General features: G+C 45.8%; 6 protein-coding genes and 7 long non-coding RNA genes across 121 annotated transcripts in view; 11 read left to right on the forward strand and 2 right to left on the reverse strand.

Annotated features, from left to right (window-relative positions):
- Positions 1-33,265, forward strand: part of LOC118376690 (YTH domain-containing protein 1-like) — a 40,394-nt gene extending 7,129 nt beyond the window's left edge. For 2 of the 4 annotated variants that reach the window (XM_052458704.1, XM_052458703.1), the window contains exons 4-15: positions 1-109; positions 2,916-3,055; positions 4,129-4,237; positions 4,698-4,815; positions 5,745-5,829; positions 12,130-12,298; positions 18,283-18,381; positions 27,100-27,136; positions 27,483-27,525; positions 27,891-27,956; positions 31,474-31,752; positions 32,266-33,265. The exon at positions 1-109 is cut by the window's left edge. In XM_052458704.1, coding sequence (XP_052314664.1) covers positions 1-109; positions 2,916-3,055; positions 4,129-4,237; positions 4,698-4,815; positions 5,745-5,829; positions 12,130-12,298; positions 18,283-18,381; positions 27,100-27,136; positions 27,483-27,525; positions 27,891-27,956; positions 31,474-31,752; positions 32,266-32,469 — 1,458 coding nt within the window. In that variant the 3' untranslated portion in view covers positions 32,470-33,265. Of the gene's footprint in view, positions 110-2,915; positions 3,056-4,128; positions 4,238-4,697; positions 4,816-5,744; positions 5,830-12,129; positions 12,300-18,282; positions 18,382-27,099; positions 27,137-27,482; positions 27,526-27,890; positions 27,957-31,473; positions 31,753-32,265 lie in introns of all 4 variants that reach the window. The other 2 variants (XM_052458706.1, XM_052458705.1) reach the window with 1 other exon arrangement.
- On the forward strand, positions 12,306-18,274 carry LOC127906489 (uncharacterized). Of its 2 annotated transcripts, none has more exons than XR_008061608.1 (3): positions 12,306-14,321; positions 14,358-15,513; positions 15,617-18,274. It is a non-coding gene; the product is annotated as an uncharacterized LOC127906489 (long non-coding RNA). The 2 variants fall into 2 exon arrangements; XR_008061607.1 differs by having other exon boundaries at positions 15,629-18,274.
- LOC127906486 (uncharacterized) lies at positions 18,422-22,429 on the reverse strand. Of its 4 annotated transcripts, XR_008061602.1 has the most exons (6): positions 21,114-22,429; positions 21,008-21,081; positions 20,522-20,976; positions 20,217-20,278; positions 19,984-20,047; positions 18,422-19,952 (listed from the first exon to the last, which is right to left on the reverse strand). It is a non-coding gene; the product is annotated as an uncharacterized LOC127906486 (long non-coding RNA). The 4 variants fall into 4 exon arrangements; XR_008061603.1 differs by lacking the exons at positions 19,984-20,047; positions 20,217-20,278 and adding an exon at positions 20,147-20,197 and having other exon boundaries at positions 18,422-19,867; positions 21,008-22,429; XR_008061601.1 differs by lacking the exons at positions 19,984-20,047; positions 20,217-20,278 and having other exon boundaries at positions 20,554-20,976; positions 21,008-22,429.
- Positions 33,266-41,424: 8,159 nt separating the features above from the next.
- Positions 41,425-47,860, forward strand: LOC118376688 (dnaJ homolog subfamily C member 25). Its single transcript, XM_035763431.2, has 4 exons — positions 41,425-41,787; positions 45,511-45,663; positions 45,865-46,335; positions 47,635-47,860. Exons 1-4 carry the CDS (start codon positions 41,491-41,493, stop codon positions 47,755-47,757), a joined length of 1,044 nt encoding a protein of 347 aa, XP_035619324.2. The 5' UTR covers positions 41,425-41,490; the 3' UTR covers positions 47,758-47,860.
- Positions 47,861-51,498: 3,638 nt separating this feature from the next.
- On the forward strand, positions 51,499-62,997 carry gng10 (guanine nucleotide binding protein (G protein), gamma 10). Of its 2 annotated transcripts, none has more exons than XM_035763433.2 (3): positions 51,499-51,727; positions 52,320-52,446; positions 61,730-62,997. In XM_035763433.2, the coding sequence occupies exons 1-2, from the start codon at positions 51,647-51,649 to the stop codon at positions 52,443-52,445; spliced, it is 207 nt and encodes a 68-aa protein (XP_035619326.1). In that variant the 5' UTR covers positions 51,499-51,646; the 3' UTR covers position 52,446; positions 61,730-62,997. The 2 variants fall into 2 exon arrangements, with proteins under 2 accessions (XP_035619326.1, XP_035619325.1); XM_035763432.2 differs by lacking the exon at positions 61,730-62,997 and adding an exon at positions 52,955-55,739 and having other exon boundaries at positions 51,509-51,727.
- An 8,195-nt stretch (positions 62,998-71,192) lies between these two features.
- ugcg (UDP-glucose ceramide glucosyltransferase) lies at positions 71,193-115,160 on the forward strand. Of its 2 annotated transcripts, none has more exons than XM_052458713.1 (9): positions 71,193-71,369; positions 82,425-82,566; positions 94,609-94,711; positions 101,001-101,102; positions 101,605-101,717; positions 108,585-108,763; positions 112,056-112,142; positions 114,139-114,385; positions 114,576-115,160. In XM_052458713.1, exons 1-9 carry the CDS (start codon positions 71,269-71,271, stop codon positions 114,744-114,746), a joined length of 1,245 nt encoding a protein of 414 aa, XP_052314673.1. In that variant the 5' UTR covers positions 71,193-71,268; the 3' UTR covers positions 114,747-115,160. The 2 variants fall into 2 exon arrangements, with proteins under 2 accessions (XP_052314673.1, XP_052314674.1); XM_052458714.1 differs by having other exon boundaries at positions 71,195-71,369; positions 114,139-114,325.
- Positions 115,161-115,432: 272 nt separating this feature from the next.
- LOC127906494 (formin-2-like) lies at positions 115,433-119,260 on the forward strand. Of its 2 annotated transcripts, none has more exons than XM_052458715.1 (2): positions 115,433-118,419; positions 118,518-119,260. In XM_052458715.1, exon 1 carries the CDS (start codon positions 115,510-115,512, stop codon positions 116,866-116,868), a length of 1,359 nt encoding a protein of 452 aa, XP_052314675.1. In that variant the 5' UTR covers positions 115,433-115,509; the 3' UTR covers positions 116,869-118,419; positions 118,518-119,260. The 2 variants fall into 2 exon arrangements, with proteins under 2 accessions (XP_052314675.1, XP_052314676.1); XM_052458716.1 differs by having other exon boundaries at positions 115,433-118,370.
- An 18,244-nt stretch (positions 119,261-137,504) lies between these two features.
- LOC118376345 (polypyrimidine tract-binding protein 3-like) lies at positions 137,505-243,230 on the reverse strand. 50 transcript variants are annotated; one of them, XR_008061639.1, is made up of 15 exons: positions 243,163-243,230; positions 215,834-216,003; positions 210,708-210,854; positions 207,218-207,370; positions 205,697-205,807; positions 185,743-185,917; positions 173,316-173,390; positions 169,288-169,463; positions 167,355-167,388; positions 166,088-166,180; positions 161,051-161,267; positions 149,417-149,494; positions 143,510-146,530; positions 143,174-143,257; positions 137,505-143,088 (listed from the first exon to the last, which is right to left on the reverse strand). XR_008061639.1 is itself a non-coding variant. In XM_052458719.1 (13 exons), exons 1-13 carry the CDS (start codon positions 243,185-243,187, stop codon positions 146,398-146,400), a joined length of 1,548 nt encoding a protein of 515 aa, XP_052314679.1. In that variant the 5' UTR covers positions 243,188-243,230; the 3' UTR covers positions 137,505-146,397. The 50 variants fall into 50 exon arrangements, 2 of the variants coding, with proteins under 2 accessions (XP_052314679.1, XP_052314677.1); XR_008061660.1 differs by lacking the exon at positions 143,174-143,257 and having other exon boundaries at positions 137,505-142,605; positions 143,068-143,088; positions 143,426-146,530; XR_008061649.1 differs by lacking the exon at positions 143,174-143,257 and having other exon boundaries at positions 137,505-142,920; positions 143,068-143,088; positions 143,426-146,530.
- On the forward strand, positions 154,502-160,829 carry LOC127906495 (uncharacterized). Of its 47 annotated transcripts, none has more exons than XR_008061672.1 (10): positions 154,508-154,635; positions 154,878-154,927; positions 155,286-155,435; positions 155,495-155,544; positions 156,701-156,900; positions 157,897-157,946; positions 158,147-158,246; positions 159,250-159,349; positions 160,437-160,522; positions 160,572-160,829. It is a non-coding gene; the product is annotated as an uncharacterized LOC127906495 (long non-coding RNA). The 47 variants fall into 47 exon arrangements; XR_008061675.1 differs by having other exon boundaries at positions 155,286-155,385; XR_008061670.1 differs by lacking the exon at positions 154,878-154,927 and having other exon boundaries at positions 154,502-154,635.
- On the forward strand, positions 163,482-165,977 carry LOC127906497 (uncharacterized). The gene is made up of 3 exons (XR_008061711.1): positions 163,482-163,633; positions 163,721-164,124; positions 165,791-165,977. It is a non-coding gene; the product is annotated as an uncharacterized LOC127906497 (long non-coding RNA).
- Positions 170,380-171,178, forward strand: LOC127906498 (uncharacterized). 2 transcript variants are annotated; one of them, XR_008061712.1, is made up of 3 exons: positions 170,380-170,645; positions 170,685-170,806; positions 170,926-171,178. It is a non-coding gene; the product is annotated as an uncharacterized LOC127906498 (long non-coding RNA). The 2 variants fall into 2 exon arrangements; XR_008061713.1 differs by having other exon boundaries at positions 170,380-170,605.
- On the forward strand, positions 193,220-195,926 carry LOC127906496 (uncharacterized). Of its 3 annotated transcripts, XR_008061710.1 has the most exons (5): positions 193,220-194,418; positions 194,551-194,682; positions 194,782-195,012; positions 195,481-195,546; positions 195,679-195,926. It is a non-coding gene; the product is annotated as an uncharacterized LOC127906496 (long non-coding RNA). The 3 variants fall into 3 exon arrangements; XR_008061709.1 differs by lacking the exon at positions 195,481-195,546; XR_008061708.1 differs by lacking the exon at positions 195,679-195,926 and having other exon boundaries at positions 195,481-195,672.
- LOC127906499 (uncharacterized) lies at positions 199,662-201,077 on the forward strand. Its single transcript, XR_008061714.1, has 3 exons — positions 199,662-200,412; positions 200,778-200,901; positions 201,026-201,077. It is a non-coding gene; the product is annotated as an uncharacterized LOC127906499 (long non-coding RNA).
- Positions 243,231-271,891: the final 28,661 nt, after the last annotated feature.

Consider the following 271,891-nt stretch of genomic DNA (forward strand, 5'->3'; position numbering starts at 1 on the left):
AAGAATGCTCCAAATGATTACGACATTCGCAGTGAAGTCAGCGACTCCCAGTCTGTGTCCTTCTCTGAGGGGGAGTCTGTTCTCTCCGGCTCTGCCTCGGAGGCTTCAGGTAAAACACACCTGCTCAACATTCACGTGGGCTATGTTCCAATTTATCTGTCCCTCTTCCCAAGTGTGCACTTGTTCACTTCCCTTCATGGATTAAGAAGGAAATGACTGGAATAAGAAAGTGGTGGGAACTCCCCTCTAGTCTATTTGCTTACACCAATTCAATGGTTGATACATTTTGTATGAAGTCGTGAACAAGTGTACATTTCAGGAAGAAGAGATTATTGGGACACTCTTAGGCTTTATGAAAATTCTGAAATAACACCTTTTACACTTCTGATGTAAAAATGACTCAATGCCCTGACTTTTTTTAAACCAGAACTACCAAAACCATATTTAGTATGGTGAACCTGTTAATGGAAAAGCCCCAGTCAGCAGTTAGATGTGAGTTGTCCACTCCGGTAACCTACACCGCTCTGCCTGTTAAAGAAAACTCTCTTACATTTCCAGCAAATGATACTGGTTGTCCCTCAATGAATAACGCCTATCATTTCCCATGCAGATGTAGCCTACCGATATTAGAATAGGGAATAGGGTAGGTCTACCTCTCGGTCTACCTCTCGTTGGCCTCGGCAGCTCCGTCTCCCGCACTGGTAGGACAGTTATATGACTTATAGGTCCGTGTCAGACTCAGTTACATGCAGACAAGTTTGATAAGGCTGAGGGAGACTCAGTTACATGCAGACAAGTTTGATAAGGCTGAGGGAGACTCAGTTACATGCAGACAAGTTTGATAAGGCTGAGGGAGACTCAGTTACATGCAGACAAGTTTGATAAGGCTGAGGGAGACTCAGTTACATGCAGACAAGTTTGATAAGGCTGAGGGAGACTCAGTTACATGCAGACAAGTTTGATAAGGCTGAGGGAGACTCAGTTACATGCAGACAAGTTTGATAAGGCTGAGGGAGACTCAGTTACATGCAGACAAGTTTGATAAGGCTGAGGGAGACTCAGTTACATGCAGACAAGTTTGATAAGGCTGAGGGAGACTCTGTTACATGCAGACAAGTTTGATAAGGCTGAGGGAGACTCTGTTACATGCAGACAAGTTTGATAAGGCTGAGGGAGACTCAGTTACATGCAGACAAGTTTGATAAGGCTGAGGGAGACTCAGTTACATGCAGACAAGTTTGATAAGGCTGAGGGAGACTCTGTTACATGCAGACAAGTTTGATAAGGATGAAGGAGACTCAGTTACATGCAGACAAGTTTGATAAGGCTGAGGGAGACTCTGTTACATGCAGACAAGTTTGATAAGGCTGAGGGAGACTCGGTTACATGCAGACAAGTTTGATAAGGCTGAGGGAGACTCAGTTACATGCAGACAAGTTTGATAAGGATGAAGGAGACTCAGTTACATGCAGACAAGTTTGATAAGGCTGAGGGAGACTCAGTTACATGCAGACAAGTTTGATAAGGCTGAGGGAGACTCTGTTACATGCAGACAAGTTTGATAAGGCTGAGGGAGACTCTGTTACATGCAGACAAGTTTGATAAGGCTGAGGGAGACTCTGTTACATGCAGACAAGTTTGATAAGGCTGAGGGAGACTCAGTTACATGCAGACAAGTTTGATAAGGATGAAGGAGACTCAGTTACATGCAGACAAGTTTGATAAGGCTGAGGGAGACTCAGTTACATGCAGACAAGTTTGATAAGGCTGAGGAGACTCAGTTACATGCAGACAAGTTTGATAAGGCTGAGGGAGACTCTGTTACATGCAGACAAGTTTGATAAGGCTGAGGAGACTCTGTTACATGCAGACAAGTTTGATAAGGCTGAGGGAGACTCAGTTACATGCAGACAAGTTTGATAAGGCTGAGGGAGACTCGGTTACATGCAGACAAGTTTGATAAGGCTGAGGGAGACTCAGTTACATGCAGACAAGTTTGATAAGGCTGAGGGAGACTCAGTTACATGCAGACAAGTTTGATAAGGCTGAGGGAGACTCAGTTACATGCAGACAAGTTTGATAAGGCTGAGGGAGACTCAGTTACATGCAGACAAGTTTGATAAGGCTGAGGGAGACTCAGTTACATGCAGACAAGTTTGATAAGGCTGAGGGAGACTCAGTTACATGCAGACAAGTTTGATAAGGCTGAGGGAGACTCTGTTACATGCAGACAAGTTTGATAAGGATGAAGGAGACTCAGTTACATGCAGACAAGTTTGATAAGGCTGAGGGAGACTCTGTTACATGCAGACAAGTTTGATAAGGATGAAGGAGACTCAGTTACATGCAGACAAGTTTGATAAGGCTGAAGGAGACTCATGAATTCAGTCACAACAGATGAGAGGAATAAGGCTGAAGGAGACTCATGAATTCAGTCACAACAGATGAGAGGAATAAGGCTGAAGGGAGACTCATGAATTCAGTCACAACAGATGAGAGGAATAAGGCTGAAGGAGACTCATGAATTCAGTCACAACAGATGAGAGGAATAAGGCTGAAGGAGACTCATGAATTCAGTCACAACAGATGAGAGGAATAAGGCTGAAGGAGACTCATGAATTCAGTCACAACAGATGAGAGGAATAAGGCTGAAAACCATTAGTCAACTGTCGATTCATAACACTGGAATCGGTTTTATTAGCGATGCAACCTTTTGGATCGGTCTGGGCCCCCGCGGACTGATGCACTAGCGCCTCAAACGATGCTTATCTGTGTGTTGTTATATCCTTAAAGCACACTGGCCATTTTGTCTTTCATTGCTGAAGAATCAATGTATCGATCTTTCTCTTGTTCTGAGTGTTTTTGTTGCAGCTGTGCCATGTGCCAGGAGTAAGTTATACTGTGTTGTTCTCCAGGTTCTGAGAAAACGCATGAGAAACTGTCGTCGTCTGTCCGCAAGAACCAGAACAGCAAGCTGAAGTACGTCATACGAGACGCCCGCTTCTTCATGATCAAGAGCAACAACCACGAGAACGTGTCCCTGGCCAAGGCCAAGGTATCTTATAGGGATGCTGGGAAATTCTGGCCACATATATACCAGTGTTCTACTTCCCCGGAGTCAGATGAACTTGTGGATACCATTTCCATGTCTCTGTGTGCAGTATAAAAGAAGTTAGCGACGTTACCGTATCTATAGACTTTCAGTCGATGCGCTAGCGCTAGTTAGCATTGGCTCGTGAAACGACTACGGCCTTTGTATGTCTCTGTGTGCAGTATAAAAGAAGTTAGCGACGTTACCGTATCTATAGACTTCCAGTCGTTGCGCTAGCACTAGTTAGCATTGGCTCGTGAAACGACTACGGCCTTTGTATGTCTGTGTGCACTATAGAATGCTATAAGTAGAACAGGGGCCTTGGTTGGTTTTCACAGTATCCCTTTAACTCAGAAGCTACGTACCACATGGCACCGTACTCCCTACGTAGTGCGCTGCTTGTGACCGAAGGTATTGCCGTGGTTAAAAGTAGTGCATCCATATAGTGAATACGGTGGTGTCGGGGGAGGTCGGGTGGTGTCATGGGGAGGTCGGGTGGTGTCATGGGGAGGTCGGGTGGTGTCATGGGGAGGTCGGGTGGTGTCATGGGGAGGTCGGGTGGTGTCATGGGGAGGTCGGGTGGTGTCATGGGGAGGTCGGGTGGTGTCATGGGGAGGTCGGGTGGCGTCTGGGGGAGGTCGGGTGGCGTCTGGGGGAGGTCGGGTGGTGTCATGGGGAGGTCGGGTGGTGTCATGGGGAGGTCGGCTGGTGTCATGGGGAGGTCGGGTGGTGTCATGGGGAGGTCGGGTGGTGTCATGGGGAGGTCGGGCGGCGTCTGGGGGGAGGTCGGGCGGCGTCTGGGGGGAGGTCGGGCGGCGTCTGGGGGAGGTCGGGCGGCGTCTGGGGGAGGTCGGGCGGCGTCTGGGGGGAGGTCGGGGGGCGTCGCGGACGTAACCATAGTCTCTTAGGAAGACTGTACAAAACACTGTCAAATCCCTTTTCAACTGCAGAAAATGTACCGAGTAAAAGTTGGCATGAAAATGTTTGACCATGTTGAATACAAGCAAACAGTTGGATGTTGACTTTGTTATTTCCAGGGTGTGTGGTCCACTTTGCCTGTTAATGAGAAGAAGCTGAACGCCGCCTTCCGTTCCGATCGCAGTGTCATCCTGGTCTTCTCCGTCAAGGAGAGTGGCAAGTTCCAAGGTGAAGTTCATATGGTTAATATGTATGTATGTGTTTCATTCATCCAGCTCCAGCAGAAGTGTCGAGGCTCCCCCAGGACTGGAGTTTTCCCCATGTATGTGTTTCATTCATCCAGCTCCAGCAGAAGTGTCGAGGCTCCCCCAGGACTGGAGTTTTCCCCATGTATGTGTTTCATTCATCCAGCTCCAGCAGAAGTGTCGAGGCTCCCCCAGGACTGGAGTTTTCCCCATGTATGTGTTTCATTCATCCAGCTCCAGCAGAAGTGTCGAGGCTCCCCCAGGACTGGAGTTTTCCCCATGTATGTGTTTCATTCTTCCAGCTCCAGCAGAAGTGTCGAGGCTCCCCCAGGACTGGAGTTTTCCCCATGTTGTGTAAATGTTGATGGCCTTTTTGTCTCCAGAAAGCGGCAAGATGGCGAGACAAAGTCTCGTGAACTGAATGTGTCCTCCTGTGTGTGCAGGTTTTGCCAGGCTGTCCTCTGAGTCTCATCATGGAGGGTCTCCCATCCACTGGGTCTTGCCTGCTGGGATGAACGCCAAGATGCTGGGTGGAGTGTTCAAGATCGACTGGATCTGCAGGTCAGGCCTAAACCATGCCCTTTTATAGTGTGGTAGCTAGAATTCAAATTTAACTTCAGACAAATGAATTACAGGACGATTTCCTAGACTGAAAGAACTCTGGATAATCTCCATATAATTTAACCTTTTATTTAACTAGGCAAGTCCGTTAAGAACAAATTCTTATTTGCAATGACGGCCTAGTGGGTTAACTGGTCTAGGAACAGTGGGTTAACTGCCTGTTCAGGGGCAGAACGACAGATTTGTACCTTGTCAGCTCGGGGATTTGAACTTGCAACCTTTCTGTTACTAGTCCAATGCTCTAACCACTAGGCTACCTGCCACCTCTACAATCTAACCACTAGGCTACCCTGCCACCTCTACGCTCTAACCACTAGGCTACCCTGCCACCTCTACGCTCTAATCACTAGGCTACCTGCCGCCTCTACGCTCTAACCACTAGGCTACCCTGTCACCTCTACACTCTAACCACTAGGCTACCTGCCACCTCTACACTCTAACCACTAGGCTACCTGCCGCCTCTACACTCTAACCACTAGGCTACCTGCCACCTCTACACTCTAACCACTAGGCTACCTGCCACCTCTACACTCTAACCACTAGGCTACCTGCCACCTCTACACTCTAACCACTAGGCTACCTGCCACCTCTACACTCTAACCACTAGGCCACCTGCCTCCTCTACACTCTAACCACTAGGCTACCTGCCACCTCTACACTCTAACCACTAGGCTACCTGCCTCCTCTACACTCTAACCACTAGGCTACCTGCCGCCTCCACGCTCTAACCACTAGGCTACCCTGCCTCCTCTACACTCTAACCACTAGGCTACCCTGCCGCCTCTAAAGAGCTTTTAACCGCCCCTTGGTGTTTTGTCATCCCAGACCTGTTTTTAAGACTTCTGCTCTAAACCATTTTTTGTTTTCAGACGGGAGTTGCCGTTCACTAAAACGGCTCACCTCTCAAACTCGTGGAACGAACACAAGCCTGTAAAGATCGGCCGAGACGGACAGGTAAACATTATTGATGAATAATTTATATCAGAGTCGGGGCCCAGTCGCAGTGCTGTGTGCTCCGGACTGCGCATTGGACCCCTGGGCATGGCTTCAAAGCCTCTAATTCACCTCCTATATACACTACATGACCAATAGTATGTGGACACCTGCTCTGTCGAACATCTCATTCCATAATCATGGGCATTAATATGGAGTTGGTCCCCCATTTACTGATATAACAGCCTCCATTTTTCTGGGAAGGCTTTCCACTAGATGTTGGAACATTGCTGATATAACAGCCTCCACTCTTCTGGGAAGGCTTTCCACTAGATGTTGGAACATTGCTGCTATAACAGCCTCCACTCTTCTGGGAAGGCTTTCCACTAGATGTTGGAACATTGCTGATATAACAGCCTCCACTCTTCTGGGAAGTCTTTCCACTAGATGTTGGAACGTTGCTGCTATAACAGCCTCCACTCTTCTGGGAAGGCTTTCCACTAGATGTTGGGACATTGCTGATATAACAGCCTCCACTCTTCTGGGAAGGTTTCCACTAGATGTTGGGACATTGCTGCTATAACAGCCTCCAACTCTTCTGGGAAGGCTTTCCACTAGATGTTGGTACATTGCTGCTATAACAGCCTCCACTCTTCTGGGAAGGCTTTCCACTAGATGTTGGTACATTGCTGATATAACAGCCTCCACTCTTCTGGGAAGGCTTTCCACTAGATGTTGGAACATTGCTGATATAACAGCCTCCAACTCTTCTGGGAAGTTTTTCCACTAGATGTTGGAACATTGCTGCTATAACAGCCTCCACTCTTCTGGGAAGGCTTTCCACTAGATGTTGGAACGTTGCTCCCGAGTGGCTCAGCGGTCTATGGCACCGCATCTCAGTGCAAGAGGCGTCAATACAGTCCCTGGTTCGAATCCAGGCTGTATCACATCCAACCGTGGTTGGGAGTCCCATAGGGCGGCGCACAATTAGCCCATCCGGGTTTGCCGTTATGGTGAATAAGAGTTTGTTCTTAACTAGTTAAATAAAGTTTAAATAAATGTTAAATGAAAACAATTCTGTGGGGTCTCCATTCAGCCACTAGTGAGGTCTGAGACTAGGCCTGGCTCGCAGTCAGTTCAAATTTATCCAAAGGTGTTCGATGGGGTTGAGTTCAGGGCTCTGTGTTAGCCAGTCAAGTCCTTCCACACCGATCTTGACAAACCATTTCTGTATGGATCCCTCTTTGTGCAATGGGGCATTGTCACACTGAAACAGGAAAGGGCCTTCCTCAAACTGTTGCCACAAAGTTGGAAATACAGAATGTCATTGTATGCTGTAGCGTTAAGCTTTCCCTCCACTGGGGCCTAGGCCAAACCACAGCCTCAGACCACTATTCCCCCTCCACCAAACTTTACAGTTGGCATTCGGGCAGTTAGTGTTCTCCTGGCATCCGCCAAACCCAGATTCGTCCATCGGACTGCCAGATGGTGAAGCGTGATTCATCACTCCAGAGAACTCGTTTCCACTGCTCCAGAGTCCAATGGCCGCGATCTTTACACCACTACGGCCAACGCTTGGCATTGCGCATGGTGATCTTAGGCTTGTGTGCGGAAACTCATTTCATGAAGCTCTCGACAAACGGTTCTTGTGCAAAAGTTACTTCCAGAGGCAGTTTGGAACTCAGTGGTGAGTGTTGCAACCGAGGACAGACAATGTTTACGCTCTTCAGCACTCTGCGGTCCCATTCTGTGAGCTTGTGTGGCCTACCACTTCGCCGCTGAGCCGTTGTTGCTCCTAGACGTTTCCACTTGCATTTGAACGGAGCAGTTCTAGCAGGGCCAAAATTTGCCGAACTAACTTGTTGGAAAGATGGCATCCTATGACTGTGCCACGTTAAGTCACTGAGCTCTTCAGTAAGGTCACTGTTTGTCTATGGAGATTGCATGGCAGTGTGCTCGATTTTATACACCTGTCGGCAACGGTTGTGGCTGAAATGGCCGAATCCATTAATTTGAAGTTTAAATATCTGTATCTATCGGTCTCGTCTACTTCACCTCTTTAGACAGTGCCTTTAAAAATGTATTCACAGCCCTTGACTTTTTCCACTTTTTAATGTGTTAAAGCCTGAATTTTTATAAAAGATTAAATTGATATTTTGGGTAACTGACCTACACACAATACCCCATAATGTCTAATTGTTATTTAGAAAATGTATTAAAAATGCAAAGTTGAATAAGTATTCAACCCCTTTTATGATGACGAGCCTAAATAAGTTCAGGAGTAAACATGGACATAATAAGTTGCATGGACTCACTCTGTGTGCCATAATAGTGTTTTAATATGAGTTTTGAATGACTACCCCATCTCTGTACCTCACACACACAATTAGTCTGTAAGGTCCCTTAGTCAAGCAGTGCATTTCAAACGGATTCAACCACAAAGACCAGGTAGATTTTGCAATGCCTTGCAAAGAAGGGCACCTATTGGTAGATTTCTTTTTTTTAAATAATACAAAAAAAGCAGATATTGAATATCCCTTTGTGAATTACACTTTGGATGGTGTATCAATCCACCCAGTCACTGCAAAGATACAGGTGTCCTTCCTAACTCAGTTGCTGGAGAGGAAGGAAATCTCTCAGGGTTTTCGCCATGAGGCCAATGGTGACTTTAAAACAGTTACAGAGTTTTATGGCTGTGATAAGAGACAAAACTGATGCTGTATCAACAACGTTGTAGTTACGCACAATACTAACCTAAATTACAGAGTGAAATTAACCTGTACAGATTAGAAAATATTCCGAAACATGCATCCTGTTTAAGGCACTTAACATCGGATTCTTGCCCGACTCTTTTAATTCTGAGGCTCCGTATCAGTGAGTTCTGTTTCTCGCAGGAATTTGGGACTTCGCTCATTTTCTCATGCCGAAACCAGATTAGATGCAAAACTATTAAAAGACCTTAAAATACAAAAATATAATATTCGCTATGTCACTAAGCAAAAGACAAGCAACTACAATGTCAAAACATTATTTTTTTTGTCATGTTCAGTACCATTTTGCTTGATTTTAAAGACCCGTGACTATGGTGTATTGTCATTAGCTAGCTAACTAACGTTGGCATGCTAGCAATGCAAGTGTTGGCTTGCAATGCTCTAATATAGTCCAATGGAAACCGATGCAACCCTGCTGGCTACGTGGCTAGCTTGATGACCAGTGGTGACCGGGAGGTCCATTTGAGATTTAAGGGATTTAATTTGTGCGATTGTGCAGAAAATACTGTTTGATGGGCTAGCTAGTTGCTAATTATGTTTTATTTTGATCCAAATTATATGGAACCCGACTTAAACAAATGAAAGTTACTTTTTAAATAGGCAAGTCAGTTAATTAAGAACAAATTCTTATTTTCAATGACGGCCTAGGAACAGTGGGTTAACTGCCTGTTCAGGGGCAGAACGACAGATTTGTACCTTGTCAGCTCGGGGGTTTGAACTTGCAACCTTCCAGTTACTAGTCCAACGCTCTAACGACTAGGCTACCCTGCCGCCCCTCTTTCATAGATTTGTTTTTATCCATAAAATGAAGTGGGCAGAGAACAAACTCATTTTCAATTAGATTTTAAATATTATTTTGAAATTATCAGTGAATGTGAAAACGACAAAAGCAATAGGCACCATAAAAGTATTTAAGAAATTTGAAAATGAATCTCGATATGTTACGTACCCTGTCTGTTAGGTGTTATAAACTCTTGTTTGCATGGCAGGACCAGTCAAAGATGGTCGACCGACTCTGGTGTTGTGTCAACATTAAAACGAGGATGGACTGTCCCATGGGACGCAACAACACTGGCACATACACAGATGCAGTTCTCATGCAATTGTCTGTAGTTACTAACAGTCGGTTCACATAGCTATGAGCTAGCATGTTGTAAACTGTAGAGTAGTTAGTTACTGCCCTGACGTCATCTCCATTTATCTTTGAGTTTAAAAAAAAGAAAGCATATGACAGAATAGCTGTCAATACACTGCATATTAGTCCACAATTTCTCTGACATTTGGCTCGTAGTTCTTGCACAATAAATAAATGGAGACAGTGTTCACGGATCTAAAAAAAACAGGCCAAACTCACTTAAGTAAAATGGTAGAAATAGGCCTGTTTTTTTTTGTTGTTGTTGTTGTGTGTGTTATAAAAACTTTGTGGCTGTGGTAACTAGTGATGACTTAGACTTGTCTTGACCCGAGTTACTGCCGTGATGACACACTGCCGTGATGACACACTGCCGTGATGACACACTGCCGTGATGACACACTGCCCTGATGACACACAGCTTCATCAACATCGGTAATGTGTGTTATGTTAATTACCCGACCAAGCAGATACAAGTAGTAGTCATTTTGGATGTAAAGTGCGTTTTCAAAGAGCTTTGTTCTCTCTTTAGAACAAAATGCAATTGACCACTTGGCTGTCTATTGTATCGCCCTGTCACAGGCCCTCCCAGTCAACACCACCTCATAAGACCGCGGTTCCCAAAGTAGGGGTCGCCAAGTGGGGGTCGCCTGTGTCCTTGTGAGACACAGAGTAGGTGAACAGATGATCTCTGCATGTGTGGTTCCCACCGTGAAGCATGGAGGAGGAGGTGTGATGGTGTGGGGGTGCTTTACTGGTGACACTGTCTGTGATTTATTTATAATTCAAGGTACACTTAACCAGCATGGCCACCACAGCATTCTGCAGAGATACACCTTCCCATCTGGTTGTGTGGTTTGCAAAATTAAGCAAATGGGATTGAACTCATGACAAAGTCATGTTTTGACATTGTAGTGGCTGTTGATGTTTTTGGTTTGTTTTTTAGTGAAATTGCAAATATTTATTTTTGTCATTTTAACTCTGATTTAACTACCGGTATGTATCTATTCTAATCTGGTTTCGGCATGAGAAAATTCATCAAGTCCCAAATTCCCACAAGATACTGCAAGATTTTACTCACTCATGGATACAGAGCCTCGGAAATAAAAGGTCTGTTCACAGATTAGGAGCCACTCCCTAAAAAGAAACAGACACTGGGGAGACAAATTCACCTTTCAGCAGGACAATAACCTTAAACACAAGGTCAAATATACACTGGAGTTGGTTACCAAGGCGACATTAAATGTTCCTTGAATGGCCTCGTTAACTGTTTTTGATTTAACTTGATTTTTTTTGGCCTTGAAAATCTATGGCAAGACTTGAAAAATGTGTGTCAAGCACTGATCAGCACTTGGAAGAATTTAAAAAGGATATGCAAATATTGACCAATCCAGGAGTGCAACTCTCTAAGAGATTTACCCAGAAAGACTCACTGCTTATATCACTGCATTTGAACCATTGAACCTAACCATTGAAAGGTAGATTGAAAATGTATTGACTCAGTGGTGTGATACTTTGTATTTAATTTCTAAAAACTTGTTTTCACTTTGTGTGTTTTGTTTATGTGATGTTTTTATTATTTAAACCATTTTGAATTCTGTCTATAACACGACAAAAAGTGGAGTAAGTCAAGGGGTATGAATACTTTCTGAAAGCACCATCTGGCCAATATAGAGAACATCTCCATCCTCCTGAAGTGCTGACCTGTTGTACCCTAGACAACCACTTATTATTATTATTGGACCCTGCTGGTCATTTTATGCACATTTGAACATCTTGGCCATGTTCTGTTATAATCTCCACCCGGCACAGCCAGAAGAGGACTGGCCACCCCACATAGCCTGGTTCCTCTCTAGGTTTCTTCCTAGGTTTTGGCCTTTTTCTAGGGAGTTTTTCCTAGCCACCGTGCTTCTACACCTGCATTGCTTTCTGTTTGGGGTTTTAGGCTGGGTTTCTGTACAGCACTTTGATATCAGCTGATGTACGAAGGGCTTTATAAATTAATTCATTTGATCCCTTGTCTCGCTAACTATTCACTGTCATGCAAATTACCCTAAAGATTTTTTTTTTTTAATTTTACCTTTATTTAACTAGGCAAGATCAGTTAAGAACAAATTCTTATTTTCAATGACGGCCTAGGAACAGTGGGTTAACTGCCTGTTCAGGGGCAGAACGACAGATTTGTACCTTGTCAGCTCGGGATTTGAACTTGCAACCTTCCGGTTACTAGTCCAACGCTCTAACCACTAGGCTACCCTGCCGCCCCATTAATTGGTTAGACTGGCGGCTAACCAATTAACGGTTAACTATTAATCGTTTGGAGTGAATAGTTAAGACTAACTAATTTGAACTTAGATTCACAGAGATTCTATGGGTTGATCTACTAATCTGTCGTCGTCCCCCCTTCCGGCCCTGCAGGAAATGGAGCCAGGGTGTGGGATGCAGCTGTGCGTGACGTTCCCCCAGGACGAGAGCATTAACTTGTTTCAAGTTATTCATAAGATGCGACACAAGAGGAGGATGCCTTCGGAGCCGCGCTCTCGAGGACGCCCGCCGCACAGAGAGCCCACCCGAGGCGACCTGGGAAGGTTAGACATTGTTATTTAGACTGCTAGTGAGCTCTTGGGATGACGGAGCGGTTCTCATGTGATCATCTAACAGTCTTTCCCAGAGTTCTCTGCTCTCATCACATCCCCACGAAGAGGGGTACCTGAAATTCTCTGGGCTACTGCCTAGGACTGTTTACAGCAGCTCTGAGGAGGATAGATCTATCTGTGGCCCAGCGCTAACCACTGTCTCTGTGGCCCAGCGCTAACCACTGTCTCTGTGGCCCAGCGCTAACCACTGTCTCTGTGGCCCAGCGCTAACCACTGTCTCTGCGGCCCAGCGCTAACCACTGTCTCTGCGGCCCAGCGCTAACCACTGTCTCTGTGGCCCAGCGCTAACCACTGTCTCTGTGGCCCAGCGCTAACCACTGTCTCTGTGGCCCAGCGCTAACCACTGTCTCTGTGGCCCAGCGCTAACCACTGTCTCTGCGGCCCAGCGCTAACCACTGTCTCTGCGGCCCAGCGCTAACCACTGTCTCTGCGGCCCAGCGCTAACCACTGTCTCTGCGGCCCAGCGCTAACCACTGTCTCTGCGGCCCAGCGCTAACCACTGTCTCTGCGGCCCAGCGCTAACCACTGTCTCTGCGGCCCAGCGCTAACCACGGTGTCTCTGCGGCCCAGCGCTAACCACGGTGTCTCTGCGGCCCAGCGCTAACCACGGTGTCTCTGCGGCCCAGCGCTAACCACGGTGTCTCTGCGGCCCAGCGCTAACCACGGTGTCTCTGCGGCCCAGCGCTAACCACGGTGTCTCTGCGGCCCAGCGCTAACCACGGTGTCTCTGCGGCCCAGCGCTAACCACGGTGTCTCTGCGGCCCCGCGCTAACCACGGTGTCTCTGCGGCCCCGCGCTAACCACGGTGTCTCTGCGGCCCCGCGCTAACCACGGTGTCTCTGCGGCCCCGCGCTAACCACGGTGTCTCTGCGGCCCCGCGCTAACCACGGTGTCTCTGCGGCCCCGCGCTAACCACAACTATCTGGTTGATTTTTAATTGAACATGGAATATAATAATAATATAATATATGCCATTTAGCTGACGCTTTTATCCAAAGCGACTTACAGTCATGTGTGCATACATTCTACGTATGGGTGGTCCCGGGAATCGAACCCACTACCCTGGCGTTACAAGCGCCATGCTCTACCAACTGAGCCACAGAAGGACCACTGGAAGGTGTGGCGTTTCAGTGCGTACGTTTTTTTTTTTTTATGTTGATGGCTAGTCAGAAGCAGTGACTGTACGGGATAATCAACTCAGGGCTTTATGGACTTACATTATTTTCCAGAGAACGTATAGAGCCCCGAGTCGATTATCCCTTCTATACCATGGCTATATAGAAATGTCTTCCAACATCCACTGAAGTAGCTAGCAAGTTTACTAGATAGTTACAGTAGTTGCCGTGGTAACCAAACACTCGCTAGTTTAGCTAACCAAACCATCAGTACAAGCTTGCTATTACGAAAATCGAATTCAACAATAACAATACTGTTTTCAATTAAACTTTTACTTACAAAAGCTATATATATATATTATTAATTATATTTTATATATAAAAGCTGCTCAAACAAAATATGTAAAAGTGAACTATAGCCATTGAATTCCACCATGCAAATATACTGTGCGTTATAGGGAAATAATGCACACTCTAGAATGCCCTGCAAGCCAATCAGAAAGGAGTATTCAACAATGCCATGATATAAATTGGTTTAATTGTTATATTGATTGCTAGTCAGAAGCAATAACTATACTGGTTTAATGCAGAGAATACAGTTTCTAGCTCGTTATTGGATAACATAGAAATGGACTTTAAAACTGTCACGAGAATTCTCATAATAATCAGGTAGACTCGGCTTATGCAAAAGATTAGTACAGTTTATTCAGAGAACGTTCTAAAGTCCATTATACAAAGACATCCATTTTATAGCTGCCCACAAACAGTAGGTATCCTACACACATACTCCCACACAAACAGTAGGTATCCTACACACATACTTCCACACAAACAGTAGGTATCCTACGCGCACATACTTCCACACAAACAGTAGGTATCCTACGCGCACATACTTCCACACAAACAGTAGGTATCCTACGCGCACATACTTCCACACAAACAGTAGGTATCCTACACGCACATACTTCCACACAAACAGTAGGTGAGTTTTATCCTTCTCCGTAGTTCTCACCACTGTGTATCACTACCCAGCCGACAGTTCCATTCCCCCGAGATTAGGGAAACCTTGAGCAGTACTCCCTGTGCTCTCATAGGTTCCTCAGAGGCCTAGCCAGGTCGGTCCCAACACAGTTTAATTGTTCTCGTTTTTTTTTTCTTCGGCACACACATACAAGTTCAAATCCTAAACTACGCCTTGCTCAGTCTGTTTTTCCACTAATACAGATACATTGTTTAACCTAATTCTGACTAAAACTACACACATCATCAAATTATAATTTCATGATTCTAATCAATTTCATACAATTATAAGGTTTCAGAGTGGAATTATTTAATCATTATCTTTCAACATTTAAATTATTTTATCAAAAACATGGGCCAACTCCCAAAGAGGTAAATAACAGATGCCCCAAACATCTTTTTATTTTTTTATCTCACAAGGATGTACCTTTTTATAAGTTAAGCTACTGTAAACATCATGCTTACGATGCATGGAGCTAACTGGGGAATTAACTGCATGGAACTAACTGGGGAATTAACTGCATGGAACTAACTGGGGAATTAACTGCATGGAACTAACTGGGGAATTAACTGCATGGAACTAACTGGGGAATTGACTGCATGGAACTAACTGGGGAATTGACTGCATGGAACTAACTGGGGAATTGACTGCATGGAACTAACTGGGGAATTGACTGCATGGAACTAACTGGGGAATTGACTGCATGGAACTAACTGGGGAATTGACTGCATGGAACTAACTGGGGAATTGACTGCATGGAACTAACTGGGGAATTAACTGTCTACAAGCAGTAAAATGTCATTGAGAATATAATGGGGGATAGTCTGCTCAGTATAACTGTCTGTACGTGTTTAGTGTTTTTAAACTACGACTATCAAAACATTCAATGAAATCCTCAGTTTTGGACGTGAAAAAAGTTTCCACCCTTTTCTGGAGGTGGATACGACAGGCGATACGACAGGCGATACGACAGGCGATACGACAGGCGATACGACAGGCGATACGTCAGGTGATCGATCAGGCGTCAGGCGATCACGTCAGGCGATCGTCAGGCGATACGACAGGCGATACGACAGGCGATACGACAGGCGATACGACAGGCGATACGACAGGCGATACGACAGGCGACACGACAGGCGACACGACAGGCGATACGACAGGCGATACGACAGGCGATACGACAGGCGATACGACAGGCGATACGACAGGCGATACGACAGGCGACACAGCCTAAATCACCTTATTTCTCAATCTGTTAATTGTGTTATGGAATAATCTGTTCAGATTGCTTCAAATGTTTGTATTAGGATATTAAAGGGCTGTGCTCTCTTATAGGGCTATGAGGATGTTGTGCTCTATCTGTTATAGGGCTACTGGGATGTTGTGCTCTATCTGTTATAGGGCTACTGGGATGTTGTGCTCTATCTGTTATAGGGCTACTGGGATGTTGTGCTGTATCTGTTATAGGGCTACTAGGATGTTGTGCTGTATCTATGATGTTATAGGGCTACTAGGATGTTGTGCTGTATATATGATGTTATAGGGCTACTGGGATGTTGTGCTGTATCTATGATGTTATAGGGCTACTAGGATGTTGTGCTGTATATATGATGTTATAGGGCTACTGGGATGTTGTACTGTATCTATGATGTTATAGGGCTACTGGGATGTTGTACTGTATCTATGATGTTATAGGGCTACTGGGATGTTGTACTGTATCTGATGTTATAGGGCTACTGGGATGTTGTGCTGTATCTATGATGTTATAGGGCTACTGGGATGTTGTGATGTATCTATGATGTTATAGGGCTACTGGGATGTTGTGCTGTATCTATGATGTTATAGGGCTATGAGGATGTTGTGCTGTATCTGTTATAGGGCTACTGGGATGTTGTGCTGTATCTATGATGTTATAGGGCTATGAGGATGTTGTGCTGTATCTGTTATAGGGCTACTGGGATGTTGTGCTGTATCTATGATGTTATAGGGCTACTGGGATGTTGTGCTGTATCTGTTATAGGGCTACTGGGATGTTGTGCTGTATCTGTTATAGGGCTACTGGGATGTTGTGCTGTATCTATGATGTTATAGGGCTACTGGGATGTTGTGCTGTATCTGTTATAGGGCTACTGGGATGTTGTGCTGTATCTATGATGTTATAGGGCTACTGGGATGTTGTGCTCTATCTGTTATAGGGCTACTGGGATGTTGTGCTCTATCTGTTATAGGGCTACTGGGATGTTGTGCTGTATCTATGATGTTATAGGGCTACTAGGATGTTGTGCTGTATCTATGATGTTATAGGGCTACTGGGATGTTGTGCTGTATCTATGATGTTATAGGGCTACTGGGATGTTGTGCTGTATCTGTTATAGGGCTACTGGGATGTTGTGCTCTATCTGTTATAGGGCTACTGGGATGTTGTGCTGTATCTATGATGTTATAGGGCTACTGGGATGTTGTGCTGTATCTATGATGTTATAGGGCTACTAGGATGTTGTATCTATGATGTTATAGGGCTACTAGGATGTTGTGCTGTATCTATGATGTTATAGGGCTACTGGGATGTTGTGCTGTATCTGTTATAGGGCTACTGGGATGTTGTGCTGTATCTATGATGTTATAGGGCTACTAGGATGTTGTGCTGTATCTATGATGTTATAGGGCTACTGGGATGTTGTACTGTATCTATGATGTTATAGGGCTACTGGGATGTTGTGCTGTATCTATGATGTTATAGGGCTACTGGGATGTTGTACTGTATCTATGATGTTATAGGGCTACTGGGATGTTGTACTGTATCTATGATGTTATAGGGCTACTGGGATGTTGTGCTGTATCTATGATGTTATAGGGCTACTGGGATGTTGTACTGTATCTATGATGTTATAGGGCTACTGGGATGTTGTACTGTATCTATGATGTTATAGGGCTACTGGGATGTTGTGCTCTATCTGATGTTATAGGGCTACTGGGATGTTGTGCTCTATCTATGATGTTATAGGGCTACTGGGATGTTGTGCTGTATCTATGATGTTATAGGGCTACTAGGATGTTGTGCTGTATCTATGATGTTATAGGGCTACTGGGATGTTGTGCTGTATCTATGATGTTATAGGGCTACTAGGGTGTTGTGCTGTATCTATGATGTTATAGGGCTACTGGGATGTTGTGCTTTATCTGTGATGTTATAGGGCTACTGGGATGTTGTGCTGTATCTGTTATAGGGCTACTGGGATGTTGTGCTCTCTGTTATAGGGCTACTGGGATGTTGTGCTGTATCTATGATGTTATAGGGCTACTAGGATGTTGTGCTGTATCTATGATGTTATAGGACTACTGGGATGTTGTGCTTTATCTGTGATGTTATAGGGCTACTGGGATGTTGTGCTGTATCTATGATGTTATAGGGCTACTAGGATGTTGTGCTGTATCTATGATGTTATAGGGCTACTGGGATGTTGTGCTGTATCTATGATGTTATAGGGCTACTGGGATGTTGTGCTGTATCTATGATGTTATAGGGCTACTGGGATGTTGTGCTGTATCTGTTATAGGGCTACTGGGATGTTGTGCTGTATCTGTTATAGGGCTACTGGGATGTTGTGCTGTATCTATGATGTTATAGGGCTACTGGGATGTTGTGCTGTATCTGTTATAGGGCTACTGGGATGTTGTGCTGTATCTATGATGTTATAGGGCTACTGGGATGTTGTGCTGTATCTGTTATAGGGCTACTGGGATGTTGTGCTGTATCTTGTGTTTCCTTGTCTCAATTGTTTGCCTAATTCATGTAGGGGTCGGCCAGAGGAAAATGCCATTCACAACAGGAAACGGCCGAGGATTGATTATCCAGCAGAGTTCCCACAGAGACCAGGTTACTATTACTACCATATGAATTGGTACAGTATGAAAATGATCTATGTCCCTAATGTCACCCTATTCCCTATATAGTGCACTACTTTAGACCAGAGCCCTATGGAACCCTATTCCCTATATAGTGCACTACTTTAGACCAGAGCCCTATGGAACCCTATTCCCTATATAGTGCACTACTTTAGACCAGAGCCCTATTCCCTATATAGTGCACTACTTTAGACCAGAGCCCTATGGAACCCTATTCCCTATATAGTGCACTACTTTAGACCAGAGCCCTATGGAACCCTATTCCCTATATAGTGCACTACTTTAGACCAGAGCCCTATTCCCTATATAGTGCACTACTTTAGACCAGAGCCCTATGGAACCCTATTCCCTATATAGTGCACTACTTTAGACCAGAGCCCTATGGAACCCTATTCCCTATATAGTGCACTACTTTAGACCAGAGCCCTATTCCCTATATAGTGCACTACTTTAGACCAGAGCCCTATGGAACCCTATTCCCTATATAGTGCACTACTTTAGACCAGAGCCCTATGGAACCCTATTCCCTATATAGTGCACTATTTTAGACCAGAACCCTATTCCCTATATATATAGTGCACTATTTTAGACCAGAACCCTATTCCCTATATATATAGTGCACTATTTTAGACCAGAACCCTATTCCCTATATATAGTGCACTATTTTAGACCAGAACCCTATTCCCTATATATAGTGCACTACTTTAGACCAGAACCCTATTCCCTATATATAGTGCACTACTTTAGACCAGAGCCCTATGGAACCCTATTCCCTATATAGTGCACTACTTTAGACCAGAGCCCTATGGTACCCTACTCCCCTATATAGTGCACTATTTTAGACCAGAACCCTATTCCCTATATATAGTGCACTACTTTAGACCAGAACCCTATTCCCTATATAGTGCACTACTTTAGACCAGGGCCCTATGGAACCCTATTCCCTATATAGTGCACTATATTTGACCTGCGCCCGCCCACCACTTGGGCACATAACTACTTATTGTATTGGGTACAGTATGTTGTTTATTATAAGGACAGGAAATGCCAACCCGATGGCCAGTCATGAGCAGTAGATCTGTTAGGAACAAACCATGGTGCTGAAAAGTGGAGTCGTCATTTATCAAACATTCCTACATTCATTACTAAATTATGCCGTATGTAAATTATTGGGATTTATTTAACTGTCGTTATATATAAATAAATAAATAAAATCATGTTTTCATTGATAATTCAGAGCCATATTATATCTGTACGGGTGTGAACGAGCACCACAACCCCTGCCTGAAACTCTCCACATACTGTGGTAACAAAAAAAAAACTCTGTTTACCCTCTGTGGTAACAAAAACACCCTCCGTTCACCTTCTGTGGTAACACAAACACCCTCCGTTCACCCTCTGTGGTAACAAACACCCTCCGTTCACCCTCTGTGGTAACACAAACACCCTCCGTTCACCTTCTGTGGTAACACAAACACCCTCTGTGGTAACACAAACACCCTCCGTTCACCCTCTGTGGTAACACAAACACCCTCTGTTCACCTTCTGTGGTAACACAAACACCCCCGTTCACCTTCTGTGGTAACACAAACACCCTCCGTTCACCTTCTGTGGTAACACAAACACCCTCCGTTCACCTTCTGTGGTAACAAAAACAGTATCACCAGTTCACCTTCTGTGGTAACAAAAACACCCCCCGTTCACCTTCTGTGGTAACAAAAACACCCCCCGTTCACCTTCTGTGGTAACACAAACACCCTCTGTGGTAACAAACACCCTCTGTTCACCTTCTGTGGTAACAAACACCCTCTGTGGTAACAAACACCCTCCGTTCACCCTCTGTGGTAACACAAACACCCTCTGTTCACCTTCTGTGGTAACACAAACACCCTCCGTTCACCCTCTGTGGTAACACAAACACCCTCCGTTCACCCTCTGTGGTAACACAAACACCCTCCGTTCACCCTCTGTGGTAGCACAAACACCCTCCGTTCACCCTCTGTGGTAACAAACACCCTCCGTTCACCCTCTGTGGTAACACAAACACCCTCTGTTCACCTTCTGTGGTAACACAAACACCCTCTGTGGTAACACAAACACCCTCCGTTCACCTTCTGTGGTAACACAAACACCCTCCGTTCACCTTCTGTGGTAACACAAACACCCTCCGTTCACCTTCTGTGGTAACACAAACACCCTCCGTTCACCTTCTGTGGTAACACAAACACCCTCCGTTCACCTTCTGTGGTAACAAACACCCTCTGTGGTAACAAACACCCTCCGTTCACCTTCTGTGGTAACACAAACACCCTCTGTTCACCTTCTGTGGTAACACAAACACCCTCCGTTCACCTTCTGTGGTAACACAAACACCCTCCGTTCACCTTCTGTGGTAACACAAACACCCTCCGTTCACCCTCTGTGGTAACACAAACACCCTCCGTTCACCCTCTGTGGTAGCACAAACACCCTCCGTTCACCCTCTGTGGTAACAAAAACACCCTCCGTTCACCCTCTGTGGTAACAAAAACACCCTCCGTTCACCTTCTGTGGTAACAAAAACACCCTCCGTTCACCTTCTGTGGTAACAAAAACACCCCCGTTCACCTTCTGTGGTAGCACAAACACCCTCTGTTCACCTTCTGTGGTAACAAAAACACCCTCCGTTCACCTTCTGTGGTAACACAAACACCCTCCGTTCACCTTCTGTGGTAACACAAACACCCTCCCTCCGTTCACCCTCTGTGGTAGCACAAACACCCTCCCTCCGTTCACCCTCTGTGGTAACACAAACACCCTCCGTTCACCTTCTGTGGTAACAAAAACACCCTCCGTTCCCCTTCTGTTGTAACAAAAACACCCTCTGTGGTAACAAACACGGCCTCATTTCCTGTATGGTTTGTAGATGTTGGAAGGGGGCCATGATCGTTCAGATAAAGTGCAATGGCAAATTTTGATGACATTTCTGTAGAGCTGTGGGCAAAATGGTGTATTTTTCAATGATTCTGTTCAAACCATTAGATTGATGTTTCTATGGCCTACCTTTGTTTAGGCTCTGAGATCAATAGATTGGTGTTTATATGGGATCATTAGATTGGTGTTTCTATGGCCTGCCTTGGTTTAGGCTCTGAGATCAATAGATTGATGTTTTTATGGCCTGCCTTGGTTTAGGCTCAGATCAATAGATTGGTGTTTTTATGGCCTGCCTTGGTTTAGGCTCAGATCAATAGATTGGTGTTTCTATGGCCTACCTTGGTTTAGGCTCTGAGATCAATAGATTGATGTTTCTATGGCCTGCCTTGGTTTAGGCTCTGAGATCAATAGATTGGTGTTTCTATGGCCTGCCTTGGTTTAGGCTCTGAGATCAATAGATTGGTGTTTCTATGGCCTGCCTTGGTTTAGGCTCAGATCAATAGATTGGTGTTTCTATGGCCTGCCTTGGTTTAGGCTCTGAGATCAATAGATTGGTGTTTCTATGGCCTGCCTTGGTTTAGGCTCTGAGATCAATAGATTGGTGTTTCTATGGCCTGCCTTGGTTTAGGCTCAGATCAATAGATTGGTGTTTTTATGGCCTGCCTTGGTTTAGGCTCAGATCAATAGATTGGTGTTTCTATGGCCTGCCTTGGTTTAGGCTCAGATCAATAGATTGGTGTTTTTATGGCCTGCCTTGGTTTAGGCTCAGATCAATAGATTGGTGTTTCTATGGCCTGCCTTGGTTTAGGCTCTGAGATCAATAGATTGGTGTTTCTATGGCCTGCCTTGGTTTAGGCTCAGATCAATAGATTGATGTTTCTATGGCCTGCCTTGGTTTAGGCTCAGATCAATAGATTGATGTTTCTATGGCCTGCCTTGGTTTAGGCTCAGATCAATAGATTGATGTTTTTATGGCCTGCCTTGGTTTAGGCTCTGAGATCAATATATTGATGTTTCTATGGCCTACCTTTGTTTAGGCTCTGAGATCAATAGATTGGTGTTTCTATGGCCTGCCTTGGTTTAGGCTCAGATCAATAGATTGTGTTTCTATGGCCTGCCTTGGTTTAGGCTCAGATCAATAGATTGGTGTTTCTATGGCCTGCCTTGGTTTAGGCTCTGAGATCAATAGATTGGTGTTTCTATGGCCTGCCTTGGTTTAGGCTCAGATCAATAGATTGATGTTTCTATGGCCTGCCTTGGTTTAGGCTCAGATCAATAGATTGATGTTTCTATGGCCTGCCTTGGTTTAGGCTCAGATCAATAGATTGATGTTTTTATGGCCTGCCTTGGTTTAGGCTCTGAGATCAATAGATTGATGTTTCTATGGCCTACCTTTGTTTAGGCTCTGAGATCAATAGATTGGTGTTTCTATGGCCTGCCTTGGTTTAGGCTCAGATCAATAGATTGTGTTTCTATGGCCTGCCTTGGTTTAGGCTCAGATCAATAGATTGTGTTTCTATGGCCTACCTTGGTTTAGGTTCTGAGATCAATAGATTGGTGTTTCTATGGCCTGCCTTGGTTTAGGCTCTGAGATCAATAGATTGGTGTTTCTATGGCCTGCCTTGGTTTAGGCTCTGAGATCAATAGATTGGTGTTTCTATGGCCTACCTTTGTTTAGGCTCAGATCAATAGATTGTGTTTCTATGGCCTGCCTTGGTTTAGGCTCTGAGATCAATAGATTGATGTTTCTATGGCCTACCTTGGTTTAGGCTCAGATCAATAGATTGTGTTTCTATGGCCTGCCTTGGTTTAGGCTCAGATCAATAGATTGTGTTTCTATGGCCTGCCTTTGTTTAGGCTCTGAGATCAATAGATTGGTGTTTCTATGGCCTACCTTGGTTTAGGCTCTGAGATCAATAGATTGGTGTTTCTATGGCCTACCTTGGTTTAGGCTCAGATCAATAGATTGATGTTTCTATGGCCTGCCTTGGTTTAGGCTCAGATCAATAGATTGATGTTTCTATGGCCTGCCTTGGTTTAGGCTCTGAGATCAATAGATTGGTGTTTTTATGGCCTGCCTTGGTTTAGGCTCAGATCAATAGATTGGTGTTTCTATGGCCTGCCTTGGTTTAGGCTCAGATCAATAGATTGATGTTTCTATGGCCTGCCTTGGTTTAGGCTCTAAGATCAATAGATTGGTGTTTCTATGGCCTGCCTTGGTTTAGGCTCAGATCAATAGATTGGTGTTTCTATGGCCTGCCTTGGTTTAGGCTCTGAGATCAATAGATTGGTGTTTCTATGGCCTGCCTTGGTTTAGGCTCTGAGATCAATAGATTGGTGTTTTTATGGCCTGCCTTGGTTTAGGCTCAGATCAATAGATTGGTGTTTCTATGGCCTGCCTTGGTTTAGGCTCAGATCAATAGATTGATGTTTCTATGGCCTGCCTTGGTTTAGGCTCTAAGATCAATAGATTGGTGTTTCTATGGCCTGCCTTGGTTTAGGCTCAGATCAATAGATTGGTGTTTCTATGGCCTGCCTTGGTTTAGGCTCAGATCAATAGATTGGTGTTTCTATGGCCTGCCTTGGTTTAGGCTCAGATCAATAGATTGGTGTTTCTATGGCCTGCCTTGGTTTAGGCTCAGATCAATAGATTGGTGTTTTTATGGCCTGCCTTGGTTTAGGCTCAGATCAATAGATTGGTGTTTTTATGGCCTGCCTTGGTTTAGGCTCTGAGATCAATAGATTGATGTTTTTATGGCCTCTGCCATTATTATAATCCCGGGTGCGGCGAACACCTGTTTTGTGATTTGCCGTCAACTTCTCAATGTATAAATACCGACCTTTGGACAACTGGCACAAGGTTTGGAGTATCTGTGTGTGCACACGCACCTTGATAAATGTGGCCACGGGAAATAAACAGTAAATGATGGCCGACGTGCTGCGGTCAGAGGTGATTGGACGGCCACCTGCTGCGCATGGCCAACGTTGGTGTTGGTCTGTCTTGTCCTTTTATTGGTAACAGGATCTGAACGATAGAATGTGGTCTTGAAAACTACTTGGAGTTTCAAATGAAAGCTCAGTGGATCCATTCATGCAAACATATGGACAAAAGGTTGAATCCAGATGAACGATTGTCTACTGTTACAACTATGGGTTACTATGGGTACATGTGACTGACTGTTGTCTGAATGTCTACTGTTACAACTATGGGTTACTATGGGTACATGTGACTGACTGCTGTCTGAATGTCTACTGTTACAACTATGGGTTACTATGGGTACATGTGACTGACTGCTGTCTGAATGTCTACTGTTACAACTATGGGTTACTATGGGTACATGTGACTGACTGCTGTCTGAATGTCTACTGTTACAACTATGGGTTACTATGGGTACAAGTGACTGCTGTCTGTCTACTGTTACAACTATGGGTTACTATGGGCACATGTGACTGACTGCTGTCTGAATGTCTACTGTTGAATGTCTACTGTTACTACTATGGGTTACTATGGGTACATGTGACTGCTGTCTGAATGTCTACTGTTACAACTATGGGTTACTATGGGTACATGTGACTGACTGCTGTCTGAATGTCTACTGTTACAACTATGGGTTACTATGGGTACAAGTGACTGCTGTCTGAATGTCTACTGTTACAACTATGGGTTACTATGGGTACAAGTGACTGCTGTCTGAATGTCTACTGTTACAACTATGGGTTACTATGGGTACATGTGACTGACTGTTGTCTGAATGTCTACTGTTACAACTATGGGTTACTATGGGTACATGTGACTGACTGCTGTCTGAATGTCTACTGTTACAACTATGGGTTACTATGGGTACATGTGACTGACTGCTGTCTGAATGTCTACTGTTACAACTATGGGTTACTATGGGTACATGTGACTGACTGCTGTCTGAATGTCTACTGTTACAACTATGGGTTACTATGGGTACAAGTGACTGTCTACTGTTACTACTATGGGTTACTATGGGTACAAGTGACTGACTGCTGTCTGAATGTCTACTGTTACAACTATGGGTTACTATGGGTACAAGTGACTGTCTACTGTTACTACTATGGGTTACTATGGGTACAAGTGACTGCTGTCTGAATGTCTACTGTTACTACTATGGGTTACTATGGGTACATGTGACTGCTGTCTGAATGTCTACTGTTACAACTATGGGTTACTATGGGTACAAGTGACTGACTGCTGTCTGAATGTCTACTGTTACAACTATGGGTTACTATGGGTACAAGTGACTGACTGCTGTCTGAATGTCTACTGTTACTACTATGGGTTACTATGGGTCCATGTGACTGCTGTCTGAATGTCTACTGTTACAACTATGGGTTACTATGGGTACAAGTGACTGCTGTCTGTCTACTGTTACTACTATGGGTTACTATGGGTACATGTGACTGACTGCTGTCTGAATGTCTACTGTTACTACTATGGGTTACTATGGGTACAAGTGACTGCTGTCTGTCTACTGTTACAACTATGGGTTACTATGGGCACATGTGACTGACTGCTGTCTGAATGTCTACTGTTACTACTATGGGTTACTATGGGTACATGTGACTGCTGTCTGAATGTCTACTGTTACAACTATGGGTTACTATGGGTACATGTGACTGACTGCTGTCTGAATGTCTACTGTTACAACTATGGGTTACTATGGGTACAAGTGACTGCTGTCTGAATGTCTACTGTTACAACTATGGGTTACTATGGGTACAAGTGACTGCTGTCTGAATGTCTACTGTTACAACTATGGGTTACTATGGGTACATGTGACTGACTGCTGTCTGAATGTCTACTGTTACAACTATGGGTTACTATGGGTACAAGTGACTGACTGCTGTCTGAATGTCTACTGTTACAACTATGGGTTACTATGGGTACAAGTGACTGCTGTCTGAATGTCTACTGTTACAACTATGGGTTACTATGGGTACATGTGACTGACTGCTGTCTGAATGTCTACTGTTACAACTATGGGTTACTATGGGTACAAGTGACTGACTGCTGTCTGAATGTCTACTGTTACAACTATGGGTTACTATGGGTACAAGTGACTGACTGCTGTCTGAATGTCTACTGTTACAACTATGGGTTACTATGGGTACAAGTGACTGACTGCTGTCTGAATGTCTACTGTTACAACTATGGGTTACTATGGGTACATGTGACTGACTGCTGTCTGAATGTATACTGTTACAACTATGGGTTACTATGGGTACAAGTGACTGACTGCTGTCTGAATGTCTACTGTTACAACTATGGGTTACTATGGGTACAAGTGACTGCTGTCTGAATGTCTACTGTTACAACTATGGGTTACTATGGGTACATGTGACTGACTGCTGTCTGAATGTCTACTGTTACAACTATGGGTTACTATGGGTACAAGTGACTGACTGCTGTCTGAATGTCTACTGTTACAACTATGGGTTACTATGGGTACAAGTGACTGACTGCTGTCTGAATGTCTACTGTTACAACTATGGGTTACTATGGGTACAAGTGACTGACTGCTGTCTGAATGTCTACTGTTACAACTATGGGTTACTATGGGTACAAGTGACTGACTGCTGTCTGAATGTCTACTGTTACAACTATGGGTTACTATGGGTACATGGTAACTAGTAACTATATCAGGACCAAACGTAGAGAAACCAGAGCCAGTGTATCTTTGTAGACAGAGAGGTGTTACATCGGGACATTGTCGCCAGTCAGTGAATCATCTTCTCTCTCTTCGTACAGGCTTTACACTGGACCCTCGCAACCCGCCAGTTGACCGGTAAGTAGCTCACAACAGACTCACCTTTGACCCCAAATCTAAACCCTAGCCCATAGGCACTTGTGTAGCTTGGAGAGGATTGGGTAGGGTATAAGCAATACAGTAAATCTTTCGCCTGGCCTATCAGGGCAAGACAAAGCTGGTACCATATTGCTTCCATCAACCCAGTCCTCTTAGTGCTCCACAAGTGACAGGTGTTCGATTTTAGGGCGTGGTGGTTCCTCTCCACCAATCATTCCCAAGTCTTCTTCTTTCCACCAATCATTTCCTTGCCCTTCCTCTCTCCACCAATCATTCCCAGCCCCTTGCCCTCCCCCAACCAATAATCAGTCCATTTTTCCCCAAGGCGGTTCCCCACTGGAGTGAGGAGAGATGTTTTTCTCAATGGGGTGAGTTCAGGGGCACCCTGCTATTGATTTCAGTTATATATTAAACTGTCATTGATATTAACATGTGGTTCATTTGATCCCCAGTCCTATTGATAGTAACATGTGGTTCATTTGATCCCCAGTCCTATTGATAGTAACATGATGTGGTTCATTTGATCCCCAGTCCTATTGATAGTAACATGATGTGGTTCATTTGATCCCCAGTCCTATTGATAGTAACATGATGTGGTTAATTTGATCCCCAGTCCTATTGATAGTAACATGATGTGGTTCATTTGATCCCCAGTCCTATTGATAGTAACATGTGGTTCATTTGATCCCCAGTCCTATTGATAGTAACATGATGTGGTTCATTTGATCCACAGTCCTACAATGATTACATGAGAGAGTTCCACCACACCGTTGGGCAGCCTACTCCTTGGCAAGGAATGGTATGTTAAAAATTATTTAGAATGTACATGTTACATGTTCTAGAATCTACAGTAGATGCTCAATGTTCTAGAATCTACAGTAGATGCTCAATGTTCTAGAATCGGTCATTGGGCCTGAATCGGCCCTTTGTCCCTAAGCAATTTGTATGTCTAGTCCTAAATGTGGGACTTGGTAAAAATGTCCATGTGACGCTAGTGGGAATTTATCATACCATCCTGGTCAGCAGCATACCACCCTGCATCCCACTGCAGGCTTACTTCTGAAGCTAAGTGGGGTTGGTCCTGGTCGGTCCCTGAATGGGAGACCAGATGCTGCTGGAAGTGGTGTTGGAGGGACAGTAGGAGGCACCCTTTCCTCTGGTCTAAAAAAAATATCCCAATGGCCCAGGGCAGTGATTTGGGACATTGCCCTAAGTAGGGTGCTGTCTTTCAGATGGAACGTTAAACGGGGGTCATGACTCTGTGGTCCCTAAATATCCCATGGCACTTAGCGTAAGAGTAGGGGTGTCAACCCTGGGGTCCTGGCTAAATTCCCAATATGGCCCTCATATCATCACGGTCACCTAATTATCCCGTTTACAATTGGCTTATTCATCCCCCTCTCCCGTGTTGCTATAAATGAGAATGTGTTCTCAGTCAACTTAAAAAAAATAAGGGTCAAATAAAATAGCAATCTCCCTCTTGCCTTCATTATGTGCTTTCAGTAAATTGACCTGATGTCTAACTATGCTCAATCTGAATGACTGATAGCGGGTGATCTTCATCTAGATTGGTTGATGCCAGTATCTGATGGTATGAAAGATATTTGTACTGTGCTGAGAATGAAAGCAACTCGCTGGCTTTTCACCCTGAAAAATCTACTATTTACATATTATTCTAACAAATGCCCCTCGTAAGTTTATAGCCAATGGGGTATATGCCAACGAGTTCAGTAACCATTGTCCCGTTTCCTGTATACATTTTTTAAACTTCCTAAATCGCGCGTTATTACTAAGAGACATTGTAGGAATTTTATCCTCTCTGGATATGTAGGACGGTAGCGTCCCACTTGGCCAAAAGCCAGTGAAAATGCAGAGCGCCAGATTCCAATAAATTACTATAAAAATCTAACTTTCATGAAATCACACATGTAAGATAGCAAATTAAAGCTGCACCTGTTGTGAATCCAGCCAACATGTCAGTTTTCAAAAAGGCTTTTCGGCGAAAGCAAACGATGCTATTATCTGAGGATAGCACCTCCGTAAACAAAGAGAGAAAAGCATATTTCAACCCTGCAGGCGCAACACAAAATGCAGAAATAAAAAATATAATTCATGCCTTACCTTTGATGAGCTTCTTTTGTTGGCACTCCAATATGTCCCATAAACATCACAAATGGTCTTTTTGTTTGATTAATCCGGTCCATATATATCCAAAATGTCCATTTATTTAGCGCGTTTGATCCAGAAAAACACAGATTCCAACTTGTGCAACTTGACTACAAAATGTCTCAAAAGTTACCTGTAAATTATGCCAAAACATTTCAAACTACTTTTGTAATACAACTTTAGGTATTTTTAAAGTAAATAATCAATAAAATTGAAGACGGGATGATCTGTGTTCAATACAGGAGGAAAACAAACTGTAGCTTTCTGGTCTCGCGCCTCTATCTAACAGTACACTACAAGTGACCCTCGTTCAAGATGGCCGTACTTCTTCATTACACAAAGGAATAACCTCAACCAATTTCTAAAGACTGTTGACATCCAGTGGAAGCGGTGGGAACTGCAAGCAAGTCCCTTCGAAATCTGGATTCCCAATGAAAACCATTGAAAAGAGTGACCTAAAAAAAACAAAATCTGGATGGTTTGTCCTCGGGGTTTCGCCTGTCAAATAAGTTATGCTATACTCACAGACATGATTCAAACAGTTTTAGAAACGTCAAGTGTTTTCTATCCAAATCTACTAATAATATGCATATTTTATCTCCTGGGGATGAGGAGCAAGCAGTTGAATTTGGGCATGCATTTCATCCGGACGTGAAAATACTACCCCCTGTCACCAAGAAGTTAATGAGCCACGTTTTTTTGTCTGAGCTGGGCTGGATGTGTCGACTCACTCGGATCAGGCCCTTAATTGTTTTATTTCCCCGTCTAACTATGTTGCAGATAAACATGCACCGTACAAAAAGCTAAGGGTAAAAGACTGATTTAATCCTCGGATTACGCATGATTTACCTGAGAAATTACAGGAACGAAATATATCTTGGGTTAAGACTAGACGGACTGATTCTACATCTGATTGGCAGCCTTTCGGACATTTGAGAAATAGATGTTCATCCCTGATTTAAAAACAATATCAACATATTCCTTGAATTGTATATCAGAGAGTGGGGGTAATCCAGCGAACTTCTGGAAAGTGGTCAAATATTTCACTGCCTCTGGTCCCATACCAGACAAATTGACATTTTGTGGTGCTTTTAATAACTATTTTTGCTTCAGCAGGCCACCTGTTTGAAATGATAGTCTCTGAAAATTCATCTCATTCCACTAGAGGGAGACCTTTAGTCACCTCAGAACAGATTGTACAGAATGATGCACTAACAGACTCACATTTTATTTTCACTTCAACCACTTGATGTCTAAGTGCTTTGGTACAGATTGATGTTAATTAAATCCATAGGAGTTGATTCACTTGATTCCTTCTAAATGCAGTATAAAACCATAGGAGCTGATTCAATTGATTCCTTCTAAATGCAGTATAAAACCATAGGAGCTGATTCACTTTCTGCTCCAGTTACTGGAGAACCACTGAGCTATATATATTTTTTTTTACTTGACGATAGTTTCTGGTGATATTCCTAAGATCTGTCTTTCCCCTACATAAAGGAGGAGATCCTTCTGACTTCGTTTATTTGGAATTTGGACGGTAGTTATCTTGCCTTTTCCAAAGTTTTAGAATCTCTGGCCAACTGATACCTAAGAACTTTTTTCTTTTTTTTTCACTTCCTCTATTCAACAATCCGGTTTTAGACTTGGACATAGCAGTGTTTCAGCTGCTTGTTTCAGATCAGTGTCTGTACTGTATAAAACCTGTCAGCAATGGGCGTGGCTGAAGTAGTCCAATCCACTCATTTTTGAAGGGGTGTCCACATACTGCTGTGTATGTATGTAATGTATGTATGTGAAACTAGATAGAGATGTATCAACACTATATATATATATATTCACCCCCAAATATATATATATATTAGTGTTGATACATCTCTATCTAGTTTCATATATCTACATCTCTATGGTTTGATTGATCAAAAGAGGAAAATGCAGCTAAACGAAAGACCTGATTGGTCGAAACAGCTTGCCGTATGCGACCTCCTGTCATATAATAGGCCGATCTGCTCCTACACTTTTTTTAAATATGTTTTTTTATCTGCATCACACTGACCACTTTATCAACCTGCCATTGAGGACTTTTTCTCCACTGACCTGTTCATCCATTAATTGTATAAATCTAATAAGATGCTCCTTTTCATCTGTAGGCACAGTACCCTGGGATGGAGCAGCAACCTCACCACCCGTTCTACCAACACCATCCTCCTCCTCCCCAGTCACACCCACCCTATGCTGGGCAACACCCTGTACCACACGACGCCCGCTTCAGAGAACCTGTACCACACGACGCCCGCTTCAGAGAACCTGTACCTCACGACGCCCGCTTCAGAGAACCTGTACCACACGAAGCCCGCTTCAGAGAACCTGTACCACACGACGCCCGCTTCAGAGAGAAGAGACTTGTCCGCTCCTATAGCTCCAGCGTGGTAAACGCTTGTTTCTGTCTGCTCTGATGTGATTACTTGTTTTAAAAGAGGACATGGAGGGCAGTGGAAGTTGATTTTAAAAACGCAACAGAAAATTACAAATGACAAACTTAAGGGCTGAATGAATTACTTTAATTTTTTTAAAAATCAATATAAAGAAGAGCTTTTATCAACTTCCACTGAGTGGCTGGATATCCTCGTCACTTCAGTTTACTCCTCACGCACCTTGTTTGGAGCGAGATGGTGTCCGTGTTCCCTTGTCTTACGTAGTGACCACTTGTTTTGTCATACGACGAAACAGGAAATGTTTCATTTAGTTACAATACAGCTGTTTATGAGTAGTTTGCTCCACTGAGCTCGTACTTGATAGATGTCCAGTGCCCGGCCTACCCCAAACAGAAGGACTGTGCATTACCCATTCACATATCAAATGTTCACTTCGATTGTGTTCATGTCCAGAGGGGGGAGTTTAAACTAGTGAAACGCCACATCTCTCTCTCTCTCCCTCTGCAGCATGACTATGATATGCGCGTGGATGACTTCCTGAGACGGACCCAGGCCGTGGTGACCAGTCGCCGCAGCCGTCCACGGGAACGAGACAGGCAAAGGGAGCGAGAACGGCCCAGAGATGCCCGCCGGGACCGAGATCGTGGACGCGACCGGGAGAGAGACAGGATCAGGGAGAAGGAGAAGGAGAGGGGGCACCACAGGAGATAATTTGGGACTAAAATCAAACAGCAAGTCCTCTGCAGTAGTTTATTTTACCGCGTTTCCTTTTTATAAAATAATCTGTGTCTTTTTTTAAGTGATTTATTGTCCTCTTGTTTTTTTTTTTTAAACGTTATGTTGTCAAGTCATCCGCTCATGTGTATCATAAATGCAGTGTAACTGAACAAAGGCAATACCAGGAGAAAGTGGTTTGGACCGTCAAACTATTGCAGATGTTTATGTTAGTTTGTTTTTGTTTCTTCCTGAGACCCAGACAGACAGTAATGACTTTTTTAAAATGTTTTTCATGCCACATTTGTCTTTTACGTTGTTCATAATTGTACCTGGTTCACATTAAGATGTAAGACTTAAAGGGGTATAATTGAGTTGTACTGAATCTGTTGTAGTAAGTCCCTTTTTTGTTTCCTGGTCTTTTTAGTTTCAAGCAGTTGCATTTTTTTTTCTTGTGTTTTTAACCGGTCCAGAAGCAAAAAGCAATATTGTCTGTCTAGATCTTGATTTTCTGAAGTTTTAAATCCAGACTCTAATCAGTGCTGTAAGGCGATGAGAGAATGTTTGCTTGGGGGGTGGGGTGGGGTATGTTTTGAAGGTCTGTTTTGTACAACAAAAATACTGTGTATTTTACTACTGTCGTCAGTTGATAAGTAAAAGACTGGTCTGGATTGATTCACTTTATAGAAACTGTTTTTACTCAGAACTGAGTATATTTTTAAGGCTTTCAAACCTTTATGAAACCAGTCATAACACCTTTGCGTGTTGAAGTATAATAAAAAGCTTTACATCACGTTGAACATCGTAATCAATGAATCGTATATATACTGATAAGGGGGCGCTGTGTCGTTCTTATATATACTGATAGGGGGCGTTGTGTCGTTCGTGTATATATACTGATAGGGGGCGTTGTGTCGTTCGTATATATATATATATATATATACTGATAGGGGGCGTTGTGTCGTTCGTATATATACTGATAGGGGCGCTGTGTCGTTCATATATATATATATACTGAGGGGGCGTTGTGTCGTTCGTATATATACTGATAGGGGGCGTTGTGTCGTTCGTATATATACTGATAGGGGGCGCTGTGTCGTTCGTATATATACTGATAGGGGGCGCTGTGTCGTTCGTATATATACTGATAGGGGGCGTTGTGTCGTTCGTATATATACTGATAGGGGGCGCTGTGTCGTTCGTATATATACTGATAGGGGGCGCTGTGTCGTTCGTATATATACTGATAGGGGCGCTGTGTTGTTCGTATATATACTGATAGGGGGCGCTGTGTCGTTCGTATGTATACTGATAGGGGCGCTGTGTCGTTCGTATATATACTGATAGGGGGCGCTGTGTCGTTCGTATATATACTGATAGGGGGCGCTGTGTCGTTCGTATATATACTGATAGGGGGCGCTGTGTCGTTCGTATATATACTGATAGGGGCGTTGTGGTGTTCGTATATATACTGATAGGGGGCGCTGTGTCGTTCGTATATATACTGATAGGGGGCGCTGTGTCGTTCGTATATATACTGATAGGGGGCGCTGTGTCGTTCGTATGTATACTGATAGGGGCGCTGTGTCGTTCGTATATATACTGATAGGGGCGCTGTGTCGTTCGTATATATACTGATAGGGGCGCTGTGTCGTTCGTATATATACTGATAGGGGGCGCTGTGTCGTTCGTATATATACTGATAGGGGGCGTTGTGTCGTTCGTATATATACTGATAGGGGGCGCTGTGTCGTTCGTATATATACTGATAGGGGGCGCTGTGTCGTTCGTATGTATACTGATAGGGGGCGCTGTGTCGTTCGTATATATACTGATAGGGGGCGCTGTGTTGTTCGTATGTATACTGATAGGGGCGCTGTGTCGTTCGTATGTATACTGATAGGGGGTGTTGTGTTGTTCGTATATATACTGATAGGGGGCGCTGTGTCGTTCGTATATATACTGATAGGGGGCGCTGTGTCGTTCGTATGTATACTGATAGGGGCGCTGTGTCGTTCGTATATATACTGATAGGGGGCGCTGTGTCGTTCGTATATATACTGATGGGGGCGCTGTGTCGTTTGTATCTATACTGATAGGGGGCGTTGTGTCGTTCGTATATATACTGATAGGGGGCGCTGTGTCGTTCGTATATATACTGATAGGGGGCGCTGTGTCGTTCGTATATATACTGATAGGGGGTGCTGTGTCGTTCGTATATATACTTATAGGGGCGCTGTGTCGTTCGTATATATACTGATAGGGGGCGCTGTGTCGTTCGTATATATACTGATAGGGGGCGCTGTGTCGTTCGTATATATACTGATAGGGGGCGCTGTGTCGTTCGTATATATACTGATAGGGGCGCTGTGTCGTTCGTATGTATACTGATAGGGGGCGCTGTGTCGTTCGTATATATACTGATAGGGGGTGCTGTGTCGTTCGTATATATACTGATAGGGGGTGCTGTGTCGTTCGTATATATACTGATAGGAGGGCGCTGTGTCGTTCGTATATATACTGATAGGGGGGTGCTGTGTCGTTCATATATATACTTATAGGGGGCGCTGTGTCATTCGTATATATACTGATAGGGGTGCGCTGTGTCGTTCATATATATACTGATAGGAGGGCGCTGTCTCGAAGCCACCGTACCTCCATCTTGGCACTCCCCTCACCATTGTAAAACATCTATTTTAATTTATTACAGACACCCCCCCCCACACACCTCCCTGATTCAGAGGGGTTGGGTTAAATGCTGAAGACATTTCAATTCAACGCATTGTTGTGGAACTGACTAGCTATCCCCAACTGACTAGCTATCCCCAACTGACGAGCTATCCCCAACTGACGAGCTATCCCCAACTGACGAGCTATCCCCAACTGACTAGCTATCCCCAACTGACTAGCTATCCCCAACTGACTATCTATCCCCAACTGACTATCCCCAACTGAGCTATCCCCAACTGACGAGCTATCCCCAACTGACGAGCTATCCCCAACTGACGAGCTATCCCCAACTGACGAGCTATCCCCAACTGACTAGCTATCCCCAACTGACGAGCTATCCCCAACTGACGAGCTATCCCCAACTGACGAGCTATCCCCAACTGACTAGCTATCCCCAACTGACGAGCTATCCCCAACTGACTAGGTATCCCCAACTGACGAGCTATCCCCAACTGACTAGGTATCCCCAACTGACGAGCTATCCCCAACTGACTAGGTATCCCCAACTGACTAGGTATCCCCAACTGACGAGCTATCCCCAACTGACGAGCTATCCCCAACTGACGAGCTATCCCCAACTGACGAGCTATCCCCAACTGACGAGCTATCCCCAACTGACTAGGTATCCCCAACTGACGAGCTATCCCCAACTGACTAGGTATCCCCAACTGACGAGCTATCCCCAACTGACGAGCTATCCCCAACTGACTAGGTATCCCCAACTGACGAGCTATCCCCAACTGACTAGGTATCCCCAACTGACTAGGTATCCCCAACTGACTAGGTATCCCCAACTGACTAGGTATCCCCAACTGACTAGGTATCCCCAACTGACGAGCTATCCCCAACTGACGAGCTATCCCCAACTGACGAGCTATCCCCAACTGACGAGCTATCCCCAACTGACGAGCTATCCCCAACTGACGAGCTATCCCCAACTGACGAGGTTTCCCCAACTGACGAGGTTTCCCCAACTGACGAGCTATCCCCAACTGACGAGCTATCCCCAACTGACGAGCTATCCCCAACTGACGAGGTTTCCCCAACTGACGAGGTTTCCCCAACTGACGAGGTTTCCCCAACTGACGAGGTTTCCCCAACTGACGAGCTATCCCCAACTGACGAGCTATCCCCAACTGACGGGGTTTCCCCAACTGACGAGGTATCCCCAACGTCTCTGTGTGACTGTGAGACAGAAGTGTTTGTGGTGCTGCTGGTGGAAACGTCATTTCGCCTAGTCATCCTTTTTAAAGCAGCCTTCAGGTACGGGTGTTAATGGTGGGTCGCGACGTGTGATGAGTAAATGTATAGCGACGTGTCAGAGTAAATGTATAGCGACGTGTCAGAGTAAATGTATAGCAACGTGTCAGAGTAAATGTATAATTTCATTAATTACTGGAACTGATTTGGCCAAGTGCATCTGCGGTCTCTGCGCTTAGCAGCGGTCTAGCGGTCTCTGCGCTTAGCAGCGGTCTAGCGGTCTCTCTGCGCTTAGCAGCGGTCTAGCGGTCTCTGCGCTTAGCAGCGGTCTAGCGGTCTCTGCGCTTAGCAGCGGTCTAGCGGTCTCTGCGCTTAGCAGCGGTCTAGCGGTCTCTCTGCGCTTAGCAGCGGTCTAGCGGTCTCTCTGCGCTTAGCAGCGGTCTAGCGGTCTCTGCGCTTAGCAGCGGTCTAGCGGTCTCTCTGCGCTTAGCAGCGGTCTAGCGGTCTCTCTGCGCTTAGCAGCGGTCTCTCTGCGCTTAGCAGCGGTCTCTCTGCGCTTAGCAGCGTTGTCTCTGCGCTTAGCAGCGGTCTAGCGGTCTCTCTGCGCTTAGCAGCGGTCTCTCTGCGCTTAGCAGCGGTCTAGCGGTCTCTCTGCGCTTAGCAGCGGTCTAGCGGTCTCTCTGCGCTTAGCAGCGGTCTCTCTGCGCTTAGCAGCGGTCTCTCTGCGCTTAGCAGCGGTCTCTCTGCGCTTAGCAGCGTGGTCTCTGCTGTGTGAGAGGGAAATGCCCATGTGGTTCACTGGATCTTTTCTCTGCAGTTGTGTTGATCACTCTGCGACACAGGACGCAGTGCTGTGGTTCAGCAGCACATGATGCCCTGTCAGCCCCTGACTTGTCATTCCCACTCGCCATCACTCACCGCTGTCATCAAATGGACTCATTTCTGACTCAGCTCAATTGATAATGAAACGCAAATACAGGGATGAGTTTCTCTCTTTCATACACACTTTGAGAAATAACGAGGAGCGCCCACAATGTGTTTTGTGCCGGGAAGTGCTTAACCTTTAGTGACGAGTCTCTTAAAATGAACAAATGAATAAAACGCCACGTCCTGACCAAACAGCCACAGCATGATGGTAAACCCAGGGAGCAATGTCAGAACAGGGCAGCATGATGGTAAACCCAGGGAGCAATGTCAGAACAGGGCAACATGATGGTAAACCCAGGGAGCTATATCAGAACAGGGCAGCATGATGGTAAACCCAGGGAGCTATATCAGAACAGGGCAGCATGATGGTAAACCCAGGGAGCTATATCAGAACAGGGCAGCATGATGGTAAACCCAGGGAGCTATGTCAGAACAGGGCAGCATGATGGTAAACCCAGGGAGCTATGTCAGAACAGGGCAGCATGATGGTAAACCCAGGGAGCTATATCAGAACAGGGCAGCATGATGGTAAACCCAGGGAGCTATATCAGAACAGGGCAGCATGATGGTAAACCCAGGGAGCTATGTCAGAACAGGGCAGCATGATGGTAAACCCAGGGAGCTATATCAGAACAGGGCAGCATGATGGTAAACCCAGGGAGCTATGTCAGAACAGGGCAGCATGATGGTAAACCCAGGGAGCTATGTCAGAACAGGGCAGCATGATGGTAAACCCAGGGAGCTATATCAGAACAGGGCAGCATGATGGTAAACCCAGGGAGCTATGTCAGAACAGGGCAGCATGATGGTAAACCCAGGGAGCTATGTCAGAACAGGGCAGCATGATGGTAAACCCAGGGAGCTATGTCAGAACAGGGCAGCATGATGGTAAACCCAGGGAGCAATGTCAGAACAGGGCAGCATGATGGTAAACCCAGGGAGCTATATCAGAACAGGGCAGCATGATGGTAAACCCAGGGAGCAATGTCAGAACAGGGCAGCATGATGGTAAACCCAGGGAGCTATATCAGAACAGGGCAGCATGATGGTAAACCCAGGGAGCTATATCAGAACAGGGCAGCATGATGGTAAACCCAGGGAGCTATGTCAGAACAGGGCAGCATGATGGTAAACCCAGGGAGCTATGTCAGAACAGGGCAACAGCCAGAAGAGGTCTGGCCACCCCACATATGCTCTCTCTAATTCTCTTTCTCTCTCTCGGAGGACCTGAGCCCTTGGACCATGCCCCAGGACTACCTGATATGATGACTCCTTGCTGTCCCCAGTCCACCTGGCCATGCTGCTGCTCCAGTTTCAACTGTTCTGCCTCATTATTATACAACCATGCTGGTCATTTATGAACATTTGAACATCTTGGCCATGTTCTGTTATAATCTCCACCCGGCACAGCCAGAAGAGGACTGGCCACCCCACATAGCCTGGTTCCTCTCTAGGTTTATTCCTAGGTTTTGGTCTTTCTAGGGAGTTTTTCCTAGCCACTGTGCTTCTACACCTGCATTGCTTGCTGTTTGGGGTTTTAGGCTGGGTTTCTGTACAGCACTTTGAGATATCAGCTGATGTACGAAGGGCTATATCTCAAAGTGCTGTACAGAAACCCAGCCTAAAACCCCCAACAGCATGCAATGCAGGTGTAGAATGATCATGTAATAACAATGGCCTGGGGATGTGTCCAGAGGATGGTGGTCACTAGAACAGCCTGGGGAAGACCCTAATCTATGATGCAGAAACATGTTGTAAGTTTGTGTGTGTAAACATGTGTGACCTGACCAAAGCTAAAGATGTGTTCCCCTTGAAGTCTTATAGGAATATGTGCTGTCCAGTTGGAATCAGCTCAGGTACACTTTACAGGGCATTCAGAAAGTATTCAGACCCCTTCACTTTTTCCACATATTGTTACGTTCGTTACAGCCTTATTCTAAAATGGCTTAAATTATATTTTTTTCCCTCATCGATCTACACAAAATACGCCATAATGACATCACAATACGCCATAATGACATCACAATACGCCATAATGACATCACAATACCCCATAACGACAAAGTAAAAACAGTTAAAAAAAAAAAACATTTAGCAAATGTAAAAATAAAAAACAAATACCTTTTTACAAATTAAAAACAAAAAATACCTTATTTACATAAGTATTCAGACCCTTTGCTATGAGACTCAAAATTTAGCTCAGGTGCATCCTGTTTCCATTGATCATCCTTGAGATGTTTCTACAACTTTATTGGAGTTCACCTGTGGTAAATTCAATTGATTGGACATGATTTGGAAAAGCACACACCGGTCTATATAAGGTCCCACAGTTGACAGTGCCTGTCAGAGAACAAAACAACAAGTCATGAGGTCGAAGGAATTGGCCATAGGGCTCCAAGGCAGCATTGTGTCGAGGCTCAGATCTGGGGTAGGGTACCTAAAAATGTCTGCATTATTAAAGATCCTCAAGAGCACAGTGGCCTCCATCATTCTGCATTGTAAAAAGTTAGGAACCACCAAGACTCTTCCTAGAGCTGGCCTCCTGGCCAAACTGAGCAATCAGGGGAGAAGGGCCTTGGTCGGGGAGGTGACCAAGAACATGATGGTCACTCTGACAGAATTCCAGAGTTCTTCTAGGGAGATGGGAGAACCTTCCAGAAGGACAACCATCTCTGCAGTACTCCACCAATCAGGTCTTTATGGTATAGCGGCCAGACAGAAGCCACTCCTCAGTAAAAGGCACATGACAGCCCGCTTGGAGTTGGCCAAAAGGCACCTAAAGACTCTTAGATCATGAGAAACAAGATTCTCTGGTCTGATGAAACCAAGATTGAACTCTTTTTTTTCCTGAATGCCAAGTGTCACGTCTGGAGGAAACCTGGCACCATCCATATGGTGAAGCATGGTGGTGGCAGCATCATGCTGTGGGGATGTTTTTCAGTTTCAGGTACTGGGAGACTAGTCAGGATCGAGGGAAAGATGAATGGACCAAAGTACAGAGAGATCCTTGATGAAAACTTGCTCCAGAGCGCTCAGAACCTCAGACTGGGGCGAAGGTTCACCTTCCAACAGGGCAACGACCCAAAGTACACAGCCAAGACAATGTAGGAGTTGCTTCGGGACAATTCTCTGAAAGTCTTTGAGTGGCCCAGCCAGAGCACGAACTTGAACCCGATCAAACATCTCTGGAGAGATCTGGAAAAAAAAACTGCAGCGACGCTCCCCATCCAACCTGAAAGCTTGCGAGGATCTACAGAGAATAAACTCTCCAAATACATTTGTGCCAAGCTTGTAGCGTCATACCCAAGAACAGTCGGACTGTAATCACTGCCAAAGGTGCTTCAACAAAGTACTGAGGAAAGGGTCTGAATACTTATGTAAATGTGATATCATTTATATATATATATTTGCACACCGAAAAAACTGTTTTTGCTTTGTCATTATGGGGTATTGTGATGTCATTATGGGGTATTGTGATGTCATTATGGGGTATTGTGTGTAGATTTATGAGGGGGAAAAACAATTTAATCCATTTTAGAATAAGGCTGTAACTTAACTGTGGTCTGAATACATTCCAAATGCACTGTATATGCAAACGTATGTAGATACCCCTTCAAATGAGTGGATTTGGCTTTTTATGACCACATCTGTTGCTGACAGGTGTATAAAATTGAGCATACAGCCATGCAATCTCCATAGACAAACATTGGCAGTAGAATGGCCTTTACTGAAGACCTCAGTGACTTTCAACGTGGTACCGTCATAGGATGCCACCTTTCCAACAAGTCAGTTGGTGAAATTTCTGCCACATCTTTATGATATATAATGTTCATAAACGCAACGTGACTGCAAGACACGGGTCGGAATGTCTGACTGAAATACGAGAGAAATCGACTTATCTTTTGCGGTGTTTTTGAATTTGTTTATAATATGCGGGGACATTATTGTTTGGTTGCGGGACAATGGGGCCAAAGTGTGGGACTGTCCCGCACAATCCGGGAAATGTGGTCACCCTAGGTTAGATGGCGGTGCCATTACTCCCCCCCATTTTTTGTGAATAAATGTGCAATATACTTTCCAAACTGTGAAAGGCGGTAATACGCAACAAAGCGTCGAGTCTACCGGAAAGCAACACGAAGAAGAACTTGTGACGGTAGTGAAATGGCTGCGCCCATGAAGAATGGGCGACACTTTGGTCAATGGATAGGCATTTTGTTATTTTGGGGGGGTCTCATACCCTCTGCCACGGCGCTTATCGAGGGACTTTATTGTGGCACGGAGATTTGTTACGATGTACTCGGAGTACCGAGAGATGCGGTTAAATCCGACATAGGTCGTGCTTACAGACAGTTAGCCAGAAAGTATCACCCCGATAGATTCTCAAGTCTCACAGGCGAGACACGTGAAAGTGCTCATCGACATTTTTTGCTCATTGCAACTGCATATGAAACTCTGAAGGTAAGTGTAGAAACCCCACAGATGATTCGTACCATAGACCTCATAATTCTCCAGCTCTCTGGCCAAACTGGGGTTGCCGTCGGTTCTCGCTGACGTCAACTTATGTTGCATATGCCAATGTGGCACTTTTCTCTAACCTCTGAATCAAAGGCCCGCAGTCAATTAGATCCTTTTGGTTTCTAGTGTACCAATACTGTCAATTACTATTTACTCAAAAGACGTGAAGAGACTCAACAGTGAAGTGATCAGGATAGTCCCTTTTCACGGAGCTACCGTAGTAGTATCCTGAGAAAGGTAGAGCAGGTATTTATTAATGTTCTATTTCACCTTTATTTAACCAGGGAGGCTAGTTGAGAACACCTTTATTTAACCAGGTAGGCTAGTTGAGAACACCTTTATTTAACCAGGTAGGCTAGTTGAGAACACCTTTATTTAACCAGGTAGGCTAGTTGAGAACACCTTTATTTAACCAGGTAGGCTAGTTGAGAACACCTTTATTTAACCAGGTAGGCCAGTTGAGAACACCTTTATTTAACCAGGTAGGCAAGTTGAGAACACCTTTATTTAACCAGGTAGGCTAGTTGAGAACACCTTTATTTAACCAGGTAGGCTAGTTGAGAACACCTTTATTTAACCAGGTAGGCTAGTTGAGAACACCTTTATTTAACCAGGTAGGCTAGTTGAGAACACCTTTATTTAACCAGGTAGGCTAGTTGAGAACACCTTTATTTAACCAGGTAGGCTAGTTGAGAACACCTTTATTTAACCAGGTAGGCTAGTTGAGAACAAGTTCTCATTTACAATTGCGACCTGGCCAAGATAAAGCAAAGCAGTTCGACAGATACAACGACACAGAGTTACACATGGAGTAAAACAAACATACAGTCAATAATACAGTATAAACAAGTCTATATACGATGTGAGCAAATGAGCTGAGATAAGGGAGGTAAAGGCAAAAAATGGCCATGGTGGCAAAGTAAATACAATATAGCAAGTAAAACACTGGAATGGTTGATTTGCAGTGGAAGAATGTGCAAAGTAGAAATAAAAATAATGGGGTGCAAAGGAGCTAAATAAATAAATAAATAAAATACAGTTGGGAAAGAGGTAGTTGTTTGGGCTAAATTATAGGTGGGCTATGTACAGGTGCAGTAATCTGTGAGCTGCTCTGAGAGCTGGTGCTTAAAGCTAGTGAGGGAGATAAGTGTTTACAGTTTCAGAGATTTTTGTAGTTCGTTCCAGTCATTGGCAGCAGAGAACTGGAAGGAGAGGCAGCCAAAGAAATAATTGGTTTTGGGGGTGACTAGAGAGATATACCTGCTGGAGCGTGTGCTACAGATGGGAGATGCTATGGTGACCAGCGAGCTGAGATAAGGGGGGACTTTACCTAGCAGGGTCTTGTAGATGACATGGAGCCAGTGGGTTTGGCGACGAGTATGAAGTGAGGCCAGCCAACGAGAGCGTACAGGTCGCAATGGTGGGTAGTATATGGGGCTTTGGTGACGAAACGGATTGCACTGTGATAGACTGCATCCAATTTGTTGAGTAGGGTATTGGAGGCTATTTTGTAAATGACATCGCCAAAGTCGAGGATTGGTAGGATGGTCAGTTTTACAAGGGTATGTTTGGCAGCATGAGTGAAGGATGCTTTGTTGCGAAATAGGAAGCCAATTCTAGATTTAACTTTGGATTGGAGATGTTTGATATGGGTCTGGAAGGAGAGTTTACAGTCTAACCAGACACCTAAGTATTTGTAGTTGTCCACGTATTCTAAGTCGGAGCCGTCCAGAGTAGTGATGTTGGACAGGCGGGTGGGTGCAGGTAGCGATCGGTTGAAGAGCATGCATTTAGTTTTAGGAGGTTAGTTAACCCAGTGTCCAAAGAAGGGCCAGAAGTATACAGAATGGTGTCGTCTGCGTAGAGGTGGATCAGAGACTCACCAGCAGCAAGAGCGACCTCATTGATGTATACAGAGAAGAGTCGGTCCAAGAATTGAACCCTGTGGCACCCCCATAGAGACTGCCAGAGGCCCGGACAACCGGTCCTCTGATTTGACAAACTGAACTCTATCAGAGAAGTAGTTGGTGAACCAGGCAGGGCAATCATTTGAGAAACCAAGGCTGTCGAGTCTGCCGATGAGGATGTGGTGATTGACAGAGTCGAAAGCCTTGGCCAGATCAATTAATACGGCTGCACAGTAATGTTTCTTATCGATGGCGGTTAAGATATCGTTTAGGACTTTGAGCGTGGCTGAGGTGCACCCATGACCAGCTCTGAAACCAGATTGCATAACAGAGAAGGTATGGTGAGATTCAAAATGGTCGGTAATCTGTTTGTTGACTTGGCTTTCAAAGACCTTAGAAAGGCAGGATAGTATAGATATGGGTCTGTAGCAGTTTGGGTCTAGAGTGTCACCCCCTTTGAAGAGGGGGATGACCGCGGCAGCTTTCCAATCTTTGGGAATCTCAGACGATACGAAAGAGAGGTTGAACAGGCTAGTAATAGGGGTGGCAACAATTTCGGCAGATCATTTTTAGAAAGAAAGGGTCCAGATTGTCTAGCCCGGCTGATTTGTAGGGGTCCAGATTTTGCAGCTCTTTCAGAACATCAGCTGAATGGATTTGGGAGAAGGAGAAATGGGGAAGGCTTGGGCGAGTTGATATGGGGGGTGCAGTGCTGTTGACCGGGGTAGGAGTAGCCAGGTGGAAAGCATGGCCAGCCGTAGAAAAATGCTTATTGAAATTCTCAATTATGGTGGATTTATCAGTGGTGACAGTGGGAGGAGGTGTTCTTATTCTCCATGGACTTTACAGTGTCCCAGAACTTTGAGTTAGTGTTGCAGGAAGAACATTTCTGCTTGAAAAAGCTAGCCTTAGCTTTTCTAACTGCCTGTGTATAATGGTTTCTAGCTTCCCTGAACAGCTGCATATCACGGGGGCTGTTCGATGCTAATGCAGAAGGCCATAGGATGTTTTTGTGTTGGTTAAGGGCAGTCAGGTCTGGGGAGAACCAAGGGCTATATCTGTTCCTGGTTCTAAATGTTTTGAATGGGGCATGTTTATTTAAGATGGTTCGGAAAGCATTTAAAAAAAATATCCAGGCATCCTCTACTGACGGGATGAGATCAATATCCTTCCAGGATACTCCGGCCAGGTCGATTTAGAAAGGCCTGCTCGCTGAAGTGTTTCAGGGAGTGTTTGACAGTGATGAGTGGAGGTCGTTTGACCGCTGACCCATTACGGATGCAGGCAATGAGGCAGTATGTCCTTCCTGCTTCTTTAAGTCGGGGTGCTGATCTAGGATCAGGGCCCCCATGCCTATATTCTCTTGTTTGTTGTAATCTAAAAGGCAAAAACTGATCCTTAGCAAGCACTCCTACTCATAGATGCTTCATATATACATAAAGCTGTAAATCATTCTGATAAGGGGCAGGTAGCCTAGTGGTTAGCGCGTTGGGCCAGTAACAGAAAGGTTGCTGGATCAAATCCCCGAACTGACAAGGTAAAAAAATCTGTCATTCTGAACAAGGCAGTTAACCCACTGTTCCTAGGCTGTCATTAAAAATAAGAATTTGTTCTTAACTTACTTGCCTAGTTAAATAAAGTTAATATATTTTTCTTTAAATAATCTTCTTGTATTCTTGTTACTAGGCCTATTACCTAGTGGTCGTAATAGTTTGTTAAAGGAAGGTGAAAATAAGAGCCATTTCCTCCTGTGTCTCAGGATGAGGACTCCCGTAGAGACTACGACTACATGCTGGACCACCCTGAAGAGTACTACAGCCACTACTACACCTACTACAGGAGACGACTGGCGCCTAAAGTGGACGTACGGATTGTCATTCTGGTCACCGTGGTTGCTATATCCATCTTTCAGGTACAGTCGTATCGTCGCATACTCTCAAAAGTCTTTTTTTGCTTAAATGCAATTATATATTTCAATGGAAATTGTTTCCACACTAAAAACCAAATAGTCCCCACGTGGCAACCTATTTCATGTCCATAGGACTCTGGTCAAAAAGAAGTGCACTGAATAGGTTGCCATTTGGGAAACATTGTAACACTTTTCTTCCTTCAGTACTACAGTTGGTGGGCCAGCTACACTGAAGCCATCAACTACCTGTCAACAGTCCCCAAGTACCGTATCCAGGCGACGGAGATAGCCAAGCAGCTGGGTCTCCTGAACAAGACAAAAGAGAAGGGCAAGAACCGACGGTCCAAAGAGGAGATCCGGGAACAGGAAGAAGAGGTCATCCGTGACATCATCAAGAACAAGATCGACATCAAGGGAGGCTACCAGAAGCCTGAAATCTTGGACATCCTGCTCTGTCAGATTGTCCTGTTCCCTTACTGCCTGTGTGCCTATGTGGTCTGGTACTGTAAGTGGATCTACAGGTTCACCATCTGCAGAGAGGAGTACGGAGACGAGGAGAAGCTCTACATCATCAGGAGGAACATGAAGATGTCTCAGTCTCAGTTCGACAGTCTGGAGGCGGAGCAGAGAGACACCTTACTGGAGAGGCAGCTCTGGATCAAAGACAACTATGAGGTCTGTAGTAATGTTGCTGTAGTAGTGGGGGGGGTGGCAGAAGTTGATGTAGTATTATAGTAGTATTAGTGGGGGGGGCAGAAGTTGATGTAGTATTATAGTAGTATTAGTAGTAGTAGTAGTAGTATCACTGGTATAGTAGTATAGAGCTAGTAGTAACGCTGTAGCAGTATTAGTAGCAGTAAAATTATGTAGTAGTTGTATAGTTATAGTTGTAGTAGCTAGTAACAGTATTAGTATAGTTGTATTAGGATATTTGTAGTAGTATAGTTGTAGTAGCAGTACTGTAGTAGTATAGTTGTAGTAGTTGTAGCAGTATATTTGTAGTAGCAGTAGTGTAGTAGTATGATATGTGTAGTAGTATAGTTGTAGCTGTATAGTTGTAGTAGTATGATATTTGTAGGAGTATAGTTGTTGTAGCAGTGTAGTTGCAGTAGTAGTATGATATTTGTGGTCCTTCTGTGGCTCAGTTGGTAGAGCATGGCGCTTGTAACGCCAGGGTAGTGGGTTCGATTCCGGGACCACCCATACGTAGAATGTATGCACACATGACTGTAAGTCGCTTTGGATAAAAGCGTCAGCTAAATGGCATATATTTTTTTATATATATTTTTTTATATTTGTAGGAGTATAGTTGTTGTAGTTGCAGTATTGTAGTAGTAGCAGTGTAGTTGTAGCAGTTGTAGCAGTATAGTTGTAGTAGCAGTAGTGTAGTTGTAGTAGTATAGTTGTAGTTGTAGCAGTATAGTTGTAGTAGCAGTATAGTTGTAGTAGCAGTAGTGTAGTTGTAGCATTTGTAGCCGTGTAGTAGCAGTAGTAGTAGTGTAGTAGTAGTAGTAGTAGTAGTAGTAGTAGTAGTAGTGGTAGTAGTAGTGGCAGTAGTAGCAGTAATAGTAGTAGTAGTAGTAGTAGCAGCAGTAGTAGTAGTAGTAACAGTAGTAGCAGTAGTAGTAGTAGTAACAGTAGCAGCAGTAGTAGTAGTAGTAGTAGTAGCAGCAGCAGTAGTAGCAGTAGTAGCAGTAGTAGTAGCAGTAGCAGTAGTGGTAGTGGTAGTGGTAGTAGTGGTAGTGGTGGTGGTGGTAGTAGTAGTAGTAGTAGTAGTAGTAGTAGTAGTAACAGTGTGAAGCTTTGCACCATGTATTACGATGTGATCACAACATATAGGTGTTTTGCCAACTCCATGTTTGGCAAAGTGGGGCAGAAACAGACTGACACTAATGGGAAATGGTTACAGATTTCAAACCCCAAATGATTTCTGAATGTGTTTCTACAGTTCTATTGTTTTCTGTTGTTGTACAGGTGTACAAGGAAGAACAGGAGGAAGAGATGAAGATGAAGATGGCCCTGGACCCCAGGTGGAAGAGGTACCGACGGTGGATGAAGAATGAAGGACCTGGACGACTCACTTTTATTGACGATTGACAACATGCCTATCAATAATCACACCTGACTTGTGCCTGTTATACAGTCACACTGTGTTTGTATACCTGTGTATTTGTGAATAAATCTACTGATGATGTTTATACAGACGATTAACAATAATTCCTGTTTGTACGGAATGGTAACATTATTTTCAAGAGATATTCTATCGGGTCAGAGATCTTTTATATAATGATGAGATGCTCATGTCTCCGCCCTAACGACAGGAGTCGTTGTCCCGACAGGCAATAATCTTTGGTCTGCTTAAGCCCATAGAAATGCATTGGGCTTATTTTGGACAGAGTTTGGCGAGGGATAACCCTCCTCTTTGATAGAAGACACAAGTGGAGTCTATAATCATAGGTTCTCGTCTTCAAACCGCTGCTTGAAGTGTTGCCCCATCAGATTTCCTCACACTGTTGCTCTCTGTTATTGTGCATGAGCATTTAGTTGGATAGAGGAGGGCACACTTAACAAAGGTAAAAGATGAGCTCTAGTGTATCTCTATGTTCATATATCTTCTATACTCATTAAGATGTCGTAGTACTTCAAATTATCTTTTTTTTTTTTTCATGGATTGGGGACATTTTAAGGTGAATGGTATTTTTATAGCTTTTAAAGTATATGGAATATTTTTTAGTAGTGTACTCACTGCTGGTGCAGCCTTTCATAAAATGGTCTTTCAGCATTCTGCCTGTATCAGAAACCTGCCTGAAGGAGCTGCTCTTATTACGAAGCCTACTGTATTTGGAACACAACCCAAGGTTTACAGTCCGTTGTAGCTGCTCGTCTGTCTCTGGTCTGTCATCCCATCAGATCCAAATTAGCTCTACTTCTGGTCTCCGTTGGTCCGTGAACCATTGGGGGCGCCTGAGTGGCGCAGCGGTCTAAGGCATCGCAGTGCTAGAGGGCATCACTACAGACCCTGGTTCAATTCTGGGCTGTATCACAACCGGCGGTGATCGGAAGTCCCATAGGGCGGCACACTATTGACCCAGTGTCGTCCTGGTTAGGGTTTGGCCGGTGTAAGCCTTCATTGTAAATAAGAATTTGTTCTTGACTGACTTGCCTAGTTAAATAAAGGAACAGTCTTCATCTGGGTCAGGCAAACCTCCCCATAATCTGAACGACATTGTTTTACCTGGGAAGACTGTTTTGAATCAGAGTTGAAAGTACCGGTACACACAATTATACAAAGTATTCATAACCCCTCCTAAAATATAAAAAATTATATATTTTAACTGTGGATGTCTTTTTGATACACAGTTGAAGTCCGAAGTTTACATACACTTTAGCCTTCTGTCCTTCTGTAGCTCAGTTGGTAGAGCATGGCGCTTGTAACGCCAGGGTAGTGGGTTCGATTCCCGGGACCACCCATACGTAGAATGTATGCACACATGACTGTAAGTCGCTTTGGATAAAAGCGTCTGCTAAATGGCATTTATTATTATTATTATTTAGCCAAATACATTTAAACTCAGTTTTATTTTTTTTACAATTCCTGACTTTTAATCCTAGTAAACATTCCCTGTTTTAGGTCAGTTAGGATCACCACTTTATTTTAAGAATGTGAAATGTCAGAGTAATAGTAGAGAGAATGATATATTTCAGCTTTAATTTCTTTCATCACATTCCCAGTGGGTCAGAAGTTTACATACACTCAATTAGTATTTGGTAGCATTGCCTTTAAATTGTTTAACTTGGGTCAAATGTTTTGGGTGGCCTTCCACAAGCTTCCCACAATAAATTGGGTGAATTTTGGTCCATTCCTCCTGACAGAGCTGGTGTAACTGAGTCAGGTTGGTAGGCCTCCTTGCTCGCACATGCTTTTTCAGTTCTGCCCACACATTTTCTACACATTTTATATAGAATTGAGGTCAGGGCTTTGTGATGGCCACTCCAATACCTTGACTTGGTTGTCCTTAAGCCATTTTGCCACAACTTTGGAAGTATGCTTGGGGTCATTGTTCATTTGGAAGACCCATTTGCGACCAAGCTTTAACTTCCTGACTGATGTCTTGAGATGTTGCTTCAATAAATCCACATAATTTTCCTTTCTCATGAAGCCATCTATTTTGTGAAGTGCATCAGTACCTCTTGCAGCAAAGCACCTCCACAACATGATGCTGCCACCCCCGTGCTTCACGGTTGGGATGGTGTTCTTCGGCTTGTAAGCCTCCCCCTTTTTCCTCCAAACATAACGATGGTCATTATGACCAAACAGTTATATTTTGTTTCATCAGACCAGAGGACATTTCTCCAAAAAAGTACGATCTTTGTCCCCATGTGCAGTTGCAAACTGTAGTCTGGCTTTTTTATGGCAGTTTTGGAGCATTGGCTTCTTCTTTGCTGAACGACCTTTCAGGTTATGTCGATATAGGACTAGTTTTACTGTGGCTATAGATACTTTTGTACCTGTTTCCTCCAGCATCTTCACAAGGTCCTTTGCTGTTGTTCTGGGATTCACTTGTACTTTTCACAACAAAGTACGTTCATCTCTAGGAGACAATATGTGTCTCCTTCCTGAGCAGTATGACGGCTGCGTGGTCCCATGGAGTTTATACTTGCGTACTATTGTTTGTACAGATGAACGTTGTACCTTCAGGAGTTTGGAAATGGCTCCCAAGGATGAACCAGACTTGTGGAGGTCCACAATTTTTTTTCTGAGGTCTTGGCTGATGTCTTTTGATTTTCCCATGATGTCAAGCAAAGAGGCACTGAGTTTGAAGGTAGGCCTTGAAATACATCCACAGGCATAGTTTGTTAACAAGACATTTGTGAAGTGGATGAAAAACTAGTTTTAAGTACTCCAACCTAAGTGTATGTAAACTTCCGACTTCAACTGTACCTGTCAGATGCAAAACATACAGATGCCAATGCAAATGTAGTGCCAACACTGCAGCTGCGGGCCTCTGAGAGCCTGGTTTTATTTTTGGGTCTGGAGATCCAATAGCCATAGGGAGCATGGGCGCAAGGGCAAATGCCCCCTCAGAATTTAGCCGTTGAAAGTTCGAATTTGGGCACACAAAAAAAAAACTGTCCAACTCCACCCTTTTCTCAATTTTCTAACAAAAAAACGGGGTGTGCCTTTGGGGGTTCGTTGACGTCTCATTCTGGTCATGCACATCGCAACCGACCTAGCTAGTTTGTTAGCTAAGCTAGCTAGTAACTCCTCCTGTATTTGTTGACGTCATTTTACAGGATTTGTTTTGAACGGAGGCTTGTAGAGATCAGTAAGAAAGGGCACTTCTTTGGCCAAATAAATATCTTATTCATACAATTTTGTTTTGTTTTTAAGCATTTAAATGACCTGGTATGATGGTGCTTTGATCAGCTATACAGTTTAAAGACGTTTTTTGTTCAGGTTTTTTCAGGGTAAAATAAAATGTAATGGAATGTGTGTCTTGTTCAGTTCATTTAGTTATTGCATGCTTTTCTAAAGTGTACCAAACTTGCCAGCAGACATGCCAGCTAAGATAGTTAGACAAACTAGCTATTCTAAATAGATTTATAGCCTGAAATGGCTTTTTGGAAGCTAGTTATGAGGATGGGAGATTGGGAACCTATCTGGGCTTGCTAGCTAACGTCATACAATTGCTAGGTGTCTAGTAATAAATAAATTATGTTGTATTTTTAAAGGAAAACGAGCACCATGCCTCTTTCTGCATCCTCCTACTTTGTGCCCCCTCAGATTTGTGAGTTGCATGACGCCCCTGGTCCTCCCCATCTGAGGATGTGGCTTCCTGCTTCAAAAGTTTGGGAAGTTAATTTTTTCTTCTTCCTTTTTTTTTTACCAGTCCAGAAAGCGCCGTTTCCCGTCCATATCTCTAATAGTCCTCAAACTATTTGACCAAAAAAAAAACAAGAAAGAAAGAAAGAAAATCAACAAAACATGACGTCTAATTCCAACGTGTCCAACATGCGTCGACTTGTTGAACAACTGAAACTCGAAGCCAGTTTGGAACGGATTAAGGTAAACGAAAAGAACATCTTAAAGAAAGACAGGCAGAAGCTTTTGCATAGGATAGATTTTGGGGTGTATTTTTTTGCAATGTCATTTGAAACGATAATTGTAAACGTGTGGGTGATGATGGCATTTAATTTCGTCGACAGTATCCGTTTCAGACAGCTTTTATGTGGTCCGACTGTGACGGGACTGATGCTGTGAAAAGATTCGTTAATTCCGTATATAAATTGAGTCGACCAAAATTGGCCTTGATACTTCCTAAATAAAAATTGATTCGCCATGGTATTATATAATTCATTCATTCATTGTCTGCCGTCTCATTAACTATATGGAATTATTGCTTGATGATATTAAACGGGCCACTGCAGGTTAAAAAAAATGCCAATAGAGTTATGATTCGGTGTCCTATTGATCTTAAACCAGAAACTATCAGGAAATAAACACTGATCGTATTCCCTCCCCCTACACACACACACACACTTTAACAGTGTTAGTTTCATCAGCTGCTGTACAGATATGATAGAAAACATGATGGGAACATCGTTTTTGGACTTCACAGACCCCTCTTTAAGCATTTAAACACTAATTGTACCCCCAGGTGTCTCAGGCAGCGGCAGAGCTCCAGCAGTACTGCCATCAGAATGCGGCTAAAGATGCTCTGCTGGTCGGGGTTCCGGCAGGCTCCAACCCCTTCAGAGAACCACGATCCTGTAACCTGTTCTAAGGTACTAAACTCTTGTCTATGTTGTATCTCGTTATGGCTCCCTATTCCCTATGTAGTGCACTACTTTAGACCAGAGCCCTATGGAACCCTATACCCTATATATAGTGCACTACTTTAGGCCAGAGCCCTATGGAACCCTATACCCTATATATAGTGCACTACTTTAGACCAGAGCCCTATGGCACCCTATTCCCTATATAGTGCACTACTTTAGACCAGAACCCTATGGTACCCTATTCCCTATATAGTGCACTACTTCAGACCAGGGTCTAGGCTGGGGGACCTATGCAAGGGGCCTGCGGGTTCCTCGGAGAGGGGAAATACAACTAAATATGATGAAGTGCCTTCTGCCTTGTTTTTGATGACCAATGAACCCTTTAACCCAAGAGCAACTTCCATCTACAAAGGGCTACAGCGCTTTCTATCCTCCTTTTAAATAGATATATATGTGTGTGTATATATATATATATATATATATATATATGTATGTTATGTGGGTTTTTTTGCAGGACAGGACATAAAAAAGGCGGAGTCATACAGAGGAAAACTTACGTTGGAATCGAGACAACAATGAAGAAGTGATCAGGCTGCATTCATTGAGAGATACATGTTTTCTCTTGTGCCACATGGCTTTGTTATGTTTTTAAAAAAAATAATATATATCATATGAAGTAATAATAGGTTTGTATATTGGAGCTCATTGTTTATATTTGTTTCTTGGATGTTAGTATTTTTAGTCCCAAAGTTCTTTTTTTTTTTTTTTTTTTTTACAAGTTTGGTAACATTTAATATAAATTTTATCTGATACAGGAGGGGTAAAATAAGTCTAATGCTGTAATTACAACATTGTTCTTTAGCTTTGTTTTGCATTGCATCATCTTAAACTGCCTCGGTGTTTTAAGTCGGGGGGGGGTTCGAAACCGTTAAACTCCTTCCTTTCCTGTTGTTGAGACGTCGATGTTTAATGGAAACCGCTTATAGTCAGTGACAGGAAGCTCGGGCTTCCTGTTTAAACCCACCAAAGATACGTAATAATTCACATGGACTTCCAGTTACTTCACAACATACAAGATGTTGTGCTGAGACGGGGGGGGGGGGGCAGCCACGGACCGAACTCGATCGGTCTCTTTTAGCGTCGTGGAAAAGCTGTGACTGATACCAAAGGAAAGCACTTTCCACCCATAGACGTATGCTTCCACCACCGCCCAGTGTCAGTAGAGCCCCTGACCACAGGATGTTGCTGTGACTTCCCTTTCCCTTTAGCTTAGATTGTGTCCCAAATGGCACCTTATTGCCCATAGGACTCTGGTCTAAAGTAGTGCACTATATAGGGAATAGGGTTCTGTAGGACTCTGGTCTAAAGTAGTGCACTATATAGGGAATAGGGTTCCATGGGGCTCTGGTCTATAGTAGTGCACTATATAGGGAATAGGGTTCCATAGGGTTCTGGTCTAAAGTAGTGCACTATATAGGGAATAGGGTTCTGTAGGACTCTGGTCTAAAGTAGTGCACTATATAGGGAATAGGGTTCCATGGGGCTCTGGTCTATAGTAGTGCACTATATAGGGAATAGGGTTCCATAGGACTCTGGTCTAAAGTAGTGCACTATATAGGGAATAGGGTTCTGTAGGACTCTGGTCTAAAGTAGTGCACTATATAGGGAATAGGGTTCCATGGGGCTCTGGTCTATAGTAGTGCACTATATAGGGAATAGGGTTCCATAGGGCTCTGGTCTAAAGTAGTGCACTATATAGGGAATAGGGTTCTGTAGGACTCTGGTCTAAAGTAGTGCACTATATAGGGAATAGGGTTCCATGGGGCTCTGGTCTAAAGTAGTGCACTATATAGGGAATAGGGTTCCATGGGGCTCTGGTCTATAGTAATGCACTATATAGGGAATAGGGTTCCATAGGACTCTGGTCTAAAGTAGTGCACTATATAGGGAATAGGGTTCCATAGGACTCTGGTCTAAAGTAGTGCACTATATAGGGAATAGGGTTCCATGGGGCTCTGGTCTATAGTAGTGCACTATATAGGGAATAGGGTTCCATAGGGCTCTGGTCTAAAGTAGTGCACTATATAGGGAATAGGGTTCCATAGGGCTCTGGTCTAAAGTAGTGCACTATATAGGGAATAGGGTGCCATAGGGCTCTGGTCTAAAGTAGTAAACTATATAGGGAATAGGGTTCTATAGGGCTCTGGTCTAAAGTAGTAAACTATATAGGGAATTGGGTTCCATAGGGCTCTGGTCTAAAGTAGTAAACTATATAGGGAATAGGGTGCCATAGGGCTCTGGTCTAAAGTAGTGCACTATATAGGGAATAGGGTGCCATAGGACTCTGGTCTAAAGTAGTGCACTATATAGGGAATACGGTGCCATAGGGCTCTGGTCTAAAGTAGTGGACTATATAATAGGGAATAGGGTGCCATAGGGCTCTGGTCTAAAGTAGTGCACTATATAATAGGGAATAGGGTGCCATAGGGCTCTGGTCTAAAGTAGTGCACTATATAATATAGGGAATAGGGTGCCATAGGGCTCTGGTCTAAAGTAGTAAACTATATAGGGAATAGGGTTCCATATGGCTCTGGTCTAAAGTAGTGCACTATATAATAGGGAATAGGGTGCCATAGGGCTCTGGTCTAAAGTAGTGCACTATATAGGGAATAGGGTTCCATAGGGCTCTGGTCTAAAGTAGTAAACTATATAGGGAATAGGGTTCCATAGGACTCTGGTCTAAAGTAGTGCACTATATAATAGGGAATAGGGTGCCATAGGGCTCTGGTCTAAAGTAGTGCACTATATAGGGAATAGGGTTCCATAGGGCTCTGATCTAAAGTAGTAAACTATATAGGGAATAGGGTTCCATAGGACTCTGGTCTAAAGTAGTGCACTATATAATAGGGAATAGGGTGCCATAGGGCTCTGGTCTAAAGTAGTGCACTATATAGGGAATAGGGTTCCATAGGACTCTGGTCTAAAGTAGTAAACTATATAGGGAATAGGGAGCCATAGGACTCTGGTCTAAAGTAGTAAACTATATAGGGAATAGGGTGCCATAGGACTCTGGTCTAAAGTACTGCACTATATAGGGAATAGGGAGCCATTTGAGACATAGTGTTATTTTGCCATATCCTGTTTGACACAGTCGTGGGTCCAGGGACCAAGGTCTCTTTCGCAAGGAAACCTAACATGCACACAAACATTAAAAACATTATTACCGTTATTATTGCCTCTTCTGTTCTCTGAGTGGAAAAACTTCATCAGGCTTCTAAAAAATAAAAGGGGCAATCTGGGATTGTTGCATTTTCATTATTTAAATTGTTTTTATTGGCATATAGCCATTGTCGTGTGAATCCCAGATTCCCTCATTAATGATTGTTATTAGTGGTTTCCCAGTTGTTTGTCATCGTCAGATGAAGAGAGGGTAATATCCTTTCAACGTGTCTGCTGATACATGTAGGGTAACTTAACGTTTTTCTGGTTAACAGCCTGGTTAACAGCCTGGTTAAAAGCCTGGTTAAAAGCCTGGTTAAAAGCCTGGTTAACAGCCTGGTTAAAAGCCTGGTTAACAGCCTGGTTAAAAGCCTGGTTAAAAGCCTGGTTAACAGCCTGGTTAAAAGCCTGGTTAAAAGCCTGGTTAAAAGCCTGGTTAACAGCCTGGTTAACAGCCTGGTTAACAGCCTGGTTAAAAGCCTGGTTAAAAGCCTGGTTAACAGCCTGGTTAACAGCCTGGTTAAAAGCCTGGTTAAAAGCCTGGTTAACAGCCTGGTTAACAGCCTGGTTAAAAGCCTGGTTAAAAGCCTGGTTAACAGCCTGGTTAAAAGCCTGGTTAACAGCCTGGTTAACAGCCTGGTTAAAAGCCTGGTTAACAGCCTGGTTAACAGCCTGGTTAACAGCCTGGTTAAAAGCCTGGTTAACAGCCTGGTTAACAGCCTGGTTAACAGCCTGGTTAACAGCCTGGTTAACAGCCTGGTTAAAAGCCTGGTTAACAGCCTGGTTAACAGCCTGGTTAACAGCCTGGTTAAAAGCCTGGTTAACAGCCTGGTTAACAGCCTGGTTAACAGCCTGGCTAACAGCCTGGCTAACAGCCTGGTTAACAGCCTGGTTAACAGCCTGGTTAACAGCCTGGTTACACCTCAACTGACTTACTTCTGCTTTTTTGGGAGCAACTGAAACTTTATTTGTCACGCGCGCCGAATACAACAAGTGTCGATCTTACCGTGAAATACTTACTTACAAGCCCTTTAACCAACGGTGCAGTTCAAGAAATAGAGTTAAGAAAATATTTACCAAGTAGGCTAAAATAAAAAAAGTAACACAATAAGAATAACAATGTGGAGGCTATATACAGGGTATTACGGTACAGAGTCAATGTGGAGGCTATATACAGGGTATTACGGTACAGAGTCAATGTGGAGGCTATATACAGGGTATTACGGTACAGAGTCAATGTGGAGGCTATATACAGGGTATTACGGTACAGAGTCAATGTGGAGGCTATATACAGGGTATTACGGTACAGAGTCAATGTGGAGGCTATATACAGGGTATTACGGTACAGAGTCAATGTGGAGGCTATATACAGGGTGTTACGGTACAGAGTCAATGTGGAGGCTATATACAGGGGGTACCGGTACAGAGTCAATGTGGAGGCTATATACAGGGGGTACCGGTACAGAGTCAATGTGGAGGCTATATACAGGGGTACCGTACAGAGTCAATGTGGAGGCTATATACAGGGGGTACCGGTACAGAGTCAATGTGGAGGCTATATACAGGGGGTACCGGTACAGAGTCAGTGTGGAGGCTATATACAGGGGGTACCGGTACAGAGTCAATGTGGAGGCTATATACAGGGGGTACCGGTACAGAGTCAATGTGGAGGCTATATACAGGGGTTACCGGTACAGAGTCAATGTGGAGGCTATATACAGGGGGTACTGGTACAGAGTCAATGTGGAGGCTATATACAGGGGTACCGGTACAGAGTCAATGTGGGGGCTATATACAGGGGTACCGGTACAGAGTCAATGTGGAGACTATATACAGGGAGTACCGGTACAGAGTCAATGTGGAGGCTATATACAGAGTATTACGGTACAGAGTCAATGTGGAGGCTATATACAGGGTATTACGGTACAGAGTCAATGTGGAGGCTATATACAGAGTATTACGGTACAGAGTCAATGTGGAGGCTATATACAGGGTATTACGGTACAGAGTCAATGTGGAGGCTATATACAGGGTGTTACGGTACAGAGTCAATGTGGAGGCTATATACAGGGTGTTACGGTACAGAGTCAATGTGGAGGCTGTATACAGGGGGTACCGCCAGAGTCAATGTGGAGGCTATATACAGGGGGTACCGGTACATTTACATTTACATTTAAGTCATTTAGCAGACGCTCTTATCCAGAGCGACCAGTACAAATTGGTGCAAACACCTATGACAACCAGTGGAACAGCCACTTGCATCTAAATCTTGTTGGGGGGGGGTGAGAAGGATTACTTACCCTTACTTACCCTATCCTAGGTATTCCTTGAAGAGGTGGGGTTTCAGGTGTCTCCGGAAGGTGGTGATTGACTCCGCTGTCCTGGCGTCGTGAGGGAGTTTGTCCACCATGGGGGGCCAGAGCAGCGAACAGTTTTGACTGGGCTGAGCGGGAACTGTACTTCCTCAGTGGTAGGGAGGCGAGCAGGCCAGAGGTGGATGAACGCAGTGCCCTTGTTTGGGTGTAGGGCCTGATCAGAGCCTGGAGGTACTGAGGTGCCGTTCCCTCACAGCTCCATAGGCGAGCACCATGGTCTTGTAGCGGATGCAGAGCTTCAACTGGAAGCCAGTGGAGAGAGCGGAGGAGCGGGGTGACGTGAGAGAACTTGGGAAGGTTGAACACCAGACGGGCTGCGGAGTCTGGATGAGTTGTAGGGGTTTAATGGCACAGGCAGGGAGCCCAGCCAACAGCGAGTTGCAGTAATCAAGACGGGAGATGACAAGTGCCTGGAGGCTATGTGTGAGGCAGGGTCGTACTCTGCGGATGTTGTAGAGCATGAACCTACAGGAACGGGACACCGCCTTGATGTTAGTTGAGAACGCAGGGTGTTGTCCAGGATCACGCCAAGGTTCTTAGCGCTCTGGGAGGAGGACACAATGGAGTTGTCAACCGTGATGGCGAGATCATGGAACGGGCAGTCCTTCCCCGGGAGGAAGAGGAGCTCCGTCTTGCTGAGGTTCAGCTTGAGGTGGTGATCCGTCATCCACACTGATATGTCTGGAGACATGCAGAGATGCGATTACAGCCACCTGGTCATCAGAAGGGGGAAAGGAGAAGATTAATTGTGTGTCGTCTGCATAGCAATGATAGGAGAGACCATGTGAGGTTATGACAGAGCCAAGTGACTTGGTGTATAGCGAGAATAAGAGGGGCCTAGAACAGAGCCCTGGGGGACACCAGTGGTGAGAGCGCGTGGTGAGGAGACAGATTCTCGCCACGCCACCTGGTAGAGCGACCTGTCAGGTAGGACGCAATCAAGCGTGGGCCGCGCCGGAGATGCCCAACTCGGAGAGGGTGGAGAGGAGGATCTGGTGGTTCACAGTATCGAAGGCAGCCGGGGTCTAGAAGGATGAGAGCAGAGGAGAGAGAGTTAGCTTTAGCAGTGCGGAGCGCCTCCGTGATACAGAGAAGAGCAGTCTCAGTTGAATGACTAGTCTTGAAACCTGACTGATTTGGATCAAGAAGGTCATTCTGAGAGAGATAGCGGTAGAGCTGGCCAAGGACGGCACGCTCAAGAGTTTTGGAGAGAAAAGAGAGAAGGGATACTGGTCTGAGTTGTGACATCGGAGGGATCAGGGTAGGTTTTTTTCAGAAGGGGTGCAACTCTCGCTCTCTAAGACGGGAGGGACGTAGCCAGCGGTCAGGGATGAGTTGATGAGCGAGGTGAGGTAAGGGAGAAGGTCTCCCGGTAAATGGTCTGGAGAAGAGAGGAGGGGATAGGGTCAAGCGGGCAGGTTGTTGGGCGGGAGGCTATATCACAAGGCGAGATTTCATCTGGAGAGAGTCAGAAAGAGGTCAGAGCATAGGGTAGGGCAGTGTGAGCAGAACCAGCGGTGTCGTTTGACTTAGCAAACGAGGATCGGATGTCATCGACCTTCTTTCAAAATGGTTGAGGTCATCTGCAGAGAGGGAGGAGGGGGGATTCAGGAGGGAGGAGAAGGTGGCAAAGAGCTTCCTAGGGTTAGAGGCAGATGCTTGGAATTTAGAATGGTAGAAAGTGGCTTTAGCAGCAGAGACAGAGGAGGAAAATGTAGAGGGAGGGAGTGAAAGGATGCCAGGTCCGCAGGGAGGCGAGTTTTCCTCCATTTCCGCTCGGCCCGTTGCCTTGTTCTGTGAGCTCGCAATGAGTCGTCGAGCCACGGAGCGGGAGGGGAGGACCGAGCCGGCCTGGAGGATAGGGGACATAGAGAGTCAAAGGATGCAGTAAGGGAGGAGAGGAGGGTTGAGGAGGCAGAATCAGGAGATAGGTTGGAGAAAGTTTGAGCAGAGGGAAGAGATGATAGGATGGAAGAGGAGAGAGTAGCGGGGGAGAGAGCGAAGGTTGGGACGGCGCGATACCATCCGAGTAGGGGCAGTGTGGGAAGTGGTACAGAGTCAATGTGGAGGTTATATACAGGGGGTACCGGTACAGAGTCAATGTGGAGGCTATATACAGGGGTACCGGTACAGAGTCAATGTGGAGGCTATATACAGGGGGTACCGGTACAGAGTCAATGTGGAGGCTATATACAGGGGGTACCGGTACAGAGTCAATGTGGAGGCTATATACAGGGGGTACCGGTACAGAGTCAATGTGGAGGCTATATACAGGGGTACCGGTACAGAGTCAATGTGGAGGCTATATACAGGGGTACTGGTACAGAGTCAATGTGGAGGCTATATACAGGGGGTACCGGTACAGAGTCAATGTGGGGCTATATACAGGGGGTACCGGTACAGAGTCAATGTGGAGACTATATACAGGGGGTACCGGTACAGAGTCAATGTGGAGACTATATACAGGGAGTACCGGTACAGAGTCAATGTGGAGGCTATATACAGGGGGTACCGGTACAGAGTCAATGTGGAGGCTATATACAGGGGGTACCGGTACAGAGTCAATTTGGAGGCTATATACAGTGAGTACCGGTACAGAGTCAGTGTGGAGGCTACATACAGGGGGTACCTGTACAGAGTCAATGTGGAGGCTATATACAGGGGGTACCGGTACAGAGTCAATGTGGAGGCTATATACAGGGGGTACCGGTACAGAGTCAATGTGGAGGCTACATACAGGGGGTACCGGTACAGAGTCAATGTGGAGGCTATATACAGGGGGTACCGGTACAGAGTCAGTGTGCAGGGGTACAGGCTAGTTGAGGTCATTTGTACATGTTGTTTGGGGGTGAAGTGACTATGCATAGGTAACAAACAAACAGTGAGTAGCAGCAGTGTACGGGGGGGGGGGTCAATGTAAACTGTCCGGTGGAAATTCTATTCATTGTTCAGCAGTCTAATGACATGGGGGTAGAAGCTGATGAGGAGCCTTTTGGTCCTAGACTTGGCTCTCCGGTACCGCTAGCCGTGCTGTAGCAGAGAAAAGTCTATAACTTGAGTGACTGGAGTCCCTGATCATTTTACGGGCTTTCCTCTGACACCACCTATTATACAGGTCCTGGATGGCAGGAAGCTTGTACTGGGCCGTTCGCACTACCCTCTGTAGCGCCTTATGGTCAGATGCCGAGCGGTTGCCATACCAGGCGGTGATGCAACCGATCAGGATGCTGGTCAGGATGCTCTCGATGGTGCAGCTGTAGAACCTTTTGAGGATCTGGGGACCCATGCCAAATCTTTTTAGTCTCCTGAAGGGGAAAAGGTTTTGTCGTGCCTCTTCTTGACTGTCTTGGTGTGTTTGGACCATGTTAGTTTGTTGGTGATGTGGACACCAAGGAACTTGAAGCTCTCGACCCGCTCCACTACAGCCCCGTTGATGTTAATTGGGGGCTAGTTTGAACCTCCTTTTCCTGTAGTCCACGATCAGCTCCTTTTGTCTAGCTCACATTGGGGGAGAGGTTGCTGTCCTGGCACCACACTGCCAGTTCTCTGACCTCCCCATAGGCCAAGGTCATTCATACACTTCCTCCACCGAGTTCGGTTTTAAGTGGTTTTCTCCATGTATTTAAAGGATGTTCTTTGTTTCATATGCAGAGGCCCCTCCTTCAAAACAATATACCTTTTTTTCTTCTTACCAGGCTAGTTACCAGATCAATGGAAAATTCTGCAACCCTTTCAATTCGCCACAAGATGGACACCTTTAGTATCATAAAACACTTGCTACCCCTTTAAGGCGCTAGGTTACTACTGTATGTATGTAGCTGTTCCGTCATATAGTTGTATATTAATATGTCCATCCTGGTGAAGAACAGACATTACTGTAAAACTGTAAAAACAGACATTACTGTAAAACTGTAAAAACAGACATTACTGTAAAACTGTAAAAACAGACATTACTGTAAAACTGTAAAAACAGACATTACTGTAAAACTGTAAAAACAGACATTACTGTAAAACTGTAAAAACAGACATTACTGTAAAACTGTAAAAACAGACATTACTGTAAAACTGTAAAAACAGACATTACTGTAAAACTGTAAAAACAGACATTACTGTAAAACTGTAAAAACAGACATTACTGTAAAACTGTAAAACAGACATTACTGTAAAACTGTAAAACAGACATTACTGTAAAACTGTAAAACAGATATTACTGTAAAACAGACATTACTGTAAAACTGTAAAACAGACATTACTGAAACTGTAAAAACAGACATTACTGTAAAACTGTAAAACAGACATTACTGTAAAACTGTAAAAACAGACATTACTGTAAAACTGTAAAACAGACATTACTGTAAAACAGACATTACTGTAAAACTGTAAAACAGACAACTGTAAAACTGTAAAACAGACATTACTGTAAAACTGTAAAACAGACATTACTGTAAAACTGTAAAACAGACATTACTGTAAAACTGTAAAACAGATATTACTGTAAAACAGACATTACTGTAAAACTGTAAAACAGACATTACTGTAAAACTGTAAAACAGACATTACTGTAAAACTGTAAAACAGATATTACTGTAAAACAGACATTACTGTAAAACTGTAAAACAGACATTACTGTAAAACTGTAAAACAGACATTACTGGATGAGATTAAACCAGGTGAAGACGGGACATTATTTTACAGGAGGACAACGTCTTGAGTGTTGCTAGATGTACAACAGTCAGCGATTTCTAGAGGTTGTTTTAAGTGCGACAGAAAGCCAAACGTTTAGTAAACAGTCCAACGCGGCTGCACAGATTCATTTTGGTTGATTGTTACCTGTCTGTCTGGTATCTTTCAAATATTGTGCTCTGTTGAATTTTAAAATATGTCTAAAACTCAATAATAACATGCTTTTGTTTCACATGTGGCCTGTCTGTGTGTAAATTAATAAAATAATGTTTAACCAAAATGTCTTTGATTTGCTACTTATGTGAAATGACCTGAAATTATTTCTATTGATGGTATACAGACCTATTGTGGTAACGTTGATAAAGTGTACTGAGTGGGCGAACTCCCCCAAACACACCCACATCATAGTCTATATGACTAATGTGAAGTCCCCTGTCACTGCCAATAGATATGTGACCTCATGGCATCATGTGACCTGCATAAGTGTCCTCGTGATGTCATGTGACCTGGATAAGTGACCTCATGGCATCATGTGACCTGGATAAGTGATGTCACGTGACACTGAGCTCCTTCTCTGGCAGTTTCCACCGATACTTATTATGGCAACATCTATGACACGCTGAGTATTGCCTCACTCTCTCTCACGGACAATCTCTCTGAAGTCATACAACACACACGAGGAAGTCATCGTGTGTGTGTGTGTGTGTGTGTATATATATATGTGTGTGTGTATATATATGTGTGTGTGTGTATATATGTGTGTGTGTGTGTGTGTGTGTGTGTGTGTGTGTGTGTGTATATATGAGGTGGCAGGGTAGCCTAGTGGTTAGAGCGTTGGACTAGTAACCGGAAGAATGCAAGTTAAAACTCTGAGCTGACAAGGTACAAATCTGTCGTTCTGCCCCTGAACAGACAGTTAACCCACTGTTCCTAGACCAGTTAACCCACTGTTCCTAGACCAGTTAACCCACTGTTCCTAGACCAGTTAACCCACTGTTCCTAGACCAGTTAACCCACTGTTCCTAGACCAGTTAACCCACTGTTCCTAGGCTGTCATTGAAAATAAGAATTTGTTCTTTAACTGACTTGCCTAGGTAAATATGTGTGTGTATATATGTGTGTGTGTGTGTGTGTGTGTGTGTGTGTGTGTGTGTGTGTGTGTGTGTGTGAGGGGGAGTGTTTGGAAACTCCCAACGGATACAAGAATTGCTAAAGTACATTCCTAATTACAGTCGTACGAAACAGTTTGGGCAGCCCCTGACAATTTCCATGATTTACATTTATAAATAATTGGGTGTTTGGATCAGCAATTTCATTTTGATCTATCGTATAACCGATGGACACAGTAATATTTCAGTAGTGAAATGAGGTTTATTGGATTAACAGAAAATGTGCAATATGCATCATAAACAAAATTAGACAGGAGCATAAATTTGGGCAAAAAAATCACATCAATATTTAGTAGAGCCTCCTTTTGCTAAAATAACAGCCTCTAGACGCTTCCCATAGCCTCTAATGAGTGTCTGGATTCTGGATGAAGGTATTTTGGACCATTCCTCCTTACAAAACATCTCCAGTTCAGTTAGGTTTGATGGTTGCCGAGCATGGACAGCCCACTTCATATCATCCCTCAGATTCTGAATGATATTCAGGTCTGGGGACTGGGATGGCCATTCCAGAACATTGTACTTGTTACTCTGCATAAATGCCCGGGTAGATTTTGAGGAGGGTTTTTGGGTTGTTGTCTTGTTGAAATATCCAGCCCCGGCGTAACTTCAACTTTGTGACTGATTCTTCAACATTATTCCCAAGAATCTGCTGATATTGAGTGGAATCCATGCGACCCTCAACTTGAACAAGATTCCCTGTACCGACACTGACCACACAGCCCCACAGCGTGATGGAAACCAAACTGTACTGTGGGTAGCAAGTGTTTTTCTTGGAACGCTGTGTTCTTTTACCGCCATACATAACTTCCCTTAATATGACCAAATAACTCGCTCTTTCTTTCATCAGTCCACAGCACCTTATTTCAAAATGAAGCTGGCTTGTCTAAATGTGCGTTTGTATACCTCAAGCGACTCTGTTTGTGGCGTGTGTGCAGAAAAGGCTTCTTCCGCATCCCTCTCCCATACAGCTTCTCCTTGTGCAAAGTGCGCTGAATTGTTGAATGATGCACAGTGACACCATCTGCAGCAGGATGATGTTGTAGGTCTTTGGAGGTGGTCTGTGGGCTGTTTCTGATCGTTCTCACCATCCTTTGCCTCTCTGATATTTTACTTGGCCTGCCACTTCTGGCCTTAACAAGAACTGTGCCTGTGGTCTTCCATGAATGTAAACTTCTGACCCACTGGAATTGTGATACAGTGAATAATAATTGAAATAATCTGTCTGTAAACAATTGTTGGAAAAATGACTTGTGTCATGCACAAAGTAGATGTCCTAACCGACTTGCCAAAACTATAGTTTGTTAACAAGAAAATTCGTTTTAATGACCCCAACCTAAGTGACTTCAACTGTATATCTGAATGTAGGCATACATTTAAGATACACAATATACCCACACCCAATGCTCAACTTCCTGTCCCGATACTCAACTTCCTGTCCTGATACTCAACTTCCTGTCCCGATACTCAACTTCCTGTCCTGATACTCAACTTCCTGTCCCGATACTCAACTTCCTGTCCTGATACTCAACTTCCTGTCCCGATACTCAACTTCCTGTCCTGATACTCAACTTCCTGTCCCGATACTCAACTTCCTGTCCTGATACTCAACTTCCTGTCCCGATACTCAACTTCCTGTCCCGATACTCAACTTCCTGTCACGATACACAACTTCCTGTCCCAATGCTCAACTTCCTGTCCCTATACTCAACCAACCATGTCCCTATACTCAACTTCATGTCCCTATACTCAACTTCCTGTCCCTATACTCAACCAACCCTGTCCCTATACCCAAAATCCTGTCCCAATGCTCAACTATCCCGTCCCTATACTCAACATCCTGTCCTGCTCAACTATCCTGTCCCAATGCTCAACTATCCTGTCCCAATGCTCAACTATCCTGTCCCGATACTCAACTATCCTGTCCCAATGCTCAACTCACTGTCCTTATACTCAACTTCCTGTCCCTATACTCAACATCCTGTCCCTATACTCAACTTCCTGTCCCTATACTCAACTATCGCTGTTCTTATACTCTATTTCCTGTCCCTATACTCAACGCCCCCTGTCCCTATACTCAACTTCCTGTCCCTATACTCAACTCCCTGTCCCGATACTCAACTCCCTGTCCCTATACTCAACGCCCCCTGTCCCTATACTCAACTTCCTGTCCCTATACTCAACGCCCCCTGTCCCTATACTCAACTTCCTGTCCCTATACTCAAAATCCCTGTCCCTATACTCAACTCCCTGTCCCTATACTCAACCAACCCTGTCCCTATACTCAACATCCTGTCCCGATACTCAACTATCCTGTCCCAATGCGCAACTATCCTGTCCCAATGCTCAACTATCCTGTCCCAATGCTCAACTATCCTGTCCCTATACTCAACTTCCTGTCCCTATACTCAACATCCTGTCCCTATACTCAACTTCCTGTCCCTATACTCTATATCCTGTCCCTATACTCTATATCCTGTCCCTATACTCAACTATCCCTGTCCCTATACTCAACTCCCTGACCCAATGTAATACCCGGGTAATTTGTGACAGGAAACCAGTTGTTAGGACAACCTATGTTATTAAAACATTCCCGGGATACACAACATCCTGACACATATGTAGATACAGTATTTATGTCGATTTATTTTGTTAGACAGAATACTATTTCCTTTTCTTTGACCGAGTGATACTGAATGTAAAAAGTGGCTCAACTTACCCCACTCTCCCCTATTATGACGGTGGATACTGCTCGCCCGACCTGCTGTTAACCAGTAGCAGGCTTGTAACTAAGCGCACATGTCACACATGGCTAGTCGAACCACTGAACTCTTCATTGAGACAATGCTGAAACATCAATCTATGGGTGAGTCAGAACTCTTCATTGAGATAATGCTGAAACATCAACCCATGGGCATGGGTGAGTCAGAACTCTTCATTGAGACATTGCTGAAACATCATTCTATGGGTGAGTCAGAACTCTTCATTGAGACATTGCTGAAACATCAATCTATGGGTGAGTCAGAACTCTTCATTGAGACATTGCTGAAACATCAATCTATGGGTGAGTCAGAACTCTTCATTGAGATAATGCTGAAACATCAACCCATGGGCATGGGTGAGTCAGAACTCTTCATTGAGACATTGCTGAAACATCAATCTATGGGTGAGTAGAACTCTTCATTGAGATAATGCTGAAACATCAACAGAACTCTTCATTGAGACATTGCTGCATGGGTGAGTCAGAACTCTTCATTGAGATAATGCTGAAACATCATTCTATGGGTGAGTCAGAACTCTTCATTGAGATAATGCTGAAACATCATTCTATGGGTGAGTCAGAACTCTTCATTGAGATAATGCTGAAACATCATTCTATGGGTGAGTCAGAACTCTTCATTGAGATATTGCTGAAACATCAATCTATGGGTGAACTCTTCATTGAGATAATGCTGAAACATCAATCTATGGGTGAGTCAGAACTCTTCATTGAGATATTGCTGAAACATCAACCCATGGGCATGGGTGAGTCAGAACTCTTCATTGAGATAATGCTGAAACATCATTCTATGGGTGAGTCAGAACTCTTCATTGAGACACTGCTGAAACATCAATCCATGGGTGAGTAGAACCCTTCGTTGAGACACTGCTGAAACATCAATCCATGGGTGAGTAGAACCCTTCGTTGAGACACTGCTGAAACATCAATCCATGGGTGAGTAGAACCCTTCGTTGAGACACTGCTGAAACATCAATCCATGGGTGAGTAGAACCCTTCGTTGAGACACTGCTGAAACATCAATCCATGGGTGAGTAGAACCCTTCGTTGAGACACTGCTGAAACATCAACCTCAGCCACCTGAGTCAGAACTCTTCATTGAGATAATGCTGAAACATCAACCTATGGGTGAGTCAGAACTCTTCATTGAGATAATGCTGAAACATCATTCTATGGGTGAGTCAGAACTCTTCATTGAGATAATGCTGAAACATCAACCCATGGGTGAGTCAGAACTCTTCATTGATATAATGCTGAAACATCATTCTATGGGTGAGTCAGAACTCTTCATTGAGATAATGCTGAAACATCATTCTATGGGTGAGTCAGAACTCTTCATTGAGATAATGCTGAAACATCAACCCATGGGCATGGGTGAGTCAGAACTCTTCATTGAGATAATGCTGAAACATCATTCTATGGGTGAGTCAGAACTCTTCATTGAGATAATGCTGAAACATCAACCCATGGGCATGGGTGAGTCAGAACTCTTCATTGAGATAATGCTGAAACATCATTCTATGGGTGAGTCAGAACTCTTCATTGAGATAATGCTGAAACATCATTCTATGGGTGAGTCAGAACTCTTCATTGAGATAATGCTGAAACATCAATCTATGGGTGAGTCAGAACTCTTCATTGAGATAATGCTGAAACATCAACCCATGGGTGAGTCATTGCTGAAACGTCTGTCGGACTGCATCACCGCCTGGCACGGAAACTGTTCCGTCCTCAACCGAATGGCTCTCCTGAGCACGGGGGGCACACTGCCTGCCCTCCAGGACATTTAAAAAACGTGTGTCAAAGGAAAGCTTTGAAGATCATTAAGGACCTCAGCCACCTGAGTCATTGAGTCATGGTCTGTTCACCCTGCTAGCATCTAGCAGACAGGTGTATCAAAGCTGGGGACCAAGAGACTGAGAAACAGCTTCTCCAAGCCATCAGACTACTTAACAGCCAGCTCTTGTAGTAGGAAACAAAAAAACACACACACACACACACACACACACACACACACACACACACACACACACACAATGCTGATTGATGTACCATGTATAACTTATAGAAACGTTTAATACTGGGCTGTTTATTTTATACTGTTTTTCACACTATTTATTTACAAGGCCTTTTGAAAGTATTCAGATCCATTGACTTTTTCCATGTGTTTATTTACGTCACAGCCTTGTTCTAAAATGGATTAAATTGTTTTGTTTCCCCCTCATCAATCTACACACAATACCCCACAATGACATCACAATACCCCACAATGACATCACAATACCCCACAATGACATCACAATACCCCACAATGACATCACAATACCCCACAATGACATCACAATACCCCACAATGACAAAGCAAAAACAGGTTTTTATAAATGTTTCTCCCATTCTTCATTGGTTTCATCAGACCAGAGAATCTTGTTTTTCATGGTCTGAGAGTCTTTAGGTGCCTTTTGACAAACCCCAAGCGGGCTGTGATGGCACACCTGTATTTGGGAAGTTTCTCCCATTCTTCTCTGTAGATCCTCTCAAGATCTGTCTGGTTGGATATGGGAAGTGTTGTTGCACAGCTATTTTGAGGTCTCTCCAGAGATGTTCGATCAGGTTCAAGTCTGGGCTCTGGCTGGGCCACTTCAGCACATTCAGAGAGTTGTGACGTGAAGCTTGGCATTCAAGCCAAAGAGTTCAATCTTGGTTTCATCTGACCAGAGAATCTTGTTTCTCATGGTCTCAGACTCCAAGGGGGCTGTCATGTGCCTTTTACTTTCGCCTGGCCACTCTACCATGAAGGTCTGATTAGTGGAGTGCTGCTGTTAGGAGATAGTAAGATAAGCATTTTACTGCCCTGTTAGGAGATAGTAAGATAAGCATTATACTGCCCTGTTAGGAGATAGTAAGATAAGCATTTTACTGCCCTGTTAGGAGATAGTAAGATAAGCATTATACTGCCCTGTTAGGAGATAAGCATTATACTGCCCTGTTAGGAGATAGTAAGATAAGCATTATACTGCCCTGTTAGGAGATAGTAAGATAAGCATTATACTGCCCTGTTAGGAGATAGTAAGATAAGCATTATACTGCCCTGTTAGGAGATAGTAAGATAAGCATTATACTGCCCTGTTAGGAGATAGTAAGATAAGCATTATACTGCCCTGTTAGGAGATAGTAAGATAAGCATTATACTGCCCTGTTAGGAGATAGTAACATAAGCATTATACTGCCCTGTTAGGAGATAGTAACATAAGCATTATACTGCCCTGTTAGGAGATAGTAACATAAGCATTATACTGCCCTGTTAGGAGATAGTAACACAAGCATTATACTGCCCTGTTAGGAGATAGTAACACAAGCATTATACTGCCCTGTTAGGAGATAGTAACATAAGCATTATACTGCCCTGTTAGGAGATAGTAACATAAGCATTATACTGCCCTGTTAGGAGATAGTAACATAAGCATTATACTGCCCTGTTAGGAGATAGTAACATAAGCATTATACTGCCCTGTTAGGAGATAGTAACATAAGCATTGTACTGCCCTGTTAGGAGATAGTAACACAAGCATTATACTGCCCTGTTAGGAGATAGTAACACAAGCATTATACTGCCCTGTTAGGAGATAGTAACATAAGCATTGTACTGCCCTGTTAGGAGATAGTAACACAAGCATTGTACTGCCCTGTTAGGAGATAGTAAGATAAGCATTATACTGCCCTGTTAGGAGATAGTAAGATAAGCATTATACTGCCCTGTTAGGAGATAGTAAGATAAGCATTATACTGCCCTGTTAGGAGATAGTAAGATAAGCATTTTACTGCCCTGTTAGGAGATAGTAAGATAAGCATTTTACTGCCCTGTTAGGAGATAGTATGATAAGCATTATACTGCCCTGTTAGGAGATAGTAAGATAAGCATTATACAGCCCTGTTAGGAGATAGAAACAAACATTTTCGCTGCATCCACTATAACATCTGCTAAACTGTATACGCATCCAATAAACTTTGATTAAAGCCGATTCATGGTCAATCTCAAATTTTCCCTGTACCCATCATGAGGTTGTTACAACCTAGCCTATGAATGGAAGTTTACAACGTAGGTTCACAGGTCGCGATAATTCTTTGTAATAAAGGTGACAGACAGTGACACATTCAATACCACCTTGAACACTCTTGCCTGCATCTAGCTGATCTCGGGTGTAATCATTAGTCCAACAGTTGCAAACCAGAGTTTCTATTGGACAAATTCTGGTATGTTTATCCCCGTTTTGTTCCGTTTGCTTCCGTTTAAGAAACATTTTTCAACAGAATCGGCAGGCTGTCAATGTAAAGAAATAGTTGTTCTTTAAATGACTTGCCTAGTTAAATAATGGTTTACATTTTTTTAATTAAAAGAAAAAAAAGAGAAAAGGTTTCCTTAGATTTAGACCACCCTCCAGTCCAGATGGTGGCGGCAATGCACTGTAAAGTTGGTTGCCAACTGACATATGTAAAATCCACAGAAGAAGAAAAGACAGGGCGGAAGTGCCATACCCCGCCCGGACTCCAGCCAGTCCGCCTGGATATTTACACCGCCGGTGTTGTTAAACGGAGCAACTTAGCCACAATGATGGCTCTTCTGGATCTTGCCATGCAAGGTTTCTCTATATTTGGATTCATTCTATTTTTGGTACTCTGGTTTATGCATTTCATGTCCATCGTCTATGTGTAAGTATTATACCTATCAATTTAGCTAGTGACACCACTACGTTAGCTCGCGAAAGTATGTCTCAAGCTAACGTTAGCACGATGTCAAATATAACGTCAGCTCGTTAGCTTAGCTATTTATGTCGATAGACTGAAATTACAAGCTCTCACATGATAGCTAGTAAACTAATCGATGTTTAGCTAGCTAAGTAAAGTAATGTGTCTCTTGAATACCCTTCAATTGTTAGTCACTGTCTAACGCGTTATTGTTTCGTTTTTTTTGTTTTATTGTCTCAACTGGTTTTTCAGCGTTCCCTTGTAATTTAGCTAGTTAGCTAACGTTACTGGCACAGACACAATTGGATATCAGTTTATTTTGTTACGGATTTTACGTTAGCTGACATGTAGTTGATGCTGTGATACAGCTTAGACATCGGTAATGTCGGTATGGTATTTTTGTCGTTTGACTTAACACCTCTGACATGGTCACGATGATAGTTAGACGATAACTTGTTAATTAACACGTTCTTATAGCCCAATTTACACCGTTTAATTTATTGAGTTAGCTAGTTATCTTGTACCCCAGTCAGACGATAACAGCTTTTAGTTCATATTTGATGGTCTCTTCTGCTCGGGTTCGTTTAAGTTCTTCCGACACTCGTCCTGAAAGTTGAAAAGGATTGGTTATGTTACGGGTTTCGAAATATATGAACGTATCATTCATATCGGCAATAAATAAATAATTTCCTAAAAACTAAAAAAGGTTAAATTACTACACCTTTTTTTATAGGTTTAGTGTTCTCACACGGCGGTGTTACGCGGTTTGTTAACGGGAAGACATAGGCGGGTCACCTGTGTTAATTGGCTGTGGAGTGTTTTCCACGCACCTGTGACCGCGTTGAGACCTTTCTGACTTGTGGTGGTGGTACAGCTGCGGTGTTCAACCATCTAGCTGGTCAGACATGTTGCCTAGCTCCGACTGGCACACCAACGAGGAATAGCGAAGTGTAGACTGACTCGAGTCATGATTTTTCTAATGAGTCATTTAATTTCATTCGTTAGTTTGACTTGCTGGTTTCAAGGAATTCTACAGCAGAATTTATACCGTACTCCAACTGTCTATCATGTGTGCAGAAAAATCAGATCAGGCAGCATATATGGAAAGTACATGTTGATAAATGATTGATATGGTGCAAGAATGAGTGCAATACATTTCTTATTGAATGTTATCGATTGACACAGCTTTGTAGCACCAGAATATGTTCCGCCTGCCTCCTGATCAACACTTGAACTCTAGAACAAATCTTATGTGTGGCTTCTGCAGTTTGCGAAGGATATCCTATTGCGCAAGCAGTCAAGCAATTTCATTCACTTCACAATCATGTCGTTTGCGGCCGCAAGTATCAAATCAAATCAAATTTTATTTGTCACGTGCGCATGGTTAGCAGATGTTAAGTGTAGCGAAATGCTTGTGGGTGACCTTGTTTCAAAGGTTTCAATAAATAATATTATCTTGTATGCTTAGCTATCAACAATTACACTGTTTGAAATTGAAGCACTGCTTTATGTGTCAGTCACAGATAACAGCTCCACTAAGCTCCCCAATGGTGAATGAGAGGTGTGTAGAATCATGAATCTTTTGAGTTTAAAAGCGACAATGGTACTTTTTGTCCATCTTGAGAGGCTGTGGGCAGTTTACGCTTCCTCAAAATAGTCAGAATGAATCTAATATGCACTACAAAAGTATGTGGACAATTTATTGTCCATCATCTCATTAAAAAATCATGGGCATTAATATGGAGTTGGTCCCCCCCTCTTTGCTGCTATAACAGCCTCTACTCTTCTGGGAAGACTTTCCACTAGATGTTGGAACATTGCTGCGGGAACGTGCTTCCATTCAGCCACAAGAGCATTAGTGAGGTCGGGCACTGATGTTGGGCGATTAGGCCTGGCTCGCAGTCGGCATCCATTTAATCTGAAAGTTTTTTGATGGGTTGAGGTCAGGGCCCTGTGCAGGCCAATCAAGTTATTCCACACCGATCTGGAGAAACTATTTCTGTATGGACCTCGCTTTGTGCACGAGATGCTTTGTGCATTGTCATGCTGAAACAGGAAAAGGCCTTCCTCAAACTGTTGCCACAAAGTTGGAAGCACAGAATCGTCTAGAATGTCATTGTATGCTGTAGCGTTAAGATTTCCCTTCACTAGAACTAAGGGGCCTGAACCATGAAAAACAGCCCCAGACTCTAACAGGGCAGACATTTGACCAACTGACTTGTTGGAAAGGTGGCATCCTATGACGGTGCCACATTGATTGTCACTGAGCTCTTCAGTCAGGCCATTCTACTGCCAATGTTTGTCGATGGAGGGGTGTCCACATACTTTTTAATTTAGTAGTTTTTGCCAAGGAGATCTTAGTCACACAATTTTACATCTTAACTAAACTGTTTTGGTGTGAGCTCCCGCTCAGCCCAGTCCAAGCTCTTCTCTGTCCTGGCACCCCATTTGGTGCGACCAGCTCCCCCCCTGAAACTATGACAGCAGAGTCCCTGCCCATCTTCTGAAAGCACCTGAAATCCTACCTCTTTATATAGTATTTTAAATATTCCCCTCTAGTTGTTGCCAGGCAAGATGTAATCTACCATTCATTCCAGTGTTTTACTTGCTATATTGTATTTACTTTGCCACCATGACCTTTTTTTGCCTTTTACCTCCCTTATCTCACCTCATTTGCTCACATCGTATAAAGACTTATTTTTTCTACTGTGTTATTGATTGTATGTTTGTTTTACTCCATGTGTAACTCTGTTGTTTGTGTCGAACTGCTTTGTTTTATCTTGGCCAGGTCGCAATTGTAAATGAGAACTTGTTCTCAACTTGCCTACCTGGTTAAATAAAGGGTTAGAGATATATACCTGGTTAAATAAAGGAGAAATACAATTTTAAAAAATCACTGGCAGAAGGCCAACTTGTTCTATGCTATAGACGGATGGATTTCAAACGTGGGAGGCCTCTTGGCTTGCTGACAATCACTTAATTACCTTGTTGTTTGGTCGTCTTCTTTACTCACTAAAACGGAGGAGAGCAGACTGAAACCGGGAGGAACTCGTTTTTGTGTTTCAAACCATTTTATGCTACGGTGTGCACGAATGAATACGACCCAGCTTCTTGCCACCCATCGTTGGGCCTATAGTTCATCTATGTTTTTAGAGAGACGATCACAGCAACAAAACAAAACGACAACAGAAAACACTTGAAGCGAAGCTTCCTTAGTGAAAGTGAAGACAAAACAAGTAGTTTGTTAGTTTGTTCAGCTCCTGCTGTTCTAACAGGAGGGGTGTGAGTAATCTCCAGAATGTCATCCCTCCATGCCAGGTGACACGGACTGTGTCACAAATAGCACCCTATTCCCTATATAGTGTAATGGGCCTGGTCAAAAGTAGTGCCCTAATAAAGGATACATGTGATAAACAGTCTCCTGTACATTCCTCTGAGGCCTGTTTCTGTAGGAATTAAATTGTAGGCCTCTGCCTGAGTGAAGCTCAGTCTTGAAACATTGCTTATGGTGCATTCCTCACAGCATACATAGTTAACATGGGGCGGCAGGGTAGCCTAGTGGTTAGAGTGTTGGACTAGTAACCGAAAGGTGGCAAGTTCAAATCCCCGAGCTGACAAGGTACAAAATCTGTCGTTCTTCCCTTGAACAGGCAGTTAACCCACTGTTCCTAGACCAGTTAACCCACTGTTCCTAGACCAATTAACCCACTGTTCCTAGACCAATTAACCCACTGTTCCTAGACCAGTTAACCCACTGTTCCTAGACCAGTTAACCCACTGTTCCTAGACCAGTTAACCCACTGTTCCTAGACCAGTTAACCCACTGTTCCTAGACCAGTTAACCCACTGTTCCTAGACCAGTTAACCCACTGTTCCTAGACCAGTTAACCCACTGTTCCTAGACCAGTTAACCCACTGTTCCTAGACCAGTTAACCCACTGTTCCTAGACCAGTTAACCCACTGTTCCTAGACCAGTTAACCCACTGTTCCTAGACCAGTTAACCCACTGTTCCTAGACCAGTTAACCCACTGTTCCTAGACCAGTTAACCCACTGTTCCTAGACCAGTTAACCCACTGTTCCTAGACCAGTTAACCCACTGTTCCTAGACCAGTTAACCCACTGTTCCTAGACCAGTTAACCCACTGTTCCTAGACCAGTTAACCCACTGTTCCTAGACCAGTTAACCCACTGTTCCTAGACCAGTTAACCCACTGTTCCTAGACCAGTTAACCCACTGTTCCTAGACCAGTTAACCCACTGTTCCTAGACCAGTTAACCCACTGTTCCTAGACCAGTTAACCCACTGTTCCTAGACCAGTTAACCCACTGTTCCTAGACCAGTTAACCCACTGTTCCTAGACCAGTTAACCCACTGTTCCTAGACCAGTTAACCCACTGTTCCTAGACCAGTTAACCCACTGTTCCTAGACCAGTTAAACCCACTGTTCCTAGACCAGTTAAACCCACTGTTCCTAGACCAGTTAAACCCACTGTTCCTAGACCAGTTAAACCCACTGTTCCTAGACCAGTTAAACCCACTGTTCCTAGACCAGTTAAACCCACTGTTCCTAGACCAGTTAAACCCACTGTTCCTAGACCAGTTAAACCCACTGTTCCTAGACCAGTTAAACCCACTGTTCCTAGACCAGTTAAACCCACTGTTCCTAGACCAGTTAAACCCACTGTTCCTAGACCAGTTAAACCCACTGTTCCTAGACCAGTTAAACCCACTGTTCCTAGACCAGTTAAACCCACTGTTCCTAGACCAGTTAAACCCACTGTTCCTAGACCAGTTAAACCCACTGTTCCTAGACCAGTTAAACCCACTGTTCCTAGACCAGTTAAACCCACTGTTCCTAGACCAGTTAAACCCACTGTTCCTAGACCAGTTAAACCCACTGTTCCTAGACCAGTTAAACCCACTGTTCCTAGACCAGTTAAACCCACTGTTCCTAGACCAGTTAAACCCACTGTTCCTAGACCAGTTAAACCCACTGTTCCTAGACCAGTTAAACCCACTGTTCCTAGACCAGTTAAACCCACTGTTCCTAGACCAGTTAAACCCACTGTTCCTAGACCAGTTAAACCCACTGTTCCTAGACCAGTTAAACCCACTGTTCCTAGACCAGTTAAACCCACTGTTCCTAGACCAGTTAAACCCACTGTTCCTAGACCAGTTAACCCCACTGTTCCTAGACCAGTTAACCCCACTGTTCCTAGACCAGTTAACCCCACTGTTCCTAGACCAGTTAACCCCACTGTTCCTAGACCAGTTCACCCCACTGTTCCTAGACCAGTTCACCCCACTGTTCCTAGACCAGTTAACCCCACTGTTCCTAGACCAGTTAACCCCACTGTTCCTAGACCAGTTAACCCCACTGTTCCTAGACCAGTTAACCCCACTGTTCCTAGACCAGTTAACCCACTGTTCCTAGACCAGCTAACCCCACTGTTCCTAGGCCAGTTAACCCACTGTTCCTAGACCAGTTAACCCACTGTTCCTAGACCAGCTAACCCCACTGTTCCTAGACCAGCTAACCCCACTGTTCCTAGACCAGCTAACCCCACTGTTCCTAGGCCAGTTAACCCCACTGTTCCTAGGCCAGTTAACCCCACTGTTCCTAGACCAGTTAACCCCACTGTTCCCAGGCCGTCATTGAAAATAAGAATTTGTTCTTAACTGACTTGCCTGGTTAAATAAAGGTTAAAAAACAAAACAAAAAAAACATGTTTTTTAAAATAATAATAATAATAATATATGCCATTTAGCAGACGCTTTTATCCAAAGCGACTTACAGTCATGTGTGCATACATTCTATGTATGGGTGGTCCCGGGAATCGAACCCACTATCCTGGCGTTACAAGCGCCATGCTCTACCAACTGTGCTACAGAAGGACCAAAAAAAAAAATGCTGATTGGTTGCATTTAACTTGTTTTCTGTGTTCAAAAGGACAACCTCACTACAATGTTGTTGATCCATCCTCAGTTGTCTCTTATCACAGCCATTAAACTCTGTAACTGTTTTAAAGTCACCGTTGGCCTCATGATGGAATCCCTGAGCGGTTTCCTTCCTCTCCGGCAACTGAGTTGGGAAGGACGCCTGTATCTTTATAGTGACTGGGTGTGTTGATACACCATCCTTCGTGTAATTAATAACTTTACCATGCTTATTCATACTTATTCATACTTACCATACTTATTCATTGTCTTCTCCCCCCCCCCCACCACCACCTACCAATAGCTGCCCTTCTTTAATTAATTAATAACTTCGCCCTCAAAAAGGATCTTTTTAACGTCTGCTTTTTATTTATTTGTACCCATCTACCAATCGGTGCCCTTCGTTGCGAGGCATTAGAAAACCTCCCTGGTCTTTGTGGTTGAATCTGTTTGAAATTCACTGCTCTACTGAGGGACCTTTATAATAATCTGTATGTGGGGTACAGAGATGAGGTAGTCATGTTTTATAGCACACACACACACACACAGCGAGTCCATGCAACTTATTATGTCACTTGTTCATTTTTACTCCTGAACTTATTTAGGCTTGTCATAACAAAGGGACTGAATTCTCATTGACTTATGACATTTCAGCCTTTTAATTTGTAATTAATTTGTGAACATTTCAAAGAACATAATTCCACTGACCTTTATTGTGTGTGTGTGTGTGTGTGTGTGTGTGTGTGTGTGTGTGTGTGTGCGCAGTGACACACACACACACAGTCACTGGCGTACACACACACACACACACACACACACACACACACACACACACACACACACACACACACACACACACACTCAATTTAATCCATTTTAAATTGAGGCTGTAACACAACAGAATGTGGACAAGGTCAAGGGTTGTGAATACTTTCTGAAAGCTCTGTGGAATTTAGCCTAGTGATAGATGGAGCAGTGGAATTAAATTCACTACATGAGTCCCCCGATACTTCCCCCAGATTGGCGTGCTAGTCATTGTGGGGTTCGAAAAGAGATTTCCCAGTTTTACTGGTTGATAGTTGTCCTCTGTTGCAACATTACATTTCCACGTAGCCAACACCCTTTTTCTGCCAGTTTCTACACCTTCCTTCCCCATGACATCATAATTACTGCTTCAGGGAACACACCTTAATGTTCAGCAGGGAGACAGTAGTAGAGAATCCTTAATGTTCAGCAGGGAGACAGTAGTAGAGAATCCTTAATGTTCAGCAGGGAGACAGTAGTAGAGAATCCTTAATGTTCAGCAGGGAGACAGTAGTAGAGAATCCTTAATGTTCAGCAGGGAGACAGTAGCAGATAATCCTTAATGTTCAGCAGGGAGACAGTAGCAGATAATCCTTAATGTTCAGCAGGGAGACAGTAGCAGATAATCCTTAATGTTCAGCAGGGAGACAGTAGCAGATAATCCTTAATGTTCAGCAGGGAGACAGTAGTAGAGAATCCTTAATGTTCAGCAGGGAGACAGTAGCAGATAATCCTTAATGTTCAGCAGGGAGACAGTAGCAGATAATCCTTAATGTTCAGCAGGGAGACGGTAGTAGAGAATCCTTAATGTTCAGCAGGGAGACAGTAGTAGAGAATCCTTAATGTTCAGCAGGGAGACAGTAGCAGATAATCCTTAATGTTCAGCAGGGAGACAGTAGCAGATAATCCTTAATGTTCAGCAGGAGACAGTAGCAGATAATCCTTAATGTTCAGCAGGAGACAGTAGTAGAGAATCCTTAATGTTCAGCAGGAGACAGTAGCAGATAATCCTTAATGTTCAGCAGGGAGACAGTAGTAGAGAATCCTTAATGTTCAGCAGGGAGACAGTAGCAGATAATCCTTAATGTTCAGCAGGGAGACAGTAGCAGATAATCCTTAATGTTCAGCAGGGAGACAGTAGTAGAGAATCCTTAATGTTCAGCAGGGAGACAGTAGCAGATAATCCTTAATGTTCAGCAGGGAGACAGTAGCAGATAATCCTTAATGTTCAGCAGGGAGACAGTAGCAGATAATCCTTAATGTTCAGCAGGGAGACAGTAGTAGAGAATCCTTAATGTTCAGCAGGGAGACAGTAGCAGATAATCCTTAATGTTCAGCAGGGAGACAGTAGTAGAGAATCCTTAATGTTCAGCAGGGAGACAGTAGCAGATAATCCTTAATGTTCAGCAGGGAGACAGTAGCAGATAATCCTTAATGTTCAGCAGGGAGACAGTAGCAGATAATCCTTAATGTTCAGCAGGGAGACAGTAGTAGAGAATCCTTAATGTTCAGCAGGGAGACAGTAGCAGAGAATCCTTAATGTTCAGCAGGGAGACAGTAGCAGATAATCCTTAATGTTCAGCAGGGAGACAGTAGCAGATAATCCTTAATGTTCAGCAGGGAGACAGTAGCAGATAATCCTTAATGTTCAGCAGGGAGACAGTAGTAGAGAATCCTTAATGTTCAGCAGGGAGACAGTAGCAGATAATCCTTAATGTTCAGCAGGGAGACAGTAGCAGATAATCCTTAATGTTCAGCAGGGAGACAGTAGCAGATAATCCTTAATGTTCATCAGGGAGACGGTAGTAGAGAATCCTTAATGTTCAGCAGGGAGACAGTAGTAGAGAATCCTTAATGTTCAGCAGGGAGACAGTAGCAGATAATCCTTAATGTTCAGCAGGGAGACAGTAGCAGATAATCCTTAATGTTCAGCAGGGAGACAGTAGCAGAGAATCCTTAATGTTCAGCAGGGAAACGGCAGTAGATAATCCACAAGGAGGACGATGAGAATGGCCGTGTCCCAAATGGCACCCTATTCCATATATAGTGCACTAATTTTTTGATTTTTGTTTTTATATACACTGCTCAAAACAATAAAGGGAACACTTAAACAACACAATGTAACTCCAAGTCAATCACACTTCTGTGAAATCAAACTGTCCACTTAGGAAGCAACACTGATTGACAATACATTTCACATGCTGTTGTGCAAATGGAATAGACAACAGGTTGAAACTATAGGCAATTAGCAAGACACCCCCAATAAAGGAGTTGGTTCTGCAGGTGGTGACCACAGACCACTTCTCAGTTCTTATGCTTCCTGGCTGATGTTTTGGTCACTTTTGAATGCTGGTGGTGCTTTCACTCTAGTGGTAGCATGAGACTGAGTCTACAACCCACACAAGTTACTCAGGTAGTGCAGCTCATCCAGGATGGCACATCAATGCGAGCTGTGGCAAGAATGTTTGCTGTGTGTCAGCGTAGTGTCCAGAGCATGGAGGCGCTACCAGGAGACAAGCCAGTACATCAGGAGACGTGGAGGAGGCCGTAGGAGGGCAACAACCCAGCAGCAGGACCGCTACCTCCTTTGTGCAAGGAGGAGTAGGAGGAGCACTGCCAGAGCCCTGCAAAATGACCTCCAGCAGGCCACAAATGTGCATGTGTTTGCTTAAACAGTCAGAAACAGACTCCATGAGGGTGGTATGAGGGCCCGACGTCCACAGGTGGGGGTTGTGCTTACAGCCCAACACCGTGCAGGACGTTTGGCGTTTGCCAGAGAACACCAAGATTGGCAAATTCGCCACTGGCACCCTGTGCTCTTCACAGATGAAAGCAGGTTCACACTGAGCACGTGACAGATGTGACAGAGTCTGGAGACGCCGTGGAGAATGCTCTGCTGCCTGCAACATCCTCCAGCATGACCGGTTTGGCCGTGGGTCAGTCATGGTTTGGGGTGGCATTTCTTTGGGGGGCCGCACAGCCCTCCATGTGCTCGCCAGAGGTAGCCTGACTGCCATTAGGTACCGAGATGAGATCCTCAGACCCCTTGTGAGACCATATGCTGGTGCGGTTGGCCCTGGGTTCCTCCTAATGCAAGACAATGCTTGACCCCTTGTGGCTGGAGTGTGTCAGCAGTTCCTGCAAGAAGAAGGCATTGATGCTATGGACCAGCCCGCCCGTTCCCCAGACCTGAATCCAATTGAGCACATCTGGGACATCATGTCTCGCTCCATCCACCAACGCCACGTTGCACCACAGACTGTCCAGGAGTTGGCGGATGCTTTAGTCCAGGTCTGGGAGGAGATCCCTCAGGAGACCATCCGCCACCTCATCAGGAGCATGCCCAGGCGTTGTAGGGAGGTCATACAGGCACGTGGAGGCCACACACACTACTGAGCCTCATTTTGACTTGTTTTAAGGACATTACATCAAAGTTGGATCAGCCTGTAGTGTGGTTTTCCACTTTTTAATTTTGAGTGTGACTCCAAATCCAGACCTCCATGGGTTGATACATTTGATTTCCATTGATACTTTTTGTGTGATTTTTGTTCAGCACAATCAACTATGCAAAGAAAATAATTAAGAATATTTAATTCATTCAGATCTAAGATGTGTTATTTTAGTGTTCCCTTCATTGTTTTGAGCAGTGTGTATGTATGTGTCTGTGTGTATATATTTTCATGGCATTTTTATGCTTTATTGGATAGAGAGACCGTGGGAAAGATGGAGAGTAAGTGGGAAGGATTGGAACTCGTGCTGCAGTGGTATATGTGCACCGAGGGCTGTGGCTTAGACCACCCTAGGCCACATAGTGTACTACTTTGGACCAGGGCCCATTGGGTTCTGGTGAAAAGTAGTGCACTAGACTATATATATAGGGTGCCATTTGGGATGCAAGCCCTCATGAAAGCATTTGTGTGTTTCACTCAGAAACAAAGACGTTTCCTCAGAGATTGTGGAATGTCGAGTCGGTCACATGATCGATGGCATTAAATGCAGATAATTAGGCTTCAACCCCAATGGTTGGACGGACAGTCTAATGTTGGGATTGAGAGTGAGATGTAGACCGGGCCTGTAAAGACAACCTGTGAAGTCATTAAAAAATAAAGCCATTTATACCAGTGTTTTGTGATTGTGTCTATTCAAAGTTGCCTCAATTTTGGCTTATCGTGTTGGAAATGTGTCCATTCTAAAATTACTTCTAAACTTTTCAAGAAAACTGAAGATCTCGTTTTGTTGTCTCTCTTTCTGTGTGTCTGTCTCCCTGAATGTAGCCGACTCTATCTCAATAAGAAGAGCATTGACAAGCAGCCCTACAGTAAGCTGGCGGGGGTCTCTCTACTGAAGCCTCTGAAAGGAGTAGACCCCAACCTCATCAATAACCTGGAGACCTTCTTTGAACTCGACTACCCCACGGTACTACCTGTTCTATATGCTACATGTCTATGTCCTATACCGTATCCCTCCACGGTACTACCTGTTCTATATGCTACATGTCTATACCCTATACCCTATCCCTCCACGGTACTACCTGTTCTATATGCTACATGTCTATGTCCTATACCGTATCCCTCCACGGTACTACTTGTTCTATATGCTACATGTCTATGTCCTATACCGTATCCCTCCACGGTACTACCTGTTCTATATGCTACATGTCTATGTCCTATACCGTATCCCTCCACGGTACTACCTGTTCTATATGCTACATGTCTATGTCCTATACCGTATCCCTCCACGGTACTACCTGTTCTATATGCTACATGTCTATACCCTATACCGTATCCCTCCACGGTACTACTTGTTCTATATGCTACATGTCTATGTCCTATACCCTATCCATCCACGGTACTACTACCTGTTCTATATGCTACATGTCTATGTCCTATACCCTATCCCTCCACGGTACTACTTGTTCTATATGCTACATGTCTATACCCTATACCGTATCCCTCCAAGGTACTACTTGTTCTATATGCTACATGTCTATGTCCTATACCGTATCCCTCCACGGTACTACCTGTTCTATATGCTACATGTCTATGTCATATACCGTATCCCTCCACGGTACTACCTGTTCTATATGCTACATGTCTATACCGTATCCCTCCACGGTACTACCTGTTCTATATGCTACATGTCTATGTCCTATACCGTATCCCTCCACGGTACTACTTGTTCTATATGCTACATGTCTATGTCCTATACCGTATCCCTCCACGGTACTACCTGTTCTATATGCTACATGTCTATGTCCTATACCGTATCCCTCCACGGTACTACCTGTTCTATATGCTACATGTCTATGTCCTATATCGTATCCCTCCACGGTACTACTTGTTCTATATGCTACATGTCTATGTCCTATACCGTATCCCTCCACGGTACTACTTGTTCTATATGCTACATGTCTATACCCTATACCCTATCCCTCCACGGTACTACTTGTTCTATATGCTACATGTCTATGTCCTATACCGTATCCCTCCAAGGTACTACTTGTTCTATATGCTACATGTCTATGTCCTATACCGTATCCCTCCACGGTACTACTTGTTCTATATGCTACATGTCTATACCCTATACCCTATCCCTCCACGGTACTACTTGTTCTATATGCTACATGTCTATGTCCTATACCGTATCCCTCCACGGTACTACTTGTTCTATATGCTACATGTCTATGTCCTATACCCTATCCCTCCACGGTACTACTTGTTCTATATGCTACATGTCTATACCCTATACCCTATCCCTCCACGGTACTACTTGTTCTATATGCTACATGTCTATACCCTATACCCTATCCCTCCACGGTACTACTTGTTCTATATGCTACATGTCTATGTCCTATACCGTATCCCTCCACGGTACTACTTGTTCTATATGCTACATGTCTATGTCCTATACCCTATCCCTCCACGGTACTACTTGTTCTATATGCTACATGTCTATGTCCTATACCCTATCCCTCCACGGTACTACTTGTTCTATATGCTACATGTCTATGTCCTATACCGTATCCCTCCACGGTACTACTTGTTCTATATTCTACATGTCTATGTCCTATACCCTATCCCTCCACGGTACTACTTGTTCTATATGCTACATGTCTATGTCCTATACCCTATCCCTCCACGGTACTACTTGTTCTATATGCTACATGTCTATACCCTATACCGTATCCCTCCAAGGTACTACTTGTTCTATATGCTACATGTCTATGTCCTATACCGTATCCCTCCACGGTACTACTTGTTCTATATGCTACATGTCTATACCGTATCCCTCCAAGGTACTACTTGTTCTATATGCTACATGTCTATGTCCTATACCGTATCCCTCCACGGTACTACTTGTTCTATATGCTACATGTCTATACCGTATCCCTCCACGGTACTACTTGTTCTATATGCTACATGTCTATACCGTATCCCTCCAAGGTACTACTTGTTCTATATGCTACATGTCTATGTCCTATACCCTATCCCTCCAAGGTACTACTTGTTCTATATGCTACATGTCTATGTCCTATACCGTATCCCTCCACGGTACTACTTGTTCTATATGCTACATGTCTATGTCCTATACCCTATCCCTCCACGGTACTACTTGTTCTATATGCTACATGTCTATGTCCTATACCGTATCCCTCCACGGTACTACTTGTTCTATATGCTACATGTCTATGTCCTATACCGTATCCCTCCACGGTACTACTTGTTCTATATGCTACATGTCTATGTCCTATACCCTATCCCTCCACGGTACTACTTGTTCTATATGCTACATGTCTATGTCCTATACCGTATCCCTCCACGGTACTACTTGTTCTATATTAGGGATGCAACTATTTACCGATACAAATCAGTCCCTTGTTCAAATGTACCATCCTACCGATCCTCGACTTCGGCGATGTCATTTACAAAATAGCCTCCAATACCCTACTCAATAAATTTGATGCAGTCTATCACAGTGCCATCCGTTTTGTCACCAAAGCCCCATACACTACCCACCACTGCGACCTGTATGCTCTCGTCGGCTGGCCCTCGCTTCATACTCGTCGCCAAACTCACTGGCTCCAGGTCATCTACAAGACCCTGCTAGGTAAAGTCCCCCCTTACCTCAGCTCGCTGGTCACCATAGCAGCACCCACCTGTAGCACGCGCTCCAGCAGGTATATCTATCTCTCTGTTCACCCCCAAAACCAATTCCTACTTTGGCCGCCTCTCCTTCCAGTTCTCTGCTGCCAATGACTGGAACGAACTACAAAAATCTCTGAAACTGGAAACACTTATCTCCCTCACTAGCTTTAAGCACCAGCTGTCAGAGCAGCTCACAGATTACTGCACCTGTACATAGCCCATCTATAATTTAGCCCAAACAACTACCTCTCCCCCTACTGTATTTATTTATTTATTTTACTCCTTTGCTCACCATTATTTCAATTTCTTCTTTGCACTTTCTTCCACTGCAAATCTACCATTCCAGTGTTTTACTTGCTATATTGGATTTACTTCGCCTTTTTTTGCCTTTACCTCCCTTATAACACCTCAGTTGCTCACATCGTATATGGACTTATTTTTATACTGTATTATTGACTGTATGTTTGTTTATGTGTAACTCTCTGTTGTTGTTTGTGTCAAACTGCTTTGCTTTATCTTGGCCAGGTCGTAGTTATAAAATAGAACTTGTTCTCAACTTGCCTACCTGGTTAAATAAATATAAAAATATCGGTCTGCGGGAGCCCAAGCCGATCCCAATGAAGCATGCATCGGTCAGGAAACCAGTTTCAAACGTTATGAATCACCGGTTCACTTTAATAGTTTTCACTCTTAAAATATCTGACTTTAAAAATATCTATCTGTTGTGAATGAATTGACGCTCCCTCCATCAGTTCCATAGCCTATGGAACGTTTATGCATTTAACTGCGTATGACATCATAGCGAAGTTCATTACACCGAACGTCATCTTCACGTAAAATCACGTTTCGCAGAACAGTGTTTCAAAACGCAAGACAAGATTGAGAAACCTAGTCTGTCAAATATCGCATTTATTTTGGGAGATTTATTACAGTTTCATTCAAGACAGATGAAACATTGATTCAGGTGATGATATAAAACATTGTTTCGTTGAGTAACTTAGAGGAAAAAAATATATATATATTTTTAAACTTTCTAGCAAGTCAAGCTAGCTTACCAAGCAGTGAGCTAAAAGCTAGGCTAGGTTGAATGTATAATTGTTGCTAGCAACCTAATAATTATCATCAAAAACAAAATCTCTTTATCTTTATCAATAAACAATAACAATAACAACAATAAACTAAAACGGTAGGCAACAACCCCGTTCTCGCCAACAGCCAATAAAATTGCAGGGCGCCAAATTCAATCAACAGAAGTGTCATAATTAAATTTTCTCAAACATACAAGTATTAGGCACCATTTTAAAGATAACATTCTCGTTAATCCAACCACAGAGTCCGATTTCAAAAAAGCTTTTAGGCGAAAGCAGAAAACAACATCATTATGTTAGGTCAGCAACTAGTTACAGAAAGCATTCAGCGATTTTTCCAACCAAAGAGAGGAGTCACAAAAAAGCAGAAATAGAGAGAAAATGAATCACTAACCTTTGATATTCTTCATCAGATGACACTCCCGGGACAACGTGACACAATACATGTATGTTTTGTTCAATCAAGTTCATATTTATATTTTTTAAAAACTCTGTTTACATTTGACTTTGCCTCGAAAACATCCTGTGAATTCGCACAGAGCCACGTCAAATCACAGAAATACTCGTAATAAACATTAATAAAAGATACAAGTATTCACAGATTTAAAGATATACTTCTGCTTAACGCAACCGCTGTGTCAGATTTCACGGAAAAAGCAAACCATGCAATAATCTGAGTACGGCGCTCAGACGAAATACACAACCCAAGAATATATCCGCCATGTTGGAGTCAACATAAATTCAGAAATGAATATTCACTCAACTTTTGTTCTTTGTCAGAATGCACTCCCAGGAATCCCAGTTCCACAAATGTTTGATTTGTTCCATAAAGTAATACATACATAAATGTATGTTAAAATACCTACTTTTATTAGGGCGTTTAGTAAACAAATCGACACTCACGAGGCGCAGGCAAGTCCAGCGGAAATGTCGGACAAATCCCCCAAAAGATATATTACTGGTCGTAGAAACAAATCAAACGATGTATAGAATCAATCTTTAGGATGTTTTTATCATAAATGTTCAATAATGTCCCAACCGGAGAATATATTTGTCTGTAGAAAAGCAATGGAACGAGAGGTAACTTTCTCATGACCACACATCACGAGACCGAGGCTGCTGGCAGACCTCTGACTCATTCCCCTCTCATTCAGCCCCCCTTCACAGTAAAAGCCTGAAACAACGTTCTAAAGACTGTTGACATCTAGTGGAAGCCTTAAGAAGTGCAAGATGGCCCATATCCCACTGTATATTCAATAGGGGCTGAGTTGAAAACCTACTAACCTCAGATTACCCACTTCCTGGTTGGATTATTTTCCTCAGGCTTTTGCCTGCTATATCAGTTATGTTATACTGAGACATCATTCAAACAGTTTTTTTAGAAACTTCAGAGTGTTTTTTATCTAATACTACTAATAATATGCATATATTAACATCTGGGACTGAGTAGGAGGCAGTTTACTCTGGGGATGCTTTTCATCCAAATGTGAAAATACTGCCCCCTATCCATAAGACGTTGTAACAGCCAATGTGTGTTATTTTAACATTGAAATAGTATTCACTTATAGGAATGGTTAATCGTTTACGTGTTGCTAACTAACTATTGCTCAGAAAACACATTTTCATCTTGTTGTGTGGTCTGGTAACTTCCTTTTTCCATTGACAGACTCTGGCTGCATTAAAGACAAACGCAATGTTTTGGGAAAAAAATGTAAAGTATGCGGCATTCGTTTCGCAACGTAGCTGCATGGTGGGTGCTGCAATACCACTCCCCAGTGACGCGAATTAACGGCAAGGCGGCTGTCTTTTAGAGAATTTTATATAGCTGTACAGAAACTAATCAAATCAAATCAAATGTATTTATATAGCCCAATTTGTAAGTCGCTCTGGATCCAATTTGTAAGTCGCTCTGGATAAGAGCGTCTGCTAAATGACTTAAATGTAATGTAAATGTAGCCCTTCGTACATCAGCTGATATCTCAAAGTGCTGTACAGAAACCCAGCCTAAAACCCCAAACAGGAAACTAACATTTTAAAGGCAATTTCCTGTAAATGCAACACATTTCTCCATAGAGCTGATATTTTATTTTTCTAAATTCATTTGTTTTTTTTCTATTTTATTTTTCTCATGGCTAATGCTGTGATCTTTTGCTCAAACATATTAAATATATATATATATATATATATTACTGCTAAATTCATTTGTTTTTGGAATTTTCAATTCTCTTACTGTCTAGCTTTTATTTGGGTAATTGTTAGTTAATGATTTTATGAAAAAATGTATATATATCCATAATCTTTTCTACATACTTTGTCGTTTTAAGCTTACGCTTGAAGCTGTTTTCATTATTTTTTTTTTATGTATTTATGCGGTTTTGCGTCCGGCGCTCTGCAGTGGACTGCTCAGATGTAAACGGGGCTTAACTGTCAGATAACTGTGTGCACAGTATGGGAGAGACGGCTCCTTGGGTCAACGAGAGGTAGGCTTAGCCCTGAACTAATAGGCTAATAGCTCTCTGTAAAATTCCAAACGCTCTTTGTGGTTTTGAGACGGGGGTCCATAGCTGCATTATATTAATGGGCTAAATGCCATGCTAATTTCTGAAGATAAATATTGACATGCAGTACCCAATCAAAAGTTTGGACACACCTACTCATTCAAGGGGTTTTTCTTTATTTCTTTTACTATTTTCTACATTGTAGAATAATAGTGAAGACATCAACACTATGAAATAACACATGGAATCATGTAGTAACCCCCCAAAAAAAATGTTAAACAAATCTAAATATATATTTTTTTATATTTGATGTTCTTCAAAGTAGCCACCCTTTTGCCTCGATGACAGCATTGCACACTCTCTTGGCATTCTCTCAAACCGCTTCATGGCAAATATTTAGTAGTGAATTGCGTACAAGTGTAACTTAGTCATCTCATGTGCACCGTTACAACTAAGACTCACTGATTTAGATCTAGAAAGCGGAACTCACTGACTCACGCTTTCTCCCTTTTTTGTGGTATTTTTACAAACGAATCACGTGACGGGCTCAACTGTTCTGAGGAACTACGGTAAGCTTCGTGACGTAATGGAGAACGCAGTCTCTGCTTTTGTCTCCCGGCGTATTGCACAAGTTGACTGCAGGCTATCACTTTAAAAAGTAGCTACAAATATGACAATTTATTGAGTAACTTAAAATGGTTTTTGACGGTATGGAAATAATAATCCCGTAGCTTTCCAAGTACCCTGGTGTGTGTATGTCTGTGTGTCTGTGTGTGTGTGTCTGTCTGTGTGTGTGTGTGTGTGTGTGTGTGTGTGTCTGTGTGTCTGTGTGTGTGTGTGTGTGTGTGTTCTGTGTAATGCTGTGTGTGTGTGTCTGTGTGTGTGTGTGTGTGTGTGTGTGTCTGTGTCTGTGTCTGTGTGTGTGTGTGTGTGTGTGTGTGTTGCCCAGGCCTACCCACCACACTGTTTGTTAGTAACTATCAGTCTACTGTTATAGATAATGTTCCAATACAGTTGGACACGTCATAGTAATGCATTAGAGTGTAGCAAGCCAGAAGTACCTGCTTCCTATAGAACGTAAAGGGAAGCATTACGCAACATATCCATGACGTCGGTGCGTGTTACCAACCAAACCAGATTCTTGAGGCTGGCGATAGCCTTTCACAACTGTCTTAAATGCATGCAGGGACTTTGCCGTTACTGTACCTGGATAGGACGTGAGGTTAGGGATGACGGAGGTATTTAAAACGCCCTGCCTTCCTTTTAGGGTGATACTCGATTACAACAAGCCTTAACCAACATGTCTCTACAGGTTCACTATGTCCTTATCTTTTCATGTTCAGTAATAGCTGTGAAACATGATGAATAATCTAACTGAAACACCATACCAGGAAGACAGAAACCCCGTGCCAGTAAGACAAACCCCGTGCCAGTAAGACAGAAACCCCGTGCCAGGAAGACAGAAACCCCGTGCCAGGAAGACAGAAACCCCGTGCCAGGAAGACAGAAACCCCGTGCCAGGAAGACAGAAACCCCGTGCCAGGAAGACAGAAACCCCGTGCCAGGAAGACAGAAACCCCGTGCCAGGAAGACAGAAACCCCGTGCCAGGAAGACAGAAACCCCGTGCCAGGAAGACAGAAACCCCGTGCCAGGAAGACAGAAACCCCGTGCCAGGAAGACAGAAACCCCGTGCCAGGAAGTCAGAAACCCCGTGCCAGTAAGACAGAAACCCCGCGCCAGTAAGACAGAAACCCCGTGCCAGTAAGTCAGAAACCCCGTGCCAGTAAAACCCCGACAGAAACCCCGTGCCCGACAGTCAGAAACCCCGTGCCCGACAGACAGAAACCCCGTGCCAGTAAGACAGAAACCCCGTGCCAGTAAGACAGAAACCCCGTGCCAGTAAGACAGAAACCCCGTGCCAGTAAGACAGAAACCCCGTGCCAGGAAGACAGAAACCCCGTGCCCGAAAGTCAGAAACCCCCCGTGACAGAAACCCGTAAGACAGAAACCCCGTGCCAGTAAGACAGAAACCCCGTGCCCGTAAGACAGAAACCCCGTGCCAGTAAGACAGAAACCCCGTGCCCCGTAAGACAGAAACCCCGTGCCCGACAGTCAGAAACCCGTGCCCGACAGTCAGAAACCCGTGCCCGACAGTCAGAAACCCGTGCCCGACAGTCAGAAAACCCCGTGCCCGACAGACAGAAACCCCGTGCCCGACAGTCAGAAACCCGTGCCCGACAGTCAGAAACCCGTGCCCGACAGTCAGAAACCCCCCGACAGTCAGTGCCCGACAGTCAGAAACCCCGTGCCCGACAGACAGAAACCCGTGCCCGACAGACAGAACCCCGTGCCCGACAGACAGAACCCCGTGCCCGACAGACAGAAACCCCGTGCCCGACAGACAGAAACCCCGTGCCCGACAGACAGAAACCCGTGCCCGACAGACAGAACCCCGTGCCCGACAGACAGAACCCCCCGACCCCGACAGACAGAACCCCGTGCCCGACAGTCAGAACCCCGTGCCCCACAGTCAGAACCCCGTGCCCCACAGTCAGAAACCCCGTGCCCGACAGTCAGAAACCCCGTGCCCGACAGTCAGAAACCCCGTGCCCGACAGTCAGAAACCCCGTGCCCGACAGTCAGAAACCCCGTGCCAGTAAGACAGAAACCCCGTGCCCGACAGTCAGAAACCCCGTGCCCGACAGTCAGAAACCCCGTGCCCGACAGTCAGAAACCCCGTGCCCGACAGACAGAAACCCCGTGCCCGACAGACAGAAACCCCGTGCCCGACAGTCAGAAACCCCGTGCCCGACAGACAGAAACCCCGTGCCCGACAGACAGAAACCCCGTGCCCGACAGTCAGAAACCCCGTGCCCGACAGACAGAAACCCCGTGCCCGACAGTCAGAAACCCCGTGCCCGACAGTCAGAAACCCCGTGCCCGACAGTCAGAAACCCCGTGCCCGACAGTCAGAAACCCCGTGCCCGACAGACAGTCAGAAACCCCCGACAGCCCGACAGACAGACAGAAACCCGTGCCCGACAGACAGACAGAAAAACCCCCCGTGCCCGACAGACAGACAGAAACCCCGTGCCCGACAGACAGACAGAAACCCCGTGCCCGACAGACAGACAGAAACCCGTGCCCGACAGACAGACAGAAACCCCGCGCCCGACAGTCAGAAACCCCGCGCCCGACAGACAGAAACCCCGCAGCCCCGACAGACAGAAACCCCGTGCCCGACAGACAGAAACCCCGTGCCCGACAGACAGAAACCCCGTGCCCGACAGTCATCACGAGTATTACAAGGGCAGACACATCGCATTCTGAAAGTATTCAGACCCCTTGACTTGTTCCCACATTTAATATAATATAATAATAAATGCCATTTAGCAGACGCTTTTATCCAAAGCGACTTACAGTCATGTGTGCATACATTCTACGTATGGGTGGTCCCGGGGATCGAACCCACTACCCTGGCGTTACAAGCGCCATGCTCTACCAACTGAGCCACAGAAGGACCCCCACGTTACAGACTTATTTTAAAATGGATTAATAAAAAAATGTTGCCTCTTCAATCTACACATATTACCCCATAATGACAAAGTGAGGAAAGAAAAAATAATAATAAAAAATGTTTGCTAAATTATATAAATAAATAAATAACAGACCCTTTGCTATGAGACTCTAAATTGAGCTCAGGTGCATCCTGTTCCCATTGATCATCCTTGAGATGTTTCTACAACTTGATCGGAGTACACCTGTGGTAAATTCAACCGATTGGACATGTTTTGCAAAGGCACACAACTGTCTATATCATGTCCTACAATTGACACAGTGCACGTCAGAGGAAAAACCAAGCCATGAGGTAGAAGAAATTGTGTGTAGAGCTCCGAGACAGGATTGTGTCGAGGCACAGATCTGTGGAAGGGTACCAACAAATGTCTGCAGCATTGAAGCTCCCCAAGAACACAGTGGCCTCCATCATTCTTAAATGGAAGATGTTTGGAACCACCAAGACTCTTCCTAGACCTTGCCGCCTGGCCAAACTGAGCAATCAGGCGAGAAGGGCCTTGGTCAGGGAGATGGGAGAACATTCCAGAAGGATAACCATCTCTGCAGTACTCCACCAATCAGGCCTTTTATAGTAGACTGACCAGACGGAAGCCACTCCTCAGTAAAAGGCACATGACGGCCCGCTTGGAGTTTGCCAAAAGACACTTAAAGGACGCTCGGACCATGAGAAACATGATTCCCTGTTCTGATGAAACCAAGATTGAACTCTTTGGCCTGAATGCCAACTGTCACGACAAGAGGAAACCTGGCACCATCCCTACGGTGAACCAAGACAGCACAGGAGTGGCTTTGGGACAAGTCTCAATGTCCTTGAGTGGCCTCAACTTTAACCCCATCGAACATCTCTGGTGAGACCTGAAAATAGCTGTGCAGCGACGCTCCCCATTCAACCTGACAGAGCTTGAGAGGATCTGCAGAGAAGAATGCAAATACAGGTGTGCCGAGCTTGTAGCGTCATACCCAAGATTCGAGGCTGTAATTGTTGTCAAAGGTGCTTCAACAAAGTGCTGAGTAAAGGGTCTGAATACTTATGTAAATGTGATATTTAAGTATTTTTTTTTTATGTTAAAATTTAATTTTTAGAAACAGTTTTTGCGTTGTCATTATAGGGTATTGTGTGTAGATTGAGGGGTGAAAACTATTTTAACAATTTTAGAATAAGACAAAAACAATGTGTCAAGGGGTCTGAAAAGTTTCCAAATGCACTGAATAATCCTCTGATTTACACAGCTGGAGGGGTCAGAGTGGACCACAGCTGGAGGGGTCAGAGTGGAACATGGCTGGAGGGGTCAGAGTGGAACACGGCTGGAGGGGTCAGAGTGGAACACAGCTGGAGGGGTCAGAGTGGAACACAGCTGCAGGGGTCAGAGTGGAACACGGCTGGAGGGGTCAGAGCGGAACACGGCTGGAGGGGTCAGAGTGGAACACGGCTGGAGGGGTCAGAGCGGAACACGGCTGGAGGGGTCAGAGCGGAACACGGCTGGAGGGGTCAGAGCGGAACACGGCTGGAGGGGTCAGAGCGGAACACGGCTGGAGGGGTCAGAGCGGAACACGGCTGGAGGGGTCAGAGCGGAACACGGCTGGAGGGGTCAGAGCGGAACACGGCTGGAGGGGTCAGGGGCTGGAGGGGTCAGAGCGGAACACGGCTGGAGGGGTCAGAGCGGAACACGGCTGGAGGGGTCAGAGCGGAACACGGCTGGAGGGGTCAGAGCGGAACACGGCTGGAGGGGTCAGAGCGGAACACGGCTGGAGGGGTCAGAGCGGAACACGGCTGGAGGGGTCAGAGCGGAACACGGCTGGAGGGGTCAGAGCGGAACACTGTTGAAGTTAAACAAATGAATCGGTCCTTCTGTAGCTCAGTTGGTAGAGCATGGCGCTTGTAACGCCAGGGTAGTGGGTTCGATCCCCGGGACCACCCATACGTAGAATGTATGCACACATGACTGACTGTAAGTCGCTTTGGATAAAAGCGTCTGCTAAATGGCATATATTTTTATTTATTTTTAAATGCTCGTGGCTTGAACTTCCTCTCTACAATATTGAACTGAACTAACATATGTCTTTCTCTACAGTTTCTCTACAGTATTGGACTAACGTTTTGTCTGTCTCTCTCTCTCTCTCTCTCTCTCTCTCTCTCTCTCTCTGCCCAGTTTGAGATCCTACTCTGTGTACAGGACCATGACGACCCAGCCATTGACGTTTGTAAAAAGCTTCTAGGAAAATATCCCAACGTTGATGCTCGGTTATTTATAGGTAAGAGTCTGGTTGATGAATTCTTTGAACAACTGTTAATTAATATTCATATCTCATGTCCTGCAATTCTAAGATCTGTCTAATAAATATGTTAATATGTGTAGTTGTAAGTAGGGAGACGTGTCAATGCTCAGTACGGTGGCCTGTCGGTACACAAAGAGCCGGACTAAACAACAGTACACAGTTGGCCAATTCCTTTTTGAGCGTGGATGGACGGAACATGTATTTTTGCCATCTAAGATTGTTCTGGCAATTCTCACATATAAATTTAATCGGGAGGAAGGACGTTTTGACATGCGTGTTACATTTTTGTCACATATTTATTTTTAAATCATTTTGAAAGTGGACATTTTTATGGCCCTTTTTTTTTTTTTTTTTTTTTTTAGACCTATACATGCCTCCTGTAAGACCCTCTGACCTCTGAACCCTACATAACACTGACCACCAATACTGCTTGACCAAAAGTATGTGGACACCTGTTCATTCCATAATCATGGGCATTAATATGGAGTTGGTCTCCCTCCCTTTGCTGCTACAACAGCCTCCCCTCTTCCGGGAAGGCTTTCTACTAGATGTAGGAACATTGCTGCTATAACAGCCTCCACTCTTCTGGGAAGGCTTTCCACTAGATGATGGAACATTGCTGCTATAACAGCCTCCACACTTCTGGGAAGGCTTTCCACTAGATGTTGGAACATTGCTGCTATAACAGCCTCCACTCTTCAGGGAAGGCTTTCCACTAGATGATGGAACATTGCTGCTATAACAGCCTCCACACTTCTGGGAAGGCTTTCCACTAGATGTTGGAACATTGCTGCTATAACAGCCTCCACACTTCTGGGAAGGCTTTCCACTAGATGTTGGAACATTGCTGCTATAACAGCCTCCACTCTTCTGGGAAGGCTTTCCACTAGATGTTGGAACATTGCTGCTATAACAGCCTCCACTCTTCTGGGAAGGCTTTCCACTAGATGTTGGAACATTGCTGCTATAACAGCCTCCACTCTTCTGGGAAGGCTTTCCACTAGATGTTGGAACATTGCTGCTATAACAGCCTCCACTCTTCTGGGAAGGCTTTCCACTAGATGTTGGAACATTGCTGCTATAACAGCCTCCACTCTTCTGGGAAGGCTTTCCTCTAGATGTTGGAACATTGCTGCTATAACAGCCTCCACTCTTCTGGGAAGGCTTTCCACTAGATGTAGGAACATTGCTGCCGGGACTTGCTTCCATTCAGCCACGAGCATGAGTGAGGTTGGTCACTGATGTTGGGCGATTAGGACTGGCTCTGATGTTGGGTGATTAGGATTGGCTCTGATGTTGGGTGATTAGGACTGGCTCTGATGTTGGGTGATTAGGACTGGCTCTGATGTTGGGTGATTAGGACTGGCTCTGATGTTGGGTGATTAGGACTGGCTCTGATGTTGGGTGATTAGGACTGGCTCTGATGTTGGGTGATTAGGACTGGCTCTGATGTTGGGTGATTAGGACTGGCTCTGATGTTGGGTGATTAGGACTGGCTCTGATGTTGGGTGATTAGGACTGGCTCTGATGTTGGGTGATTAGGACTGGCTCTGATGTTGGGTGATTAGGACTGGCTCTGATGTTGGGTGATTAGGACTGGCTCTGATGTTGGGTGATTAGGACTGGCTCTGATGTTGGGTGATTAGGACTGGCTCTGATGTTGGGTGATTAGGATTGGCTCTGATGTTGGGTGATTAGGACTGGCTCTGATGTTGGGTGATTAGGACTGGCTCTGATGTTGGGTGATTAGGATTGGCTCTGAGGTTGGGTGATTAGGATTGGCTCTGAGGTTGGGTGATTAGGATTGGCTCTGATGTTGGGCGATTAGGACTGGCTCTGATGTTGGGCGATTAGGCCTGGCTCTGATGTTGGGCGCGATTAGGCCTGGCTCTGATGTTGGGCGCGATTAGGCCTGGCTCTGATGTTTGGTGATTAGGACTGGCTCTGATGTTGGGTGATTAGGCCTGGCTCTGATGTTGGGTGATTAGGCCTGGCTCTGATGTTGGGTGATTAGGCCTGGCTCTGATGTTGGGTGATTAGGCCTGGCTCTGATGTTGGGTGATTAGGCCTGGCTCTGATGTTGGGTGATTAGGCCTGGCTCTGATGTTGGGTGATTAGGCCTGGCTCTGATGTTGGGGGTGATTAGGCCTGGCTCTGATGTTGGGGGTGATTAGGCCTGGCTCTGATGTTGGGGGTGATTAGGCCTGGCTCTGATGTTGGGGGTGATTAGGACTGGCTCTGATGTTGGGGGTGATTAGGACTGGCTCTGATGTTGGGGGTGATTAGGCCTGGCTCTGATGTTGGGGGTGATTAGGCCTGGCTCTGATGTTGGCTGATTAGGACTGGCTCTGATGTTGGCTGATTAGGACTGGCTCTGATGTTGGGGGTGATTAGGCCTGGCTCTGATGTTGGGGGTGATTAGGCCTGGCTCTGATGTTGGGTGATTAGGCCTGGCTCTGATGTTGGGTGATTAGGCCTGGCTCTGATGTTGGGTGATTAGGCCTGGCTCTGATGTTGGGTGATTAGGACTGGCTCTGATGTTGGGTGATTAGGATTGGCTCTGATGTTGGGTGATTAGGTCTGGCTCTGATGTTGGGTGATAAGGCCTGGCTCTGATGTTGGGTGATAAGGCCTGGCTCTGATGTTGGGTGATAAGGCCTGGCTCTGATGTTGGGTGATAAGGCCTGGCTCTGATGTTGGGTGATAAGGCCTGGCTCTGATGTTGGGTGATAAGGCCTGGCTCTGATGTTGGGGGTGATTAGGCCTGGCTCTGTGGTTGGGTGATTAGGCCTGGCTCTGTGGTTGGGTGATTAGGACTGGCTCTGTGGTTGGGTGATTAGGACTGGCTCTGTGGTTGGGTGATTAGGACTGGCTCTGTGGTTGGGTGATTAGGACTGGCTCTGATGTTGGGGGTGATTAGGACTGGCTCTGATGTTGGGTGATTAGGCCTGGCTCTGATGTTGGGCGATTAGGATTGGCTCTGATGTTGGGGGTGATTAGGCCTGGCTCTGATGTTGGGGGTGATTAGGTCTGGCTCTGATGTTGGGTGATTAGGTCTGGCTCTGATGTTGGGTGATAAGGCCTGGCTCTGATGTTGGGTGATAAGGCCTGGCTCTGATGTTGGGTGATAAGGCCTGGCTCTGATGTTGGGTGATAAGGCCTGGCTCTGATGTTGGGTGATAAGGCCTGGCTCTGATGTTGGGTGATTAGGATTGGCTCTGATGTTGGGGGTGATTAGGCCTGGCTCTGTTGTTGGGTGATTAGGCCTGGCTCTGTGGTTGGGTGATTAGGACTGGCTCTGTGGTTGGGTGATTAGGACTGGCTCTGTGGTTGGGTGATTAGGACTGGCTCTGTGGTTGGGTGATTAGGACTGGCTCTGTGGTTGGGTGATTAGGACTGGCTCTGATGTTGGGGGTGATTAGGACTGGCTCTGATGTTGGGGGTGATTAGGACTGGCTCTGTGGTTGGGTGATTAGGCCTGGCTCTGTTGTTGGGTGATTAGGCCTGGCTCTGTGGTTGGGTGATTAGGACTGGCTCTGTGGTTGGGTGATTAGGACTGGCTCTGTGGTTGGGTGATTAGGACTGGCTCTGTGGTTGGGTGATTAGGACTGGCTCTGTGGTTGGGTGATTAGGACTGGCTCTGTGGTTGGGTGATTAGGACTGGCTCTGTGGTTGGGTGATTAGGACTGGCTCTGTGGTTGGGTGATTAGGACTGGCTCTGTGGTTGGGTGATTAGGACTGGCTCTGTGGTTGGGTGATTAGGATTGGCTCTGTGGTTGGGTGATTAGGATTGGCTCTGTGGTTGGGTGATTAGGATTGGCTCTGTGGTTGGGTGATTAGGATTGGCTCTGTGGTTGGGTGATTAGGATTGGCTCTGTGGTTGGGTGATTAGGCCTGGCTCTGTGGTTGGGTGATTAGGACTGGCTCTGTGGTTGGGTGATTAGGACTGGCTCTGTGGTTGGGTGATTAGGACTGGCTCTGTGGTTGGGTGATTAGGACTGGCTCTGTGGTTGGGTGATTAGGATTGGCTCTGTGGTTGGGTGATTAGGATTGGCTCTGTGGTTGGGGCGATTAGGCCTGGCTCTGATGTTGGGGGTGATTAGGCCTGGCTCTGATGTTGGGGGTGATTAGGATTGGCTCTCAGTCGACGGACCAATACAACCCAAAAGTGTTTGATGGGGTTGAGGTCAGGGTTCTGTGCTGATCAGCCGAGTTCTTCCACACCGATCTGGACAAATCATTTCTGTATGGACCTCGTTTTGTGCACGAGGGCATTGTCATGCTGAAACAGGAAAGAGCCTTCCCCAAACTGTTTTTCCACAAAGTTGGAAGCACAGAATATTCTAGAATGTCATTCTATGCTGTAGCATTAAGATTTCCCTTCACTAGAACTAAGGGGCCCAAACCATGAAAAACAGCCCCATGCCATTATTCCTCCACCAAACTTTACAGTTGGGTCTATGAATTCGGGCGGGTAGTGTTCTCCTGGCATCCGCCAAACACAGATTTGTCTGTCGGGCTGCAGCATTATTCACCACTCCAGCCGACTCTTGGCATTGCTTATTGTGATCTTATGCTTGTGTGCGGTTGCTCGGCCATGGAAACCCGTTCTGTGAGCTTGTGTGGCCTACCACTGCGTGGCTGAGCCGTTGTTGCTCCTAGACGTTTCCACTTCGCAATAATAACAGCACTTACTAGTTGACCGAGGCAGCTCTAGCAAAGCAGGCATTTGACAAACTGACTTGTTGGAAAGTTGGCATCCTATGACGGTGCCACGTTGAAAGTTACTGAGCTCTAAGGTAAGGCCATTCTACTGCCAATGTTTGTCTACGGAGATTGCACGGCGGTTTGATATACCTGTCAGCTACAGGTGTGGCTGAAATAGCTGAATCCACTCATTTGAAGGAGTGTCCATATATTTCTGTCATTATACTACTTATTATTATTATTATACTTATTCTGTTCTGTAAAACATGGAGTTTATATTTAATAGAAAATATTGTTATTAATATCTCGGGCGGCAGCGTAGCCTAGTGGTTAGAGCGTTGGACTAGTAACCGGAAGGTTGCGAGTTCAAACCCCCGAGCTGACAAGGTACAAATCTGTCATTCTGCCCCTGAACAGGCAGTTAACCCATTGTTCCCAGGCCGTCATTGTAAATAAGAATATGTTCTTCACTGACTTGCCTGGTTAAATAAAGGTAATAAAAATTTTAAAAAGTACTCAATTTAATTTATCCTATTTTTAGACATTGTTTGGAACAGTCTGCTCTACAAGTACATCACATTTCCAGAGTGGGCTCGCTACTGATTTTGACGTTTATAATCCATTTTAGGAGCACCACCAACACAGTGAATGAGATAATGGATTCAAAAGGAGCTGGAGGAGGGCTGTGATTCGTTAATGACCTATAATGTCATTTTTTATGTATAAAAATGGGTCTTATCATTAACAGTACCGGAGAGCCACTCGGGGAAAGGCGACGTGTTTTGAAGATTATATTTTATATTATATATTGTTCCAAACGATATGTCTAAAAATAAACATTTTATTATCAAAAAAGTTTAGACTTTTTGAGAGAATATTTCTCATTTTTAATAAATGAATGTGCAACATTGTATTTCAGAATCTAGACAATAAGGACCTTATTTTACAGCACAATATAAAGAGTAAAATGACACCAAGATGCTGTCTGTATCGTGTACGGGTCACAGATCGTGGGGTCTGACAGAATAATGACTAGACGTTGTCTGTATCGTGTAACGGCTCACAGGTTCTGACTGGAAGGCATTTTGTAGGTTTTAAATCTGTCAAAAAACGTCCACTTTCGTCATCCCCCAAAAATAAAGAAGTGATGCAAATGTCAGACGTCCTTCCTCCTCATGAAGTTCATTTCCTCCTCAGTCGCCAAAAAATACAAGAAAACGTTCACATTTAGTTTTTGGGCGGCAGAATGAACGACTGATTTTATTTTGATTGTGCAATGTTCAAACTTTATTGAGACGGATCATTTAACAAAAAAATAACATTTTTATTGAGTAAATGTATGTATTGGTTGTCTTCGATGATTAAAATGTAATGAATTGGGAAGATCCCAGGCCGTGACCTGCGAGTCCCATATAAGGCCACGCACAAAATGGGCTCCCTGCTGGATGAAAGGGCTGAAGGGAAAGTGAAACCGTAGAGTCTGTAAAGGTTTGAAGAGAATCTCTTGGTTTTTTTACAACACAGTCTTGGTGACGGTCCTACGAATGTTCTGTTGCAGGAGGAAAGAAGGTCGGCATCAACCCCAAGATAAATAACCTGATGCCGGGTTATGAAGGGGCCCAGTATGACCTCGTGTGGATCTGCGACAGCGGAATACGAGGTAGGAAACTTCACTTTGTGTGTAATCCCAAAGGGCGCCTTTTTATTCCCTACGTTGTGCACTGCCCTGGTCAAGAGTAGTGCACTACCTAGGGATTGTGGTGGCATTTTGGGGACGTTTCTTTACTCTGATTTTTTTTAATCGTAACAGAATGAATCAGCTGCACTGTTACAAATCAGTCAGCGGTCTCTGTTTTTCGTTCTTATCACTGACTTATCCCTTTTGGATAATACAGAGACTATCTTGTGTGTTCTAGTTTTGAACCTTGAACAAATAAACTGAACCTAGATAAACCAGACGTTTATGTTTGTATGTAAAGCTATCAACGTTTATTTTTATTAACCTATATTCAAGTACTGTAGTTGGATTAAAAATATTTGATGAAAAGGTTATGTTTAGATCCCATTGCCTGATCTGTAAACTGCTGATTTTAATTCAAATAAAATCAACAATGGGCGTTCTATATACATTGATAGAATGATTTGTTCCTGTTCCTCCCCAGTGAAACCGGACACTCTGACCGATATGGCCAATCAGATGACTGAGAAGGTGGGGTTGGTTCATGGCCTTCCCTACGTGGCCGACAGACAGGGCTTCGCTGCTACACTGGAGCAGGTGGGCATCCTTACAGACAGAGGCTCTCAGTTCAAAGAGACTGGGGGCCTGGGGAGCCGGTAGCCTGGGGAGCCGGTAGCCTGGGGAGCCGGTAGCCTGAGGGGCCTGGGGAGCCGGTAGACAGTAGCATTCTTCCAGACAGAGACAGACCACTAGTCTGGTGCTCTACTAGATCTATATGACTTAACCCTCAGAGTTCTGAAGCCGTGTTCACACTACAGGCTTTAATGCTCAAATCACTTGTTTTTCAAATCCGTTCTGGAATATTGACTCTCCAAACAGCAAGTTAGTTACCAAATCGTGTGTGTGTGTGTGTGTGTGTGTGTGTGTGTGTGTGTGTGTGTGTGTGTGTGTGTGTGTGTGTGTGTGTGTGTGTGTGTGTGTGTGTGTGTTCAGACAGCAGTCATTTGCATTCACACTTCTTTACTTATTCCACATTTTGTTGTTAGGTTGTGGGACTAAAATGGATTTAATTTGTTTTTTTGTAAACGATCTACACAAAATGTCTAAGTGGAAGATAAATTTGAACATTTATTTTTAATTAATGGAAAATAAAACACTACCTTGATTAGATAAGAATTCAACCCCTGAGTCAATACATTAGATAACAGCTGAGAGTCTTTCACATTACCTCGATGTACCTGTTACCCCGCACATTGTACCCCCTGTATATAGCCTCCACATTGACTCTGTACCAGTACCCCCTGTATATAGCCTCCACATTGACTCTGTACTGGTACCCCCTGTATATAGCCTCCACATTGACTCTGTACCGGTACCCCCTGTATATAGCCTCCACATTGACTCTGTACTGGTACCCCCTGTATATAGCCTCCACATTGACTCTGTACCGGTACCCCCTGTATATAGCCTCCACATTGACTCTGTACTGGTACCCCCTGTATATAGCATCCACATTGACTCTGTACCGGTACCCTGTATATAGCATCCACATTGACTCTGTACCGGTACCCTGTATATAGCCTCCACATTGACTCTGTACCGGTACCCTGTATATAGCCTCCACATTGACTCTGTACCGGTACCCTGTATATATCCTCCACATTGACTCTGTACCGGTACCCTGTATATAGCCTCCACATTGACTCTGTACTGGTACCCCCTGTATATAGCCTCCACATTGACTCTGTACCGTAACACCCTGTATATAGTCTCCACATTGACTCTGTACCGTAATACCCTGTATATAGCCTCCACATTGACTCTGTACCGGTACCCCCTGTATATAGCCTCCACATTGACTCTGTACCGGTACCCCTGTATATAGCCTCCACATTCACTCTGTACCGTAACACCCTGTATATAGTCTCCACATTGACTCTGTACCGGTACCCCCTGTATATAGCCTCCACATTGACTCTGTACCGTAACACCCTGTATATAGTCTCCACATTGACTCTGTACCGGTACCCCCTGTATATAGCCTCCACATTGACTCTGTACCGTAACACCCTGTATATAGCCTCCACATTGACTCTGTACCGTAACACCCTGTATATAGCCTCCACATTGACTCTGTACCGTAATACCCTGTATATAGCCTCCACGTTGACTCTGTACCGTAACACCCTGTATATAGCCTCCACGTTGACTCTGTACCGGCACCCCCTGTATATAGCCTCCACATTCACTCTGTACCGTAACACCCTGTATATAGCCTCCACATTGACTCTGTACCGGTACCCCCTGTATATAGCCTCCACATTGACTCTGTACCGTAACACCCTGTATATAGCCTCCACATTGACTCTGTACCGTAACACCCTGTATATAGCCTCCACATTGACTCTGTACCGGTACCCCTGTATATAGCCTCCACATTGACTCTGTACCGGTACCCTGTATATAGCATCCACATTGACTCTGTACCGGTACCCTGTATATAGCCTCCACATTGACTCTGTACCAGTACCCCCTGTATATAGCCTCCACATTGACTCTGTACTGGTACCCCCTGTATATAGCCTCCACATTGACTCTGTACCGGTACCCCCTGTATATAGCCTCCACATTGACTCTGTACTGGTACCCCCTGTATATAGCATCCACATTGACTCTGTACCGGTACCCTGTATATAGCATCCACATTGACTCTGTACCGGTACCCTGTATATAGCCTCCACATTGACTCTGTACCGGTACCCTGTATATAGCCTCCACATTGACTCTGTACCGGTACCCTGTATATAGCCTCCACATTGACTCTGTACCGGTACCCTGTATATAGCCTCCACATTGACTCTGTACTGGTACCCCCTGTATATAGCCTCCACATTGACTCTGTACCGTAACACCCTGTATATAGTCTCCACATTGACTCTGTACCGTAATACCCTGTATATAGCCTCCACATTGACTCTGTACCGGTACCCCCTGTATATAGCCTCCACATTGACTCTGTACCGGTACCCCCTGTATATAGCCTCCACATTCACTCTGTACCGTAACACCCTGTATATAGTCTCCACATTGACTCTGTACCGGTACCCCCTGTATATAGCCTCCACATTGACTCTGTACCGTAACACCCTGTATATAGTCTCCACATTGACTCTGTACCGGTACCCCCTGTATATAGCCTCCAAATTGACTCTGTACCGTAACACCCTGTATATAGCCTCCACATTGACTCTGTACCGTAACACCCTGTATATAGCCTCCACATTGACTCTGTACCGTAATACCCTGTATATAGCCTCCACGTTGACTCTGTACCGTAACACCCTGTATATAGTCTCCACGTTGACTCTGTACCGGCACCCCCTGTATATAGCCTCCACATTCACTCTGTACCGTAACACCCTGTATATAGCCTCCACATTGACTCTGTACCGGTACCCCTGTATATAGCCTCCACATTGACTCTGTACCGTAACACCCTGTATATAGCCTCCACATTCACTCTGTACCGTAACACCCTGTATATAGCCTCCACATTGACTCTGTACCGGTACCCCCTGTATATAGCCTCCACATTGACTCTGTACCGTAACACCCTGTATATAGCCTCCACATTGACTCTGTACCGTAACACCCTGTATATAGCCTCCACATTAACTCTGTACCGTAACACCCTGTATATAGCCTCCACATTGACTCTGTACCGTAATACCCGGTATATAGCCTCCACATTGACTCTGTACCGTAACACCCTGTATATAGCCTCCACATTGACTCTGTACCGTAATACCCTGTATATAGCCTCCACATTGACTCTGTACCGTAATACCCTGTATATAGCCTCCACATTGACTCTGTACCGTAATACCCTGTATATAGCCTCCACATTGACTCTGTACCGTAATACCCTGTATATAGCCTCCACATTGACTCTGTACCGTAATACCCTGTATATAGCCTCCACATTGACTCTGTACAGTAACACCCTGTATATAGCCTCCACATTGACTCTGTACCGTAACACCCTGTATATAGCCTCCACATTGACTCTGTACCGTAACACCCTGTATATAGCCTCCACATTGACTCTGTACCGTAACACCCTGTATATAGCCTCCACATTGACTCTGTACCGTAACACCCTGTATATAGCCTCCACATTGACTCTGTACCGTAACACCCTGTATATAGCCTCCACATTGACTCTGTACCGTAACACCCTGTATATAGCCTCCACATTGACTCTGTACCGGTACACCCTGTATATAGCCCCACATTGACTCTGTACCGTAATACCCTGTATATAGCCTCCACATTGACTCTGTACCGTAATACCCTGTATATAGCCTCCACATTGGCTCTGTACCATAACACCCTGTATATAGCCTCCACATTGACTCTGTACCGGTACCCTGTATATAGCCTCCACATTGACTCTGTACCGGTACCCTGTATATAGCCTCCACATTGACTCTGTACCGTAATACCCTGTATATAGCCTCCACATTGACTCTGTACCGTAATACCCTGTATATAGCCTCCACATTGGCTCTGTACCATAACACCCTGTATATAGCCTCCACGTTGACTCTGTACCGGCACCCCCCTGTATATAGCCTCCACATTCACTCTGTACCGTAACACCCTGTATATAGCCTCCACATTGACTCTGTACCGGTACCCCCTGTATATAGCCTCCACATTGACTCTGTACCGTAACACCCTGTATATAGCCTCCACATTGACTCTGTACCGTAATACCCTGTATATAGCCTCCACATTGACTCTGTACCGTAATACCCTGTATATAGCCTCCACATTGGCTCTGTACCATAACACCCTGTATATAGCCTCCACATTGACTCTGTACTGGTACCCTGTATATAGCCTCCACATTGACTCTGTACCGTAATACCCTGTATATAGCCTCCACATAGCCTCTTAACTGCATTGTTGGTTAAGTGCTCGCAAGTCAGCATTTCACTCAGATTTTTATTTAAAATCTAAAAGTAAAAGAATGGAATTAAAAAATTATATAAATATTAGGAACGAGCAATACTGATGTGGCATTGGCTAAAATACAGGAGAATAGAATACAGAACATACATATGAGGTGAGTAAAACAGTATGTAAACATTATCACAGTGCCCAGTGTTCCATTATCACAGTGACCAGTGTTCCATTATCACAGTGACCAGTGTTCCATTATCACAGTGACCAGTGTTCCATTATCACAGTGACCAGTGTTCCATTATCACAGTGACCAGTGTTCCATTATCACAGTGACCAGTGTTCCATTATCACAGTGACCAGTGTTCCATTATCACAGTGACCAGTGTTCCATTATCACAGTGACCAGTGTTCCATTATCACAGTGACCAGTGTTCCATTATCACAGTGACCAGTGTTCCATTATCACAGTGACCAGTGTTCCATTATCACAGTGACCAGTGTTCCATTATCACAGTGACCAGTGTTCCATTATCACAGTGACCAGTGTTCCATTATCACAGTGACCAGTGTTCCATTATCTCAGTGACCAGTGTTCCATTATCTCAGTGACCAGTGTTCCATTATCACAGTGACCCAGTGTTCCATTATCACAGTGACCCGTGTTCCATTATCACAGTGCCCAGTGTTCCATTATCACAGTGCCCAGTGTTCCATTATCACAGTGACCCGTGTTCCATTATCACAGTGACCCGTGTTCCATTATCTCAGTGACCAGTGTTCCATTATCACAGTGACCAGTGTTCCATTATCACAGTGACCAGTGTTCCATTATCACAGTGACCAGTGTTCCATTATCACAGTGACCCGTGTTCCATTATCACAGTGACCAGTGTTCCATTATCACAGTGACCCGTGTTCCATTATCACAGTGACCCGTGTTCCATTATCACAGTGACCAGTGTTCCATTATCACAGTGACCAGTGTTCCATTATCACAGTGACCCGTGTTCCATTATCACAGTGACCAGTGTTCCATTATCACAGTGACCAGTGATTTCAGTGATATTTGCTTGAAAATCCCCGGCTGACACAACCTTCATGCCCGCTACAGTCAAGTTGTATGGGAACAAAATATTATTTGTATTTTCAATTGTTAATTGTAATTTCTATTGTTATATTCCACTATATTCAGGCCTCGTATTTCCCGACGGTATGGATGACCCCTTTGTGTGGCCGTAATGCCCCCTTTAAAAAATCCATGCCTTGTGGTCAAAGTGACCGCCGTGCCCTTGGGTTGAATATAATCATTATATTCCCTTCCCCGATCGATTTACATTGTTGTGGTTAAAGTTGACAAGGTAAAAATCTGTCGTTCTGCCCCTGAACAAGGCAGTTAACCCACTGTTCCTTGGGCACCGACGACGTCGATTGAAGGCAGCCCCCGCACCTTGCTGATTGAGGGGTCGGGTTAAACGCGGAGGACACATTTCGGTTGAATACATTAAATTGTACAGCTGACTCGGTATCTCCCCCTTTCCATGCTATGTTGCTCCTGGATTGATTGTGACATGTCCTAAGACTGCTATCATGAAGACACAGAAGTAGTAATTAATAGCCATGTAATACACTATAACGTGCATATATCAACACAATAATCTCCGTATTTTATATGAATTATGATCACTTATCTGAGAAGGTACTAAAAATATATAAAATAAATTGTTTAACTGATAGTCGCCTCCACACAAGTAGTTTTTGACTGTACCGTAAGAACAATGTCTGTTTTCCAACAACAACAATAACGTTTTTTTTTTTATTCGCCATCTGTTTGTCTGACTGATGAAGAACCCTAAACTTAAATAGTATTTTCTGCGTTAAAAATGAAGGGTGAGGGCGTCCCGGGTGGCGCAGTTGTTAAGGGTGCTGTACTTCAGCGCCAGCTGTGCCATCAGAGTCCCTGGGTTCGCGCCCAGGCTCAGTCGTAACCGGGAGGTCCATTGGCCTAGCGTCGTCCGGGTTTGGGAGGGCTTGGTCGGTAGGGATGTCCTTGTCTCATCGCGCACCAGAGACTCCCATGGCGGGCCGGGTGCAGTGCGCGCTAACCAAGGTTGCACGGTGTTTCCTCCGACACATTGGTGCGGCTGGCTTCCGGGTTTGGATGCGCGCTGTGTTAAGAAGCAGTGCAGCTTGGTTGGGTTGTGTATCGGAGGACGCATGACTTTCAACCTTCGTCTCTCCCGAGCCGTACGGGAGTTGTAGCGATGAGACAAGATAGTAGCTACTAAAACAATTGGACACCATGAAATTGGGGAGAAAAAGGGGTAAAAAAAAATATATATATATATATAAATAAATAAATAAATAAATAAATGGTAAGACACACAGACACACACAGTTTTTTCCCACCTAACTTTTCTGTCACGGGTACTTGGGTCTAGGGGTCGAAGGTGACTGTTACCTGTCCTACTAATCTGTTACCCGTCTTTCTAACAGGTGTACTTTGGCACGTCCCACCCACGCTCCTACATCTCAGCCAACGTGATGGGTATTAAGTGTGTGACAGGGATGTCATGTTTGATGAGGAAAGATATCTTGGACCAGGCTGGAGGGCTCATAACCTTCGCTCAGTACATCGCCGAGGACTACTTTATGGCGAAGGCCATCGCTGACAGGTACAGACATTACTTAACCTCAGGTTAGCTGTAACATGTATGTATCTGACCCTGACCCTGACCCTTAACCCTGACCCTATGGCGAAGGCCATCGCTGACAGGTACAGACATTACTTAACCTCAGGTTAGCTGTAACATGTATGTATCTGACCCTGACCCTGACCCTAACCCTGACCCTATGGCGAAGGCCATCGCTGACAGGTACAGACATTACTTAACCTCAGGTTAGCTGTAACATGTATGTATCTGACCCTGACCCTAACCCTGACCCTGACCCTTTATCATACATGTTACAGCTAACCTGAGGTTCTGACCCTGACCCTGACCCTAACCCTTTATCATACATGTTACAGCTAACCTGAGGTTCTGACCCTGACCCTAACCCTGACCCTTTATCATACATGTTACAGCTAACCTGAGGTTATCTGACCCTGACCCTAACTCTGACCCTAACCTTAACCCTGACCTTATGATGCGAACCTGACCCAAACCCTGACCCTAACCTCAACCCTTACCTGTAACATGTATGAACCTATCCTGACCCTGACCTCAACCCTGAACCCTGACCCTTTATCAACATGTTACATCTAATGTTGAACCTTATCCTGACCCTAACCCTGACCCTGACCCTGACCCTAACCCTGACCCTTTATCATACATGTTACAGCCCTGAGGTTCTGACCCTATCCCTGACCCTAACCCTTTATCATAAAGCCTGTTTATCATATAACCTGTAGGTTCTGACCCTAAATTGTGTTTGTCATCGTCTCCTAACCTAGTACCGGTTATCTGACCCTGACCCTAACCCTTTATCATACATGTTACAGCTAACCTGAGGTTATCTGACCCTGACCCTAACCCTGACCTAACCCTTTATCAGTACCAGTCCTGAGGTTATCTGACCCTAACCATTCAACCCTTTATCATACATTTTTACTATATTCTGACCCTTTATCATGTGTTATTTCACCTGAGGTTTTGATGTCTTCCCTGACCCTAACCCTGACCCTAAATAGTAAAAACAAAGAAAAACCTGAGGTTATCTGACCCTGATCCTAACCCTGACCCTTAACCCTGACCCTGTTATCATATATGTTATATCTAACCTATTATCTGACCCTGACCCTAACCCTGACCCTACCCTTTATCATACATATTATAGCTATAGATATCTGACCCTAACCCTAACCCTTTATCATACATGTCTACAGATAACCTAAGGTTCATAACAGTGGACCCTAACCCTAACTCATGCAATGCCCTGATGCATTTACTGCTCTAATCTCTGACAGTTGACCCGTGAGACAATTATTGTTTTAGGAAAGTTTAAAATGAAGTTGGCTATAAAGTTTAGCATATTTTACACATCGAAACACAAGGAAGCGTGTTTTTGTTCTCGGCTGTTTAAAGACACAAATGTCTCAACATCCCTTGTTTATTGATGGTGTTGGTCAGTCCTCAAAATGTAAAAAAAATCATAAAGTTTTTCAATTTAAAAAAAATGTATTATATAAATAATGTATTTAACCTTTGATTTGACTATTATTCTACACTGTAGGAAATAGTAAAAACAAAGAAAACCCTTGAAAGATGATGCCGGACACCTGGAACTGTGAACCAGGGTCTGTAGTCTGACTATCTCTAGCACCTATATGCTATAGATATAGATATCCTTTTGATACAATCTGATATCGAACCAGGGTATCTATATGTGATATCCTCTAGCGCCGAGGTGCAGTGCCTTTTAATATATCTATATATACATATCCTGGAATAACCAGGGTCTGTTAATATGTGACGCCTAGCGCTATATGCAGTATCCTCTTTAATATATAGATATAGATACAGCCTGGAATCTATAACCAGGGTCTGTATATAGACGCCTCTTTAATATCATACAGGTGCAGTGCCTTGATGCATTTACGCTGTGACAGTTGACAGCCTGGAATCAACCAGGGTCTGTTTTAGCGCTGAAAGTTTAAATGAAGTTGGCTATAAAGTTTAGCATATTTTACACATCTAAACACAAATGTCTCAACATCCTGGTTTATTGAACCAGGGTTGATGTCAGTCCTCAAAATGTAAAAAAAATCATCTGAAGTGCAGTGCCTTTAACCGCTATATAAATAATGGATTTAACCAGGGTCTTATTTGACGCCGTCTAGCGCTGAGGTGCAGTGCCTTACAATGACCGCTGTGACACCTGGAATCGAACCAGGGTCTGTAGTGACGCCTCTAGCGCCGAGGTGCAGTGCCTTAGACCGCTGTGATACAACCTGGAATCGAACCAGGGTCTGTAGTGTGACGCCTCTAGCGCCGAGGTGCAGTGCCTTAGACCGCTGTGATACAACCTGGAATCGAACCAGGGTCTGTAGTGTGACGCCTCTAGCGCTGAGGTGCAGTGCCTTAGACCGCTGTGATACAGCCTGGAATCGAACCAGGGTCTGTAGTGTGACGCCTCTAGCGCCGAGGTGCAGTGCCTTAGACCGCTGTGATACAACCTGGAATTGAACCAGGGTCTGTAGTGTGACGCCTCTAGCGCCGAGGTGCAGTGCCTTAGACCGCTGTGATACAACCTGGAATCGAACCAGGGTCTGTAGTGTGACGCCTCTAGCGCCGAGGTGCAGTGCCTTAGACCGCTGTGATACAACCTGGAATCGAACCAGGGTCTGTAGTGTGACGCCTCTAGCGCCGAGGTGCAGTGCCTTAGACCGCTGTGATACAGCCTGGAATCGAACCAGGGTCTGTAGTGACGCCTCTAGCGCTGAGGTGCAGTGCCTTAGACCGCTGTGATACAGCCTGGAATCGAACCAGGGTCTGTAGTGTGACGCCTCTAGCGCCGAGGTGCAGTGCCTTAGACCTGCGCCACTCGGGAGCCCTGAACCCGGTTCCCATCTTTGCCTTTTAACCCCTGACATAAAAAATAAAATCTTTTAACCCCTTTTATTGTTGATCCACTAAACAGCGATGATTTGATACGGTTGTGTTTTGGTGTTATTGAAAACTTTCATTGGATTGCCGGCCATTGGCCAGGTCTTAACTCCAGCTCTTAAAGGGGAAGTTCACTATTTTACAACTTGATGTTAGATATATTTCCTCAACCTGAAAGGAGTCTATGGGCAAGGAGGCTCTGTAATATGTGGCTTGGTTTTCTTTAAGCAGCCATCTACAAAGGTCTGCCAACTTTAGCTACCGCTAGCTAAAAATCAACGTGAGGTATTTGTGGCTGAACTTCCCTTTTTAACTAAAGGGGCTAACTGTTTCCTTTGTCCCTCCCTTTTTTATCTCACAGGGGATGGAAATTCTCCATGGCAACGCAGGTAGCCATGCAGAACTCCGGGTCCTATTCAGTTGCTCAGTTCCAGTCCCGTATGATCAGGTAAACAATCTATCAGGGCTTAGACTTTCACACTCAGCCACTGTTATAGAGCAGATTCCCGGAGGACCAAGGGACCGAGTTCTTTCTCTCCTCCCTTTTTGTACTTGATTGATCATTTAAGGTCACAGTAGACACAACTCTCCGGGAATTGAGTTTGACACCTACTATTATTTGAACATGTGGCATTTTATTTCTAAAAGCTAATTTAGCTGTTTCAGTCTCCCAATAGTCCACCGACAAGCCTGCCACGTTGGGATTCAGATTGATCAGAGTCGGTAGATCTGAAGCAATGTAATTAATTTTTTAAAAAAGAGATCAAATATATTTTTCACTTGTGTATAGTGTGATAAGACATACTGGGATATAGGCTAAAGTTACGTAGATGTGTCTATAGATTAGTCTAAGGGGTATCTCATCCATAGAAACAATGTTTTTTTACTGCCTGCTTTACTGCTATGTGGACACTCAAAATGGCCACCAGTCCACTACTTCATGCTTTACTGCTATGGGGACACTCAAAATGGCCGCCAGTCCACTACTTCCTGCTTTACTGCTATGTGGACACTCAAAATGGCCGCCAGTCCACTACTTCCTGCTTTACTGCTATGCGGACACTCAAAATGGCCGCCAGTCCACTACTTCTTGCTTTACTGCTATGCGGACACTCAAAATGGCCGCCAGTCCACTACTTCCTGCTTTACTGCTATGCGGACACTCAAAATGGCCGCCAGTCCACTACTTCCTGCTTTACTGCTATGCGGACACTCAAAATGGCCGCCAGTCCACTACTTCCTGCTTTACTGCTATGCGGACACTCAAAATGGCCGCCAGTCCACTACTTCCTGCTTTACTGCTATGCGGACACTCAAAATGGCCGCCAGTCCACTACTTCCTGCTTTACTGCTATGCGGACACTCAAAATGGCCGCCAGTCCACTACTTCCTGCTTTACTGCTATGCGGACACTCAAAATGGCCGCCAGTCCACTACTTCCTGCTTTACTGCTATGCGGACACTCAAAATGGCCGCCAGTCCACTGCTTTACTGCCATGCGGACACTCAAAATGGCCGCCAGTCCACTACTTCTTGCTTTACTGCTATGCGGACACTCAAAATGGCCGCCAGTCCACTACTTCCTGCTTTACTGCTATGCGGACACTCAAAATGGCCGCCAGTCCACTACTTCCTGCTTTACTGCCATGCGGACACTCAAAATGGCCGCCAGTCCACTACTTCCTGCTTTACTGCCATGCGGACACTCAAAATGGCCGCCAGTCCACTACTTCCTGCTTTACTGCCATGCGGACACTCAAAATGGCCGCCAGTCCACTACTTCCTGCTTTACTGCCATGCGGACACTCAAAATGGCCACCAGTCCACTACTTCCTGCTTTACTGCCATGCGGACACTCAAAATAGCCACCAGTCCTCTGCTTTACTGCTATGGGGACACTCAAAATGGCCACCAGTCCACTACTTCCTGCTTTACTGCCATGTGGACACTCAAAATGGCCGCCAGTCCACTACTTCCTGCTTTACTGCCATGTGGACACTGAAAATGGCCGCCAGTCCACTACTTCCTGCTTTACTGCCATGTGGACACTCAAAATGGCCGCCAGTCCACTACTTCCTGCTTTACTGCTATGCGGACACTCAAAATGGCCGCCAGTCCACTACTTCCTGCTTTACTGCTATGCGGACACTCAAAATGGCCGCCAGTCCACTACTTCCTGCTTTACTGCCATGTGGACACTCAAAATGGCCGCCAGTCCACTACTTCCTGCTTTACTGCCATGTGGACACTCAAAATGGCCGCCAGTCCACTACTTCCTGCTTTACTGCTATGTGGACACTCAAAATGGCCGCCAGTCCACTACTTCCTGCTTTACTGCTATGTGGACACTCAAAATGGCCGCCAGTCCACCCATTATAACGTAATTGACCTGAATGGGGACATCCGTTGATTTGTAATTCTGTGGTCTGTTCCTCCCCTCTCAGGTGGGCCAAGCTTCGTATCAACATGCTCCCCGCCACCGTCTGTGAGCCCATCTCAGAGTGTTTCGTAGCCAGCCTTATCATTGGCTGGGCCGCGCATCACGTGTTCCACTGGGATATTATGGTCTTCTTCATGTGCCACTGTCTGGCGTGGTTCATCTCTGATTACATCCAGCTCCGAGGAGTTCAGGTACACACACACTGTCTGGCGTGGTTCATCTCTGATTACATCCAGCTCCGAGGAGTTCAGGTACACACACACACACACACACACACACTGTCTGGTGTGGATCATCTCTGACTACATCCAAGTTACCAGGTTGTCTGCTATTAATGTTATGTCTGGGACGTAAAAACTGATAACCACCGCTCGTGGAAAAGTTCAGAATAAATTGTGTGGAAGAAACCAACGGAGTATGTTTTTCCTTCTCTCCCTACAGGGCGGTGCGCCGGCCTTCTCCAAACTGGACTACGCTGTGGCCTGGTTCATCAGAGAGTCCATGACCATCCAGATCTTCCTGTCGGCCCTGTGGGACCCCACCATCAGCTGGCGAACGGGGCGCTACAGGTTACGATGTGGGGGTACGGCCGAGGAGATCCTGGATGTATAGCTACCAGCTTAAGTCCACCTACAGGGACACATAACCCGAGTCCTATCACCCCCAGGGGCCAGAGACAATACCAGACACAGACTGATCAGCATCCCTATATAGTCAACTACTTTTGACCAGGGCCCACACTTGCCCATATTTTTCTGCTCTGGTTTAAGGTAGTGCACTATATAGGGAATAGGGTTCCATAGGGCTCTGGTTTAATGTAGTGCACTATATAGGGAATAGGGTGCCGTTTGGTATACGGCCAGAGAGAGATGGCAACATTGAGTGGAAGAAAATAAACTACCAGCTGTGGGTGTGATGGCTAGAAGGAAACTACCAGCTGTGGGTGTGACTGCTAGAAGGAAACTACCAGCTGTGGGTGTGATGGCTCAGAAGGAAACTACCAGCTGTGGGTGTGACGAGAAGAAGGAAACGACCAGCTCTCCTGTCGGCTCCCACCCCACCATCAGTGGGTGTGACTGCTAGAAGGAAACTACCAGCTGTGGGTGTGACCTAAGAAGGAAACTACCAGCTGTGGGTGTGACTGCTAGAAGGAAACTACCAGCTGTGGGTGTGATGGCTAGAAGGAAACTACCAGCTGTCTGGTGTGACTGCTAGAAGGAAACTACCAGCTGTGGGTGTGACGAGAAGAAGGAAACTACCAGCTGTGGGTGTGACTGCTAGAAGAAAATAAACTACCAGCTGTGGGTGTGATGGAAGAAGGAAACTACCAGCTGTGGGTGTGACTGCTAGAAGGAAACTACCAGCTGTGGGTGTGATGGCTAGAAGGAAACTACCAGCTGTGGGTGTGACTGCTAGAAGGAAACTACCAGCTGTGGGTGTGATGGCTAGAAGGAAACTACCAGCTGTGGGTGTGACGGGAAGAAGGAAACTACCAGCTGTGGGTGTGACTGCTAGAAGGAAACTACCAGCTGTGGGTGTGACGAGAAGAAGGAAACTACCAGCTGTGGGTGTGACTGCTAGAAGGAAACTACCAGCTGTGGGTGTGACTGCTAGAAGGAAACTACCCGCTGTGGGTGTGACGAGAAGAAGGAAACTACCAGCTGTGGGTGTGACGGCTAGAAGGAAACTACCAGCTGTGGGTGTGACTGCTAGAAGGAAACTACCCGCTGTGGGTGTGATGGCTAGAAGGAAACTACCAGCTGTGGGTGTGATGGCTAGAAGGAAACTACCAGCTGTGGGTGTGACTGCTAGAAGGAAACTACCAGCTGTGGGTGTGACTGCTAGAAGGAAACTACCAGCTGTGGGTGTGATGGCTAGAAGGAAACTACCAGCTGTGGGTGTGACTGCTAGAAGGAAACTACCAGCTGTGGGTGTGACTGCTAGAAGGAAACTACCAGCTGTGGGTGTGACTGCTAGAAGGAAACTACCAGCTGTGGGTGTGACTGCTAGAAGGAAACTACCAGCTGTGGGTGTGATGGCTAGAAGGAAACTACCAGCTGTGGGTGTGACTGATAGAAGGAAACTACCAGCTGTGGGTGTGACTGATAGAAGGAAACTACCAGCTGTGGGTGTGACGGGTAGAAGGAAACTACCAGCTGTGGGTGTGACTGCTAGAAGGAAACTACCAGCTGTGGGTGTGACTGCTAGAAGGAAACTACCAGCTGTGGGTGTGACTGCTAGAAGGAAACTACCAGCTGTGGGTGTGACTGCTAGAAGGAAACTACCAGCTGTGGGTGTGACTGCTAGAAGGAAACTACCAGCTGTGGGTGTGACTGCTAGAAGGAAACTACCAGCTGTGGGTGTGACTGCTAGAAGGAAACTACCAGCTGTGGGTGTGATGGCTAGAAGGAAACTACCAGCTGTGGGTGTGACTGCTAGAAGGAAACTACCAGCTGTGGGTGTGACTGCTAGGAGGAAACTACCAGCTGTGGGTGTGACGGCTAGAAGGAAACTACCAGCTGTGGGTGTGACTGCTAGAAGGAAACTACCAGCTGTGGGTGTGATTGCTAGAAGGAAACTACCAGCTGTGGGTGTGACGGCTAGAAGGAAACTACCAGCTGTGGGTGTGACGAGAAGAAGGAAACTACCAGCTGTGGGTGTGACGAGAAGAAGGAAACACCCCTTATGGGCGTGGCGGCTAGAAGGAAACACCCCTTATGGGCGTGGCGGCTAGAAGGAAACACCCCTTATGGGTGTGGTGGGTAAAAAAGGTCATATGGAATTCAGTGTTTGATGGTTTTTAACCTGTTTGTTGCTCTTTCTGTCTACCAATCCAAACTGTTGAAAACCAAGGTCCACCTGTGGTGAAGTGAGCCCTACGTCTCAAATTACACCCTATTCCTCATTTAGTCTTGATTCTATACTCTAATATTGTTTTAATGTGAAAACGTATGGTCCAAACCTAGGAATTCTCTTTGTTCCATTTGTCTGGTTTATTGGTCAGGTTTTCAAGCACCATGGTCTTTCTGCTGTGAGATTGCTGGCTATTTTCAACAGACTGGATGTGGCGCAAATGGCACCCTATTCCCTGTGTAGTGTACACCCTATTCCCTGTGTAGTGTACACCCTATTCCCTGTGTAGTGTACACCCTATTCCCTGTGTAGTGTACACCCTATTCCCTGTGTAGTGTACACCCTATTCCCTGTGTAGTGTACACCCTATTCCCTGTGTAGTGTACACCCTATTCCCTGTGTAGTGTACACCCTATTCCCTGTGTAGTGTACACCCTATTCCCTGTGTAGTGTACACCCTATTCCCTGTGTAGTGTACACTCTATTCCCTGTGTAGTGTACACTCTATTCCCTGTGTAGTGTACACCCTATTCCCTGTGTAGTGTACACCCTATTCCCTGTGTAGTGTACACCCTATTCCCTGTGTAGTGTACACCCTATTCCCTGTGTAGTGTACACCCTATTCCCTGTGTAGTGTACACCCTATTCCCTGTGTAGTGTACACCCTATTCCCTGTGTAGTGTACACCCTATTCCCTGTGTAGTGTACACTCTATTCCCTGTGTAGTGTACACTCTATTCCCTGTGTAGTGTACACTCTATTCCCTGTGTAGTGTACACCCTATTCCCTGTGTAGTGTACACCCTATTCCCTGTGTAGTGTACACCCTATTCCCTTTGTAGTGTACACCCTATTCCCTGTGTAGTGTACACCCTATTCCCTTTGTAGTGTACACCCTATTCCCTTTGTAGTGTACACCCTATTCCCTTTGTAGTGTACACCCTATTCCCTATGTAGTGTACACCCTATTCCCTATGTAGTGTACACCCTATTCCCTATGTAGTGTACACCCTATTCCCTATGTAGTGTACACCCTATTCCCTACGTAGTGTGTGGCGTTTGACTAAAGCCCACAGGGGTGTCATTTGTGATGCAACCATGGTCTTAACCAGGGATATTCAACTATGACCCTACGAGGTCCAGGTTCTGTTGTATCTGATAATTAATTGCACCCACCTGGTGTCCCTGGTCTAAATCAGGCCCTGATTAGAGGGGAATCACCCACCTGGTGTCCCTGGTCTAAATCAGTCCCTGATTAGAGGGGAATCACCCACCTGGTATCCCAGGTCTAAATCAGTCCCTGATTAGAGAGGAATCACCCACCTGGTGTCCCAGGTCTAAATCAGGCCCTGATTAGAGGGGAATCACACACCTGGTGTCCCTGGTCTAAATCAGTCCCTGATTAGAGAGGAATCACCCACCTGGTGTCCCATGTCTAAATCAGTCCCTGATTAGAGAGGAATCACCCACCTGGTATCCCAGGTCTAAATCAGTCCCTGATTAGAGAGGAATCACCCACCTGGTGTCCCAGGTCTAAATCAGGCCCTGATTAGAGGGGAATCACACACCTGGTGTCCCTGGTCTAAATCAGGCCCTGATTAGAGGGGAATCACACACCTGGTGTCCCTGGTCTAAATCAGGCCCTGATTAGAGGGGAATCACCCACCTGGTGTCCCTGGTCTAAATCAGGCCCTGATTAGAGGGGAATCGCCCACTTGGTGTCCCAGGTCTAAATCAGTCCCTGATTAGAGGGGAAACGATGATGAAGTGTGTTGGAACTGGCTTGGAGTTTGAGTTGAGTTTCGGCTGCTGGATAGGCTGATCTGATCCAGTAAAATCACTGTCTCCAGCTCCTGGAGCTTTATTGGGTGTGCAGGCTTTTGTTTCAGCCCAGCACTAACACACTTTTTAGCCCATGATTAGCTGAATTGGGTGTGTTAGTGTTAGGCTGAAACAAAAGCCTGCACCCCCTCTGACCCTACAGTATGAAGCTCCGTGTCTGCTTTCTCTCTCTGAACTATGAGAAACGCTCCTCTGACTCGACACGCCAGCTCTGTCAGCGTTCTCTATTGAAACAGAGGGCCCTAACTATCTCGCTTACTGGAGAAGGCAAAACGGCAAGAATGCACTTCGTCAAAGAAATGTTACTTTTTGTTGTTGGGAATATGATTATCCAAATTGTCCATGTGTTTCAGTTTTCTGCCCCAATTCATTTCATTAGTGTCACATTGTGTAGTGTGGAAGTTCAATAGCTGGGGGGGGGGGGTCAACCAGGTTTAGACTCTGGGGCTGGGTAGATGGGGGGTCAACCAGGTTTAGACTCTGGGGGGGTCAACCAGGTTTAGACTCTGGGGCTGGGTAGATGGGGGTCAACCAGGTTTAGACTCTGGGGCTGGGTAGATTGGGTGGGGAGTCAACCAGGTTTAGACTCTGGGGCTGGGTAGATGGGGGGGGGGGTCAACCAGGTTTAGACTCTGGGGGGGGTCAACCAGGTTTGGACTCTGGGGGGGTCAACCAGGTTTAGACTCTGGGGCTGGGTAGATGGGGGGGTCAACCAGGTTTAGACTCTGGGGCTGGGTAGATGGGGGGGGGTCAACCAGGTTTAGACTCTGGGGCTGGGTAGATTGGGTGGGGAGTCAACCAGGTTTAGACTCTGGGGCTGGGTATATTGGGGGGGGGGTCAACCAGGTTTAGACTCTGGGGCTGGGTAGATTGGGTGGGGAGTCAACCAGGTTTAGACTCTGGGGCTGGGTATATTGGGGGGGGTCAACCAGGTTTAGACTCTGGGGCTGGGTAGACTCTATGTTACCACAGTACAATTTACTCTATCACACAGGCATGGCAACCTTGATCTTGATTTAGTTACATTTTGTTGCTGGGTATTATTTTGTTGCTGGGTAACCTCATATTATTTTGTTGCTGGGTAACCTCATATTATTTTGTTGCTGGGTAACCTCATATTATTTTGTTGCTGGGTAACCTCATATTATTTTCTGGTCTATTTGTATTAGATTAGTCGTTAAAGGACAATTGCGCTGTTGCCGTGGTGAAACGAGTTGATGCCATATGCTGTCAGATGGATTCTCTTGCGCTGATCGTGTTTAGAACGTCTTCATGCTGACTACTAGCAAACGGTATGTTTTCAGCTGTTATGGGAGATGGATACTTTCAAATTCGTCACAGGACATGTTGCTTCTGGAATCTCCAATGGTCTCTTTCCACTGTAACCACAGCCCTGGTGTCTGGCCTGAGACTTGCCCTGGTGTCTGGCCTGAGACTTGCCCTGGTGTCTGGCCTGAGACTTGCCCTGGTGTCTGGCCTGAGACTTGCCCTGGTGTCTGGCCTGAGACTTGCCCTGGTGTCTGGCCTGAGACTTGCCCTGGTGTCTGGCCTGAGACTTGCCCTGGTGTCTGGCCTGAGACTTGCCCTGGTGTCTGGCCTGAGACTTGCCCTGGGCTTAAACCCTGGTGTTGCACCAAGTGCAATTGGACCTCCATCTCCTAGCCTGGTCCCAGATCTGTCCATCTCCTAGCCTGGTCCCAGATCTGTCCATCTCCTAGCCTGGTCCCAGATCTGTTTGTGCACTGTCTTGACCGTAGGCTACCGGTTTCCTACTCTGCTGATGAGACGAAGGATATGACGATGATGTGGTTCTGTTTACTTCTATCTGTCTTGTCAAATCTGTTGTAGATACAAACGTATAAATATTAATATGGCTGATATTGCATTTGTCACAAATGGTACCCTATTCCTTATATAGTGCACTACTTTTGACCAGGGCCTTATGGGGGGGGGAGGAATAGGGTGCCATTTGGGACACACACACTCTGGCGTTGTTTTTAATAACAGGAAGAGGACTGAAAATTAACAGCAATAAAGGAATACAGCTCTCTGAACGAGATGTCGCTGTATTCCACTATAACAGGATATGAGAAATATATCACATCCTGTTTTGAAACATTTCAGATTTGTTATTGGAAGACAAGACCGTATAAAAAAAAAAAAATTAATAATAATAACATTTCATCTTACAGATTCAATATTGTGTTGTTCCAGGAGTTTGAAACAATTATTCAATATAATAAAATGCATGTAAAAATGTAAAGTTGACTATTTGCTTTAAGGTTTTCAGTTAGCTGACTAGTAGATGAGTCAAATTCTTTGGAATTCTAGTCAATTCAGAAAGTAAAATCAATTGCTGTTCCGAGTTGTCCTCCATTTTTAAAAAGTGTTTTGATTGGAGATTTCAGTGGACTTCCTGAATTGACTGAAATTGACCCCCAAACCCCTCCTGATACTAGCACAGTATGTGGAGGCTTGAACTTGATTAGGGAGAGGAACACACTGCTTTAGACTGCTTCATGATGTACCCAACTATCTGTAAATGAGAGACTGCTTGCCTTGCAGTTCTAGTGGACCAAAGTATCAAGTGTCTCTGGAGGGTATGTCCAAAATCGTACCCTTTTCCCTAATATAGTACGCCTTTTAAAAAAAATTAAAAAAAATTTGACCAGAGTCATGTCCCCGGTGGGGGTTGTACTTCACAAACAGGAGATGGAGTCATGCTGGCTTGGACAAAGCTACTCTGGTCAAAAGTAGTGTACTACGTAGGGAACAAGTGGCTCACTGTAGCAGAGCAGGGTCTGTTTGGAATCCATTCTGTCTATTTCAATTGTACAGATGTTATATTATTTTTTAAACGTGTTACGATATGTATATTTATGAAGTTTGGTAGATACCATTTTTTTTTTTTTTGTTGTTGCTTTATGACGCCTAATTTATTTAAAGTTTTTGATGATGATGATGATGATGATTATTGTAGGTATTTAATCTAAGCAGCGGGAAAACAAAAAGGCTGGACAAACTTCTGTTTAAAAAAAAAAAAAAAAATTATTTTTTATTTAATATGAATTGTACTATGAAGCAGAATAATCTGGAAACTGTGCCATAGCAGGAGAAATTAAAGCTTTATCAAACCATACCGAGGTGTACAGTCTTCATTGTATACTAATTGTGTTTATACTATTATTATATACATGTAACTGACAAAATAAAGGGAGTAAATGAGGTATACGAACCATGTTGAATGCAGGTGTGGTTAACTTTAGTTCTAAACCATGTGATCACCAGTCTCTAACATGGCTTTAACTTTAGTTCTAAGCCATGTGATCACCAGTCTCTAACATGGCTTTAACTTTAGTTCTAAACCATGTGATCACCAGTCTCTAACATGGCTTTAACTTTAGTTCTAAACCATGTGATCACCAGTCTCTAACATGGCTTTAACTTTAGTTCTAAACCATGTGATCACCAGTCTCTAACATGGCTTTAACTTTAGTTCTAAACCATGTGATCACCAGTCTCTAACATGGCTTTAACTTTAGTTCTAAACCATGTGATCACCAGTCTCTAACATGGCTTTAACTTTAGTTCTAAGCCATGTGATCACCAGTCTCTAACTTTAGTTCTAAACCATGTGATCACCAGTCTCTAACATGGCTTTAACTTTAGTTCTAAGCCATGTGATCACCAGTCTCTAACATGGCTTTAACTTTAGTTCTAAACCATGTGATCACCAGTCTCTAACATGGCTTTAACTTTAGTTCTAAGCCATGTGATCACCAGTCTCTAACATGGCTTTAACTTTAGTTCTAAGCCATGTGATCACCAGTCTCTAACATGGCTTTAACTTTAGTTCTAAACCATGTGATCACCAGTCTCTAACATGGCTTTAACTTTAGTTCTAAACCATGTGATCACCAGTCTCTAACATGGCTTTAACTTTAGTTCTAAACCATGTGATCACCAGTCTCTAACATGGCTTTAACTTTAGTTCTAAACCATGTGATCACCAGTCTCTAACATGGCTTTAACTTTAGTTCTAAGCCATGTGATCACCAGTCTCTAACATGGCTTTAACTTTAGTTCTAAGCCATGTGATCACCAGTCTCTAACTTTAGTTCTAAACCATGTGATCACTAGTCTCTAACATGGCTTTAACTTTAGTTCTAAGCCGTGTGATCACCAGTCTCTAACATGGCTTTAACTTTAGTTCTAAACCATGTGATCACCAGTCTCTAACATGGCTTTAACTTTAGTTCTAAACCATGTGATCACCAGTCTCTAACATGGCTTTAACTTTAGTTCTACACCATGTGATCACCAGTCTCTAACATGGCTTTAACTTTAGTTCTAAACCATGTGATCACCAGTCTCTAACATGGCTTTAACTTTAGTTCTAAGCCATGTGATCACCAGTCTCTAACATGGCTTTAACTTTAGTTCTAAACCATGTGATCACCAGTCTCTAACATGGCTTTAACTTTAGTTCTAAACCATGTGATCACCAGTCTCTAACATGGCTTTAACTTTAGTTCTAAGCCATATAAGACTATATAAGAATGTATGAAGAGAACCGTTCAGAATATTAGGGATCAATTAAAGAAAACACATCTTTTAATCTCCTGGTAGATTTAAAAATACTCATCTTTTATATTATTTAGCGTTAGGAAAACATAAATGATAATGAATACAGGACTGGAGAGCCTTTTACGGACTAAGTGTAATGATGAATGAAAAAATACAGTGGTTTGATTCCTCCTGAAAGTTGCCATGTTTTAATTGATAAATCCACAAAATACTGGAAGGTGAGAAAAGTGTACAATCAGGGGTTGACCAGTAGTCCTATAAATCTACCCTGATCGTCACTGTAATAGGGGTTAAACAGTAGTCCTATAAATCTACCCTGATCCTCACTAATCATGGAACTGTAATAGGGGTTAAACAGTAGTCCTGATCCTCACTAATCATGGAACTGTAATAGGGGTTAAACAGTAGTCCTATGAATCTACCCTGATCCTCACTAATCATGGAACTATAATAGGGGTTAAACAGTAGTCCTATGAATCTACCCTGATCCTCACTAATCATGGAACTGTAATAGGGGTTAAACAGTAGTCCTGATCCTCACTAATCATGGAACTATAATAGGGGTTAAACAGTAGTCCTATGAATCTACCCTGATCCTCACTAATCATGGAACTGTAATAGGGGTTAAACAGTAGTCCTATAAATCTACCCTGATCCTCACTAATCATGGAGCTGTAATAGGGGTTAAACAGTAGTCCTGATCCTCACTAATCATGGAACTGTAATAGGGGTTAAACAGTAGTCCTGATCCTCACTAATCATGGAACTATAATAGGGGTTAAACAGTAGTCCTATGAATCTACCCTGATCCTCACTAATCATGGAACTGTAATAGGGGTTAAACAGTAGTCCTATAAATCTACCCTGATCCTCACTAATCATGGAACTGTAATAGGGGTCAAACAGTAGTCCTATAAATCTACCCTGATCCTCACTAATCATGGAACTGTAATAGGGGTCAAACAGTAGTCCTATGAATCTACCCTGATCCTCACTAATCATGGAACTGTAATAGGGGTTAAACAGTAGTCCTGATCCTCACTAATCATGGAACTGTAATAGGGGTTAAACAGTAGTCCTATAAATCTACCCTGATCCTCACTAATCATGGAGCTGTAATAGGGGTTAAACAGTAGTCCTGATCCTCACTAATCATGGAACTGTATTAGGGGTTAAACAGTAGTCCTGATCCTCACTAATCATGGAACTGTAATAGGGGTTAAACAGTAGTCCTATAAATCTACCCTGATCCTCACTAATCATGGAACTATAATAGGGGTTAAACAGTAGTCCTATGAATCTACCCTGATCCTCACTAATCATGGAACTGTAATAGGGGTCAAACAGTAGTCCTATAAATCTACCCTGATCCTCACTAATCATGGAACTGTAATAGGGGTTAAACAGTAGTCCTATAAATCTACCCTGATCGTCACTAATCATGGAACTATAATAGGGGTTAAACAGTAGTCCTATAAATCTACCCTGATCGTCACTAATCATGGAACTGTAATAGGGGTTAAACAGTAGTCCTATGAATCTACCCTGATTGTCACTAATCATGGAACTATAATAGGGGTTGACCAGTAGTCCTATAAATCTACCCTGATCCTCACTAATCATGGAACTGTAATAGGGGTTAAACAGTAGTCCTATGAATCTACCCTGATCCTCACTAATCATGGAACTATAATAGGGGTTAAACAGTAGTCCTATAAATCTACCCTGATCGTCACTAATCATGGAACTATAATAGGGGTCAAACAGTAGTCCTATAAATCTACCCTGATCGTCACTAATCATGGAACTATAATAGGGGTTAAACAGTAGTCCTATAAATCTACCCTGATCCTCACTAATCATGGAACTATAATAGGGGTTAAACAGTAGTCCTATGAATCTACCCTGATCCTCACTAATCATGGAACTATAATAGGGGTTAAACAGTAGTCCTGATCCTCACTAATCATGGAACTATAATAGGGGTCAAACAGTAGTCTTATAAATCTACCCTGATCCTCACTAATCATGGAACTGTAATAGGGGTTAAACAGTAGTCCTATAAATCTACCCTGATCCTCAGTAATCATGGAACTGTAATAGGGGTCAAACAGTAGTCCTATAAATCTACCCTGATCGTCACTAATCATGGAACTATAATAGGGGTCAAACAGTAGTCCTATAAATCTACCCTGATCGTCACTAATCATGGAACTATAATAGGGGTCAAACAGTAGTCCTATAAATCTACCCTGATCGTCACTAATCATGGAACTATAATAGGGGTCAAACAGTAGTCCTATAAATCTACCCTGATCGTCACTAATCATGGAACTATAATAGGGGTCAAACAGTAGTCCTATAAATCTACCCTGATCCTCACTAATCATGGAACTATAATAGGGGTCAAACAGTAGTCCTATAAATCTACCCTGATCGTCACTAATCATGGAACTATAATAGGGGTCAAACAGTAGTCCTATAAATCTACCCTGATCCTCACTAATCATGGAACTATAATAGGGGTTAAACAGTAGTCCTGATCCTCACTAATCATGGAACTATAATAGGGGTCAAACAGTAGTCCTATAAATCTACCCTGATCGTCACTAATCATGGAACTATAATAGGGGTCAAACAGTAGTCCTATAAATCTACCCTGATCCTCACTAATCATGGAACTATAATAGGGGTCAAACAGTAGTCCTATAAATCTACCCTGATCGTCACTAATCATGGAACTATAATAGGGGTCAAACAGTAGTCCTATAAATCTACCCTGATCCTCACTAATCATGGAACTGTAATAGGGGTTAAACAGTAGTCCTATAAATCTACCCTGATCCTCACTAATCATGGAACTGCAATAGGGGTTGACCAGTAGTCCTATAAATCTACCCTGATCCTCACTAATCATGGAACTGTAATAGGGGTTAAACAGTAGTCCTATAAATCTACCCTGATCGTCACTAATCATGGAACTATAATAGGGGTTGACCAGTAGTCCTATAAATCTACCCTGATCCTCACTAATCATGGAACTGTAATAGGGGTTAAACAGTAGTCCTATGAATCTACCCTGATTGTCACTAATCATGGAACTATAATAGGGGTTAAACAGTAGTCCTATAAATCTACCCTGATCCTCACTAATCATGGAACTATAATAGGGGTCAAACAGTAGTCCTATAAATCTACCCTGATCCTCACTAATCATGGAACTGTAATAGGGGTTAAACAGTAGTCCTATAAATCTACCCTGATCGTCACTAATCATGGAACTGTAATAGGGGTTAAACAGTAGTCCTATAAATCTACCCTGATCCTCACTAATCATGGAACTGTAATAGGGGTTAAACAGTAGTCCTGATCCTCACTAATCATGGAACTATAATAGGGGTTAAACAGTAGTCCTATAAATCTACCCTGATCCTCACTAATCATGGAACTGTAATAGGGGTTAAACAGTAGTCTTATAAATCTACCCTGATCCTCACTAATCATGGAACTGTAATAGGGGTTAAACAGTAGTCCTATAAATCTACCCTGATCCTCAGTAATCATGGAACTGTAATAGGGGTTAAACAGTAGTCCTATAAATCTACCCTGATCCTCACTAATCATGGAACTGTAATAGGGGTTAAACAGTAGTCCTGATCCTCACTAATCATGGAACTGTATTAGGGGTTAAACAGTAGTCCTATAAATCTACCCTGATCCTCACTAATCATGGAACTATAATAGGGGTTAAACAGTAGTCCTATAAATCTACCCTGATCCTCACTAATCATGGCACTGTAATAGGGGTTAAACAGTAGTCCTGATCCTCACTAATCATGGAACTGTAATAGGGGTTAAACAGTAGTCCTGATCCTCACTAATCATGGAACTGTAATAGGGGTTAAACAGTAGTCTTGATCCTCACTAATCATGGAACTGTAGTAGGGGTTAAACAGTAGTCCTATAAATCTACCCTGATCCTCACTAATCATGGAACTGTGATGACAACAGTCTGGTCATCGTGAACCGTGCTTCAGGCTCCAGGTTTAATCTGCTACATATGGCCTGCGTTCCATAATGATTCTCATAGGCTACATGTCCCAGACTATTTCACAGCTTGTAAGGCGTTAGCCTAATATGATCCACTATTGCTAGCTATCCTCAGGAACAACCAGGGGCGCAACTTTCAGTGGGGATGGGGACATGTCCCAACCACATTCTGAAATAGCATTTTTGTCGTCCCCCCCCCCCCAGTGTTATCATTGGAATGTGATACAAAACACGTTAACAGTGTTCTTTAGGACCATACGGACGCCTCCGAGCGGTCGGGTAAGCTGTTTTGAAATAATAATAAATATATATATATGCCATTTAGCTGACGCTTTTATCCAAAGCGACTTACAGTCATGTGTGCATACATTCTACGTATGGGTGGTCCCGGGAATCGAACCCACTACCCTGGCGTTACAAGCGCCATGCTCTACCAACTGAGCCACAGAAGGACCAGGGGTGTGTTAAGTGTTTTATTCAACTAGGTTTAGTACCCAGTGAAGGCAAAGCTTCTGGAAGGCTGACTGGACTGGCATGGGAGAGTTGAGCATAGTTCAGTGTGTTGCGCTCTGTCACCGAGTTGTAAAAGGAAGCAGAACAGAAACCGGCTACTCTTTAGATGACTGATGTAGCTGGCAAGGTAACTGCTGTTTAACAGAAAAACAAACCTCAGGAACAAACACAGGAACGAGACGGAGGAAAGGTAAAATAACGATGCAAAGGAAATTAACTATGAAGTCAGTGACCGTTGTAAATGTACAGTAGGTGGATTTAACTGACGATATAATGAAAACATTCTAGAAATCAGAAATCAAGTTAGTAGTTTTGGTGCTATACTGTCATTTTCACATGGCAACAGAAGCCTATAGTTTGGGTCTCCAGATTTCATCCCTGAAAGGTTATAAGGCCACTATGTCATAAACAGCCCTGTGGTAAAGGTGATATATATATTGATATGCTTCAGCCTGCTGCAATATGACTGGTTTCACATTTGTCTCCAGCGATCCTAAGGTAAAACAATTGTCATTTATATTTATAATCCCCTTAATCAAAAAGCGTACTAATGTACCTCTTATCAATTCGTAAATTACAGTGCATGAGGATTTTTACATTTTTTATTTCACCTTTATTTAACCAGGTAGGCAAGTTGAGAACAACTTCTTATTTACAACTGCGACCTGGCCAAGATAAAGCAAAGCAGTTCGACAGATACAACGACACAGAGTTACACATGGAGTAAAACAAACATACAGTCAATAATACAGTATAAACAAGTCTATATACAATGTGAGCAAATGAGGTGAGAAGGGAGGTAAAAGGCAAAAAAAGGCCATGGTGGAAAAGTAAATACAATATAGCAAGTAAAACACTGGAATGGTTGATTTGCAGTGGAAGAATGTGCAAAGTAGAATAATGGAGTGCAAAGGAGTAAAATAAATACAGTAGGGAAAGAGGTAGTTGTTTGGGCTAAATTATAGGTGGGCTATGTACAGGTGCAGTAATCTGTGAGCTGCTCTGACAGCTGGTGCTTAAAGCTAGTGAGGGAGATAAGTGTTTCCAGTTTCAGAGATTTTTGTAGTTCGTTCCAGTCATTGGCAGCAGAGAACTGGAAGGAGAGGCGGCCAAAGGAAGAATTGGTTTTGGGGTGACTAGAGAGATATACCTGCTGAAGCGTGTGCTACATTAAAACAGTGTATCAGTAGACACACCTCCATTGATACAGTGTATCAGTAGACACACCTCCATTAATACAGTGTATCTATAGACACACCTCCTCCACACCTCCATTAATACAGTGGATCTGTAGACACACCTCCTCCACACCTCCATTGATACAGTGTATCAGTAGACACACCTCCATTAATACAGTGGATCTGTAGACACACCTCCATTGATACAGTGTATCAGTAGACACACCTCCATTAATACAGTGGATCTGTAGACACACCTCCATTAATACAGTGTATCAGTAGACACACCTCCATTAATACAGTGTATCTATAGACACACCTCCATTAATACAGTGTATCAGTAGACACACCTCCATTAATACAGTGTATCTGTAGACACACCTCCATTAATATAGTGTATCAGTAGACACACCTCCATTAATACAGTGTATCTGTAGACACACCTCCATTAATACAGTGGATCAGTAGACACACCTCCATTAATAGTGTATCACTAGACACACCTCCATTAATACAGTGTATCTGTAGACACACCTCCATTAATACAGTGTATCAGTAGACACACCTCCATTAATACAGTGTATCTATAGACACACCTCCATTAATACAGTGTATCTGTAGACACACCTCCATTAATACAGTGGATCAGTAGACACACCTCCATTAATAGTGTATCACTAGACACACCTCCATTAATACAGTGTATCTGTAGACACACCTCCATTAATACAGTATATCAGTAGACACACCTCCATTAATACAGTGTATCAGTAGACACACCTCCATTAATACAGTGTATCAGTAGACACACCTCCATTAATACAGTGTATCTGTAGACACACCTCCATTAATACAGTGTATCAGTAGACACACCTCCATTAATACAGTGTATCAGTAGACACACCTCCATTAATACAGTGTATCAGTAGACACACCTCCATTAATACAGTGTATCAGTAGACACACCTCCATTAATACAGTGTATCTGTATCAGAGACACACCTCCATTAATACAGTGTATCTATAGACACACTCCCATTAATACAGTGGATCAGTAGACACACCTCCATTAATACAGTGTATCTATAGACACACCTCCATTAATACAGTGTATCAGTAGACACACCTAGACACACACTCCATTAATACAGTGTATCTGTAGACACACCTCCATTAATACAGTGTATCTGTAGACACACCTCCATTAATACAGTGTATCTATAGACACACCTCCATTAATACAGTGTATCTATAGACACACCTCCATTAATACAGTGTATCTATAGACACACCTCCATTAATAGTGTATCAGTAGACACACCTCCATTAATACAGTGTATCTATAGACACACCTCCATTAATACAGTGTATCTATAGACACACCTCCATTAATACAGTGTATCTGTAGACACACCTCCATTAATACAGTGTATCTATAGACACACCTCCATTAATACAGTGTATCTATAGACACACCTCCATTAATACAGTGTATCTATAGACACACCTCCATTAATACAGTGTATCAGTAGACACACCTCCATTAATACAGTGTATCTATAGACACACCTCCATTAATACAGTGTATCTATAGACACACCTCCATTAATACAGTGTATCTGTAGACACACCTCCATTAATACAGTGTATCTATAGACACACCTCCATTAATACAGTGTATCTATAGACACACCTCCATTAATACAGTGTATCTGTAGACACACCTCCATTAATACAGTGTATCTATAGACACACCTCCATTAATACAGTGTATCTATAGACACACCTCCTCCTCCACACCTCCATTAATACAGTGTATCTATAGACACACCTCCATTAATACAGTGTATCTGTAGACACACCTCCATTAATACAGTGTATCTATAGACACACCTCCATTAATACAGTGTATCTATAGACACACCTCCTCCTCCACACCTCCATTAATACAGTGTATCTATAGACACACCTCCATTAATACAGTGTATCTGTAGACACACCTCCATTAATACAGTGTATCTATAGACACACCTCCATTAATACAGTGTATCTATAGACACACCTCCTCCTCCACACCTCCATTAATACAGTGTATCTATAGACACACCTCCATTAATACAGTGTATCTGTAGACACCTCCATTAATACAGTGTATCTATAGACACACCTCCATTAATACAGTGTATCTGTAGACACACCTCCATTAATACAGTGTATCTATAGACACACCTCCATTAATACAGTGTATCTGTAGACACACCTCCATTAATACAGTGTATCTATAGACACACCTCCATTAATACAGTGTATCAGTAGACACACCTCCATTAATACAGTGTATCTATAGACACACCTCCATTAATACAGTGTATCTGTAGACACACCTCCATTAATACAGTGTATCTATAGACACACCTCCATTAATACAGTGTATCTGTAGACACACCTCCATTAATACAGTGTATCTATAGACACACCTCCATTAATACAGTGTATCAGTAGACACACCTCCATTAATACAGTGTATCTATAGACACACCTCCATTAATACAGTGTATCTGTAGACACACCTCCATTAATACAGTGTATCTATAGACACACCTCCATTAATACAGTGTATCAGTAGACACACCTCCATTAATACAGTGTATCTATAGACACACCTCCATTAATACAGTGTATCAGTAGACACACCTCCATTAATACAGTGTATCTATAGACACACCTCCATTAATACAGTGTATCAGTAGACACACCTCCATTAATACAGTGTATCAGTAGACACACCTCCATTAATACAGTGTATCTATAGACACACCTCCATTAATACAGTGTATCAGTAGACACACCTCCATTAATACAGTGTATCTATAGACACACCTCCATTGATACAGTGTATCAGTAGACACACCTCCATTAATACAGTGTATCTGTAGACACACCTCCATTAATACAGTGTATCTATAGACACACCTCCTCCACCACACCTCCATTGATACAGTGTATCAGTAGACACACCTCCATTAATACAGTGTATCAGTAGACACACCTCCATTAATACAGTGTATCTGTAGACACACCTCCATTAATACAGTGTATCTATAGACACACCTCCTCCACCACACCTCCATTGATACAGTGTATCAGTAGACACACCTCCATTAATACAGTGTATCAGTAGACACACCTCCATTAATACAGTGTATCTATAGACACACCTCCTCCACACCTCCATTAATACAGTGGATCTGTAGACACACCTTCACGTATTTGATATCCACCCCAAATGAATAGTGGGTGAACCGTGGGTGAATAGTGGGTGAATAGTGGGTGAATAGCGGGTGAACCGTGGGTGAATCGCGGGTGAATCGCGGGTGAATCGCGGATGAATCGCGGGTGAATCGCGGGTGAATCTCGGGTGAATAGCATGCTATTCGCAGGCTTAAGTTGAAGGTCAGAATACCCATTGAGAGAAACAAAAAGGGAATTACGTTCCATTTACGCTCGTTTACCTGAGTTCTGAATCACCCCCCCCCCCATACTGCTACCATTACAATACATGGAGAGAATACTTTAGTAGTTGAGTCATCAAATTTAGTTACACCAGAGATGACATGATAAACTGTGTTCAGTCAATGTGGTTTCCACATCATTTAAATGAAATTACGCTGAAACCAACTGTCACGCCCTGACCATAGTTTGCTTTGTATGTTTCTATGTTTTGTTTGGTCAGGGTGTGATCTGAGCTGGCATTCTATGTTGTGTGTCTAGTTTGTCTGTTTCTGTGTTTGGGCCTGATATGGTTCTCAATTAGAGGCAGGTGTTAGTCGTTGTCTCTGATTGGGAGCCATATTTAGCTAGCCTGTTTTGTGTTGGGTTTTGTGGGTGGTTGTTTCCTGTCTTAGTGTTTGTGCCACACGGGACTGTTTTCGGGTTTCCACGTTGTTGTTGTGTTCACGTTCAGTTTTCTAATTAAAAAAATCCATGGACAACTACCGCGCTGCATTGTGGTCCTCCTCTCCTTCCCAGGAAGAAACCCGTGACACCAACGTGGAATAGACGTTGGATTCATGTCTGTGTCCAGTGGCTAGGTTCTGTATAAAGTCAATACAACAACCATGTAAATGCAGTTTTAAACCCCATGAAGATATTTTCTATTCCAGATTCATTGAGAAACAAAAGATCACACTATAGAAAAGGTGAGAATATGTTAGAAGCTGCGTTTGCAGGGCATGGTGACGTGTGTATTCGCCCCATGACCAGACCTGTATCCGCAACGTACTGCACTACTTTTGAGCAGGGAATAGGGGGCCATTTGTGTTGATAAGTAGGGCACTACATAGGGAATAGGGGGCCATTTGTGTTGATAAAGTAGGGCACTACATAGGGAATAGGGGGCCATTTGTGTTGATAAAGTAGGGCACTACATAGGGAATAGGGGGCCATTTGTGTTGATAAAGTAGTGCACTACATAGGGAATAGGGGGCCATTTGTGTTGATAAAGTAGTGCACTACATAGGGAATAGGGGGCCATTTGTGTTGATAAAGTAGTGCACTACATAGGGGGCCATTTGTGTTGATAAAGTAGTGCACTACATAGGGGGCCATTTGTGTTGATAAAGTAGTGCACTACATAGGGGGCCATTTGTGTTGATAAAGTAGTGCACTACATAGGGGGCCATTTGTGTTGATAAAGTAGTGCACTACATAGGGGGCCATTTGTGTTGATAAAGTAGTGCACTACATAGGGGGCCATTTGTGTTGATAAAGTAGGGCACTACATAGGGAATAGGGGGCCATTTGTGTTGATAAAGTAGGGCACTACATAGGGAATAGGGGGCCATTTGTGTTGATAAAGTAGGGCACTACATAGGAATAGGGGGCCATTTGTGTTGATAAGTAGTGCACTACATAGGGGGCCATTTGTGTTGATAAAGTAGTGCACTACATAGGGAATAGGGGGCCATTTGTGTTGATAAAGTAGTGCACTACATAGGGAATAGGGGGCCATTTGTGTTGATAAAGTAGTGCACTACATAGGGAATAGGGGGCCATTTGTGTTGATAAAGTAGTGCACTACATAGGGAATAGGGGGCCATTTGTGTTGATAAGTAGGGCACTACATAGGGGGCCATTTGTGTTGATAAAGTAGTGCACTACATAGGGAATAGGGGGCCATTTGTGTTGATAAAGTAGTGCACTACATAGGGAATAGGGGGCCATTTGTGTTGATAAAGTAGTGCACTACATAGGGAATAGGGGGCCATTTGTGTTGATAAAGTAGTGCACTACATAGGGAATAGGGGGCCATTTGTGTTGATAAAGTAGTGCACTACATAGGGAATAGGGGGCCATTTGTGTTGATAAAGTAGTGCACTACATAGGGAATAGGGGGCCATTTGTGTTGATAAAGTAGTGCACTACATAGGGAATAGGGGGCCATTTGTGTTGATAAGTAGTGCACTACATAGGGAATAGGGGGCCATTTGTGTTGATAAAGTAGTGCACTACATAGGGAATCCTATTTATCCTATCTATCTATATCTATCTATCTATCTATCTATCTATCTATCTATCTATCTATCTATCTATCCCAGACAGTGTTGTGGTCTATCTATCTATCCCAGACAGTGTTGTGGTCTATCTATCTATCCTAGACAGTGTTTGGTCTATCTATCTATCTCAGACAGTGTTGTGGTCTATCTATCTATCCCAGACAGTGTTGTGGTCTATCTATCTATCCTAGACAGTGTTTTGTCTATCTATCTATCCCAGACAGTGTTGTGGTCTATCTATCTATCCTAGACAGTGTTGTGGTCTATCTATCTATCCCAGACAGTGTTGTGGTCTATCTATCTATCCCAGACAGTGTTGTGGTCTATCTATCTATCCCAGACAGTGTTGTGGTCTTTGTCTATCTATCCCAGACAGTGTTGTGGTCTATCTATCTATCCCAGACAGTGTTGTGGTCTATCTATCTATTCCAGACAGTGTTGTGGTCTATCTATCTATCTATCTATCTATCTATCTATCTATCTATCTATCTATCTATCTATCTATCTATCTATCTATCTATCTATCTATCTATCTATCTATCTATCTATCTATCCCAGACAGTGTTGTGGTCTATCTATCTATCCCAGACAGTGTTGTGGTCTATCTATCTATCCCAGACAGTGTTGTGGTCTATCTATCTATCCCAGACAGTGTTGTGGTCTATCTATCTATCCTAGACAGTGTTGTGGTCTATCTATCTATCTCAGACAGTGTTGTGGTCTATCTATCCCAGACAGTGTTGTGGTCTATCTATCTATCCTAGACAGTGTTGTTGTCTATCTATCTATCCCAGACAGTGTTGTGGTCTATCTATCTATCCCAGACAGTGTTGTGGTCTATCTATCTATCCCAGACAGTGTTGTGGTCTATCTATCTATCCCAGACAGTGTTGTGGTCTATCTATCTATCCCAGACAGTGTTGTGGTCTATCTATCTATCCCAGACAGTGTTGTGGTCTATCTATCTATCCCAGACAGTGTTGTGGTCTATCTATCTATCCCAGACAGTGTTGTGGTCTATCTATCTATCCTAGACAGTGTTGTGGTCTATCTATCTATCTATCTATCTATCTATCTATCTATCTATCTATCTATCTATCTATCTATCTATCTATCTATCTATCTATCTATCTATCTATCTATCTATCTATCTATCCCAGACAGTGTTGTGGTCTATCTATCTATCCCAGACAGTGTTGTGGTCTATCTATCTATCCCAGACAGTGTTGTGGTCTATCTATCTATCCTAGACAGTGTTGTGGTCTATCTATCTATTCCAGACAGTGTTGTGGTCTATCTATCTATCTCAGACAGTGTTGTGGTCTATCTATCTATCCCAGACAGTGTTGTGGTCTATCTATCTATCCTAGACAGTGTTGTGGTCTATCTATCTATCCTAGACAGTGTTGTGGTCTATCTATCTATCCTAGACAGTGTTGTGGTCTATCTATCTATTCCAGACAGTGTTGTGGTCTATCTATCTATCTCAGACAGTGTTGTGGTCTATCTATCTATCCCAGACAGTGTTGTGGTCTATCTATCTATCCCAGACAGTGTTGTGGTCTATCTATCTATCCCAGACAGTGTTGTGGTCTATCTATCTATCCCAGACAGTGTTGTGGTCTATCTATCTATCTATCTATCTATTCCAGACAGTGTTGTGGTCTATCTATCTATCTATCTATCTATCCCAGACAGTGTTGTGGTCTATCTATCTATTCCAGACAGTGTTGTGGTCTATCTATCTATCCCAGACAGTGTTGTGGTCTATCTATCTATCCCAGACAGTGTTGTGGTCTATCTATCTATCCCAGACAGTGTTGTGGTCTATCTATCTATCTATCTATCTATTCCAGACAGTGTTGTGGTCTATCTATCTATTCCAGACAGTGTTGTGGTCTATCTATCTATTCCAGACAGTGTTGTGGTCTATCTATCTATCCCAGACAGTGTTGTGGTCTATCTATCTATCCCAGACAGTGTTGTGGTCTATCTATCTATTCCAGACAGTGTTGTGGTCTATCTATCTATCCCAGACAGTGTTGTGGTCTATCTATCTATTCCAGACAGTGTTGTGGTCTATCTATCTATCCCAGACAGTGTTGTGGTCTATCTATCTATCCCAGACAGTGTTGTGGTCTATCTATCTATCCCAGACAGTGTTGTGGTCTATCTATCTATCCCAGACAGTGTTGTGGTCTATCTCTCTAGCCCATACAGCATGGTACTATAAGGACTACATAACCTTGGGAGTTTGACCTTGCTACCAGGTCAGGGCCTGTCTGTCTGTCTGTCTGTCTGTCTGCCTGCCTGTCTATCCTATGGTGTGTGAGGTTAGGGGTCATTGGTTGTGTTGACTTGTAACCTATCAGGATTTGGTTTGATCTTGTAGGACTGAGAAATCGGCCCTCAGAGTAAAAGGGTTTAAGTCAAGTCAAGGTATGTGGCGTTTAAGGAAGAGAACAGAGAGGCAGGTTGGTGTGGCGAGCAGTGTGGTTGGTTAAAAGGCATAGTGGGGCACACTGCAGTGGTTGAGAGAAGTTAGACAGGAAAGGAAGGAACACTGAGGGAGAATCTCAATTTGCTTTTCCTTGACTCCTTGCGTCTTCTCTCCTCACCTTCTCAAAACCCATTAGACGAGGTCCCTCTCCTTTGACCTTCTTATCCCGATGGGTTTTTGAGAAGGAAGCGAGGAGAGAGGACGCGAGGAGTCAAGAAAACGCAATTGGAGATTCTTCCCGGAAGACTGGTTTGATTGCCAATGTGAAGACAAGAGGACACAGGAGGACTGAGGAAAGCAGAGATCGTGACATTTATTCAAGGCATGCTACAATTAAAGTTGCTTTAGGAAAAAAATAAGAAGAGATTCTGATGCAATAGTAATAATGAGAATCCTTATAATAATATCTATAATAATCATAGTAATCAATCGAAAAATGTAAAAGAAAATGTTTCTATATCAAATACAGAAACTCCATTCAACCATGCACCACAAACATTTTAAAATATGTTTCTTTAAGAGTTTAATTTTCTATTTGCATTTAAATGACATCAACTCATAAGGAAACCTGTTGTTTCTCACCCCACCTTCCATCCCCACGACGTCACACACACTGCTTTACAAATCAAACCTGGTATGATATCAAAATACACAAGTTGTTTTTTTCCATGTTGTGTTCATCTTTAAATATATATTAAAAAAAACAAACAAACAGTTGAAGGTTCAATGCAGCTGTTTTTTTTTTAAATGTTTAAATCTCAGTATCAAATAATTTCTGGGTAAAAATGAAGAACCTAACTGTGATTCATATTATCAAAAAGAAACAAAAATAGCTTCTTAGCAAAGAGCAATATCACAAGTAAGAATTTAGATAGGACTGTCTGGGAGTGGTCTGAGTGGGGAGGGGAAAACTGAAAACTAGCTGTTATTGGCAGAGAGGTTTGGAACTCTTTCTTATTGGTCTATTAACTGGTGATGTCACCAGGCAGGCTAAAACTCCCATCCCACCAAAACGGGCTGACATTTCAGGCAGTCTTTTCAAACAGCTCTTACACTAAAGGGGTATTATCATCATTTTAGCAATTTCACAGTATTTTTCCAACCTCATAGCGTGGAAATATCAAAACACAGGTAAATCACGTTTTGGAGTGCACTGGGACTTTAATGTCTCTCGTTATTGTTGTTATTTGTAGCTTTCTTGTTCTCATTAACCATTTTGGCCAAGTTTGAAAAGGGAACATTTTTAAATACAGACTTTCTTGTTGTCTATTTTGGTCGTGAAACATTGAAATATTAACTATAAATAAGCTATATTATCAAGACGTGCCTTAAAGAGACGAGAAAAACAATTCAATCAGATCAGATGAGACACTTTCCTGTGTCCCAAATGACACCATATCCTCTATATAGTGCACAACGTACGTTCAGGGCCCATAGGGCTCAGGTCATAAAAAGTAGTGCACTGCGTAGAGATAAGGGTGCCGTCTTGGATGTAGCCCTCTGACTGAGCTCTGTGCAACTACATGGCTGTTTAAAATGTCAAATCTCTCCCTTTAGTAATCATGAAACTGGACATCGATTTCACTTCTCCAATCATTTGTCTCTCATATAATTCAGTGATATTGACAGGAAAAGTCACTATTAAAGTAACACTATTGTAGTAAACTCAGGGGGGCTGGGGGGGATATCCCCGGCCAGGACTCGAACCCCGGTCCAGTGAGGGTCGCTACACTATGATTGGTTGTTGTAATAAGAGGGTTCAGCTCCTTTGGTTTCAATTCATGTGTTGTCTTCTTGTACAACTCAAAGTAAAGCTAAAGGTACATTTTTTTTTTGTTTTTTTTTTTGCGTTTTATTACGTGAGTCTGTGGGAATCGATGGGCTAGCCTGGAATCCAACCTGATTTCATTATGTTTCATTACGTTTCACTGTTTCAGTCTGGGTTAACCAGGCTAGGAATGGGCTCCCTTAATATAGATTCCTGTCAAAATGTTGTAAATTATATTTGGACTGAAATGTATAACTTACTTTACCCCTGTTTTGAGAGAGCCAATGACCTCGTCTTCAGCAATGACAGTCTTTAATTTAAACGATAGTGATGGGATGAGGGAACCAGGGGATGACGGTCTTTAATTTAAACGACAGTGATGGGATGAGGGAACCAGGGGATGACGGTCTTTAATTTAAACGATAGTGATGGATGAGGGAACCAGGGGATGACGGTCTTTAATTTAAACGATAGTGATGGATGAGGGAACCAGGGGATGACGGTCTTTAATTTAAACGATAGTGATGGATGAGGGAACCAGGGGATGACGGTCTTTAATTTAAACAATAGTGATGGGATGAGGGAACCAGGGGATGACGGTCTTTAATTTAAACGATAGTGATGGATGAGGGAACCAGGGGATAACTGTCTGTAATTTAAACAATAGTGATGGATGAGGGAACCAGGGGATGATGGTCTTTAATTTAAACAATAGTGATGGATGAGGGAACCAGGGCATGAATAACAGATCAATGAAAGGCACATCAACTTTGGTCCTGTTTGTTTCTGTTGTTTGTGACTCTTCGGTATAAAAAACATTTGATAATGTAAAAGCAAAATGTTAATCACAATTGAAAAGAAAAGTCTGTCATCATGGCTGAACTACGCTGCCTGAGTTAAGGCATGACTGTGGAAGCGTCCCAAATGCAACCCTATTCCCTATACAGGGACCGTAGGCTCTGGTCAAAAGTAGTGCGCTATGTAGGGAATAGGGTGCCATTTGGGAGACCTAGAACATTCAGACATTCTAGAACATTCAGAGACCTAGAACGTTCAAACATTCTAGAACATTCAGAGACCTAGAACGTTCAGACATTCTAGAATTACCAGCTTTCATGATGATACAGAAGGCTTTACAGTCAGCCGGCTTCTTTCCTGTTCACAAATGAAAATGTTTTAAACGACATCGCTTTTAGACGTGAGAGAGTCGATCCACAGAAATAGGAGTATGATGAAGACCACGACAAAGGCAGCTCAGCGGAGACTAGCTCTGGTCCAGGGTGTTACATGAAGCGCAGCATCAATAACCAGTATGGTGGTTTATACGAGGTTCACGGTCTGAACCAGCCCTCAGATACCACAGCATTATTGGACCCTATTCCCTATACCGGGCACTACTTTTGATGCACCCAAAAAACTTGGGGTCGAGGTCAGTGCCAGGGGGGACTCCTGTGGCTCCGTAAAAAAAAAAAAGTAATGCATTATATAGGGAATAGGGTGTTATTTCAGACACACATTCTCAGGGCTTTCTGCAGACTCAAACACCTGTTGTTATGAAAAGCAGAGTGACAGACAACCAGTTCACCTTTAAAAGAGAGAAAAAAAATGCACTACAGATATCAGTACGGATCAAAAACCAGGCAACCAAAATACCCCTAACATGAATAATATGAGAAACAAGTCAAATAAAGATTACGACTCAAAAACACACAGATGGGAGGTTCTCTTACAGCTTCACTCAAAAATAGCAAAATGAAGGAAAACCTGAAATGACCTAAGTGGGTGTTGTGGGCCTTACCATCAGAGGAATAACATTTATACACAGGGTTTGGGTAGGTTACTTTAGAAATAAAAATTAACTTGACCTCATCAGATTTGCTAAACAGAACTCGGTCAGTATTGACTTAAGATTGTTTACCATGTTTTTGACCTGAGCTACATTCTGCATCAAAAGGCATTAGTTCTGAAAATGGTGCTGTAGAACGGTCTAGAAGATGTAACGGCAGTAACAACAGTAACAACAGTAACAACAGATCATCAGTCCTGTTAAGTCACAGATAAGTGAAGAAGAATGAATATGGCGTCAAACGTTTTACACACACACACACACACACACACACACACACACACACACACACACACACACACACACACACACACACACACACACACACACACATACACATACACATACACACACTACAAACTACAAACACACACTACATAACACACACACACACACGCACACACACACACACACACACACACACACACACACACACACACACACACACACACACACACACACACACACACACACATACACATACACACACACACTACAAACACTACACACACACACTACATAACACACACACACACACACACACACACACACACACACACACACACACACACACACACACACACACACACACACACAGAGGGATGGAGAGGCCCACAGTACACACTGTGTAATTTCAGTTTCCTGCTCATTTGTCTCTTAAGAAGTGCAATCAAAGAACCAAGCATTAACTTCAGAAACCATATAATACAATGGACCCCCCCCCCATTAAGAAACACGTCTACATTTCTCTACATGAAAAAAAAACCAACAACAAGTGAATTAAATCAACCCTCTCACCAATCCCACTAGATAGTACATAAGATATTGTCTGTGTCTGAAATTGCACCCTATTCTCTAATAGTGCACTACTGTAAAGTAGTAAGGGTGTACCACATAGGGGATAGGGAGCCATTTCAGACGCTGTCTAAAACATTAGATTAGAAGGCACGTAATAACAACTGAAGTGGATCCAGAGTGAATATGATGTTTAGCTCTCTCGTGATTTCTTATATGATTATAGTGGTACAAAAACCCAGTGAGGTTTCAGATTCGTTTTCTCTTTCATAAAAAATAACAAATTACCAAAAATAAGTCATGTTCTTTTTCTTCTCTTCTTCTTCCAAAAAAAGCCTTTTTTTTAAAAGATATATAGATACCTGAATAATTGGGTTCTGTTAAGACTGTAAACTTCAAAATCTTTTTCTTATTTTTTTTGGAAGGGTTTGCAGTTGTTTTGCTTAAGGTACAGTAACTGTTAAGTATAACACCATCTCTTGCCTTGCGTTGTAATAAACTTAAACTAAATCATGTTTGTTTTGTTTTTACTTTTCCCCTGGAGATTACGAGACATAACTTCGGCTGAGGTTGGATGACACAAACACAGTGCTAATAATTACCCATAATGCTACTCAGGAGGTCACATGACCCTCCTTGGAATGTTAAGGCTACACCACGGCAGCACCAGACAGACAGACAGACAGACAGACAGACAGAGACAGACAGACAGACAGACAGAGACAGACAGACAGACAGACAGACAGACAGACAGACAGGGCCTGCGTCCTAAACACCAACCCATTTGTTTATAGTGGCCTACATTTGACCAGGCCCTTAGGGAATATGGCTCTGGTCAAAAGTAGTGCACTATATAGGGAATTGGGTGGCATTTTTTTAATGATGCCTCCAGTATTCACATTCATATGTCCACCACTCTCAGCAGAGATGTGCAGTCTGGTGTGGTCCAGTTAGCCTGGTTCAGTCTGATCTGACCTGGATAGACCTCATCTACAGGTAGATACACCTCAGCTACAGGTAGACACACCTCATCTACAGGTAGATACACCTCATCTACAGGTAGATAGACCTCAGCTACAGGTAGATACACCTCATCTACAGGTAGATAGACCTCAGTTACAGGTAGATTGACCTTAGCCACAGGTAGATAGACCTCAGCTACAGGTAGATAGACCTCATCTACAGGTAGATAGACCTCAGCCACAGGTAGATTGACCTCATCTACAGGTCGATAGACCTCATCTACAGGCAGATAGACCTCAGCTACAGCTAAATAGACCTCAGCTACAGGTAGATTGACCTCAGCCACAGGTAGATAGACCTCATCTACAGGTAGATTGACCTCAGCCACAGGTAGATAGACCTCATCTACAGGTAGATAGACCTCATCTACAGGTAGATAGACCTCATCTACAGGTAGACACACCTCATCTACAGGTAGATAGACCTCAGCTACAGGTAGATTGACCTCAGCTACAGGTAGACACACCTCATCTACAGGTAGACACACCTCAGCTACAGGTAGATAGACCTCAGCTACAGGTAGATTTGACCTCAGCCACAGGTAGATAGACCTCATCTACAGGTAGATTGACCTCAGCCACAGGTAGATAGACCTCATCTACAGGTAGATAGACCTCATCTACAGGTAGATTGACCTCAGCTACAGGTAGACACACCTCAGCTACAGGTAGATAGACCTCATCTACAGGTAGATAGACCTCATCTACAGGTAGATAGACCTCAGCTACAGGTAGATTGACCTCAGCTACAGGTAGACACACCTCATCTACAGGTAGACACACCTCAGCTACAGGTAGATAGACCTCATCTACAGGTAGATAGACCTCAGCTACAGGTAGATAGACCTCAGCTACAGGTAGACACACCTCATCTACAGGTAGATAGACCTCATCTACAGGTAGACACACCTCATCTACAGGTAGATAGCTACAGGGCCAAATAAAAGCAATTAAGTTCACCATTACTTTGCCTATTATTCACAGGTCATTACTGTACCTAACTGTACTCTACTGTACTCTACTGTAGTCTACTGTACTGTAGTCTATCGTACTCTACTGTAGTATACTGGACTCTACTGCAGTCTACTGTACTGTAGTCTATTGTAGTCTACTGTACTTCCTGGTCTGGTCTGGTCCAAGGACTCTGCACAGTAAACAGAGAAATGAAGGTGCAAGAAGATTTGCCCATTCTGCTTTGAATGGTTTTCTTTCTGTTTACATTTCAATGAAAACCACTGATACACTGTAAAACAAAGCAAAACAGGTGTGTAGTTGTCATGGTGATCTGAGTGGTGTGGTGGTCATGTTTAGCTGAGCTGCTCTGAGACTCAGTGTCGCACCGTGATGATGTCACCATTATGTCACAGAGGAGGGGGCCTGATCATTGGTCCCCCTCGCTCGACATTCCAACGCTACTTAAAATGGAGGCAGTTCATTGGTCAGGAGGAGGGTCGCCGCTACTGGCACCCAGCTTCATCAGCCAACCGCCCTTTCTCCGTATCCGTGACGATACCTGTTAATGGAACAGCGTCTCAGACTCATCAGGTAAATCATCTGTTAATAAGTCATCCCACTGAAGAGAAACCAGTCTAACGGTACACCGCCACATAACGCGTGGTGTGCTGTTGGTTACGGAGAAGGGGCTTCAGTTGTAACAATGCAGCACAGCTAGAGGAGTCTCACTCCGGGACTGTAGGTGGGTCAGTGGCTGGGTGGGTGACGGGGTGACAGACTGGGCAGAAGACTCCAAAGAGCGTTGAGTATCTCTTTCCCTGGGTTAGGGTCTAGTCTCTCCCTGGATTAGGGTCTAGTCTCTCCCTGGATTAGGGTCTAGTCTCTCCCTGGGTTAGGGTCTAGTCTCTCCCTGGGTTAGGGTCTAGTCTCTCCCTCGGTTAGGGTCTATTCTCTCCCTCGGTTTAGGGTCTAGTCTCCCTCGGTTAGGGTCTAGTCTCTCCCTGGATTAGGGTCTAGTCTCTCCCTGTGTTAGGGTCTAGTCTCTCCCTGGATTAGGGTCTAGTCTCTACCTGGGTTAGGGTCTAGTCTCTCCCTGGGTTAGGGTCTAGTCTCTCCCTGGATTAGGGTTTAGTCTCTCCCTGGGTTAGGGTTTAGTCTCTCCCTGGATTAGGGTCTAGTCTCTCTCTGGATTAGGGTCTCTCCCTGGATTAGGGTCTAGTCTCTCCCTGGGTTAGGGTCTAATCTCTCCCTGGGTTGGGGTCTAGTCTCTCCCTGGGTTGGGGTCTAGTCCCTCCCTGGGTTAGGGTCTAGTCTCTCCCTGGATCCAGTTTCAACTGTTCTGCCTTGTTATTATTCGACCATGCTGGTCATTTATGAACATTTGAACATCTTGGCCATGTTCTGTTATAATCTCCACCCGGCACAGCCAGAAGAGGACTGGCCACCCCACATACCCTGGTTCCTCTCTAGGTTTCTTCCTAGGTTTTGGCCTTTCTAGGGAGTTTTTCCTAGCCACCGTGCTTCTACACCTGCATTGCTTGCTGTTTGGGGTTTTAGGTTGGGTTTCTGTACAGCACTTTGAGATATCAGCTGATGTACGAAGGGCTATATAAATAAATACATTTATTTCCATTTGATTTGGATTAGGGTCTAGCCTCTCCCTGGGTTAGGGTCTAATCTCTCCCTGGGTTAGGGTCTAGTCTCTCCCTGGGTTGGGGTCTAGTCTCTCCCTGGATTAGGGTCTAGTCTCTCCCTCGGTTAGGGTCTAGTCTCTCCCTGGATTAGGGTCTAGTCTCTCCCTGGATTAGGGTCTAATCTCTCCCTGGGTTGGGGTCTAGTCTCTCCCTGGGTTGGGGTCTAGTCTCTCCCTGGGTTGGGGTCTAGTCTCTCCCTGGATTAGGGTCTAATCTCTCCCTGGGTTGGGGTCTAGTCTCTCCCTGGATTAGGGTCTAATCTCTCCCTGGATTAGGGTCTAGTCTCTCCCTGGATTAGGGTCTAGTCTCTCCCTGGATTAGGGTCTAGTCTCTCCCTGGATTAGGGTCTAGTCTCTCCCTGGGTTGGGGTCTAGTCTCTCCCTGGATTAGGGTCTAGTCTCTCCCTGGATTAGGGTCTAGTCTCTCCCTGGATTAGGGTCTAGCCTCTCCCTGGATTAGGGTCTAGTCTCTCCCTGGATTAGGGTCTAGTCTCTCCCTGGATTAGGGTCTAGTCTCTCCCTGGATTAGGGTCTAGTCTCTCCCTGGATTAGGGTCTAGCCTCTCCCTGGATTAGGGTCTAGTCTCTCCCTGGATTAGGGTCTAGTCTCTCCCTGGATTAGGGTCTAATCTCTCCCTGGATTAGGGTCTAATCTCTCCCTGGGTTGGGGTCTAGTCTCTCCCTGGGTTGGGGTCTAGTCTCTCCCTGGATTAGGGTCCTCGAATGCCAGGTAAAGGATGCACTGATGCACCATGTCAGCCCACATCACCTTTGTACTTTATGCCCTGAATCAATCGACCAGCTCTCCTTCCAGCCTACTTCAGCTCTGTGTCTATATCAGTCTTTGTCTGAAGGCCTTGTGTTACAGTAGTCTATTACACAACAATATCATCTAAACTAGTTCATTGTCTGTTGTTTGTTTTAAGTAAAAGTGGGTGTTTCTGTCCGTCACTCCCAACAGGGGCTAGGGGTGGGTGGGGGGTGGGGGCATGGGGTTATCCCAGCCCAGGAGCGAGGCCCTGGGGGTGGAGGTGGGGGGGCATGGGGTTAGCCCAGCCCAGGAGCGAGGCCCTGGGGGTGGGGGAGCTGGGGGAGCTGGGTGAGGCGGGTCAGATGGTGCTCTTGGAGAAGGACACGCGGAGGTGATGGTTCTCTCCCAGGTCGTGGTTGTGGAGGTCGATCAGGGCCTGGATGGCCTCCTCCACTGAACCCAACTGGATCAGAGCCATCTTACGGTCCTTCCTGAGGCGGACACAGAAGGACAGACAGTAATCAATGACACTTTATTGATCCGCAAAGAGATGTTCATTGCAGATCATGAGTATGTACCGAGATCACTATTCTGAATGTTCCCTCGGCTCTGAATGACACAACTTTAGCTCTAGTCTGTCAAATCTGCTTTTGGAAAAACCTATTAGGGTGTGGAACAATCCTACTGAACTGATAGATCAATAAAGGTTAAATAAATAAATACAAATATATTTCTCTAAGTGGAGCACCAGAGAGTCACCAGAGAGTCACCAGAGAGTCACCAGAGAGTCACCAAAGAGTCATCAAAGAGTCACTAGAGAGTCACCAGAGAGTCACCAGAGAGTCACCAAATAGTCACCAGAGAGTCACCAAAGAGTCATCAAAGAGTCACTAGAGAGTCACCAGAGAGTCACCAGAGAGTCACCAGAGAGTCACCAGAGAGTCACCAGAGAGTCACCAGAGAGTCACCAAAGAGTCATCAAAGAGTCACTAGAGAGTCACCAAAGAGTCACCAGAGAGTCACCAGAGAGTCACCAAAGAGTCACCAAAGAGTCACCAGAGAGTCACCAGAGAGTCACCAGAGAGTCACCAAAGAGTCATCAAAGAGTCACCAGAGAGTCACCAGAGAGTCACCAAAGAGTCACCAGAGAGTCACCAGTGTCACCAGAGAGTCACCAGAGAGTCACCAAAGAGTCACCAGAGAGTCACCAGAGAGTCACCAAATAGTCACCAAAGAGTCACCAGAGTCACCAAATAGTCACCAGAGAGTCACCAAAGAGTCACCAGAGAGTCACCAAAGAGTCACCAGAGAGTCACCAGAGAGTCACCAAAGAGTCACCAAAGAGTCATCAAAGAGTCACCAGAGAGTCACCAAAGAGTCATCAAAGAGTCACCAGAGAGTCACCAAAGAGTCACCAGAGAGTCACCAAAGAGTCACTAGAGAGTCACCAGAGTCACCAGAGGACTGGTGCATTTCACAAAATAGATGGCATCATGAGAAAGGAACATTATGTGGATTTATTGAAGCAACATCTCAAGACATCAGTCAGGAAGTTAAAGCTTGGTTGCAAATTGGTCTCCCAAATGAACAATAACCCCAAGCATACTTCCAAAGTTGTGGCAAAATGGCTTAAGGACAACAAAGTCAAGGTATTGGAGTGGCCATCACAGAGCCCTGACCTCAATCCTATAAAAAATTTGGGGGCAGAACTGAAAAAGCGTGTGACTCAGTTACACCAGCTCAGTTCGGAGGAATGGGCCAAAAATCACCCAACTTATTGTGGGAAGCTTGTGGAAGGCTACCCAAAACGTTTGACCCAAGTTAAACAATTTAAAGGCAATGCTACCAAATACTAATTGAGTGTATGGAAACTTCTGACCCACTGGGAATGTGATGAAAGAAATAAAAGCTGAAATAAATAATTCTCTCTACTATTATTCTGACATTTCACATTCTTAAAATAAAGTGGTGATCCTAACTGACCTAAGACAAGATAATTTTTTACTAATCTATATCGAATTATTTTAAGAAGGTCATACCAAGGATAATTTAGCTATTTGACTTTTAAGACCCCTTGAAGTATGAAAAATTAAAAATAAACAAATTCCATGCATTTTTTCCAACTGTTACCACGGGACCTTTAGACGAGGTCTGTGAGGCCTGTGGGGGGGCCTGTGAGGCCTGTGGGGGGGGGTCTGTGAGGCCTGTGGGGGGGCCTGTGAGGCTTGTGGGGGGCTGTGAGGTCTGTGAGGCCTGTGGGGGGCCTGTGAGGCCTGTGGGGGGCCTGTGAGATCTGTGAGGCCTGTGAGGCCTGTGGGGGGGCCTGTGAGGCCTGTGGGGAGGCCTGTGAGGCCTGTGAGGCCTGTGAGGCCTGTGGAGCCTGTGGGGGGGCCTGTGAGGCCTGTGGGGGGGCCTGTGGGGGGCCCGTGAGGCCTGTGGGGGGGCCTGTGAGGGGGCCCTGTGGGGGGGCCTGTGAGGCCTGTGGGGGGGCCTGTGAGGCCTGTGAGGGGGCCTGTGAGGGGGCCTGTGGGGGAGCCTGTGAGGCCTGTGGGGGGCCTGTGGGGGCGCCTGGGCCTGTGGGGAGCCTGTGGGGGGCCTGTGAGGCCTGTGGGGGGGCCTGTGAGGCCTGTGGGGGGCCTGTGAGGCCTGTGAGGGGGCCTGTGAGGCCTGTAGGGGGGCCTGTGAGGCCTGTGGGGGGGCCTGTGAGGCCTGTGGGGGCGCCTGTGAGGCCTGTGAGGGGGCCTGTGAGGCCTGTGGGGGGGCCTGTGAGGCCTGTGGGGGGGCCTGTGAGGCCTGTGGGGGCCTGTGAGGCCTGTGAGGGGGCCTGTGAGGCCTGTGGTGGGGCCTGTGACAATAGACGTACTACATGTTCCTGAGAGTCTCACCTTTCCACATAGGGGGACATAATAAGCTGAAAGCTGAAACACGGCTCCAACTCTTGTTGCCTTTCATCGGCAGATACAGTCGATTGCTAGCTTTAACTAACATATTTAACTAACATATTTAACTAACATATTTAACTAACATATTTAACTAACATATTTTTATTATGCTACTTAGATTTCTGTGGTAGAGCGGACATCAACTCTAGGGGGTAAAGAAGGTCATTTTGCGTTTGAGTCGACGCTCAAGTTTCAAGTATTTGGTTTAGCCGTGGTAGGCCGGCATTGTAAATAAGAATTTGTTCTTAACTGACTTGCCAAGTTAAATAAAAGTTCAATTAAAAACTACAAAGGTGATCTCTGTGAACATCAGGGAAACTGTCAAGTAGAGGCCTCTGTTGGAGCAGTGAAGGTTTCTGTTTGAATCGCGGCCTAGTCGGTCCTTTGAGTGTTGCTGAAGCAGTGAGGAAGTCAAGTGTCAGAAAGAGAACCTACTGGAAGAACTTGAAGGCCTTGACTGTGTATCCAGTCCCAGCAAACAGCTCCTTCAGGATGTCATCTGTTATAGATGGACTGTCGGTAGAGAGGAGGACGAAAACAAAGGAACAGTGTTTAGAGGGGAGCTCTGAAGAAAAAAGGCTTTTTACCTTTCACTATTTCTTCAACTGGTGATACCTCTGGTGGAGTATACTGCAGGAGTACAGCCTCTACAGTATACTGCAGGAGTACAGCCTCTACAGTATACTGCAGGAGTACAGCCTCTACAGTATACTGCAGGAGTACAGCCTCTACAGTATACTGCAGGAGTACAGCCTCTACAGTATACTGCAGGAGTACAGCCTCTACAGTATACTGCAGGAGTACAGCCTCTACAGTATACTGCAGGAGTACAGCCTCTACAGTATACTGCAGGAGTACAGCCTCTACAGTATACTGCAGGAGTACAGCCTCTACAGTATACTGCAGGAATACAGCCTCTATAGTATACTGCAGGAGTACAGCCTCTACAGTATACTGCAGGAGTACAGCCTCTACAGTATACTGCAGGAATACAGCCTCTATAGTATACTGCAGGAGTACAGCCTCTACAGTATACTGCAGGAGTACAGCCTCTATAGTATACTGCAGGAGTACAGCCTCTACAGTATACTGCAGGAGTACAGCCTCTACAGTATACTGCAGGAGTACAGCCTCTATAGTATACTGCAGGAATACAGCCTCTATAGTATACTGCAGGAGTACAGCCTCTATAGTATACTGCAGGAGTACAGCCTCTATAGTATACTGCAGGAGTACAGCCTCTATAGTATACTGCAGGAGTACAGCCTCTACAGTATACTGCAGGAGTACAGCCTCTACAGTATACTGCAGGAATACAGCCTCTATAGTATACTGCAGGAGTACAGCCTCTACAGTATACTGCAGGAGTACAGCCTCTACAGTATACTGCAGGAGTACAGCCTCTACAGTATACTGCAGGAATACAGCCTCTATAGTATACTGCAGGACTATAGTATACTGCAGCAGTATACTGCAGGAGTACAGCCTCTATAGTATACTGCAGGAGTACAGCCTCTACAGTATACTGCAGGAGTACAGCCTCTACAGTATACTGCAGGAGTACAGCCTCTACAGTATACTGCAGGAGTACAGCCTCTACAGTATACTGCAGGAGTACAGCCTCTACAGTATACTGCAGGAGTACAGCCTCTACAGTATACTGCAGGAATACAGCCTCTAGTATACTGTATAGTATACTGCAGGAGTACAGCCTCTATAGTATACTGCAGGAGTACAGCCTCTACAGTATACTGCAGGAGTACAGCCTCTACAGTATACTGCAGGAGTACAGCCTCTACAGTATACTGCAGGAGTACAGCCTCTATAGTATACTGCAGGAGTACAGCCTCTATAGTATACTGCAGGAGTACAGCCTCTACAGTATACTGCAGGAGTACAGCCTCTATAGTATACTGCAGGAGTACAGCCTCTACAGTATACTGCAGGAGTACAGCCTCTACAGTATACTGCAGGAGTACAGCCTCTATAGTATACTGCAGGAGTACAGCCTCTATAGTATACTGCAGGAGTACAGCCTCTACAGTATACTGCAGGAGTACAGCCTCTATAGTATACTGCAGGAATACAGCCTCTATAGTATACTGCAGGAGTACAGCCTCTATAGTATACTGCAGGAGTGCCTCTACAGTATACTGCAGGAGTACAGCCTCTATAGTATACTGCAGGAGTACTGCTTCTATAGTATACTGCAGGAGTAGTATACTGCAGGAGTACAGCCTCTATAGTATACTGCAGGAGTACAGCCTCTGTATACTGCAGGAGTACAGCCTACTAGTATACTGCAGGAGTACAGCCTCTATAGTATACTGCAGGAGTACAGCCTCTATAGTATACTGCAGGAGTACAGCCTCTACAGTATACTGCAGGAGTACAGCCTCTACAGTATACTGCAGGAGTACAGCCTCTACAGTATACTGCAGGAGAGCCTCTACAGTATACTGCAGGAGTACAGCCTCTACAGTATACTGCAGGAATACAGCCTCTATAGTATACTGCAGGAGTACAGCCTCTACAGTATACTGCAGGAATACAGCCTCTACAGTATACTGCAGGAGTACAGCCTCTACAGTATACTGCAGGAATACAGCCTCTATAGTATACTGCAGGAGTACAGCCTCTACAGTATACTGCAGGAATACAGCCTCTACAGTATACTGCAGGAGTACAGCCTCTACAGTATACTGCAGGAGTACAGCCTCTACAGTATACTGCAGGAGTACAGCCTCTACAGTATACTGCAGGAGTACAGTATACTGCAGGAGTACAGCCTCTACAGTATACTGCAGGAGTCTACAGTATACTGCAGGAATACAGCCTCTATAGTATACTGCAGGAGTACAGCCTCTATAGTATACTGCAGGAGTACAGCCTCTATAGTATACTGCAGGAGTACAGCCTCTACCTACTGCAGGAGTAGTATAGTATACTGCAGGAGTACAGCCTCTATAGTATACTGCAGGAGTACAGCCTCTATAGTATACTGCAGGAGTACTGCCTCTATAGTATACTGCAGGAATACAGCCTCTATAGTATACTGCAGGAGTACAGCCTCTACAGTATACTGCAGGAGTACAGCCTCTACAGTATACTGCAGGAGTACAGCCTCTACAGTATACTGCAGGGTACAGCCTCTACAGTATACTGCAGGAGTACTCTACAGTATACTGCAGGAGTACAGCCTGCTATAGTATACTGCAGGAGTACAGCCTACTATAGTATACTGCAGGAGTACAGCCTCTATAGTATACTGCAGGAGTACAGCCTCTACAGTATACTGCAGGAGTATAGTATACTGCAGGAGTACAGCCTCTATAGTATACAGTATACTGCAGGAGACAGCCTCTATAGTATACTGCAGGAGTACAGTCCATCCATCCCCAGAAGTAAACACAATAGTAACTAGTGTTGGAGAGGGGAGAAGGGAGGTGTAGTTTGAGAGGGGGAGGAGGGAGGTGTAGTAGGAGAGGGGGAGGAGGGAGGTGTTGTTGGAGAGGGGGAGAAGGGAGGTATTTGAGTTGGAGAGGGAGGAGGGAGGAGGGGGCAGGTGTTTGGTTGGAGGGAGGTGTATAGTTGGAGAGGGGGAGGAGGGAGGTGTAGTTGGAGAGGAGGGAGGTGTAGTTGGAGAGGGGGAGGAGGGAGGTAAAGTTGGAGAGGGGGAGGAGGGAGTTAAAGTTGGAGAGGGGGAGGAGGGAGGTGTAGTTGTAGAGGCGTGGGTATAGTTGGAGAGAGGGAAGAGGGAGGTTATAGGGAGTTAAAGTTGGAGAGGGGGAGGAGGGAGGTAAAGTTGGAGAGGGGGAGGAGGGAGTTAAAGTTGGAGAGGGGGAGGAGGGAGGTGTAGTTGTAGAGGGGGAGGTATAGTTGGAGAGAGGGAAGAGGGAGTTATAGTTGGAGAGGGGGAGGAGGGAGGTGTAGTTGTAGAGGAGGGAGGTGTAGTTGGAGAGAGGGAAGAGGGAGTTATAGTTGGAGAGGGGGAGGAGGGAGGTAAAGTTGGAGAGGGGGAGGAGGGAGGTAAAGTTGTAGAGGGGGAGGTATAGTTGGATAGAGGGAAGAGGGAGTTATAGTTGGAGAGGGGGAGGAGGGAGGTAAAGTTGGAGAGGGGGAGGAGGGAGGTAAAGTTGGAGAAGGGGAGGAGGGAGTTAAATTTGGAGAGGGGGAGGAGGGAGGTGTAGTTGTAGAGGGGGAGGTATAGTTGGAGAGAGGGAAGAGGGAGTTATAGTTGGAGAGGGGGAGGAGGGAGGTGTAGTTGTAGAGGGGGGGAGGGAGGTGTAGTTGGAGAGGTGGAGGAGGGAGGTGTAGTTGGAGAGGGGGAGGAGGGAGTTAAAGTTGGAGAGAGGGAGGAGGGAGGTGTAGTTGTAGAGGGGGAGGTATAGTTGGAGAGAGGGAAGAGGGAGTTATAGTTGGAGAGGGGGAGGAGGGAGGTGTAGTTGTAGAGGAGGGAGGTGTAGTTGGAGAGAGGGAGGAGGGGGGTGTCGTTGGAGAGGGGGAGGAGGGAGGTGTAGGTGGAGAGGGGGAGGAGGAGGGTATAGTTGGAGAGGGGGGGGTAGAGTTGGAGAGGGGGGAGGTGTAGTTGGAGAGAGGGAGGAGGGGAGGTGTCGTTGGAGAGGGGGAGGAGGGAGGTGTAGTTGGAGAGGTGGAGGAGGGAGGTGTAGTTGGAGAGGGCGAGGAGGGAGGTGTAGTTGTAGAGGGGGAGGTATAGTTGGAGAGAAGGAAGAGGGAGTTATAGTTGGGGAGGAGGGAGGTGTAGTTGTAGAGGAGGGAGGTGTAGTTGGAGAGAGGGAAGAGGGAGTTATAGTTGGAGAGGGGGAGGAGGGAGGTAAAGTTGGAGAGGGGGAGGAGGGAGGTAAAGTTGTAGAGGGGGCAGGTATAGTTGGAGAGAGGGAAGAGGGAGTTATAGTTGGAGAGGGGAGGAGGGAGGTAAAGTTGGAGAGGAGGGTGGGAGGGAGGTAAAGTTGGAGTTGGAGGGGGGTGGCAGGGGAGTTAGTGAAGGGAGTTGGAGGTGGAGGGAGCAGAGGAGGTATAGTGAATCTAGAGGGAGTATATGGAGAGGCAGGGAAGAGGGAGTTATGGGATGTTGGAGAGGGGAGGAGGGAGGTTTGTAGAGGAGGGGAGGTGTAGTTGGAGAGAGGGAGGAGGGGGTATAGTGAATCTCACTGTTGGATAGATGGTTGGAGGTAGGAATCTAACGGGATGTTGGAGGAGGGGAGGTATAGTGAATCTAATGGGATGTTGGATAGATGGAGGGTGGCAGAGGGAGTGTAGGAATGGAGAGGGGAGGGTGGAGGGTATAGTTGGAGAGAGGGAGGTATAGTGAATCTCACTGGTTGGATATAGTTGGAGAGGGGAGGAATGGGAGGGGAGGAGGAGGTATAGTGTTGGAGAGGGGAGGAGGCAGAGGTATAGTGAATCTCACGGGATGTTGGATAGATGGAGGGTGTATAGTGAATCTAATGGGATGTTGGATAGGGAGGGTGGCAGAGGGGAGGTATAGTGAATCTAACTGGGATGTTGGATAGATGGAGGGTGGCAGAGGGAGGTATAGTGAATCTAATGGGATGTTGGATAGGTGGAGGGTGGCAGAGGGAGGTATAGTGAATCTAATGGGATGTTGGATAGATGGAGGGTGGCAGAGGGAGGTATAGTGAATCTCACTGGATGTTGGATAGATGGAGGGTGGCAGAGGGTGAATCTAATGGGATGTTGGATGGAGGTGGCAGAGGGAGGTATAGTGAATCTACTGGATGTTGGATAGATGGAGGGTGGCAGAGGGAGGTATAGTGAATCTAATGGGATGTTGGATAGATGGAGGGTGGCAGAGGATAGGGAGGGTATAGTGAATCTAATGGGATGTTGGATAGATGGAGGGTGGCAGAGGGAGGTATAGTGAATCTAATGGGATGTTGGATAGGTGGAGGGTGGCAGAGGGAGGTATAGTGAATCTAATGGGATGTTGGATAGATGGAGGGTGGCAGAGGAGGTATAGTGAATCTAATGGGATGTTGGATAGATGGAGGGTGGCAGAGGGAGGTATAGTGAATCTAATGGGATGTTGGATAGATGGAGGGTGGCAGAGGGAGGTATAGTGAATCTAATGGGATGTTGGATAGATGGAGGGTGGCAGAGGGAGGTATAGTGAATCTAATGGGATGTTGGATGGAGGTGGAGGAATCTCAATGTGGCAGAGGAGGTATAGTGAATCTAATGGGATGTTGGATAGATGGAGGGTGGCAGAGGGAGGTATAGTGAATCTAATGGATGTTGGATAGGTGGAGGGATGTGGAGGGAGGTATAGTGAATCTAATGGGATGTTGGATAGGTGGAGGGTGGCAGAGGGAGGTATAGTGAATCTAATGGGATGTTGGATAGATGGAGGGTGGCAGAGGGAGGTATAGTGAATCTAATGGGATGTTGGATAGATGGAGGGTGGCAGAGGGAGGTATAGTGAATCTAATGGGATGTTGGATATAGTGAATGGATGTTGGGTGGCAGAGGGAGGTATAGTGAATCTAATGGGATGTTGGATAGGTGGAGGGTGGCAGAGGGAGGTATAGTGAATCTAATGGGATGTTGGATAGATGGAGGGTGGGGAGGTATAGTGAATCTAAGGGATGTTGGATAGAGGAGGGTATATAGTGAATCTAATGGGATGTTGGATAGATGGAGGGTGGCAGAGGGAGGTATAGTGAATCTAATGGGATGTTGGATGGAGGGTGGCAGAGGGAGGTATGGAATCTAGGGATGGAGGGGAGGGTGGCAGAGGGAGGTATAGTGAATCTAATGGGATGTTGGATAGATGGAGGGTGGCAGAGGGAGGTATAGTGAATCTAATGGGATGTTGGATAGATGGAGGGTGGCAGAGGGAGGTATAGTGAATCTAATGGGATGTTGGATAGATGGAGGGTGGCAGAGGAGGTATAGTGAATCTAGGGATGGGATAGGATGGAGGAGGGTGGCAGAGGGAGGTATAGTGAATCTAAGGATGGATAGGTGGATAGTATAGTGATCTAATGGGATGTTGGATAGATGGAGGGTGGCAGAGGAGGTATAGTGAATCTAATGATGTTGGATAGATGGAGGGTGGCAGAGGGAGGTATAGTGAATCTAATGGGATGTTGGATAGATGGAGGGTGGCAGAGGGAGGTATAGTGAATCTAATGGGATGTTGGAATAGGTGGAGGGAGGGTGGCAGAGGGAGGTATAGTGAATCTAATGGGATGTTGGATAGATGGAGGGTGGCAGAGGGAGGTATAGTGAATCTAATGGGATGTTGGATAGATGGAGGGTGGCAGAGGGAGGTATAGTGAATCTAATGGGATGTTGGATAGATGGAGGGTGGCAGAGGGAGGTATAGTGAATCTAATGGGATGTTGGATAGATGGAGGGTGGCAGAGGTATAGTGAATCTAATGGGATGGGATAGATGGAGGGTGGCAGAGGGAGGTATAGTGAATCTAATGGGATGTTGGATAGAGGGAGGTGGAGGGATGGCAGAGGAGGAGCAGAGGGAGGTATAGTGAATCTAATGGGTTGGATGGTGGAGGGGTGGCATAGAATCTAATGGATGTTGGTGGCAGAGGGAGGTATAGTGAATCTAATGGGATGTTAGTGAATCTAGTGAATCTAATGGATGGGAGGGAGGGTGGCAGAGGGAGGTATAGTGAATCTAATGGGATGTTGGATAGATGGAGGGTGGCAGAGGGAGGTATAGTGAATCTAATGGGATGTTGGATAGATGGAGGGTGGCAGAGGGAGGTATAGTGAATCTAATGGGATGTTGGATAGGTGGAGGGTGGCAGAGGGAGGTATAGTGAATCTAATGGGATGTTGGATAGATGGAGGGTGGCAGAGGGAGGTATAGTGAATCTAATGGGATGTTGGATAGATGGAGGGTGGCAGAGGGAGGTATAGTGAATCTAATGGGATGTTGGATAGATGGAGGGTGGCAGAGGGAGGTATAGTGAATCTAGGGATGTTGGATAGATGGAGGGTGGCAGAGGGAGGTATAGTGAATCTAATGGGATGTTGGATAGATGGAGGGTGGCAGAGGGAGGTATAGTGAATCTAATGGGATGTTGGATAGATGGAGGGTGGCAGAGGGAGGTATAGTGAATCTAATGGGATGTTGGATAGATGGAGGGTGGCAGAGGGAGGTATAGTGAATCTAATGGGATGTTGGATAGATGGAGGGTGGCAGAGGAGGTATAGTGAATCTAATGGGATGTTGGATAGATGGAGGTGGAGGGTGGCAGAGGGAGGTATGAATCTAACTGGATGAATCTAATGGGATGTTGGATAGATGGAGGGTGGCAGAGGGAGGTATAGTGAATCTAATGGGATGTTGGATAGATGGAGGGTGGCATGGTGAATCTAATGGGATGTGGATAGGTGGAGGGTGGCAGAGGGAGTATAGTGAATCTAATGGGATGTTGGATAGGTGGAGGGTGGCAGAGGGAGGTATAGTGAATCTAATGGGATGTTGGATAGATGGAGGGTGGCAGAGGGAGGTATAGTGAATCTAACTGGGATGTTGGATAGATGGAGGGTGGCAGAGGGAGGTATAGTGAATCTAATGGGATGTTGGATAGATGGAGGGTGGCAGAGGGAGGTATAGTGAATCTAATGGGATGTTGGATAGATGGAGGGTGGCAGAGGGAGGTATAGTGAATCTCACTGGATGTTGGATAGATGGAGGGTGGAGAGGAGGTGAATCTAATGGGATGTTGGATAGGGGAGGTGGCAGAGGGAGGTATAGTGAATCTAATGGGATGTTGGATAGATGGAGGTGGCAGAGGAGGTATAGTGAATCTAATGGGATGTTGGATAGAGGAGGGTGGCAGAGGGGTAGTGAATATAGTGAATCTAATGGGATGTTGGATAGATGGAGGGTGGCAGAGGGAGGTATAGTGAATCTAATGGGATGTTGGATAGGTGGAGGGTGGCAGAGGGAGGTATAGTGAATCTAATGGGATGTTGGATAGATGGAGGGTGGCAGAGGGAGGTATAGTGAATCTAATGGGATGTTGGATAGATGGAGGGTGGCAGAGGGAGGTATAGTGAATCTAATGGGATGTTGGATAGATGGAGGGTGGCAGAGGGAGGTATAGTGAATCTAATGGGATGTTGGATAGATGGAGGGTGGCAGAGGGAGGTATAGTGAATCTAATGGGATGTTGGATAGATGGAGGGTGGCAGAGGGAGGTATAGTGAATCTAATGGGATGTTGGATAGGTGGAGGGTGGCAGAGGGAGGTATAGTGAATCTAATGGGATGTAGGTGGAGGGTAGAGGGAGGTGGAATCTAATGGGTGGCAGAGGGGGAGGTATAGTGAATCTAATGGGATGTTGGATAGATGGAGGGTGGCAGAGGAGGTATAGTGAATCTAATGGGATGTTGGATAGATGGAGGGAGAGGGAGGTATAGTGAATCTAATGGGATGTTGGATAGATGGAGGGTGGCAGAGTGAATCTCACTGGATGTTGGATAGGGAGGGTGGCAGAGGGAGGTATAGTGAATCTAATGGGATGTTGGATAGATGGAGGGTGGCAGAGGGAGGTATAGTGAATCTAATGGGATGTTGGATAGATGGAGGGTGGCAGAGGGAGGTATAGTGAATCTAATGGGATGTTGGATAGATGGAGGGTGGCAGAGGGAGGTATAGTGAATCTAATGGGATGTTGGATAGATGGAGGGTGGCAGAGGGAGGTATAGTGAATCTAATGGGATGTTGGATAGATGGAGGGTGGCAGAGGGAGGTATAGTGAATCTAATGGGATGTTGGATAGATGGAGGGTGGCAGAGGGAGGTATAGTGAATCTAATGGGATGTTGGATAGATGGAGGGTGGCAGAGGGAGGTATAGTGAATCTAATGGGATGTTGGATAGATGGAGGGTGGCAGAGGGAGGTATAGTGAATCTAATGGATGTTGGATAGAATGGAGGGTGGCAGAGGGAGGTATAGTGAATCTAATGGGATGTTGGATAGATGGAGGGTGGCAGAGGGAGGTATAGTGAATCTAATGGGATGTTGGATAGATGGAGGGTGGCAGAGGGAGGTATAGTGAATCTAATGGGATGTTGGATAGATGGAGGGTGGCAGAGGGAGGTATAGTGAATCTAATGGGATGTTGGATAGATGGAGGTGGCAGAGGGAGGTATAGTGAATCTAATGGGATGTTGGATAGATGGAGGGTGGCAGAGGGAGGTATAGTGAATCTAATGGGATGTTGGATAGATGGAGGGTGGCAGAGGGAGGTATAGTGAATCTAATGGGATGTTGGATAGATGGAGGGTGGCAGAGGGAGGTATAGTGAATCTCACTGGATGTTGGATAGATGGAGGGTGGCAGAGGGAGGTATAGTGAATCTAATGGATGTTGGATAGATGGAGGGTGGCAGAGGGAGGTATAGTGAATCTAATGGGATGTTGGATAGATGGAGGGTGGCAGAGGGAGGTATGGGATGTGAAGATGGAGGGTGGCTAATGAATCTAATGGATGTTGGATAGATGGAGGGTGGCAGAGGGAGGTATAGTGAATCTAATGGGATGTTGGATAGATGGAGGGTGGCAGAGGAGGTATAGTGAATCTAATGGGATGTTGGATAGGAGGGTGGAGGAGTGGCAGAGGGGAGGTATAGTGAATCTAATGGGATGTTGGATAGATGGAGGGTGGCAGAGGGAGGTATAGTGAATCTAATGGGATGTTGGATAGTGTGGAGGGTGGCAGAGGGAGGTATAGTGAATCTAATGGGATGTTGGATAGATGGAGGGTGGCAGAGGGAGGTATAGTGAATCTAATGGGATGTTGGATAGATGGAGGGTGGCAGAGGGAGGTATAGTGAATCTAATGGGATGTTGGATAGATGGAGGGTGGCAGAGGGAGGTATAGTGAATCTAATGGGATGTTGGATAGATGGAGGGTGGCAGAGGGAGGTATAGTGAATCTAATGGGATGTTGGATAGATGGAGGGTGGCAGAGGAGGTATAGTGAATCTAATGGGATGTTGGATAGATGGAGGGTGGCAGAGGGAGGTATAGTGAATCTAATGGGATGTTGGATAGATGGAGGGTGGCAGAGGGAGGTATAGTGAATCTAATGGGATGTTGGATAGATGGAGGGTGGCAGAGGAGGTATAGTGAATCAATGGGATGTTGGATAGATGGAGGGTGGCAGAGGGAGGTATAGTGAATCTAATGGGATGTTGGATAGATGGAGGGTGGCAGAGGGAGGTATAGTGAATCTAATGGGATGTTGGATAGATGGAGGGTGGCAGAGGGAGGTATAGTGAATCTAATGGGATGTTGGATAGATGGAGGGTGGCAGAGGGAGGTATAGTGAATCTAATGGGATGTTGGATAGATGGCAGAGGGAGGTATAGTGAATCTAATGTATAGGAATCTGAATCTGGGGATGTTGGATAGATGGAGGGTGGCAGAGGGAGGTATAGTGAATCTAATGGGATGTTGGATAGATGGAGGGTGGCAGAGGGAGGTATAGTGAATCTCACTGGATGTTGGATAGGTGGAGGTGGCAGAGGGAGGTATAGTGAATCTAATGGGATGTTGGATAGATGGAGGGTGGCAGAGGGAGGTATAGTGAATCTAATGGGATGTTGGATAGATGGAGGGTGGCAGAGGGAGGTATAGTGAATCTAATGGGATGTTGGATAGGTGGAGGGTGGCAGAGGGAGGTATAGTGAATCTAATGGGATGTTGGATAGATGGAGGGTGGCAGAGGGAGGTATAGTGAATCTAATGGGATGTTGGATAGATGGAGGGTGGCAGAGGGAGGTATAGTGAATCTAATGGGATGTTGGATAGATGGAGGGTGGCAGAGGGAGGTATAGTGAATCTAATGGGATGTTGGATAGATGGAGGGTGGCAGAGGGAGGTATAGTGAATCTAATGGGATGTTGGATAGATGGAGGGTGGCAGAGGGAGGTATAGTGAATCTCACGGGATGTTGGATAGGTGGAGGGTGGCAGAGGGAGGTATAGTGAATCTAATGGGATGTTGGATAGATGGAGGGTGGCAGAGGAGGTATAGTGAATCTCACGGGATGTTGGATAGATGGAGGGTGGCAGAGGGAGGGAAGATGTTCTGAAAGTTCTTGGATCCAGGCTTCTTGAAGCGGTGTAGCGGGGAGCCGCTGAAGTCTTTCGTGAGGCCCTGGTCTTCCTGTCCCTCCCTGGGCAGCTGGACCGTCTGGTGCTTAGAGATGGTCACTCTGATCACCTTGCCGTGCAGCCGCTGGCCGTTCAGGTGGGACATTGCTGGAGGAGACGAGGAGAAGAGTCAGACACCGTACATACAGACTGACAGACATAAATAATTATAATAAAATAATAATATATTTGATTTGGCGGACACCTTTTTTATTTATTTTTATTTACCCCATTTTCTCCCCAATTTTCGTGGTGTCCAATTGTTTTAGTAGCTACTATCTTGTCTCATCGCTACAACTCCCGTACGGCTCGGGAGAGACGAAGGTTGAAAGTCATGCGTCCTCCGATACACAACCCAACCAAGCCGCACTGCTTCTTAACACAGCGCGCATCCAACCCGGGAGCCAGCCGCACCAATGTGTCGGAGGAAACACCGTGCACCTGGCAACCTTGGTTTGCGCGCACTGCGCCCGGATCGCCACAGGAGTCGCTGGTGCGCGATGAGACAAGGATATCCCTACCGGCCAACCCATCCCTACCGGCCAACCCCTCCCTAACCCGGACGACCAACCCCTCCCTAACCCGGACGACGCTAGGCCAATTGTGCCTCGCCCCACGGACCTCCCGGTCACGGCCGGTTACGACAGAGTCTCTGGTGGCACAGCTGGCGCTGCAGTACAGCGCCCTGGACCACTGCGCCACCCGTGAGGCCGGCGGACACCTTTCAGGGCCCTCAAGGACATCTGACATTAACAGGAGGCCTAAATAAAAGCCAGTGTAGTACATAATATAGTTAAATCAACTGTAGTACATAATATAATTAAATCAACTGTAATACCTAATATAATTAAATCAACTGTAATACCTAATATGTTGGTAGAGCATGGCGCTTGTAACGCCAGGGTAGTGGGTTCGATCCCCGGGACCACCCATACGTAGAATGTATGCACACATGACTGTAAGTCGCTTTGGATAAAAGCGTCTGCTAAATGGCATATATTATTATTATTATATATTATTATTAATTAAATCAACTGTAATACATAATATAGTTAAATCAACTGTAATACCTAATATAATTAAATCAACTGTAATACATAATATAGTTAAATCAACTGTAATACATAATATAGTTAAATCAAGTGCATGAATCAAAGTAACATTTGAAATGAAAGGACCAGACGAAACAGAATGGATCAAAGAGGAGGGGATAGTATATGGACCCGGTTTTAGGGTTATTAGGGTTATTTTTTTAATATAGTTTTTTATTTTCAGTTACTAACAAATTCTTATTTACATTGACGGCCTACCCCAGCCTTCCTCGGACGATGCTGGGTAAATTGTTCACTGCTGTCCTCTCAGTATTATAACAGTAGGATCTGTCCTCTCAGTATTATAACAGTAGGATCTGTCCTCTCAGTATTATAACAGTAGGATCTGTCCTCTCAGTATTATAACAGTAGGATCTGTCCTCTCAGTATTATAACAGTAGGATCTGTCCTCTCAGTATTATAACAGTAGGATCTGTCCTCTTAGTATTATAACAGTAGGATCTGTCCTCTTAGTATTATAACAGTAGGATCTGTCCTCTCAGTAGTATAACAGTAGGATCTGTCCTCTCAGTATTATAACAGCAGGATCTGTCCTCTCAGTATTAAAACAGTAGGTTATGTCCTCTCAGTATTATAACAGTAGGATCTGTCCTCTCAGTATTATAACAGTAGGATCTGTCCTCTCAGTATTATAACAGTAGGATCTGTCCTCTCAGTATTATAACAGTAGCATCTGTCCTCTCAGTATTATAACAGTAGGATCTGTCCTCTCAGTATTATAACAGTAGGATCTGTCCTCTCAGTAGTATAACAGTGGGTTCTGTCCTCTCAGTATTATAACAGTAGGATCTGTCCTCTCAGTATTATAACAGTAGGATCTGTCCTCTCAGTATTATAACAGTAGGATCTGTCCTCTCAGTATTATAACAGTAGGTTCTGTCCTCTCAGTATTATAACAGTAGGATCTGTCCTCTCAGTATTATAACAGTAGGATCTGTCCTCTCAGTATTATAACAGTAGGATCTGTCCTCTCAGTATTATAACAGTAGGATCTGTCCTCTCAGTATTATAACAGTAGGATCTGTCCTCTCAGTATTATAACAGTAGGATCTGTCCTCTCAGTATTATAACAGTAGGTTCTGTCCTCTCAGTATTATAACAGTAGGATCTGTCCTCTCAGTATTATAACAGTAGGATCTGTCCTCTCAGTATTATAACAGTAGGATCTGTCCTCTCAGTATTATAACAGTAGGTTCTGTCCTCTCAGTATTATAACAGTAGGTTCTGTCCTCAGTATTATAACAGTAGGATCTGTCCTCTCAGTATTATAACAGTAGGATCTGTCCTCAGTATTATAACAGTAGGATCTGTCCTCTCAGTATTATAACAGTAGGATCTGTCCTCTCAGTATTATAACAGTAGGTTCTGTCCTCTCAGTATTATAACAGTAGGATCTGTCCTCTCAGTATTATAACAGTAGGATCTGTCCTCTCAGTATTATAACAGTAGGTTCTGTCCTCAGTATTATAACAGTAGGATCTGTCCTCTCAGTATTATAACAGTAGGATCTGTCCTCTCAGTATTATAACAGTAGGTTCTGTCCTCTCAGTATTATAACAGTAGGATCTGTCCTCTCAGTATTATAACAGTAGGTTCTGTCCTCTCAGTATTATAACAGTAGGATCTGTCCTCTCAGTATTATAACAGTAGGTTCTGTCCTCTCAGTATTATAACAGTAGGTTCTGTCCTCTCAGTATTATAACAGTAGGATCTGTCCTCTCAGTATTATAACAGTAGGATCTGTCCTCTCAGTATTATAACAGTAGGATCTGTCCTCTCAGTATTATAACAGTAGGATCTGTCCTCTCAGTATTATAACAGTAGGATCTGTCCTCTCAGTATTATAACAGTAGGTTCTGTCCTCTCAGTATTATAACAGTAGGATCTGTCCTCTCAGTATTATAACAGTAGGATCTGTCCTCTCAGTATTATAACAGTAGGATCTGTCCTCTCAGTATTATAACAGTAGGTTCTGTCCTCTCAGTATTATAACAGTAGGATCTGTCCTCTCAGTAGTATAACAGTAGGATCTGTCCTCTCAGTATTATAACAGTAGGATCTGTCCTCTCAGTATTATAACAGTAGGTTCTGTCCTCTCAGTATTATAACAGTAGGTTCTGTCCTCAGTATTATAACAGTAGGTTCTGTCCTCTCAGTATTATAACAGTAGGATCTGTCCTCAGTATTATAACAGTAGGTTCTGTCCTCTCAGTATTATAACAGTAGGATCTGTCCTCTCAGTATTATAACAGTAGGATCTGTCCTCTCAGTAGTATAACAGTGGGTTCTGTCCTCTCAGTATTATAACAGTAGGATCTGTCCTCTCAGTATTATAACAGTAGGTTCTGTCCTCTCAGTATTATAACAGTAGGTTCTGTCCTCTCAGTATTATAACAGTAGGATCTGTCCTCTCAGTATTATAACAGTAGGATCTGTCCTCAGTATTATAACAGTAGGTTCTGTCCTCTCAGTATTATAACAGTAGGATCTGTCCTCTCAGTATTATAACAGTAGGTTCTGTCCTCTCAGTATTATAACAGTAGGATCTGTCCTCTCAGTATTATAACAGTAGGATCTGTCCTCTCAGTATTATAACAGTAGGATCTGTCCTCTCAGTATTATAACAGTAGGTTCTGTCCTCAGTATTATAACAGTAGGATCTGTCCTCTCAGTATTATAACAGTAGGTTCTGTCCTCAGTATTATAACTGTAGGATCTGTCCTCTCAGTATTATAACAGTAGGATCTGTCCTCTCAGTATTATAACAGTAGGATCTGTCCTCTCAGTATTATAACAGTAGGTTCTGTCCTCTCAGTGTTATAACAGTATGATCTGTCCTCTCAGTATTATAACAGTAGGTTCTGTCCTCTCAGTATTATAACAGTAGGTTCTGTCCTCTCAGTATTATAACAGTAGGATCTGTCCTCTCAGTATTATAACAGTAGGTTCTGTCCTCTCAGTATTATAACAGTAGGATCTGTCCTCTCAGTATTATAACAGTAGGATCTGTCCTCAGTATTATAACAGTAGGATCTGTCCTCTCAGTATTATAACAGTAGGATCTGTCCTCTCAGTATTATAACAGTAGGATCTGTCCTCTCAGTATTATAACAGTAGGTTCTGTCCTCTCAGTATTATAACAGTAGGATCTGTCCTCTCAGTATTAAAACAGTAGGATCTGTCCTCTCAGTATTAAAACAGTAGGTTCTGTCCTCTCAGTATTATAACAGTAGGTTCTGTCCTCTCAGTATTATAACAGTAGGATCTGTCCTCTCAGTATTATAACAGTAGGATCTGTCCTCTCAGTAGTATAACAGTAGGATCTGTCCTCTCAGTATTATAACAGTAGGATCTGTCCTCTCAGTATTATAACAGTAGGTTCTGTCCTCTCAGTATTATAACAGTAGGATCTGTCCTCAGTATTATAACAGTAGGATCTGTCCTCAGTATTATAACAGTAGGTTCTGTCCTCTCAGTATTATAACAGTAGGATCTGTCCTCTCAGTATTATAACAGTAGGTTCTGTCCTCTCAGTATTATAACAGTAGGTTCTGTCCTCTCAGTATTATAACAGTAGGTTCTGTCCTCTCAGTATTATAACAGTAGGATCTGTCCTCAGTATTATAACAGTAGGATCTGTCCTCAGTATTATAACAGTAGGTTCTGTCCTCTCAGTATTATAACAGTAGGATCTGTCCTCTCAGTATTATAACAGTAGGTTCTGTCCTCTCAGTATTATAACAGTAGGATCTGTCCTCAGTATTATAACAGTAGCATCTGTCCTCAGTATTATAACAGTATGATCTGTCCTCTCACCAAGCTGAGCCTGAGTAGCGTCGGCCATCTGGATTAAGGCATTCTCTTTCTTGTTGAACAGAATCTTGACCCGATGCACATCACCATACACCCCTAGAGAGAAGGGATAGAGGGGAGGGATAGAGAGAAGGGATAGAGAGAAGGGATAGAGGGAAGGGATAGAGAAAGTATCTGTCCTCTCAGTATTATAACAGGAGTATTAGAGGGGTCCTCTCAGGGATAACAGGGGAGGGATAGAACAGGAGGGATAGAACAGAATGGATAGAGGGAAGGGATCTGAGAGAAGGGATAGTGGGAAGGGATAGAGAGGAGGGATAGAGGGGAGGGATAGAGGGGAGGGATAGAGAGGAGGGATAGAGAGAAGGGATAGAGGGAAGGGATAGAGAGAAGGGATAGAGGGAAGGGATAGAGAGAAGGGATAGAGAGAAGGGATAGAGGGAAGGGATAGAGAGAAGGGATAGAGGGAAGGGATAGAGAGAAGGGATAGAGAGAAGGGATAGAGGGAAGGGATAGAGAGAAGGGATAGAGAGGAGGGATAGAGGGAAGGGATAGAGGGAAGGGATAGAGGAAGGGATAGAGAGAAGGGATAGAGAGAAGGGATAGAGGGGAGGGATAGAGGGAAGGGATAGAGAGAAGGGATAGAGGGAAGGGATAGAGAGAAGGGATAGAGAGAAGGGATAGAGAGAAGGGATAGAGGGAAGGGATAGAGAGAAGGGATAGAGAGAAGGGATAGAGAGAAGGGATAGAGAGAAGGGATAGAGGGAAGGGATAGAGGGAAGGGATAGAGGGGAGGGATAGAGGGGAGGGATAGAGGGGAGGGATCGAGGGGAGGGATCGAGGGGAGGGATAGAGAGAAGGGATCGAGGGGAGGGATCGAGGGGAGGGATAGAGGGAAGGGATAGAGGGGAGGGATAGAGGGGAGGGATAGAGGGGAGGGATAGAACGAGAGAGTGGGAGGGACAAGAGGAGTGTGAAGTACATACATTATTTCAATACAATTCAAAGGGGGCTTTATTGGCAAGGGAAAACAGATGTTTACATTGCCAAAGCAAGATCATTTCCCTTCATTGTATAATGCTGAGAGTTACGCGGAGATGGAAGGATAGAGGGGTGTGAGATGGCAAACAGATGTCAGTATCTAAACAGACAACAGGACAGGAAGTATACTTATCAGCCAATCACAGTTAGCATAAAAGGCACAGTAACCACGGTAACCCACACACACACAGCTATGCAGTGAATGACAACCATTACTAAATGGCCTTACCAAATAGGATGAACAGTCCATGTGGTGATATGCTCTGCAGGGAGAAGAAAGAGGAAATCAGACAACTGGTCAAGTGAAGGTAATACTGGTGGTGTGGTGATACAGAAACCAACCAAGCATGCACCTTCCCTTTCCCTTGCATCATCATCACACACATCCAGCCAGCCAGCCAGCCAGCCAGCCAGCCAGCCAGCCAGCCAGCAGCGGCCTAGCCAGCCAGCCAGCAGCGGCCGAGCCAGCCAGCAGCGCCCAGCCAGCAGGGCCCAGCCAGCAGCGGCCTAGCCAGCCAGCCAGCCAGCCAGCCAGCAGCGGCCTAGCCAGCCAGCCAGCCAGCAGCGGCCTAGCCAGCCAGCCAGCCAGCAGCGGCCTAGCCAGCCAGCCAGCCAGCAGCGGCCCAACCAGCCAGCAGCAGCCCAACCAGCCAGCCAGCAGCAGCCCAGCCAGCCAGCCAGCCAGCCAGCAGTGGCCTAGCCAGCCAGCCAGCAGCGGCCCAACCAGCCAGCCAGCAGCAGCCAAACCAGCCAGCCAGCAGCAGCCCAGCCAGCCAGCCAGCAGGGCCCAGCCAGCCAGCAGGGCCCAGCCAGCCAGCAGCAGCCCAGCCAGCCAGCCAGCCAGCAGGGCCCAGCCAGCAGCAGCCCAGCCAGCAGGGCCCAGCCAGCAGCAGCCCAGCCAGCCAGCAGGGCCCAGCCAGCAGCAGCCCAGCCAGCCAGCCAGCAGGGCCCAGCCAGCAGCAGCCCAGCCAGCCAGCCAGCAGCAGCCCAGCCAGCCAGCCAGCAGGGCCCAGCCAGCCAGCCAGCAGCAGCCCAGCCAGCAGGGCCCAGCCAGCAGCAGCCCAGCCAGCCAGCCAGCAGGGCCCAGCCAGCCAGCCAGCAGCAGCCCAGCCAGCAGGGCCCAGCCAGCCAGCCAGCAGCAGCCCAGCCAGCAGGGCCCAGCCAGCCAGCCAGCAGCAGCCCAGCCAGCAGGGCCCAGCCCTAATGCTGCTTATCTAGCTGGAGAATCAGATAAGACCCAGCTATTCACTATTACCTATGTAGTGGGCCCTGGTGAAAAGTAGTGCACTGCATAGATAAAAGGGTGGGATTTGGGACACAGCCCAGGTCGTGTCTTGTGACATCAACTGCTGCTGACACAGATAGAGAAAGCAGTTACTAACATGAAACTCTTTAATGATTGCAGCCCAGCAGAGAATCCAACATGATATTTACCAAGAAGTAGACCTAAGTACCATCACATTCTAACACCAGCTTCTATCTGTTCATACGTCATATCCCTTCTTACCAGGTCAGTACCATCACATTCTAACACCAGCTTCTATCTGTTCATACGTCATATCCCTTCTTACCAGGTCAGTACCATCACATTCTAACACCAGCTTCTATCTGTTCATACGTCATATCCCTTCTTACCAGGTCAGTACCATCACATTCTAACACCAGCTTCTATCTGTTCATACGTCATATCCCTTCTTACCAGGTCAGTACCATTTAGTTCTCTGGAAAGTGTCCCTTCTCACCAGGTCAGTAACATTTAGTTCTCTGGAAAGTGTCCCTTCTCACCAGGTCAGTACCATTTAGTTCTCTGGAAAGTGTCCCTTCTCACCAGGTCAGTAACATTTAGTTCTCTGGAAAGTGTCCCTTCTCACCAGGTCAGTACCATTTAGTTCTCTGGAAAGTGTCCCTTCTCACCAGGTCAGTACCATTTAGTTCTCTGGAAAGTATGATATTTTATGTCTATTTTAGGCGGGTTGATGTGTGGCATGTTCTGAGAGTTTTGTAAGGGGTAGTAGCCTGATCCCAGATCTGTTGGTACTATCAACTCAACATTCATTGTATTGCCAAATGTTTAGCTTGACAGTGAGCAATGGCGTTGGCAAGAGCACAAACAATAAAGAGGAGTTGAGGGGGTAACAGGGGAGCCGGGGGGGGTCACTCACATCAGGGTTGAGGTTGGAGACGAGGAGAACGGCGTGGACAGCGATGGGGGCCATGCCGTGTAGGGTCATCCGTCCCGAGACTGAGCCGGGCATGGCGAGGGGTCCCAGAGCGCCGGTCATCGTGTGCATGGACAGACCTGGGGGCACGCACGATAGCAGGTCAAAGGGCGGGCCTACTAGAGGAGGGAGGAGGGCCCAGGGTCAGTATGAGGAGGGAGGAGAGACGGTAGGAGAGGGGAGGGGGAGGGGAGGGGAGGGCCCAGGGTCAGTATGAGGAGGGAGGAAAGACGGTAGGAGAGGGTAGGGGGAGAAGAGACTTTAGGAGAGGGGAGGGCCCAGGGTCAGTATGAGGAGGGAGGAAAGACAATAGGAGAGGTGAGGGGAGAGGAGGAGAGATGGTAGGAGAGGTGAGGTGAGGGTTGGGAGGGGATAGGGGAGGTGAGGGGGAGGAGAGACGGTAGGAGAGGTGAGGGGAGGAGAGACGGTAGGAGAGGTGAGGAGAGGTGAGGGGGAGGGGAGGAGAGACGGTAGGAGAGGTGAGGAGAGGGGGGGGAGGGGAGGGAGGAGACGGTAGGAGAGGTGAGGGGGAGGGGGAGGAGAGACGGTAGAGGTGAGGAGAGGTGAGGGGGGAGGGGAGGAGAGACGGTAGGAGAGGTTAGGAGAGGTGAGGGGGAGGGGAGGAGAGACAGTAGGAGAGGTGAGGTGAGGGTTGGGAGGGTGAGAGGGAGATGAGGGGGAGGAGAGACGGTAGGAGAGGTGAGGGGGAGGTAGGAGAGGGAGGGGGAGGGGGAGGAGAGACGGTAGGAGAGGGGAGGGGAGGGGAGGAGAGACGGTAGGAGAGGTGAGGGGGAGGGGAGGGAGACGGTAGAGAGGAGGGGGAGGGGGAGGAGAGACGGTAGGAGAGGTGAGGGGAGGGGAGGAGAGATTCGGTAGGAGAGGGGAGAGGTGAGGGGGAGGGGAGGAGAGACGGTAGGAGAGGGAGGGGAGGGGAGGAGAGACGGTAGGAGAGGTGAGGGGGAGGGGGAGGAGAGACGGTAGGAGAGGTGAGGGGGGTGAGGGGGAGGAGGAGACGGTAGGAGAGGTGAGGAGAGATGAGGTGAGGAGGGTGTCCCAAATGGCACCCTATTCACTATATAGTACATTTGGGACGCAGTCAGAGAGTGGGAGAAAGATGATGATGATGGATGAGATTATGTAATTATAAAAATAGAAACACTAGAACATGATTCCCCAGTCAAGTCAATGGGGCTGGTGGTCTGAGGATGACTCCTCAGTCAGGTCAATGGGGCGGGTGGTCTGAGGATGACTCCTCAGTCAGGTCAATGGGGCTGGTGGTCTGAGGATGACTCCTCAGTCAGGTCAATGGGGCGGGTGGTCTGAGGATGACCCTCAGTCAGGTCAATGGGGCGGGTGGTCTGAGGATGATTCCCCAGTCAGGTCAATGGGGCTGGTGGTCTGAGGATGACTCCTCAGTCAGGTCAATGGGGCTGCCGCGGTCTGAGGATGATTCCCCAGTCAGGTCAATGGGGCTGGTGGTCTGAGGATGATTCCCCAGTCAAGTCAATGGGGCTGCCGGGGCTGGAGGATGATACCTACCTATATAGGGGTATGGGGTCAGGAGGATGAGTCCCCAGTCAGGTCAATGGGGCTGGTGGTCTGAGGATGATTCCCCAGTCAAGTCAATGGGGCTGCCGTGGTCTGAGGATGATTCCAGAGTCAGGTCAATGGGGCTGCCGTGGTCTGAGGATGAGTCCCCAGTCAGGTCAATGGGGCTGGTGGTCTGAGGATGATTCCAGAGTCAGGTCAATGGGGCTGCCGTGGTCTGAGGATGATTCCAGTCAGGTCAATGGGGCTGCCGCGGTCTGAGGATGAGTCCCCAGTCAGGTCAATGGGGCTGGAGGAGGGATGATTCCTACCTATCAAGGGGTATGGGGCTGGAGGAGGTACCTACCTATAAGGGGTATGGGGCTGGAGGAGGGTGATAGTGGGATGATTCCAGGATGACCTACCCCAGTCAGGGGTATGGGGCTGCCGTGGTCTGAGGGGACTCCCTATAGTCAGGTCAATGGGGCTGATTCCTGACCTATCAATGTATGGGGCAATGAGGGGTGATAGTGGGGTGGTACCTACCTATATAGGGGGTATGGGGCAGGAGGGATCCAAATGGGGTATGGGGCTGAGGAGGGTGATACCTACCTATAGGGGGTATGGGGCTGGAGGAGGGGATACTGGTGGGGGTATGGGGCAGGAGGATGATGATACCCCAGGGGTATGGGGCAGGAGGAGGGTGATACCTACCTATAGGGGGTATGGGGCTGGAGGAGGGTGATACCTACCTCATAGGGGGTATGGGGCTGGAGGAGGTGATACCCACCCATATGGGGCAGGAGGAGGTGACCTACCTATATAGGGGTATGGGGCTGGAGGAGGGTGATACCTGACCTATATAGGGGGTATGGGGCTGGAGGAGGTGATAGTGGGGTGGTACCTACCTATAGGGGGTATGGGGCTGGAGGAGGGTGATACCTACCTATATAGGGGTATGGGGCTGAGGGGAGCCCACCCCATAGGGGGCAGGAGGGTGATAGTGGGGTGGTACCTACCTATATAGGGGGTATGGGGCTGGAGGAGGGTGATACCTACCTATATAGGGGTATGGGGCAGGAGGAGGGTGATACCTACCTATATAGGGGGTATGGGGCAGGAGGAGGGTGATACCTACCTATATAGGGGGTATGGGGCAGGAGGAGGGTGATACCTACCTATATAGGGGGTATGGGGCTGGAGGAGGGTGATACCTGGGGGTATGGGGCAGGAGGAGGGTGATACCTACCATATAGGGGTATGGGGCAGGAGGAGGGTGACCTACCTATATAGGGGGTATGGGGCAGGAGGAGGGTGATACCTATCTATATAGGGGGTATGGGGCTGGAGGAGGGTGATACCTACCTATATAGGGGGTATGGGGCTGGAGGAGGGTGATACCTATCTATATAGGGGGTATGGGGCTGGAGGAGGGTGATAGGGGGTGATACCTATCTATATAGGGGTATGGGGCTGGAGGAGGGTACCTATCTATATAGGGGTGGGGCTGGACCTACCTATATAGGGGGTATGGGGCTGGAGAAGGGTGGTACCTACCTATATAGGGGGTATGGGGCAGGAGGAGGGTGATAGTGGGGTGGTACCTATCTATATAGGGGGTATGGGGCTGGAGGAGGGTGATACCTATCTATATAGGGGGTATGGGGCTGGAGGAGGGTGATAGTGGGGTAGTACCTACCTATATAGGGGTATGGGGCTGGAGGAGGGTGATACCTACCTATATAGTGGGTATGGGGCAGGAGGAGGGTGATACCTACCTATATAGGGGGTATGGGGCAGGAGGAGGGTGATACCTATCTATATAGGGGTATGGGGCTGGAGGAGGGTGATACCTACCTATATAGGGGGTATGGGGCTGGAGGAGGGTGATAGTGGGGTGGTACCTACCTATATAGGGGGTATGGGGCAGGAGGAGGGTGATACCTACCTATATAGGGGGTATGGGGCAGGAGGAGGGTGATAGTGGGGTGGTACCTACCTATATAGGGGGTATGGGGCAGGAGGAGGGTGATACCTACCTATATAGGGGGTATGGGGCAGGAGGAGGGTGATAGTGGGGTGGTACCTACCTATATAGGGGTATGGGGCAGGAGGAGGGTGATAGTGGGGTGGTACCTACCTATATAGGGGGTATGGGGCAGGAGGAGGGTGATAGTGGGGTGGTACCTACCTATATAGGGGTATGGGGCAGGAGGAGGGTGATAGTGGGGTGGTACCTACCTATATAGGGGGTATGGGGCAGGAGGAGGGTGATAGTGGGGTGGTACCTACCTATATAGGGGTATGGGGCAGGAGGAGGGTGATAGTGGGGTGGTACCTACCTATATAGGGGGTATGGGGCAGGAGGAGGGTGATAGTGGGGTGGTACCTACCTATATAGGGGGTATGGGGCAGGAGGAGGGTGATAGTGGGGTGGTACCTACCTGCTTGGGGGAACCCGATCGCGGGGCCAAAACCTGCTGCCCCAGCGTAAGGCGAAGAGATGATACCTGGAGGACCTGGAAACACAATAAATCAACAAATCAATCAAATGTATAAAATATAAAGCCCTTTTTACCTCAGCAATTGTCACAAAGTGCTTAACTTTCCCAAGATCCCAAAGGCCAAACAAAGCAGCATTGGTGGGAAAAGTATCCAATGGTCATACTTGAGTAAAAGTAAAGATACCTTAATAGAAAATAACTCAATCAAAAGTGAAAGTCACCCAGTAAAATACTACTTTAGCAAAAGTCTAAAAGTATTGGCTTTTAAATATACTGAAGTATCAAAAGTCAAAAATATAAATAATTTCAAATTCCTTATATAAAGCAAACCAGATGGCACCAATTTACAGATAGCCAACACGACATCATTTACAAATTACGCATGTGTGTTTTGTGAGTCCTCCAGATCAGAGGCAGTAGAGATGACCAGGGATGTTCTCTGTTTAGTGAGTCCTCCAGATCAGAGGCAGTAGAGATGACCAGGGATGTTCTCTGTTTAGTGAGTCCTCCATATCAGAGGCAGTTGGGATGACCAGGGATGTTCTCTGTTTAGTGAGTCCACCAGATCAGAGGCAGTAGGGATACCCGGGGATGTTCTCTGTTTAGTGAGTCCTCCATATCAGAGGCAGTAGAGATGACCAGGGATGTTCTCTGTTTAGTGAGTCCTCCAGACAAGAGGCAGTAGGGATGACCAGGGATGTTCTCTGTTTAGTGAGTCCTCCATATCAGAGGCAGTAGAGATGACCAGGGATGTTCTCTGTTTAGTGAGTCCTCCATATCAGAGGCAGTAGAGATGACCAGGGATGTTCTCTGTTTAGTGAGTCCTCCAGACAAGAGGCAGTAGGGATGACCAGGGATGTTCTGTTTAGTGAGTCCTCCAGATTAGAGGCAGTAGAGATGACCAGGGATGTTCTCTGATTAGTGAGTCCTCCAGATCAGAGGCAGTAGGGATGACCAGGGATGTTCTCTGTTTAGTGAGTCCTCCATATCAGAGGCAGTAGAGATGACCAGGGATGTTCTCTGTTTAGTGAGTCCTCCAGACAAGAGGCAGTAGGGATGACCAGGGATGTTCTCTGTTTAGTGAGTCCTCCATATCAGAGGCAGTAGAGATGACCAGGGATGTTCTCTGTTTAGTGAGTCCTCCAGATCAGAGGCAGTAGGGATGACCAGGGATGTTCTCTGTTTAGTGAGTCCTCCAGATCAGAGGCAGTAGGGATACCCGGGGATGTTCTCTGTTTAGTGATTCCTCCAGATCAGAGGCAGTAGGGATAACCAGGGATGTTCTCTGATTAGTGAGTCCTCCAGATCAGAGGCAGTAGGGATGACCAGGGATGTTCTCTGTTTAGTGAGTCCTCCAGATCAGAGGCAGTAGGGATGACCAGGGATGTTCTCTGTTTAGTGAGTCCTCCAGATCAGAGGCAGTAGGGATGACCAGGGATGTTCTCTGTTTAGTGAGTCCTCCAGATCAGAGGCAGTAGGGATGACCAGGGATGTTCTCTGTTTAGTGAGTCCTCCAGATCAGAGGCAGTAGGGATGACCAGGGATGTTCTCTGATTAGTGAGTCCTCCAGATCAGAGGCAGTAGGGATGACCAGGGATGTTCTCTGTTTAGTGATGACCAGGGATGTTCTCTGTTTAGTGAGTCCTCCAGATCAGAGGCAGTAGGGATGACCAGGGATGTTCTCTGTTTAGTGAGTCCTCCAGATCAGAGGCAGTAGGGATGACCAGGGATGTTCTCTGTTTAGTGAGTCCTCCAGATCAGAGGCAGTAGGGATACCCGGGATGTTCTCTGTTTAGTGATTACTCCAGATCAGAGGCAGTAGGGATAACCAGGATGTTCTCTGATTAGTGAGTCCTTCAGATCAGAGGCAGTAGAGATGACCAGGGATGTTCGCTGTTTAGTGAGTCCTCCATATCAGAGGCAGTAGAGATGACCAGGGATGTTCTCTGTTTAGTGAGTCCTCCATATCAGAGGCAGTAGAGATGACCAGGGATGTTCTCTGATTAGTGAGTCCTCCAGATCAGAGACAGTAGGGATGACCAGGGATGTTCTCTGTTTAGTGAGTCCTCCAGATCAGAGGCAGTAGAGATGACCAGGGATGTTCTCTGTTTAGTGAGTCCTCCATATCAGAGGCAGTAGGGATGACCAGGGATGTTCTCTGATTAGTGAGTCCTCCAGATCAGAGGCAGTAGGGATGACCAGGGATGTTCTCTGTTTAATGAGTCCTCCAGATCAGAGGCAGTAGAGATGACCAGGGATGTTCTCTGTTTAGTGAGTCCTCCAGATCAGAGGCAGTAGGGATGACCAGGGATGTTCTCTGTTTAGTGAGTCCTCCAGATCAGAGGCAGTAGGGATGACCAGGGATGTTCTCTGTTTAGTGAGTCCTCCAGATCAGAGGCAGTAGAGATGACCAGGGATGTTCTCTGATTAGTGAGTCCTCCAGATCAGAGGCAGTAGGGATAACCAGGGATGTTCTCTGTTTAGTGAGTCCTCCAGATCAGAGGCAGTAGGGATAACCAGGGATGTTCTCTGTTTAGTGAGTCCTCCAGATCAGAGGCAGTAGGGATGACCAGGGATGTTCTCTGTTTAGTGAGTCCTCCAGATCAGAGGCAGTAGGGATGACCAGGGATGTTCTCTTTTAGTGAGTCCTCCAGATCAGAGGCAGTAGGGATGACCAGGGATGTTCTCTGTTTAGTGAGTCCTCCAGATCAGAGGCAGTAGGGATGACCAGGGATGTTCTCTTTTAGTGAGTCCTCCAGATCAGAGGCAGTAGGGATGACCAGGGATGTTCTCTGTTTAGTGAGTCCTCCAGATCAGAGGCAGTAGGGATAACCAGGGACGTTCTCTGTTTAGTGAGTCCTCCAGATCAGAGGCAGTAGGGATGACCAGGGATGTTCTCTGTTTAGTGAGTCCTCCAGATCAGAGGCAGTAGGGATGACCAGGGATGTTCTCTGTTTAGTGAGTCCTCCAGATCAGAGGCAGTAGGGATGACCAGGGATGTTCTCTGTTTAGTGAGTCCTCCAGATCAGAGGCAGTAGGGATAACCAGGGATGTTCTCTGATTAGTGAGTCCTCCAGATCAGAGGCAGTAGGGATGACCAGGGATGTTCTCTGTTTAGTGAGTCCTCCAGATCAGAGGCAGTAGGGATGACCAGGGATGTTCTCTGTTTAGTGAGTCCTCCAGATCAGAGGCAGTAGGGATGACCAGGGATGTTCTCTGATTAGTGAGTCCTCCAGATCAGAGGCAGTAGGGATGACCAGGGATGTTCTCTGTTTAGTGAGTCCTCCAGATCAGAGGCAGTAGGGAGGACCAGGGATGTTCTCTGTTTAGTGAGTCCTCCAGATCAGAGGCAGTAGGGATGTTCTCTGTTTAGTGATAACCAGGGATGTTCTCTGTTTAGTGAGTCCTCCAGATCAGAGGCAGTAGGGATGACCAGGGATGTTCTCTGTTTAGTGAGTCCTCCAGATCAGAGGCAGTAGGGATGTTCTCTGTTTAGTGATAACCAGGGATGTTCTCTGTTTAGTGAGTCCTCCAGATCAGAGGCAGTAGGGATGACCAGGGATGTTCTCTGTTTAGTGAGTCCTCCAGATCAGAGGCAGTAGGGATAACCAGGGATGTTCTCTGTTTAGTGAGTCCTCCAGATCAGAGGCAGTAGGGAGGGCCAGGGATGTTCTCTGTTTAGTGAGTCCTCCAGATCAGAGGCAGTAGGGATGACCAGGGATGTTCTCTGTTTAGTGAGTCCTCCAGATCAGAGGCAGTAGGGATACCAGGGATGTTCTCTGTTTAGTGATTCCTCCAGATCAGAGGCAGTAGGGATGACCAGGGATGTTCTCTGATTAGTGAGTCCTCCATATCAGAGGCAGTAGAGATGACCAGGGATGTTCTCTGTTTAGTGAGTCCTCCATATCAGAGGCAGTAGGGATGTTTAGTGAGTCTTCCATATCAGAGGCAGTAGGGATGTTTAGTGAGTCCTCCAGACCAGAGGCAGTAGGGATGACCAGGGATGTTCTCTGATTAGTGAGTCCTCCAGATCAGAGGCAGTAGGGATGTTTAGTGAGTCCTCCAGATCAGAGGCAGTAGGGATGTTTAGTGAGTCCTCCAGACCAGAGGCAGTAGGGATGACCAGGGATGTTCTCTGATTAGTGAGTCCTCCAGATCAGAGGCAGTAGGGATGACCAGGGATGTTCTCTGTTTAGTGAGTCCTCCAGATCAGAGGCAGTAGGGATAACCAGGGATGTTCTCTGTTTAGTGAGTCCTCCAGATCAGAGGCAGTAGGGAGGGCCAGGGATGTTCTCTGTTTAGTGAGTCCTCCAGATCAGAGGCAGTAGGGATGACCAGGGATGTTCTCTGTTTAGTGAGTCCTCCAGATCAGAGGCAGTAGGGATACCAGGGATGTTCTCTGTTTAGTGAGTCCTCCATATCAGAGGCAGTAGGGATGACCAGGGATGTTCTCTGATTAGTGATGACCAGGGATTTCTCTGTTTAGTGAGTCCTCCAGATCAGAGGCAGTAGGGATGACCAGGGATGTTCTCTGTTTAGTGATGACCAGGGATGTTCTCTGTTTAGTGAGTCCTCCAGATCAGAGGCAGTAGGGATGACCAGGGATGTTCTCAGTTTAGTGAGTCCTCCAGATCAGAGGCAGTAGGGATGACCAGGGATGTTCTCTGTTTAGTGAGTCCTCCAGATCAGAGGCAGTAGAGATGACCAGGGATGTTCTCTTTTTAGTGAGTCCTCCAGATCAGAGGCAGTAGGGATAACCAGGGATGTTCTCTGTTTTGTGAGTCCTCCAGATCAGAGGCTAGTAGGGATGACCAGGGATGTTCTCTGTTTAGTGAGTCCTCCAGATCAGAGGCAGTAGGGATAACCAGGGATGTTCTCTGTTTAGTGAGTCCTCCAGATCAGAGGCAGTAGGGAGGACCAGGGATGTTCTCTGTTTAGTGAGTCCTCCAGATCAGAGGCAGTAGGGATGACCAGGGATGTTCTCTGTTTAGTGAGTCCTCCAGATCAGAGGCAGTAGGGATACCAGGGATGTTCTCTGTTTAGTGAGTCCTCCATATCAGAGGCAGTAGGGATGACCAGGGATGTTCTCTGATTAGTGATGACCAGGGATGTTCTCTGTTTAGTGAGTCCTCCAGATCAGAGGCAGTAGGGATGACCAGGGATGTTCTCTGTTTAGTGATGACCAGGATGTTCTCTGTTTAGTGAGTCCTCCAGATCAGAGGCAGTAGGGATGACCAGGGATGTTCTCTGTTTAGTGAGTCCTCCAGATCAGAGGCAGTAGGGATGACCAGGGATGTTCTCTGTTTAGTGAGTCCTCCAAATCAGAGGCAGTAGGGATGACCAGGGATGTTCTCTGTTTAGTGAGTCCTCCAGATCAGAGGCAGTAGGGATAACCAGGGATGTTCTCTGTTTAGTGAGTCCTCCAGATCAGAGGCAGTAGGGAGGGCCAGGGATGTTCTCTGTTTAGTGAGTCCTCCAGATCAGAGGCAGTAGGGATGACCAGGGATGTTCTCTGTTTAGTGAGTCCTCCAGATCAGAGGCAGTAGGGATACCCGGGGATGTTCTCTGTTTAGTGAGTCCTCCATATCAGAGGCAGTAGGGATGACCAGGGATGTTCTCTGATTAGTGATGACCAGGGATGTTCTCTGTTTAGTGAGTCCTCCAGATCAGAGGCAGTAGGGATGACCAGGGATGTTCTCTGTTTAGTGATGACCAGGGATGTTCTCTGTTTAGTGAGTCCTCCAGATCAGAGGCAGTAGGGATGACCAGGGATGTTCTCTGTTTAGTGAGTCCTCCAGATCAGAGGCAGTAGGGATGACCAGGGATGTTCTCTGTTTAGTGAGTCCTCCAGATCAGAGGCAGTAGGGATGACCAGGGATGTTCTCTGTTTAGTGATGACCAGGGATGTTCTCTGTTTAGTGAGTCCTCCAGATCAGAGGCAGTAGGGATGACCAGGGATGTTCTCTGTTTAGTGAGTCCTCCAGATCAGAGGCAGTAGGGAGGGCCAGGGATGTTCTCTGTTTAGTGAGTCCTCCAGACCAGAGGCAGTAGGGATGACCAGGGATGTTCTCTGTTTAGTGAGTCCTCCAGACAAGAGGCAGTAGGGATGACCAGGGATGTTCTCTGTTTAGTGAGTCCTCCATATCAGAGGCAGTAGGGATGACCAGGGATGTTCTCTGTTTAGTGAGTCCTCCAGATCAGAGGCAGTAGGGATGACCAGGGATGTTCTCTGTTTAGTGATGACCAGGGATGTTCTCTGTTTAGTGAGTCCTCCAGATCAGAGGCAGTAGGGATGACCAGGGATGTTCTCTGTTTAGTGAGTCCTCCAGATCAGAGGCAGTAGGGATGACCAGGGATGTTCTCTGTTTAGTGAGTCCTCCAGATCAGAGGCAGTAGGGATGACCAGGGATGTTCTCTGTTTAGTGAGTCCTCCAGATCAGAGGCAGTAGGGATGACCAGGGATGTTCTCTGTTTAGTGACTCTTCCAGATCAGAGGCAGTAGGGATACCCGGGGATGTTGTCTTGTTAAGTGTGTGAATTGGACCCTACAAACAGTAGACTATTCCATATGATACACGTTGCTCACAAAGCAATCCCAAAAGGGGACACTCCCAAAGGGGGGGTTGTTGTGGAGGGGGTGTTGTTGTGGAGGGGGCAGACAATACAGGAAATTAAATGTTGGAAGGTTTACAGTTCATTAAAGAAGAGGAATGTTCGCAAGCTCAATCCCTACAAGCATTCCTTCCTCCCAAAATGGGACCCTATTCGCTAAATAGTGCACTATATTGGGCATACGATGCAATTTGGGACGCAGAGTCTCTTCTCTTGTTACACTACAGAACCAACCAGTTTTGTGACAGCAGAGAGCTTGGTGTGATAAGGGTTCAACCTGTGCTCTATTTGCTATTTAGTGCAGTTTTAACCAAACACCTATTCACAAAAAAATGGTTTTAAATGAAATATTAGCTTTTGTCTGGAGCCAAAAAAAGACCGAAAAGTCAAAAGTTAATTTGACGTTATGCACTAACAAGGTTTTTCAGCATAAGCAGATTGACTACTGCTAAAGATGTTTACGGGTGTGACAAGTAGTCTGACAAAACGAGTATGAGAAGGGATATGGGAAAACACCAAGATGGCGCCGACAGACAGGACAGGCGTGCTTCTAGCTCCTAGGCAATAGCTGTTACATTATTAGCACGGAAATTCAGAGTGGACTTGTAGTCCGACTCATGAGGCACGCGCACACCACCCACCGCTTCCAAGTATGTACAGTGGGGCAAAAAAGTATTTAGTCAAGTCACCAATTGTGCAAGTTCTCCCACTTAAAAAGATGAGGGAGGCCTGTAATTTTCATCATAGGTACACTTCAACTATGACAGACAAAATTAGAAAAAAAAAATCCAGAAAATCACATTGTAGGATTTTTCATGAATTTATTTGCAAATTATGGTGGAAAATAAGTTTACAGACAATCACGGATTACAAAAAGAAAACCAGCCACGTCACGGACACTGACGTCTTGCTTCCAGACAAGCTAAACACCTTCTTCCCCCGCTTTTAGGATAACACAGTGCCCCCGACGCGGCCCGCTCCCAAGGACTGTGGGCTCTCCTTCTCTGTGGCTGACGTAACTAAGGCATTTAAGCGTGTTAACCCTCGCAAGGCTCCCTGGCCGCGTCCTCAGAGCATGTGCAGACCACCAGGCTAGAGTGTTTACAGACATATTCAATCTCTCCCTATTCCAGTCTGCTGTCCCCACATGCTTCAAGATGTCCACCATTGTTCCTGTTCCAAAGAAAGTAAAGGTAACTGAACTAAATTACTATCACCACGTAGCAATCACTTAAGGTCATCATGAAGTGCTTTGAGAGACTAGTCAAGGATCATATCACCTCCACCTTACCTGACACCTTATCTGACACCCTAGACCCACTTCAATTTGCTTACCGTCCAAATAGATCCACAGACGATGCAATCACCATCGCACTGCACACTGCCCTAACCCATCTGGACAAGAGGAATACCTATATGAGAATGCTGTTCATTGACTATAGCTCAGCATTCAACACCACAGTACCCTCCAAGCTCATCATTAAGCTCGAAGCTCTGGGTCTGAACCCCACCCTGTGCAACCGGGTCCTGGACTTCTTGACGGGCCGCCCCCAGGTGGTGAAGGTAGGAAACAACACCTCCACTTCACTGATCCTGAACACGGGGGCCCCACAAGGGTGAGTGCTCAGCCCCCTCCTGTACTCCCTGTTCACCCACGACTGTGCGGCCAATCATCAAGTTTGCAGACGACACAACAGCAGTAGGCTTGATTACCAACAACGACGAGACGGACTACAGGGAGGAGGTGAGGGCACTCGGAGTGTGGTGTCAGGAAAACAACCTCTCCCTCAACGTCAACAAAACGAATGTGCTGATCGTGGACTTCAGGAGACAGCAGAGGGAACACGCCCCCTATCCACATCAACAGAACAGCAGTAGAGACAGCAGAGGGAACACGCCCCCTATCCACATCAACAGAACAGCAGTAGAGACAGCAGAGGGAACACGCCCCCTATCCACATCAACAGAACAGCAGTGGAGACAGCAGAGGGAACACGCCCCCTATCCACATCAACAGAACAGCAGTGGAGACAGCAGAGGGAACACGCCCCCTATCCACATCAACAGAACAGCAGTGGAGACAGCAGAGGGAACACGCCCCTATCCACATCAACAGAACAGCAGTGGAGACAGCAGAGGGAACACGCCCCCTATCCACATCAACAGAACAGCAGTAGAGACAGCAGAGGGAACACGCCCCCTATCCACATCAACAGAACAGCAGTGGAGACAGCAGAGGGAACACGCCCCCTATCCACATCAACAGAACAGCAGTGGAGACAGCAGAGGGAACACGCCCCCTATCCACATCGACAGAACAGCAGTAGAGACAGCAGAGGGAACACGCCCCCTATCCACATCAACAGAACAGCAGTAGAGACAGCAGAGGGAACACGCCCCCTATCCACATCAACAGAACAGCAGTAGAGACAGCAGAGGGAACACGCCCCCTATCCACATCAACAGAACAGCAGTGGAGACAGCAGAGGGAACACGCCCCCTATCCACATCAACAGAACAGCAGTAGAGACAGCAGAGGGAACACGCCCCCTATCCACATCAACAGAACAGCAGTGGAGACAGCAGAGGGAACACGCCCCTATCCACATCAACAGAACAGCAGTGGAGACAGCAGAGGAGGGAACACGCCCCTATCCACATCAACAGAACAGCAGTGGAGACAGCAGAGGGAACACGCCCCTATTCACATCAACAGAACAGCAGTGGAGACAGCAGAGGGAACACGCCCCCTATCCACATCAACAGAACAGCAGTGGAGACAGCAGAGGGAACACGCCCCCTATCCACATCAACAGAACAGCAGTGGAGACAGCAGAGGGAACACGCCCCCTATCCACATCAACAGAACAGCAGTAGAGACAGCAGAGGGAACACGCCCCCTATCCACATCAACAGAACAGCAGTGGAGACAGCAGAGGGAACACGCCCCCTATCCACATCAACAGAACAGCAGTAGAGACAGCAGAGGGAACACGCCCCCTATCCACATCAACAGGACAGCAGTGGAGAGGTGCAGCTTCAAGTTTCACGCGTATCACATCACAGAACAGCAGTAGAGAAATGGTTCCCCCCTACCCATCACAGACAGTGTGGTGAAGCAGAGTACCACAGCGCCCTACTCCTATCAACAGATAACACAGTCAGATCTGGTAAAAGATAATACACGCCCCATCATCAACAGAATGCAAGAGAAAGGCCAGAGGGAACACGCCCCCTATTCAACAGAACAGCAGTGGAGACAGCAGAGGTGCCCCTATCCAATCAACAGAACAGCAGTGGAGACACAGAGGCAGCAAGTTTGTGCACGCCTGATTCATTTCTGACAAAATCAACAGAATACAACATACAAATATGTGGATTTTATTAACCATGCAGAGTTAAAAACAAACGCTTATTTACAATGACGGCAGTGGAAACAGTGGGTTAAATGCCTTGTTCAGGGGCAACAGAACAGCATAATTTTTCCCTTAGCAGATTCAATCAGCCCCTTCACATCACAGAACAACAGTGGAGACCAGAGGCACGCCCCTATCCACATCGCCTAGAGACAGCAGAGGGAACACCCCTATCACATCAACCAGCAGTGGAGGCTACCCGCCACCTCTACACCAACCACTGGAGGCAGAGGAACCCTGCCACCTCTACACATCAACCAGCAGTGGGCTACCTGCCACGCCCCTACACATCAACCACTAGGACAGCTACCTCAACAGAACAGCAGTGGAGACTCAGAGGGAACAAGAAGGTACCACAGCGCCTCTAACCACTAGGCTACCTGCCTCCTCAGATCTGGTAACCACTAGGCTACACCCACCTCTACACTCTAACCACTAGAGCTACCTGCCATCTACTATCTAACCACTAGACTACCTGCCACCTCTACACTCTAACCACTAGGCTACCTGCCACCTCTTAGACTGATTCATCTAACCACTAGGCTACCTGCCACCTACAACATACTATGCCTCTTATTTTATTAACCACTAGGCTACCTGCCACCTCTACATTTACCACTAGGCTACCTGCCACCTAGAAACCACTAGGCTACCTGTCACCTCTACCCTTAGCTCTAACCACTAGGCTTTCTGCTGGCCTCTACACTCTAACCACTAGGCTACCTGCCTCCTCTACACTCTAACCACTAGGCTACCTGCCACCTCTAACCAACCACTAGGCTACCTGCCTCCTCGACACTCTAACCACTAGGCTACCTGCCACCTCTACACTCTAACCACTAGACTACCCTGTCACCTCTACACTCTAACCACTAGGCTACCTGCCACCTCTACACTCTAACCACTAGGCTACCTGCCACCTCTATACTCTAACCACTAGGCTACCTACCACCTCTACACTCTAACCACTAGGCTACCTGCCACCCTGTGCCTAATTGGTTTATTAATAACTTTCCAGGTTCATAACTGTGCACTCTCCTCAAACAATAGCATGGTATTATTTCACTGTAATAGTTACTGTAAATCGGACCGTGCAGTTAGATCAACAAGAATGTAATCTTTCTGCCCATATCAGACATGTCTATGTCCTGGGAAATGTTCTTGTTATTTACAACCTGCCGGTCCTGTAGAGGTTAGAAAATGTTGACGTATTTTGTATAGTAGTAGTAGTAGTCTATGCCGCTCCGACATTGCTCGCACATATTTACATTTTCTTAATTCCATTCCTTCACCTTAGATTTGTGTGTATTGGTGTGAATTGTTGTGAAGTTGTTAGATATTAATTGTTAGATATTAATGCACTGTTGGAGCTAGAAACACAAGCATTTCACTACATCCGCAATAACAGCTGCTGAACATGTGTATGTGACAAATAACATTTGATTTGATTTGTAATGCAATAATTTATTTTATAAAGTTATTAAATAATACGTTATTTGATATTGGCTTCTTAGTCAGCTAAACGTATAATAATTGATTGGTTTTACAATAATGTTAAATGAAGTCAAACATTTTAATAGGCAGGTCGCATGTGAGGTATATATAATATCATATATGATACATTTTACCCCACTACATTACCCAAGGGACAAGCTTATCCGAATTAGTCAACACAAAAAAAAACACAACCTGTGTTTTCAAACCATCATTCATTCACTGACATCACAGTGGCACAAGTAACGTTCAGATCAGAGCGGTTTGTATGTTGATGACCACTTATTGGGTGGGTTGTGAATGAGCCAGAGGTGAGAAACAGGCAGGAAGTGGAGGGAACAGACAGGATGTGGAGGGGACAGACAGGAAGTGGAGGGGACAGACCATAGAGGTTGATAGAGGGCTCTTCGTTGCATCTTTGCCATATTGGTTTCTGTGACCGCACGGTCAGATCCATTGAGGGCTTTCTCCATTTTAAAGTAGTCAATTTCTTCTTCTACTTCTATGAATTTATTGTAAGGGACAGACAGGAAGTGGAGGGAACAGACAGGATGTGGAGGGGACAGACAGGAAGTGGAGGGAACAGACAGGATGTGGAGGGGACAGACAGGAATTGGAGGGGGCAGACAGGAAGTAGGGGGGAAAGAGAGGATGTGGAAGGGGCAGACAGGAAGTGGAGGGGGCAGACAGGAAGTGATGAATATGACAGGAAGTGAAGGGGGCAGACAGGATGTGGAGGGGACTGTTTGAATTGTGGCTAACTGTGATGTGTTTTCCGATCGGAAATGCTAAGTGTTGAAATGCCAACTGTTCCTGGTCTAAGTAATAAGCGTCGTTGGTCTCACCGAAGGCGGCAGTCAAGGCAGGGTCCATGGTAGGTTGTCCATCTCCAGAGGGAAGATCCAGGCGGGTGAAATCTCGGCTTTTGTCGTTGTTGTATTTCACATTCAGGCTGGTCAGCTTGGAGAACTCCACACGCAGAGTACAGCACGCGTTATAGATGTTCTGGCCATCTAAAGTCTAGAGAAAGAGAGGGGGTGTTAGATCAACAAATAGATTGGACAGACATTCATTATATATACAACATAAACATGTCTGAGTATCTCTCTGAGTGACCACCATGAACATGTCTGAGTATCTCTCTGAGTGACCACCATAAACATGTCTGAGTATCTCTCTGAGTGACCACCATAAACATGTCTGAGTATCTCTCTGAGTGACCACCATGAACATGTCTGAGTATCTCTCTGAGTGACCACCATGAACATGTCTGAGTATCTCTCTGAGTGACCACCATAAACATGTCTGAGTATCTCTCTGAGTGACCACCATAAACATGTCTGAGTATCTCTCTGAGTATCTCTCTGAGTGACCACCATAAACATGTCTGAGTATCTCTCTGAGTGACCACCATGAACATGTCTGAGTATCTCTCTGAGTGACCACCATAAACATGTCTGAGTATCTCTCTGAGTGACCACCATAAACATGTCTGAGTATCTCTCTGAGTATCTCTCTGAGTGACCACCATAAACATGTCTGAGTATCTCTCTGAGTGACCACCATAAACATGTCTGAGTATCTCTCTGAGTGACCACCATGAACATGTCTGAGTATCTCTCTGAGTGACCACCATAAACATGTCTGAGTATCTCTCTGAGTGACCACCATAAACATGTCTGAGTATCTCTCTGAGTGACCACCATAAACATGTCTGAGTATCTCTCTGAGTGACCACCATGAACATGTCTGAGTATCTCTCTGAGTATCTCTCAGAGTGACCACCATGAACATGTCTGAGTATCTCTCTGAGTGACCACCATGAACATGTCTGAGTATCTCTCAGAGTGACCACCATAAACATGTCTGAGTATCTCTCTGAGTATCTCTCTGAGTGACCACCATAAACATGTCTGAGTATCTCTCTGAGTGACCACCATAAACATGTCTGAGTATCTCTCTGAGTATCTCTCTGAGTGACCACCATAAACATGTCTGAGTATCTCTCTGAGTGACCACCATAAACATGTCTGAGTATCTCTCTGAGTATCTCTCTGAGTGACCACCATAAACATGTCTGAGTATCTCTCTGAGTATCTCTCTGAGTGACCACCATAAACATGTCTGAGTATCTCTCTGAGTGACCACCATAAACATGTCTGAGTATCTCTCTGAGTGACCACCATGAACATGTCTGAGTATCTCTCTGAGTGACCACCATGAACATGTCTGAGTATCTCTCTGAGTGACCACCATAAACATGTCTGAGTATCTCTCTGAGTGACCACCATAAACATGTCTGAGTATCTCTCTGAGTGACCACCATAAACATGTCTGAGTATCTCTCTGAGTGACCACCATAAACATGTCTGAGTATCTCTCAGAGTGACCACCATAAACATGTCTGAGTATCTCTCTGAGTATCTCTCTGAGTGACCACCATAAACATGTCTGAGTATCTCTCTGAGTGACCACCATAAACATGTCTGAGTATCTCTCTGAGTGACCACCATAAACATGTCTTCACACAGGGTCCCAGTGAAGAATGAAGTGCATCATTATAGTCTAGTGCAGTGGAAAAAACTACTCCCATCATCAGAAAACCACAGCGTTTTACAGTAATGAGATAATATGTGTCACGACAGTTACTGTACCACTCAACAGGCTCCTCCGTAGATTAGCAGTTACTGTACCACTCAGAGAATATAGAACAGGCTCCTCTGTAGAGCAGTTACTGTACCACTCAGAGAACATAGAACAGGCTCCTCTGTAGAGCAGTTACTGTACCACCATAAACATAGTCAGGCTCCTCTGTAGAGCAGTTACTGTACCACTCAGAGAATAAAGAAGCTGTCTGTAGAGCAGTTACTGTACCACTCAGAGAATATAGAACAGGCTCCTCTGTAGAGCAGTTACTGTACCACTCAGAGAATATAGAACAGGCTCCTCTGAATAATGAGTGTTACTGTACCACTGCAGAGAATATAGAACTAGCTCCTCTGTAGAAAACCACTGTACCACTCAGAGAATATAGAACAGAGCTCTCTGTGAGCAGTTACTGTACCACTCAGAGAATATAGAACAACAGGCTCCTCTGTAGAGCAGTTACTGTACCACTCAGAGAATATAGAACAAGCTCCTCTGTAGAGCAGTTACTGTACCACTCAGAGAATATAGAACAGGCTCCTCTGTAGAGCAGTTACTGTACCACTCAGAGAATATAGAACAAGCTCCTCTGTAGAGCAGTTACTGTACCACTCAGAGAATATAGAACAGGCTCCTCTGTAGAGCAGTTACTGTACCACTCAGAGAATATAGAACAGGCTCCTCTGTAGAGCAGTTACTGTACCACTCAGAGAATATAGAACAGGCTCCTCTGTAGAGCAGTTACTGTACCACTCAGAGAATATAGAACAGGCTCCTCTGTAGAGCAGTTACTGTACCACTCAGAGAATATAGAAGAAGCTCCTCTGTAGAGCAGTTACTGTACCACTCAGAGAATATAGAACAGGCTCCTCTGTAGAGCAGTTACTGTACCACTCAGAGAATATAGAACAACAGGCTCCTCTGTAGAGCAGTTACTGTACCACTCAGAGAATATAGAACAAGCTCCTCTGTAGAGCAGTTACTGTACCACTCAGAGAATATAGAACAACAAGCTCCTCTATAGAGCAGTTACTGTACCACTCAGCGAATATAGAACAGGCTCCTCTGTAGAGCAGTTACTGTACCACTCAGAGAATATAGAACAACAAGCTCCTCTATAGAGCAGTTACTGTCCCACTCAGAGAATATAGAACATCAAGCTAGGTTAGGTTACTGATTCAAAGTGACAAGGTTTGATTAACAAATGGCATCCCATTCCCTACAAAGTGCACTACTTTTTACCAAATCAAATCACATTATATTATATTTGTCACATTCGCTGAAAACAACTGGTGTAGACTTTACCGTGAAATGCTTGATTACGAGCCCTTCCCAACGATGCAGAATACAAATAATAATACGAATAAAATAGTAACATAGAATACACAAGAATGGAGCTATATACAGGAAGTACCAGATCAATGTGGAGCTATATACAGGAAGTACCAGATCAATGTGGAGCTATATACAGGAAGTACCAGATCAATGTGGAGCTATATACAGGAAGTACCAGATCAATGTGGAGCTATATACAGGAAGTACCAGTACCAGATCAATGTGGAGCTATATACAGGGAGTACCAGTACCAGATCAATGTGGAGCTATATACAGGGAGTACCAGATCAATGTGGAGCTCTATACAGGGAGTATCAGATCAATGTGGAGCTCTATACAGGGAGTATCAGATCAATGTGGAGCTATATACAGGGAGTACCAGTACCAGATCAATGTGGAGCTATATACAGGGAGTACCAGATCAATGTGGAGCTATATACAGGGAGTACCAGATCAATGTGGAGCTCTATACAGGAAGTACCAGATCAATGTGGAGCTATATACAGGGAGTACCAGTACCAGATCAATGTGGAGCTATATACAGGAGTACCAGATCAATGTGGAGCTCTATACAGGAGTACCAGATCAATGTGGAGCTCTATACAGGGAGTACCAGACCAGATCAATGTGGAGCTACATACAGGGAGTACCAGTACCAGATCAATGTGGAGCTATATACAGGAGTACCAGATCAATGTGGAGCTCTATACAGGAGTACCAGATCAATGTGGAGCTATATACAGGGAGTACCAGTACCAGATCAATGTGGAGCTATATACAGGGAGTACCAGTACCAGATCAATGTGGAGCTATATACAGGAGTACCAGTACCAGATCAATGTGGAGCTATATACAGGAGTACCAGATCAATGTGCTGCTATATACAGAGAGTACCAGATCAATGTGGAGCTCTATACAGGAGTACCAGTACCAGATCAATGTGGAGCTATATACAGGAGTACCAGATCAATGTGCTGCTATATACAGAGAGTACCAGATCAATGTGGAGCTACATACAGGGAGTACCAGTACCAGATCAATGTGGAGCTATATACAGGGAGTACCAGATCAATGTGCTGCTATATACAGGGAGTACCAGATCAATGAGCTGCTATATACAGGGAGTACCAGATCAATGTGGAGCTATATACAGGGAGTACCAGTACCAGATCAATGTGGAGCTATATACAGGAAGTACCAGATCAATGTGGAGCTATATACAGGAAGTACCAGATCAATGTGGAGCTAAGGCTCCTTGCTGTCCCCAGTCACCTGACTGTGCTGCTGCTCCAGTTTCAACTGTTCTGCCTTATTGGACCATGCTGGTCATTTATGAACATTTGAACATCTTGGTCATGTTCTGTTATAATCTCTACCCGGCACAGCCAGAAATGAGGAGCTGGCCACCCCACATAGCCCGGTTCCTCTCAGGTTTCTTCCTAGGTTTTGGCCTTTCTAAGGGAGTTTTTCCTAGCCACCGTGCTTTTACACCTGCATTGTTTGCTGTTTGGGGTTTTAGGCTGGGTTTCTGTACAGCACTTTGAGATATCAGCTGATGTACCAGATCAATGTGGCTATATAAATACATTTGATTTGATTTGATTTGATATACAGGAAGTACCAGATCAATGTGGAGCTCTATACAGGAGTACCAGTACCAGATCAATGTGGAGCTATATACAGGAGTACCAGTACCAGATCAATGTGGAGCTATATACAGGGAGTACCAGTACCAGATCAATGTGGAGCTATATACAGGAGTACCAGTACCAGATCAATGTGGAGCTATATACAGGGAGTACCAGTACCAGATTAATGTGGAGCTATATACAGGAGTACCAGTACCAGATCAATGTGGAGCTATATACAGGGAGTACAAGATCAGTGAGCTGCTATATACAGGGAGTACCAGATCAATGAGCTGCTATATACAGGGAGTACCAGATCAATGTGGAGCTATATACAGGGAGTACCAGTACCAGATCAATGTGGAGCTATATACAGGAAGTACCAGATCAATGTGGAGCTATATACAGGAAGTACCAGATCAATGTGGAGCTATATACAGGAAGTACTAGATCAATGTGGAGCTATATACAGGAAGTACTAGATCAATGTGGAGCTATATACAGGAAGTACCAGATCAATGTGGAGCTATATACAGGAAGTACCAGATCAATGTGGAGCTATATACAGGAAGTACCAGATCAATGTGGAGCTCTATACAGGAAGTACCAGATCAATGTGGAGCTATATACAGGAAGTACCAGATCAATGTGGAGCTATATACAGGAAGTACCAGATCAATGTGGAGCTATATACAGGAAGTACCAGATCAATGTGGAGCTATATACAGGAAGTACCAGATCAATGTGGAGCTATATACAGGAAGTACCAGATCAATGTGGAGCTATATACAGGAAGTACCAGATCAATGTGGAGCTATATACAGGGAGTACCAGATCAATGTGGAGCTATATACAGGGAGTACCAGTACCAGATCAATGTGGAGCTATATACAGGAAGTACCAGATCAATGTGGAGCTATATACAGGAAGTTCCAGACCAGATCAATGTGGAGCTATATACAGGAAGTACCAGATCAATGTGGAGCTATATACAGAAAGTACCAGATCAATGTGGAGCTATATACAGGAAGTACCAGACCAGATATGTGTAGCTATATACAGGAAGTACCAGATCAATGTGGAGCTATATACAGGAAGTACCAGATCAATGGGTAGCTATATACAGGAAGTACCAGATCAATGTGGAGCTATATACAGGAAGTACCAGATCAATGTGGAGCTATATACAGGAAGTACCAGATCAATGTGGAGCTATATACAGGAAGTACCAGATCAATGTGGAGCTATATACAGGAAGTACCAGATCAATGTGGAGCTATATACAGGAGTACCAGATCAATGAGCTGCTATATACAGGGAGTACCAGATCAATGTGGAGCTATATACAGGAGTACCAGTACCAGATTAATGTGGAGCTATATACAGGAGTACCAGTACCAGATCAATGTGGAGCTATATACAGGGAGTACCAGTACCAGATTAATGTGGAGCTATATACAGGGAGTACCAGTACCAGATCAATGTGGAGCTATATACAGGGAGTACCAGATCAATGTGGAGCTATATACAGGGAGTACCAGATCACTGAGCTGCTATATACAGGAAGTACCAGATCAATGAGCTGCTATATACAGGGAGTACCAGATCAATGTGGAGCTATATACAGGGAGTACCAGTACCAGATCAATGTGGAGCTATATACAGGAAGTACCAGATCAATGTGGAGCTATATACAGGAAGTACCAGATCAATGTGGAGCTATATACAGGAAGTACTAGATCAATGTGGAGCTATATACAGGAAGTACTAGATCAATGTGGAGCTATATACAGGAAGTACCAGATCAATGTGGAGCTATATACAGGAAGTACCAGATCAATGTGGAGCTATATACAGGAAGTACCAGATCAATGTGGAGCTATATACAGGAAGTACCAGATCAATGTGGAGCTATATACAGGAAGTACCAGATCAATGTGGAGCTATATACAGGAAGTACCAGATCAATGTGGAGCTATATACAGGAAGTACCAGCTCAATGTGGAGCTATATACAGGAAGTACCAGATCAATGTGCAGCTATATACAGGAAGTACCAGATCAATGTGGAGCTATATACAGGAAGTACCAGATCAATGTGGAGCTATATACAGGAAGTACCAGATCAATGTGGAGCTATATACAGGAAGTACCAGATCAATGTGGAGCTATATACAGGAAGTACCAGATCAATGTGGAGCTATATACAGGAAGTACCAGATCAATGTGGAGCTATATACAGGAAGTACCAGATCAATGTGGAGCTATATACAGGAAGTACCAGATCAATGTGCAGCTATATACAGGAAGTACCAGATCAATGTGGAGCTATATACAGGAAGTACCAGATCAATGTGGAGCTATATACAGGAAGTACCAGATCAATGTGGAGCTATATACAGGGAGTACCAGATCAATGAGCTGCTATATACAGGAGTACCAGATCAATGTGGAGCTATATACAGGGAGTACCAGTACCAGATTAATGTGGAGCTATATACAGGGAGTACCAGTACCAGATCAATGTGGAGCTATATACAGGGAGTACCAGTACCAGATTAATGTGGAGCTATATACAGGGAGTACCAGTACCAGATCAATGTGGAGCTATATACAGGAGTACCAGATCAATGTGGAGCTATATACAGGAGTACCAGATCAATGTGGAGCTATATACAGGAAGTACCAGATCAATGTGGCGCTATATACAGGAAGTACCAGATCAATGTGGAGCTATATACAGGAAGTACCAGATCAATGTGGAGCTATATACAGGAAGTACCAGATCAATGTGGAGCTATATACAGAGAGTACCAGATCAATGTAGAGCTATATACAGGGAGTACCAGATCAATGTGGAGCTATATACAGGAAGTACCAGATCAATGTGGAGCTATATACAGGAAGTACCAGATCAATGTGGAGCTATATACAGGAAGTACCAGATCAATGTGGAGCTATATACAGGAAGTACCAGATCAATGTGGAGCTATATACAGGAAGTACCAGATCAATGTGGAGCTATATACAGGAAGTACCAGATCAATGTGGAGCTATATACAGGAAGTACCAGATCAATGTGGAGCTATATACAGGAAGTACCAGATCAATGTGGAGCTATATACAGGAAGTACCAGATCAATGTGGAGCTATATACAGGAAGTACCAGATCAATGTGGAGCTATATACAGGAAGTACCAGATCAATGTGGAGCTATATACAGGAAGTACCAGATCAATGTGGAGCTATATACAGGAAGTACCAGATCAATGTGGAGCTATATACAGGAAGTACCAGATCAATGTGGAGCTATATACAGGAAGTACCAGATCAATGTGGAGCTATATACAGGAAGTACCAGATCAATGTGGAGCTATATACAGGAAGTACCAGATCAATGTGGAGCTATATACAGGGAGTACCAGATCAATGTGGAGCTATATACAGGGAGTACCAGATCAATGTGGAGCTATATACAGGAAGTACCAGATCAATGTGGAGCTATATACAGGAAGTACCAGATCAATGTGGAGCTATATACAGGAAGTACCAGATCAATGTGGAGCTATATACAGGAAGTACCAGATCAATGTGGAGCTATATACAGGAAGTACTATATACAGTTATATTCCGCTCAACACAGAATAGACATGTTCACATTGGATTTGGATTTATTGTGATGGTGTAGGCTATATTACATGGATTTACTGTGAAGGTGGAGGCTATATTACATGGATTTATTGTGATGGTGTAGACTATATTACATGGATTTATTGTGAAGGTGTAGGCTATATTACATGGATTTATTGTGAAGGTGGAGGCTATATTACATGGATTTATTGTGAAGGTGGAGACTATATTACATGGATTTATTGTGAAGGTGGAGGCTATATTACATGGATTTATTGTGAAGGTGGAGGCTATATTACATGGATTTATTGTGATGGTGGAGGCTATATTACATGGATTTATTGTGAAGGTGGAGGCTATATTACATGGATTTATTGTGATGGTGGAGGCTATATTACATGGATTTATTGTGAAGGTGGAGGCTATATTACATGGATTTATTGTGAAGGTGGAGGCTATATTACATGGATTTATTGTGAAGGTGGAGGCTATATTACATGGATTTATTGTGAAGGTGGAGGCTATATTACATGGATTTATTGTGAAGGTGGAGGCTATATTACATGCATTTATTGTGAAGGTGGAGGCTATATTACATGGATTTATTGTGATGGTGGAGGCTATATTACATGGATTTATTGTGAAGGTGGAGGCTATATTACATGGATTTATTGTGAAGGTGGAGGCTATATTACATGGATTTATTGTGAAGGTGGAGGCTATATTACATGTATTTATTGTGACGGTGGAGGCTATATTACATGGATTTATTGTGAAGGTGGAGGCTATATTACATGGATTTATTGTGATGGTGGAGGCTATATTACATGGATTTATTGTGAAGGTGGAGGCTATATTACATGGATTTATTGTGAAGGTGGAGGCTATATTACATGGATTTATTGTGATGGTGGAGGCTATATTACATGGATTTATTGTGATGGTGGAGGCTATATTACATGGATTTATTGTGAAGGTGGAGGCTATATTACATGGATTTATTGTGAAGGTGTAGGCTATATTACATGGATTTATTGTGAAGGTGGAGACTATATTACATGGATTTATTGTGAAGGTGGAGGCTATATTACATGGATTTATTGTGATGGTGTAGGTAGACTATATTACATGGATTTATTGTGATGGTGTGTAGGCTATATTACATGGATTTATTGTGAAGGTGGAGGCTATATTACATGGATTTATTGTGAAGGTGGAGGCTATATTACATGGATTTATTGTGAAGGTGGAGGCTATATTACATGCATTTATTGTGAAGGTGGAGGCTATATTACATGGATTTATTGTGATGGTGGAGGCTATATTACATGGATTTATTGTGAAGGTGGAGGCTATATTACATGGATTTATTGTGAAGGTGGAGGCTATATTACATGGATTTATTGTGAAGGTGGAGGCTATATTACATGGATTTATTGTGAAGGTGGAGACTATATTACATGGATTTATTGTGAAGGTGGAGGCTATATTACATGGATTTATTGTGATGGTGGAGGCTATATTACATGGATTTATTGTGAAGGTGGAGGCTATATTACATGGATTTATTGTGAAGGTGGAGGCTATATTACATGGATTTATTGTGATGGTGGAGGCTATATTACATGGATTTATTGTGATGGTGGAGGCTATATTACATGGATTTATTGTGAAGGTGGAGGCTATATTACATGGATTTATTGTGAAGGTGTAGGCTATATTACATGGATTTATTGTGAAGGTGGAGACTATATTACATGGATTTATTGTGAAGGTGGAGGCTATATTACATGGATTTATTGTGATGGTGTAGGAAGACTATATTACATGGATTTATTGTGATGGTGTGTAGGCTATATTACATGGATTTATTGTGAAGGTGGAGGCTATATTACATGGATTTATTGTGAAGGTGGAGGCTATATTACATGGATTTATTGTGAAGGTGGGGGCTATATTACATGGATTTATTGTGATGGTGTAGACTATATTACATGGATTTATTGTGATGGTGTAGACTATATTACATGGATTTATTGTGATGGTGGAGGCTATATTACATGGATTTATTGTGAAGGTGGAGGCTATATTACATGGATTTATTGTGATGGTGGAGGCTATATTACATGGATTTATTGTGAAGGTGGAGGCTATATTACATGGATTTATTGTGATGGTGGAGGCTATATTACATGGATTTATTGTGAAGGTGGAGGCTATATTACATGGATTTATTGTGATGGTGGAGGCTATATTACATGGATTTATTGTGATGGTGTAGACTATATTACATGGATTTATTGTGATGGTGTAGGTAGACTATATTACATGGATTTATTGTGATGGTGTAGACTATATCTATCTATCTGTGCAAGCTTTAAGAACACACCCTGGTGTTCTGTCTATAAGATTGTTAACCTGTTTAAATGTTTTGCTCACATCCACCACGGAAAGCGAGATCAGACAGTCATCCGGAAAAACAGGGACTTTCACGCAAGGCACAGTGTTATATTCCTCGTTTGGGAGTTCTGCATCGCTGGGCAACTCCCGGTTGGGTTTCCATTATGCGTCTGCAAAGCCCTGTCACGTACGACGAACATCAGAGCTGGTGTAATAGGATGCCACCTTCCACCTAAGTTGTGGGAATCAGGGGCCATAGGGAATCAGGGGCCATAGGGAATCAGGGGCCATAGGGAATCAGGGGCCATAGGGAATCAGGGGCCATAGGGAATCAGGGGCCATAGGGAATCAGGGGCCATAGGGAATCAGGGGCCATAGGGAATCAGGGGCCATAGGGAATCAGGGGCCATAGGGAATCAGGGGCCATAGGGAATCAGGGGCCATAGGGAATCAGGGGCCATAGGGAATCAGGGGCCATAGGGAATCAGGGGCCACAGGGAATCAGGGGCCACAGGGAATCAGGGGCCATAGGGAATCAGGGGCCACAGGGAATCAGGGGCCATAGGGAATCAGGGGCCATAGGGAATCAGGGGCCATAGGGAATCAGGGGCCAGAGGGAATCAGGGGCCATAGGGAATCAGGGGCCACAGGGAATCAGGGGCCATAGGGGATCAGGGGCCATAGGGAATCAGGGGCCATAGGGAATCAGGGGCCATAGGGAATCAGGGGCCATAGGGGATCAGGGGCCATAGGGAATCGGGGGCCATAGGGAATCGGGGGCCATAGGGAATCAGGGGCCATAGGGAATCGGGGCCATAGGGAATCAGGGGCCATAGGGAATCAGGGCCATAGGGAATCAGGGGCCATAGGGAATCAGGGGCCATAGGGAATCAGGGGCCATAGGGAATCAGGGGCCATAGGGAATCAGGGGCCATAGGGAATCAGGGACCATAGGGAATCGGGTGACATTTACGACCGACCCCTAGATCCCATTAGAGGTCTGGAGCAACGTTCACTAAATTAAACCCACTGCTGTGTCCACTATCAGGCCACTGCTGTGTCCACTATCAGGCCACTGCTGGGTCCACTATCAGGCCACTGCTGTGTCCACTATCAGGCCACTGCTGGGTCCACTATCAGGCCACTGCTGGGTCCACTATCAGGCCACTGCTGGGTCCACTATCAGGCCACTGCTGGGTCCACTATCAGGCCACTGCTGTGTCCACTATCAGGCCACTGCTGGGTCCACTATCAGGCCACTGCTGTGTCCACTATCAGGACACTGCTGGGTCCACTATCAGGCCACTGCTGTGTCCACTATCAGGCCACTGCTGTGTCCACTATCAGGCCACTGCTGGGTCCACTATCAGGCCACTGCTGGGTCCACTATCAGGCCACTGCTGTGTCCACTATCAAGCCACTGCTGGGTTCACTATCAGGCCACTGCTGTGTCCACTATCAGGCCACTGCTGGGTCCACTATCGGGCCACTGCTGGGTCCACTATCAGGCCACTGCTGGGTCCACTATCAGGCCACTGCTGGGTCCACTATCAGGCCACTGCTGCATCCACTATCAGGGAGGGAGCAACTCACAGCCCAATCACCACAACAGGGTCTTATTCACCACAACAGGGTCTCATTGACCACAACAGGGTCTCATTGACCACAACAGGGTCTTATTGGCCACAACAGGGTCTTATTGGCCACAACAGGGTCTTATTGGCCACAACAGGGTCTTATTCACCACAACAGGGTCTTATTCACCAGGCCACTCTGGACCACTATCTCATTGGCCACAACAGGGTCTTATTGGCCACTGCTGGGTCTTATTCACCACTGCTGGGTCTTATTCACCACTGCTGGGTCTCATTGGCCACAACAGGGTCTCATTGACCACAACAGGGTCTCATTGACCACAACAGGGTCTCATTGACCACAACAGGGTCTCATTGACCACAACAGGGTCTTATTGACCACAACAGGGTCTCATTGACCACAACAGGGTCTCATTGACCACAACAGGGTCTCATTGACCACAACAGGGTCTTATTTTCATTTCTGATTGCAAAACATTTTGATATGGTTGTTCCCTAATGAATATGACCCAGCCCTAACCTCCACACAACATCCATTCTCATCCATAAGACCAAGAGTTGAACTGTATCAACATAATTAAAACGTTTACAAACAAACAAGCTCCCTCTACTTCACCTTCGCCCCCTGGGGCTCTACTTCACCCTCACCTTCGCCCCCTGGGGCTCTACTTCACCCTCACCTTCGCCCCCTGGGGCTCTACTTCACCCTCACCTTCACCCCCTGGGGCTCTACTTCACCCTCGCCCCCGTCCCACCCTCATCTCTCTGCAACTCTACTTTCACCCTGTGTCCCCTGGGGCACCCTAGTACCCTATTGTTAGTGGCTCTACTTCACCCTCACATGGCCCCAGTACAACAGATCACCTTCAGCCCCTGAGGGGCTCTACTTCACCCTTCGCCCCATGGGGCTCTACTTCACCCTAGCCCCATGGGGCTCCACTTCACCCTCGCCCCGTGGGGCTCCACTTCACCCTCATCTTCGCTCCCTGGGGCTCTACTTCACCCTCGCCCCGTGGGGCTCTACTTCACCCTCACTGTCTGGGGCTCTACTTCACCCACCTTTGCCCCCTGGGGGATCTACTTCACCATCACCTTAGCCCCGGGGCTCTAGCTCAACCTAGCCCCATTCACCCTCACCCCCGTGGGGCTCTACTTCACCCTCACCTTCGCCCCCTGGGGCTCTACTTCACCCTCACCTTCGCCCCCTGGGGCTCTACTTCACCCTCACCTTCACCCCCTGGGGCTCTACTTCACCCTCGCCCCTTCCCATTCTCTCTGCAACACTAGGTTCAGGATGTGTCCCAAAGGGCACCCTAGTACCTATATTGTTAGTGTGGGGGAAGACATGGCAGCAGTACAACAGAACACAGTCAGAGCAGAGGGGCTCTACTTCACCCTCGCCACATGGGGCTCTACTTCACCCTAGCCCCGTGGGGCTCCACTTCACCCTCGCCCCGTGGGGCTCTACTTCACCCTCGCCCCGTGGGGCTCTACTTCACCCTCGCCCCGTGGGGCTCTACTTCACCCCCGTGGGGCTCTACTTCACCCTCGCCCCGTGGGGCTCTACTTCACCCTCTCCCCGTGGGGCTCTACTTCACCCTCGCCCCGTGGGGCTCTACTTCACCATCGCCCCGTGGGGCTCTACTTCACCCTCGCCCCGTGGGGCTCTACTTCACCCTTGCCCCGTGGGGCTCTACTTCACCCTCGCCCCCTGGGGAAACAGGGGAAAACATGGCAGCAGTACAACAGAACACAGTCAGAGCAGAGGCCAGACTACAGCACACTAAAGGATATGATTACTGTCTGTCTTCTCTGGTTCGGTCTCACTGCCTTCATCTCTCCTCTCCTCTCCATAAAGCCACTGACAGATGAAAACCTGGGGGCTGATGATTTGTGGCCTAGCAGTGTGTGTGTGTGTGTGTGTGTGTGTGTGTGTGTGTGTGTGTGTGTGTGTGTGTGTGTGTGTGTGTGTGTGCGTGCGTGCGTGCGTGCGCGTGTGTGTGCGTGTGATCTGTGGGCTCTCGGTGGCTGGCTGTGGCTGGTGTGTCTGATCGCTGGGCTCTAGATGGCTGGTGTGTCTGATCGGTGGGCTCTAGATGGCTGGTGTGTCTGATCGGTGGGCTCTAGATGGCTGGTGTGTCTGATCGGTGGGCTCTAGGTGGCTGGTGTGTCTGATCGGTGGGCTCTAGATGGCTGGTGTGTCTGATCGGTGGGCTCTAGATGGCTGGTGTGTCTGATCGGTGGGCTCTAGATGGCTGGTGTGTCTGATCGGTGGGCTCTAGGTGGCTGGTGTGTCTGATCGGTGGGCTCTAGATGGCTGGTGTGTCTGATCGGTGGGCTCTAGGTGGCTGGTGTGTCTGATCGGTGGGCTCTAGATGGCTGGTGTGTCTGATCGGTGGGCTCTAGATGGCTGGTGTGTCTGATCGGTGGGCTCTAGATGGCTGGTGTGTCTGATGGGCTCTAGATGGCTGGTGCTGATCGGTGGGCTCTAGATGGCTGGTGTGTCTGATCGGTGGGCTCTAGATGGCTGGTGTGTCTGATCGGTGGGCTCTAGGTGGCTGGTGTGTCTGATCGGTGGGCTCTAGGTGGCTGGTGTGTCTGATCGGTGGGCTCTAGGTGGCTGGTGTGTCTGATCGGTGGGCTCTAGATGGCTGGTGTGTCTGATCGGTGGGCTCTAGATGGCTGGTGTGTCTGATCGGTGGGCTCTAGATGGCTGGTGTGTCTGATCGGTGGGCTCTAGATGGCTGGTGTGTCTGATCGGTGGGCTCTAGGTGGCTGGTGTGTCTGATCGGTGGGCTCTAGGTGGCTGGTGTGTCTGATCGGTGGGCTCTAGATGGCTGGTGTGTCTGATCGGTGGGCTCTAGGTGGCTGGTGTGTCTGATCGGTGGGCTCTAGATGGCTGGTGTGTCTGATCGGTGGGCTCTAGATGGCTGGTGTGTCTGATCGGTGGGCTCTAGGTGGCTGGTGTGTCTGATCGGTGGGCTCTAGGTGGCTGGTGTGTCTGATCGGTGGGCTCTAGGTGGCTGGTGTGTCTGATCGGTGGGCTCTAGATGGCTGGTGTGTCTGATCGGTGGGCTCTAGATGGCTGGTGTGTCTGATCGGTGGGCTCTAGGTGGCTGGTGTGTCTGATCGGTGGGCTCTAGGTGGCTGGTGTGTCTGATCGGTGGGCTCTAGGTGGCTGGTGTGTCTGATCGGTGGGCTCTAGGTGGCTGGTGTGTCTGATCGGTGGGCTCTAGATGGCTGGTGTGTCTGATCGGTGGGCTCTAGGTGGCTGGTGTGTCTGATCGGTGGGCTCTAGGTGGCTGGTGTGTCTGATGGCTGATGGCTGGTGTGTCTGATCGGTGGGCTCTAGGTGGCTGGTGTGTCTGATCGGTGGGCTCTAGGTGGCTGGTGGGCTGGGCTCTAGATGGCTGGTGTGTCTGATCGGTGGGCTCTAGGTGGCTGGTGTGTCTGATCGGTGGGCTCTAGGTGGCTGGTGTGTCTGATCGGTGGGCTCTAGATGGCTGGTGTGTCTGATCGGTGGGCTCTAGGTGGCTGGTGTGTCTGATCGGTGGGCTCTAGATGGCTGGTGTGTCTGATCGGTGGGCTCTAGGTGGCTGGTGTGTCTGATCGGTGGGCTCTAGGTGGCTGGTGTGTCTGATCGGTGGGCTCTAGGTGGCTGGTGTGTCTGATCGGTGGGCTCTAGGTGGCTGGTGTGTCTGATCGGTGGGCTCTAGGTGGCTGGTGTGTCTGATCGGTGGGCTCTAGATGGCTGGTGTGTCTGATCGGTGGGCTCTAGGTGGCTGGTGTGTCTGATCGGTGGGCTCTACAGCAAGGGATGAAATGAAAGAAGCCAGACAGATAGGGTGTTTTACTGTCTGTAGGGTATTCCAGTATTTTCCAGAAATCCTGGTTGGAATAATTCAGATATCAGTAGGGAATAAGCAGGAAAACCAGAATCGTCCCAACCAGGATTTCTGGAAAACGAGGGAAATTTGGGGAAAATACTGGAATACCCTACAGACAGTAAAACACACTGTTCAACCTCTCCTTCTCCAAGATCAGAGGTAGACAGCATGTTTAGCTTTGTATGTTTGTCCCGTGAATGCAGGTGTGCCTGCAAGCTTGTAGCGTCATACCCAAGAAGAGGCTGTAATCGCTGCCAAAGGTGCTTCAAAAAAGTACAGAGTAAAGGGTCTGAATACCATTACGGCGTATCGTGATGTCATTTTTGGGGTATTGTGTGTAGATTGATTAAGAGAAAAAAAAAACTAATTAAACCATTTTAGAATAAAGCTGTAACGTAACAAAATGTAGGAAAAGTCAAGGGGTCTGAATACTTTCCGAATGCACCGTATACAGGGGGAACCAGTACCGAGTCGATGCGCGGGTTATCGAGGTAGATATGTACATATAGCTAGGGATAAAGTGACTAGACAACAGGATAGATAGAGTAGCAGCAGTGTACAGTCGTGGCCAAAAGTTTTGAGAATGACACAAATATTAATTTCCACAAAGTTTGCTGCTTCAGTGTCTTTAGATATTTTTGTCAGGTGTTACTATGGAATACTGAAGTATAATTACAAGCATTTCATAAGTGTCAAAGGCTTTTATTGACAATTACATGAAGTTGGTGCAAAGACTCAATATTTGTAGTGTTGACCCTTCTTTTTCAAGACCTCTGCAATCCGCCCTGGCATGCTGTCAATTAACGTCTGGGCCACATCCTGACTGATGGCAGCCCATTCTTGCATAATCAATGCTTGGAGTTTGTCAGAATTTGTGGGGTTTTGTTTGTCCAACCGCCTCTTGAGGATTGACCAGAAGTTCTCAATGGGATTAAGGTCTGGGGAGTTTCCTGGCCATGGACCCAAAATATCAATGTTTTGTTCCCCAAGTCACTTAGTTATCACTTTTGCCTTATGGCAAGGAGCTCCATCATGCTGGAAAAGGCATTGTTCATCACCAAACTGTTCCTGGATGGTTGGGAGAAGTTGCTCTCGGAGGATGTGTTGGTACCATTCTTTATTCATGGATGTGTTTTGAGGAGAAATTGTGAGTGAGCCACCTCCCTTGGCTGAGAAGCAACCCAACACATGAATTGTCTCAGGATGCTTTACTGTTGGCATGACCCAGGACTGATGGTAGCGCTCACCTTGTCTTCTCCGGACAAGCTTTTTTTTCCAGATGCTCCAAACAATCAGAAATGGGATTCATCAGAGAAAATGACTTTACCCCAGTCCTCAGCAGTCCAATCCCTGTACCTGTTGCAGAATATCAGTCTGTCCCTGATGTTTTTCCTGGAGAGAAGTGGCTTCTTTGCTGACCTTCTTGACACCAGGCCATCCTCCAAAAGTCTTTGCCTCACTGTGCGTGCAGATGAACTCAGACCTGCCTGCTGCCATTCCTGAGCAAGCTCTGTACTGGTGGTACCCCGACCCCGCAGCTGAAGCAACTTTAGGAGAATATCCTTGCCTGTGAAGCCCTTTTTGTGCAACGCAATGATGACGGCATGTGTTACCTTGCAGGTAACCATGGTTGGCAGAGGAAGAACAATGATTCCAAGCACCAGCCTCCTTTCGAAGCTTCCAGTCTGTTATTCGAACTCAATCAGCATGACAGAGTGATCTCCAGCCTTGTCCTCGTCAACAATCACACCTGAGTTGACGAGAGAATCACTGACATGATATCAGCTGGTCCTTTTGTGGCAGGTGAAATGCAGTGGAAATGTTTTTGGGGGATTCAGTTCATTTGCATGGCAAAGAGGAACTTTGCAATTAATTGCAATTCATCTGATCACTCTTCATAACATTCTGGAGTATATGCAATATATTGCCATCATACAAACTGAGGCAGCAGACTTTGTGAAAATTAATATTTGTGTCATTCTCAAAACGTTTGGCCAAGACTGTATGTGATGAGTGTGAAAGTGTGTGTGTTTGTGTATGTGTGTTGGGGTGTCAGTGTAAGTATGCATGAGTGTGTGGGTAGAGTCCAATGTGCTGGGTAGAGTCCAGTGTGTGTTGGGTAGAGTCCAGTGTGTTGGGTACAGTCCAGTGTGTTGGGTACAGTCCAGTGTGTTGGGTAGAGTCCAGTGTGTGGGGGGTAGAGTCCAGTGTGTTGGGTAGAGTCCAGTGTGTTGGGTAGAGTCCAGTGTGTGGGTAGAGTCCAGTGTCTTGGGGTAGAGTCCAGTGTGTTGGGTACAGTCCAGTGTGTTGGGTACAGTCCAGTGTGTTGGGTACAGTCCAGTGTGTTGGGTAGAGTCCAGTGTGTGGGGGTACAGTCCAGTGTGTTGGGTAGAGTCCGGTGTGTTGGGGTAGAGTCCAGTGTGTTGGGTAGAGTCCAGTGTGGGTAGAGTCCAGTGTGTTGGGTAGAGTCCAGTGTGTTGGGTAGAGTCCAGTGTGTTGGGTAGAGTCCAGTGTGTTGGGTAGAGTCCAGTGTGTGGGTAGAGTCCAGTGTGTGGGTAGAGTCCAGTGTGTGGGTAGAGTCCAGTGTGTTGGGTAGAGTCCCGTGTGGGTAGAGTCCAGTGTGTTGGGTAGAGTCCAGTGTGGGTAGAGTCCAGTGTGTTGGGTAGAGTCCAGTGTGGGTAGAGTCCAGTGTGGGTAGAGTCCAGTGTGGGTAGAGTCCAGTGTGTGGGTAGAGTCCAGTGTGGGTAGAGTCCAGTGTGGGTAGAGTCCAGTGTGCTGGGTAGAGTCCAGTGTGCTGGGTAGAGTCCAGTGTGCTGGGTAGAGTCCAGTGTGGGTAGAGTCCAGGGTGTTGAGTACAGTCAGTGTGCTGGGTAGAGTCCAGTGTGCTGGGTAGAGTCCAGTGTGGGTAGAGTCCAGTGTGGGTAGAGTTCAGGGTGTTGAGTACAGTCCAGTGTGCTGGGTAGAGTCCAGTGTGGGTAGAGTCCAGGGTGTTGGGTAGAGTCAGTCAGTGTGCTGGGTAGAGTCCAGTGTGGGTAGAGTCCAGTGTGGGTGGAGTTCAGGGTGTTGGGTAGAGTCCAGTGTGCTGGGTAGAGTCCAGTGTGGGTAGAGTCCAGTGTGGGTGGAGTTCAGGGTGTTGGGTAGAGTCCAGTGTGTTGGGTAGAGTCCAGTGTGGGTGGAGTTCAGGGTGTTGGGTACAGTCCAGTGTGTGTTCATGAAGTCAGTTCAAGAGAGTAGGTGTTATATAGGGTCAATGCAGATAGTCCTGGTAGCCATTAGAATAGCTATTTAGCGGTCTTGTTTAGCGGTCTTGTTTAGCGGTCTTGTTTAGCGGTCTTTTTTAGCGGTCTTGTTTAGCGGTCTTGTTGGTTCAGTTGGCCCAGGGCCGTCCAGGTTTGGCCGGAGTAGGCCGCCATTGTAAATAAATATTTGATATTAATTGCTTCTACCTGAACACATCAGGACAGAAATAGACAGACAGTAGATAATGCTAGAAGTGCTGCTCCTCCTCTGGTTTAGAGGATAAATCCTATTGTTATCCATGTCGCCTCCAGAGAAACAGCCATTTCAACACCATACGTTCCCGGCAGTACAAACAGAGCTATGCCTTTTTTTCACGTCAATATGAAGTGGAGTGTTTTGACAACGTGCTGTGGTGGGCATTTATAGAGTCAGTACGTACCACTTTGGCGTGGTGGGCATTCATCGGGTCAGCATATTGTAGCAGGGCCTGGAACTGGTTGTTCTTGGTGAAAGTGATGATCTTCAGCACCGTCCCGAACTTAGAGAAGATCTATGGAGACAAAACGGAAAAAAAACAAGTTCACATGAACATGTCTCTTATGCTACTTGGCACCATAGAGGAGAGCATTATTCCAGAACTCGGGATGAGAAGAATTTTCCCCCTTTTACTGTGTGAAGTACTTTGAGCATCCATCAATCAATGAATCAGTCAATAACTCAACCAGTCATCTAATCAGTGGTCCAGGGTAGAAGAGGTTAGAGATCAGAGTTCCCTGGTGTAGGGTCTCCAGTGATAGGGTTAGAGGTCAGGGTTACCTGGTGTGGGACCTCCAGTGATATGGGGTTAGAGGTCAGGGTTACCTGGTGCAGGACTCCAGAGGTCAGAGGTCAGGGTTACCTGGTGTAGGGTCTCCAGTGATAGGGGTTAGAGGTCAGGGTTACCTGGTGCAGGACTCCAGAGGTCAGAGGTCAGGGTTACCTGGTGTAGGGTCTCCAGTGATAGGGGTTAGAGGTCAGGGTTACCTGGTGTAGGGTCTCCAGTGATAGGGGTTAGAGGTCAGGGTTACCTGGTGTAGGATCTCCAGTGATAGGGGTTAGAGGTCAGAGGTCATGGTTACCTGGTGTAGGATCTCCAGTGATAGAGGTTAGAGGTCAGGGTTACCTGGTGTAGGGTCTCCAGTGATAGAGGTTAGAGGTCAGGGTTACCTGGTGTAGGATCTCCAGTGATAGGGGTTAGAGGTCAGAGGTCATGGTTACCTGGTGTAGGACCTCCAGTGATAGGGGTTAGAAGTCAGAGTTCAGGGTTACCTGGTGTAGGGTTTCCCTTGATAGGGGTTAGAGGTTAGAGGTCAGGTTTACCTGGTGTAGGGTCTCCAGTGATAGAGGTTAGAGGTCAGGGTTATCTGGTGTAGGATCTCCAGTGATACAGGGTAGAAGAGGTGAGAGTTCAGAGGGTAGAGGTCAGGGTTACCTGGTGTAGCACCTCCAGTGATACAGGGTAGAAGAGGTGAGAGGTTAGAGGTCAGGGTTACCTGGTGTAGGATCTCCAGTGATAGGGGTTAGAGGTCAGAGGTCAGGGTTACCTGGTGTAGCACCTCCAGTGATACAGGGTAGAAGAGGTGAGAGGTCAGAGGGTAGAGGTCAGGGTTACCTGGTGTAGCACCTCCAGAGATACAGGGTAGAAGAGGTGAGAGGTTAGAGGTCAAGGTTACCTGGTGTAGGATCTCCAGTGATAGGGGTTAGAGGTCAGAGGTCAGGGTTACCTGGTATAGAACCTCCAGTCATACAGGGTAGAAGAGGTGAGAGGTCAGAGGGTAGAGGTCAGGGTTACCTGGTGTAGCACCTCCAGTGATACAGGGTAGAAGAGGTCAGAGGGTAGAGGTCAGGGTTACCTGGTGTAGCACCTCCGGAGATACAGGGTAGAAGAGGTGAGAGGTCAGAGGGTAGAGGTCAGGGTTACCTGGTGTAGCACCTCCAGAGATACAGGGTAGAAGAGGTTTTCTACGATGATGCGCAGCACGGGGCTCTGTCCTGGCATCAGGGTTCCGTCACCGCCAGATGCTGAACCACCCAACGCCACTGCATTGACTGCCTGCAATGCTGCCTGAACTCTCTGTTAGGGGGGAGGAGGAGAGAGGGAAGAGAGGGAGGAGAGGAGGGGGAGAGAAGGAGGAGAGGAGAGGGGAAGAGAGAGAGGAGAGGGGGAGAGGAGGAGGAGAGGAGGGGGAGAGAGAGGAGAGGGGGAAGAGAGGGAGGAGAGGAGGGGGGGAGAGAAGGAGGAGGAGGAATGAGAGAGGAGGGGGGAGAGAGGAGAGGGGGGAGAGAAGGAGGAGAGGAGAGGGGGAAGAGAGAGAGGAGAGGGGGAGAGGAGGGGGAGAGAAGGAGGAGGAGGAATGAGAGAGGAGGGGGAGGGGGAAGAGAGGAGAGGAGAGGAGAGGAGAGGAGAGGGGGAGAGGCAGGTTGGGTTTAATACCCCAAACAAACAATAATCCTAAATTATATAACTTTTTAACTTATTCTCATAATGTTGCTCACCACATAGTATATACACATTGGGTTTACCATGACAAACAAACAATCAATAATATATAACACACATTGGGTTTACCATGACAACAAACAATCAATAACATATAACACACATTGGGTTTACCATGACAACAAACAATCAATAATATATAACACACATTGGGTTTACCATGACAACAAACAATCAATAATATATAACACACATTGGGTTTACCATGACAAACAAACAATCAATAATATATAACACACATTGGGTTTACCATGACAACAAACAATCAATAATATATAACACACATTGGGTTTACCATGACAACAAACAATCAAAAATGTATTGATATATATATATATATATTGGTCATCCATTGTGTGTGTTGTAACGTGATACTCTACAGTGGCTAGAAACAACTGGCCAGGGTGGACTGGACCAGTCTGTTGTTGGAAAGGTCCTATCACAAACACAACAACTGACCAGGGTGGACTGGACCAGTCTGTTGTTGGAAAGGTCCTATCACAAACACAACAACTGACCAGGGTGGACTGGACCAGTCTGTTGCTGGAAAGGTCCTATCACAAACACAACAACTGACCAGGGTGGACTGGACCAGTCTGTTGTTGGAAAGGTCCTATCACAAACACAACAACTGACCAGGGTGGACTGGACCAGTCTGTTGTTGGAAAGGTCCTATCACAAACACAACAACTGACCAGGGTGGACTGGACCAGTCTGTTGCTGGAAAGGTCCTATCACAAACACAACAACTGACCAGGGTGGACTGGACCAGTCTGTTGCTGGAAAGGTCCTATCACAAACACAACAACTGACCAGGGTGGACTGGACCAGTCTGTTGCTGGAAAGGTCCTATCACAAACACAACAACTGACCAGGGTGGACTGGACCAGTCTGTTGCTGGAAAGGTCCTATCACAAACACAACAACTGACCCGGGTGGACTGGACCAGCCTGTTATAAATCACAGACAGTGTCACCAGCAAAGCACCCCCACACCTCCTCCTCCTCCATGCTTCACGATGGGAACCACACATTGCAAAGATCATCTGTTAACCTACTCCGCGTCTCACAAAGACACAGTGATTGGTACCAAAAATATCAAATTTGAAGTCATCAGACCAAAGGACAGATTTCCACCGGTCTAATATTCATTGCTCGTGTTTCTTGGCCCAAGCAAATCTCTTCTTCTTATTGGTGTCCTTTAGTAGTGGTTTCCTTGCAGTAATTTGACCATGAAGGCCTGATTCACGCAGTCTCATCTGAACAGTTGATGTTGAGATGTGTCTGTACTTGAACTCTGTGAAGCATTTATTTAGGCTACAATCTGAGGTGCAGTTAACAAATGAACTGCAGCAGAGATAACTCTGGGTCTTCCTTTCCTGTGGAGGTCCTCATGGAGGTCCTCATGAGAGCCAGTTTCATCATAACGCTTGATGGTTTTTACGACTGCACGTGAAGAAACTTTCAAAGTTCTTAAAATGTTCTGTATTGACTGACCTTCATGCCTTAAAGTAATGATGGACTGTCGTTTCTCTTTGCTTATTTGAGCTGTTCTTGCCATAATGTGGACTTAGTCTTACATCAAATAGGACTATCTTCTGTATACCACCCCTAGCTTGTCACCACACTGACTGACAACTGACTGTCTCAAACGCATTAAGAAGGAAAGAAATTCCACAAACTACATTACCTGGAAAAATATACCCTGGAATGAGTAGGTGTGTCCAAACTTTTGACTGGTACTGTATATATATATATTTTTTACCCCTTTTTCTCCCCAATTGGTAGTTACAGTCTTGTACGGACTCGGGAGAGGCGAAGGTCGAGAGCCGTGCGTCCTCCGAAATATGACCGTGTCAAACCACACTGCTCACTTAACTTGGAAGCCAGCTGCACCAATGTGTCGGAGGAAACACCGTATAGCTGGAGTCGGCTTGCAGGTGCCCGGCCCGCCACAAGGAGTCGCTAGAGTGCAATGGGGCAACTGGCCAGGCCCTCCCCTAACCCGGACGACGCTGGATGGTGTGCTGCCTCATGGGTCTCCTGGTCACAGCTGGCTGTGACACAGCCTGGGATTGAACCCGGGTCTGTGGTGACACTGTTCAGGGCAGGGGCTATGTACTTAGACCGCTGTGCCACTCGGGAGGCCAAAGTGCACTAGTTTAGACCAGAGCCTAGAGCTAATGTAGTGCACTAGTTATGACCAGAGCTCTGGTGTAACGTAGTGTACTAGCTAGGGAATAAGGTGACATGCTGTTCAGGGCAGGGGCTATGTACTGTACATGCAGCAGACTGTGGACCTGATTGGTCAGGTTGGACTGTGCATGCAGGGAACCTGATTGGTCAGGTTGGGCTGCATGAGGCAAATGGTGGTCAAACCAGATGGTTTTCTGATCCACGCCCCCCTTCCTTTAAGGTATCTGTGACCAACAGATGCATATCTGTGATATCAGTCATGTGAAATCCATAGATTATGACCTAATTTATTTATTTAAATTGACCGATTTTCTTATATGATCTGCAAATTATATTTTTGATCAGTATACATGTGGTGGACTGAGGCCCTGATTGGTCAGGCTTTATGATACTCACTCCCTGATTGGTCAGGTTGTAATGTACATGCAGTGGATTCAGCCCCTGATTGGTCAGGTTGGACTGTACTCAGCCCCTGATTGGTCAGGTTGGACTGTACTCAGCCCCTGATTGGTCAGGTTGGACTGTACTCAGCCCCTGATTGGTCAGGTTGGACTGTACTCACCCCCTGATTGGTCAGGTTGGACTGTACTCACCCCTGATTGGTCAGGTTGGACTGTACTCATCCCCTGATTGGGCAGGTTGGACTGTACTCGCCCCCTGATTGGTCAGGTTAGACTGTACTCATCCCCTGATTGGTCAGGTTGGACTGTACTCACCCCCTGATTGGGCAGGTTGTCTGTCTTGAGCTCGCGGTGGTTGGAGTACTGGATGTAGACTGGCTGGTTGCGTATGTGAGGTGTTGCTGTGGTGTAGTAGTTCACCATGGTGATCGCTGCCTCCTCTGAAGCCATTTCTATAAAAGCCTGGTTGGTTTGGGAGGGAACAACAAAGACACATATGTCAGGTACAAGACAAAGCTACAGTGAAATTCATGTATATTAGTAGCAGTAGAAATTTAGTCCGGGATTCAATCCGATCGCGATTTGGACAATATGCGCCATTGAAAGGTTCTTTATGTTTGCGCCGTCATATGCACGTGAATCTCCGCAAACTGTGGGAACATTTTGCTTTTAACATTTTACTGCAGTGGGCTAAATCAGGGTCTCACACAGAGTGTTTCTCGGTAGTCTTAAACACATCTACTTTGTAACAGAAGTATCCACCTCACACACATGGTAATGGGTTTAAAATGAAGAAGACACCTGTACCATGTCAGATGTATAGAGTTGACATGTATTACATTTAGAGTTTACATCCCAATATTACACTTTATATACAGTAACAGAAGACTGACATTTTGAACCCAGAGACCTGAAAATAGCTGTGCAGCGACGCTCCCCCATCTAACCTGACAGATCTTGAGAGGATCTGCAGAGAAGAATGTGAGAAACTCCCCAAATACAGGTGTGTCAAGCTTGTAGCATCATACCCAAGAAGACTAGAGGCTGTAATCACTGCCAAAGGTGCTTCAACAAAGTACTGAGTAAAGGGTCTGAATACTTATAATGTATTTCTGTTTTTTATTTATTTTTAATAAATTAGCTACAATTTCTAAAAACGTGTTTTTGCTATGTCGTTATGGGGTATTGTGTGTAGATTGACGAGAAAAGAAAAAAAATGTAATCAATTTTAGAATATGGCTGTAATGTAACAAAATGTGGAAAAAGTCAAGGGGTCTGAATACTTTCCGAATGCAATGTCTATTTTTACATTTTTTAAATTTAAGTCTGATATGATATGAATGTACTGACATTTTTTAAATGTATTAATCGCACAAAGTCAAAGAACTACAAATCCCATACAGCGTATTCCTGCCCCGTGTTGTAACACTTCCTGGCTGGGGGCTGTGCGCAAGTCAAGAGCTGAGTGAACGAGTTTTAGAAGCGCAGCGCACAGACATAAAAGTTGGTCTAATTTACTTGAAACTAAAGTCTACTGAAGTTAGACTTCTTTTCTTGTGTTTCTTGGCTATTTCCATTATTTTATTCACAAGCTCGGTTGTTTTTCTATGTTTGAGTTTCAACTGCTAGGGAAAAGAAGACAACGCTTCCACCAAAGATGTGTATAACTAAACCAAGATAGACCACAGCCCGTCGTTTCAAACGGGGGGGAACAAATGAGTCGCAGTGGGCAGAGCCAAGCACAAGCTCGCGAGATCCTATTGGCGCGCTGTAGCACATATTTGCATAATTCCGTTAGGGAACACCTACTCTGTGAAGCGCGCGCAATAACTCAAGTCGCCTTTGCTCTCCTAAACAACACCTCATTTTTTTTTTTACTTATAAAAGGGTCAAGTCTACAAAACGTAGTCCACTCCGTTCGTAACAGATTCTAGTTTTGGGAATAGAAAACTGTATGGAGATCAAATGTTTTATCAATGAGAAAAGTAGCAGAATGTCGGACAAAATCTCCTTCCATCTTCTCCCACTGCCGGCTATTTGGCTTCCTCTCACTACCATATTTGGTAGTGAGTGGAAACATCAAGGGGATGCTTCAACATTTACACATCCAGTGAAATATCTGTCTCAATCTCACAGGCACAAACAGGACTTGAGTCGCGTTACCGCGGTAACCCCCGCCCTTAAAGGCAGGTAAAAAATGTTTGTCTCATCTGTGATATTTAGGCTAGACTCAAGTCACAGAAAATGAAATGAAACAATATACCACATTACTTCTTACTACTGATACACAGCAGTTAGCCTAGTGGTTAGAGCTTTGGACTAGTAACCCGAAAGGTTGCAAGATCAAATCCCTGAGCTGACAAGATAAAAATCTGTTGTTCAGCCCCTGAACAAGGCAGTTAACCCCCTGTTTCCCAGTAGGCTGTCATTGAAAATAACATAAAAAATAATAAAATAATAAATAAAATAAGATAAGACTGACCTGCCTAGTTAAAAAATAAAGTTAAAAAAAATAATATATTGTTTAAGAAACATTACAAAGCATGCTCATCATTTTTGTGTGTTTTGCTGGTGTAATTGTTACGGGGAAAAAATATGTTGGCTGGTAGATTTCTAAATCTAAATCTAAATCTAAATCCTGCCACAGTGTCTGGTGGACCAAAGAGTTACTTTAATTTCCTGCCTGTCACTCAGTCAGAGCCTGCAGCACAGAGCAAATATGGATGTTCAGAACTTCTCACGAAAGAGAGTCAAAAAAAGAGAGCAGGTTGATCAGGTTGAACACGAGCAGGAAGTAGAGAATGAGAGGGCAGAACAGGAAGTAGTGAATGAGAAGGCACGAGCAGGAAGTAGTGAATGACAGGGCAGAACAGGAAGTAGTGAATGAGAGAGCCGAGCAGGCAGAAAGTCAAAGTGCAACAGAGTTAGCCACAGGTTTGTGCAGGTTTGGTGGTAGCTAACTAGCTAGTCTCCCTCAGCATAAGGGTTGGTGGTAGCTAACTAGCTAGTATCCCTCAGCATAAGGGTTGTTGGTAGCTAATGAGCTAGTCTCCCTCAGCATAAGGGTTGGTGGTAGCTAACTAGCTAGTATCCCTCAGCATAAGGGTTGTTGGTAGCTAACGAGCTCGTCTCCCTCAGCATAAGGGTTGGTGGTAGATAACTCCCTCAGCTAGTCTTCCTCAGCATAAGGGTTGGTGGTAGCTAACTAGCTAGTCTCCCTCAGCATAAGGGTTGGTGGTAGATAACTAGCTAGTCTCCCTCAGCATAAGGGTTGTTGGTAGCTAACTAGCTAGTCTCCCTCAGCATAAGGGTTGTTGGTAGCTAACGAGCTAGTCTCCCTCAGCATAAGGGTTGGTGGTAGCTAACTAGCTAGTCTCCCTCAGCATAAGGGTTGGTGGTAGCTAACTAGCTAGTCTCCCTCAGCATAAGGGTTGGTGGTAGCTAACTAGCTAGTCTCCCTCAGCATAAGGGTTGGTGGTAGCTAACTAGCTAGTCTCCCTCAGCATAAGGGTTGGTGGTAGCTAACTAGCTAGTCTCCCTCAGCATAAGGGTTGGTGGTAGCTAACTAGCTCGTCTCCCTCAGCATAAGGGTTGGTGGTAGCTAACTAGCTAGTCTCCCTCAGCATAAGGGTTGGTGGTAGCTAACTAGCTAGTCTCCCTCAGCATAAGGGTTGGTGGTAGCTAACTAGCTAGTCTCCCTCAGCATAAGGGTTGGTGGTAGCTAACTAGCTAGTCTCCCTCAGCATAAGGGTTGGTGGTAGCTAACTAGCTAGTCTCCCTCAGCATAAGGCTTGGTGGTAGCTAACTAGCTAGTCTCCCTCAGCATAAGGGTTGGTGGTAGCTAACTAGCTAGTCTCCCTCAGCATAAGGGTTGGTGGTAGATAACTAGCTAGTCTCCCTCAGCATAAGGGAACGGCAGCGTAGCCTAGTGGTTAGAGTGTTGGACTAGTCACCGAAAGGTTGCAAGTTCAAATCCCTGAGCTGACAAGATACCTGTTGTTCTGCCCCTGAACAGGCAGTCAACCCACGGTAGACCGTCATTGAAAATAAGAATTTGTTCTTTACTGACTTGCCTAGTTAAATAGAATAAGGGTTGGTTGTAGCTAACTAACTAGTCTCCCTCAACAGAAGGGGTTAGCACTCTGCATTCTTAAGCTACTGGGTGTCAGCCTGTGTTAAGGATGTTGATATAAGTCATTATATTAGCTAAATCAGTTTATTTTCAGCAAGTGTATTTGATGGGGTTTGGTTCTGTAGCTACTGGCTTGCTCGCTAGCTAGCTGAGACCGAAGAGATGTGAGAATGTTTTTTTTTCCAGACTGAAGTACATATCCCCCTCATAAGTTTACAGCCGAAAGGGATATTTGCTCATGAGTTCAGTGACCATTGTCCCCGTTGCCCGCATAAGAAATGTGAAGATACCTAAATGTTCCTCACATATTATTACGTTTAACCAACAGAGGATGGCCCCCTTTGATCTAGAACCCTCCATGTCTTCAACTCCTAGAAACACCCATAGTCACAATGTTATACATGATAACATCTACAATGTCATTGTGTTTTCATTCATTTCAATGCAAGTTTTGCACCTTTTTAAGAGACTATGGGGGAAAATGAAACTTGTGTTGTACTGATGAATAAGACTCATTCTCAGCAAAACTGACACATTATGCCGGGAGTCCACCGCGCCTCTTTTGATATACCTAAAAGAACCAATCAAGCCAGACAAATTGGACAGGATAATTTATGTATCAGAGTATTTAGTAAATAGAATCTTTCTATTCTTGTGTAAATATCACATTTCCATTTGAATGTGAAAGGGGGTCCTTGAGCAGAATGTGGGGAAGCAGGGGGAGGCAGGGAGAGAGGGAGGGGCAGGGAGAGATTGAGAGACAGGGAGAGGCAGGGGGAGAGAGGGAGAGGCACGGGGAGGCCGGGAGAGACAGGGGGAGGCAGGGAGAGAGGGAGAGGCAGGGAGAGACAGGGAGAGACAGGGGGAGGCAGGGAGAGAGGGAGACAGGGGAGGCAGGGAGAGGGGAGAGACAGGGAGAGAGGGGGAGGCAGGGAGAGACAGGGGGAGGCAGGGAGAGAGGGAGAGGCAGGGAGAGAGGGAGAGGCAGGGAGAGGCAGGGGGAGGCAGGGAGAGAGGGAGAGACAGGGAGAGAGGGAGAGGCAGGGAGAGAGGGAGAGGCAGGGAGAGGCAGGGGGAGGCAGGGAGAGAGGGAGAGGCAGGGAGAGAGGGAGAGGCAGGGGGAGAGGGAGAGGCAGGGGGAAGCAGAGAGAGGCAGGGGGAGGTAGAGGAAGGCAGGGAGAGGCAGGGGAGGCAGGTGGAGAACAAGTGAAGGTAGAGGAAGACCAGGCATCCGATAGGGCCCTGGTCAAAATTACTGCACTACATAGGGCCTATAAGTTGCACTACTTGGGACGCAAACTGTTCTTACCTGGTTTTTCCCTTTGAGCATCAACAGGTTAGTGACTCTACCGAAAGGGACTCCTAGAGAGATGAGCTCAGCCTCAGACACCTCGATGGGAACCTTGCGGACGTGGAGGACTCGGGAAGGACCACAGGGAGAACGATCTCCTTTAAACTGTCTGCTATCGTTGCCATTAGCTGTAGGGTGGGAGTGAGGGGGTAGAGGGGGCAGAGCAGAGAGAGATGGAGAGGGGGTGAGAGAGAGAGAGAGAGAGAGAGAGATAGAGAGAGGGGGAGAGAGAGAGATAGGAGAGGGAGAGAGAGAGAGAGAGAGAGAGAGAGAGAGAGAGAGAGAGAGAGAGAGAGAGAGAGAGAGAGAGAGAGAGAGAGAGAGAGAGAGAGAGAGAGAGAGAGAGAGAGAGAGAGAGAGAGAGAGACAGCAGTCAGTAAAGTCACAGTTTAAAACCCCTTCTGGAAATGAGGACACAGTCTGAGGGAACACTTTAAGGAAATGGTTAATTAGGCACCGAACGAAAAACATTGTGTGCTACGCAGCCTGGCCAGCCAAGCAGTTCTCCTTAACATTGTGTGTTACGCAGCCTGGCCAGCCAAGCAGTTCTCCTTAACATTGTGTGTTACGCAGCCTGGCCAGCCAAGCAGTTCTCCTTAACATTGTGTGTTACGCAGCCTGGCCAGCCAAGCAGGGCTCCTTAACATTGTGTGTTACGCAGCCTGGCCAGCCAAGCAGTTCTCCTTAACATTGTGTGTTACGCAGCCTGGCCAGCCAAGCAGGGCTCCTTAACATTGTGTGTTACGCAGCCTGGCCAGCCAAGCAGTTCTCCTTAACATTGTGTGCTACGCAGCCTGGCCAGCCAAGCAGGGCTCCTTAACATTGTGTGTTACGCAGCCTGGCCAGCCAAGCAGTTCTCCTTAACATTGTGTGTTACGCAGCCTGGCCAGCCAAGAAGTTCTCCTTAACATTGTGTGTTACGCAGCCTGGCCAGCCAAGCAGTTCTCCTTAACATTGTGTGTTACGCAGCCTGGCCAGCCAAGCAGGGCTCCTTAACATTGTGTGTTAAGCAGCCTGGCCAGCCAAGCAGTTCTCCTTAACATTGTGTGTTACGCAGCCTGGCCAGCCAAGCAGTTCTCCTTAACATTGTGTGTTACGCAGCCTGGCCAGCCAAGCAGTTCTCCTTAACATTGTGTGTTACGCAGCCTGGCCAGCCAAGCAGTTCTCCTTAACATTGTGTGTTACGCAGCCTGGCCAGCCAAGCAGTGCTCCTATGGAAGCCTTGTCATTGTTCCTCTAAACAAACAGGAACATTCCCAGCATCATCAGGCAAACTATGGACACACCCACACTGTCTACCATCCTTCTTCCATTAAATGGCACAGAGAGAGAGCACGGAGAGAGAAACAGGAAGACAGAGAGCACGGAGGGAGAAACCGGGAGACAGAGAGACACAGGGAGACAGAGAGAAACAGTGTGAGAGAGAGAAACAGGGAGACAGAGAGAAACAGGGAGACAGAGAGAAACAGAGAGACAGAGAGAAACAGAGAGACAGAGAGAAACAGAGAGACACAGAGAAACAGGGACACAGAGAGACACAGGGAGACTGAGAGAAACAGGGAGACTGAGAGACACAGGGAGACAGAGAGAAACAGGGAGACAGAGAGACACAGGGAGACAGAGAGAAACAGGGAGACAGAGAGACACAGGGAGACTGAGAGAAACAGGGAGACAGAGAGAAACAGGGAAACAGAGAGAAACAGGGAGACAGAGAGAAACAGGGAGACAGAGAGAAACAGGGAGACTGAGATAAACAGGGAGACAGAGAGAAACAGGGAGACAGAGAGAAACAGGGAGACAGAGAGACACAGGGAGACAGAGAGAAACAGTGTGAGAGAGAGAAACAGGGAGACAGAGAGAAACAGGGAGACAGAGAGAAACAGAGAGACAGAGAGAAACAGAGAGACAGAGAGAAACAGAGAGACAGAGAGAAACAGGGACACAGAGAGACACAGGGAGACTGAGAGAAACAGGGAGACTGAGAGAAACAGGGAGACAGAGAGAAACAGGGAGACAGAGAGACACAGGGAGACAGAGAGAAACAGGGAGACAGAGAAACAGGGAGACAGAGAGAAACAGGGAGACAGAGAGAAACAGGGAGACAGAGAGAAACAGGGAAACAGAGAGAAACAGGGAGACAGAGAGAAACAGGGAGACAGAGAGAAACAGGGAGACTGAGATAAACAGGGAGACAGAGAGAAACAGGGAGACAGAGAGAAACAGGGAGACAGAGAGAAACAGGGAGACAGAGAGAAACAGGGAGACAGAGAGAAACAGGGAGACAGAGAGAAACAAGGAAACAGAGAGAAACAGGGAGACTGAGAGAAACAGGAAGTCAGAGAGAAACAGGAAGACAGAGAGAAACAGGGAGACTGAGAGAAACAGGGAGACAGAGAGAAACAGGGAGACTGAGAGAAACAGGAAGACAGAGAGAAACAGGAAGACAGAGAGAAACAGGGAGACTGAGAGAAACAGGAAGACAGAGAGAAACAGGAAGACAGAGAGAAACAGGGAGACAGAGAGAAACAGGAAGACAGAGAGAAACAGGTAGGAACAGGGAGACAGAGAGAAACAGGGAGACAGAGAGAAACAGGGAGACAGAGAGAAACAGGGAGACAGAGAGAAACAGGGAGACAGAGAGAAACAGGGAGACAGAGAGAAACAGGGAGACAGAGAGAAACAGGGAAACAGAGAGAAACAGGGAGACAGAGAGAAACAGGAAGACAGAGAGAAACAGGGAGACAGAGAGAAACAGGGAGACAGAGAGAAACAGGGAGACATAGAGAAACAGGGAGACAGAGAGGAACAGGGAGACAGAGAGAAACAGGGAGGGAACAGGGAGACAGAGAGAAACAGGGAGAAACAGAGAGAAACAGGGAGACAGAGAGAAACAGGGAGACAGAGAGAAACAGGGAGACAGAGAGGAACAGGGAGACAGAGGGGAACAGGGAGACAGAGAGAAACAGGGAGACAGAGAGAAACAGGAGACAGAGAGAAACAGGAAGACAGAGAGAAACAGGGAGTAACAGGGAGACAGAGAGAAACAGGGAGACAGAGAGAAACAGGGAGACAGAGAGAAACAGGGAGACAGAGAGGAACAGGGAGACAGAGAGAAACAGGGAGACAGAGAGAAACAGGGAGACAGAGAGAAACAGGGAGACAGAGAGAAACAGGGAGGGAACAGGGAGACAGAGAGAAACAGGGAGAAACAGAGAGAAACAGGGAGAAACAGAGAGAAACAGGGAGACAGAGAGAAACAGGGAGACAGAGAGAAACAGGGAGACTGAGAGAAACAGGGAGACAGAGAGAAACAGGAAGACAGAGAGAAACAGGGAGGGAACAGGGAGACAGAGAGAAACAGGGAAACAGGGAGACGGAGAGAAACAGGGAGGGAACAGGGAGACAGAGAGAAACAGGGAGACAGAGAGGAACAGGGAGACAGAGAGACACAGGGAGACAGAGAGAAACAGGGAAACAGAGAGAAACAGGGAGACAGAGAGGAACAGGGAGACAGAGAGAACCAGAGAGACAGAGAGAAACAGGGAGACAGAGAGAAACAGGGAAACAGAGAGAAACAGGGAGACTGAGAGAAACAGGGAGGAACAGGGAGACAGAGAGACACAGGGAGACTGAGAGGAACAGGGGGAACAGGGAGACAGAGAGAAACAGGGAAACAGAGAGAAACAGGGAGACTGAGAGAAACAGAGAGAAACAGGGAGACAGAGAGACACAGGGAGACTGAGAGGAACAGGGGAACAGGGAGACAGAGAGAAACAGGGAGGAACAGGGAGACAGAGAGAAACAGGTACCTGGAACCCAAAAAGGTTCTCCCATGGGGAACAGCTGAAGAACCCTTTTGGGAGAAATAAATCCTGTGTGTGCTGGTATACTCCTGTTCTGTCTGAATATCTGGGCCTGTCTTCACTGTGGGTGTAGCTGTGTGGGGCCTAATTGCTGCTTCCAGCTATATTATTATTGGTGTTGGTTGTGTCGGTAGCAGCAAACATGGCCTGTGTATGTTCATGATGACATGATGAGGAGTATTGTATTTACACCACTAGCTGGCTAAATAAGACCTGTCCTTATTGCCTGGGGAGGAACTTTGAGACAAGCCGTGTTTTATGGTCCCTGGTCCTAAGTTTGATTTGATTTCACCTTTATTTAACCAGGTAGGCTAGTTGAGAACACCTTTATTTAACCAGGTAGGCTAGTTGAGAACACCTTTATTTAACCAGGTAGGCTAGCTGAGAACACCTTTATTTAACCAGGTAGGCTAGTTGAGAACACCTTTATTTAACCAGGCAGGAGAGTTGAGAACACCTTTATTTAACCAGGTAGGCTAGTTGAGAACACCTTTATTTAACCAGGTAGGCTAGTTGAGAACACCTTTATTTAACCAGGTAGGCTAGTTGAGAACACCTTTATTTAACCAGGTAGGCTAGTTGAGAACACCTTTATTTAACCAGGTAGGCTAGTTGAGAACACCTTTATTTAACCAGGTAGGCTAGTTGAGAACACCTTTATTTAACCAGGTAGGCTAGTTGAGAACACCTTTATTTAACCAGGTAGGCTAGTTGAGAACACCTTTATTTAACCAGGTAGGCTAGTTGAGAACACCTTTATTTAACCAGGTAGGCTAGTTGAGAACACCTTTATTTAACCAGACAGGAGAGTTGAGAACACCTTTATTTAACCAGGGAGGCTAGTTGAGAACACCTTTATTTAACCAGGTAGGCTAGTTGAGAACACCTTTATTTAACCAGGTAGGCCAGATCACCTTTATTTAACCAGGCAGGAGAGTTGATTTCACCTTTATTTAACCAGGCAGGAGAGTTGATTTCACCTTTATTTAACCAGGCAGGAGAGTTGATTTCACCTTTATTTAACCAGGCAGGAGAGTTGAGAACACCTTTATTTAACCAGGTAGGAGAGTTGAGAACACCTTTATTTAACTAGGTAGGAGAGTTGAGAACACCTTTATTTAACCAGGCAGGAGAGTTGAGAACAAGTTCTCATTATCAACTGAGACCTGGCCAAGATAAAGCAAAGCAGTTTGACACAGAGTTACACATGGAGTAAAACAAACATACAGTCAATAATACAGTAGAAAAATCTATATACAGTGTGGGGTCCACTTTATGGCAGCGAGGTGTGGGGTCCACTTTATGGCAGCGAGGTGTGGGGTCCACTTTATGGCAGCGAGGTGTGGGGTCCACTTTATGGCAGTGAGGTGTGGGGTCCACTTTATGGCAGCGAGGTGTGGGGTCCACTTTATGGCAGCGAGGTGTGGGGTCCACTTTATGGCAGCGAGGTGTGGGGTCCACTTTATGGCAGCGAGGTGTGGGGTCCACTTTATGGCAGTGAGGTGTGGGGTCCACTTTATGGCAGCGAGGTGTGGGGTCCACTTTATGGCAGTGAGGTGTGGGATCCACTTTATGGCAGTGAGGTGTGGGGTCCACTTTATGGCAGCGAGGTGTGGGGTCCACTTTATGGCAGCGAGGTGTGGGGTCCACTTTATGGCAGTGAGGTGTGGGGTCCACTTTATGGCAGTGAGGTGTGGGGTCCACTTTATGGCAGTGAGGTGTGGGGTCCACTTTATGGCAGCGAGGTGTGGGGTCCACTTTATGGCAGCGAGGTGTGGGGTCCACTTTATGGCAGTGAGGTGTGGGGTCCACTTTATGGCAGTGAGGTGTGGGGTCCACTTTATGGCAGTGAGGTGTGGGGTTCACTTTATGGCAGTGAGGTGTGGGGTCCACTTGCAAAACAAGATTTCATCAAAGGGGACAAACACCCCATTGAAACCCTGCATGCAGAGTTCTGTAAGATTCTCCTACATGTCCAGAGGAAAACTACAAACAATTCATGCAGGGCAGAATTAAGCCAATATCCACTAATAATAAAAAGAAAAAAAAAGAAAAGAGTCCCCTCATCCAGCTGGTCCTGGGGCTGAGTTCACAAACCTCTTCTACTAACATACTGAAGCCTCAGGACCCTCATCCAGCTGGTCCTGGGGCTGAGTTCACTAACCTGTTCTACTAACACACTGAAGCCTCAGTCCCCTCATCCAGCTGGTCCTGGTCCTGAGTTCACTAACCTGTTCTACTAACACACTGAAGCCTCAGTCCCCTCATCCAGCTGGTCCTGGGGCTGAGTTCACTAACCTGTTCTACTAACACACTGAAGCCTCAGTCCCCTCATCCAGCTGGTCCTGGGGCTGAGTTCACTAACCTGTTCTACTAACACACTGAAGCCTCAGTCCCCTCATCCAGCTGGTCCTGGGGCTGAGTTCACTAACCTGTTCTACTAACATACTGAAGCCTCAGTCCCCTCATCCAGCTGGTCCTGGTCCTGAGTTCACTAACCTGTTCTACTAACACACTGAAGCCTCAGTCCCCTCATCCAGCTGGTCCTGGGGCTGAGTTCACTAACCTGTTCTACTAACACACTGAAGCCTCAGTCCCCTCATCCAGCTGGTCCTGGGGCTGAGTTCACTAACCTGTTCTACTAACATACTGAAGCCTCAGTCCCCTCATCCAGCTGGTCCTGGTCCTGAGTTCACTAACCTGTTCTACTAACACACTGAAGCCTCAGTCCCCTCATCCAGCTGGTCCTGGTCCTGAGTTCACTAACCTGTTCTACTAACACACTGAAGCCTCAGTCCCCTCATCCAGCTGGTCCTGGGGCTGAGTTCACTAACCTGTTCTACTAACACACTGAAGCCTCAGTCCCCTCATCCAGCTGGTCCTGGGGCTGAGTTCACTAACCTGTTCTACTAACATACTGAAGCCTCAGTCCCCTCATCCAGCTGGTCCTGGGGCTGAGTTCACTAACCTGTTCTACTAACACACTGAAGCCTCAGTCCCCTCATCCAGCTGGTCCTGGTCCTGAGTTCACTAACCTGTTCTACTAACACACTGAAGCCTCAGTCCCCTCATCCAGCTGGTCCTGGGGCTGAGTTCACTAACCTGTTCTACTAACACACTGAAGCCTCAGTCCCCTCATCCAGCTGGTCCTGGGGCTGAGTTCACTAACCTGTTCTACTAACATACTGAAGCCTCAGTCCCCTCATCCAGCTGGTCCTGGGGCTGAGTTCACTAACCTGTTCTACTAACACACTGAAGCCTCAGTCCCCTCATCCAGCTGGTCCTGGGGCTGAGTTCACTAACCTGTTCCACTAACACACTGAAGCCTCAGTCCCCTCATCCAGCTGGTCCTGAGGCTGAGTTAACTAACCTGTTCTACTAACACACTGAAGCCTCAGTCCCCTCATCCAGCTGGTCCTGGGGCTGAGTTCACTAACCTGTTCTACTAACACACTGTAGCCTCAGTCCCCTCATCCAGCTGGTCCTGGGGCTGAGTTCACTAACCTGTTCTACTAACACACTGTAGCCTCAGTCCCCTCATCCAGCTGGTCCTGGGGCTGAGTTCACTAACCTGTTCTACTAACACACTGTAGCCTCAGTCCCCTCATCCAGCTGGTCCTGGGGCTGAGTTCACTAACCTGTTCTACTAACACACTGAAGCCTCAGTCCCCTCATCCAGCTGGTCCTGGGGCTGAGTTCACTAACCTGTTCTACTAACACACTGAAGCCTCAGTCCCCTCATCCAGCTGGTCCTGGGGCTGAGTTCACTAACCTGTTCTACTAACACACTGAAGCCTCAGTCCCCTCATCCAGCTGGTCCTGGGGCTGAGTTCACTAACCTGTTCTACTAACACACTGAAGCCTCAGTCCCCTCATCCAGCTGGTCCTGGTCCTGAGTTCACTAACCTGTTCTACTAACACACTGAAGCCTCAGTCCCCTCATCCAGCTGGTCCTGGGGCTGAGTTCACTAACCTGTTCTACTAACACACTGAAGCCTCAGTCCCCTCATCCAGCTGGTCCTGGTCCTGAGTTCACTAACCTGTTCTACTAACACACTGAAGCCTCAGTCCCCTCATCCAGCTGGTCCTGGGGCTGAGTTCACTAACCTGTTCTACTAACACACTGAAGCCTCAGTCCCCTCATCCAGCTGGTCCTGGGGCTGAGTTCACTAACCTGTTCTACTAACACACTGAAGCCTCAGTCCCCTCATCCAGCTGGTCCTGGTCCTGAGTTCACTAACCTGTTCTACTAACACACTGAAGCCTCAGTCCCCTCATCCAGCTGGTCCTGGTCCTGAGTTCACTAACCTGTTCTACTAACACACTGAAGCCTCAGTCCCCTCATCCAGCTGGTCCTGGTCCTGAGTTCACTAACCTGTTCTACTAACACACTGAAGCCTCAGTCCCCTCATCCAGCTGGTCCTGGTCCTGAGTTCACTAACCTGTTCTACTAACACACTGAAGCCTCAGTCCCCTCATCCAGCTGGTCCTGGTCCTGAGTTCACTAACCTGTTCTACTAACACACTGAAGCCTCAGTCCCCTCATCCAGCTGGTCCTGGGGCTGAGTTCACTAACCTGTTCTACTAACACACTGAAGCCTCAGTCCCCTCATCCAGCTGGTCCTGGGGCTGAGTTCACTAACCTGTTCTACTAACACACTGAAGCCTCAGTCCCCTCATCCAGCTGGTCCTGGGGCTGAGTTCACTAACCTGTTCTACTAACACACTGAAGCCTCAGTCCCCTCATCCAGCTGGTCCTGGTCCTGAGTTCACTAACCTGTTCTACTAACACACTGAAGCCTCAGTCCCCTCATCCAGCTGGTCCTGGGGCTGAGTTCACTAACCTGTTCTACTAACACACTGAAGCCTCAGTCCCCTCATCCAGCTGGTCCTGGTCCTGAGTTCACTAACCTGTTCTACTAACACACTGAAGCCTCAGTCCCCTCATCCAGCTGGTCCTGGTCCTGAGTTCACTAACCTGTTCTACTAACACACTGAAGCCTCAGTCCCCTCATCCAGCTGGTCCTGGGGCTGAGTTCACTAACCTGTTCTACTAATTCGTATCCGCTCTCGTTGGACTTCGGCTGCATATTTTCCCGCCATTTTCTTAAAATCTGAAAACGATGTGAGGCCACGCCCATTTCCTGAAGAATTGCATTATGGACCCTTAAAGTACTGCGTGTATACGTCATATTGTGGCGAATTTAGTACGACATCCGGGAACTTTTGGCATACTAACTATATCCATAATGTGACCAAGAAGCATACTATATACTCAATTAACATCACAAATCGTACGGTTAGTGTGGGTAGTATGAGGATTCGAACACAGCTGTCCTCTATGCTTATAGTTATTGTTAATTCAACCCTTGATTATTGTTGTTACTGTTGTCCCGTTGACAATATTGATTATTATTATTAATTATGTTACTATTGTAAATCTCAAAAGTAAGCGTTTGGCAACATGTGCATTGCTACGTCATGCCAATAAAGCAAATTGAATTGAGTTGACTAGAGGGAGAGAGACACGAGAGACGAGAGAGATAGAAACGAAAGAGAGAGAGAGAGACTAGAGAGAAAGAGACTAGAAAGAGAGAGAGACTAGAGAGAGAGACAATTAATTTTTTTAATTTTATTTCACCTTTATTTAACCAATTAGGCTAGTTGAGAACAAGTTCTCATTTACAACTGCCATCTGGCCAAGATAAAGCAAAGCAGTTCGACACAAACAACAGAGTTACACATGGAGTAAACAAACATACAATCAATAACACTGTAGAAACATCTATATACAGCAGGTATATAGATACAAATTACAATATAGCAATTGAACACTGTGATAGACTGCATCCAATTAGTTGAATAGAGTGTTGGAGGCTATTTTGTAAATGACATCGCTGAAGTCGAGGATCGGTAGGATAGTCAGTTTTACGAGGGTATGTTTGGCAGCATGAGTGAAGGATGCTTTGTTCTGAAATAGGAAGCCAATTCTAGATTTAATTTTGGATTGGAGATGTTTAATGTCAGTCTGGAAGGAGAGTTTACAGTCTAACCAGATACCGAAGTATTTGTAGTTGTCCACGTATTCTAAGTCAGAACCGTCCAGAGTAGTGATGCTAGACGGGCGGGCAGGTGCAGGCAGCGATCGGTTGAAGAGCATGCATTTGGTTTTACTTGTATTTAAGAGCAGTTGGAGGTCACGGAAGGAGAGTTGTATGGCATTGACGCTCGTCTGGAGGTTAGTTAACACAGCGTCCAAAGAAGGGTCAGAGGTTTACATAATGGTGTCGTCTGTGTAGAGGTGGATCACAGAATCACCAGCAGCAAGAGGGACATCGTTGATATATACAGAGAAATGAGTCGGCCCGAGAATTGAACCCTGTGGAACCACCATAGAGACTGCCAGAGGTCCGGAAAACAGGCCCTCCGTTTTGACACACTGAACTCTATCTGAGAAGTAGTTGGTGAACCAGGCGAGGCAGTCATTTGAGAAACCAAGGCTGTTGAGTCTGCCGATAAGAATGTTGTGATTGACAGAGTTAAAGCCTTAGCTAGGTCGATAAATACGGCTGCACAGTAATGTTTCTTATCGATGGAGGTTATGATATCGTTTAGGACCTTGAGCGTGGCTGAGGTGCACCCATGACTTGCTCTGAAACCAGATTGCATAGTGGAGAAGGTATGGTGGGATTCGAAATGGTCGGTAATCTCTTTGTTGACTTGGCTTTCAAAGACCTTAGAAAGGCAGGGTAAGATAGATATAGGTCTGTAGCAGTTTGGGTCTAGAGTGTCACCCCCTTTGAAGAGGGGGATGACCGAGGCAGCTTTCCAATCTATGGGAATCTCAGACTATACGAAAGAGAGGTTAAACAGGCTAGTAATAGGGGTTGCAACAATTTCGGCAGCTACTTTTAGAAAGAGAGGGTCCAGATTGTCGAACCCGGCTGATTTGTAGGGGTCCCGATTTTGCAGTTCTTTCAGAACATCAGCTGTCTGGATTTGGGAGAAGGAGAAATGGGGAAGGCTTGGGCGAGTTCCTATGGGAGGTACAGGGCAGTTGACCGGGGTAGGGGTAGCCAGGTGGAAAGCATCGCCAGCCGTAGAAAAATGCTTATTGAAATTCTCAATTATGGTGGATTTATCGGTGGTAACAGTGTTGCCTAGCCTCAGAGCAGTGGGCAGCTGGGAGGAGGTCTTCTTATTCTCCATGGACAGTGTCCCAGAACGTTTTTGAGTTTCTGCTACAGGATGCAAATTTCTGTTTGAAAAAGCTAGCCTTAGCTTTCCTAACTGCCTGTATATATTGGTTCCTAACTTCCCTGAAAAGTTGCATATCACAAAGGCTATTCGATGCTCATGCAGTACGCCACAGGATGTTTTTGTGCTGGTCAAGGGCAGTCAGGTCTGGAGTGAACCAAGGACTTTATCTATTCCTATTTGTAATTTTTTTTTAATGGGGCATGCTTATTTAAGATGGTGAGGAAGGCACTTTTAAAGAATAGCCAGGAATCTTCTACTGTCGGGATGAGGTCAATGTCATTCCAGGATACCCCGGCCAGGTCGATTAGAAAGGTCTGCTCGCAGAAGTGTTTTAGGGAGCATTTGACAGAGATGAGGGGTAGTCGTTTGGTCGCAGACCCATTACGGACTCAGGCAATGAGGCAATTGATTGAAAACAGCAAGAGGTGTATTTGGAGGGTGAGTTAGTTAGGACGATATCTATGAGGGTGCCTGTGTTTACGGATTTGGGTTGGTATCTGGTAGGTTCATTGATAAGTTGTGTGAGATTGAGGGCATCAAGCTTAGATTTGTAGGATGGCCGGGGTGTTAAACATGTCCCAGTTTAGGTCACATAACAGCACGAGCTCAGAAGATAGATGGGGGACGACGACGACAATCAATTCACATATGGTTTCGAGGGCACAGCTGGGGGCAGAGGATGGTCTATAGCATGCGGTAGAGGTGAGTAGTTATATATAGTTATAATAGTTCATTTTTAGAAGTAGAAGCTCGAATTGTTTGGGCACAGATCTGGATAGTAAAGACAGAACTCAGACCTGGATAGTAAGACAGAACTCTGCAGGCTATCTCTGCAGTAGATTGCAACACCGCCCCCTTTGGTAGTTCTATCTTGTCGGAAAATGTTATAGTTAGGAATGGAAATTTCAAGGTTTTTGGTGGCCTTCCTAAGCCAGGATTCAGACACGGCTAGGACATCCGGATACCTAACCACTGTGACTGACCCAAACTTAAGGAACGCTTAAGGAAAGCTTTGACTATGTACAGACTCAGTGAGCATAGCCTTACTATTGAGAAAAGCCGCCGTAGGCAGACCTGACTCTCAAGAGAAGACAGGCTATGTGCTCACTGCCCACAAAATGAGGTGGAAACTGAGCTGCACTTCCTAACCTCCTGCCCAATGTATGACCATATTAGAGACACATATTTCCCTCAGATTACACAGATCCACAAAGAATTCGAAAACAAAACCAAGTTTGATAAACTCCCCTTATCTACTGGGTTAAATACCACAGTGTTCCATCACAACAGCAAGATGTGTGACCTGTTGCCACGAGAAAAGAGCAACCAGTGAAGAACAAACACCATTGTAAATACAACCCATATTTATGCTTATCCTTTTGTACATTAACCATTTGTACAATATATATACACTATATATATACATAATATGACATTTGTAATGTCTTTATTGTTTTGAAACTTCTGTATGTGTAATATTTACTGTTCATTTATATTGTTTATTTCACTTCTGTATATTATCTACATCACTTGCTTTGGCAATGTTAACATATGTTTCCCATGCCAATAAAGCCCCTTGAATTGAATTGAATTGAGAGACTAGGGAGAGAGAATAGCGAGAATAGAGAGAGAGATAGACTAGAGAGAGAGAGAGAGAGAGAGAGAGACTAGAGAGAGAATAGAGAGATAGACGAGAGAGAGATAGAGAGAGAGACGAGAGAGAGAGAGATAGAGAGAGACTAGAGAGAGAGAGACTAGAGAGAGAGATAGAGAGAGAGAGAGAATAGAGAGAGAGAGACTAGAGAGAGAGACTAGACAGAGAGATAGAGAGAGATTAGAGAGAGAGAATAGAGAGAGAATAGAGAGAATAGATAGACAGATAGATCGGCGCCGACAGAGATGGCCGCCTCGCTTCGCGTTCCTAGGAAACTATGCAGTTTTTTTTTTTTTACGTGTTATTTCTTACATTAGTACCCCAGGTCATCTTAGGTTTCATTACATACAGTCGAGAAGAACTACTGAATATAAGATCAGCGTCAACTCATCATCAGTACGAAGAATATGTTTTTCGCGACGCGGATCCTGTGTTCTGCCTTACAAACAGGACAACGGAATGGATCGCATGCAGCGACCCAAGGAAACGACTCGAAAAAGAGGGAAAACGAGGCGGTCTTCTGGTCAGACTCCGAAAAAGGGCACACCGTGCACCACTCCCCAGCATTCTTCTTGCCAATGTCCAGTCTCTTGACAACAAGGTTGATGAAATCCGAGCAAGGGTGGCATTCCAGAGGGACATCAGAGACTGCAACGTTCTGTGCTTCACGGAAACATGGCTCACTGGAGAAGACGCTATCCGATGCGGTGCAGCCAACAGGTTTCTCCACGCATCGCGCCGACAGAAACAAACACCTTTCTGGTAAGAAGAGGGACGGGGCGTATGCCTTATGACTAACGAGACATGGTGTGATGAAAGAAACATACAGGAACTCAAATCCTTCTGTTCACCTGATTTAGAATTCCTCACAATCAAATGTAGACCGCATTATCTTCCAAGAGAATTCTCTTCGATTATAATCACAGCCGTATATATCCCCCCAAGCAGACACATCGATGGCTCTGAACGAACTTTATTTAACTCTTTGCAAACTGAAACCATTTATCCGGAGGCTGCATTCATTGTAGCTGGGGATTTTAACAAAGCTAATCTGAAAACAAGACTCCTAAATTTTATCAGCATATCGATTGCGCAACCAGGGGTGGTAAAACCTTGGATCATTGTTACTCTAACTTCCGTGACGCATATAAGGCCCTGCCCCGCCCCCTTCGGAAAAGCTGACCACGACTCCATTTTGTTGATCCCTGCCTACAGACAGAAACTAAAACAAGAGGCTCCCACGCTGAGGTCTGTCCAACGCTGGTCCGACCAATCTGATTCCACACTCCAAGACTGCTTCCATCACGTGGACTGGGATATGTTTCGTATTGCATCAGATAACAACATTGACGAATACTCTGATTCGGTGTGCGAGTTCATTAGAACGTGCATTGAAGATGTCGTTCCCATAGCAACAATTAAAACATTCCCTAACCAGAAACCGTGGATTGATGGCAACATTCGCGTGAAACTGAAAGCGCGAACCACTGCTTTTAATCAGGGCAAGGTGTCTGGTAACATGACCGAATACAAACAGTGCAGCTATTCCCTCCGCAAGGCTGTCAAACAAGCTAAGCGTCAGTACAGAGACAAAGTAGAATCTCAATTCAACGGCTCAGACACAAGAGGCATGTGGCAGGGTCTACTGTCAATCACGGACTACAGGAAGAAATCCAGCCCAGTCACGGACCAGGATGTCTTGCTCCCAGGCAGACTAAATAACTTTTTTGCCCGCTTTGAGGACAATACAGTGCCACTGACACGGCCTGCAACGAAAACATGCGGTCTCTCCTTCACTGCAGGCGAGGTGAGTAAGACATTTAAACGTGTTAACCCTCGCAAGGCTGCAGGCCCAGACGGCATCCCCAGCCGCGCCCTCAGAGCATGCGCAGATCAGCTGGCCGGTGTGTTTACGGACATATTCAATCAATCCCTATACCAGTCTGCTGTTCCCACATGCTTCAAGAGGGCCACCATTGTTCCTGTTCCCAAGAAAGCTAAGGTAACTGAGCTAAACGACTACCGCCCCGTAGCACTCACTTCCGTCATCATGAAGTGCTTTGAGAGACTAGTCAAGGACCATATCACCTCCACCCTACCTGACTCCCTAGACCCACTCCAATTTGCTTACCGCCCAAATAGGTCCACAGACGATGCTATCTCAACCACACTGCACACTACCCTAACCCATCTGGACAAGAGGAATACCTATGTGAGAATGCTGTTCATCGACTACAGCTCGGCATTCAACACCATAGTACCCTCCAAGCTCGTCATCAAGCTCGAGACCCTGGGTCTCGACCCCGCCCTGTGCAACTGGTACTGGACTTCCTGACGGGCTGCCCCCAGGTGGTGAGGGTAGGCAACAACATCTCCTCCCCGTTGATCCTCAACACTGGGGCCCCACAAGGGTGCGTTCTGAGCCCTCTCCTGTACTCCCTGTTCACCCACGACTGCGTGGCCACGCACGCCTCCAACTCAATCATCAAGTTTGCGGACGACACAACAGTGGTAGGCTTGATTACCAACAACGAGGAGACGGCCTACAGGGAGGAGGTGAGGGCCCTCGGAGTGTGGTGTCAGGAAAATAACCTCACACTCAACGTCAACAAAACTAAGGAGATGATTGTGGACTTCAGGAAACAGCAGAGGGAACACCCCCCTATCCACATCGATGGAACAGTAGTGGAGAGGGTAACAAGTTTTAATTTCCTCGGCATACACATCACAGACAAACTGAATTGGTCCACTCACACAGACAGCATCGTGAAGAAGGCGCAGCAGCGCCTCTTCAACCTCAGGAGGCTGAAGAAATTCACCAAAAGCACTCACAAACTTCTACAGATGCACAATCGAGAGCATCCTGGTGGGCTGTATCACCGCCTGGTATGGCAACTGCTCCGCCCTCAACCGTAAGGCTCTCCAGAGGGTAGTGAGGTCTGCACAACGCATCACCGGGGCAAACTACCTGCCCTCCAGGACACCTACACCACCCGATGTTACAGGAAGGCCATAAAGATCATCAAGGACATCAACCACCCGAGCCACTGCCTGTTCACCCCGCTATCATCCAGAAGGCGAGGTCAGTACAGGTGCATCAAAGCTGGGACCGAGAGACTGAAAAACAGCTTCTATCTCAAGGCCATCAGACTGTTAAACAGCCACCACTGACATTGAGTGGCTGCCAACACACTGACACTGACTCAACTCCAGCCACTTTAATAATGGGAATTGATGGGAAATTATGTAAATATATCACTAGCCACTTTAAACAATGCTACCTTATATAATGTTACTTACCCTACATTATTCATCTCATATGCATACGTATATACTGTACTCTATATCATCGACTGCATCCTTATGTAATACATGTATCACTAGCCACTTTAACTATGCCACTTTGTTTACATACTCATCTCATATGTATATACTGTACTCGATACCATCTACTGTATCTTGCCTATGCTGCTCTGTACCATCACTCATTCATATATCCTTATGTACATATTCTTTATCCCCTTACACTGTGTATAAGACAGTAGTTTTGGAATTGTTAGTTAGATTACTTGTTGGTTATTACTGCATTGTCGGAACTAGAAGCACAAGCATTTCGCTACACTCGCATTAACATCTGCTAACCATGTGTATGTGACAAATACAATTTGATTTGATTTAGACTAGAGAGAGAGAGACTAGAGAGAGAGACAGAGAGAGAGAGAATAGAGAGAGAGATAGACTAGAGAGAGATAGAGAGAGAGAGACTAGAGAGAGAGATAGAGAGAGATGAGAGAGAGAGACTAGAGAGAGAATAGAGATAATAGAGAGAGATAGACTAGAGATAGACTAGAGAGAGAGCTAGAGAGAGAGAGACTAGAGAGAGAGAGAGACTAGAGAGAGAGAGAGATTAGAGAGAGACTAGAGAGAGAGAGAGAGAGACTAGAGAAACTTAATTAATAGAATAGAGAGAGAGACTAGAGAGAGAGAGACTAGAGAGAGAGACTAGAGATACTTAATTAATAGAATAGAGAGAGAGACTAGAGAGAGAGAGAGAGAGAGACTAGAGAGAGACGAGAGAGAGAGACATAATTAATATAATAGAGAGACGAGAGAGAGACTAGAGAGAGAGAGACGAGAGAGAGAGACTAGAGAGAGAGACTAGAGAGAGAGAGAGAGACTAGAGAGAGAGAGACTAGAGAGAGAGAGACTAGAGAGAGAGAGAGACTTAGTTAATATAATAGAGAGACGAGAGAGAGAGAGACGAGAGAGAGAGACTAGAGAGAGAGAGACTAGAGAGAGAGAGACTAGAGAGAGAGACGAGAGACAGAGACGAGAGAGAGAGAGAGATTAGAGAGAGAGAGAGAGAGAGAGAGACTGGAGAGAGAGAGAGAGACTAGAGAGACTTAATTAATATAATAGAGAGACTAGAGAGAGAGACTTAATTAATATAATAGAGAGACTAGAGAGAGACTAGACACTCGAGGAGAGAGAGACTAGAGAGAGACTAGAGAGAGAGACTAGACACTCGAGGGAGAGAGAGAGAGAGACTAGAGAGAGAGACTTAATTAATATAATAGAGAGACTAGAGAGAGAGAGAGACTAGAGAGAGAGACTAGAGAGAGAGAGAGAGACTTAATTAATATAATAGAGAGATTAGAGAGAGAGACTAGAGAGAGAGACTAGAGAGAGAGAGAGACTAGAGAGAGAGACTAGAGAGAGACTAGAGAGAGACTTAATTAATATAATAGAGAGATTAGAGAGAGAGAGACTAGAGGGAGAGAGAGAGACTAGAGAGAGAGACTAGAGAGAGAGACAGAGAGAGAGAGAGAGAGAGAGAGAGAGAGAGAGAGAGAGAGAGAGAGAGACTAGAGAGAGATAAAGAGAGACTAGAGAGAGATAGAGAGAGACTAGAGAGAGAGAGACTTAAATAATAGAATAGAGAGAGAGAGAGAGAGAGAGAGACTAGTGAGAGAGAGATACTAGAGAGAGAGAGAGACTAGAGAGAGACTAGAGAGAGAGAGACTTAATTAATATAATAGAGAGAGAGAGAGACTAGAGAGACTAGAGAGAGATTAGAGAGAGAGAGACTAGAGAGAGACTTAATTAATAGAATAGAGAGAGAGAGAGACTAGAGAGAGAGAGAGATTAGAGAGAGAGACTAGAGAGAGAGAGAGACGAGAGAGAGAGACTAGAGAAACTTAATTAATAGAATAGAGAGAGAGACTAGAGAGAGAGAGACTAGAGAGAGAGAGACGAGAGAGAGAGACTAGAGAGATACTTAATTAATAGAATAGAGAGAGAGACTAGAGAGAGAGAGAGAGAGACTAGAGAGAGACGAGAGAGAGAGACATAATTAATATAATAGAGAGACGAGAGAGAGACTAGAGAGAGAGACGAGAGAGAGAGACTAGAGAGAGAGAGAGACTAGAGAGAGAGAGAGACTAGAGAGAGAGAGACTAGAGAGAGAGAGAGACTTAGTTAATATAATAGAGAGACGAGAGAGAGAGAGACGAGAGAGAGAGACTAGAGAGAGAGAGACTAGAGAGAGAGACGAGAGACAGAGACGAGAGAGAGAGAGAGATTAGAGAGAGAGTGAGAGAGAGAGACTGGAGAGAGAGAGAGAGACTAGAGAGAGACTTAATTAATATAATAGAGAGACTAGAGAGAGAGAGACTTAATTAATATAATAGAGAGACTAGAGAGAGACTAGACACTCGAGGGAGAGAGACTAGAGAGAGAGACTAGAGAGAGAGACTAGACACTCGAGGGAGAGAGACTAGAGAGAGAGACTTAATTAATATAATAGAGAGACTAGAGAGAGAGAGAGACTAGAGAGAGAGACTAGAGAGAGAGAGAGAGAGACTTAATTAATATAATAGAGAGATTAGAGAGAGAGAGACTAGAGAGAGAGACTAGAGAGAGAGAGACTAGAGAGAGAGACTAGAGAGAGAGAGACTAGAGAGAGACTTAATTAATATAATAGAGAGATTAGAGAGAGAGAGACTAGAGGGAGAGAGACAGAGAGAGAGAGAGAGAGAGAGAGAGAGAGAGAGAGAGAGAGAGAGAGAGAGAGACTAGAGAGAGATACTAGAGAGAGATACTAGAGAGAGATACTAGAGAGAGATACTAGAGAGAGAGAGACTAGAGAGAGACTTAATTAATATAATAGAGAGATTAGAGAGAGAGAGACTAGAGAGAGAGAGATACTAGAGAGAGAGAGAGAGACTAGAGAGAGATACTAGAGAGAGAGAGAGACTAGAGAGAGACTTAATTAATATAATAGAGATTAGAGAGAGAGAGACTAGAAAGAGAGAGACTAGAGAGAGACTAGAGAGAGATACTAGAGAGAGAGAGAGACTAGAGAGAGACTTAATTAATATAATAGAGATATTAGAGAGAGAGAGACTAGAGAGAGAGAGACTCGAGAGAGAGAGACTTAATTAATATAATAGAGAGACTAGAGAGAGAGAGAGACTAGAGAGAGAGACTAGAGAGAGAGATACTGGAGAGAGACTTAATTAATATAATAGAGAGATTAGAGAGAGAGAGAGAGACTAGAGAGAGAGACTGGAGAGAGACTTAATTAATATAATAGAGAGATTAGAGAGAGAGAGAGACTAGAGAGAGAGAGACTAGAGAGAGAGACTAGAGAGAGAGAGACTCGAGAGAGAGAGACTAGAGAGAGAGAGACTTAATTAATATAATAGAGAGACTAGAGAGAGAGAGAGACTAGAGAGAGAGACTAGAGAGAGAGACTAGAGAGAGAGATACTGGAGAGAGACTTAATTAATATAATAGAGAGATTAGAGAGAGAGAGAGACTAGTGAGAGAGACTAGAGAGAGAGACTAGAGAGAGACTTAATTAATATAATAGAGAGATTAGAGAGAGAGAGACTAGAGAGAGAGACTAGAGAGAGATACTAGAGAGAGAGAGAGACGAGAGAGAGAGAGGTACTAGAGAGAGAGACTAGAGAGAGACTTAATTAATATAATAGAGAGATTAGAGAGAGAGAGACTAGAGAGAGATACTAGAGAGAGAGAGAGACTAGAGAGAGAGAGACTAGAGAGAGAGAGAGAGAGACTAGAGAGAGATACTAGAGAGAGAGAGACTAGAGAGAGACTTAATTAATATAATAGAGAGATTAGAGAGAGAGAGACTAGAGAGAGATACTAGAGAGAGAGAGAGACTAGAGAGAGACTTAATTAATATAATAGAGAGATTAGAGAGAGAGACTAGAGAGAGAGAGAGAGACTAGAGAGAGAAAGAGACAAGAGAGAGAGAGAGACTAGAGAGAGACTTAATTAATATAATAGAGAGATTAGAGAGAGAGAGACTAGAGAGAGAGAGAGAGAGACTAGAGAGAGAAAGAGACAAGAGAGAGAGAGAGACTAGAGAGAGAGAGAGACTGCGCAACAGGCCCAACCCCCATCCTGCAACCTAAGAGGTATGTATCAGATGCTCAACATGCTCTGCTCAAACCTACTGTCCGGGCCTGAACCACCCAAAAACAACACTAGACACTATGGAACACAAAGCTTTAATATCTCATCCTGGAATATACAAGGTCAGAGGTCATCTGCCTTTGGCCTAAAGAGCAGGAACCCAGACTTCATCAAAGAAATCGGTAATACAGACATTGTCATCCTACAAGAAACCTGGTATGGAGGAGATGGACCCACTGGTTGCCCTCTAGGTTACAGAGAGCTGGTAGTCCCATCCACCACACTACCAGGTGGGTGGTATAGAGGAGATGGACCCACTGGTTGTCCTCTAGGTTACAGAGAGCTGGTAGTCCCATCCACCACACTACCAGGTGGGTGGTATAGAGGAGATGGACCCACTGGTTGTCCTCTAGGTTACAGAGAGCTGGTAGTCCCATCCACCACACTACCAGGTGGGTGGTATAGAGGAGATGGACCCACTGGTTGTCCTCTAGGTTACAGAGAGTTGGTAGTCCCATCCACCACACTACCAGGTGGGTGGTATAGAGGAGATGGACCCACTGATTGTCCTCTAGGTTACAGAGAGCTGGTAGTCCCATCCACCACACTACCAGGTGGGTGGTATAGAGGAGATGGACCCACTGGTTGTCCTCTAGGTTACAGAGAGCTGGTAGTCCCATCCACCACACTACCAGGTGGGTGGTATAGAGGAGATGGACCCACTGGTTGTCCTCTAGGTTACAGAGAGCTGGTAGTCCCATCCACCACACTACCAGGTGGGTGGTATAGAGGAGATGGACCCACTGGTTGTCCTCTAGGTTACAGAAAGCTGGTAGTCCCATCCACCACACTACCAGGTATGAAACAGGGAAGAGACTCAGGGGGTATGCTAATTTACTATAGAGCAGACCAACTCAGTCTATTAAATTAATCAAAACAGGAACATTTTTACATCTGTCTAGAAATTAATAAGGAAATGGTCTCAACAGAGAAAAATGTCCTCCTGTGTGCTACCTATATCCCCCCACTAGAATCCCCATACTTTAATGAAGACAGCTTCTCCATCCTGGAGGGGGAAATCAATCATTTCCAGGCCCAGGGACATGTACTAGTCTGGGGTGACTTAAATGCCAGAACCGGACAAGAAACTGACACCCTCAGCACACAGGGGGACAAACACCTGCCTGCAGGTGACAGCATTCCCTCCCCAATATGCCCCCCTTGACACAACTATGACAACATAACCAACAAAACCAGGTCACAACTCCTGCAGCTCTGTTGCATGCTGGGTATGTACATAGTCAATGGTAGGGTTCCTATGGTAGGTACACCTATAGCTCTGTCACAGGCTGGGTCTGTACATAGTTAATGGTAGGGTTCCTATGGTAGGTACACCTATAGCTCTGTCACACGCTGGGTCTGTACATAGTCAATGGTAGGGTTCCTATGGTAGGTACACCTATAGCTCTGTCACACGCTGGGTCTGTACATAGTCAATGGTAGGGTTCCTATGGTAGGTACACCTATAGCTCTGTCACACGCTGGGTCTGTACATAGTCAATGGTAGGGTTCCTATGGTAGGTACACCTATAGCTCTGTCACACGCTGGGTCTGTACATAGTCAATGGTAGGGTTCCTATGGTAGGTACACCTATAGCTCTGTCACACGCTGGGTCTGTACATAGTCAATGGTAGGGTTCCTATGGTAGGTACACCTATAGCTCTGTCACACGCTGGGTCTGTACATAGTCAATGGTAGGGTTCCTATGGTAGGTACACCTATAGCTCTGTCGCACGCTGGGTCTGTACATAGTTAATGGTAGGCTTTGAGGGGACTCCTACGGTAGGTACACCTATAGCTCTGTCACACGCTGGGTCTGTACATAGTCAATGGTAGGCTTTGAGGGGACTCCTATGGTAGGTACACCTATAGCTCATCTCTTGGCTGTAGTACTGTAGACTACTTTATCACTGACCTCAACCCAGAGTCTCTCAGAGTGTTCACAGTCAGCCCACTGACCTCAACCCAGAGTCCCTCAGAGAGTTCAGCCCACTGACCTCAACCCAGAGTCTCTCAGAGCGTTCAGTCAGCCCACTGACCTCAACCCAGAGTCTCTCAGAGAGTTCACAGTCAGCCCACTGACCTCAACCCAGAGTCTCTCAGAGAGTTCACAGTCAGCCCACTGACCTCAACCCAGAGTCTCTCAGAGCCTTCACAGTCAGCCCACTGACCTCAACCCAGAGTCTCTCAGAGCCTTCACAGTCAGCCCACTGACCTCAACCCAGAGTCTCTCAGAGCCTTCACAGTCAGCCCACTGACCTCAACCCAGAGTCTCTCAGAGAGTTCACAGTCAGTCCACTGACCTCAACCCAGAGTCTCTCAGAGAGTTCACAGTCAGCCCACTGACCTCAACCCAGAGTCTCTCAGAGAGTTCACAGTCAGTCACACCCCTATCAGGCCACAGTTAACAGTCAGCCCACTGACACCCCTATCAGGCCACAGTTAACAGTCAGCCCACTGACACCCCTATCAGGCCACAGTTAACAGTCAGCCCACTGACACCCCTATCAGATCAAAGCAAAATCACAGTCTACTTGAACAGAGCAGAACTCAATCATGAGGCATCAAAGCCGAAGGATCTGAATAATATTAAGAAATGCTGTAGATGTTAGGAAAGTAGAGTGGAAATCTACCCAAACAACTTCCTGGACAAAACGTTCCACTGTAAAATAGTGAAGGTGTAAACTTGGCAGTAGTAAACCTAAACAGTACATTTGACCTCTCAGCTTCCCTATCAAATCTAAAAATATCAAATAGAAAACTGAAGAAAATGAACAACAATGACGAATGATTTGATGAAGAACGTAAAACACGGAACCCAAACCGGCTGCATGCGCCCCCCACACACCAAATGCGATCACGACACGCAGGTTAAAATATTAAAACAAACTCTGAACATTAATTTGGGGACAGGTCGAAAAGCATTAAACATGTATGGCAGTTTAGCTAGTTAGCGTGCACTTGCTAGCTAACGTTAATTTGTCCTATTTAGTTAGCTTGCACTTGCTAGCTAACGTTAATTTGTCCTATTTAGTTTGCTTGCACTTGCTAGCTAACGTTAATTTGTCCTATTTAGTTAGCTTGCTGTTGCTAGCTAACGTTAATTTGTCCTATTTAGTTAGCTTGCTGTTGCTAGCTAACGTTAATTTGTCCTATTTAGTTAGCTTGCACTTGCTAGCTAACGTTAATTTGTCCTATTTAGTTAACTTGCACTTGCTAGCTAAAGTTAATTTGTTCTATTTAGTTAGCTTGCACTTGCTAGCTAACGTTAATTTGTCCTATTTCGTTAGCTTACTGTTGCTAGCTAACGTTAATTTGTCCTATTTAGTTAGCTTGCTGTTGCTAGCTAACGTTAATTTGTCCTATTTAGTTAGCTTGCTGTTGCTAGCTAATGTGTCCTATTTAGTTAGCTTGCTGTTGCTAGCTAATTTGTCCTGGGATATAAACATTGAGTTGTTATTTTACCTGAAATGCACAAGGTCCTCTACTACGACAATTAATCCACACATAAAACGGCCAACCGAATTGTTTCTAGTCAACTCTCCTCCTTCCAGGCTTTTTCATCGTTTAACTTATATGGTGATCGCATCTAAACTTTCATTGTATTACCACGACTACCGGCAAAACAGTTCGTCTTTACCCACTTTGGGTACCTGCTTCTATAAACCAATGAGGAGATGGGAGAGGCAGAACTTGCAGCGCGATCTGCGTCAGGAATAGAAAGGAGTTCTATTGTAGCCCTTGGCAACGCAGAGCAGTGTGGATGCAATAATTGAATAACATGGATTTCTACATTTATTTTGCGACGATCGCGCACACGACGTGTCCGGTCTGTAAGAAAGAAATTGAGAAACCTGTCCAACCAAAAACATAGAGACCCAGAAAACCTGAGTCTACCCCTTTACTATGGTGAATCACTAAAACGATACAGAAATACACTACGGAAAAAGAAGGAATAGCACGTCAGAAATCAGCTCAATGTAATTGAAGAATCCATAGACTCTAACCACTTCTGGGAAAATTGGAAAACACTAAACAAACGAATAATTATCTATCCAAAATGGAGATGTGTGGATAAACCACTTCACTAATCTTTTTGGCTCTACAACACAGAACAAACAGCAAAAACATATACATGATCAAATACAACTCTTAGAATCAACGATTAAAGACAACCAGAACCCACTGGATTCCAGAACCCACTGGATTCCAGAACAAACTGGATTCCAGAACCCCCTGGATTATCCAATTACATTGAATGAACTACAGTCAGCCAGTCAGTCAGTCAGTCAGTCAGTCAGTCAGTCAGGGGACCAGACTCATATAAAGTCAGTCAGGGGACCAGACTCATATACAGTCAGTCAGCCAGTCAGTCAGTCAGTCAGGAGACCAGACTCATATACAGTCAGTCAGTCAGGGGACCAGACTCATATACAGTCAGTAAGTCAGTCAGTCAGTCAGTCAGTCAGTCAGTCAGGGGACCAGAATGATATACAGTCAGTCAGTCAGGGGACCAGACTCATATACAGTCAGTCAGTAAGTCAGTCAGGGAACCGGAATGATTTACAGTCAGTCAGTCAGTCAGTCAGTCAGGAAACCAGACTGATATTCAGTCAGTCAGTCAGTCAGTTAGCCAGACTGATATTCAGTCAGTCACTCAGTCAGTCAGTTAGCCAGACTGATATTCAGTCAGTCAGTCAGTCAGTCGACCAGACTGATTTATAATCAGTCAGGCTGTGTATAGACTGGCTCCTAACCTGTCTGTGTATAGACTGGCTCCTAACCTGTCTGTGTATAGACTGGCTCCTAACCTGTCTGTGTATAGACTGGCTCCTAACCTGTATGTGTATAGACTGGCTCCTAACCTGTCTGTGTATAGACTGGTCAACAGTGCCACCATGCAAATGATAAGCAAACAGTCTGAACTCACTAACTCACACAGCAAACAGTCTCAACTCACACAGCAAACAGTCTCAACTCACTAACTCACACAGCAAACAGTCTGAACTCACTAACTCACACAGCAAACAGTCTGAACTCACTAACTCACACAGCAAACAGTCTGAACTCACTAACTCACACAGCAAACAGTCTGAACTCACACAGCAAACAGTCTCAACTCAGAACTCTCCACAGCAAACAGTCTGAACTCACACAGCAAACAGTCTCAACTCACTAACTCTGTGTACAGCAAACAGTCTGAACTCACTAACTCACACAGCAAACAGTCTGAACTCACTAACTACTCACACAGCAAACAGTCTCAACTCACACAGCAAACAGTCTGAACTCACTAACTCACACAGCAAACAGTCTGAACTCACACAGCAAACAGTCTCAACTCACTAACTCACACAGCAAACAGTCTGAACTCACTCTCAACTCACTCAGCAAACAGTCTGAACTCACTAACTCACACAGCAAACAGTCTGAACTCACTAACTCACACAGCAAACAGTCTGGCTCACTAACTCACACAGCAAACAGTCTGAACTCACTAACTCACACAGCAAACAGTCTGAACTCACAGCAAACAGTCTCAACTCACAAACAGTCTGTGTCACAGCAAACAGTCTGAACTCACTAACAAACAGTCTGTGTCACTAACTCACACAGCAAACAGTCTCAACTCACACAGCAAACAGTCTCAACTCACTAACTCACAGCAAACAGTCTGAACTCACAGTCTCAACTCACTAACTCACAGCAAACAGTCTCAAACAGTCTGAACTCTCAACTCACACAGCAAACAGTCTGAACTCACACAGCAAACAGTCTGAACTAACTCACACAGCAAACAGTCTCAACTCACACAGCAAACAGTCTCAACTCACTAACTCACACAGCAAACAGTCTGAACTCACTAACTCACACAGCAAACAGTCTGAACTCACTAACTCACACAGCAAACAGTCACTCACACAGCAAACAGTCTGTCACTAACTCACACAGCAAACAGTCTCAACTCACACAGCAAACAGTCTCAACTCACTAACTCACACAGCAAACAGTCTGAACTCACTAACACAAACAGTCTGAACTCACTAACTCACACAGCAAACAGTCTCAACTCACACAGCAAACAGTCTCTCAACTCACTCTGGCTCACTACAGCAAACAGTCTGAACTCACTAACTCACACAGCAAACAGTCTGAACTCACACAGCAACAGTCTGCACTCACAGCTCAACAGCAGTCTGAACTCACTAACAGTCTGAACTCACAGCAAACAGTCTCAACTCACACAGCAAACAGTCTCAACTCACTAACTCACACAGCAAACAGTCTGAACTCACTAACTCACACAGCAAACAGTCTGAACTCACTAACTCACACAGCAAACAGTCTGAACTCACTAACTCACACAGCAAACAGTCTGAACTCACACAGCAAACAGTCTCAACTCACTAACTCACACAGCAAACAGTCTGAACTCACACAGCAAACAGTCTCAACTCACTAACTCACACAGCAAACAGTCTGAACTCACTAACTCACACAGCAAACAGTCTGAACTCACTAACTCACACAGCAAACAGTCTGAACTCACACAGCAAACAGTCTGAACTCACTAACTCACACAGCAAACAGTCTGAACTCACTAACTCACACAGCAAACAGTCTGAACTCACTAACTCACACAGCAAACAGTCTGAACTCACACAGCAAACAGTCTCAACTCACTAACTCACACAGCAAACAGTCTCAACTCACACAGCAAACAGTCTGAACTCACTAACTCACACAGCAAACAGTCTGAACTCACTAACTCACACAGCAAACAGTCTGAACTCACTAACTCACACAGCAAACAGTCTGAACAGAGAGAGTCACTGACAGAGAGAGTCTAGTCTGACAGAGAGAGTCCTAGGACAGAGAGAGAGGACAGAGAAGAGTCCTAGAGTCTGACAGAGAGAGTCTAGTCTGACAGAGAGGAGTGAGGACAGAGAGAGTGAGGTCTGTCCTGGGGTCTGACAGAGAGTTCCTATAGGACATAAAGACATACCTGTGGATGGAGTAGAAGTGCTCATGGTAGTATGGCAGAGGACAGCAGAAGAAAGAGGCTTCTCAGATCCCTGCTGACAGACAAGACATGTTAGGTTACTGTTACTCCCTGCTGACAGCAATGAACTCACTAACTCACACAGCAAACAGTCTGAACTCACTAACTCACACAGCAAACAGTCTGAACTCACTAACTCACACAGCAAACAGTCTGAACTCACAACTCACACAGCAAACAGTCTGAACTCACTAACTCACACAGCAAACAGTCTGAACTCACTAACTCACACAGCAAACAGTCTGTACTCACTAACTCACACAGCAAACAGTCTGAACTCACTAACTCACACAGCAAACAGTCTGAACTCACACAGCAAACAGTCTGTACTCACTAACTCACACAGCAAACAGTCTCAACTCACTAACTCACACAGCAAACAGTCTGAACTCACTAACTCACACAGCAAACAGTCTCAACTCACACAGCAAACAGTCTCAACTCAGTAACTCACACAGCAAACAGTCTCAACTCACTACCTCACACAGCAAACAGTCTCAACTCACTAACTCACACAGCAAACAGTCAGAAGTCTTAGAGGTCTGACAGAGAGAGTCCTAGAGGTCTGACAGAGAGAGTCCTAGAGGTCTAACAGAGAGAGTCCTAGAGGACAGAGAGGGTCCTAGAGGTCTGACAGAGAGAGTCCTAGAGGTCTGACAGAGAGAGTCCTAGAGGTCTGACAGAGAGAGTCCTAGAGGTCTGACAGAGAGAGTCCTAGAGGTCTGACAGAGAGAGTCCTAGAGGTCTGACAGAGAGAGTCCTAGAGGACAGAGAGAGTCCTAGAGGTCTGACAGAGAGAGTCCTAGAGGTCTGACAGAGAGAGTCCTAGAGGACAGAGAGAGTCCTAGAGGTCTGACAGAGAGAGTCCTAGAGGTCTACACAGAGAGAGTCCTAGAGGTCTGACAGAGAGAGTCCTAGAGGTCTGACAGAGTTGTCCTATTTCATTCCCCTCGGACAGAGAGAGTCCTAGAGGACATACCTGTGGATGGAGTCCTAGGGTCTAGGGCACAGGTGACAGCAGAAGAAAGAGGACAGCTTCCTAGATCCCTTCATTGCTGACTAAGACAGAGAGTTAGTCTCCTGTTACTAGAGGTCTGACAGATTGAGGACTCCTAGTATTGGGAGAGACTGACAGACTAATAGTAGGTCCTAGAGGTCTGACAGACCCTAATATTTCTCCCCTTGTATCCTTGTAGAGTCCTAGAGGTCTGCTAGGTCTGACAGAGTCTAGAGTCCAATTATAGTAAATAGGTCTGACAGTATAGAGAGTCCTAATAGTATAGAGACTGACAAACTAATAGTATAGAGACTGACAGACGAATAGTATAGAGACTGACAGACTAATAGTATAGAAACTGATGGACTAGAGACTGATGGACTAATAGTATAGAGACTGATGAACTAGAGACTGATGAACTAATAGTATAGAGACTGATGGACTAATAGTATAGAGACTGATGAACTAATAGTATAGAGACTGATGGACTAGAGACTGATGGACTAATAGTATAGAGACTGATGTAATAGTATAGAGACTGATGGACTAATAGTATAGAGACTGATGGTCTAGAGACTGGTGAACTAATAGTATAGAGACTGATGTAATAGTATAGAGACTGATGGACTAATAGTATAGAGACTGATGGTCTAGAGACTGGTGAACTAATAGTATAGAGACTGATGAACTAATCGTATAGAGACTGATGGACTAATCGTATAGAGACTGATGAACTAATAGTATAGAGACTGATGGACTAGAGACTGATGAACTAATAGTATAGAGACTGATGGACTAATAGTATAGAGACTGATGGACTAACAGTATAGAGACTGGTGAACTAATAGTATAGAGACTGATGGACTAGAGACTTATGGACTAATAGTATAGAGACTGATGGACTAATAGTATAGAGACTGATGAACTAATAGTATAGAGACTGATGGACTAATAGTATAGAGACTGATGGACTAGAGACTGATGAACTAATAGTATAGAGACTGATGGACTAATAGTATAGAGACTGATGGACTAGAGACTGATGGACTAATAGTATATAGACTGATGTAATAGTATAGAGACTGATGGACTAGAGACTGATGGAATAATAGTTTAGAGACTGATGAACTAACAGTATAGAGACTGATGGACTAGAGACTGAAAGACTAGAGACTGATGGACTAACAGTATAGAGACTGATGAACTAATAGTATAGAGACTGATGGACTAGAGACTGATGGACTAGAGCCTGATGGACTAGAGACTGATGGACTAATAGTATAGAGACTGATGGACTAGAGACTGATGGACTAGAGACTGATGGACTAATAGTATAGAGACTGATGGACTAGAGACTGATGGACTGGAGACTGATGGACTAACAGTATAGAGACTGATGAACTAATAGTATAGAGACTGATGGACTAGAGCCTGATGGACTAGAGACTGATGGACTAATAGTATAGAGCCTGATGGACTAGAGACTGATGGACTAGAGACTGATGGACTAATAGTATAGAGACTGATGGACTAGAGACTGATGGACTAGAGCCTGATGGACTAGAGCCTGATGGACTAGAGACTGATGGACTAATAGTATAGAGACTGATGGACTAGAGACTGATGGACTAGAGCCTGATGGACTAGAGACTGATGGACTAATAGTATAGAGACTGATGGACTAGAGACTGATGGACTAGAGACTGATGGACTAATAGTATAGAGACTGATGGACTAGAGACTGATGGACTAGAGACTGATCGACTAACAGTATAGAGACTGATGAACTAATAGTATAGAGACTGATGGACTAGAGCCTGATGGACTAGAGACTGATGGACTAATAGTATAGAGCCTGATGGACTAATAGTATAGAGACTGATGGACTAGAGACTGATGGACTAACAGTATACAGACTGATGAACTAGAGACTGATGGACTAGAGACTGATGGACTAATAGTATAGAGACTGATGAACTAATAGTATCGCCCGGCTAAACTGAACAATTGGGGGAGAAGGGCCTTGGTCAGGGAGGTGACCAAGAACTCGATGGTCACTTTGACAGAGCTCCAGAGTTCCTCTGTGAAGATGGGAGAACCTTCCAGAAGGACAACCATCTCTGCAGCACTCCACCAATCAGGCCTTTATGGTAGAGTGGCCAGACGGAAGCCACTCTTAAGTAATAAGCACATGACAGCCCACTTGGAGTTGGCCAAAGGCAATTAAAGACTCTCAGACCATGAGAAACAAGATTCTCTGGTCTGATGAAACCAAGATTGAACTCTTTGGCCTGAATGCCAAGTGTCACGTCTGGAGGAAACCTGGCACCATCCCTACGGTGAAGCATGGTGGTGGCAGCATCATGCTGTGGGGATGTTTTTCAGCCCGAGGAGACTGGGAGACTAGTCAGGATCGAGGGAAAGATGAACGGAGCAAAGTACAGAGAGATCCTTGATGAAAAACCTGCCCCAGAGCGCTCAGGACCTCAGACTGGGGCGAAGGTTCAACTTCCAACAAGACAACGACCCTAAAAACACAGCCAAGACAACGCAGGCATGGCTTCGGTACAAGTCTCTGAATGTCGAACACCACAGGATGTTTATGTGTTGGTTAAGGGCAGTCAGTTCTGGAGAGAACCAAGGGCTATATCTGTTCCTGGCTCTAAATTTCTTGAATGGGGCATGTTTATTTAAGATGGTGAGGAAGGCATTTTTTTTTTTAAATAACCAGGAATCCTCTACTGACGGGATGAGATCAATATCCTTCCATCATACCCCGGCCAGGTCGATTTAGAAAGGCCTGCTCGCTGAAGTGTTTCAGGGAGCGTTTGACAGTGATGAGTGGAGGTCGTTTGACCGCTGACCCATTACGGATGCAGGCAATGAGGCAGTGATCGCTGAGATCTTGGTTGAAGACAGCAGAGGTGTATTTCGAGGGCAAGTTGGTTAGGATGATATCTATGAGGGTGCCCGTGTTTACAGCTTTGGGGAGGTACCTGGTAGGTTCATTGATAATTTGTGTGAGATTGAGGGCATCAAGTTTAGATTGTAGGATGGCTGGGGTGTTAAGCATGTTCCAGTTTAGGTCTCCTAGCAGCACGAGCTCTGAAGATAGATGGGGGCAATCAGTTCACATATGGTGTCCAGAGCACAGCTGGGGGCAGAGGGTGGTCTATAGCAGGCGGCAACGGTGAGAGACTAGCCCTATCTGGGCTCGAACCAGGGACCCTCTGAACACGTTAACAACTGCCTCCTCGCTCCTATCTGGGCTCGAACCAGGGACCCTCTGAACACATTAACAACTGCCTCCTCGCCCCTATCTGGGCTCGAACCAGGGACCCTCTGAACACATTAACAACTGCCTCCTCGCCCTATCTGGGCTCGAACCAGGGACCCTCTGAACACATTAACAACTGCCTCCTCGCCCCTATCTGGGCTCGAACCAGGGACCCTCTGAACACATTAACAACTGCCTCCTCGCCCCTATCTGGGCTCGAACCAGGGACCCTCTGAACACATTAACAACTGCCTCCTCGCTCCTATCTGGGCTCGAACCAGGGACCCTCTGAACACATTAACAACTGCCTCCTCGCCCCTATCTGGGCTCGAACCAGGGACCCTCTGAACACATTAACAACTGCCTCCTCGCCCCTATCTGGGCTCGAACCAGGGACCCTCTGAACACATTAACAACTGCCTCCTCGCCCCTATCTGGGCTCGAACCAGGGACCCTCTGAACACATTAACAACTGCCTCCTCGCCCCTATCTGGGCTCGAACCAGGGACCCTCTGAACACATTAACAACTGCCTCCTCGCCCCTATCTGGGCTCGAACCAGGGACCCTCTGAACACATTAACAACTGCCTCCTCGCCCCTATCTGGGCTCGAACCAGGGACCCTCTGAACACATTAACAACTGCCTCCTCGCTCCTATCTGGGCTCGAACCAGGGACCCTCTGAACACATTAACAACTGCCTCCTCGCTCCTATCTGGGCTCGAACCAGGGACCCTCTGAACACATTAACAACTGCCTCCTCGCCCCTATCTGGGCTCGAACCAGGGACCCTCTGAACACATTAACAACTGCCTCCTCGCTCCTATCTGGGCTCGAACCAGGGACCCTCTGAACACATTAACAACTGCCTCCTCGCCCCTATCTGGGCTCGAACCAGGGACCCTCTGAACACATTAACAACTGCCTCCTCGCTCCTATCTGGGCTCGAACCAGGGACCCTCTGAACACATTAACAACTGCCTCCTCGCCCCTATCTGGGCTCGAACCAGGGACCCTCTGAACACATTAACAACTGCCTCCTCGCCCCTATCTGGGCTCGAACCAGGGACCCTCTGAACACATTAACAACTGCCTCCTCGCCCCTATCTGGGCTCGAACCAGGGACCCTCTGAACACATTAACAACTGCCTCCTCGCCCCTATCTGGGCTCGAACCAGGGACCCTCTGAACACATTAACAACTGCCTCCTCGCCCCTATCTGGGCTTGAACCAGGGACCCTCTGAACACATTAACAACTGCCTCCTCGCTCCTATCTGGGCTCGAACCAGGGACCCTCTGAACACATTAACAACTGCCTCCTCGCCCCTATCTGGGCTCGAACCAGGGACCCTCTGAACACATTAACAACTGCCTCCTCGCTCCTATCTGGGCTCGAACCAGGGACCCTCTGAACACATTAACAACTGCCTCCTCGCCCCTATCTGGGCTCGAACCAGGGACCCTCTGAACACATTAACAACTGCCTCCTCGCTCCTATCTGGGCTCGAACCAGGGACCCTCTGAACACATTAACAACTGCCTCCTCGCCCCTATCTGGGCTCGAACCAGGGACCCTCTGAACACATTAACAACTGCCTCCTCGCTCCTATCTGGGCTCGAACCAGGGACCCTCTGAACACATTAACAACTGCCTCCTCGCCCCTATCTGGGCTCGAACCAGGGACCCTCTGAACACATTAACAACTGCCTCCTCGCCCTATCTGGGCTCGAACCAGGGACCCTCTGAACACATTAACAACTGCCTCCTCGCCCCTATCTGGGCTCGAACCAGGGACCCTCTGAACACATTAACAACTGCCTCCTCGCCCCTATCTGGGCTCGAACCAGGGACCCTCTGAACACATTAACAACTGCCTCCTCGCCCCTATCTGGGCTCGAACCAGGGACCCTCTGAACACATTAACAACTGCCTCCTCGCCCCTATCTGGGCTCGAACCAGGGACCCTCTGAACACATTAACAACTGCCCCTCGCCCCTATCTGGGCTCGAACCAGGGACCCTCTGAACACATTAACAACTGCCTCCTCGCCCCTATCTGGGCTCGAACCAGGGACCCTCTGAACACGTTAACAACTGCCTCCTCGCCCCTATCTGGGCTCGAACCAGGGACCCTCTGAACACATTAACAACTGCCTCCTCGCTCCTATCTGGGCTCGAACCAGGGACCCTCTGAACACATTAACAACTGCCTCCTCGCTCCTATCTGGGCTCGAACCAGGGACCCTCTGAACACATTAACAACTGCCTCCTCGCCCCTATCTGGGCTCGAACCAGGGACCCTCTGAACACATTAACAACTGCCTCCGGCATCGTTAAATATCACTCAACAAAAGCCACGGTCCTTGCAGAGCAAAGAAAACAACTACTTCAGAGTCTCAGAGCGTGTAACGTCACAGATTGAAACTCTATTAGCGAACAACACTAACTAGCATAGCCATTTCAAACCAGTTCCATGTGTTTTGGTGTTTTGTATTTAAATGTGTTTCGCTAAGTTGTGTTGAAAGATGTTTTGTGTGTCTTGTTGCTGAGTTGTATTTAACGGCTTTTAGAGGTTTATTTGAGGCAGTTTAATCTGACATCAATTTCCCTCTGCCCTTCAGTCCTCGCTCTGTTCACTAGTCAACACAGCGGCTGCCACTGGGCCTATCCACTCCCTTTGATGATATTCAAATAGCCACCGGCAGAGTATGAATATGCAAAGAAAATAAACAAAGATACAATCTCTTTACCCTTTTCCTGACATTTCAGCTGCTGAGTGAGAGATGCGCACACACTGGGAGGCTGTCTACACACTGGGAGGCTGTCCACACACTGGGAGGCTGTCCACACACTGGGAGGCTGTCCACACACTGGGAGGCTGTCCACACACTGGGAGGCTGTCCACACACACTGGGAGGCTGTCCACACACTGGGAGGCTGTCCACACACTGGGAGGCTGTCCACACACTGGGAGGCTGTCCACACACTGGGAGGCTGTCTACACACTGGGAGGCTGTCTACACACTGGGAGGCTGTCTACACACTGGGAGGCTGTCTACACACTGGGAGGCTGTCCACACACTGGGAGGCTGTCCACACACTGGGAGGCTGTCCACACACTGGGAGGCTGTCCACACACTGGGAGGCTGTCCACACACTGGGAGGCTGTCCACACACTGGGAGGCTGTCCACACACTGGGAGGCTGTCTACACACTGGGAGGCTGTCCACACACACTGGGAGGCTGTCTACACACACTGGGAGGCTGTCCACACACTGGGAGGCTGTCTACACACTGGGAGGCTGTCTACACACTGGGAGGCTGTCTACACACTGGGAGGCTGTCCACACACTGGGAGGCTGTCCACACACTGGGAGGCTGTCCACACACTGGGAGGCTGTCTACACACTGGGAGGCTGTCTACACACTGGGAGGCTGTCTACACACTGGGAGGCTGTCCACACACTGGGAGGCTGTCCACACACTGGGAGGCTGTCCACACACTGGGAGGCTGTCCACACACTGGGAGGCTGTCCACACACTGGGAGGCTGTCCACACACTGGGAGGCTGTCCACACACTGGGAGGCTGTCCACACACTGGGAGGCTGTCCACACACTGGGAGGCTGTCCACACACACTGGGAGGCTGTCCACACACACTGGGAGGCTGTCCACACACACTGGGAGGCTGTCCACACACTGGGAGGCTGTCTACACACTGGGAGGCTGTCCACACACTGGGAGGCTGTCTACACACTGGGAGGCTGTCCACACACTGGGAGGCTGTCCACACACTGGGAGGCTGTCCACACACTGGGAGGCTGTCTACACACTGGGAGGCTGTCTACACACTGGGAGGCTGTCTACACACACTGGGAGGCTGTCTACACACTGGGAGGCTGTCTACACACTGGGAGGCTGTCCACACACTGGGAGGCTGTCCACACACACTGGGAGGCTGTCCACACACACTGGGAGGCCATCCACACACACTGGGAGGCTCTCCACACACACTGGGAGGCTGTCCACACACACTGGGAGGCTGTCCACACACTGGGAGGCTGTCCACACACACTGGGAGGCTGTCCACACACACTGGGAGGCTGTCTACACACTGGGAGGCTGTCTACACACACTGGGAGGCTGTCCACACACTGGGAGGCTGTCCACACACTGGGAGGCTGTCCACACACACTGGGAGGCTGTCTACACACTGGGAGGCTGTCCACACACTGGGAGGCTGCCCACACACTGGGAGGCTGTCTACACACTGGGAGGCTGTCCACACACTGGGAGGCTGTCCACACACTGGGAGGCTGTCCACACACTGGGAGGCTGTCCACACACTGGGAGGCTGTTTCTCGCATGGAATAGCCTTCATTTCTCAGAACAAGAATAGACTGACGAGTTTCAGAAGAAAGTTCTTTGTTTCTGGCCATTTTGAGTCTGTAATCGAACCCACAAATGTTGATGCTCCAGATACTCAACTCGTCTAAAGAAGGACAGTTTTATTGCTTCTTTAATCAGAACAGTTTTCAGCTGTGCTAACATAATTGCAGAAGGGTTTCTAATGATCAATTAGCCTTTTAAAATTATAAACTTGGATTAGCTAACACAACGTGCCATTGGAACACAGGAGTGATAGTTGCTGATAACGGGCCTCTGTACACCTATGTAGATATTCCATTAAAAATCTGCCGTTTCCAGCTACAATAGTCATTTACAACATTAACAATGTCTACACTGTATTTCTGATCAAGTTCATGTTCTTTTAACAAAAAGAATGTGCTTTTCTTTCTAAAACAAGGACATTTCTAAGTGACCCTAAACTTTTGAACGGTAGTGTAGGTAAAACCGTGTCATCTCCCTAACCGCCGTCATCACTGCTAAGAGTCTTTAATCAGCCATCCACCTCAAACCTATTAGTCTCACTCACTGAGTGAGTAGCCAGCAGCACACCACCCTGCATGCCACTGTTGGCTTGCTTCTGAAGCTAAGTAAAGTTGATCCTGGTCGGTCCCTGGATGGGAGACCAGATGCTGCTGGATGTGGTGTTGGAGTTGCCAGTAGGAGGCACTCTTTCCTCTGCTCTAACAAATAATGTCCCAGGGTGCCGTCTTTTGGCTGGGACGTTAAACGGGTGTCCTGACTCTCTGAGGTCATTAAATATCCCATGGTACTTGTTGAACGAGTAGGGGTGTTAACCCCCGGTGTCCTGGCTGAATTCCCAATCTGGACCTCAAACCGTCACGGTCACCTAATAATCCCCAGTTTACAATTGGCTCATTCATCCCCCTCCTCTCCCCTGTAACTATCCCCCAGGTCGTTGCTGCAAATGAGAATTTGTTCTCAGTCAACTTACCTGGTAAAATAAAACTGACATTTCTTCATCAGTTCCGCTAATACATTTTATTTTTTTATAAACATCCATTTGTGACTCACCTTGTGGCTCTTGTTGTGCGATTTAATACAGATCACACCAGTTAACAGGGTAAAGACTAATTTATGCCCTTCCCAGTATGCAACGCATGAACTACCAATAGCTGCTACCAATAGCTGCTACCAATAGCTGCGACCAATAGCTGCTACCAATAGCTGCTACCAATAGCTGCTACCAATAGCTGCGACCAATAGCTGCTACCAATAGCTGCTACCAATAGCTGCTACCAATAGCTGCGACCAATAGCTGCTACCAATAGCTGCTACCAATAGCTGCTACCAATAGCTGCTACCAATAGCTGCTACCAATAGCTGCGACCAATAGCTGCGACCAATAGCTGCTACCAATAACTGCTACCAATAGCTACCAATAGCTGCTACCAATAGCTGCTACCAATAGCTGCTACCAATAGCTGCTATCAATAGCTGCTACCAATAGCTGCGACCAATAGCTGCTACCAATAGCTGCTACCAATAGCTGCTACCAATAGCCGCGACCAATAGCTGCTACCAATAGCTGCTACCAATAGATGCACAAAATGATGATCCCGTGTAGCAATAAATACACAGACGTGTCCAATTAAACAATTGACGCAGGATCCTAATGAAGCTCTGGAGATTCATTCCTTCACTGTACCATTCATACACACCATGGTACAAATACACCCATATGGCCAATGTCGGACATACATGGATAACTGACGTGAAAACATTTGCAAAGCTACTATTGCATGTCCATGCTGACCTTGTGATTGACTGACTGACTGACTGGCTGGCTGGCTGACAGATTGACTGACTGACTGACTGGCAGGTTGACTGACTGGCAGGCTGACTGACTGACTGGCTGACAGACTGACTGGCAGGTTGACTGACTGACTGGCAGGCTGACAGATTGACTGACTGGCAGGCTGACAGATTGACTGACTGACTGACTGACTGACAGGTTAACTGACTGACTGGCAGGTTGACTGACTGACTGGCAGGCTGACAGATTGACTGACTGACTGACTGACAGATTGACTGACTGACTGACTGACTGGCAGGTTGACTGACTGACTGGCAGGTTGACTGACTGACTGGCAGGCTGACAGATTGACTGACTGACAGGTTAACTGACTGACTGGCTGGCTGACTGATTCACTCACTCATAATGAGATACTTTGGGATTTTCAGTCAGATAAACTCATGGACACCATTTTTATCTCTCTGTGTCCAATATGAAGGAAGTTAAAGGTAGTTTCGCAAACCAATGCTAATTAGCATTAGCGCAATGACTGGAAGTCTATGGGTATTCTCCATTAAACGCACTAATGCTAATTAGCATTAGCGCAATGACTGGAAGTCTATGGGTATCCTCCATTAAACGCACTAATGCTAATTAGCATTAGCGCAATGACTGGAAGTCTATGGGTATCCTCCATTAAACGCACTAATGCTAATTAGCATTAGCGCAATGACTGGAAGTCTATGGGTATCCTCCATTAAACGCACTAATGCTAATTAGCATTAGCGCAATGACTGGAAGCTTATGGGTATCCTCCATTAAACGCACTAATGCTAATTAGCATTAGCCCAATGACTGGAAGCCTATGGGTATCCTCCATTAAACGCACTAATGCTAATTAGCATTAGCCCAATGACTGGAAGTCTATGAGCATCTTCCATTAAATGCACTAATGCTAATTAGCAACTTCCTTCAAACTGCAAGCAGAGGCATAAAAATGGTACCCGCAAGTTAATCCGGCCCTGGGGAAGTAGATAAAAGGGATCATTGCCAAAATCTCCAAGTATCTCATTGGTCCAAGGCCAAAATCAGCCTTTACAGTCCTCTTATGAGCCTCACATATGGAAGTGCTACACCTTTTTGTTTTTTCAGGTCAACCAGGTACAGGAAACATTAGAATACAAAGTTGCCTCACCGGGCTCCATTTTACACATGTTCTGCTATTGTGTAGTTCTGAAAAACCTTTTGGGACTGTATTGTTTGTCATCTCTAAGTGTGTCGGAATTCAAATGCAACGATCTCTCCACTCACGTCTGCTGGGAGTAAGGGGCCCCTCCAACATTATCCCACTGGTTTAATAAACTGCCCACTTAGTAGTATCAACTAAATAATATAAAGTGAAAATATCAAGTAATATCAATTCAAATATTTGCTCCACCAATTTTCTACGTCTCTATTACGATAAGAGCATTAAATAATGCAAATCCAACTACCTAGAATGATTATGTAACCAAAGTCTTGAATTGTGTTGAGGCACAGCCTCTGGTCAGTACAACGTGATGGAGTACTGAGACAGCCTCTGGTCAATACAACGTGATGGAGTACTGAGACAGCCTCTGGTCAGTACAACGTGATGGAGTACTGAGACAGCCTCTGGTCAATACAACGTGATGGAGTACTGAGACACAGCCTCTGGTCAGTACAAAGTGATGGAGTACTGAGACAGCCTCTGGTCAGTACAAAGTGATGGAGTACTGAGACAGCCTCTGGTCAGTACAAAGTGATGGAGTACTGAGGCACAGCCTCTGGTCAGTACAACGTGATGGAGTACTGAGACAGCCTCTGGTCAGTACAAAGTGATGGAGTACTGAGACAGCCTCTGGTCAGTACAACGTGATGGAGTACTGAGACAGCCTCTGGTCAATACAACGTGATGGAGTACTGAGACAGCCTCTGGTCAGTACAACGTGATGGAGTAGTGAGACAGCCTCTGGTCAATACAAAGTGATGGAGTACTGAGACAGTCTCTGGTCAGTACAACGTGATGGAGTACTGAGACAGCCTCTGGTCAATACAAAGTGATGGAGTACTGAGACAGCCTCTGGTCAATACAAAGTGATGGAGTACTGAGACACAGCCTCTGGTCAGTACAAAGTGATGGAGTACTGAGACAGCCTCTGGTCAGTACAACGTGATGGAGTACTGAGACAGCCTCTGGTCAATACAAAGTGATGGAGTACTGAGACAGCCTCTGGTCAGTACAACGTGATGGAGTACTGAGACAGCCTCTGGTCAGTACAAAGTGATGGAGTACTGAGACACAGCCTCTGGTCAGTACAACGTGATGGAGTACTGAGACACAGCCTCTGGTCAATACAAAGTGATGGAGTACTGAGACAGCCTCTGGTCAATACAAAGTGATGGAGTACTGAGACACAGCCTCTGGTCAGTACAAAGTGATGGAGTACTGAGACAGCCTCTGGTCAGTACAAAGTGATGGAGTACTGAGACACAGCCTCTGGTCAGTACAAAGTGATGGCGTACTGAGGCACAGCCTCTGGTCAATACAACGTGATGGAGTACTGAGACAGCCTCTGGTCAGTACAACGTGATGGAGTACTGAGACAGTCTCTGGTCAGTACAAAGTGATGGAGTACTGAGACACAGCCTCTGGTCAGTACAAAGTGATGGAGTACTGAGACACAGCGGCATGGTGGGGAACAGAGGGACAGGGAGGGAGGGGGAAGGGGGAGGGGAAAACAGTGGCATGGTGGGAGAACAGAGGGACAGGGAGGAGTAGGGGGTCAGGGAGGGGAAAACAGCCTCTGGCATGGTGGGAGAACAGAGGGACAGGGGTCAGGGGAGGGAGGGAGGGAGGGAGGGAGGGAGGGAGGGAGGGGAAAACAGCGGCATGGTGGGAGAACAGAGGGACAGGGAGGGAGGGGGTGAGGGAGGGAGGGATGGAGGGAGGGGAAAAGACAGCCTCTGGCATGGTGGGGAACAGAGGGACAGGGAGGGAGGGTCTATGGACCTAATGGCACCCTATTCCCTACATAGTGCACTAGTGTTGACTGGAGGCAGGGAACGGCAGGCAGGTCAGCTAGCTCCATTGTCTGTGATATCTATTATTATGATCTATTATTGATGCTCCTAGCTGACCTTCGTCAGTAACCTGACACCACACACACACGGCACAGAGGGACACACTCACACACACACACACACACACACACACACACACTCCACACATTATTATGATCACTCACACTCACACTCACAGTAACACACACACACACACACACACACACACACACACACACACACACACACACACACACACACACACACACACACACACACACACACACACACACACACACTCACACACACACACACACACACACACACACACACACACACACACACACAAAAAGCTGGAAAGACAAGCCGTAGTCCAGTCAAGTCTGCTCAGTACAGTTTACCCATCATGCAACACAAGTGGTTGTGCTATTGACTGTGTACAGTCAAAAGTTTGGACACACCTACTCATTCAAGGGTATTTCTTTATTTTTACTATTTTCTACATTGTAGAATAATAGTGAAAACATCAAAACTATGAAATAACACATATGGAATCATGTAGTAACCAAAAAAGTGTTAAACAAATCAAAATATATATATTTTATTTTTGATTCTTCAAAGTTGCCACCATTTGCCTTGATGACAACCAGCTTCTCTCAACCAGCTTCACCTGGAATGATTTTCCAACAGTCTTGAAGGAGTTCCCACATATGCTGAGCACTTAATGGCTGCTTTTCCTTCACTCTGCGGTCCAACTCATCCTAAACCATCTCAACTGGGTTGAGGCCGGGTGATTGTGGAGGCCAGGTCATTTGTTGCAGCACTCAACACTCTCCTTCCTGGTCAAATAGCCCTTACACAGCCTGGAGGTGTGTTTTGGGTCATTGTCCTGTTCAAAAACAAATGATGGTCCCAGTAAGCGCAAACCAGGTGGGATGGCGTATCGCTGCAGAATGTTGTGGTAGCCATGCTGGTTAAGCGTGCCTTGAATCCTAAATAAATCACAGACAGCGTCACCAGCAAAGCACCCGCACACCTCCTCCTCCATGCTTCACGGTAGGAACCACAAATGCGGAGATCATCCGTTCACCTGCTCTATGTCTCACAAAGACACGGTGGTTGAAACCAAAAATCTCTAATTTGGACTCATCAGACCAAAGGACATATTTCCACCATTTATTGTGTTTCTTGGGCCAAGCAAGCCTCTTCTTCTCATAGGTGTCCTTTAACTTCTCTAGGATAGGGGGCAGCATTTGGAATTTTGGATGAAAAGCTACTCATCCCCAGAAGATAAGATATGCATATTATTAGTATTGGATACTGTTTGAACCATGTCTGTGAGTATAACAGAACTTATTTAGCAGGCGAAACCCAGAGGACAAACCATTCAGATTTCTTTTTTTGAGGTCACTCTCTTTTCAATGAGGTTTCATTGGGAATTAAGATTTCTAAGGGACTTGCTTGCAGTTCCCACCGATTCCACTGGATGTCACCAGTCTTTAGAAATTGGTTGAGGTTATTCCTTTGTGTAATGAAGAAGTACGGCCATCTTGAACGAGGGTCACTTCATGAGTACTGTTAGATAGAGGCGCGTGACCAGAAAGCTTCAGTTTGTTTTCCTCCTGTATTGAACACAGATCATCCCGTCTTCAATTTTATTGATTATTTACTTTAAAAATACCTAAAGTTGTATTACAAAAGTAGTTTGAAATGTTTTGGCAAAGTTTACAGGTAAGTTTTGAGATATTTTGTAGTCACATTGCGCAAGTTGGAACCGGTGTTTTTCTGGATCAAACGCGCTAAATAAATGGACATTTTGGATATATATGGACCGGATTAATCAAACAAAAAGACCATTTGTGATGTTTATGGGACATATTGGAGTGACAACAAAGGCATGAATTATATTTTTATTTCTGCATTTTGTGTTGCGCCTGCAGGGTTGAAATATGCTTTTCTCTCTTTGTTTACGGAGGTGCTATCCTCAGATAATAGCATAGTTTGCTTTCGCCGAAAAGCCTTTTTGAAAACTGACATGTTGGCTGGATTCACAACAGGTGCAGCTTTAATTTGGTATCTTACATGTGTGATTTCATGAAAGTTAGATTTTTATAGTCATTTATTTGAATGTGGCGCTCTGCATTTTCACTGGCTTTTGGCCAAGTGGGACGCCAGTCCCACCTTTGTTAGAGAGGTTAATAGCGGTTTCTTTGCAGCAATTCGACCATGAAGGCCTGATTCACGCAGTCTCTGAACAGTTGAAGCATATATTTGGGCTGCAGGGCTGGTAACTCTAATGAATTTATCCTCTGCAGCAGAGGTAACTCTGGGTCTTCCTTTCCTGTAACGGTCCTCATGAGAACCAGTTTCATCATAGCACTTGATGGTTTTTGCGACTGCACTTGAAGAAAATGTCAAAGTTCTTGAAATTTTCCAGATTGACTGACCTTCATGTCTTATAGTAATGATGGACTGTCATTTCTCTTTGCTTGTTTGAGTTGTTCTTGCCATAATATGGACTTGGTCTTTTACCAAATAGGGCTGTCTTCTGTATACCACCCCTACCTTATCACAATACTGATTGATTGTCTCAAACGCATTAAGAAGTAAAGAAATTCCACAAATGAACTTTTAACAAGGCACACCTGTTAATTGACACTTTTTTGGTTACTACATGATTCCATATGTGTTATTTCATAGTTTTGATATATTCACTATTATTCTACAATGTAGAAAATAGTCCAGATAACTTTTGACTGGTACTGTATTTATGGGCGGGATTTATTTTTTAACCTTTATTTAACTAGGCAAGTTATTTAAAAACAAATTCTTATTTACAATGACGGCCTACAGGGGAACAGTGGGTTAGTTGCCTTGTTCAGGGGCAGAACAACATATTTTTACCATGTCAACTCGAAGATTCGATCCAGCAGCCTTTCGGTTACTGGCCCAACGCACTAACCACTATATTATGCCATGAAAATAAGGTATGTGTTCATCCCCAATTTTGTAGTATGAGGACAGAGAAGAAGATGATGAGTCCTCTACAGAGATATCAGACAGAGAAAGAGGCTGGTATGTTACTATGGGGCATAGCAGTGTTATAAGTGTGGAGTTATAAGTGTAGTTAGCATAGGGCTACCGTATACTACAGTACATCAGCTAGCTTTAACACGGAGCCACTTCAGCTAGCTTTAACACAGAGCCACATCAGCTAGCTATGTGAATAGCTGAAGGAGCTATTAACTCTAACCCATAAAGCACAGAGATCCAACAAGTGTCTGCTGTCTATCGTATCGTAACGGAGGTAAAGCTGAAGACTCAGGGGAGAAGTGCACCCTACATCCCAAATGGCACCCTATTCCCTGTACAGTGCACTACTTTAGACCAGGGCCTGTAGGGAATAGGATGCCATTTGAGACGGAGTACTAGGTATCTGAGAAGGTGGGAGATAGGGACGTCTCTAGTCTCTGTTGACAGAACATGATGGGCCCTGGACCTCAACAGTCCTTCAGGGGAGTTATCAACAGTTAGATACTAATGTCAACTAATGAAGATACTTCTAACAACACCATGTACCAACTAACAAGGCCTACTGCCTAACAACACCATGTACCGACTACCAAGGCCTACTGCCTAACAACACCATGTACCGACTACCAAGGCCTACTGTATAACAACACCATGTACCGACTACCAAGACCTACTGCCTAACAACACCATGTACCGAAACCTACTGCCTAACAACACCATGTACCGACTACCAAGGCCTACTGCCTAACAACACCATGTACCGACTACCAAGGCCTACTGTATAACAACACCATGTACCACGGAACCTACTGCCTAACAACACCATGTAGCCACTACCAAGGCCTACTGCCTAACAACACCATGTCAGCTAGCAAGACCTACTGCCTAACAACATCATGTACCGACTACCAAGGCCTACTGCCTAACAACACCATGTAAAACTACCAAGACCTACTGCCTAACAACACCATGTCACCGAGCTACCAAGGCCTACTGTATAACAACACCATGTACCGAAACCTACTGCCTTAACAACACCATGTACCGACTTTAACACGGCCTACTGCCTAACAACACCATGTACCGACTAACAAGGCCTACTGCCTATCAACACCATGTACCGACTACCAAGGCCTACTTTAACAACACCATGTACCACTACCAAGGCCTACTGCCTAACAACACCATGTACTGACTACCAAGGCCTACTGCTGAACAACACCATGCTGACTACCAAGGTCTACTGCCTAACAACACCATGTACCGACTACAAGGCCTACTGTTAACAACACCATGTACCGAAACCTACTGCCAACAACACCATGTACACGACTACCATGGCCTACTGCCTAACAACACCATGTACCGACTACCAAGGCCTACTGCCTAACAACACCATGTACTGACTACCAAGGCCTACTGCCTAACAACACCATGTACCGACTACCAAGGCCTACTGCAGCTAACAACACCATGTAGCCACTACCAAGGCCTACTGCTTAACAACACCATGTACCACATCAGACCTACTGCCCTAACAACACCATGTCAGCGACTTTACCAAGACCTACTGCCTAACAACACCATGCCGACTCAGCTAGCCTAACAACACCATGTACTGACTACCAAGGCCTACTGCCGAACAACACCATGTACCGACTACCAAGGCCTACTGCCTTAACAACACCATGTACCGACTACCAAGGCCTACTGCTAACAACACCATGTACCGACTACCAAGGCCTACTGCCTAACAACACCATGTAGCCGACTACCAAGGACTACTGCCTAACAAAACCATGTACCGACTATCAAGGCCTACTGCCTTAACAACACCATGTCAGCTACTACCAAGGTCTACTGCCTAACAACACCATGTACCGACTACCACATCTACTGCCTAACAACACCATGTACCGACTACCAAGGTCTACTGCCTAACAACACCATGTAGCCACTACCAAGGTCTACTGCCTAACAACACCATGTACCGACTACCAAGGTCTACTGCCTAACAACACCATGTACCACACCAAGGCCTACTGCCGAACAACACCATGTAGCCACTACCAAGGTCTACTGCCTAACAACACCATGTACCGACTACCAAGGCCTACTGCCTAACAACACCATGTACCGACTACCAAGGCCTACTGCCTAACAACACCATGTACCGACTACCAAGGCCTACTGCCTAACAACACCATGTACCGACTACCAAGGCCTACTGCCTAACAACACCATGTACCGACTACCAAGGCCTACTGCCTAACAACACCATGTACCGACTACCAAGGCCTACTGCCTAACAACACCATGTACCGACTACCAAGGCCTACTGCCTAACAACACCATGTACCGACTACCAAGGTCTACTGCCTAACAACACCATGTACCGACCACCAAGGCCTACTGCCTAACAACACCATGTACCGACTACCAAGGCCTACTTCCTAACAACACCATATGTAGCAGGGCCTAATGTTTGCGAGCACACCTGCAACCTGTGTATTTGAAAGGAATCACATAATGAAAGCAGTAATGCTTCTGAACCACTAGCAGGTCCTAACAGGAAGTGGTTAAATTTAATTGAACTGGTAACTCGGGTTACTACGGCAGGGCTGAGCATGTGGCCGAGGTGAGGTGGGTGTTAGTTTCCGTTTAATATTGGATGGATGGAAGCACACACACACACACACACACACACACACACACACACACACACACACACACACACACACACACACACACACACACACACACACACACACACTTAAAGAAGTGTAAACTGAAACCCAGCCAGGAACAGCAGAGAATCAGGCCAGAGAGGTAGGCAGGTCATCTGATCCAGTATCAGGCCAGGTAGAGAGGTAGGCAGGTCATCTGATCCCGTATCAGGCCAGGTAGAGAGGTAGGCAGGTCATCTGATCCCGTATCAGGCCAGGTAGAGAGGTAGGCAGGTCATCTGATCCCGTATCAGGCCAGGTAGAGAGGTAGGCAGGTCATCTGATCCAGTATCAGGCCAGGTAGAGAATAGGCAGGTCATCTGATCCAGTATCAGGCCAGGTAGAGAGGTAGGCAGGTCATCTGATCCCGTATCAGGCCAGGTAGAGAGGTAGGCAGGTCATCTGATCCCGTATCAGGCCAGGTAGAGAGGTAGGCAGGTCATCTGATCCCGTACATCAGGCCTGGTAGAGAGGTAGGCAGGTCATCTGATCCTATCAGGCCAGGTAGAGAGGTAGGCAGGTCATCTGATAACAGTATCAGGCCAGGTAGAGAGGTAGGCAGGTCATCTGATCCAGTATCAGGCCAGGTAGAGACTACCAAGGCCTCTGATCCAGTAACAGGCCAGGTACCGACTAGGCAGGTCATCTGATCCAGTATCGGGCCAGGTAGAGAGGTAGGCAGGTCATCTGCCTAACGGGCCAGGTAGAGAGGTAGGCAAGGTCATCTGATCCAGTATCACCATGTAGAGACCTAGGCAGGTCATCTGATCCCATATCGGGCCAGATGAGAGGTAACAGGTCACCTGATCCCGTACCGGGCCTAGGTAGAACAACACCATGTCACTGATCCTAGTATCAGGCCAGGTAGAGAGGTAGGCAGGTCTACTGATCCAGTAACAGGCCATGTAGAGAGGTAAGGTCATCTGATCCAGTATCAGGCCACTGACTAGGCAGGTCATCTGATCCAGTAACAGGCCAGGTAGAGAGGTAGGCAGGCCATCTGCCCGTATCAGGCCAGGTAGAGAGGTAGGCAGGTCATCTGATCCAGTATCAGGCCAGGTAGAGAGGTAGGCAGGTCATCTGATCCAGTATCGGGCCAGGTAGAGAGGTACCAGGTCATCTGATCCAGTATCGGGCCAGGTAGAGAGGTAGGCAGGTCATCTGATAACAACACCAGGTAGAAACCAGGTCATCTGATCCCGTAACAGGCCAGGTAGAGACTAGGCAGGTCATCTGATCCAGTATCAGGCCAGGTACCGAGGTAGGCAGGTCATCTGATCCCGTATCAGGCCAGGTAGAGAGGTAGGCAGGTCATCTGATCCAGTATCAGGCCAGGTAGAGAGGTAGGCAGGTCATCTGATCCTGTATCAGGCCAGGTAGAGAGGTAGGCAGGTCTACTGATCCAGTAACAGGCCAGGTAGAGAGGTAGGCAGGTCATCTGATCCCGTATCAGGCCAGGTAGAGAGGTAGGCAAGGTCATCTGATCCAGTATCAGGCCAGGTACCGACTACCAAGACATCTGATCCAGTATCACCAGGTAGAGACTACCAAGTCATCTGATCCAGTAACAGGCCAGGTAGAGAGGTAGGCAAGTCATCTGATCCAGTAACAGGCCAGGTAGAGAGGTAGGCAGGTCATCTGATCCAGTATCAGGCCTGGTAGAGAGGTAGGCAGGTCATCTGATCCAGTATCAGGCCAGGTAGAGAGGTAGGCAGGTCATCTGATCCCGTATCAGGCCAGGTAGAGAGGTAGGCAGGTCATCTGATCCAGTATCAGGCCAGGTAGAGAGGTAGGCAGGTCATCTGATCCCGTAACAGGCCAGTTAGAGAGGTAGGCAGGTCATCTGATCCAGTATCAGGCCAGGTAGAGAGGTAGGCAGGTCAGGACATCTGATCCCGTATCAGGCCAGGTAGAGACCATGTAGGCAGGTCATCTGATCCCGTACACCAGGTAGAGAGGTAGGCAGGTCATCTGATCCCGTATCAGGCCTGGTAGAGAGGTACCAGGTCATCTGATCCAGTATCAGGCCAGGTAGAGAGGTAGGCAGGTCATCTGATCCAGTATCAGGCCAGGTAGAGGGTAGGCAGGTCATCTGATCCAGTATCAGGCCAGGTAATGAGGTAGGCAGGTCATCTGAACCAGTATCAGGCCAGGTAGAGTGGTTAGGCAGGTCATCTGATCCAGTATCGGGTTAGGTAGGCAGGTAGGCAGGTCATCTGATCCAGTATCGGGCCAGGTAGAGAGTGGGGTCATCTGATCCAGTTTAATATTGGAGGAGGAAACAGGCAGGTCATCTGATCCCACATCACACACAGACAGAGAGGTAGGCAGGTCATCTGATCCCATCCAGGCCAGGTAGAGAGGTCAGGCAGGTCATCTGATCCAGTATCAGGCCAGGTAGAGAGGTAGGCAGGTCATCTGATCCAGTATCAGGCCAGGTAGAGAGGTAGGCAGGTCATCTGATCCAGTATCAGGCCAGGTAGAGAGGTAGGCAGGTCATCTGATCCAGTATCAGGCCAGGTAGAGAGGTAGGCAGGTCATCTGATCCCGTATCAGGCCAGGTAGAGAGGTAGGCAGGTCATCTGATCCAGTATCAGGCCAGGTAGAGAGGTAGGCAGGTCATCTGATCCAGTATCGGGCCAGGTAGAGAGGTAGGCAGGTCATCTGATCCAGTATCGGGCCAGGTAGAGAGGTAGGCAGGTCATCTGATCCCGTATCGGGCCAGGTAGAGAGGTAGGCAGGTCATCTGATCCCGTATCAGGCCAGGTAGAGAGGTAGGCAGGTCATCTGATCCAGTATCAGGCCAGGTAGAGAGGTAGGCAGGTCATCTGATCCAGTATCAGGCCAGGTAGAGAGGTAGGCAGGTCATCTGATCCAGTATCAGGCCAGGTAGAGAGGTAGGCAGGTCATCTGATCCAGTATCAGGCCAGGTAGAGAGGTAGGCAGGTCATCTGATCCAGTATCAGGCCAGGTAGAGAGGTAGGCAGGTCATCTGATCCAGTATCAGGCCAGGTAGAGAGGTAGGCAGGTCATCTGATCCAGTATCAGGCCAGGTAGAGAGGTAGGCAGGTCATCTGATCCAGTATCGGGCCAGGTAGAGAGGTAGGCAGGTCATCTGATCCAGTATCAGGCCAGGTAGAGAGGTAGGCAGGTCATCTGATCCAGTATCAGGCCAGGTAGAGAGGTAGGCAGGTCATCTGATCCAGTATCAGGCCAGGTAGAGAGGTAGGCAGGTCATCTGATCCAGTATCAGGCCAGGTAGAGAGGTAGGCAGGTCATCTGATCCAGTATCAGGCCAGGTAGAGAGGTAGGCAGGTCATCTGATCCCGTATCAGGCCAGGTAGAGAGGTAGGCAGGTCATCTGATCCCGTATCAGGCCAGGTAGAGAGGTAGGCAGGTCATCTGATCCAGTATCAGGCCAGGTAGAGAGGTAGGCAGGTCAGGACATCTGATCCCGTATCAGGCCAGGTAGAGAGGTAGGCAGGTCATCTGATCCCGTATCAGGCCAGGTAGAGAGGTAGGCAGGTCATCTGATCCAGTATCAGGCCAGGTAGGCAGGTCAGGTCATCTGATCCCGTATCAGGCCTGGTAGAGAGGTAGGCAGGTCATCTGATCCCGTATCAGGCCAGGTAGAGAGGTAGGCAGGTCAGGACATCTAATCCAGTATCAGGCCAGGTAGAGAGGTAGGCAGGTCATCTGATCCAGTATCAGGCCAGGTAGGCAGGTCAGGTCATCTGATCCCGTATCAGGCCAGGTAGAGAGGTAGGCAGGTCAGGACATCTAATCCAGTATCAGGCCAGGTAGAGAGGTAGGCAGGTCATCTGATCCTGTATCAGGCCTGGCAGAGAGGTAGGCAGGTCATCTGATCCCGTATCAGGCCAGGTAGGCAGGTCAGGTCATCTGATCCCGTATCAGGCCAGGCAGAGAGGTAGGCAGGTCATCTGATCCCGTATCAGGCCAGGTAGGCAGGTCAGGTCATCTGATCCCGTATCAGGCCAGGTAGAGAGGTAGGCAGGTCATCTGATCCAGTATCAGGCCAGGTAGAGAGGTAGGCAGGTCATCTGATCCCGTATCAGGCCAGGTAGAGAGGTAGGCAGGTCATCTGATCCAGTATCAGGCCAGGTAGAGAGGTAGGCAGGTCATCTGATCCAGTATCAGGCCAGGTAGAGAGGTAGGCAGGTCATCTGATCCCGTATCAGGCCTGGTAGAGAGGTAGGCAGGTCATCTGATCCAGTATCAGGCCAGGTAGAGAGATAGGCAGGTCATCTGATCCAATATCAGGCCAGGTAGGGAGGTAGGCAGGTCATCTGATCCCGTATCAGGCCAGGTAGAGAGGTAGGCAGGTCATCTGATCCAGTATCAGGCCAGGTAGAGAGGTAGGCAGGTCATCTGATCCCGTATCAGGCCAGGTAGAGAGGTAGGCAGGTCATCTGATCCAGTATCAGGCCAGGTAGAGAGGTAGGCAGGTCAGGACATCTGATCCAGAATCAGGCCAGGTAGAGAGGTAGGCAGGTCAGGACATCTGATCCAGAATCAGGCCAGGTAGAGAGGTAGGCAGGTCATCTGATCCCGTATCAGGCCAGGTAGAGAGGTAGGCAGGTCAGGTCATGTGATCCAGTATCAGGCCAGGTAGGCAGGTTGACCTGCTTGGTCCTACTGCTGTACTGTCTGACTGGGTGAAAAGAGAAACCACACACTGGAACCCTAACCCAGACCCTAACCCTAATCTAACCCCTAACCTTAATCTAACCCCTAGCCCTAATCTAACCCCTAACCCTAATCTAACCCTAACCCTAACCCAGACCCTAACCCTAATCTAACCCCTAACCCTAACCGAGGCCCTACCCCTAACCCTAATCTAACCCTAAACTAACCCTAACCCAGACCAGGAAGACACCCCCTAATTCACTGAGCCCCGAGCAGAAAGGAACTGCAGGATTTAAAGAATTGCTGATTCACCAAAAATACTTTGGCCCCCATGCTGGGCGAGGTTAACATGCTCCAGTTGCAAATCTAAACGATTGTGAGACCCAAATGGCACTATATTCCCTATATAGTGCACTACTTTTGACCAGAGACAATTGAGGGGCATGTCAGATAGGGTCAGATTTGGGGCGCATCCAGGGGCTATGGACATAGTTCAACAACTGAATCTGTCTGCCATGACAGTGAGGCCCTTTCTCCTCTCTTCCTTCACCTGGGACAAGAGACGGGGAGGACAGGTGCAGACAACACACCTGGGACAAGAGAGAGATAGAGGAGGGGGTGGATACCAGAACACCCCCCTCGCTCTCTCACACAGTGCTGCGATGAGGCCTGGCACATAGCTGACATTCCACTAACCTGAGCCCTGGACTGTGGAGAGAGGAGGGGGGGTGAGAAGGGGAGAGAGGAGATAGGAGATAGGAAAAAGACAGGAGAGGGGGGGGAGAAAATGGGAGAGAAGAGAGGAATGGGAGAGAAGAGAGGAGTGGGAGAAAATGGGAGAGGGGGAGGGGAGGAGTCATATACAGTCAAAAATTCATCCGCACAAAAGTACAAGGAACTACGCAGAGAGAGACGCAAACGGAGCTCCGTAGAGCACGTAAAATGGTACAGTACAGAACAATGGTCCAAGCAGCCAGCCCTCCTTCCACCCACCTCTTTTTAAAGCCTGCTAGCCTAGAGACACTGCCAGTCAGCACAGAACAGAATGCCAACAGAGAACCAACAATGCTCAGCGGTCAAAACAAAGGAATGAGAGGACACGGCTACTGTCATGTAGAAACACAATATGGACTTACTACTCCATGTAAGTGTGTCGATGATAAGAATGTGTTTGTTCCATAACATACAAATAATAAGGTCTGTCTGTCTGTCTGTCTGTCTGTCTGTCTGTCTGTCTCTCTCTCTCCATATCTGTCTGTCTCTCTCCATGTCTGTCTGTCTGTCTGTCTGTCTGTCTGTCTGTCTGTCTGTCTGTCTGTCTGTCTGTCTGTCTGTCTCTGTCTGTCTGTCTGTCTGTCTCTCTCCATATCTGTCTGTCTCTCTGTCTGTCTGTCTGTCTGTCTGTCTGTCTGTCTGTCTGTCTGTGTGTGTGTCGATTCAAAGCATGGAGAGAAAGCTTGAGAACTTGTCTGCTACGACAAGAAGAGAGAGAGGGAAAAACAACAGGATTTCACAGTCAGATGATCGTGCCATTTTTCACCAAATTAACTAACACAAAGAAACGCAAAAAAGAAATGTAGAAAGAACATTTGTGGAGAAGAAAAGTCATCTGAAAATGAGGAGAGACTAGCAACTGTAACAGCTGTTTAATGTTTTACTGAAAAACATCACTCTGTTAGTCAGTTCCATTCCCTACATCCCCTGCACTACTTTAGACCACAGCCTTATGGAGCCCTATTCCCTATACAGTGCACTACTTTAGACCAGAGCCCTATGGAACCCTATTCCCTATATAGTGCACTACTTTAGACCAGAACTATGGAACCCTATTCCCTATATATATATATATATAGATATATATATATATATATAGGGATAGGGTGCCATTTGGGACACAGACCATGTGTTTGGACTCCAGGAAGAGTAGCTGCTGCCAAGGCAGGAACTAATGAGGATCCATAATAAACCCCAGGAAGAGTAGCTGCTGCCTTGACAGGAACAAATGGGGATCCATAATAAACCCCAGGAAGAGTAGCTGCTGCCTTGACAGGAACTAATGGGGATCCATAATAAACCCCAGGAAGAGTAGCTGCTGCCTTGACACGAACTAATGAGGATCCATAATGAGCCCCAGGAAGAGTAGCTGCTGCCTTGGCAGGAACTAATGAGGATCCATAATAAACCCCAGGAAGAGTAGCTGCTGCCTTGACAGGAACTAATGAGGATCCATAATAAACCCCAGGAAGAGTAGCTGCTGCCTTGACAGGAACTAATGAGGATCCATAATAAACCCCAGGAAGAGTAGCTGCTGCCTTGACAGGAACTAATGAGGATCCATAATAAACCCCAGGAAGAGTAGCTGCTGCCTTGACAGGAACTAATGAGGATCCATAATAAACCCCAGGAAGAGTAGCTGCTGCCTTGACAGGAACTAATGTGGATCCATAATAAACCCAGGAAGAGTAGCTGCTGCCAAGGCAACCTAATGGGAATCCATAATAAACCCCAGGAAGAGTAGCTGCTGCCTTGACAGGAACTAATGGGGATCCATAATAAACCCCAGGAAGAGTAGCTGCTGGCTTGACAGGAATTTATGGGGATCCATAATAAACCCCAGGAAGAGTAGCTGCTGCCTTGACAGGAACTAATGAGGATCCATAATAAACCCCAGGAAGAGTAGCTGCTGCCTTGACAGGAACTTATGGGGATCCATAATAAACCCCAGGAAGAGTAGCTGCTGCCAAGGCAACCTAATGGGAATCCATAATAAACCCCAGGAAGAGTAGCTGCTGCCTTGACAGGAACTAATGGGGATCCATAATAAACCCCAGGAAGAGTAGCTGCTGGCTTGACAGGAATTTATGGGGATCCATAATAAACCCCAGGAAGAGTAGCTGCTGCCTTGACAGGAACTTATGGGGATCCATAATAAACCCCAGGAAGAGTAGCTGCTGCCAAGGCAACCTAATGGGAATCCATAATGAACCTATGGGACCACCCATACGTAGAATGTATGCACACATGACTGTAAGTCGCTTTGGATAAAAGCGTCTGCTAAATGGCATATATTATATTATATATTATTATATATATTAACCTTGGGAAGAGTAGCTGCTGCCAAGGCAACCTAATGGGGATCCATAATCAACCCCAGGAAGAGTAGCTGCTGCCTTGACAGGAACTAATGGGGACCCATAATAAACCCCAGGAAGAGTATCTGCTGCCTTGACAGGAACTAATGGGGATCCATAATAAACCCCAGGAAGAGTAGCTGCTGCCTTGACAGGAACTAATGGGGATCCATAATAAACCCCAGGAAGAGTAGCTGCTGCCAAGGCAACCTAATGGGAATCCATAATGAACCTTGGGAAGAGTGGCTGCTGCCAAGGCAACCTAATGGGGATCCATAATAAACCCCAGGAAGAGTAGCTGCTGCCTTGACAGGAACTAATGGGGATCCATAATAAACCCAGGAAGAGTAGCTGCTGCCAAGGCAACCTAATGGGAATCCATAATGAACCTTGGGAAGAGTAGCTGCTGCCAAGGCAACCTAATGGGAATCCATAATGAACCTTGGGAAGAGTAGCTGCTGCCAAGGCAACCTAATGGGGATCCATAATAAACCCCAGGAAGAGTAGCTGCTGCCTTGACAGGAACTAATGGGGATCCATAATAAACCCAGGAAGAGTAGCTGCTGCCAAGGCAACCTAATGGGAATCCATAATGAACCTTGGGAAGAGTAGCTGCTGCCAAGGCAACCTAATGGGAATCCATAATAAACCCCAGGAAGAGTAGCTGCTGCCAAGGCAACCTAATGGGGATCCATAATAAACCCCAGGAAGAGTAGCTGCTGCCTTGACAGGAACTAATGGGGATCCATAATAAACCCCAGGAAGAGTAGCTGCTGCCAAGGCAACCTAATGGGGATCCATAATAAACCCCAGGAAGAGTAGCTGTTGCCAAGGCAACCTAATGGGGATCCATAATAAACCCAGGAAGAGTAGCTGCTGCCAAGGCAACCTAATGGGGATCCCATAATAAAAACAAATACTCAGTAATTAACACCTTGTACGCATAGCAATATGTCAGGATGGGAGCACAGTAGCTAAATACCAAAGCTAAAATATTCTGTGTCACGCAGTAATAATTGTTTTATAGAGAAAATCTATTCTAACACAGTTACTCAGAGTGTAGCCCAGTGATGTTCTGTCTCAGGCAGGCCGAAGACATCCCCAGTAACAGGGCCCAGAGATATTCCCCAACAGTAACAGGGCCCAGAGGTATTCCCCAACAGTAACAGGGCCCAGAGGTATTCCCCAACAGTAACAGTAACAGGCCCAGAGGTATTCCCCAACAGTAACAGGGGGCCCAGAGGTATTCAGAACAGGTATTCCCCAACAGTAACAGGGCCCAGAGGTATTCCCCAACAGTAACAGGGCCCCCCAGTAACAGGGCCCAGAGGTATTCCCCAACAGTAACAAAGGGGTATTCCCAGTAACAGGGCCCATTTCCCCAACAGTAACAGGGCCCAGTAACAGGGCCCAGAGGTATTCCCCAGGCGCAGAGGTATTCCCCAGTAACAGGGCCCCCCAACAGTAACAGGGCCCAGAGGTATTATTCCCCAACAGTAACAGGGCCCAGAGGTATAACAGGGGGCCCAGAGGTATTCCCCAACAGTAACAGGGCCCAGAGGTATTCCCCAACAGTAACAAAGGTATTCCCAACAGTAACAAAGCCCAGAGGTATTC

This window comes from Oncorhynchus keta, chromosome 12 (genome assembly GCF_023373465.1).
Source record: "Oncorhynchus keta strain PuntledgeMale-10-30-2019 chromosome 12, Oket_V2, whole genome shotgun sequence".
NCBI lineage: Eukaryota > Metazoa > Chordata > Actinopteri > Salmoniformes > Salmonidae > Oncorhynchus > Oncorhynchus keta.

Bases quoted from the DNA above. Each gene is read 5' to 3' on its own strand.
- LOC118376688 (XM_035763431.2), top strand. From the start codon at position 41,491: ATGGCTGCGCCCATGAAGAATGGGCGACACTTTGGTCAATGGATAGGC. The intron at 41,788-45,510 runs GTAAGTGTAGAA...CCTGTGTCTCAG, and splicing joins CTGCATATGAAACTCTGAAG to GATGAGGACTCCCGTAGAGA. The intron at 45,664-45,864 runs GTACAGTCGTAT...TTCTTCCTTCAG, and splicing joins TTGCTATATCCATCTTTCAG to TACTACAGTTGGTGGGCCAG.
- gng10 (XM_035763433.2), top strand. From the start codon at position 51,647: ATGACGTCTAATTCCAACGTGTCCAACATGCGTCGACTTGTTGAACAA. The intron at 51,728-52,319 runs GTAAACGAAAAG...TTGTACCCCCAG, and splicing joins CCAGTTTGGAACGGATTAAG to GTGTCTCAGGCAGCGGCAGA.
- ugcg (XM_052458713.1), top strand. From the start codon at position 71,269: ATGATGGCTCTTCTGGATCTTGCCATGCAAGGTTTCTCTATATTTGGA. The intron at 71,370-82,424 runs GTAAGTATTATA...CCCTGAATGTAG, and splicing joins TTCATGTCCATCGTCTATGT to CCGACTCTATCTCAATAAGA. The intron at 94,712-101,000 runs GTAAGAGTCTGG...GTTCTGTTGCAG, and splicing joins TGATGCTCGGTTATTTATAG to GAGGAAAGAAGGTCGGCATC.
- LOC127906494 (XM_052458715.1), top strand. From the start codon at position 115,510: ATGGCTAGAAGGAAACTACCAGCTGTGGGTGTGACTGCTAGAAGGAAA.
- LOC118376345 (XM_052458717.1), bottom strand. From the start codon at position 243,187: ATGAGCACTTCTACTCCATCCACAG. The intron at 216,004-243,162 runs GTATGTCTTTAT...CCCACCCTACAG, and splicing joins CACTTCTACTCCATCCACAG to CTAATGGCAACGATAGCAGA. The intron at 169,464-173,315 runs GTAGGTACCACC...TCCCTCCTCTAG, and splicing joins GATCGGGTTCCCCCAAGCAG to TAGGCCCGCCCTTTGACCTG.